The following is a 288,358-nucleotide window of genomic DNA, read 5'->3' as shown; positions in this document are numbered from 1 at the left end:
ACTCTATGGGGTCGGAGCTGTTCTCTCTCATGTCATGCCGGATGGTGAAGAAAAACCCATCGCCTATGCATCCAGAACGCTCAGCAAAGCAGAACAAAACTACGCTCAGATCGAGAGGGAGGCATTAGCGATAGTCTTTGGAGTACGGAAGTTCCACCAGTATCTTTACGGCAATACATTCACTCTGCTCACTGACCATCGCCCACTCACAACCATCCTCAGTCCAGTGAAAAGCACACCATCCATGGCTACAGCTCGCATGCAACGCTGGGCGCTCCTGCTCTCCGCTCACAATTACAACATTGAGTACAAGAAAGGGGCCCTGCATGCCAACGCTGATGGACTGTCGAGGTTACCGCTCCCTCATGCCCCCAGTGAGAAACAAGGTGCAGTGGAGGTGTTCTATACGTCACAATTGGACACTTTGCCAGTCAGCAACGCTGAGATCAAGCGTCATACCATGTCTGACTCCACCCTGTCCCGTGTCATGGAAATGGTCACCACTGGCCGTTTTCCCACTACAAAGGACGCAGGAGACGAACTATTACACTACCTCCAGCGCCGCCATGAGCTCACTGTGCAGCACGGATGCCTCATGTGGGGTTTGAGAGTGATTGTGCCACCCAGACTGCGCCCCCGTGTGCTGACAGAGCTACACTCAGCACACCCAGGTGTAGTGAGGATGAAGAGCTTAGCTCGCAGCTACGTCTGGTGGCCTGGCATCGACTCCCAGATCGAACACCAAGCAAAGTCATGCCACTCATGTCAACGAGTACAGAAAGACCCTGGTCTAGCACCCTTACACCCGTGGATGTGGCCATCCAGTCCCTGGGAACGGATACATGTGGACTTTGCTGGTCCATTTGAAGGGCACATGTACCTGGTCGTAGTGGACGCACACTCCAAATGGCCCGAGGTACACATCATGGATAGCACCACATCCAGCAAAACCATCTCAGTGCTTAGGGGACTTTTTAGTCGCTATGGCATTCCACACAGCCTTGTAAGCGACAACGGCCCTCAGTTCTGCTCGGAAGAATTCAGCACGTTTCTGAAAGCCAATGGAGTCAAACACATTCGCTCAGCACCGTACCACCCTGCCTCCAATGGCTTAGCAGAGCGCTTTGTGCAAACCTTCAAGCGCGCTCTGAGGTCTTCCAGAGGAACTACACCACTGCAACAGCGTCTAGATACGTTCCTCCTGACCTACCGCAACACCCCTCATGCAACAACCAGAGAAAGCCCTGCAATGCTGTTCATCAGACGCAAGCTGCGTTCTCGACTGGATTTCCTGAAACCCAGCGTGGCTGGAACAGTGCACCAGTCGCAGGAGGCTCAACAGCAACGACGCCAGCTACACTCCAAACAGAGACAGTTTGCAGTTGGTGAGCCAGTGCTCGTGCGTGATTATAGGAGGGGGGAGGATAAGTGGATGCCAGCTGTGGTGATCGAGGAGACAGGACCGGTGTCCTATAAGGTAAATGTGGGAACACAAGGGGTCTGGAAGCGTCATGTGGACCAGATGCTAACTCGGCCCGAGTCAGACCCACCAGTGACTGCGAGTTATCCACTGTCGCTACCTCAGACAACCACACCTGGTACCACACTTGACCCAAGTACATCTCAACAGAAGGAGGATACTGATTCAGTTCCACACACAACACATACACCACCCAAGACACCACAGTCCACAGTAATGACACACACAGGTCGTTCTGAGATAACAGGGACTGTACGGCGATATCCTGTGAGGATCACACGTCCGCCAGTACGTTATAGAGATCAGTGAACTTAAAAAAATAAATAAAAAAATAAAGGGAATGTTGAAGGATGTTTAAGAATGTTTGCCTTGGCAGAATGTTGTTTAATGGTTGAGTTTTGGAACTCTGTAGTGATTATCAGCCGTAATTTCCTATTTCTGCCATATTTCTTGTTAATGTTATTGACAACGAATCTTAGTGGGGAGGAGATATGTTATGTATGAACCTAGAGATGTCCTACCAATACTTACCACCAGAGGGCAGACCGCCACTAGGGCATAGGGATTCTGAATGTAACCATAACAACCAATTCAATTAATAAAAAAACTAGTGAGTGATCCAGCAAGTTGTCCTCCGTTTCTCTGTGTGTCGAGTAATAATGTTTACTTAGTTACACTATAAGGGAGCAACATAACAGACCCTACCAAGCCCTGTGAAATTTTTCGCTTCTCTAGGAGCTCTAGTGTTAATGTGCGCTCGCGCAGTGTCCTGTGCTCGTCGTTGTCTATAGTTGACACGTCTGTGTGTGTTACATGTTTTACGTGCGCTATATTGCGCAATCAGTGTCCAAATTAAAAGTGACGTTTGTTGCAAGCGAGGATTCGTGTCTCATCCTTCCCTGCTCCGCCGCGCGTCACACTATCAACCACACTCAAATACTTTACTTAACACATAACATTCTGTAAAGCATTTTTCTGTTCAAAGTTTAATGTTGGGGCCTTTAAGGTTGGTGCACATTGATGACCACTAGTTTGCACAAAGCAATAGAATCCCAGCAAAACGTGTACTCGTGTATTTCCTCAACGTCTCTTATCTCCACCTGTAATATCACAGCAAGAACAAAGAATAGGCTGATATTCTTGTAGCTCAACCAAATGAATTACGCTGCATCGATGTCCCGCAGTGCACATCCGGTAAATTCATTGGGAATTGTCCCGCAACGTGTAGTCCTTCAGTGTAGCCACTAACTCACGGTAGCATGACCACGAGGAGATTGCACACTGCGAAAATAGCATGTGACTAGTCAACTCGATTCAAATGTATTTATATAGCACTTTTTACAACACATGTTGTTACAAAGCAGCTTTACAATCGTATGGGTCCAGTACACTCGTATCTTACTCCTCTAAATAACAACTGAGGGTGAAATTCACATAAATCACTGTCCTTTGTGGAGAGCGCATGTCTGGCCTGTTTAGTGGTCTCTTTCCCACTCTCTGTAACACAACCCAACGGACACATCCCTTGATCATTTCCCCGCCCACTACAACTTCAGATGTATGACCTGTGAATGACCTGACCTGTCCATCACACCTTGCTGTCACCTGAATAGTCCATTTCCCCTTGAAAACAATAGCAACAAAAAAAGAAATTCTAAGGGTCCTACATTTAAGACGTTGCATTAATAATAATAATAATAATAATAATAATAATAATAATCTTTATTTGTATAGCACCTTTCATACATACATGCAACTCAAAGTGCTTTACAGTATAAATAAAAAGAAACATTAAAAGGAGATAAGACAAAAAGAAAATGTTAAAAGAAAAAATATAAAAAAAGATAAAAAGTAAAAAAAAGTGAAGTAAAAAAAGATAATAAAAAGTAATAAGTAAAGTAAATAAGATAAAACTATTAAGATAATTAGATTTAGAAAATAATAGACAACATAATGTAATAAAGTAAATAAGATTGAGAGTTTCTTAACTAAAAGCGGATCTAAACAGGAATTTTTTGAGACTGCTCTTAAAACTATGCAGGGATGAAATGCCTCTGAGCTCTTCAGGAAGAGAATTCCAGAGCTTTGGGCCATAGTGGCTAAAAGCACCCTCGCCAATCTTTAATCGGCTTTTAGGAATCACCAGTAGATTACTGTTTGAAGACCTGAGAGACCTGACTGGAACATATCTAACCATCATTTCAATGAGGTAAAGAGGGGCAAGACCACAAAGACATTTAAATACCATGACTAGAACCTTAAAATCTATTCTAAAGCTGACAGGTAACCAGTGCAGTGAGTGGAGTGCAGGTGTAATATGATCTCTCTTTCTCCTGCGGGTCAGAACCCTTGCAGCCGCATTCTGAACTCGCTGTAGGTGCGAAATAGAGCTCTTTGGAAGAGCAGATAGAACAGCGTTACAATAATCTAGCCTTGATGTGATAAATGCATGGACAAGTTTTTCACTGTCAGCAGGAGAGAGCATATCTCGGACCTTAGCGAAGTTTCGAAGGTGAAAATAAGCTGTCTTGCATGTAGTCATGATGTGTGATTTGAAGCTGAGCTCATTATCAAAGGTGACGCCCAGGTTCTTAACACATTGTCTGGCATTCAGATTCATTTGATTTAAATAAGTCTGAACATCATTCTTTTGTGAATCACTGCCAAGAACAAGAACCTCTGTCTTCTGTTTATTTAACTGCAGAAAATTGTCAGACATCCATGTCTGTATATCATCTATGCAGTCAAACAGTGAGCAAATTGATTTCAGGGCTTTAGGTTCTAGCGAAATATAAAGTTGAGTGTCATCTGCATATTGATGATAACTAATACCATGTTTGGTATTAGTTATCATGATGTGTGGTAACGGAAGCATATATAGGTTGAATAGTAACGGCCCAAGAATTGATCCTTGGGGGACGCCACAAGTTATTTTTTGACGTGTGGAGGAAGAGATACCTAATGCTACATAGTAATCACGCCCAGTTAGGTACGATCTAAACCAGTCTAAGACTAAGGCACTAAGGCCTACCCAGCTCTGTAGTCGATCAAGAAGTATTTCATGATCAACGGTGTCAAAAGCGGCGCTTAAATCTAGCAGAAAAAGGACTGAGAGTTTGCCTGCATCCTTATTCAATCTCAAGTCATTTACTACCTTAACTAGCGCAGTTTCAGTGCTGTGGAGAGCTCTGAAACCAGATTGAAAAGTGTCATTTATTTGATTTACTTTGACATATTCAACTGGATTGACGCTACTTTTTCAATTATTTTGCTAAGAAAGGAAAGGTTAGATATAGGTCGATAATTATTAAGAATTGTGGGATCAAGATTTCTGGTCTTTAATAGTGGTTTAACCATTGCAGTTTTAAGAATTTTAGGGAATTCACCCAATTGCAGAGACTGATTAACAATCGTTAGAACTTCATTTGCTAATGAGCTCAGAACCTGCTTGAAAAAGCATGTTGGTAAAGGGTCCAGTTTACAAGTAGAGGATTTTAGTGATGAAATCACATCAAGTAGTGTTACCATGTCAACTTCTTGGAAATAAGACATATTAAAATTAGGCTGAGTAACTGATGTAAGGGTTGATGGTCTATTAGTGCTTGTTGCTATGTTCTGCCTTATACTAGTAATCTTGTCCCTAAAAAATATAGCAAACTCCTCACATTTTTCAACTGAAACAGTCTCAGGGAAGCCACAGGAGGTGGGGTTTACGAGCTGATCTATGCTTCTGAACAAGACAGCTGAGTTATTATTGGATGAATTGATTAAGGTAGAGAAATAGTTTTTCCTTGCTGATTTCACTTCACTGTTGTAATTCTGCAGTGTTGTTTTATAAATATCAAAATGTACTTGCAATTTTGACTTTCGCCAGCGTCTCTCAGCCTGCCTACAATCTTGCCTAAATTTTACAATAGATGGAGTGTTTCTCCAGGGCATCTTAATTTTACCAGAGATTATTTTAATTACCTTTGGTGCCACAGCATCAATACAGTTCCTAACTCTGTGTGCGAATGTTTCAACTAGCTCATTCCCATTTTCTGAGAGAGGAGGGAGGGACTGTATCATGTCTGTGAAGGCCACGGCACTGCCAGCACTGAGATAACGCTTGGTTATTGTGCGCTTTTCACTGAGTGTTCTAGTAGATAATGACATGTTGAAAAATACACCAAAATGGTCACAGATTGCAACATCAGTAATTTCAGTATTATTAACCTCTATACATTTAGAAATGATCAAATCTAAAATGTGGCCATGCTTATGAGTTGGGCCTGATACATGCTGTATGAGATCGAAAGAGTTAAGCATCCTCATGAATTCTGAAGTGATTGGATTTGTGGATATATCCATGTGAATATTAAAATCCCCAGCAATTAAAACATAATCAAAATCAATTAAAATCCTTGAAAGCATTTCTTCAAAATCTTCAAGAAAATCTGCATGTAGTCTGGGAGGATGATAGGTAACAATCAAAAGAACTGAATAAGTGCTGTTGAGTTGTACTGCCAGATATTCAAACGTAGGATGTTCCCCTAATGAGATCTGCTTACAGCGGAATGCTTTATGGTAATAACATGCAACACCACCACCTCTCTTATTTACCCTGGAGACATTAAAATAGTTAAAGTCGGGAGGCGAAGCTTCATTTAGCACTATTGCTCCATTGCTATCAAGCCAAGTCTCTGTTAGAAAAAGAAAGTCCAGACAGTAATCTTCAATTAATTTAGCTATTCTAAAAGACTTGTTTGTGAGTGAGCGGACGTTTAGTAAGGAGACTTTGAAGACTTGATGTGTTTGATCAGCATTGCTTACATCACTTGTGTTATCATTGCTTACATTTCACTGGGATCAAATTTTGTTTGTTACAATGTTTTGTACCCTTATGTTTTCTTCTGATTACATTTTTATTTCGATTCTGAGAGCCATGCCACCGGCTATTTAAAATAACTGGAATGTAGCACTGACTAGGAGCATGGGTTCCAGTGTGTCAGACCTGAGAAATCACTGAGTGTGCAGGAGAAGTAGGTGAGTTCCTACAAGACTGCAGACTGTAGTGTTGCAGAACCTCTTCAATCTCCTGGAGTTTACCTCTGAGACTGTGGACAGATTCTCTGACAGGAGATGGTGGGCTCCTTTGACTGACATTACTGACGTTGCTGCTGGCGGTTGGGTGCAGGTTCCACATGTGAGTGATTCCATACATTAGATTATCCACAAGCATTTGAGTCCCAGCCCTGTTAGGGTGAAGCTGATCAGGTTTAAAAAGCTCAGGACGCCTCCAAAAGATGTTGAAATTGTCAATGAAGTTTACCTTCCGATGAGCACAGGCTGTAGTGAGCCAGCTATTTAGAGCCAGCAGTCTGGTAAAGTGACCACTGCCTCGACGTGCAGTTGGTATCGGTCCAGAAATGAACACTTCACACCGGGAAAACTCCAGAATGTCGAGCAGATGGTTAAAATCCTGTTTCAGTATCTCAGACTGTTGTTTGTAAACATCGCTAGAGCCGACATGTACAATCAGTCTTTCCGTAGCTGGATGATCATGCAATATGTGTGGAATCATGGGTATCACTTCACAGACAGTAACACGAGGAAAGCAAAAGGCCTTAATACTGTTGCTCCATACATCTCTGATGACTGAGTCCCCAATTAGCAGCGTTTTGGGCTGTGGCGGTGTTCCTCGTCTCCTTTCACCGTTAATGCCTCGGCGGCTAACATGGTTAGCATCCCGATGGCCAACATGGTTACCACCCCGATGGCCAACATGGTTACCACCCCGATGGCCAGCATGGTTACCACCCCGATGGCTAACATGGTTAGCACCCCGATGGCTAACATGGTTACCACCTGCAAGACTTGCAGGGGCAGTCATGGCCTGGCAGTTAGGGAACTGGTCTTGTGACCGGAGGGTCGTGGGTTCGATTCCCAGACAGGCCATGACTGAGGTGCCCTTGAGCAAGGCACCTAACCCCAACTGCTCCCCGGGCGCCGGGCTAGGGCTGCCCACCACTCTGGGCACGTGTGATCCACAGCCCCCTAGTAATCACTAGTGTGTGTGTGTGTGTGTGTGTGTGTGTTCTGACTTCCACAGGGGTGGGAAACCCACCCCAGATGGGTTAAAAGTGGAGGACAAATTTCGATTGGGGTGTAAAAATCACAATTGACAAAATATGGCACATTTCATTTCACCCCGAAGGCCAACATGGTTACCACCCCGATGGCCAACATGGTTAGCATCCCGATGGCTAACCCTCTTAGCATGCTTGTTAGCATGCTGCTGGCTAACACAGTTGGCAGCCTGGTGGTTGGTCTGTGAATGGCCAGAGTTATTTGCATGCTTAGCAGCCAGACTGGAGTTGGATCTCTGATGCTGATTGGGGTGTGTTTGATGTCCTTGATGTCCTGGAGAGGGAGGCAGTATGTTGTGATGAGACTGCTCAGTTTCTGCTACTTCTGTTGAGGCAAGAGCTTCATATCTGTTATCGAGAAGAATGTTCTGTTCTGAAGATGGCTGCTTGCCGCCGCTGCTGTGCTGGTTTCTGCTACGTTCCTTCCCCCGAACAAGAGTCCAGCCCTTATCATTGTTGTTGTTAACGGGATTAGGAGTTGAGTCCAAGATGAGCTTAGGCTTTGCCCCCAGTGCATCCCAGCGACAATGCAGAGAAACGTCTCTTTCTTTGCCAGTCACAGGGACGGTTTTGTCAGCGGTTTGTGTGGCAAGAATCGAGTCCAGATATTCCTCATCCTCCCTTATAGAATGTAAGGTATGGATTCTTTCCTGAAGTTCCACAACCCTCTGAGACAGTTTGATACACTCAGAGCAAATAGATGATGTGGAAGCATGAGCCATAATCGCAAAAGCACCAGGCACACAAGGCTCAAATATCCAAGTTAAAAATCCAAAGTGCAAAATTAACACCCAAGAAGTTCTGGCAGGTATTTCACAGCTGAAAACAATATCAGCTGCTGATAAAAACCACTCACAAGGTTGAGGCGCAAAAAACAGTTCACTCGCAGTGTCGGACTGTCGGAATGTAAAAAATGCTAAATTATCCTTTATAGATGAATGTAAAAAAGCTTACCAAGTGAAGTAATGAGTAATGGATCCTTTTAACTTGTAAAAATAACTTTAACTTGTAGATATAACTCAAATAAATGAAAGGACAGGCAGAGCTGACAGAAAAGCGTCTGTACAGGAGGAAAGCAGGAAGTACTGAATGTCACTACCTCCCAACCAATAATTACCAATAATTACTGTTCTATTAAAGATTTTTATAGTCAGATGTTTTCTGTGTATAGAAGGTCAGTACATGAGTTTCCTGGTTGTTGTTCATGTACATTATTTTGCCAAAAGTATTCGCTCACCCATCCAAATTATTGGAATCAGGTGTTCCAATCACTTCCATGGCCACAGGTGTATAAAATTAAGCCCTATACGCATGTTTTTACAAACATTTGTGAAAGAATGGGTCGCTCTCAGGAGCAATCCAGTCGTGAAATTTCCTCACTCCTAAATATTCCACAGTCAACTGTCAGCTGTATAATAAATGGAAGTGTTTGGGAACGACAGCTACTCAGCCATGAAGTGGTAGGACACGTAAACTGATGGAGCAGGTCAGCGGATGCTGAAGTGCGAAGAGGTCACCAACTTTCTGCAGAGTCAATCACTACAGACATCTAAACTTCATGTGGCCTTCAAATTAGCTCAAGAACAGTGTGCAGAGAGCTTCATGGAATGGGTTTCCATGGTCGAGCAGCTACAGTGGTGTAAACCAAACCACAACTGGACTCTAGCAGGCACATTCTCTGGAGTGATGAATCGTACTTCTCCATCTGTCAATCTGATGGACGAGTCTGGGTTTGGTGGTTGCCAGGTGAACGGTACTTGTCTGACTGCATTGTGCCAAGTGTAAAGTTTGGTGGTGGGGGTATTATGGTGTGGGGTTGTTTTTCAGGAGCTGGGCTTGACTCATTAGTTCCAGTGAAAGGAACTCTGAATGCTTCAGCATACCAAGACATTTTGGACAATGATGCACCCAACTTTGTGGGAACAGTTAGGAGTTGGCCCCTTCCTCTTTCAACATGACTGTACACCAGTGCACAAAGCAAGGTCCATAAAGACATGGATGGCAGAGTCTGGTGTGGATGAACTTGACTGGTCTGCACAGAGTCCTGACCTCAACCCGATAGAACACCTTTGGTATGAATTAGATCAGAGACTGAGAGCCAGGCCTTCTCATCGAACATCAGTATGTGACCTCACAAATGTGCTTCTGGAAGAATGGTCAAAAATCCCCATAAACACACTCCTAAACCTTGAGAACAGCCTTCCCAGAAGAGCTGAAGCTGTTCTAGCTGTAAAGGGTGGACCAACATCATATTGAACCCTATGGATTAGGAATGGGATGTCACTTAAGCTCATATGTGAGTCAAGGAAGGTGAGTGAATACTTTTGGCAGTATAGTGTATTATTAATGCAGCACTGTTCTTCACATTAGCAGTTTATGCCAAAAAGCATTAGCACATTTTATTAAAACGTTTCACAGTACTGCATTTACACATAGAAGGTGTATTATCAAACACCATCAGTTTAAGCTTGTGTGTGTGTGCATGTGCGTGTCTGTGCGTGTGTGTGTGTGTTCATGTGCGTGTCTATACATGTGTGTCTATGTGTGTTCCAGTGACCACGAAGTCTAAAACTGTCTTCTCACTAATGTTGGTTCTGTACTCATGACAAACTGATCTGAGTCCAGTATGATGACCTTACAGAATAACACTACTCCTGCACTGTCAGGCTGTGATTGGTTTAATTCTGGATGTCCTGGCCAATAAGATTCAGTGTCAGCTCTGAGAAACTGATGAATGTCCCACGTGTGTTAGACTGCAGCACAAGAGTTAAACACATTTATCAGGAGGAGAGTGTGAGTGTCCTCATAATGTAATATCTACAGTACACACACCACACCATTTAGAGGGAGGAGTACACTTTGCTGTTTCTACTGTAATAATTTGCACGTTTTTCACTGCTTTGTACAGCTTTACCCTGTGTGATGTATGTCAGTAAGAATGAATTTTGTGTTCCTGTGTGATACAAAGAGCAGTTTACAAACATGGCAGACTAAATAATCCGGTCACAAAACCACATACAGTTACATAAATGATTTATTATTATACTGACAATACGTGTGGGAAGTTCATGACAGCACTATGAGAGTCTGAACAAGATTGTAGTCGTCTGTGGTTTGAGTTGAGCACCTCTGATAAAAAAATAACCCAACCAGCAACAGTCTCACCACCTCCTCCCTCAAACCACCACCCAGTTCTGTTTCAGTGAGAGATCATTATCTGCACTTCTGTTTCTATAATGCAAGAATAACCAACAGGAAATCAGGCCCCAGTCATGTTAAAGTAACACTCATATTCCTTAGTTATGGTGTAGTTCAACATGGTTTAATGTTGGTTTAAATAGATTTGTTTTATCTTGGTTTTTTATCTGAAGATAATCTTAAAGTACAATTAAATAAAGAGAAGACAGAGGTTCTTGTTCTTCGTAGTGATTCACAAAGGAATGATGTCCAGACTTATTTAAATCAAATGAATTTGAATGCCAGACAATATGTTAAGAACCTGGGCGTCACCTTTGATAATAAGTTCAGCTTCAAATCACACATCATGACTACATGCAAGACAGCTTATTTTCGCCTCTGAAACATCGCTAAGGTCCGAGATATGCTCTCTCCTGCTGACAGTGAAAAACTTGTCCATGCATTTATCACATCAAGGCTAGATTATTGTAACGCTGTTCTATCTGCTCTTCCAAAGAGCTCCATTTCTCACCTACAGCGAGTTCAGAAAGCTGCTGCAAGGGTCCTGACCCGCAGGAGAAAGAGAGATCATATTACACCTACACTCTACTCACTGCACTGGTTACCTGTCAGCTTTAGAATAGATTTTAAGGTTCTAGTCATGGTTTTTAGATGTCTTCATGGTCTTGCTCCTCTTTACCTCAGTGAAATGATGATTAGATATGTTCCAGTCAGGTCTCTCAGGTCTTCAAACAGTAATTTACTGGTGATTCCTAAAAGCCGATTAAAGATTGGTGAGGGGGCTTTTAGCCACTATGGCCCAAAGCTCTGGAACTCTCTTCCTGAAGAGCTCAGAGGCATTTCATCCCTGTACAGCTAGGAAGAGTCTCAAAACCTTCTTGTTTAGATCTGCTTTTAGTTTTAGTTAAGCAACCCTAAATCTGTTTCATCTTATTTACTTTATTACATTATTTTATTGTTTTGTTTCCTTTTTATCTTTAATTTCTTAATATTTTCCTTTGTATTTTTATCCTTGCTTCCTTTTAATGTTTCTTTTTAAAATTTATTCTGTAAAGCACTTGCATGTATGTATGAAAGGTGCTATACAAATAATGTTTATTATTATTATATGAAGCTGGACCATGACCCCGACTCTGATTATGCTATTAATAAACCTCCCTCTGCTCAGCACAAGCGTCTGCCTTATCGCTCCATGATGCCTCTGATATTACAAAGGTCTGATTTTGTAGGAGTTTGTCAGACAGGTTTGTCCATGTCAGGACACTGTGGTTATGTGAATAATATTGTAGAGAATCACATATTATTTATTTATCATTGAACTGAATTTGCTGTTTTTTGTTTTTTAACAGTGTGCACACATTTGTTTTTTGTTTTCTGTTTTATTTTTATATATAACAAGTACAACATCAACTGGGTGAATTTGGTTCAATTAAAACTGATCCAGGTACAGTGATAGAAGCATGTAGTGACATACCTGGTCATGTGGTCTCTCTCCCTTCTTGATGGTGTCTGATTGAGGTGTAAAAGGAAACAGATGTCAGATGTTGGACCATCTGGTAATAAATCACATGTTGTTGTGCTGAATTAACTCACCATTGCAGCTCTCCCTTGTCCAACTGAAGGAACATACAGTGAGATTCCAGATTACAGATATAGGCATCATTGCTGGGCTACAGCTTTTTCTATGATCTTGGATATAAATTATATGTTCAAAATGGGTCTATAATTATATAGTACAGTTGGATCAAGACTTCGTTTCTTGATCAGAGGTTTAATGACCGCTAATTTACAGGATTTGGGCATGTGACCTTTTAGAAGAGGTTCAGTCACAACTGGTAATACCTCTTTTAGTAATTTTGAGAGAACCGAGTCTAGTATGCAAGTAGTACAATTTAATGATGAAATTATTTTCTCCAATTCTGATTGTGGGAGTGGATGAAAAGCTTCAAGCGTTTCTCTTAATGTAAAATTTTGTTCAATATCGACCACACCAGATGACAGACCAGTTGGATTACCCATGAAAGGTTTTATATTTTGTCTAATATTCTCTATTTTATTATCAAAGAAATCAATAAAGACATTACTAGTGAGGTTTCCTGGAATCTGAGGTTCAGCGCCTGCTTGATTTTTGTAAGTTTATAAATAGTACTAAAAAGAAATCTAGGATTGGTTTTTATTATTCTCAATCAGTGAGACTAAGTATGCTGAGCGTGCTTTAGTGAGAGCCCGTTTGTAGTCAATAATGCTATCCTTCCAGGCACAGTGGAATACTTCCAATTTAGTAGTTCGCCATTTCCGCTCTAATTTACGTGCTATTTGTTTTAAGTTTCAAGTTTGATCGGTATACCATGGGGCGAACTTTTTAGATCTAGCCTTTTTTATATTTGAGTGGAGCTACTATATCTAGAGCTGATCTGCAGGTGTTCTCTAAGCGGTCGGTCTCCTCTGGATCCAATGGTGATAAAGCAGTTAAATTAACGATGGTGATATAGCTATTAAAAGCTGCTCATCTGCTGTTGAATGCAGTGATAGAGGAGTAAGGATCAAAACTTCAGAAAGCACCCTTTTCTTCTTCTCTTCTCTCTGTACTGCCTCTGATACTGCTTCCACTCTTCCTTCATCTGTACCTGTGTTTCCCTGGGCAGATCTGTGACTGGATGTTTGTGATCTTTCTGTTATGCTACAGCCCCGGACCCCTCCCTTTGGGGCGTGTCTACGTAGTCCGTGTCCGTGTATGTACATTGGGGGGTGTGGCTGGAGTGTGTGTGTGTGTCTGTTCACCAGTGTCGTTAGTCTAATGTGTTTCACGTGGTGCTTGTTAGAGATGTATATAAAGCGTGTGTGTAGCGTCCTGTGCTCGTCTTTCAGTATTACTTCTGTCAGTAGTCAACGTCTAGATTTCATGTTACAAGCTTGAGTGTTAAATGTGCGCCGTCTGCGCAATAAACAAAAATAAAGTAACGTCAGTGTTTGCACCCTGAGTACCGCCTCGTCTTCCAGCCTGCACCCAGCGTTACACTTTCCCTGTCTCTTTCTCTTTGATAGCTAAAGTACAGAAGATTACTTTTAGACTACATTTCAAGCTGCATATTATTGTACATTATAATTTATTATTATTATTATTATTATTAATAATAATAATAATAATAATAAAAACTACAAAAGAATGCTTCTGCATGACGATTGGATGATCTGTCTGAGGCTGAATACCTTTTTGATTGACAGCGAAATGAGCGAATCAGTGATCTTTTGGTGTAAACCTCTGCGGGAGCATTTAATTATAATTTTTTTTTTTTTCATTCTGTTCTGAGTTAAACCGGAGATTTTCCTAATTCTCTTAGCGGCATTTTCTTCATTAAAAACGACTAGCGACAAATCAAACTTCTATTTCTGGTGGTTTTTGTTGTAGCTGCTTGTGTTTGGAGACTGACTTCTATCACTCTTTCTGACTTCTATCCCAGTTTCTGTCCAGCGCGTGCTGCTGAAAAGGAATGGAGGGTAGCATTTACATATAAATAAACCGACACATTTTATGATGTAGGCCGAAATTGAGCTTCCCCTCCTTGAAAGACCAGCATCCGCCACTGAACCCTAACCAGTGTTGAGTAAGTTACTTTAAAAATGTAATTCGTTACAGTTACATGTTACCTTGTTTAAAATGTAATTGTAGTGTAACTTTTCCGATTACTTTTTTAAATTAAAGTAATATAACTTTAATAATATTATTATAATAATATTACTTTTGGATTACTTTAAGGTTTAAATGAGTATTGACCCATGATCAACATTTAATTTTTGAGAACTGACAGTGTGAAACTTAAAAGAGTACTAAGCTGAGAGGGAATTGCTGACAGGCAATCACAGGAGGTCCACAAGAAGAGATGCCTGCACCAGGCATGTAAGATCAGACTACTGTCATCGGGCCATACTCTTTTCTGCTCCTCCCCCAGGCTCTACCATTTTCACAGTTTGCAGACTAACACAAGCAGGTTCAGAAACCACTTCTTCCCCACAGCGGTCACCTTATTGAACTCTTCCCAAAGACCATTCTTTCCTTCTCCTCTATCCATACCATACCATCCACACAACATCTGTACAGTGTTCTTCAATTCACATCTGTATAGCCCTATCTACAGTGGTGTAGGATAATCTGTATATTATCTGTATGATTCCCTCTGTATTTATCACATTTATTTATACCATATATTTTTCTTTGCCCTGTGCATTGTACTACCATAACTACATTACTGTAACGCGGCTTGCGCCACGGAGCGAGGAGACGGACACAAATGCTGAGATGAGCGAGATTTAATACAGGGAATACCAAAACCAGAGTCGATAACACAAGCAGGGGTCATAACAGGCAAGCAATCCGAACAGGAACGAGAAACAGGCATGGCAAACAGAAACCAGGAGGACTCACGAACTAGGGATCAAACAGGCAGACAAAACGACGCACAAACCGACGGAATAACAAGGCACAGAGTAGACAACCAAACAGCATGAACAAAACCACGGATGACTAGACTGGGGAATGAGGGGACTTAAATACATAGAACTGAAACAAGGAACAGGTGATAACAATGACACGGGGGCATGGCAATAAACAAGGGAATCACGATATAAACGAGTGGGGCGGGATCAACAGGCACGGGACACAGACACAAGGGAACCCGGAGTGACAGCCAAGGGAGGGGGCTAGGCCATACGTGACAATTACACACAAATGCATTTCCCTAAGTAATTTATTTACTCTGCACATATCTATTAACCATCTTTACTTACACTAGCTGTAAATAACTACATTTCATCTCTAAATACTGCATTCTATACAATCTGCACATTGACAAGATCACTATCTTGATTAGATACCAAACTGCATTTCATTACTTCATACAAATTTAATTTAAATGTGTTGCTTGTCGAATGGTAGGTCTAAGATAGGTCCAATAATACCAATTGGGTAGGCTAGGTTGTGTCATACACATCGACAAACGTTTTACCAACACCAAACCGTCATAAATATTCATTTGATACCGTCTGTCATTGTCTATAATAGTCATGTATGATTCCAACGAATACCTGTTTAGGACTTTAAACATTTAATTTGGTTAACCTGTAAATGAAGCTAGCATGCTAAAGGACAAACACATTCAAGTGAATGGTAGTAGCTAGCCCAGCAGGTAACTATGGAAACCACAGTGTTTGACGGTCAGCATACCTTGCTGTTAGCTCGCTTACAACCTCAATACTGGTTGCCTTCTGATCGGAAATAAACCTCCAAATTCCAACATTTACACAAAGTCTTGGCATAATCACAAATAGTTGCTGATGGTGGCACATGGTTCACATTTATTTACAACACGTAGCGAAAACAAATGCTCCTTAAATTCCCAGTGCTTGAAGGCATCTGTCATTATTGCTGCTTGAGCTGAAACTGAACCGCGTTTGCTGCTCCAGCACAGAAACAAGCGGGAAACAGCGATATAGGGAGCAAAGCAATAAAAAATATAAAATATTTCGCAAAGGTTTTGTTTATATTTGTATATGTAAAAATTGTAATTCTTAATATTTCCAGATGTAACTGTAACTGAATTACATATTTTCTCATTGTAACTGTAACGAATTACACTTTTTTTGTAATTAAATTACGTAACATTGTTACATGTACTTCGTTACTCCCCAACGCTGCCAATACTGGAGCAGGTTCTCTGGAGCTGCTTGTCTGTGCAGAGGCCACCCTTTGTCTGTGTATGCTCTGAGTTGTTTCATGGTTGTATCTGTGTTCTGTATGTTTTTGATTTTCTCCAGTTTTGTTTTTGTTGCAGGTAAGTGTTCCACGATGTAGTCAATGTACACCTGACACTCTCTTTCCAGGCTGTCACTTTCTGTGTTGCTCTCTGGTCCCAGTGGTGCTCGTGACAGCGCGTCTGCAGCTACCAACTGTTTCCCTGGTACATGAATGATCTTGTACTTGAATCTCATCATTCTCAGTCTGAATCTGAGTATGTGTGGAGGTAAGTCAAGTCAAGTCAAGTCAAGCTTTATTTATATAGCACATTTAAAACAACCGAGGTTGACCAAAGTGCTGTACAAATGAGAAGCGATATCAAAGCTAAGGTAAATTCAGCAGTATTACAACTTTCAAGTAGTTAAAATCAATGAACGAAAAAAGAATACAATAACAATAACAGTAGCATAAAATACATGAAATACAATAGCCCAAATAGGCAGAGTTAAAATGAAATAGAATCTATTAAAATGTACTTAATTATGATTGTATGCCAATGAAAATAAATGTGTTTTTAAAGAAGATTTAAAAGTCTCAAGGGAATCAGCAGATCGAATGTGCTCAGGTAAATTATTCCAGAGCCTAGGAGCACCTTTGGTTTTAAGTTTTGTTCTAGGAGGGACCAAAAGAAGCTGACTTGATGATCTCAAGAGTCTAGCAGGAGCATGAATATGAAGAAGCTCTATCAAATATTGAGGGGCTAGTCCATTAAGGGCTTTAAAAGTAAGCATTAAAATTTTAAAATTTATTCTAAAAGCAACTGGAAGCCAATGAAGAGAGGCTAGAACCGGGGATATATGATCCCGTTTACGTTTACCAGTAAGGAGACGGGCTGCTGCATTTTGCACAAGCTGTAAACGGCGCACCAATGACTGGTCAAGGCCAGAATAGAGAGAGTTGCAATAGTCCAATCTTGTAGTAATAAAAGCATGAATTACAGTTTCAAACTCTCTATATGGCAGATATACTTTAACTTTAGATAAAACCCTTAAATGATAAAAACTATTTTTCACAACTGAGCTAACCTGGCGATCAAATTTCAGCCTATCATCCAGTGGTCGGCTACCTAACAGTGATATGAGTGGTTTGTGATCTGTACGCACCATGAAGTCTAATCCCAGGAGATAGGCGCTCAGGCGTTTGCACGCCCAGGTCACTGTGAGAGCGACTTTCTCGATTTGAGCGTACCGAGTCTCTGTGGGTGTCAGACTTCTGGATATGTACACCACTGGTCTGAATTCTCCATCTGGCTGTCGCTGCATCAGTACTCCTCCCAGGCCATATGATGATGCGTCAGCTGACATCAGTGTTTCTCTTTTTGAGCTGTATTGGGCCAAGACAGCTGGAGAGCTAAGCTCTTTCTTCACATCCTCGAAAGCTGTCTTTTGCTGCGCGTCCCAGGTCCACATACTGTCATTACGCAGCAGGTCCCTCAGGGGCTTTGTGAGATTGAGAAGGTGAGGAGAAAAGTTGCAGACGTAGTTCACCATCCCCATGAAGCATCTCACCCCTTTGATGTTCTCTGGTTCGGGCATGTTAACAATGGCTTTGATCCTCGATCCCATTGTTGCTTACTTTATGCCCTAGGAATTTCACTTCCCTCACGCTGAATTCCCTCACACTGAATTCGCATTTTTCATTTAAGGTCAGACCTGCATCTTCTAGCTTCCTGAGAACTTTGCACAGTCTGTTGTCATGCTCAGCTTGATCTTTGCCAAAAACCAATATATCATCGGCATTGCAGAGTGTTCCTGGTGTGCCGGCAACAATCTGGGACATTCTGAGCTGAAAATGTTCCGGTGCAGAAGATATCCCGAAAGGGAGTCTCCTGAAACAATACCTCCCGAATGGCGTAATGAAGGTTGTAAAGGGCCCTGACTCCTCATGTAGGGGAATGATCCAGTTTTGCCAGAGTCTCATCCACAGCGGGGAGTAGGTGTCTCTCTCGACACACACTCTCTCTCGACACACACACTCATTGAGCCTCGTCAGGTCAACGCAGATCCGGATGTTTCCACTGGGCTTGGGTACAACCACCATTCCTGCACACCACTCTGTCGGTTCTTGGATCTGTCTGATCACGCCCATGTCTTCCATTCTCTGGAGCTCCGATTTCACTTTGTCCATTGGGGCAAGGCTACAAGTCTAGGAGCTGACAAGGCATATGGCACCGCTCCCTCAGCTAACTCTATCTTATAGCTACCCTGCAGCTTCCCTAAGCCAGAGAATACTTTTGGGAACATCTGTTTGAATTTCTCATCTGGTGCTTGCACTGCAGCTATCTGCTGCAACAGATGTAAGCTTTGTATGGCTGGAAGCCCTAGTAGTGGCATCACTAAATCCTTAACAACAAAAACTTCCTGTTCTGTTTTCTTTTTGCACTTTTTCAGGGAGGCTCTGAATGTGCCCAGCACGGTCAGTGGCAGGTTGTTGGGACAACAGATCCTCCTCTGTGCCTTCTGCAATTTACCGTCTATTGTTTTGCAGTACATGGAGTCTGGTATGGCACTGACAGCTGCCCCTGTGTCCAACTTAAAGTTGATCAGCTCTCCATTCTATGGCCTCAACTCGCCCTGTCCTACAGACTGCAGCATAATGGCCCCTCTTTTTGCATTTTCTGCACTCTACTTCTCTTGCTGGATGTTGTTTCCATGCATGTTGAGAACTGTATCTGCATCTTTTTTGCACATTCTTGTTCTCTGCGTTGCGTTACTTTGTGTTTGTTTCGCCATTGTTTCACCATGTGGACTATAGCGTCCACATTGCCTTCCCCCATTTCAGTTTTTTCACGTCGGATCAATGGCTGTTGTTTTTTTACTTCTTCGTTTTGTTTGACTTATGTTACTGTATTTTCCAGTGTGAGCTTTGAATCTAATTGTAGTCTTTCTGACTCTGATTCCGTCTCTGATTCCAACTACAATCCAATCTCTTATCATCTCTTCACGCAGGGCACCATATTGGCAATGCTCGGCTAGTCTGTACACATCGGTAATGAAGTTTTCTATGCTTTCGCCTAGGCCTGTCACGATAACAAAACTTTCAGAATTATATATTGTCCTAGAAATTATTGCGATAAACGATAATATTGTCATTTTAAAGTGCCATTATAGAATTTTTTCTTGCTTCTGGGCTCCCCAAAGGAGCTTTAAGACAATGTGCCACAATATTAATATAGTAGCATAATAATACAATTACACCAGTTTGCAGTAATGTAATGTATTGTAAAGCTCATGTATGGGGTCATATTTGAGCTTGACCACATATCTGTAGTGGCAGAGTAAAATGAGATGTCTTTAATGTCCTTCAGAAGGCCATCTTTCACTTCATTATATAAGGTTGGAATGGTAGTTTGAGAGATATAGGTTTTCTTTGGCAGTGCATACTGCTTGTCAAATCTTTGCAGCATGTTTATAAATGTTTTCTTTTCGACCGTATTTAATGGCAGCATCTCTTTGGCTATAAAGCGAGTTAAGCCTGGTTTATACTTGGAGCGAAAATGACATAATCGCGGTGGCTCTGCACGTGCGCGAGGCCTTGCACGGTGTCAATTCATGTTTGCAAGGTTCATACACCATAACAAGGTAGAATTCAAGCACTTGTATGTCACTTTCAAAGTCCATTTCAATATTTACCAGCACGTTAAACTTAATTAAATTAAATATTTATACGTATACTCGAAATAATTTTTATCACATTATTTAATAGTTGTTTATTTTCAAAACTCCCAATCTTAACGTCTTCACATTCTCTTATGTGTTGTCCTGGAATTACAAGAGGCTCATATTTGTTACCGTAATACAAGAGAACTGTTCAGTCAGACAGATATTTGTTGTGAAACGAAGTAGTTACAATTTCAAGCATTTTCAAGTACTTTAGCCTAAATTCCAGCACTTTTCAAACCTGAAACACAAAGCAACATTCGTCAAAACATAAAATTCGTCAGGTAAATGTTCATTCCCCTGTTTTTGATGGGTATTTCTTTATACTACCACATATTGTGTGGCAAGTATAAACGCTTCCACCGTTCGCAGAGGTTCACGAGGTGGGCAGAGTCGCGAGATACGATCATAATAATGAACAACCATTAAATAATATGATAAAAAGCAAATTATTTTGAATAATTTCGAGTCCTATTAGCCAGACCCTCCAGAAAGTCGTGATGTTGCGATTTGCAACTTCAACGCAACCTCAAGCAAACCCCGCGAATTCAGGGCGGTGTTGCAACTTCAGCCAATCACCGCAACTTTCCCGCAAATTTGACCAATCACTGATGTCGTCTTGATGTGACGTCGACAAACTCCCGCCTTACTTCCGTGTATACGTTCAAGAGGAGCAGACTGAAAGCAGCATGAGCGACGAAAATAACGGCAAAAAGATCGGTAAAAGCAGTATCCCGGTACACTACATGAAAGCGGGGATAAACTGTTTTTATTTTGTTTTCAGTGTTTTATTGTTTCATAACGATGGGTTCATACATGTATTTCCAACAAGTTTAACATTTCTAGTACCAGCCCATCCACTTAAGTGATTTTCATAGTCTTTTAAGAGACGGAAAGTCCATTTCTGCCACCGAGCTGTTGCACTTCGAGGGATCATTTCAAGAAAGTGAGAGGGATCATTGTGCATTCTCTGTCCCAACACCTGTGTTTCAGGGGGCGGGGCATACAAAATCTTGACCACGAATTGATTATCTATGGCCCCCTGGATGATATTTAATTACTATTAGAACCGGCCCGCAGGCCACAGCCGCCCGATGGTGTTTTGCACGCACAAACACTACATTCCCCACAATGCAACGGTAGCCTGCGAAGTCACTGCAGCGTGCACAAGCGGCGAGGGTCTGCGCGGCAAAAATGACGTAATTGCTGTGGCTCCGCCCCTGCGCGAGGGCGTCGCATGCTGTCGATTCGCAAGGTCGAGCACCTCTCGAATTTTGTAACTGCGCGCACCAGTTAAACTTAATTAAGTTAAATATTTATACATATAGTCAAAATGATTCGAAATAATTCGCTTTTTTATTCACATTATTTAATGGTGGATTATTTTCAAAACGCCCAATCTTAACGTCTTCACGTTCTCTCATGTTTCGTCCTGGAATTACAAGAGGCTCGTATTTGTTAACGTAATACAAGAGAACTGTTCAGTCAGATAGCTATTTGTTGTGAAACGAAGTCGTTACAATTTTAAAGCATTTTCAAGTATTTTAGCCTAAATTCCAGCACTTTTCAAACCTTTATTACTTTATTCATTTAATGTACAGGATGTACTTCTTTGAAGGAAGTTTGTTTTTATCTGTTTGCTTGTTGAAAATTGTTTTCACTTGAAATTACTGACAGATCCATAAGAAAATATTGCTTTATTCATTTAAGCATTAAATAATATACACTGTGTTAGGTCTTGGTTCAATAGGCTATGTGCAATCATTTCAATATGTTTTAATAAACATTGAACCAGTCCGGCCCTCGGCTTGTAGCAAATTTGGTTTTTTGGCCCTCGGTGTATTTGACTTTGACATCCCTGACACAGAGTAAGAGAAATAAAATCATTGCTTGAAGTGTTAAAACCAGGGGTTTTATAAGAAGTGTAGGGGTTTCACCTACTAATCCTTTAAAAGTAGATATAATTTGTTTTACCTTAATTATTAATCAGTCTCATTAATTTAGAATCAGTCTCATATTCTAATTATACCAGAACCATACCATTTAGTTATTAACTAAGGGTAATTAATGGTTTGGTATCTGAAGGATTTAACTATGAATTCTTTGGAGGTTTTGGCAACAACCACTTTTGAATGACATCAACACAGACAATTTGGTGAAAATAAATGATACATTTATTTAAAACCAACTATTCTGAAACAAACAATCAACAAGGTATGAGTGGATCCATCAACAAGGATCAGTATATTTACAGTGAAGACTGGGTACTTAGTGTGTGTCTGTGTGTGTGTGTGTGTGTGTAAAAAGGGGAGGAGTGTAATGTGTGCACGCGCTTATGCGCGTTAGTGATGGGCAAATGAAGCCTCTTGAAGCAATGAAGCTTTCCAACCCTTTGCTTTGCAAAAAGGTTCATTACTCGAGGCTTCATTCATCACTCACTAGTGACATCTGCTGGTGAAACTGTAACAGCCTCGTCATTCAGTTGGATCATACTTTCAACAATTTGTAAATGCAATACTGTCACAAAGTTTCCATCAAACTCATGTTTAGTAACAGGAGAATCAATTAAATCATACTTAATTGTCATGTTTTAATTATTAAAATGATTTGTAGCCAATCTAATCCTTGACCATTAGTGGTTGTGTTGGGTTTTCTTGTATGTCATGAACGTAGTTGACAATGAAGATATGTTGTACTTTACTATATTGGGAATTGAGTGGTTGTTGAGGCAGACTGAATATTTTGAGTTAGAAACTGATTAAAAAAAAACCAAAATGTGTTTTAAATAATTGCTTCTTGGGGGTTCTAGATCTGGTTTGGTAGTCATGGCCTGGTGGTTAGGGAAGGGAAGTGGTTATGGAACTGGTCTTGTAACCGGAGGGTCGTGGGTTCGATTCCCAGACCTGAGGCCATGACTGAGGCGCCCCTTAACCCTCAATTGTTCACTTATATAAAAATGAGATAAAATGTAAGTCGCTCTGGATAAGGGCGTCTGCCAAATGTAAAATGTTTTTAACATTACAAATAAGGTTTGCCTCTTCCAATGGTTTTTAGTCTGTTTTTGATGTGTGAATCTGATGTACATCCTGATCAAACAAAAAGAATTTAGAACGTTCCAGATTTTAAATTTAACCACCTTCTACAACACGAAGCAACAGGGTTCATAGCGCTTTTATTTTGAAAAACGATACGCAAAATGAAGCAATGACGTGGCCGATGTAATGCGAGGCCTCGTTTGTTGCTGATCACGTGATTTTGCTCAATCTAACACAAGCTCCGAAGCGGGGCTTCATCGGACACGCCCCTTTTTACTCGGTACACGCTTCGAAGCGTAGCTTCAGATGTCCCATCACTAATGCGCGTGTGAGGAGGCGGAGTTGTAATCTCAGTTCTCCTATAGAGAACAAAGCAACTAAAATGGCGCCGACTTTAAACAGTAAAGCAGCGCGACTGTGTTAATGAGCTCAGCTGGTTTATTCCAACGTGGTCAGAACAAAGAGTAATGACGCTGGCTTAATAACTAAAAATTAATGTGATGTGTCTGAGAATGGGGAAGACTACAAGTTGTCCATTAATCAGATAAATAAAAGATTGTGGCATGCACAGCAAAGAGAACTTTGTATGTACAAATCTTGATGAAGATTATGAAAATAAAGTTAAACACATTCGGAATGTATTAACAGAAAACTTAGTTAACTCCACAGTTCAAGTAACTTAGCCCTTTTATAAACTATGCCCAGCGGTTAGAGTCTCACGTGTTGAGGATTTTGGGTAGTGTCGTCGTCCCTGAATTCTCCTGGAATTAGGAGAGAATTTCCACCGCCAGCTCCTCGTTGATTAAAAGCGACGTCGTCCAGGTGTGCTGGGGAATCGTCCAGGAATGAGAGTCTCGTTCACGGTTTTACAACAGGGAATTGATCGCCTTTGTTTCAGTCCGTGTGGCCGCGTTAACAAGCTTGATTGAAGTAGTTCGGTGAATCTGTTGTCGCGGTAACGTTGATCAGTTGCTGGTTAGATTGCACCGTAACTCGGACTCGTTAATGAAGTAATACGACTTTCAGCTGTTTGCTGTTAGTCGTTGCAAAGTTCGCGTGCTCTCAAACAAAACCGGAGAGAGAGAGATGACGGAGCCTCTCTTTAATAGGTCTAACCTATGTGTCGGTCAAACCAGAGAGAGAGGGAGATATTACGGAGCCTCTCTTTAATAGGTCTAACCTATGTGTCGGTCAAACCAGAGAGAGAGGGAGATATTACGGAGCCTCTCTTTAATAGGTCTAACCTATGTGTCGGTCAAACCAGAGAGAGAGAGATGAATGGCTGTTCAGGGTATTTAAACACCTGCGGTCCGTCCGAAACCGAGTACTACAGTACTATATAGTACGCGAGAAGCAGTACGCGAGCAACCTAGTACGTCCGAAACCACAGTATGCATTAAACCAGTACGCGAAACGTACCCGGATGACGTACTGCATCGGCAGCCATTTTTAAGTATGTGATTGCAGCACACTGTCCTATCCCATGATGCAACTGGAGCAACTGTCCTATCCCATGATTCAACTGGAGCAGCGGAGGAGTTCGAAGTTAGAAAAATAAAATGGCGGAAAGCGGCGAGCCAGCAATTTACAAGTGTAAGTAGATACAAACACAAAATAAAACATTTAAAAAATATGACGATGTGCAAACCAAGTGCAACCCAAGTGACGTTACAAGTAGTGTCACTGAGAATGAAAAATACAATTTGTTAGATTACATATATATAGTTTTTAAAAATTTTATTAACACAGCTAGCGAGTCCAAGCTGAGGTAATCTTGTTAGCTCGCTAGTTAACCCGTCAGCTAATACCGATTAACTCATATATCCGATAACGCGAAAAATGTGCGGTATTAATGTCGGTTTTGTTAGATTTATATGCATATGCGAATATCCGAATGGAGCTGTGGATTTCTGTATTTTTTTAGTGTTTATGACCATCAGCGAGTCCAAGCTGATGTAATATTGTTACAGGCATGAAAATCTGTCACCTTTCGGCGACATTCGCTGTTTTGAAGTTGAAAAGGGTGACCTACGTGAATCGTGTAGATCCGATGAGTTTTTTTGGGGTGGGGAGATATTTTTATATAAAATCATATTGACTTAAGTAAACAGCACTTCCGAAATCGGCCATTTCTGCCCGGATACATCATCATAGAGGCCAAATACGAACGTTCTTCATTCGTGTTGTGGCGCAGGACCTAGTGCTGTCTACACCGGGGACACGGCAGAAGAGCGAACATTTACCTCTACATTTACCAGATCGTACATTTACCTCTACATTTACCAGATCATACATTTTCATGCCTGTTGTTAGCTCGCTAGTTGACCCGTCAAGCTAATACTAATTGTACCGATTAACTCGCAACAAATCTGAAGCGCATCCGTCAATTTTAGACCATTTTGCTCGCAATGATTTTAAGACATGACTAGCTTAATCTGGTTTACAAGTGGTTTGCAGGTCGAATTCCTTTATGTTCATTTTCTTTTATTTTAAACCTTGGTTGTTTGTCATACTGATATAACGACGTTCGTGCATTCACCTCACCTTTTTAGTAATACTATTGAAAGGCTAACCTATTCTTACCATATTCTATACTGTAAAAATATATCTAGCTTTGTGATTATTGATTTTTGTAACTTTGCTACACTGATACAGTAACCATCAATTTTAAAGCTAAAGTTTATTATTGCAGGGACCGATGAAGACACCAGGGACCTTATCCGGTGGAGGGTGGCCAATGCGGCCCTCTTCACCGGTAAAAGGAATGCAGCTGTACGAGGTTTTGAGTAAGTAACTTAGGTTAAATTAATACATGTGCATTACAGTTCATGTACACTATTAACTACAAAAGGCTTTATGTAATAGAGATGTAGTATTAACAGTTTTAAAAGACAGTGTATGCATTTTACTGTAGTTAACAGTTATGTCTATTATCTTGCAGAGCCTTCGTCTTGGAGAAAAAATTGCCAAAGGCAATCTCTCCACTTTATGTAAAAAAAAGTGGGAGAACCTTAAGCAAAAATATAAGGTAAGTCTCTTCCTGATAGTTTATCAGATTAAAATAATTCAGTGAAGGTTTAGTTATAATACAAGGTGTTGTCCCCCGTTCCCTCTTCCGTGTTTTTATGAATTTTGTAGGAACTGAAGTGCCCCCCCACTGGGGTGAGTACAGAGGGTGGTGTAGCAACAGCAGCATCCTGGAAATGGTATGCTGCCATGGATGAGGCAATAGGTGGGAGGCCATCAATTAGTCCACCCACCCTTATTGCCTCATCTGGCCAGGGTGCTGCTGTTGAGCCACTGCCCTCTGTAAAGGAACCCCTTGCCAAGAAGAGGCGGGGGAATTTAATGGAATATTTGAGGGAGTTGGAAGAGAGGGAAAATGAGAGGGAGAGAGAGGCTGAGGAAAGAGACGAGAGAAGACAGAGAGAGGCTGAGGAGAGGGAGGAAAGAAGATGGAGAGAGGCTGAGGAGAGGGAGGAAAGAAGATGGAGAGAGGCTGAAAAGAGAGAGGAAAGAAGAGAGAGGGAAACAATAGCACGAGAAGAGAAGAGAGATGCAGAAGCTAGAATAAGAGAGGAAAGGAGGGATAGGGAGGCAAGAGAGAGAGAGGAAAGATTTTTAAATGTATTGGAGATTTTAGCTAAAAAATAAATAGTTGTATATCAGCTTTCAAGTCTTTTGGTGTTATTATATATTGTGAGAATGATGACAGTAATACATTTGCAACTAGAAATAGTTAGGTTGTAGATTTAATTTAAATATGTTTAGATTTTGTGTCTTATACAAGTCTTATACTATAGGTATACTATAGGTAGGGCATAGTTTTCAAGCTTATGCATAAAGTACGTGTGTGATCTTTTTGTCCCAAACAACTTCATTAATTAAACAAGTTTTAGTCTTCTGATCAGTAGCCACACTGAGTAGAAATTCTCATAGATCTTTTGAATGTATTGATGGAGCAAGCTTTCTGTTTAAACTTTAATGCTAAATGATATTCATAACCTAAAGGTAATACATCATTTACACCCAACAAGTACAATTTGGAATGATTTTAATTTGGCATCAAATCAACATAAATCAGCGTTTGAAAGTTGGAAAACGTGTCTGACTCCCGGACCATCAGGGCTCACTCCACACAAAGCCCTGTCCTTTCTCCCCTGCTCTTCTCCTTCTACACAAACAGCTGTGCCTCCGTGAAGCAGCCAAACTCTTGAGGTTTGCTGATACCACCATCACTAGTCTAATCTCTGGTGGGGATGAGTCAGCCTACAGCAGGGAGATAGAGAAACTAATACAGGTGCATCTCAGTAAATTATATCAAAAAGTTAATCAATTTCAGTAATTAAATACAAAAAAACGCATATATTATATAGATTCATCACAAACAAGGTGATCTATTTCAAGTGTTTATTTTTGTTAATGTTGATGATTACAGCCAATGAATATCTAAAAAATTCATTGAAAACAGAAATGCTGGCCTACTGAATGCAGGCGCCAAATGGAAATTACAAACTGTATTGGTCGTCGTGCCGCATGTACAATTAGAATATGGAAACTCTTTTGGCGAAAGTGTGGGTGGCTCTTAAAAGAGCCGTTGGGTTTTAAAGCGATGTTTTAAACACTCAAAGAGAAAGGCCTAAATATAAATCATGCTCGTGCAGAGCTAAAACACAATGTTGTGGTGCTGAGACAGCTGCAGCCAGAATCTCTTGTGCATCTTCCCCTGATGTTTGTTCTGTGCCGACAGGCTCTGGTGGGTCAGTGTCATCAGCCTCTGGAACATCTGGGTCTATGATGTCGCCGTGAGCAATGCAGAGGTTGTGGAGCACAGCGCAGCATGCCACAACCTCGGGTGCGAAGACAGGGCTCACCTCAAGGGCTTTAAAGAAAATGGATCGCCAGCGGGTCTTCAGCATTCCAAATGTTCTTTCAATTATGTTCCTGGCCCGAGAGAGTCTGCTGTTGAAACGAGCCTGTACAGGGTTCTGCACAGGCTCTCGATAAGGGGTCAGGAGCTGGATTGGTGCGCTGATGCACGGATAACCCCCATCACCAAGGATGCACCTTCCTCTAGGTGGGTATAGGCCCTCTTTGTATATAGGGCTGTTCTTCAGCACCCGTGCGTCATGTACAGACCCAGGGTAACCCACAAAAATGTCAATAAACCTTCCCTGATGGTCACAGATTGCTTGCAGCTGCACAGAATAAAAAAGCTTCCTGTTCAGGTAGCACTGTGCATTGGCAGATGGGGGTTTTATTCTGATGTGGCACCCGTCGATGGCACCAACTGCCACTTTGAAGGACGCCGATCCAGCCAACTGGGCAAATCCTGCTCCTACCACATCCAGTTCATCACCAGCAGGTAACATGATGACCCTCTTCAAAATGCCACTGACTGCCTTGCTCATTCTGTGCACGATGTCACACACAGTAGATCTTGGGATGGCGAACGCTCGGGAGACCACACGATAGGATGCTGCGTGTGCCAGCCAGTAAAGGAACACCAACAGCTCGATGTCCCTGCTCCACCCATGATCAGTCTCCTGCCTCAGTGCATTACTGAGTGACGTGATGGTCTCACGGGAGAGTCTGAAATCTGCCCTGAGGTCTCCACCACCGAAATACAGCTGCAAGACGGGCACAGCTGTATTGAGGTGACAATACGTCAGGCTCCCATCCTGTAAATCAATGCACATAGTTTAATTAATTATTAATATAATAATACTTTATTTATTTGATCCAATTAGAATTTGGTTTTTTATTTACTGTAAAATAAATTGAATAAATATTTTTGTGAAAGTGGTTTGACTATACATTATTTCATAATCATGAGCACAAAGAATGTTTTTTGCTCCGCGGTATTCAAACCAGATATTTACCACTACGCTCGAAGCTCCACTAACTCTAGCTCCACTAACAGGGCTAATCGCGGCGGCGGTGACCGGGGGGGCTTAGGTGGCGAACGTAACACTTGTAACGGAGTGTTTTTTTCAATAGCGCTGAAATAAATGCTCCGGTTTAAAATTAATTCTCCCGTCAAAATTAAAAAATATTTTTAACAATTTATTCTGGGTCCGGATGGGATGGCATTTGGGTCCGTTGGTTGCGGACCATGGAAATAGAAATTTGCAGAGTTAGGGAGGGCGTAAAATGGACACAGATTCAGTGTTATATCGCCGGTGGATGGCGCCAGAGCTAGCGAACTAGTAACGTATTGAATCATATATGGGGATCTGAGGTAAATAAACTGGATATTTTTTTCGGCGTGAGATATCGGAAATACGGGACAAATAAAAATACGGGATGACGCCGGGACAGAGCGGTAAAATACGGGACTGTCCCGGCCAAAACGGGACACTTGACAGGTATGATCCGGACCGCGGTCCGCCTGTTAGTGACCTCTGGTCTAGAAATATAACTTGAAGCTGTATTTTTAATCATCTTATTATTAAGATGTCATTGATTTGTGCTGTCCAATCAGTAATATAGCACAAATATGTATGTAGTAAGTGCCGGCTACGATTGCTAAAGACGATAGCGGTACTTACATTTCTCCTGAGGTAAATGATCAAATTCCTGAGGAATCTTCTCCGAGCTACTACTCGACGCCGTCTTGCAGAGAATACCATCGCAAGAACTGTCTTGACGAGGTAAATGTAAAATGAAATGTAAATGAAGTCAATGTAAATGAAGCAAATCTAATGTAAATCGCGAACAGACCATAAACTAGAAAACTGTCAAATGGGGCTTTTAATTTAGTAGCGTAACGTCATAGGTCATGTGACAGGTAAGATGGCGGACGTAGTATGTCCGAAGTTGGATGCATACTGACCAATCTCGTACTTAAATAACGTACTGCTTTGACGGTTGGGAAGAACGTACTGCACCGAAATCTAGAACGTACTGCTTAAGTACGCGATTTCGGACGCAACGCTGAACTGTAGACACACCCTTACTTCCGTCAAAGCAAGCTTGTTCCATGTGTTGCCAGTGGTACTGCCACCTGCTGGTTTAGCATGGTACCTACAGAAGCATATTACCCATAAATAAATAAATCAGGGTTGCCAACCCTCACGCATTGAGCGTGAGACACACGCATTTGACCGTCTTCACACGCTCACACACCACACATCCGATTTCTCACGCAGAAAAAAAAACTAGTTTAATTTATCTCTGATCCACACCTATGAGTTAGTATAGTTCGCTCTGGCGCCAACCACTGTCGATCGATCTCGATATAATACTTAATTTGTGTCCATTTTACAGGCCGCCCAGTAACAACTTACGTTCGCTAACCCCGCCCCCCCGTCAACAATTAACGTTCGCCACCCCCTTCAGGTTCAAATCTCACTCCAAGCGATCTTGAAAAGTTGGCAACCCTGAATAAATAGGTAAATAGATAATTAAAATGGACTACTAAATAGAGGAAACCATACAACATTTACTCCCTATTGCAATGTACTCGCAAAAACACACCACAACTTCCATCGCAATTTTTTTGAAAAACACCCGCAACATCAAACATTTTAGCCCACAGCAATCACAAAAAAGGCCCGCGAAATCCTAGTGGGACTGATTAGCCTCGAATACGTCCGCGAACTAACATCTCCGCCTGTGTGTGTGGAGGCACTGTTATTGACGCATGCACTGCGTGACTTTCTGAAATCTAATGTAGTTGCAGTTTATTCTCATGAAAACAAATTTGTGTGGAAACCTAATGGCCAATTATCGACATCAGCAAAAATTATAGCGGTTTAAAAAATCGTACGATAAGTCGATAATGTAATTATCGCGACAGGCCTACTTTCGCCAGGTTGTTGATATCTGCTGTTAAATCTGGCTCTCTTGTAAATAACATTGTGTTTGCCAATAAAATGCCCACCTAAAGCTTTGCACGCACACTTCGTATTCCCTCCTTTTGGCTTCCTCCAACTGTACTGAGTTCATCACGTCATCACTTTTCTCCCCCATTAAGTTGAGCAGTGAGTTGATCTGGTATTCCTCACTCTTCTCTGATAACCCACGATGCTATTCGGAACTGCTCGAAGCATCTTATCCATCGAGTCCAACTGATTGGCTCATCGAAGTTAAAACTGTCCGGAGGTGGTATCAAAAATCTGATCCATTTTTCTCGTTCCTCCCTTCTCTCACAGCGAGTAAACCAGTTAGCTACTTGCTTGCTTCTCCGTGAGCTAATTTGCTTTGATACCGGTGTAGTCACTGATGAGATTTTTTTTTTTTTACTTTTTTTTCTCTCTCACCTGTGTCTCTCTGTCGACTCCATCTTCTGTCAGATACTTGTCACCAACTTCTGACACCATGTATAATGTTGGGTAAGTATATCTTTATAAGAACCAGACAGCAACACCAGCGTGGATCTCCGTGCATGAACTGTATTTATTCTTACGTTTTTCCCTGGCTAGGTACATCATGTATATCCTAACTCTAGTATGACACCTGGTGGCATGACATTCCATTACAGTAAGAAGCCCCTCAGGTGTCTCCTAGATGTGAAGGATCTCCAGGAACATCAGTTTTCAGATGTTCTAAGAGAACATGATTAATACTGCATGATCAGATATGGAAAAAACACAACCACACGCATGCACGCACATCACTCTTATTTAAATGATTTGAAAATATTGGCTTTATACAAATTTTATTGCATTACATCCTGTATTTAAATGTAAAAAAGTTGGTGAAGCGAAAAGACAAAAAAATTATATTTAAATTTTGTAAATAAAAACATATTTTGTTATGAATCCCTAAAAAGTTCTGCTTCAACCAGAAGTCACATGCTTATTGAAATGAACTTCACCTGTGTGCAGTCACAAGTGGCACATGAACTGTCAGTAGAGACACAGCTTTTCTGAAAGGCCCCAGAAGCTGCAACACCATTAAGGAAGAGGCACCATTAAACAACCAACACCACAAAGAAGTCAGGGTTGGGTTGTAAATAAATATCCCAATCTCTGATGATCCCCCGGAGCACCATCAACTCCATTAAGGGAATCCTGCTAGTTGGGGTCACATATGTCTTTGGACGGTGGGAGGAAACCGGAGAACCCGGAGACAACAGGGAAAACATACAAACTCCACACAGAGCAGACCAGACCATGAATCAAACCCAGACCACCTTGCTGTGAGGCGACAGTGCTCAACACCACACCACCTTCATCAAATCCATTATCATCAAATGGTAAGAACATGGTACCACTACAGACCTGCCAGGACAGGACTGCCCACCAAACTCTCAGACTGGGCAAGGAGGCCATTAATAAGAGAGGCAGCACAGAGACTAAATGTGACCCTGAAGGAGCTGCAAAGTTCCCCAGCGTAGACTGGAGTGTCTGTCCATACTGTGAATACTCACTGTAAGCCTCTACTGTCAGATCACTCTGGAGTTTAGGATCCAAGCAGCTCATAACATATAGAAGAGTGTAAGAAAACACATTACACATCTTACAAAACCAGCTTGGTCTTCAATCCTGATTTATTATAGTCCAGGTTCAGCTCTCGCAGGTGTGATGAGGGGTTTTTCTTCAAAGCTGAACACAGAGCAACACAGCCTTCCTCTCTAATACTGCACCAAGACAGACTGTAGAGAGGAGAAAAACATTTCAGTGTACTTAGAGATCAACACACACACACACACACACACACACACACACACACACACACACACACAGTACTTGGAGCTTGACACATACACACACTCAGTATACTTGAGGTATGACTGAGGTGCCCTTGAGCAAGGCACCTAACCCCAACTGCTCCCCGGGCGCCGGGCTAGGGCTGCCCACCGCTCTGGGCACGTGTGATCCACAGCCCCCTTGTAATCACTAGTGTGTGTGTGTGTGTGTGTGTGTGTATTCTAACTGCACAGATGGATAAATGCAGAGGACAAATTTCAATTGGGGTGACAATCACAATTGACAAATACGGCACATTTACATTTTTTTACACACATGCAAGCATACACACACAGATGTACACATACTCTTGTGTGTGTTTATAATCAGTAAGTCAGTAACTCACTCTAGTTTCTCCAGTGTACAGTGTGGATCCTCCAGTAGAGCAGAGAGCTGCTCCACTCCTGAGTCTCCTGGTTTATTGTGGTTCAGATTCAGCTCTTTCAGGTGTGATGAGAGGTTTTTCTGCAGAGCTGAACACAGAGCAGCACAGCCTTTCTCTGTAATTCTGCAATCAGACAGACTGTAGAGAGAAGGAGAAAAACACCTCAGTGTACTTAGAGATCAACACACACACACACACAACACACACACACACACACACACACACAATCTCTCACACGTGTGTCCATAAACAGTAGTCCAATAACTCACTTTAGTTTCTCCAGTGTACAGTGTGGATTCTCCAGTAGATCAGAGAGCAGCTTCACTCCTGAGTCTCCTGGTTTATTGGAATTCAAGTTCAGCTCTCTCAGGTGTGATGAGGGGTTTTTCTTCAGAGCTGAACACAGAGCAGCACAGCCTTTCTCTGTAATACCGCAGTCAGACAGACTGTAGAGAGAAGAAACCTCAGAGAGGAGAGAGGAGAAAACACCTCAGTGTAGTTAGAGATCAACACACATACAGTATACTTAGGGCTCAACACATCCACACATAGTCAGTACAATTAGGGCTTTACACACACACACACACACACACACACACACAGATGAACACACTCTCTCGTGTGTCTATCAACAGTAGTCCAGTAACTCACTCTAGTATCTCCAGTGTACAGTGTGGATACTTCAGTAGAGCAGAGAGCTGCTTCACTCCTGAGTCTCCTGGTTCATTGTAGTTCAGATTCAGCTCTCTCAGGTGTGATGAGGGGTTTTTCTTCAGAGCTGAACACAGAGCAGCACAGCCTTCCTCTCTTATACTGCAGTCAGACAGACTGTAGAGAGAAAGAGAAAAACACCTTAGTGTACTTAGAGGTCAATACACACACACACACACACACACACACACACACACACACACACACACACACACACACACACACACACACACACACACAGTATACTTAGGGCTCAACACACGTGACATTGGAAAACAAAGGTGCACACACACACACCAGAGTTCCAGAAAAAAAAACCACTCAAGGAGCCAGTGGCACACACACACATACAAGGAGCCAGTGGCACACAAACACACACACAACACACACACATGCAAGCAAGCATACACACACACACACACACACACACACACTCATGTGTGTGTCTATCAACAGTAGTCCAGTAACTCACTCTAGTTTCTCCAGTTTACAGTGTGGATCCTCCATTAGAGCAGAGAGCTGCTTCACTCCTGAGTCTCCTGGTTTATTGGAGTTCAGGTTCAGATCTCTCAGGTGTGATGAGGGGTTTTTCTTCAAAGCTGAACACAGAGCAGCACAGTCTTCCTCTCGAATACTGCAGTCAGACAGACTGTAGAGAGAAGAAGAAAAACACCTCAGTGTACATAGAACTCAACACACACACACACACACACACACACATGCAAGCACACACACACAGATGCACATAATATCTCAAATGTGTGTCTATAAACAGTAGTCCAGTAACTCACTCTAGTTTCTCCAGTTTACAGTTTGAATCCTCCAGTAGATCAGAGAGCTGCTTCACTCCTGAGTCTACTGATTTATTGTAGTGCAGGTTCAGCTCTCTCAGGTGTGATGAGGGGTTTGACCTCAGAGCTGAACACAGAGCAGCACAGCCTACCTCTGTAATCATGCAGTAAGACAGACTGTAGAGAGGAGAAAAACACCTCAGTGTACTTGAACACAGACACACACACACACACACACACACACACACTACTTAAAGCTCAACACATCCACACACAGTCAGCATAATTAGGGCTTTATACACACACTCACACAGGAACACACACACACTCACGAACACACACTCACACACGAACACACACACACACATGCACATAATCTCTCGTGTGTGAGTCCACCAGAGGTGGGACCAAGTCAGTGTTTTGCAAGTCTCAAGTAAGTCCAAGTCTTTATCCTCAAGTCCCGAGTCAAGTCTCAAGCAAAGACAGTCAACTCAAGTCAAGTCTCGAGTCAAGACAAGCAACCGTCAAGTCAAGTCCCAAGTCTGAAACTTGGAATTTCAAGTCCTTTCGAGTCTTTTTTTTTTTTTACAGGCACCAACGCTTTACGAATGCTACGCTGATGCGTTTCTTTACTCGTTTTGTTGGTGTCCGCCAGCCAAAAGATGACAGATCATTTACATTTTATCTTCTCTTAATTACATAAATGTACTTAAACAAGAATGTTTCGTTACATCATTTTACACGAAAATAGCAAACTTCATCGTAAGCAAGATGCTGTCATTACGAATGGTTATTCTAAACATTTGGATAAAATGTTTAAATTAGGGGTGGGACGCGATTAAAAAAATTAATCGAATTAATCGGAAGCTTTGTAATTAATTAATCGAAATTAATCGCATTTTAATCGCATTTCAGTATTTAACATGAGAAATATTAATTTAAGTTTGAATGATGAATGAATCAATGAACATAATCATAAACTTCAACATCTTGTTTATTTTTCCACCAGTCTACTACGAAGACCAATATATGTGTAGTGTGCAGAAAACAGTTCAGAACATTGGAAATTCTGACCAAAAATGTTGTTTAATTTAGGGAGTTTTGCTCAGGATAATGGAAGAATTGAAGTAAATCAGAAGATGTTTTTTAATACCATTTTAGATGGTAGACTTTCTTTAATTTCCCAGGCCTCTGCCATAGGCATCTTCATAGTGCCTAGAAGTGGTCTTCTGCATGCTCAAAGCAAATGACTGGATCTTCATCATCTATAGATTCATCATCTATAATATGAGCTGTCACACCAAGATCATTCTTGTTGCTAACAGAGGTCCAGTGATCCCCAGTCAGAGCCACATTTGTGGCACTCTTCACAATAACCTGTTTTAATTCTTTCCTCATCATACAGCTGCTGGATTTTCTTCGACATTGTCTTTCTGGGGTGAGTTTCCCAAAACGTTCTTAGTGCCAAGTACTTCGTCACCTCGTTCTTACGTACGAGGTTAAAAAGTACCTGGCGCTAAGAACGTTTTGGGAAACTCACCCCTGGACGGTAGTTCGTAACTTGCATCAGTTGACGCAATTCGCAGCGCTTCTTGTAAGCATTTATCTTCGACCACAGAGAGCGGACAACACAAATAATGTGACGCATCATGTATAAACGCGTGTGGAGTCGCGCGCTACGGCCACTCGCGAAAGTTTAATCCAGTCTTAATGGTCCAATGAAGGTCATTTAAAAACCAGGACGTTTCCTCACAGGATGTGAATTACGGAGGTTTGGTCACCCTATCGTACTAGGAATACATTTAGCAGCTAAGTTATCATTACTGACCTGCACGTTAAGCTGGGCGTACACTGTGCGATTTTTGGCCCATTTTCAGCCGATTTTTCACTCGTTTCGGCTCAATCGCGTGTCGTGCATCGTATAGTTTACACAGGTAAACGAGGAACGATTCACACCTCACGACCAACTCCCGATCAGAAATCGCAGCGTCGCAAGAACATCAAACATGTTTGAAATTCAAATCGCTCCTCGTGAGAGTATCGCACTGTTGAAGCAGCTCCACGAGCCGACTCTCCCTGCGATTTAGTCATACAGTTTGAGCTGGAGCTGAGTACACGATTTAAAATATCGCACAGTGTACGCCCAGCTTTAGTCGCAACATGTTTTGCGTTGAGGTGGTAACGAAGGGTGGAAGTGCTCCTGTGATAAGCGAACTCCTTCCTACATAAAGTGTAAATAACACTATTTTTGTTTGTACTTCCATCTGAAAGTTTCTTTTATTTAAATTTCCCATCCACCAGCGTAGCCTCTTCAGTCATCTCCATCATGATCTTATTGTGTGTCCATAATCTGTATGCCCGGAACTCGCGCACTGAGAAACATTCCACGGTGCAAAAGTGTCTCGTCCGTTAAATGCGTTAATTTTTTTAGTGCGTTAATTTTCCTGTAATTAATTAATCGAAATTAACGCGTTAAAGTACCACCACTAGTTTAAATATAGACTAATAAAAGGTTAGGGTTATTTTTTCATTGTTTTCTGTTATTGTGGGGTCACGGTGTACTATTGTTACCTGGAGATTCAGTGGGGTCACATATTCTGATGGCTGCCGTCAGAATTGGTGACCCCAGTTAAAAAGGCTCACCTGTACATCCCATTCATGATTTCTTTGTTGGCTGCAATGGTGAGGGGATGGTAAATCTTGTTTAAGTACATTTATGTAATTAAGAGACGATAAAATGTAAATATAAACATCTGTCATATTTTGGCTCGTGTACACCAACAAAACGAGTAAAGAAAGTGCATCAGCGTAGTTTACGTAGCATTCGTAAAGTGTTTGTGCCTCTGAACAGAAACTGTGACATAGCGCCCCCTGTGGTCACAAAACTCGACGGTCACAGAATCTGGTGTAACACCGGTCTGCATCAGAAGGACGGAAATGAAATTAATGGGGCGCACTTTATAAATATTAATATGCGTTTTAAAATTTAGATTTGGGGTAAAAAAAGCAAGTATTTGCAAGTAAACAGGTTCAAGTCCAATTCAAGTCCCAAGTTATTGGTGTAAAAGTCCAAGTCAAGTCTAAGTCTCTGAATATTTTTTCAAGTCAAGTCAAAAGTCTTAATATTAATGACTCGAGTCTGACTCGAGTCCAAGTCATGTGACTCGAGTCCCCACCTCTGCCAGTAACTCACTGTAGTTTCTCCAGTGTCTGAAATTGGGAACTTCCATACAAATAAGTAAAAAGGAGAAAAACATACAAAAATACACAAATACATCAGAATCAGAAAAAGTTTTATTGCCATTGTCAATGAACAGGGTTCATAGACTAGGAATTTGCTTCAGCATGTAGGTGCAACATGAAAACAAGTAATAATAGGGAAATATAAATAGAATGAATAAAATGAATAAAAATGAATAAAATACAGAGGGCAATGTACAACAACAGTACTATATACAGCAGTGCATGTGGAATAGTGCATTCCAAGTATAGTGACCAAGGCAGGTTGTGCGGGAAAAATAACATGATTATATGCTGTTCTTGAGTCCAATGGCAGAGTGAAAGAAACTGTTCTTGTGGCGGGAGGTTCTGGTCCGTATGGACCGAAGCCTCCAACCCGAGGGGAGTGGATCAAATAGTCCGTGTGCGGGGTGATAAGGATCTGCTATGATCCGATCCGCTCTCCCCACCGTCCTGGAGACGTACAGGTCTTGGAGAGATGGGAGGCTGCAGCCTATCACCTTCTCCGCGGAGCGCACAATGCGCTGCAGCCTTTGTCTGTCCCTGGCAGCGGCCCCGGTTTACCACACCGTGATGGAGGAGCTGAGGATGGACTCAATGATGGCCGTGTAGAACTGTACCATCAGCTGGGCCGGCAGGTTGGCTTTCCACAGCTGCCACAGAAAGTACATTCTCTGCTGGGCCTTCTTGATGAGGGAGCTGATGTTCAGCTCCCACTTGAGGTCCTGGGTGATGGTGGTACCAAGGAACCGGTAATAGTCCACAGTGGTGATGGGGGTCTCGGTAAGGATGAGTGGGGACAGGGGGCTTGTGGCTTTCCTGAAGTCCACAATCATCTCCACTGTCTTCTGGGCGTTGAGCACCAAGTTGCTGTTGCTGCACCAGGTCACCAGCTGGTCCACCTCCATCCTGTAGGCAGACTCATCACCGTCGGAGATGAGTCCAATGAGGGTGGTGTCGTCCGCAAACTTAATCAGTTTGACAGAGTCATGGATGGAGGTGCCGCAGTTGGTGTACAGGGAGAAGAGCAGAGGGGAAAGTACACAGCCCTGGGGAGACCCTGTGCTTAAAGTCCGCGTGTTCAAGACAGTCTTCCCCAGCCGTACTCGCTGACTGCGGTCCGTGAGGAAGTCTGTGATCCACCTGCAGGTGGAGTTGGGCACATTAAGCAGAGAGAGCTTGTCCTGAAGCAGAGTGGGAAGGATAGTGTTGAATGCAGAGCTGAAATCCACAAACAGGATCCTAACGTAGGTTCCTGGGGAGTCCAGCTGCTGCAGGATGAAGTGGAGGGCCAGGTTTATGGCATCATCTACGGACATGTTGGCCCTGTAGGCAAACTGCAGGGGGTCCAGAAGAGAGTTGGTGATGGACTTGAGGTGGCATAATACCAGACGTTCAAAGGTCTTCATGACTACGTCAGGGCTACAGGCCTGTAGTCATTAAGTCCTGTGGCGCATGGTTTCTTGGGGACAGGGACGATGATGGAGGACTTGAAACAGGCTGGGACATGGCATGACTCCAGAGAAGAGTTGAAGATTCCCGTGAAGACTGGGGCCAGCTCATCAGCGCAGTGTCTCAAGGAGTCAGGGCCCGAAGCCTTGTGTGGATTAAGCCTCCTAAACAGCCTGTTCACATCCCCCTCCTGGACTGAGAGGGCAGCAGGGGCAGGTGGGCAATCCAGAGTGATTGAGTGTATTGTGTTGTGGGGGAAGGAGGATGGAGGGTGTGAATCCATGACTTCAAAACGTGAATAGAAGTCGTTAAGATCATTAGCCAGCTTGAAATTTTCTGAACATTGAGGTGCTCTGTGCCTATAGTTGGTGATCTCTTTCAGCCCCCTCCATACGGTGGCAGAGTCGTTAGCACAGAACCGCTGCCTCAGACGAGCATTGTACTTGGCTTTAGCTTTTAACACCTCCCTGCTAAATTCATACTTTGCACCTCTGTAGCTGGTTCTGTCTCCCTCTCTGAAAGCAACCTCTTTCTGCTGGCGAAGCTGTCTAAGTTTTGGTGTGAACCAGGGTTTATCATTATTAAAGGTGATTCTGGGGCGTGATGGAATGATGGAGTCTTCACAGAAATGTATATATGATGTCACTGTATCTGTGTATTCATCTAGGCTGTCTGTAGAAGCCTTGAACATGTCCCAGTCTGTGGTGTCTAAACACGTGCGTAGCTCCTCCACAGCTTCACTGGTCCACTTTTTATCAATCAATCAATCAAAATTTATTTATATAGTGCTTTTACAACAGTTGTTGTCTCAAAGCAGCTTTACAAGTGCCGAGTCCTAGCCCCTGTGAGCAAGCCAACGTCCTCACGGTTTAGAGAGCTTTAGTCTCTGCCTGTATGCAGGAATCAGGTGAACCATGACATGATCTGAGAGTCCTAGAGCCGCACAGGGCACAGCACGGTAAGCACCACTCACTGTAGTGTAACAGTGATCCAATGTGTTCCCCTCTCTGGTCGGACATGTAACAAACTGTATTTCGGCAGTTCATGACTAAGTTTCCCTTTGTTAAAATCTCTGAGGACTATAACAAGAGAGTCCAGTCACATGCACACAAACATGTGTACGCACATATGCTCATAAATCATACATACCCACACACAAACTCAAACACACACACACAATCACAAACGCAAACACACACATGCACACAAACACAGGATATATAAGGTACAGGGCCAGAGTCGTCAAAATTATTTATGGCCATAAGCAAACCCCTCCCCAGACCCCTCCTCCTCTCCACCCCTAGTCATGTTCCAACAGGACTATTGCCAAAATTGATTTACAGTTAACAAAAGTACAGTCATGGCCAAAAGTTTTGAGAATGACACAAATATTATATTTTCACATGATCTGCTGCCCTCTCGTTTTTATGTGTGTGTTTGTCAGATGTTTTTATCACATACAGAAATATAACACAGGTCAACAAAAAAAATAAAAAAAATTTACTGGTGTCCAAAATATTTTAATGAATTTGGGGTATTTTTGGGGTGCTGATTCTGAATATGCTATCAGTTTTGCCAGATTGGCTCAAGTTTTTGAGATTTCTGGTATCTTATTTATAGCACTTGTTGGTAAATGCGACGCATCATCTCATTAATTTCTTGGGATTAGTACTTGAACTGAGCAGTTCTCAATATAGTTTTTTGTTAATTAGTGTTCTAAAAGTTTGTTCATAGCTTGATTTTTGCACTAACTTTATGTTGTTGTTTGTTTTCCAGCGAAAAGCATGAACTCATCAAGAAGAAGTTGTCTTAACGATCCAGACACATTCTGTTACATTTGTGGTGAATATACACTGCAAAAACATAGAAGAAACATAACAGACTTCATTAAAAAAGTGTATTTGGCCTATTTTAAATAAAATAAAATAAAATAAAGTTAATCCGCGTGTAGCAAATTACGTCTTTTTTTTTACACATTTCACGAAAAATCTCAAAAACTTGAGCCAATCTGGCAAAACTGATGACATATTCAGAATCAGCACCCCAAAGTTACCCTAAATTCGTTGAAATATCTTTGGCCCCAAAAATGCTGTTGACCTGTGTAATTGCAATCATATTATGAGTAACAAAAGCTTTTATTGACAGTTAGAATGAGTTAATGCAGCAAGTCAATATTTGCAGTGTTGACCCTTCTTCTTCAGGACCTCTGCAATTCTCCGTGGCATGCTCTCAAATCAACTTCTGGACCAAATCCTGACTGATAGCAGTCCATTCTTGCACAATCAATGCTTGCATTTTGTCAGAATGTGTAGATTTTTGTTTGTCCACCCGTCTCTTGATGATTGACCACAAGTTCTCAATGGGATTAAGATCTGGGGAGTTTCCAGGCCATGGACCCAAAATCTCTGTTTTGTTCCATGAGCCATTTAGTTATCACCTTTGCTTTATGGCAAGGTGCTCTATCATGCTGGAAAAGGCATTGTTGATCACCAAACTGCTCTTGGATAGTTGGGAGAAGTTGCTCTCGGAGGACATTCTGGTACCATTCTTTATTCATGGCTGTGTTTTTAGGCAAGACTGTGAGAGAGCCGATTCCCTTGTCTGAGAAGCAACCCCACACATTAATGGTTTCAGGATGCTTTACAGTTGGCATGAGACAAGACTGGTGGTAGCGCTCACCTCGTCTTCTCCGAACAAGCTGTTTTCCAGATGTCCCAAACAATCGGAAAGGAGATTCATCAGAGAAAATGACTTTACCCCAGTCCTCAGTAGTCCACTCCCTGTACCTTTTGCAGAATATCAGTCTGTCCCTGATGTTTTTTCTGGAGAGAAGTGGCTTCTTTGCTGACCTCCTTGAGACCAGGCCTTGCTCCAAGAGTCTCCGCCTCACAGTGCGTGCAGATGCACTCACACCTGCCTGCTGCCATTCCTGAGCAAGCTCTGCACTGCTGGTAGCCCGATCCCGCAGCTGAAACACTTTTAAGAGACGGTCCTGGCGCTTGCTGGTCTTTCTTGGGCGCCCTGGAGCTTTTTTGGCAACAATGGAACCTCTCTCCTTGAAGTTCTTGATGATGCGATAGATTGTTGACTGAGGTGCAATCTTTCTAGCTGCGATACTCTTCCCTGTTAGGCCATTTTTGTGCAGTGCAATAATGACTGCACGTGTTTCTTTAGAGATAACCATGGTTAACAGAAGAGAAACAATGATGCCAAGCACCAGCCTCCTTTTAAAGTGTCCAGTGGTGTCATTCTTACTTAATCATGACAGATTGATCTCCAGCCCTGTCCTCAACACCCACACCTGTGTTCATGGAGCAATCACTGAAACAATGTTAGCTGGTCCTTTTAAGGCAGGGCTGCAATGAAGTTTTGGGGGATAAAGTTCATTTTCTAGGCAAATATTGTCTTTGCAATTAATTGCCGTTAAGCTGATTACTCTTTAACATTTTGGAGTATATGCAAATTGCCATTATAAAAACTGAAGCAGTAGACTTTATAAAAATTAATATTTGTATCATTCTCAAAACTTTTGGCCATGACTGTACATACTGCCGTCATCCTGAACCTACATCGGCTACTTCCAACCTTCCTTTGATCTTCATCTCGCTCCTGCTCTCTTGGAACGTGATACTTACTCGCAGGTAGGACCTCTGACAAAATGATTTAAAAATGACTTGTCCTATTCCTACATTGGATTAATTCCTAACCCTGCCTCTTTTCCAGAAAAATCTTTCTCAACTAACCAATCCTATGCAGGCGTTCATTCTCCTATCGTTGCCCAGGGTCTTGTGTGCGAGCATTTAAGACAGGGATTCACATCCATTCACATTCACAATCGACAGGGAAAAGTGTTCTTTGTGGAATTAGCTTTAAAAAAACATTTTTTTCATTCTCATATGAAATGATCCCAATCTTGATGTCTTTTCTCTTTTCCAGAGGCCTCTGTGTCTCTCTCACACAGGCGAACATACATAAATGCTGGACAATAACTCAATTTCAATATATATCGCGCTAGAAAATTTTTCAATAATGGTGATATAATTTCTAAACATATTTTCAATATTTTGATAAGCGCTATTTACAACATTACAATTTTCAGCTCAGCTATGCTAGTTTTGGTTTGGCTTGTGATGTATACTAGCTGCAAAATGAGTACCACTGACCGCAATACTGTGATTAAACGAGCTTCAACAAACAGAAATACGGCAGACGAAATAGTTGACAAAAGGGGAAAGACTAATTCTCTGGTGTGGAAGTAGTTTGGCTAACGAAGGTCTGATAAACTTCAGGTTTCAGTGTGCTGCAAAATGTGCCGTAGGGTGGTGCAGACTAGCAGCGGGAACACATCAAATCTGTTCCATCATTTGAAGCAGCTTCACTCCACAGAATATTCTGAAAGTCTGAAAATGAGACATCATAAAAGTTTAAGCCAACCTGTCCCTGGTTGTTAAGCCAACATCACCAGCAGGTGTATCAAGCAAAGAGAAATCCATGCAGCAAACACGGATAGCTGCGTTTATGCCATATGACAAACTGTCCAAGCGTCATGAAGACATCACTAAAGCTGTAACATACTTCTTGGCTAAGGACACAATGCCATTTAGTATGGTGGAAAATGTTGGCTTCAGGAAAATTGTCAATTATGGACCCCAGATACGAACTCCCTGGCCGCCGGTATTTTTCACGCACATCTATACCTGCACTTTACGGTGAAGTCAGGGAAAGGGTGGAGGATAGGCTCAAGGCTTGGGCAGCACGGTGGCTTGGTGGTTAGCACGTTTGCATCTCAGCACTGGGGTCTTGGGTTTAAGTCCCTATCTGAGTGGAGTTTCCATGTTCTCCCTGTGTCTGTGTGGGTTTCCTCCGGGATCTCCGGTTTTCTCCCACAGTCCAATGACATGGAGGTTAGGTAAACTGGCAGACCATGACAAATTCTCCCTGAGTGTGTGTCTGTGTCTCTGTTCAATTAAAAAAAAAGTAGTGTGTGTGTGTGTGTGTGTGTGTGTGCTTGTATGCCCAGTGGTGGATGGTGCTCTGCCACTAGAGTCTGTCCTCTCTCCCCTTCCTGCACCCCATTCAGTCCCCCAGGGGGCTGTGGATCCTGGTAGAGAGTACGCTGTGCGCAATTGGCTGCCGCTTCTCACCGGTGTGTGTGTGATTGGTTGTCTGTGACTTGAACCTGTGTTAAATTGTAAAGCGCCTTGGGAATTTGAGAGGACGCTATATAAATCGAACATTCATTCATTCATTCATTCAAGTCAGCATCGTATTTCGCGACCACAGCTGACCTGTAATCAAGCCGAACCTCTGAACCATACATAAGCCTGACAATCCACTGTATTGATAAGGACTGGAAGCTTATCAGCTTGTGCCTTCAGATGGTCTACTTTCCTGAGGATCACACGGGCGAAGCAATTGCCGTCAGACTTGATGCACTCACCTCCTGGGGACTCTGCGAGGACCGCCAGGTCTGCATTACCACAGGCACTGGAACCAATGTCATCAAAGCCGCCGAGTTGAATGGATGGACAAGACTACAATGTTTCGGGCACCGACTGAACTCAGCTATTGGTAAGCTATACACAATTAATATACATTTGAGGCCTATGTTATTTTGTCTCTGGTATGAATATATTTTGTTACGATAATAACAAAAAAAAAAACGTATCGTAGCAGTGCTTGTATGTTTTCGACAGCTATATTCTTTATATTTGTTTGTGATATATTTATATTCACACAGTTTTATTGTGTGCAATTTATAAGATAAGTGTCACGGTGAGGAGGCCGGGCCGCCGCCAGAGGGCACACGTCACAGCTCGCACTACTTCACAACACGCGCCCCCGAGCACCAAACCACTCCCTCACAATACACGCCCCAGAACTCCAAACCACTCCCTCACAACACACGCCCCCGAGCGCCAAACCACTCCCTCACAACACACGCCCCCGAACGCCAAACCACTCCCTCACAATACACACCCCCTAGCACCAAACCACTCCTTCACAACATGCGCCCCCGAGCGCCAAACCACTCCCTCACAATACACGCCCCCGAGCGCCAAACCACTCCCTCACAACACACGCCCCCGAGCGCCAAACCACTCCCTCACAGCACACGCCCCCGAGCGCCAAACCACTCCCTCACAGCACACGCCCCCGAGCGCCAAACCACTCCCTCACAATACACGCCCCCGAGCGCCAAACCACTCCCTCACAACACACGCCCCCGAGCGCCAAACCACTCCCTCACAGCACACGCCCCCGAGCGCCAAACCACTCCCTCACAATACACGCCCCCGAGCGCCAAACCACTCCCTCACAGCACACGCCCCCGAGCGCCAAACCACTCCCTCACAATACACGCCCCCGAGCGCCAAACCACTCCCTCACAATACACGCCCCCGAGCGCCAAACCACTCCCTCACAACACACGCCCCCGAGCGCCAAACCACTCCCTCACAGCACACGCCCCCGAGCGCCAAACCACTCCCTCACAATACACGCCCCCGAGCGCCAAACCACTCCCTCACAATACACGCCCCCTAGCACCAAACCACTCCCTCACAACACACGCCCCCTAGCACCAAACCACTCCCTCACAACACGCGCCCCCGAGCGCCAAACCACTCCCTCACAACACACGCCCCCTAGCACCAAACCACTCCCTCACAATACACGCCCCCTAGCACCAAACCACTCCCTCACAACACACGCCCCCTAGCACCAAACCCCGAGCCCCAGAGCTCCAAACCACTCCCTCACAACACACGCCCCCGAGCGCCAAACCACTCCCTCACAGCACACGCCCCCGAGCGCCAAACCACTCCCTCACAATACACGCCCCCGAGCGCCAAACCACTCCCTCACAATACACGCCCCCGAGCGCCAAACCACTCCCTCACAACACACGCCCCCGAGCGCCAAACCACTCCCTCACAGCACACGCCCCCGAGCGCCAAACCACTCCCTCACAATACACGCCCCCGAGCGCCAAACCACTCCCTCACAATACACGCCCCCTAGCACCAAACCACTCCCTCACAACACACGCCCCCTAGCACCAAACCACTCCCTCACAACACGCGCCCCCGAGCGCCAAACCACTCCCTCACAACACACGCCCCCTAGCACCAAACCACTCCCTCACAACACGCTCCCCCTAGCACCAAACCACTCCCTCACAACACGCGCCCCCGAGCACCAAACCACTCTCTCCCAACACACGCCCCCGAGCACCAAACCACTCTCTCCCAACACACGCCCCCGAGCACCAAACCACTCCCTCCCAATACACGCCCCCGAGCACCAGACCACTCCCTCACAATACACGCCCCCGAGCGCCAGACCACTCCCTCCCTCACAACACACGCCCCCGAGCGCCAGACCACTCCCTCCCTCACAACACACGCCCCCGAGCACCAGACCACTCCCTCCCTCACAACACACGCCCCCGAGCACCAGACCACTCCCTCCCTCACAACACGTGCCCCCGAGCACCAAACCACTCCCTCACAACACGCGCCCCCGAGCACCAAACCACTCCCTCACAACACACGCCCCCGAGCACCAAACCACTCCCTCACAACACGTGCCCCCGAGCACCAAACCACTCCCTCCCAACACACGCCCCCGAGCACCAAACCACTCCCTCCCAACACACGCCCCCGAGCACCAAACCACTCCCTCCCAACACACGCCCCCGAGCACCAGAGAGAGCTGTTGTGGTACAGGAAGAAGAGTCCAGTGAAGAAGCCATGGGAGAAGCTTCAGCAATGCCACCAGCCAAGAAAGCAAAGAGGACTCTGGCTAGCTTTTTTCAAAGAGTCCCACCGCTACCAGTACAACAGGCCTGAGTGCACAGCAGGCAGTTGAGAGGGAGCTAGAAAACTACCTTCTGTCCCCAGATGTTGACAAGGACTCAGATCCTCTGGATTGATTGAAAGTCTATCAAAAGAATTTCCCCAGAGTAAGCAAACTGGCAAAACAGTACTTGTGCATTCATGCCACAAGCTCCCCCTCTGAGAGGGTTTTAGCACAGGTTGCAACACAGTCACATGTAAAAGGGCAGCTTTGAAGCCAGATAATGTAGACCAGCTTTCTTGCCAGAAACCTCTAGGAGCCTCATAGGTTATCAACCCTCAGATATGGGCAACACGGTGGCTTGGTGGTTAGCACGTTTGCCTCTCAGCACTGGTGTCTTGGGTTCAAGTCCCTATCTGAGTGGAGTTTCCATGTTCTCCCCGTGTTTGCGTGTGTTTCCACCGGGATCTCCGGTTTCCTCCCACAGTCCAAAAACATGGAGGTTAATAAATTGGCAGTCAACAAAAAAAATTCTCCCTGAGTGTGTGTCTGTGTCTCTCTGTTCAATAAAAAGTAGTGTCTGTGTGTGTGTGTGCTTGTATGCCCAGTGGTGGATGGTGCTCTGCCACTAGGGTCTGTCCTCTCTCCCCTTCCTGCATTCAGTCCCCCAGGGGGCTGTGGCTTCCGGTAGAGAGTACGCTGTGCGCAATTGGCTGCCGCTTCTCGCCGGTGTGTGATTGATTGTCTGTGACTTGTACCTGTGTTAAATTGTAAAGCGCCTTGGGAATTCGGAAAGGCGCTATATAAATCGAACATTCATTCATTCATTCATGTCCCTCCCCGAACAACCTGTGTTTTTATTGTTGCTAACTCTTTTTTCTGTATTCTGCAACTCTTTTGAACACTTTTCAGTCATGGTCCTGTGGTAGGGAACTGGTCTTGTGACCGGAGTGTCATGGGTGCGATTCCCAGGCCTGAGGCCATGACTGAGGTGCCCTTGAGCAAGGCACCTAACCCCAACTGCTCCCCGGGCACCGGGCTAGGGCTGCCCACCGCTCTGGGCATGTGTGTACCACAGGCCCCTAGTAATCACTAGTGTATGTGTGTTCTAACTGCACAGATGGGTAAATGCGGAAGACAAATTTTGATTGCGGTGAAAAATCACAATTGACAAATAAGGCACATTTCAGTAATTTCAGTTTCATATTCCCTATCTTGGCTGAAGCACTTTGGTTTTAACCTATGTACACAAGAATATGATATTCAGCCTGTGTTGTAGTTTGATGATATTAATGTTAACAAAGCTGACGAGTTTGTTTACTTGATGTCGTGCTTCATGTTCGTATATGAAGGATGAATACAAATAAAAGGTTGACAATGATTTATTTGTACTATTTTTATTTCGAAAGTAAATATAGTTTTAAAGGAGGACATTGACATTTTATTGTTCATATCGATATCGGAATTATATCGTATTGACCGAAATTTATAAATATATTGTGATATAAATTCTGCCCATATCTTCTAGCCCTACACACACAAACATGTATACACAAGCACATGCACAAACAGATGCACGAACACATGTACACACACACACACACACACACACAACTATGCACAAAAACACAAGCAGGCAAACAAACACAAATGCACACTCTCTCACACATGCGTCACACTACTTCATAGTGAAAAAATTATGACCTCACCTCAGTTTCTCCAGTTTACAGTCTTTACTCTCCAGTCCAGAACAGAGTATCTTCACTCCTGAATTCCGCAGTATATTCCCACTCAGGTCCAGCTCTCTCAAACTGGAGTTTGATGTGAGAACGGAGGCCAGAACATCACAGCTTTTCTCTGTGAGATTACAGTAACTCAACCTGGAGGATTAATGATGATAAATCAGAACACTGCACATCTCATACACACATACAACACCATCATACAACACACATACAACACACAACCAACACACATACAACACAATTACTCTATTTGGTGCCAGTTTTTTTTCACATAACACAAATCAACTAACATATATTGTACATAAGGTGTGTGTGTGTGTGTGTGTGTGTGTGTGTGTGTGTGTGTGTGTGTGTGTGTGTGTGTGTGTGTGTGTGTATAACGTGTGTAAAAAGAAGTGCATATAAATAAAACCCTATTGAAAAATACTCCACTGCCTTTACCATCAAAACTGTGTATGTTTGATATTAATGAGACTGAATTAATCAGAAGATTCCTCAATATTTCAAGGGGAAGAACAGGAAGAGAGTTCAGAGTTCTTCCTGCTCTACACCTTCTCCGCCTGTAATTCACCAAATCAATAACGCAGGATCCTGTGTCTCTGAGCTGTGATGTTCAGGATCTGACTTTGCACTTCTTCACTTTATACAATCTGGTTTATAAGATCTGCTTACAGACTCCATGTACTTATCCATTTAAACAAGGTGTGTGTGTGTGTGTGTGTGTGTCTGGTTCAGAGACCATATATATAAGTGGACTGGACGACGCGAGTGAAAAGTGAAGCCTCCGTGAGTCAGCTGCCCTCTAGTGGCTGGCTGCAGTACAACTTTTAACCCCATCCATTCCCATGTAAGTGAACGGGCAGGACGAGAAACTTTGAATTTTTATTACACGTAAAATAAGTTTTTTGAGCAATTATATTTTGTCAATTCTGTAAGACCCCATTGCGTTAGTATCTCTCCCAGTGTTTTTCTCTACGATAAACAGATTTTATAGAAGTTATTAAGTGTTATTTAAAGGGGTGTGGCGATAAGTTGATTGACAGTTAATAGCTGCGTTGGTTAACATCTAATACCAGACGCACAAACGTGAACGCGCTCAACATCAAAACTCTCGACAGCAAAACTCTCGACAGCCGTATTAAAACCTTTTACCTTTGTTTATTTTGTAAAACGTCAAGTGTCTATACTGGTGTGTGTATCCTAACGAATGTCGGGGCAGAGATACGGTCTCTGGCGGAGATACTGTCCTGCCTACCGGTTCTAATGCGCATGCTCTGGCTCCAATATTCATCTACTGCGCAAGCGCATGGTGGTGTCCGTGCGGCCATCTTGGTGGCTTCAAAAATTCACAATGGGAGTCAACGGCGACGTACCGTCCATCATATATACAGTCACTGGTTTGGTTTCACTCCCTGTTCTTAACAATTTAAACTGTGTTAAAGTCTGTGTTGTTCCTTGCCCATTAGTCCCGCCCTGCTTGTCTGTTGCCCTAGTTTCTCATTGTCTGCCACGCCCATGTCGTCAGTGTTTACAGCTGTGTCTGTTTAAGTTCCGTGTATTTATAGTCCATGTGTCTCCCATGTCTGTATGGGTTATTTTGTTCATTCAGTTCTCGTGCTCGTTCATGCCCGTGTGGATTTTGTAGTTTTGTGAGTATTGTGCGTTTATGTTCTGGTCTTCCTGCCTTGTTGTTCGCGTGCCCCTATGTCGTCATGCCTGTTTATATTTCATGTTCGGACTGCCTGCCCAATATGACCCCCGGCTGCTATCTCGACTCTGTCTATGGAATTCCACTTAATAAATCTCGCTCTCCACAGCGTTTGTGTCCGCCTCCCTGTTCTGCATCAAGCAGATCGTTACAAGTCTATAAGCTTTTCTAACTCATATTTGTGTTCTTGTTTACATGTCCTACTCTATTATTAAATTTTGGTTTATTATTATGTATTGTTAGGTGTTGTACTGATCAAATCTAAACTTTTACTCTGTTAGCACATAATGTACATAATAATGCCATAATGTACTTGACACTACTGGATTTCATTAGTCTTTTACATTATTTATTTAATGTTATAGTCTATTTAGTTTACTTAATTTATTAGTTCATGTCTATTGCGTAGGTTATTTAATATTCATTGTTTACTGCTACACCTGGGTAATAATTCAATTTCAGTCCTCCGTATTGTGACGGTGGCGGCTGGACGAAGGACGAGACACGGAATCCTTTCCGCAACAGGCGTCACGTTTATTTAAACACAGATATTGCGCAATAGTAACAAACACGCACACACAACGTGCAGACTTTAGACAACGACGAGCCCAAGACACTGCGCGAACGCACATTAAATAGACAGACCACATCAACCCCACGTGATGACGAGACGATCCACAGGTGAGACGGATAATTACAAGACACACCTGCACCCACGGAGATACACTGACGTAGACGAATAGACGCAGACAACGTTAACACACGCCCCAAAGGAAGGGTTTGGGGACTGTAACGTGACACCTATGTCCTGTACATATTTCAGTATTGAAAATACGAAAAAACGTTCACTTTGATTCCAAGTGTTTTATTTTACAATATTTCTGGTGTTTTGGAGCAGCGTTTACTTCTTATTTCCCCAAATGAAGAACAAGATTCCCCATGGAAACACTTGCTGGTGGGATGTGCAGGTGTCTCTGCAGTTATATACAGGTGCAGATATGCAACATATCACCCCAGTGTGTAAACCAGAGGATCACTCTCTATGCACATGTAAATGTAAATGTCAGGTATGTAGTGCCCACTGTTAGCTAGACATGGTACTGCATTCAGCAGCTCTATAACCACCCCGGCAGCTAATAAGAGCTTATAACCAGTCTGAATCAGATAGATAACAGGTCAGCTATGGAGTCAAGACTAGACCACTGCGGAGTCTGCACAAGATAACTCTGAAATTTCAAAATGCTTTTGGAAACTTAACGCTTTAGTCTATTAAAACAAGAATATGCATGCTCAAACCTGCTGACGGCCTACAACACCAAATTAATGGTGAACAGCAAACCTGATACCTGGGCACTGAAGAAACAGTGCGTAACGAATAACTCGGAGGAGGCGGACACATGCGCAATAGAGAGCAGGTCGTATTTCAACTACTTCTACATTATCTGCTGACACAGATGGCAGCAAGATGGCGAGGAATGACGAACAGACCAACAGTGTAGAACCAAAACACAAACGCTGATGTACTAACGGAACTCTACATTTACATTTACGGCATTTAGCAGACGCTCTTATCCAGAGCGACTTACAAAGTGCTTTGCTTCTGATCACATTCATCCTAGGAAATAGTACAGATAGGCCAGAATTCAAGACACCATTGAGTCAGACTACTACTAAACTACAGGGGTCAGTATCATTACCTAGTGATTTGCAAGTTAGACATTTGCCAAGAAGCACAAATAACCATAAACAGACATACAATTTAAGAACAACAGCAAGTGGTATCAGCTGAATTAGTGCTCTGGTAAGAACTCAACAAACAGGTGGGTCTTCAGTCTACGCTTGAAGATAGCAATAGACTCTGCAGTCCTAGCAGCTAATGGAAGATCGTTCCACCATCTTGGAGCCAGGATGGAGAATAGTCTGGAGCTTTGTCTTCCACTCTAGAAACTCTAGAATCCATACAGGACACAGACTCCACAAAACACAATAAGACTAAACAGACTAGAACTCAAACACGACTTAAACCATATTCTCAATAATTATCGACCTATATCTAATCTTCCATTTCTTAGCAAAATCATTGAAAAGGTTGAATGATTATCTTAAACTTAACTTAATAAATGACTTTTCAGTCTGGTATCAGAGCTCTCCACAGCACTGAAACAGCACTAGTTAAGGTAGTAAATGACCTGAGATTGAATAAAGATGCAGGCAAACACTGTCCTTTTTCTGCTGGATTTAAGTGCCGCTTTTGACAATGTTGATAATCACTGTTGATTCAGTTAAAACATAAACTAGTCGATGGGAAAAGGTAAGAAAGAAAATCATCTTCACATTGTGTTCACAGAAAACCTCAATATGAGGATTCACTTCACATTCAAGGGGAAAATGGAAAAGAAGAGAAAAGGGGTGAAGTTCTATCTACTGCTCTGGGGTTTGGATCTCTTAACACTAGACACAGCATGCATCATTAACATTCTTATATCTATAAGCGTCATGCCTCATTAACATTCTTATACCTACAGCTTCAACTCTTCTGGGAAGGCTGTCCACAAGGTTCAGGAGTGTGATTATGGGGATTTTTGACCATTCTTCCAGAAGCGCGTTTGTGAGGTCACATACTGATGTTGGACAAGAAGGCCTGGCACTCAGTCTCCGCTCTAATTCATCCCACAGGTGTTCTATCGGGTTTAGGTCAGGACTGTGCAGACCAGTCAAGTTCATCCACACTAGATTCTGCCATCCATGTCTTTATGGACCTTGCTTTGTGCACTGGTCCACAGTCATGTTGGAAGAGGAAGGGGCCAGCTCCAAATTGTTCCCACAATGTTGGGAGCATGGAATTGTCAAAAATGTCTTATGCTGAAGCATTCAGTTTCTTTCACTGGAACTAAGGGGCCAAGCCCAGCTCCTGAAAAACAACCTCACACAATAATCCCCCTCCACCAAACTTTACACTTAGCACAATGCAGTCAGACAAGTACCGTTCTCCTGACAACCACCAAACCCAGACTCGTCCATCAGATTGGCAGATGGAGGAGCACGATTCATCACTCCAGAGAACGCACCTCCACTGGCGGTGTGTTTTACACCACTACATCTGACGCTTTGCATCGTACTTTGTGATGTATGGCTTGGATGCAGCTGCTCGGCCATGGAAACCCATTCCACGAAGCTCTCTGCACACTGTTCTTGAGCTAATCTGAAGGCCACATGAAGTTTGGATGTCTGTAGTGATTAACTCTGCAGAAAGTTGGTGACCTCTTCACACTATGTGCTTCAGCATCCGCTGACCCTGATCCATCAGTTTACATGGCCTACCACTTCATGGAAAACACTTCCATTTTCTTAAAATACAGCTGACAGTTGACTGTGGAATATTTAGTAGTGAGGAAATTTCACAACTGGATTTGTTGCACAGGTGTAGGAGGTTGTAGAACCGTTACTGGCCAGTCACATATCAATGCCACACTTAGTGGTGGTGTCATAGGAAATAGCCTAATTTCTTTGTGCAATTATCAGTTGAAACTGTCTGAGGCACTGTGCTCAGTATGCATTCATGTGATTTTTCTAACCCTCAACACCGTTTAGGTTTTGCCTGGTAAAACATTACAGTCCTCAACACCTTGGTGGAAAATATTTCAGACTGTGTCTGTGTACATGGGGGCATCTCACGTCTGATTGTATTCATTGTACCAACAATGGCAGTTTTGTTTACCAAAAGGTTGCTTGCTGGTGCCAATGAAGTGAATAAATTGTCAGTCTTTACATTTCTTCCTTTACCCAGGAAAAGGTTCCATCAAACCCATCAAACACAACATGATGTTTAAGGACAACCAGCCGTTCTGCTGCATCTTTCCCTAGATAGGGATTTGCGTTGTGGATGTATTTTGTCTCAACATCAGCGGCCAACCAGAATTGAATCCGCAATTTTTTTGGGTTTATTGCCCATGTACAGGTGCACTTCCACAGGTAATACTGTTTTTCACAAATTTATCGTTATGAGGAAGAGGACGGACAACAGGGAGAGCGCTCGGTAAGTGTGTTCAGAGCATTCGTGTTAAGTGTGTATGGAGCTCTCACCACGCGCAATTAATAAAGGTGTTATAACTGCTGGCTGTATTCTACTGAACAATCATTTCTCCATAATGTAGAAATAACATTATTCTTGTGCACTCTTGCATGGACACATGCGCGCGCGCACACACACACACAGTTAAAGCTCTAATGTTATTAATGAAAATACTCACTGTGCTTTTCTGCAGGCGTAGACCACATTCTTCATCTTCAGAAAACTCTCCTCTGATGGGTCATATTTCTTCAGGTCAAACTCATCCAGATTCTCTTCTGAAATTAACAGTACGTGTTCTACATGTTCCAAATGAGCATCAGTGAAGTTCACCCCATGGAGACGACGTTCACCTTCTCTCTTCAGACACATGTCAGCTACACACACAAGAGAGTGTGATGGTTAAGTTCACACACACGAGAGAGAGTGATGGTTAAGTTCACACACACTGATGGGACTGAACTACAGATTCTCTCATCTACTACATGACACTACAGACCAAATGTTATGGCGCAACCACAATTTTCTGAATCAGAAATACTTTATTGATCCCAGGGGGAAATTGCACTTATTACAGTAGCAACCTATAATAGGTATAAGCACTCCCAAGAAGTAATTTACAGCAAGAAAGAAAATTGCAATATGCACATCTAAAAATATAAGGACTTATAATACAATATATAATAAATAAAGTAAAATATAATATATAAAATTATATTATAAAATATGACTGTACATGTGGGCGGTGTCATGTTGTAATAGAGGAGTTGTAAAGTTTGATATCCACTGGTAGGAAGGACCTCCTGTGGCGTTCTGTAGTGCATTTAGGCAGAATGAGTCTTGCACTGAATGTGCTCCTGTGTCTCATCACTGTGAGATGAAGAGGGTGGAAGCCGTTGTTCATGATGGTGCGCAGCTTGGACAGTGTCCTCCTCTCAGACACTGCCGTCAGCGTGTCCAGCTCCACACCCACAACATCACTGGCTCTTCAGATCAGTTTATTGAGTCTGTTGGCATCTGCCACCCTCAGCCTGCTGCCCCAGCATGCCACCATGTATAGGATGGTACTGGCCACTACAGACTCATAAAAGATCCTCAGCATGGTCCTGCAGATATTGAAGGACCTCAGCCACCTCAGGAAATAGAGACGACTTTGGCCCTTCTTGTAGAGGGCGTCGGTGTTCTTAGCCCAGTCCAGTTTGTTGTCGATGTGTACGCCCAGATATTTATAGTCCTCCACAGTGTCCACACTGACCCCTCTGATGGAAACAGGGGTCACCTGTGTTTTGTCTCTCCTCAGGTCCACCACCAGCTCCTTTGTCTTTGTCATGTTGAGCTGTAGATGGTTCAGCTCACACCACGTAACAAAGTCTTTCACCATCGCCCTGTACTCCTCTTCATCACCCCTGCTGATACATTCAACTAGTGCAGAATCATCAGAAAACTTCTGGAGGTGGCAGGTCTCTGTGCAGTACTTGAAATCAGTGGTGTAGAGGGTGAAGAGGAAGGGAGACAGAACAGTTCCTTGCGGGGCTGCCGTGTTGCTGACCACTCTGTCTGACACACAGTGCTGCAGACGTACATACTGTGGTCTGCCAGTCAGGTAGTCAACAATCCAGGACACGAGGGGGGCGTCTACCTGCATCACGTTCAGCTTGTCACCCAGAAGAGCAGGCTGAATGGTGGTAAATGCACTGGAAAAGTAAAAAAACATGACCCTCACAGTGCTGCCTGGCATATCTAGGTGGGCCTAGACTCGGTTCAGCAGGTAGATGATGGCATCCTCAACTCTCAGACAAGGCTGAACTGAAGGGAGTCTAGAAGAGACTGGATCATGGGCCGGAGCTGCTCCAGGACAAGTCTCTCCATGGTCTTCATGATGTGGGATGTCAATGCCACTGGCCTGTAGTCCTTGATGTCACTGGGCCTCGAAGTCTTTGGCACAGGAACAATGCAGGACGTCTTCCACATCACAGGGACCTTCTGGAGACCCAAGCTCATGTTGAAGACATACTGCAGGATTCCACAAAGTTGGCTGGCACAGGCTTTAAGCACCCTGGGGGGGGGGACACCATCAGGGCCTGCAGCCTTGTTCGTGTGGAGTCTCTGTAGCCGTCTTCTCACCTGGTCAACTGTGAGATACACAGTAGAGGTCACTGGTGGAGGAGGGGTGTAGGTGTGAAGTGGACTATCACCGGTGGGGGGGGGCTTTCCAGAGGGGGAGGCAGGGGGGATGGAGTGGGCTGTTGAGGCGTGGCAGCCGATGAGTCAGGGAGGGGGAGGTCAGGGAGGGGGAGGTCAGGGAGGGGGAGGTCAGGGCTTGTAGTGTTGAATCTGTTAAAAAACAAGTTTAACTCATTTGCCCTGTCCACACTGTCCTCCACTCCCCTGTTGCTGCTTGTCCTGAAGCCAGTGATGGTCCTCATACCTCTGCTCAACAGCCACGCCCGACCAAGTGACCTGCCCGATGTAGAAGTAGAGGGGCAGGACAAACCAGTGATGGTTATGAGAACATGGACATTAACAAAAGGGGACAAAAGTTTGGGACCGAGCTGGAAGTGTTTCGCCGAGAATTCAAGCCTACGTCACTCGAGCTGCAAAGGTTCTTGAACCTAAAACAGTGACCGGACATGACAAAGATTCGGCTGTTAAACAACACGGACTGGGTGAAAGAGGGAAACGACCGTTATTGGCAAATGATGAAGGAGTTGGCAACAGAAATTCATAATGTCTTTCCTATCAGGATGGATATGTCTAAAATCTCCAGTTGCAAACAGACCAACAAGGAAACAACTCTACAGTACCTGAATCATCTCACACAAGTGCATGATGCTCACTGTGAAATGGACAAACCCGACAACATCAAAAACGGGTTATCACACCATATTAGCGGAATAGTCTACCTAACAAACTGAGACCAGAGATATTAAAAATGTTGAAGAAAACATGCATAAGATGGGAAACAGGATTTACTTCGTACTTTATTATTTTTCATAAGTAATATGTAGACATATAAAAATGCTTTTCTTATTTATCTCTCTCTCTCTCTCCCTCTCTGTTTTCACCCTTGTGTAATCCATGTACGCGAGTTTGTTTTTAAAGGTGTTGTTTTCTCTCTCCACTGCTCCACCTCTATGGGTTGTAGGCACAGTGTTGTTTCAACTCAGACACTAGATATTCACTCACCAAGGTTAAAGCTTCATTCACAGAAGTGGTTCTGTTATCACTGCTATGATCTGTTATTCTCTCAGCTATTCCCCATCTGGGGGTGATTTCAGGAGGGCCTTTGCCACAGCTGATACATCCTGTTTTGATGAAGGCTTCAATACATTTGGAGAACATATCTACTATTACTAGACAGTTCTTCCCCTCAGCTGGGCTCAGTACAATTAAACCCATTTGTAGGTGTTTAAAGGGAAGGTCAGGCACCAGGTGCTCTCTGTGGCACCAGGTGGGATCTGTGGCACCTGGTTGGTTTTGTGGCACCTGGTTGGTTTTGTGGCACCAGGTGGGTTCTGTGGCACCTGGTGGGTTCTGTGGTATCTTCTCCCTCCCTGTGTTATTTGTGGCACATATCATACATCACTCACAAAATATGGGAGTAATTTGTGGAGCCTTTTGTGAACCAGTGTTGTGCTATGCTATCATACATCCAAAAAAATTGCTTAAAATTGATGTAGATTTATGGCATTAAAATAATAACGTCTCATCTGCTAACTGCGGTTTAATGTCAGAACCAGCTGGTTCATTTGTTGTAATATTTGTTTCTGTGATGCTGGTCAGTAACTCCAGTGATATCGTCATGGAGACGTAAGCCATATGCATGTTTGAGCTGTAAATCAGACACATTTAATAATTTAATGATCAGCTCTAAGGTTCTGGTGAACTGGATCTTAATCTGAGACCCTTCTAGTACAGACAGATATGAGGACTGAGGTGTAGGATTATAGTGAGAGACAGATACTGGTTTACCTCTCCTTCTGTAATATACCACAACACACACGAGTGCTGACAGCAGGATCAGTGTAATTGGAACAGTGATGGCAGCTGTGTAGTCAGGTTTGGGTAAATGATCTGAACACAATGATAAAGATTCAGATTAAAGATCCATATGTGCACACACAGACTGTTTCAAGAAAGAAGTATAAATATAACACAGTATAAGCAATAATAAAAACATTCTCTAATATAAATATACTGACTACGTTGGTCATTACTTTGATACTTCTGAATGTTTTCAGTAATTACCAGTGATGTCGATCTGTTTCTCCATCATAATCTGCCCCTGTTTCAATCTGCAGATGTAGACGTTGTTGTTACTCTTGTGTGCAGTGAGCTGGAGTCTCACATTAAAACCTTTAAGATCTCCACATGACTCAGCAGACAGTTCAGCTCCTTCACTGTTCAACCACTGGAGATCAGGAACAGGCCACCAGCCTCGAGATTCACACTGTAGAAGAACCCCACCTGAGACACCAGTACCCAGGACGGTGATCTCTGGGGTTCCTCCAACAACAGCTGTGGGTTAAAATACCAAAGAGTCTGACACAGCATCATCCTGTTTCTGTTTACATACACACTTATTCAAACAGGACCTTTAATTGTAAAGTATGATGAAGGATACCTTCAATTTTAAGTAGAACATTGATTTGATCTTGCTTATGTTCAGAATCAACCCGACATCTGTACTGTCCTCCATCAGACACTTGAACTTTCTTCAGTAGCAGTGAGGTGTTGCCCTGCTGTAGTTTCTCTATAAACAGAGATGTTCTGTTCATGTATGACGGATCCTGATCAGTCTGGTCTTGTTTATTCTTATAGTGATGCACCAGTGTGTCTCCTAGATCCTGCCTGGTCCACTTCACTTCCATGTCCACAGCACTCATACGTGGTGTGAGTGAACAGGGCAGAGTGACGTCAGAACCAGCAGCAGCAACAACAACATCTTCACCCTCCAGATCAAAGTACTGAGCTCCTGTAAGGAGAAACACCACCATGATGGATGTTCACATTCACTCCACACATTACACACATCACCATGTCTGATGTATAGAGGTGATTTCACACCGTGTGTTTAAAGGACATGTGGGTGAATATTCTCATGATCCAGGTGTCAAAGGTAAACACTGATGTCACAGGTAATCAGAACCAGATATGTAGCTGTTATTACTCAGACTGTAGTGTTATGTGCAGGTAAACAGTGTATATATGTGTGTATGTATACATGAAGCATTTGTTCAGAGTATACCAGACTCTGTGTGGTCTGTGGTCAGCTGGGTTGTGATTGTATCATAGTGTATTACAGTGTGTTATTTAGTGTGTTGTCATGGTAATGGGAAGTAGGGAACTTGATGCCATTTAATTTAACCTCATTTTGTCTCTGTGTGTTATAGGGAGTCAGGAAAATGTTTTTGTTGTTTCTTTGTTTATTCACTGTATATAGTTAAGTTAGCTGCTTTTGTTTTATAAACCTGTTTTGATTATTATTTGTCCTGGTCAGTTCCTGAAATCCTCGAGCATTAGGATACCCATAATACTCTCATAACTATATTAAACACAGTCAACAGTTATAATACCATAATACTCTCATAACTATATTAAACACAGTCAATACGTATGATACCCATAATACTCTCATAACTATATTAAACACAGTCAACACTTATGATACCATAATACTCTGATAACTATATTAAACACAGTCAACACTTATGATACCATAATACTCTCATAACTGTATTACACACAGTCAACAGTTATAATACCATAATACTCTCATAACTATATTAAACACAGTCAATATGATACCCATAATACTCTCATAACTATATTAAACACAGTCAACACTTATGATACCATAATACTCTCATAACTGTATTAAACACAGTCAATACGTATGATACCCATAATACTCTCATAACAATATTAAACACAGTCAATACTTATGATACCATAATACTCTGATAACTATATTAAACACAGTCAACACTTATGATACCATAATACTCTGATAACTATATTAAACACAGTCAACACTTATGATACCATAATACTCTGATAACTATATTACACACAGTCAACAGTTATGATACCATAATACTCTCATAACTGTATTACACACAGTCAACACTTATGATACCCATAATACTCTCATAACTATATTAAACACAGTCAACACTTATGATACCCATAATACTCTCATAACTATATTAAACACAGTCAACACTTATGATACCATAATACTCTCATAACTGTATTAAACACAGTCAACACTTATGATACCCATAATACTCTCATAACTGTATTAAACACAGTCAACACTTATGATACCCATAATACTCTCATAACTATATTAAACACAGTCAACACTTATGATACCCATAATACTCTCATAACTGTATTAAACACAGTCAACACTTATGATACCCATAATACTCTCATAACTATATTAAACACAGTCAACACTTATGATACCCATAATACTCTCATAACTGTATTAAACACAGTCAACACTTATGATACCCATAATACTCTCATAACTGTATTAAACACAGTTAACACTTATGATACCATAATACTCTCATAACTGTATTAAACACAGTCAACACTTATGATACCATAATACTCTCATAACTGTATTAAACACAGTCAACACTTATGATACCATAATACTCTCATAACTGTATTAAACACAGTCAACACTTATGATACCATAATACTCTCATAACTGTATTAAACACAGTCAACACTTATGATACCCATAATACTCTCATAACTATATTAAACACAGTCAACACTTATGATACCCATAATACTCTCATAACTATATTAAACACAGTCAACACTTATGATACCCATAATACTCTCATAACTATATTGAACACAGTCAACACTTATTATACCATAATACTCTCATAACTATATTAAACACAGTGAGTCTCTTATCCTGGTTTTCCTTTTACCCTTCTGCTCTTGTTATGTTTTAAATCCTAGACAAACACATAACACTGTTGTACCTGTTCAGAGATCAGACACACTGACTTTTAAAAAATATATATATTTAAATAACAGGAATTATTTTGGTGCTGACTCCTCACTCTACAAATAAACAGCTACAGATGCATCGATCGATCAGCCGGTAACTGGAACTGGCTGGTTTCCCACATGGTCGGTCATAACCAGTAACCAGCTGGTCAGTCTCATTAACTGATTCTGTGCTGGTCACATCTACACTTGTTCACCACACGGGGGCGACTGTGGCACAAACAGCACACATGAACAGCACAGTGACAAAATTAGGCTTATATATAATTTTTTTCAAACAAATATGTCGTGCCAAATTCTAACTCCATGGCAGAATCCGACTCCCCTCATTTGCACACGCATGAAGACGCTACAGATGATATTCGGGAGTTACAGTGATTATAACTTAGTTCATTGAGCACTTTAGTTTTGTCCTAACTAGATATTTACACATAATACTGCTGTAATACTGCGATGTCATGGTCAGAGGTGAACTTCGGTATAGCCAGTGTGTATTTTATTTAAAATAATTAACACCCTTGAGCCAGTGTGGCTTTGGACATAGATAATGCCGTGTCGTTTGCTGTGATGGATAATTAAAGTCTAGCTCTTCTCTACCTGTCTGTCCCTCAGTTTTTATTGCACTTTAGACACCGAGGCCCTTTGAGGGAACGGTGTAGACAAACACTGACCAGTGGCCTGGGGCGTTGGCCACGTTTGTCCCAGCAATTCCCGTATGTCCCCTCAATTTTAACTACACCATAGTATCACACACTACCATATATGCATATACAGTCATGGCCTGGTGGTTAGGGAACTGGCCTTGTGACCGGAGGGTCGTGGGTTCTATTCCCAGACCTGAGGCCATGACTGAGGTGCCCCTGAGCAAGGCCCTTAACCCTCAACTGCTCACTTGTATAACAATGAGATGTAAGTCGCTCTGGATAAGGGCGTCTGCCAAATGCCATAAATGTAAATGTAATATACACCTACACACAACACAGCACTGGGGGTGTAGGGGGGGGAATGCCTTCCTTCAACCGTTTCCTGCTCCCTGCCGGGGAAGAACTTGGACGCTGGTGCGCAGGACTGGGCTTGTGACATCCTGGGGCTGCAGCCGATCCTGGGTAGGCCATCCATTAGCCCCCGCCTCGGAGTGTATGTGGATGAGTGTGTTTCTTTGTCTCTTTTTGTATAGGTGGGTGGGGGGGTGAGTGAGTGTGTATATATTAGGGTGAATGTGTACATATATTTGTGGGTGTATATATTGTGACACCGCTACATAAGGGAACCTGTGGGCTATATAGTCTTTATTGACACTCATTCCTGGTAGTGTTGGTTTAGTTTACCCAGCAGAGTAAAGTCCCTAATTGTCTCTGACTGTTCATTGAGACGCATTGAGAGGGAGTGTGGTTTCTTTTTTGATTGTGTCTGGTTTTCCCTATATTTGTCCATATATATTTTGAAACACTTTCTTGTTAATTCCCAGAGAGGGAGACTTATTTTGAAAGAGAAATGCTGAGGAAAAAGTAACCTGAACAATCTCTGTGGTAGTCTGGTGTTTGCATGGTTTGTACTCCCCCAATTAGACCTTGAACCTTATTAGCAACGCCCGAGTTGGTCAGATTGTTACAATATGCCCGTAGGAGTGTTTATGGGTGTGGGTGAATGTGTGTGGGAGTGTATATGTTTGTGTGGATGTACCTGTGCGTGTAGGTGTATGTGTGTTAAGGTCTATATTAGTGGGTGTGTGTGTGTGGGTGTATATATAATGAGGGTGTATTTAAGGCGGTGTGTAGATGTATGTAGGAATGTATATGGGTGTGAACGAAGATGTGTGGGTGTATATGAGGGTGCAGGTGTGTGAGTGAATATGTGTGTGGGTGAATATAAGGGGGTGAATGTATATATGAGTTTGAGTGTATGTGTGAGGACAGCTGGTTCTGGATCTGGGTCTGGTCGTGCCCGGTCCACTCCCGCTGCTCCCCTGTGGTTACTGCTCCACTCCAGAGGGGGGCGGCTTGGGGTTTTGGGGCCCGGCCTGGTGCTCCGGCGTGGCGGTTGGCCCGCTCCCCTGGGCTGTTGTAGTTTGGGGCGGTTCGGGGCTTCTCGGCGGGAGAGGGGCCCTGCTGGGTGATGGGTGGCTCTCGGGGGCGTGGGGCCGCTCTGTTCCCCTGGGCCTGTGCTCCGTGGTTAGGAGGGTGCTGTCTGGGCTCTCCCTCTCCCAGCCACTGGGGTATGTTTCAGGTTCACTTTCTGCTCTTCTTTTAGGAAGTTGGCAGTTGGTGAACCATTCCAGTGGTTATTTGAGCTGTGTTTTTTTCCTGACCTTCTGTCTTTTCCCTTTTTACTCTCTCCCCTTTTCTCTCCCCCTCTTTTCTCTCCTCTCCTGTATGGTCCACCTAACCCCATTTATTGTTATCACTATTGTACTGTATTATACAGAATTGTTATCATTTGATCCGTACATAAAAACAAAGAAGTCCTCCAAAGATGGGGTCTAAAAAAAGTCTAGCTCTTATTTATGCACAGAAACTAACGTAGCTCGTGCTGCGGAGCGAAGAGGCGGACACAAACGCTGAGGAAAGCGAGATTTAATAAAGGGGATACCAAAGTCATGGTCAAACGGGCAGGCATGGGTCATATTAGGAGGGCAACCGGAACAAGACAAATACACATGACTAAGATGATCACAAAATGAACGAGGCAGGGAAACAACAACAGGAAGTAAAACAACAGAGAAAGTAAATACCGGACAGCAGCGACGACAGAGCACAGAACACCAATCCACACATGGACGTAATTTTGATTTCATAGGTGGGGGGACACAAATGGGCATGCCAGATCGTTGACCGAGGGGGGGTGTGTGTGTGTTGGGGGAGAACGTACCAGAGCTGAGTGTTACCGGAGCGGTTGTTTTCTGCATGGTCCTAGCGCTAGATTTGTTGCTATTTAAATATTTGTTTTTTGACCGTTAAAAAGTGGGGGGGACATGGCTCCATCGCTATTTAAATATTTGGTTTTAACTGTAAAAACGGGGGGGGGGGGGGGGGGGGGGGGGAGACAAAAACCAGCTTTTGAAAAAGTGGTTTTTGTGTCCCCCCCCCCCCCCCCCCCCAATTACGTCCGTGAATCCACAAAATAACCGACAACCAACTACAGAAACACAGGGACTATAAATACATGGAACTGAACAAGTCACAGGTGAAGACAATGATGATGCGGGCGTTGCAGGCAGAGGGAAACCATGGTGACAGACAAGCAGGTGACTGACAGCTAGAGAGGGGGGCGTAGCCCTACGTGACAGACTTAAATCGACAGTATAATCTATAGCGTCTTTATGCGGATAAACAAGGGGAGTCAGAATTCTACACAACACCGGCTGAAAGCCAAATATGTCGCACGTGAAATGCTACAGGCACCGTTCGGAAACTGATCAGTTCAGTTAAATTTATTCAGTTCAGTAGATAAACGCGGCTGATTGAAGATAATATTCAATTGAAGATAATATTTCAGATTTGTTCTAAAAGTCTCAGAACAAGGAATTAGTGGCTTCAGCAAATGCCTCTTATCTCTGTCTTGGAAGGACGTCTTGTGTTTAACAATGAAGTGACACACCCAAAACGATGCTTCTGTGGCTGCCTTCGCTTTTGTGGTCAGATGTGAGAAGAATGACTGTTCGGACAACTGGTATTTTAGTTCTTTCGCTTTTCTCCTTCTCAGCTCGCTTTTGGAGGAAAGTCAATGTCATAGTTTTTATGAACAGTCCGAAAATGCCGCTACACGTTTCCCTTCTTTGGAATAGCAACGGCACACTGACAGATGAGGCAAACGCACTTAAAATATGACATCATGAAAAACATCCTCCCATTCTGTATGGAAGTGGTAGGTTTTAGGCTTTACTCAGACCAGCTACGGCACTCATTTTTATACCCTTTGTTATATTTAGTTTAAATAAATTGGAGGCTAGCTACACAGCAAGATAACAAGTTCACGCGGTTTAACGCGCATGCGTAGATGGTCAGAAGTTCAGAGGTCAGATTGGCTACCCTGTATGTCAATCAAAAGACAACTGTCAGTGCAGATGGATGATAGCCTGTCATTCATCTCCTACTTTTTAATGTCATGTGATCTACCCACACTTCCTTCACGATTGACGTATTGGGCACCCCTGCTCTAATATGTGCTGTGCACTGGACTCTTGGTATTGAAGAGTTAGGGTTTTACAGAATGTTTTGTGATGGAGGTTACAGTACCTGAGAGAGACCAGTGGAGGAACAGAATCACCACCCAGACACACTCCATCTCTGTAAGAGAACCACACAGTGACATGTCTGATAAAATACACTGACACACTTAAACGGAGTTGAAAACTAAAAGCACGCTATGCTCTGAATTTTACGCTATGCTCTGAGCGACTCCGGTAGCTTAATTTGTTTGTCTGCGTTTGCTAGCAAATGTTTGCTAATATTTTTGTTGTGAGTGGAAATATGAAGGCTTATCGAATGTTCACATCATGTGCTCTGTGTACGACCCTTCTCTCGGTTTTGATCAGAAGTTTCATTCCTGTAAACGGGTGTTGCTTGGTGCCAACTTGGCCTTCTTCCACTCACCCAGGAAGGATGATCTACCCTCGGGAAGATCTGCTGGCACTGATCCGAGTAAACCCGAGATCAGGGCAGCTGGATCTCCTATCGGCTAATATTATACCACTGGAATAACTTAAGAGGGTGTCGGTGGAAGCGTATATGGAGGAAGAGAGGATCAAGAGGAGGCATTCAGAATCAGAGAAACAGTACAAAAAATATATACATATATGTATAGAAACCAAGTGGAAAAACATTAACAATTACCAATATTATGCTATTACCCGGGTAGCGGTACCTATTAGGGGTGGGAATTGTTTACTATCTCACGATTCGATTCGATTCCGGGGGCCACAATTCAATTCAAAATCGATTTTCAATTCAAAACGATTTTCGATTCAAAAAACGATTTGATTTATAAAAATTTCTGCTTAAGTCTATAAAATCTGCATGATCTACTACAGTCTGCTTTGCAAGACAGAATGACAAATACAGAAAATAAAGTGTCTTTCACATTTAATTAACAAAAATAATGTGCTTTGGTAAAATAAAATGCTTTTTGTTGTTACCAAAATTCTTGAGCTTCATTTTACAAGCTGTCAGGGCTGGCTCGGATGCTGTTCCCCCAGCCGTGGCTAGGGACACCAGAGTCAGTCCCAGACTATACTGGCGTAACCGTACGTTCTCAGCCAGTCTCCGCTTTCTCTGTGATTGCTTATCGTTTAATGGTGTGTCGTGGAAATTTTCTAATAAATGGATGAGGACTCAGACGTGGTTAAATGATTAATTTATTACAAAAATATAAATATATATAAATAGGACAAAGACAGATACAAGACAGACACAGACAGACACAGACATGAGAGTCTCATTCAAGCATGACAACTCTGAAGGCAGGGGGGCGCTCCCCCTGCTTATATACAATCTTAAACACAATTCAGCAGTTCTAACAGCAGGTTATCTTTAGCACAGCATGTTCCAAAACATAAGCGTCCAGCAGGCTACTTTGTCTCACATGTGTGTATCTCCTAATATGGACTTCCCTAGAGTTAGCGGAAGCAACTGATGTATCAGTTCAACACAGAGGAAGCTAAATGACCCAAGACTAGTAGCCTAGTGACTACCAGTTAACAGAGTGCTCTTACCCTCAGCACTCTCCCTGACCTGGGTCACGTAGCACACATGCATAATATGAACTAAACATGGTTACACTGAATCACACTACTTCATTATTGTAGTCCTTCTGCTTAGTCAGAATGGACATGTCCTAAATCATAAAGTTCATAATGATCTCTTATAATAATTAAACATAATCTAATTAATAGTTATTAATCAATAATCAATAATTTCTCTCACACTTCCCCCCTTTGATTCTGTGTAATCATTAAAAAGGAGAGAATAAATCATTAATTTCATCATAGAATATCAACTTAAAACAGGCTCTAGTGTCAGTTAAGCTGCTCAGGGCCATCGGGCACAACCCAGCCAGTCGCCAGGTCGTCCCAGACGTCTTCCTTAAACAGACGTCCCAAGGAGTCTGCTATCTCAGGCTCCTTTAAGTCGTCGTGCAAGGCCATCTGAAAATGCTGACGCATAAGGCCAGTAAGCCACGACGAACAGCAAGACAAAATACAAGGCAGCAAACACAACAACAGCTAAATGATTATTACAATTGGTAAAATCATAGTCAGCATCCAATGTCCCCATGGGCCTAGCCATGAAGTGATCCACCCAAACCAGGTTCTTGAACCTCGGCCTTCATGTGATCAATTAAATCAGTAATATTATCATAGTAATCTGGAATGCTGAAACAACATGAAACATTGATTTTCTTACACACATCTCCTTCTTTTCTGAGGAGGAGGTCTAAAGCTAGTCTATTCTGGACCTATACTTGTCTAATTTCTTTCACTTCTTGTTTAATAGGTCCAGGGCAGTCTCAGTACGAGAAGCCCAAGTCAGAACTTGCCATTCAAGTCCATTGATCTTATTCATTGTTGCTGCAGTTCCTCCTCCGAGGAACAGTGACACCCGTTGTATGATCTCTCAGGTAGAGCAGAGTAGGTTTTCTCTCTGCATGCCCACATCGTCACCCAATCTGTTACTGGGTTCACGATGCCATGACAGGAGGTGAAACTCCATTTTGCAGAGGAGTTATTTAGTCTAATGGTGCATGTTGATTCATCTCTGGCTGTTGCTACCAGATCAACCTGGCACTTGGTGTGCTCTATCCAAAGATGGCCTTCAAGGCCTCCTCTGAGCATAGACACCACTCTCCCTCAACAGGGGCGGTGTCAAATGTCATGTTGCGAATGCCGGCTCGTGACACCTGGTCATTCGAGTCGCAGTCGTTTATTTTCCTATACACGATCTCAAAGGCTGATAAGCCTGTGCGAGCTTGGGGCAGAGTGCTGCTCTGCCACAAAACCAGAGGCAGACATTTCAATCCTGTTTCCTGAGTTAGTTTAGAAAGCCCCCCCCTTAATTGTGCCATTGGCTCTCTGCACTGCTCCTGGGTAACCCCCATCGTGGGATTATTTGCCTTAGTAGCATCTTTGCCACCGTATCTGAATTCTGCTTTGTGGTGGGGAAGGCCTCCATCCATTTGCTAGACATACATACACACAAGCCTGTATTTCAGCAGGTGTTAGTTCAACAAGATCAATTTGCCAGTGTTGAAAGGGTTCGGTCGGCGGCAGGTGTCCGGCGGGTGCATGTTTAGGTCTGTTATCCCCCTGTGGTGGGATACCAGACATCGTGTATAAAAATTTTGGGTGAGTGTGGTTATTCTTAGTGCATGCTAGTGCATGCCACTATCCCCCCTTTGCTCATTGTGACTCCTACTATGAGCAATTTCAATCAGTCCTCTCATGTAGGCTGTAGGGACACACGTCTTACCTGTCTCCGTGTGTGTGTCCAGACTCCCCTCATTGTTTTGCACCCCCCCTTTTGCCCATCTCTGTTTGTCTTTCATTGTGGCTTGTGTTTGTATTGCTCTGGTTGTTAAGGGTGTGTCTTCTCTGTTACTGTGATCCGTTAGCATCATTTGTGTGTTTGGAGCCTGCAAAACTGTGTTTTGGGCTGTGGAGTCTGTGAAGGCATTGCCTTTTGCTACTGTGTCGCCTGTTCTGGTGTGTGCGGCACATTTGATGATTGTAGTTGTGAGATCAGTTGGTGCTTTATCTTTGACCTTGAGCTGGTAAGGAATGGTGAGCTCAGCTGCTTGAGCAGAATAATGTGGCAGGAGTGATATCGTTTCCAAAACCTCTGTGTGGATAAATGTGCTTTTTTTTTCCTCTGGTCCTGTAAAATTCAAAAAACAGCATGTTTGACCCGAAGTGCGAGTTGAGCGTACCCCACTATATCTCTGAATGCTACCAGTGCCCGCACCCCGGCTGCCCCGGGGTCTAGTTTTCCTGAAAAGTAGGCTACTGGCCTCTGTCTGTCACTGTGGGCTTGAGTCAAAACACTGGTCCTTTAACGTCAACACTCCCCACACACATACGAACACTGAACACACACATCAATTCTGAACTTTTATTTCAGAATTCAAAACTGTTCTTAAGACTCATTTGTTCAAACGGGCTTATTCTCTTTAACAAATGTTATTTTTATCTGTTTGTTGTGTCAGAGTTTCAATACATACTACGTCATGACCCAGGAAGTGCACTTTTTTCAGCAATATTGCAATTTTGCTTAGGAACCTTGTGGCCTTCCCTTGCTAGGTGATGTAGCAATGCCACTGTGGCTCTCTTTGCATACTTCTCATGTGTTTACACAGAGTATCAGAACATCTACGTAGTGCAACAGTACAATGCCCTCTGGAAGTTTCAGAGAGGCCAGACTGTCTCGCAGCGCTGCATTGTAAATGGTGGGTGATGTGTATGTTTTTTTTTTTTTTTTTTACTTCAAAGGAAAATGCAAACCAGTACTGGCTATCTGGATGCACTGAAAATGCATTTGCTAGGGCCACTACACTGAACCACTGGCTATCTGGGGGAATCTGGGAAAGAATATTGTGAGGATTTGGCACTTTTGGGGCTCTAACGTGTACTGCTGCATTGACAGCCAGCAAATCCTGCACAAATCGCCATTCTTCCCGCCCTGTTTTCTTAACTGGAAAAATTGGAGTGTGTACGGGTGAGTCAGGGCACAGTACGATCACTCCAGCTTGCCTAAGTGATTGGAAAAACTGGCCTTATTTCCTTTGAGCGCCTCAGGCTTCAAAGGGTATTGATGTTGTTTTGGCCTATAGTCAGATTTTGGGGTGATGTGTATGGGCTCACACCCCCTGCATGAGCCCCAACATCGCTCTTACCTTGTGCCCATAATGCTGCAGGAACAGTTCTGAGTTCCTCTTCCTCTCATTTTTTTTTCTCTGAGAGGGTAAGGGAGGCGGCTAAAAAAAAATACCAAGGGGGTTAATCAGTTCCACTCCCCGCCTGCAGGGGAGCCAGCAAGGCGCCGGCTGCATTCACGCCCTCCTGCTAGGGCTAAACATGGTGTTCCTGCCAGGAACTCTCTCCCATTTGGTAATGTCAGACATCTCTGTCATCCATTCACCGATGTCCTGCCATTGTGGCTCCTCGCACACGTTTGCTAGTGACACGTGTGGTTTAGATCAAGGAAATGAGAACAGGTCTTCCTGTTCTAATGTGGTTTGCACCATTGCCGCAGCCCACACGCAATCCCACACAATAGCAGTGACAACCAAGCAATCATGTTTTCCAACATCAAATTTATCCTCAAAACCTCTATCGGGGCCCTCACTCACATGCAGCGTGCAGTGCAGTGACCCCTACGGTCTCAACATCAAATCACCTGGCAACAAACTACACACTTCACACATGAAGTGTTCCCAACACTCTCCTCCTGCACTCTGCAGCTCATAAGCATACAGTGGAACTCCTGCTGATAACTGAACCCCAACACAGCTGACTCCCACTGCACAAACAACCCCTCAGGCCTGCTACTCAGGCCCAATTTATACATTAAGTCACAACCCATAACATACATTTAGCAGTTAAAATTAAAAATTCATGTTCAAATGTATTATTTCATTTACATCTGAGAGGCTTTTTTTTTTTTCTTTGAATGGGTGGCACCACTATAAACCAAAAACTTTTATTTTAGTGCAGTTTACAGTCAATGTTATTTTAGGCAGGCCCTGCGGCCCTTCACTAATCTTCTGCAAGCATTGATAAATTAAATTATAATTTAAACCAGTTACTTTCCTTTTGTCATCTTCCAGTGGTCCTGTACCGTCCAGCCTCTCCGCTGCCCATCAATCTCTGAAAGTTCTGTTTCTCTGCTCAGCATTTTCTTTATTTTCAGGACCACCTCTTGCAAAGTGTCCTAGTTTTCCACAGTTGTAACATTCACCACCTCTCCTCTGGGGTAACTCTCTCGTCCCCATCCACCTCGTCTTCTTCCTCAGCCTCTGACGCGGCCCCTCCCGCGTTCTCTGTGAGTTCTCTGCACCATGGTCTCAGCTTGCTTCTGGATTTTCTTGTTCACTCTCCATGCCAGCTGTGCCTCGTGATGCTTGGCATGATCTTCTATGGTTTTCAGGGTAGCGTTGTTGTACCCAATGCACTGGGCTCTGATGAGGTCACTTATGTCTTTTCTCATGCTTAACAGGAAGCTGTTTCTCAGGTGGGCTTCCCATGGGCTGGCCTCCGCTCGTGTGCTGGTGCTACAAGTCCGCTGTGGTCGGTGTGAACTCTGGTCAGTCTCACGAGGAAGTCGCTGACAGGTTCTCCATCTTCTTGTTTACATGCAGCTATTTTGGACGTGTTGATAGTGGCTGGGTGTGCAGCTTCCAGCCTTGTGACCAGGCGTCCTACAATCTCTCTGTAGGGCCTGTTTGGATCCTCCTGTCCAGCTGCTGTTCCCACTCAGTGTTGTGGAGATGGACGTCTCCTGGTGTCCGGTCTCGGTCTATCTTGTTTGACTGGATGACAAGACTGAACAAAAGCTGTTAGTTCTTCGCCGAAGCGCTTACCTCCCATCTCTGTCGGTTTACCCAGGCCCACCGCCGCCTTCATGATGTCATCTCCTGTCCAGTGACGGTGGACCATGATGTCTCCTTCAGGGCCTGCAACCTTGACCATCGGAAAGGTCGTTGCGCACCCTGGGGTGGTCAGTTCAAGCATCACCTGACCCTTTCTTTCTGTGGCGAGCTTCTCACGGCTTCTTGTGTGTGTTGCCATGGGTGGATCTGGCGGCGGGGGTGGTGGTGGCGGCTGTGCGCGCAGCGGGGGTGGTGGTGGTGGTGATGGTGGTGTTGGGGAAGTCTCTTCCCATCGTTCAGTTGATGCATTCCATCGCCTGGCGGGCACACTCCATCGCCTGGCGGACGTCATCATAAGGGACTAGCGGCCCTGGGTGCAGCAGCAGCTGTTGGGCTGGTGGGAGTGAAGGAGGCAGAGGTTGTGGTTGTGATACCTGATGGGAACTGATGGCACTGGAGCTCGCAGTGCAAGTGTGGCAGACAGAGTTTGCTGTCGTGGTGGCGCCAGAGCTGGTGGTGCTGGAACTGGCGGTGGAGGTGGGGGAGGCAGGGGTAGCGGCTGTGGGTGCATCTTGCAGTTGGTGCAGTTGCTGAGCCGGGATGGCTGGCGCAGATCTCGGTGGGGCAGCGTCGAGGTCTGGTCGGCTACAACAACACACTGAGAGACTTTTGTTAGTACACTTTTAATCCCTACCTGTCGTGCTTGCCTTTTCTCGGCTTCTTCAAGCCAACATTTTGCTTTTTCTTCCATATCTGCTTTATGTTTAACAAAATACTTTCGTGTTTTTCTATCTGCGCCCTTGGGCTCTGTTTTCACTCTCTCAACTAGTCGGCGCAGATAGTCTACACTCAATGTTCCCTTTGAAACAAACCCATAATGCTTAGCCCAAAAATTCACATGTCGAGTTACATCTTCTAAATAATCTCTGGTCATTTGGTAAATCACACTTATATTTATTATTATTATGATTATATTAGGAGCCTCTGATGCTTTACTCTTACTATGTATTTTACCAATTTTACCCAAATTATGTTTACTCATAATTCTAGACAATCCCAGAGATGACCCTTCACACTTTTTTTTTTTTTTTTTTTGTGAGGGGTCCAAAAAAAAATAAATAAAAATTCCAAATCAATTAAACACGCCAGAAAAAGTCCTCAAAATTTAGATCCGCTACTGCATACCAACGTAACAAACAGTTCCACCCGCCCCTATCGGATATCTCTGCCGCTCCGGAGCTAGCCAACACTGTATTACGTCTAATCAGTGCGCTTCTGCCCAGCTGGATCTCTGGCCAGACTGACGGGCGCTAGGCTAAGTCCTATCCCGCGTGGGCGATATCGCAGTATCCCCACCGTATAGACTTTATATTTTCAGGCGATACCTCTCTGTATCCCTGTAGGTGATATGCCATATCCCTATTGTATAAACAGAGATCATCCGGCGGGCGGACACTGGCGGATATCTAACACTTAAAAACAAAAAAAATCCTAGAATTTTATAAACTAAAAATGAAACAGAATTTCCACTTACTGCAATTTTCGTTAAATCGGGCGGAGAACACCACCGGAGACTGGCGGTGACATCACTCCCTGGATAGGTACTTTCCCTTTTCTCGTGGGGTTCCCACTTTGCCCAGCCCAGCCAGGGATCTCATCCCCCGGGGAGCGTCCTCGAAGATCAGTCACCGCCTTTCCGGGGTGCCTCTCGCCGATCCTGTTCGTGACGCCAAATTGTCGTGGAAATTTTCTAATAAATGGATGAGGACTCAGACGTGGTTAAATGATTAATTTATTACAAAAATATAAATATATATAAATAGGACAAAGACAGATACAAGACAGACACAGACAGACACAGACATAAGAGTCTCATTCAAGCATGACAACTCTGAAGGCAGGGGAGCGCTCCCCCTGCTTATATACAATCTTAAACACAATTCAGCAGTTCTAACAGCAGGTTATCTTAAGCACAGCATGTTCCAAAACATAGGCGTCCAGCAGGCTACTTTGTCTCACATGTGTGTATCTCCTAATATGGACTTCCCTAGAGTTAGCGGAAGCAACTGATGTATCAGTTCAACACAGAGGAAGCTAAATGACCCAAGACTAGTAGCCTAGTGACTACCAGTTAACAGAGTGCTCTTACCCTCAGCACTCTCCCTGACCTGGGTCACGTAGCACACATGCATAATATGAACTAAACATGGTTACACTGAATCACACTACTTCATTATTGTAGTCCTTCTGCTTAGTCAGAATGGACATGTCCTAAATCATAAAGTTCATAATGATCTCTTATAATAATTAAACATAATCTAATTAATAGTTATTAATCAATAATCAATAATTTCTCTCACAGGTGTCTCGCCACCTCTCTGTTATGCTTTCTCTTTACTTATTCGAGTATCTATCTCCTGCGTCGCTTCCTGACTCATCTCAAGTTTTCCCAATCCTGCATTTCTTCCTATCCGTTTTGCCTTTATTTTTGGGAAGGGTTTTATTTTGCTGCGGCGTTTTTTGCCAATTACTTCTTCTTGCGTCCTTGGTTTCGTTTTCGCGTTGCATTTATCTGCGCTGTTTTTTAGTTACTGTTGTTGTTTTGTTTCTTTCTCCCGTCTCACTACGGTTAACTGTTAATTTTCCCGCGTTGTATTTTGCGCGTTGTTTTTTGTTTCTATTTGCTCCATGCCCTCACGGTTTTGGTTTCTATTCTCTTGCGCGTCGAGTCTCCCGTGTTGTTTTGTTTGTTAGTTCTGGGTCGCTGTGCGCGTATCCCTCTCACTAATACATGTGACGAGTGTCAAATGTATTGCTTTTTGCGAGCCAGCACTCGTGTCCTCCCTTCTCTATATTATTTCACGCTGTGTGTACGTTCCCGTGCTCATCGCGTTACACACGCCTTGCACAAGAGCTACATTGTGTCAAGTTCGGTCTTCCCTGGCATTCGTAAATACCAAAATGAACCCATATTTTTGCCTTAAATGAAGACGGAACAGGTTGAACATCTATTTCCTCCATCTGTTTTGAAACCTTTCCGCACACGAGTGTGTCCCAGAACCTGCTGCGTAAAGTCTCGCGTAATTTTGTAATTACGTAACGCAACTTAGAATCGATTTTGGGACATTTAAAATCGATTCTGAATCGTAGTTAATGAGAATCGATTTTTGATATATGAATCGATTTTTTGGCACACCTCTAGTTCCTATATCAATATGTATGTGTAAGCATTTTTCTCCTTAGAATAACAAGTTATCACAATAAATTTAATTGTGTAGCAGATGTCCTTGTGTTTCACAGGCTGTAAATGAACGTGCCAGAGGTCCCCTTGCGGGAAAAAAGTGAGAATTTCCTCCTACCACAATGGAGATGAGGTCTCAAAACACACAAAGTTCAAAAAATTAAAAGAAGGCTTCACAGATTTGTGACGTCCTCAGTGTAACGCTGTGTGCGGGTGGAAGGACGAGGCAGGAAATCCAGCTCGCAGACTTCGTCACTTTATTGAGAACACTCAACACGCAGAAATCGCACATATAACACAACACACACTGACGTGTGACACTCAAAGACGAGCACGGGACACTGTGCGAACGCACATTAAATAGACAAACCATATAAACCCCGAGTGATCACGAGATGAACCACAGGTGAGACGAATCAACACATTCAGACATATCCACACCCACAAAGATACACAGACGTCCAGACGCAGACGACGTAAACACACGCCCAAAGGGCAGGGGTCAGGGGCTGCACCGTGACACTCAGGACTTGTGAACAGCTTTCTCAGGTTCAAACTCAGGGAGGCTCACCATTCAACACAGAAAAGGGTCCAATTTACAATCCAGCAATAAAACCAATACGAAAATCTGAGTGTTTTCAGTTCTCAATGCTCATCGATTTCCAATGAATCGCCCATCAGGTCCCACAGCTCAGCGGTTAGATGAACAACAGCTTGGCTTTATAAACCAGCAGCTTTTATTTCTTAAATGTCATTCATCTCAGCTTGATTCCTCTGCAGAAACGACCCACTCCTGACGACCGCTTGAACCAAAAGAAGGTTCTAGATCCAGATCAGCATTATTCCTCGCACACACCAACACAACTAATAACCAGATTGGTTGAAATGTATGACGTGCTAAACAAAAATATTAATTCTAAAAATAACTGTAAAATTTATTAATCAATAGATTATTTACCTCAAATTATTGTGTAAATAATTACCTCAAAAAATTATATTATTTTTGAGCTTCTAAATTAAATCAAGCTTTTATAACCTGGTGTCACGTCCAGCTTATCCCTCCTCTCTGGTCTCGCCTAGTTTTCCCCCGTTTCCTTGGTTTCCCTTCTCTCTGTCACACTCCTGTCCTCAGTACTCGCACCTGTGTCTCGTTTCGCTCCCCTGTTTCAGTGTATATCATCCTCTCTGTTTCGGTCATTGTACGCGAGTCCTCCCTTGCTTATGCTGTTAGTTGTATCAAAGTTTGCTTGCTCTCAATAAAGAAAACCGGAGAGAGAGAGAAATGGCGGAGCCTCTTTTTAATAGGTCTAACCTCGGTGTTGGTCAAACCAGAAAGATTGTGGGTTGATCAGGGTTTTTCAACACCTGGATACCACGTACTATAAACACACCCTTTCTTCCGTCAAGTTTGTTCAATGTGTTGCCAGTGCTACTGCCACCTGCTGGTTTAGCATGGTACCTACACACACCCACACATACACACACTCACTCCCACACACACACACACCACATGCACTTAATACAACCAGAGGGGTCACAGACATGAGGTGGTTGTGTAAATTATGCAGCTTTGGCTCAAACAACTCCTGAATCACTTGAGACTCAAGCATGGAAATGGTGACTGCAGTCAGTTAATACTTGAGTCTTTATTCAGATGCGTCCATGTTCATTAGAGAGACGATATTTCAAACATCTACACATGTGTGGAGGTCTGTGGTAGCATCAGTGGACTGGTGCAGGTGGCCTGAATGCCACTGTGGAAGATCAGACTGGATCTGGATAATTCTGGTAGTACAAGAACCCTGGAGCGTGTTGATACCGGGGGGTGTTGATATCGTCTTTGTAGAACTGAAGGATACTTTGAGCTTTTGTGGTCTTTGTTCGTCATCTACAGACTTGTGCAGAACAACAAGTTTATCTTGCAGGTGTCTGGTGGTGTCAGTTGAACTAAAAATATCCAATAGGATATAATGATATCATATTTCAACTTGTATAATTATAATGAGATGTTACAGATCTTGGATCCTGATGAACTAGCCTTAGTTGTCAGACTGGTACCTGTACGGTGTCATGAGCACCTCGGGGGCTACGAGTTAGAGCAGTGTTCATGACACTGTATGATGTCATGAGCCCCTCAGGATCTACGAGTTAGAGCAGTGTTCCCCACCCAGAACTCAGGAACTATGATTTAGTTCAGTGTTTCACACCCAATCCTCAGGGTTAACTTGACAATTCCACAGCTTTGCACTGTCCAAATTCCCAACGACTGGCTTAGAGCAAAAATGTGGAACCATCTGGTGGGCCTCATGGGCTGGGATGGGAAACACTGAGTTAGAGGAACATGTAGGTGTTTGAGCAGAGACAACTGGCTGATTTATAACCCTTTATAACCCATTATTACAGGATAACACACATACACTACTGTGTAAGTCTTAGGCCACCTTCAGATGTTTTATCAGTGGTATAATGACCATGGATACCATTTAAAACACGTAAGGCGGAAAAATAAAAAAAAGAAACCACAGTTCAGCTGTGTGTCGTTTCGGTCGTGTCGTGTCATCGTGGTGCGTCTTGGCAAGTAGGCCTATAAACATTTTTTGTTGTTGATTCCTTTTTTTTTTTTTTTTCCCCCAAGGTTGCATGCAAGCTTCAAACACAATGAAAGCATTACAGATCACATCCACACCCACAGTCTGAAACATAATCGCATATTTACATCTAGAACAGCACATATAATCTAGAACAGAGCATGGTCTCTATTGGGCTCTAGCCAAGACCTTCCAGGTAAGTCCAGACAGGAGTCCATATCTGAGAAAACCTTTCTGACCTCTGGTGAAGGTCATAGGTCAATTTCTCTAGGGGAAGAAGAGTCATCAGCCGTGAGATCCACAGAGTCATAGATGGGCCTCGAGGACCACAACAGCAGAATACAGTTTTTTGCTATAAAAGTCAGCAAAATAAAAATCTGTCTCCGTCGGAAATCAAAAACATCACCTAGCTGGGCATGTAGTAAATACAGAGAGGGGTGCATAACAAACTTCATGCCAAAAATGTTCTCTAAAGCTGAATGCACTTCCCTCCAGAACGGTTCTATTCTGCTGCAGGACCAAAAAGAATGGATAAGTGTACCTCTCTGTGTGTCTGACATTTAAAAGAATGGGTAAGTGTACCTCTCTGTGTGTCTGACATTTAAAAGAATGGATAAGTGTACCTCTCTGTGTGTCTGACATTTAAAACAATGGATAAGTGTACCTCTCTGTGTGTCTGACATTTAAAACAATGAATAAGTGTACCTCACTGTGTCTGACATTTAAAACAAGTCAGATCTCTCTGGATATATTTTGTTTAAACATGTTGGTGTCAAATAGATTCTATGCAAGAATTTAAAGTTAAGCTCATGCACACTAATTGAGGTACATTTGGGGTACAAGTTCAAACATATAGAGTCCCATATGTCCTGGTTAAATTCCTCTTCCAAACCCCTTTGCCAAACATTTTTCAAACTAACCAAAGATGATGAGGACTCATTAGATAGGACAGTTTATATCCTCGAGACCAGCCTCTTAGACTCATATTGTTTAGTGAAGATTTTTTCTATCTCTGTCAGCTCCACCCGCAGCTGCTGTTTGTCTTGAGAGGACTTAAGAAAGTGTCTGATTTGAAGATACTTGAAAAAATCTGATTTTGGCAAACTATATTTCTCCACAATATCTGTGAAGGACAACAAAACTCCATCTGAAAATAAACAAGAGATCTGCGTAATTCCCTGGTTAAACCAATTATGGAGACCTATATTGCGCAATTGGTAGGGAAAGTCCGGGTTATGAGCTAATGGGGAAAACAGAGAAAGATGTTTAGGAATTTTAAAATAGTTTTTAACATCTTTCCATGTCAACAGGGTATTGGATATGACAAAGGAGGCAGAAACACCCCCCTTTTCCTTCACTTTCATTAAATTGGCAAGTTTAAGTCTAGGTTTCTTATTATTCCAAATAAATCTTGAAAAACAACTATTCAAATCTTTAAAGAATACACTAGAGAGGTAGCAGGGAAGAGATTGGAAAAAAGATAGAGGGAGAGAGCACCAGACATCCAGATCAGTCTTAATTTTCTGTACTAGGCGTAAGTAGTTTTCAGAAAAAAGATTGCTAAGAGTTGGTGTTAAGAAAATACTCAAATAGTTAAAACCCTTGTGGGTTAATTGAAATGGGAAGTCATCCCCCAGAAAAGCAGACAAAGACGCAGGGGAGTTGGTCTCAACATTAAATGGTAATGCCATGGATTTTAAAAAGTTAATTTTTTATCCAGAGAATGTGCTATATTGAGCAATGTTATCCAATATTACAGGGAGTGATTGAGCAGGATTGGTGATAAATAGAACGTCATCGGCATATAAGGAAATTCTGTGGTCCTCATTTCCAACTTTGATCCCCAAGATATTGGTGTCCCTTCTGATCAGCTCAGCCAGTGGTTCGATCACCAAAGCAAACATTAAGGGTGAGAGCGGGCAACCTTGTCTCGTGCCTCTTCTGATGTGGATAGCTTGTGACATTTGTCCGTTAGTTAAAACTGTGGCTTCAGGGTCAGAATATAAAAGTTTGACCAAATTAATAAATTTGTCCCAAATTACATTTTTCAAGTGTGGCAAAAAGAAAAGCCCACTCCACCCGGTCAAAAGCCTTTTCTGCATCAAGTGACACAATAAGAGCAGGGTGTTTAGATGTATTAACGAAGTCCACAATGTTTAGTAACCGGCGTATGTTGTCAGAGGCATACCGCATTGTCACAAAGCCAGTCTGATCGGGTTTGACTATCTTAGGCAGCACCTTATCCAGCTTACGAGCAAGAACCTTAGCCAATATCTTACAGTCAGTGTTTAATAAGCTTATTGGTCTGTAAGATGCACAGTCCCGAGGGTCTTTACCTTTTTTCAAAATTAAACACACTGTTGCCATATTCCACGTTTCAGGCACTGAACCATGTTCAAAAAGGTCATGGAAGACGGGTAATAGGATTGGGTGTAGCTCAGGCCAGAAAGTTTTTAAAAATTCAGGTGGAAAGCCGTCGGGACCAGAAGATTTGTTGGAAGGCATTGCTTGCAGTGCTTGGAAGACCTCTTCCAGAGAGAACCTGGCATTTAGGTTAGCCCTGTCCTCATTAGAAATAGCAGGGTGAGCTAACTTATCCAGGAAGGATGAAATATCCACCTCTTATGCTGTATTTTCTGACTTATAAAGAGATTGATAATAGTTTTTAAAGGAGCTGTTTATAATTGAGGGGTCATATGTAATTGTGCCATCGGGGTTATTTAGGGATTTAATAGCTCTCTCATTTTGTTCCTTCTTTAATTGATGTGCAAGTAATCGACTTGATTTGTTGCCCCACTCAAAATATCTGTTACTGAGAAGCAGTTTTTTTTATATGGTTCGTATAATTCAAATTTAGTTTAGCTCTTGCTTGACATAACACCACCCAGTTAGACTGGGTGGGGCAGGATTTATGTAGTTTTTCTAGGCAAGCAATTTCTGTCTCCAGATCCAATCGTTCTTGAGTCTGAGCTCTTTTTACTGAAGAGGAGTATGAAATAATGTCACCCCTAATTGTAGCCTTGGCTGCGTCCCATAAAGTAGCTGGAGATACTGGAGAATATTTATTATCCTCCCAAAAATAGCGAATACGCCGATGCATGAAGTCGCAAAATGTTGTGCTTGTGAGTAAAGAAGAATTAAATCTCCAAGTCTTGCTGTTAGATTTTGGAATGTTCAATTTCATTTCCATATAGACTGGAGCATGATCAGTCCATGATGATTCGTGAGTATGAACTGTGGGGGTTGGAATAAAAAGTATAGTCCCTGACTTGGGGGTTCAGTTCCCTCCAAATGTCAATTAATCCAGATTCCGTGCACATGTGGTTAAGCACCGTTGAAGATTTAGAATTGGTAAAATAAGTAGATGATCTGTCTAAATTTTGATCCAAAACACAATGGCGACCGCCATCTTGACCCGGGCACCAGGCTGGGAGCGCCAGCGAGGACGCGGAAGGCAGCCGGCGTCGTCACCCCTACCTCAGCCGGACTTCTCCTCTGCGAATCCGTTCGAGGTGCTCAGCTCCAGGTCCTCCGCCTCGCCCTCACCCCTGCGTCCGACACCACCCTCACCAGCGCCGGCACCGAAGAAGAATAAGGGCGGTATCCTTGTTATCGGCGACTCGATAACACGACACGTGAAGATTCACCTGCCAGGCGCTAAAAGAACCCCCACTGTGTCATGTTTTCCAGGCGCTCGTGTCCTGGACGTGGCCAGGCGGCTTCCCTCGGCGCTGAAGCAGCGAGACGACTTCGGCACCGTCGTCCTTCACGTGGGGGCTGTCGACACCTTCGCCCGGCGCAGCGAGATCCTGAAGGAGCACTACCGATCGCTTCTGGACACCGCGCGGAAGAAGACGTCGGCCAGGCTTGTTGTCTCCGGTCCGCTTCCAACGTTCCGGCGAGGGTGCGAGTCATACAGTCGTCTTTTCTGTCTCCACAGCTGGCTCCGGGACACCTGTAGCAGCGCCGGCGTGGACTACGTCGACAACTGGGAGAGTTTCCGAGAGCGTCCATCACTCTACCGCCGAGATGGACTTCACCCCAGTCGCCTAGGCTCGGCAGTCCTCTCCAGGAACATCGAGGACGTGCTACGTCGGGCCTGACCAGCCACAACAAACCACGCAAATCAGCTAAGTAGAACTTACTTCCCTAACTACCAAACCATTGAGACTGTGTCTGTTAGCCGTGGCAGGTATAAGAATAACAGGGCGATATGTTTTAAAAATCTAATTAAAATTAAATTAAATAATCAACATGAAGTGAGCAGCAATATTAAGCTAAGGCTAGGACTTTTAAACATTAGATCACTTGCATCACAAGCTGTGATAGTAAACGAAATAATCTCAGATAACAGACTAAATGCACTCTGTTTAACAGAAACATGGGCTAGAGTAGGCGAATATGTAAGTTTTAATGAAGCAGCTCCTCCTGGATACAGTTATGTTCATCAGCCCCGTATCACAGGGCGTGGAGGTGGAGTAGCCACAATATATGACACAGACATAGGTTTTACTGTAAAACCAACCACCTCTATTAACTCATTCGAGGCTTTGATAGGTGAAATAGGCAATAATCGTATAGGCAATAAAACAAAGCTTAAATTAGTGACCATCTATCGACCGCCGGGTCCCTACTCAGAATTTCTTCAGGAATTTGCTGAGTTTCTTTCGGAACTAGTCTTAACCATCGAGAGATTTGTAATTGTGGGTGATTTCAACATTCATTATGAAAATGAATCAGACCCACTGAAAATTGCGTTCGACTCCATACTAGATTCAGTAGGTATAGCCCAAAATGTGACAGGGCCTACCCACCGCTGTAAACACACCTTAGACTTAATACTTACTTACGGATTAAACATAGAACATCTGGCAGTCATCCCCCAAAATAACGCCATTTCAGATCATTTCTTACTAATATATGAAATGACTTTATACAATGTACATCAGATGCGCCATACAAAAACCACGCGCACTATTACATCCGACACTGCAGCAACATTTATAAACTTACTGCCAGAGCTACCGAACACTATGCCACTGCAGCCCAATGAATTGGAACAGGCAACACAACAGTTTTATTCCACACTCAGCAATACCTTAGACAGTGTAGCTCCAATTAAAACAAAATTAATTAGGGAGAAAAAGCTATCACCATGGTATGACGAACACACTCGTCTTCTAAAACAGGCAGCTCGAGCAGCGGAGCGCAAATGGAGATCCACCTCACTAGAAGTGTTTAGAATCACATGGAAAGACGCCATAGTCAAATATAAACATGCCCTAATAAATCTCGCATACTATTCGACACTAATAGAAAACAACAAGAATAACCCTAGATTTCTCTTCGCGACGGTATCTAAACTAACAAGAAATATCAACGACACTAGTTCTAACACAGCACTTACACACACTAGCGATGAATTTTTAAACTTTTTCAATAATAAAATAGATAATATCCGACTACAGAGTCATAATACATTGCAGCCTAACCTCCAATCCAACCCCAGTAGTTCAGCTATTAGTAACTATGCATCCAAAAATATTACTGAGCTAAATATCTTCAATCCTATATCGCAAAAAGAGCTCACAACATTGATTAATTCGTCTAAGCCTACATCATGTATATTTGACCCAGTTCCAACCCGTCTATTTAAAGACCTACTCCCAGCCACTGCAGGGCCCTTACTTAATATGATTAACTCCTCCCTTAACCTAGGTTACATGCCCAAACAATTAAAATGCGCCGTAATTAGACCCTTGATTAAAAAACAGAATCTCGATCCGCAGATTTTAGCCAACTATAGACCCATTTCTAATCTCCCATTTATCTCTAAAATTTTAGAAAAAGCAGTTTCCAATCAGTTAAACCACTATCTCCAATCAAATAGTATCCATGAAAAGTTCCAATCAGGATTTAGACCAAACCACAGCACTGAAACAGCTTTACTCAGGGTAGTGAATGATCTACTAATATCGGCCGATAATGGGCTCGTCTCGTTCCTTATACTGTTGGATCTTAGTGCAGCTTTTGATACTGTAGACCACAACATTTTGCTGGATAGACTAGAAAACACAGTAGGTATTAAAGGAGTCGCACTCTCCTGGTTTAGATCATATTTAACTGACCGCTTCCAATGTGTAAGTGTTAATAATAAAACCTCTAAATCTGTGCAGGTTAAATATGGTGTCCCACAAGGGACAGTCCTAGGACCACTTCTATTCACACTGTACATGTTACCCTTAGGCGAAATTATGCATAAGCATGACATCAGTTTCCATTCCTACGCAGACGACACTCAGCTATATTTATCGGCAAAACCCGATGATTTAGGCGCAAACAGTAAGATTGAGAAATGTGTAGAAGAGATAAAACATTGGATGGCATGTAACTTTCTAGCACTAAATGCCGATAAAACAGAATTGATAATAGTTGGGTCTAGGGCTGCGAGAGACAAGATACATAATGCAGCATTGAATCTACATTCTTTTACTATAACCCCCAGCGCAGAGGTAAAGAACTTGGGCGTCACAATAGACCCAGATCTCTCGTTCGATACACATATTAATAATATAACTAGGGTAGCGTTCTTTCACTTGCGCAACATTGCCAAAATTAGAAACATATTAAATATTAGTGATGCAGAAAAACTAATCCATGCATTCATATCCTCTCGTTTAGATTATTGCAACAGTCTCCTAGCTGGATGTTCTGGTAAATCGATAAACAAACTCCAGCTGGTTCAGAACGCAGCAGCACGAGTTTTAACAAAAACTAAAAAGTTTGATCACATTAGTCCCGTACTATCGTCATTACACTGGCTGCCAATTAGATTCCGTATTGACTATAAAATACTTTTATTAACATATAAAACGCTGCATGGCTTAGCTCCAGACTATCTTAGTGAACTTATTGAACAATATAACCCAGCGCGTTCACTTCGCTCGCAGGACGCAGGGTTATTAACTGTTCCTAGGATCAAAAAGATCACAGCAGGTGGAAGAGCCTTTTCTTTTAAAGCTCCACAATTGTGGAATAATCTTCCTGCCTCTATTCGGGACTCAGACACAGTCTCAATGTTTAAAACTCGATTAAAGACTCATCTGTTTAGTTTGGCCTTTGATTAATCTGTTACATATTTACTACATCTCGTATCTTTTCTCCGAGGTTCACCTGGAGAGTAACATTGCAGTCGGAGCCTACAATACCAGCATCGCTGCTCCGACACGGAATGAAAGCCTGGCGTTCATCAACAGACATTTACAGTGACAATATCATAACCCAGAACTTTCATTTTTACCTTTACTTAGTCTGATTGTGTGATTTGTGTGTGACTTGTGTATTTGTCTGTATTTTGTGTAATCTGTGTGTTAACGGGCCGCCCAATGGAGGATGGGTTCCCTTATGAGTCTTGGTTCTCCCGAGGTTTCTTCCTATTCCCCACTATCTTAGGGAGTTTTTCCTCGCCACTGTCGCCCTTGGCTTGCTCATTAGGGTTCTGGACCCGTAGTATTGTTAACCTTTTAAATCCTGTAAGGCGCTTTGTGACAACATGTGTTGTGAAAAGCGCTATACAAATAAACTTTGATTGATTGATTGATTGAATTAAAATCCCCGGCCAAAACACATAAGTGTTTACGGTTACTATTGAACAACAAAATTGCATCAGATATAAACTTAGGACAGTCTTAATTTGGTGCATAGATATTGAGCACAGTAATATGCTGACCATACAATAGGCCTGAGATCATGACGTATCTACCTTCAGGATCGCTTATTTGTTTTTCAAGAATAAATGGCAGATGTTTGTTGATCAATATAGACACCCCACGTTTTTTCGGATTAGAAGTACAAGACGCAAAGTACACTTGTCCCACCCAATCCCTTTTAAGTTTTAAATGCTCAAGGTCCGACAGGTGCGTTTCCTGAATCATGACAACTGATGCTCTCTCCCTTTTAAGAAAAGTCAGATTTCTTCCTTTTAATAACATGCCCTAGACCTTTTACATTCCAAGTTATGTATGTAAGAGAATCATTCATATGCAATCACAGAACTGAATAAGAACATTGCGAATACATGGGTGTAGAATGTGGTACAAATTGAGTAGGAAAGTTTAGGAGCAACCAATTTAAATTTAACATAAATAAAACAACGCACACAAACCAACCCACCCGCCCCCAGCCCCACCCCCAAACGGCAGGGCAAATAGAATGAGAATAGGTCACTAGGACTGCGGAGGAACAACCGCAAAGATAACCCCCTAAGAAACACACACACCCACAAAAAAATAAAATAAAAATTCCACATTCGCTGTGAAAGAGAAGAAGCCAAACGGGCATCGTTACTTTATATTAAAACATTTGTTCGAATCTCAAAAAAGAGAAAGGAAATGTCCGCCGACTTGAGCCAAGGAAAGAATAAATAAAATACTCTTCTTCCCTCACTTCCTTTTAATAAATAAAAAGTCGGGGAGGACAGTTTATGTCACCTTAAGTGAGAGATCCAAGAAAAGTCTACCTCTAGTAAGGACTGTAAAAAGAAAATTAAAAGAACACCACGTTAGTCGGGTTCCCAATACAGTTACTTATCTGTCTTGATAGTTTTCAGGAAATTCTTTGCCTCCTCAACCGTCGAAAGCAGACGAATTTTGTCGTCATGAAGACACCGAAGTTTTGCAGGATAAGCAAATCCCCTACACATCTGCCGTGTAGAAAGCTCTTGCCTCAGCTCGTCGAACTCGCGCCGCTTTCTGAGAACTTCAGCAGAGAGATCTTGATAGAATCGGAGCTGAGTACCCTCGTGTGTCACCTGTCGTTTCTGCAGCGCGGCTCTCAATACTGTCTCTTTGTCTGGATATCGAAGGAAGCGAACCAAAACAGAGCGAGGACGGCCACGCAGAGATGGCGTTGGTGCGAGTGACCTATGTGCCCGCTCTATCTTGGGAGCACCTCTGGTGAAAGGTCAAGCCATCGCGGCAGCATTGTGCGTAGGAAAACAGTTAGGGACGAGGAACCTTCAGCGCCCTCAGGAACAATTTTTACGTTTTTTCTTCGTCCACGGTTCTCCAGGTCATCAACCTTGGACTGGAGTTGGTGAATTTTTTTCTCCAACGCGGTTAGTCGGCTATCATGAGAAGCTGTAAGATCCTCTACTGCTGACACACGGCCCTCTGCTTCAGACAGCCTACTCTCGTTGGAGTTAACCTTTTCCGTTAAGTCAGTAAGAGCTGCACCTAGTGTGGAAAGGTTAGAAGTTAGTACATCGAGGCGGCTGTCAATGGTATCCAGTCATGCGTCCATCCGAGAGCCAAGCGCGCGTATTTCGGACAGCACATCCTCTTGAGATGCTAATTCCAATGGCGCCTGAGAAGTTTCTGGCTTAGCAGCTTTCTGCTTTGCTGCTCTGGACGGCCGGGCAGACAAAAAGAGCGGAAAGTCTCGTGTCTCCTGGCTTTCAGACATTTCGGGTCCCGTATGACATCAATTAAAAGGTGTTCGAATCAGTTTTGTAGAGGATAGCGGCGAATATAAAAGAGTAACGGAGCGGAGCAAAAGTTCAAGCAGCCATCTCCCAGTTGGTCACGTGACTCCCTTTGATTGCTTTTTAAACCCCGTTACTTGAAACTTTACTTGTAATTTTTTTGCTGTTGTGTTTTTATATTTTCAGGCACAGTGCCTGTCTGACAGTTCGATATGCGCACTGCGCACTGACGGTGACTTTTTTGTTAATGTTCTCCAACGTTTCATTAAAAATTAAATAAGTAAATAAATAAAAGCTGAATGAAGCCAACCTACCATGTTTATTCATTTATCTGAGTGTTTTAGGTTTTTACTTTTGTCACGGTGACAGCTCCGGACCCCTCCTTGTGGGCGTGTCGTTACGTTGTCTGCGTCTAGTTATGTCCATGTTTGTAGTTCCGTGGGTGTGGGTTATTTGTGAGCGTGTTCGTTAGTCTTACCTGTGCCTTGTCTCGTGATCACGGGGGAATGTGTTAATCACCTATTTAATGTGCGTTCGCGCAATGTCTTGTGCTCGTCTTTGTCTCGTTCGTTCCTGTGTGAGTGGTCTGTTAGTGTGCTCACGCTTACGTGCTGAACTTCACGTCTTTTTGTAATTAAAAGTATGTTTCAGCACTACGTTATTTGTCGTGCCTGCTTCCTCCGCACGTCACAACTTTGAAGTGGAAAAAAGTCCTGAATGAAACAGGATCCCGTTTAAGGTGCTGTAGATAAAAAAAAAAAAACCCCCGATTTGACTTAGTCGACTAAAGGGAAAATCTGACAAATCAGATATGACTATGAAAATCCTTAGTTGAAGACACCTCTAGTATATACAGTATGTCTTGTCCAGGTACCAGCTGACTGCTGGTATTATCCTATTATCCTTATTATTCTTCATTTGGATTAGTTCACGGGTTGCTAAATTAAGAAATGCATTATCACAGGATGATGCGGAACAATTGGTGCACGCCTTTGTTAGCTCTAGATTAGACTACTGCAATGCACTACTGTCAGGATGTTCAAATAGGAATCTAAATAAACTTCAAATAGTTCAAAATGCTGCAGCCAGGGTTCTGACCAGAACTAGAAAATTTCAGCATATCAGTCCAGTCCTATCAGCCCTGCATTGGCTCCCAGTTAAATTCCGTATTGACTTTAAAATTCTTTTATTAACTTATAAAGCATTGCACGGGCCTGCTCCTGAGTACCTTCAGGAACTTATTTCCTATTACGAACCCCCACGCCCACTAAGATCACAGGGTGCTGGTCTTTTATTAGTTCCAAAAATTAATAAGGTAACAGCAGGGGGAAGAGCCTTTTCTTGTAAGGCCCCCCAGCTTTGGAATAATCTTCCTAAATGCGTCCGGGACTCCGACACAGTCACAATCTTTAAGTCTAGGTTGAAAACCCACTTATTTAGTTTAGCGTTTGATAATTAATATCCCCCCTTAGATAAAAGTACAGATCCAGGGGTTCATAGACGAAGGGTTTTATGGTAGACTGGGGCGCTGGTGCTGTCGTCCTGTCACTGCTCGTGGTCACTCAAGTTTGTTGACAGTGCAGTGGACGGATGCCATTGTCTCAGAATGCCCCCAAGCCTATGTTACCTTCTGGTTCTGCCTTTTTAGCTAGGCTGTAATAATTTAACTAAATGCCGGAGTTGCTGCCACACTCCGGAAATGTTTATAATTTTACCTGTCCTGTATATGTCCTCATACAGAGCTAATTTTCCCTGTTTCATTTCTCCACATGGCTGCCCGCCTGCTTGAGGAATAATGAGATGAGGAGACCAGCGATCCATCCTGGGCCAGCCACCCGGATGCATACATCATGATGGACATTATTACATATTTTTCCTTTTCTTTCTCTTCTTTCTGTCTAAATTGTTGTTGTTGTTGTCATGGTGACCGGTGTCGGCCAGAGGAGGATGGGTTCCCCCCCTGAGTCTTGGTTCCTCTCAAGGTTTCTTCCTCATGCAAAAAAACTAGGGAGTTTTTCCTTGCCACTGTCGCCCTTGGCTTGCTCACTGGGGGCTAGGACTCGGCACTTGTAAAGCTGCTTTGTGACAACAACTGTTGTAAAAAGCGCAATATAAATAAAATTTGATTGATTGATTGATGGTTATGAGTATGTGCACTTTATACATTAAATCCTCCATTTTGGCTGAAACTGGCGTGATCACTTCCTTCTTCATTGCACTCCCTCACCCGTCACAGGTGTAACATGCTAGATTACCCTTTTTACCTGTACCTTTATTACTCGCATTATGAGTGAGACGCTGATACAGAGTGTGAAAATATGGTCCTAATGTGGGATTCTTTTCTTATGGACTGGTTTAATCTTGTGGGGTAGCACATTGCCACTTTATTGAATTAAGATACCATTGTAAATGCATAAATGCATCAACACACACACACGGCCATCCCACACCCTCCTCACTCATACTCCCCTTACTGCTAAAATAATGTAGATAAATTTCACAAGTAAACATTACTAATGCACTGCTGTAAGATTACTAGTAGGTGCATATTACACGTCACAATACTATGCTACAAAATCTACTAAGATACAGCGATTAAAATGTAGCCTACTTGAAATAGGGTGTTGCAAATTAACCTTTAATTACATACTCTCATAACACATCCATCCACTTTAACTTCATTTCTGTGCAGTTTGGGGGTTCTTTCTCAGACATCATTATATTCCATCCAGCAGTCACTAACACTATACCTGATCATAGTACCACACTATTACAGTTACTAACACTATACGTGATCATAGTACCACACCATCACAGTTACCAACACTATACCTGATCATAGTACCACACTATCAGTTACTAACACTATACGTGATCATAGTACCACACCATCACAGTTACCAACACTATACCTGATCATAGTACCACACTATCACACTTACTAAAATGAGCCCTCTTTTTTTATTGTATTGTACTGTTTCTGTTTTAGTGTACATTTGCTTTAGTGTACATTTTAGTGTTTAGTGTGCATTTCTGTTTCTACAGTTTCTAGGATACTTGTGCATTCTAGTATTCTTCCCAAACTTCTGCTCCCCACACACACACACACACACACACACACACACACACACACACACACACACACACACACACACACACACACACAAAGTCAAAGTTATGGCCATCCCACACCCTCCTCACTCATACTCCCCTTACTGATAAAATAATGTAGATAAATTTCACAAGTAAACATTACTAATGCACTGCTGCAAGATTACTAGTAGGTACATATTAACACGTCACAATACTATGCTACAAAATCTACTAAGATACAGCGATTAATATGTAGCCTACTTGAAATAGGGTGTTGCAAATTAACCTTTAATTAAAAGTTTCTAATTAAACCTACCAAGAATTGCGAGTAATATTTACTTGTATATAACGTGTCAAATAACACCACCGATGCAGAATACAGTACATTTTCGTAAACAAAAATAATGTCTCTATTCCCAATCGAACCTTTGCCAAACCGGGGAGACGGATGAACTTAATAACACTGCAGCTTAGAGTGTATTCGGTTGTATTGTGTTGTCCTCTCCTGCGTGTGAATATTTATTACCGTTTTGCTCTGTTTACATTGCACATTTATAAATGCACGAGATATTGATGTTGCAGCACGCGCATCATCTGCGCTTCATCTGCGCTCGTGCAACGCGTGACCGTACCTAGTTTCCGTTAAATTTACAAACGCGTAATGCCCGTTATTCTACACGACTGTAAATGTATTTAATGCTCTCGTTTCCCCAGTAGATTGATCTAGTCCAGACATTGATCTGTTGGAGTGAAACTTTACCGCTGCTGTTTTCACCCTTCAGTAAAAATGAGCGGACCAAAGAAAAGAGAAGTGGACACTGAGTGCCTAGTGTTTAAAAGTGTGTGGAGTGGACAACAAAATATTTTTTCACTGAGGTCCGATACGGCTGTATGTCTGATATGCCGAGGAACGGTTGCAGTTTTCAAAGAATAATATCAGCCGTCACTTTAGTACGAATATGTAAACTACACTAGACATCAGTCAACAGAAGGACGAGCGGATACTGCTAACAGGTCGGCAGTTTCTCCACTGTGTTATGAACACAAATGCATGTGAAAGTTTGGAGGAGCGTCTTTTAATTAGGCGCAATGTGCGCATTTACACACAGCAGGGGTTCAGTAGCTTAATTAACACGCTGCACATCGCTCTCAATTTACAGAGCTCTTTCTAGTATCTGCTGCAGGCAGGATATTTAATGCAGTCTATCTCTCAGGACAATCCGTCCATGATTTTACGGGGTTTAAAACAATTAGAAATTATTGAGCTTGAGTATTTCATTAGGTAATATGTTTTGAATGTTGAAAGTGTTCCATTTATCTTTTTCCAGTAAATGTTGATTTCATTAACTTTGCACCTTCAATTGAAATGTCTAAAAAGAATAAATTAAAGTGCGTGTCCAAATGCCCCTCTGTCAAATTTTAGAACCCATTGTGGCCCGCAAGTCAAAGTTTGCCCACCCTGATCTATAAACTAAAGTATCCCACCTCCGTTACACGTGAACGTGAACCGTAATTAAATTAATGCCCGTTATGGGACTTTATGGAACTCACCCAACTCGGCGTCGCCAGGAACAAAGAAACCTTCAAGGAGTTCAGTCAAAATAAACCTAACCACGCAAATTACATTAAAACACTAAACTGTTTACAACTGTTTATCTGATGAAAAAAAGCCGATAGTGTAAAGGAAATGGAAGGAAAACCGACCGCTGCAGTTCTGTCTTGAACAAAGCGAACGTCGTTCTTATTTTCACTTTGCTGGATTTAACGCTGGGACGGACTGGAGCACGCGCGCACGCACGCGGTTGATCCCAGCATCTTATAAGAACGTGTGAGCACGTGCGAGGCATGCGCAGGTCCCAGACTTACTGCGCGGTGTTTACCCCGTAGTGAGGCATCACCCCCCCCCCCCCCCCCCCCCCCCCCCCACACACACACACACACACACACACCCTCTGCGTATGTGACAAATGCGTCTGACATTGTGTGGACATACTGTGTGAACGCCCTCCGGATGTGCTGTAAACTGGATGTTTGCTTGCTGATGTAAAGTGCATGTGAAAAGCTCACCTGTAACGCGGTGTGTGGGCGGAGGGAGGCACGAATATCCAGCTCGCACACTTAAACGTTGTTTTATTCAGTGAACAAAGTAGCGCAGACAGCGCACATATAACAAACACATTGTGACATTCAGACAAAGACGAGCACGGACACTGCGCGAACGCACATTAAATAGACAAACCACATAAACCCCGAGTGATGAGGAGAGACCAGCCACAGGCAGGGGCGGACTACTGGGGAGAAAAAGTGGCCCGGGAGTTCCTGACAGACTGGCCCACTATATATATATATATATATGTGTGTGTGTGTGTGTGTGTGTGTGTGTGTGTGTGTGTGTGTGTGTGTGTGTGTGTGTGTGTGTATATATATATACTGTATATGAATCTAGTGTGTGTATATATACTGTATATGAATCTATACATGGCACGTAGTGTATATGATGGCGTTTATTGTCATATGGACAATATTAATTCCAGCAATATTATGATTACATAAATAGTCCATCATAAGACCACCAAACAAGTTGTTTTACGCAAAGTGCATCCTAAAGAACAACCTATATTTCTTCCTCTTACCTATTTGTGGTGGTTAGTTTTAATCTAAGAATTTCAATAGCTTAAAAAAACAGTGCACAGTGCTCTGGAACCTTTAAGACCGCCACTTGCGTCCGTGTTAACCGTGTTAAGGTAATTTGTACATGGTGCCTTAGACGTTGCAGAGGCGACAGCAGTACATTTAAAATAACATGTTATCTACAATTTAAACTGCTGTATGTTTTCGTAGTCCGGCCCGGATTTTCTGGGACAAGTTGGATTTTTTTCTGATCTCCGCTGCATACCGTCAGCCCGCATCAGCTGGCCCAGTCCGCGTCCGCGGTCCAACTCGTTCATGTGTTTACAGGCTCAGTCCGCGGCCGCGCTGAGCAGGTTAGTCTGACTGGATCGGGGGAGGTAATAGGCACCGTTAAACAGCAGCGTGACTACGGGCCGGGGCCGCAGTGCGCGGCAGTGGCTCCTCCACGGGCTGAGTTAAACCACCGGCGGCCTACCGGCCCACTAACCCATCGGCCCACCGGGGAAATCCCCGGTAGCAATGTATGCCAGTCCGCCCCTGGCCACAGGTGAGACTGATAATCACACTCGGACACAACCACACCTACGAAGATACACAGACGCAGACGACTAGACATAGACGACATAAACACACGCCCAAGGGGTGGGGTCGGAAGCTGTACCGTGACATCACCACATTACATCTCATTTGTGGGTCAGGGTTCTAATCCCTTTTTTTAATTTATTTTTTTAATTAATTTAATTATTTTTATTTTTTTTATCATTTATTTGACAGGGACAGTGTACATTAATTAACATGACTGTAAAAAGTACCAGAATTAGCCTAAAGGCTATATTTCATCCGTAGTCCCTGGACAGATCTAAAAATTGTCTACCTAAAAACCAACAATAAAAGGTTACAATGAACAACACAGATATAAAAGAGCAATACAATAGATATAACACAGTGTTTAAGTTAGTTATGATACAAACAAAGCAAAGCAAAACAACAAACAAAAAATTATACTACAATATACTACATTTTAAAATAACACAATTGGCAGCAGGGTTGGGTTGAGTTGAGGGGAGACACAGTCCATGGTCTCATTAATGCTGGCATGTCTGATGCGTTGTGAGCCAGTTTTTTAGATACTTTTTGAACAGAGTGTATGTGGTCAGTTCTCTAATGTTTTGAGGGACACTGTTCCACTCCTGAGAAGCTTTAACTGAAAAGGCACTCTGACTGAAAGCACTTTTCCTGAGAGGAAACACTTTACAGTGTTAAAAGTGACGACTATCTGTCTTGGCAGGTGATATACGTGCAGGTTCACATGTCTGTAAGGTGATATAAGGGCGGGTTCACCTGTCTGTAAGGTGATATACGTGCAGGTTCACATGTCTGTCAGGTGATATAAGGGCGGGTTCACCTGTCTGTAAGGTGATATAAGGGTGGGTTCACCTGTCTGTCAGGTGATATAACAACAGGTTGTTGTGCAAATTTTCTGAAAATGGATGAGGACTCAGATGTGGTTAAAATGATTAATCTATTAAAATATATTAAATATATAAAAACATTAAAAAATGCCTGTGGAGTGGAGACAAAGCATAATGGTGCCAATTTTCAAGAATAAGGGCGACGTTCAGAGCTGTAGTAATTACAGGGGAATAAAGTTGATCAGTCACAGCCTGAAAATCTGGGAAAGAGTAGTGGAAGCTAGGCTTATAGGAGAGGTAGAGATCTGTGAGCAGCAGTATGGTTTCATGCCAGCTAAGTGCACCACAGATGCTATGTTTGCTTTGAGAGTGTTAATGGAGAAGTATAGGGAAGGACAGAAGGAGTTACATTGTGTGTTTGTTGACTTAGAGAAAGCTTATGATAGAGTACCAAGACAGGAGCTGTGGTATTGTATGAGGAAGTCAGGAGTAGCAGAAAAGTATGTGAGGGTGGTGCAGGATATGTATGTGAACAGTGTGACAGCAGTGAGATGTGCGGTAGGAATGACAGACGGATTTAAAGTGGGGGTAGGACTACATCAGGGATCAGCCCTGAGTCCTTTCCTGTTAGCAATTGTCATGGACAGACTGACGGACGAGGTTAGGCAGGAGTCCCCTTGGACTATGATGTATGCTGATGACATTGTGATCTGTAGTGAGAGTAGGGAGCAGGTGGAGGTGAGCTTGGAAAGATAGAGATATGCTTTGGAGAGCAGGACAATGAAAGTGAGCAGGAGTAAAACAGAGTACATGTGTGTGAATGAGAGGGGAGACAGAGGACAGGTCCAGTTACAAGGAGTTGATTTGGTGAACGTTGATGAGTTTACCTACTTAGGGTCGAGGGTACAGAGTAATGGAGGAAGTGAAAGAGAGGTAAAGGAGAGAGTGCAGGCAGGGTGGTGTGGATGGCATAAAGTGTCTGGGGTGATCTGTGATAGAAGGGTGTCGGCTAGAATGAAAGGAAAGATCTATAGGACAGTAGTGAGACCTGCTATGTTGTATGGACTGGAGACAGTGGCACTGACAAAGAGACAGGTGAGGGAGATGGAGGTGTCTGAGATGAAGATGTTGAGATTCTCATTTGGAGTGATGAGGAAGGATAGGATCAGAAATGAGTTTATTAAAGGATCAGCACATGTAGCATGTTTTGGAGATAAAGTTAGAGAAGCGAGATTGAGATGGTTTGGACATGTACAGAGGAGGGAGGAGAGGTATATTGGTAGGAGGGTCTTGAGGATGGAACTTCCAGGCAAGAGGAGGAGAGGTAGAACTAAGAGGAGGTTTATGGATGCAGTGGTAGAGGATATGAGAGTGGCTGGTGTTTCAGTGGAGGACACTCAGGACAGGGCCAGATGGAGGAGTTTGATCTGCTGTGGCGACCCCTAAACGGGAATAGCCGAAAGAAGAAGAAGAAATATATAAAAACATTAAAAAGAACAAAAGACAGGCACAAGACAGAGACAGACATGAGAGTCTCATCTAAGCATGACAACTCTGAAGGCAGGGGGGCAGTCCCCCTGCTTATATACAATCTTAAACACAATTCAGCAGTTCTAACAGCAGGTTATCTTTAGCACAGCATGTTCCAAAACATAGGTGTCCAGCAGGCTACTTTGTCTCACATATGTGTATCTCCTATTCAGTGTTGGGAACGTTACTTTAAAAAAGTAATTAGTTATAGTTACTCACTACTTGTTCAAAAAAGTAACTGAGTTAGTAACTGAATTACTCTATAATAAAAGTAACTCCTTACCAGGGAAAGTAACTATTTGCATTACAGTAAAAAAAAAAAGTTATATGCCAATGAATAAGGATTTTTTGAAAAAGCAGTTTTCACAGTCAGTTGAAATGAGTAGATCAGAAAGGTGTTTAACTTTTGATATTTATTGCACATCCACAGACCAGTGCAGGATAAAATCCTTTAAAATCCCAAATCTTTGTAAAAAATAAAAGCAAAAGTAAACAGTTACACTATATAAAGTGCATTTACATCTATCAAATTAAATTACATTCTCTCAGCCTGAGACAACTGGTTTGTTCACAACAGAAGTAAACTTAACAATAAAACCTCTATTCTTAAATAAATCAAATACCCAGTTTGGTAGACATTCAGGAACTTCAAGTATTTTCTTAAATAATGTTTATATCGCCACCTTGAAAATGCTAATTTTTCTTCGGCTTGCTCCTGACTCGACATTTCTGCCTCTTCTCCGTTTGTGTCGTGTGTCACTGTCGTGCTTCGGCATGCGTGTAACAACACTGGCTCTGATTGGCTACCATAACGCTGCCTTAGCCAATCACTTACTGACTTGTTAAGTTAAACAGGTGTTACACCGAGAACTGTGACCTATCGAGATCTGTTACTCCTCACTAGCCTGGGCAGCGGTCCGCTCGCATTACTGTTAGTATATCAATATATAGTAACGCACCGCTTTTAATGACCAGTAATGTCAACGGCGTTGTAACGACAGGAAAAGTAATTAATTATATTATCCCGTTACTGACAAAATGACGCCGTTACCTAACAGCGTTATTCACAACACTGCTCCTAATATATAAGGGTTCACCTGTCTGTCAGGAAATATAACAGTGGGTTCACCTGTCTGTCAGGTGATATAATAGCGGGTTCACCTGTCTGTCAGGTGATATAAGGTCGGGTTCACCTGTCTGTCAGGTGATATAAGGGCAGGTTCACCTGTCTGTCAGGTGATATAAAGGCTGGTTCACCTGTGTCAGGTGATATAACGGCGGGTTCACCTGTCTGTCAGGTGATATAACGGCGGGTTCACCTGTCTGTCAGGTGATATAAGGACGGGTTCACCTGTCTGCCAGGTGATATACAGTACAATAATGCTCAGTGCACTTTATTCATGCCCCTCCGGACACTACACGTGTAGCTACTTGTAGTTTAGTTCAGCTCTAGTTTCCTCTAATTTATATATATATAATAATGTAATGGTATAATAGTCTTAGCTGTTATACAGTAGTTATTTTAGTCTTATTTTTATTTAGTCTTTTTTTAATTCTGACTTTGTGAATCCTCTACTCACACAACTATTAGACATAAATGGAAACAATTTAAGAAAATAGACTAAAAATAAATGTATGACTTTTTTACCATTAAAGATTCTTTAAAACAGAATATCAATTAGAGGAAACTAGAACTGAGCTAAACTACATGTTTTATGTTATGTATGTTATGTTGTATTTGGTGTTTGTGCAGATTTGTTGTTGTTTGGTCTCTTGTGTGTGGTATTTGTTTTAAGGGACGTTAGTTTGTCATATAGTGTTATGTTGTGTGTGATATTTGTTTTAAGGGCGTTAGTTTGTCATATAGTGTTTAGTTGTATTTGGTGTTTGTGCTGATCTCTGTTGTTTGGTCTCTGTTATTTGTCAGGTGATCAGATCTAATCAACCTCAGGCTCCACTTAACAAAGCAGAGGGGGATTCTGGGATGACACCTTTCTTCGATGCTGGTGTCTCGTTGACCACCGTCCCTGGAAACATGTGTGCTCTCCATAGTAAAGCCCAGTGTTGTCAACTGAAGACAACCAGAACAGGACAAAAAGCTCCCAGAAACACTACAGTTCACCAAGAAGCCTTCAAACCATGAACATAAATCAGCTCAGATTTTTCAGAAACAGAGTCACTTTCTAATACCCTCAATAAATACATTTTATTACTGTACTTTATCTCAGTTTAATACAGCAAGAGATTTGTGTGTTATACTCATGTGTTCTTTTTACTGATTATGACTGTGAAGTATAAAAATCAGTGTGCACTGGAAATAAACAGCAATGAACACAGACTAAACCCACCACTCACACTAATCACTAATTACTAATCACACAGTGTGTACTGTAAATAAACATCAATGAACACAGAACACAGACTAAACCAGTGGTTCCCAAACTTTTTCTGCTGTGCCCCCCTTTAGTAGATGAGAATATTTTTGTGCCCTCCCCCCCTTACACACCCCCCCCCCCCCCCCCCATATTGACACATGTGCACATGTTTTACTTACAAGCTCCGCGCCCCCCCTGCAATAGCTACGCGCCCCACCTAGGAGGCGCGCCCCCCACTTTGGGAACCACTGGACTAAACAAAGACTAACTGGTTTACTAACTAAACCATTTGTCTGTGGTGTCTGTACAGAAATGTAGTCACAAGTCATGTTGTGTCTGATGTTGAGGTTCAAAGTGATGACATTTTGAGATGTTTAAACAGCTGCTTTTATTTAAGTAACAGTTTGTAAATGACATATTTTAACAAGGATTAAACTCCTCACGCACCCTATGTCTGAGCTTTTACACTGTTGGTTTTATCAGTTCGTTCCCGTGGCCGCTTCTTTCCTCCAGAAGTAGGCCGCGCGAGATACTGAAATATCGATACCTTCGATACCTGATATTTATGCTGTACAAATAAAGTCAAAATATTGATACTTTTGATACTTCGGTCATTTGAGGTAATGAATTTCATTAAAAGGAACACAGTGGAAAGTAACTAAACTATTGAGATGTATTAATGATACATGGTTGGTGGGAACTACTTTTTCTTCCGCCTGGGTAAGTGCATAATGCATAAGCGCAGCGGCACCTGTTCAGTCAGTCACTCAGTCTATAGGCACAATGGCAAATCGTAAACAGTCATTCATGGACCTTTTTCACTTCCACAAACGGACAAGACGCAGTTTGTGATGTTTGTGGGAAAACTGTAAGGAGTTGTGCCAACACAACAAACCTTGTGAAACACCTCAAACTAAATAGAACATGAAGCATTTATGGTGAGAACAGAAGAGGAGAGCACAATGTCAGGTGGTGTTAGGGCAAGACAGACGTCTCTGGCAGAGTCCTTTAGTGCTGCAGGGTGGCACTATCCAGGTACAGACGGATACTATGTCGAGCTTTAAGCAGCACTAGTTAATTTAGACAAAAGTCAAGAACAAATTTCATTAATCAATTACATGAATTTTGCAAAGAAGCAGCATCTAACTAGCCACTGGTCCCCCCCAACACACATTTAAGGAAGAAAAGCATGTGTGGAATTACATAAAACAATTCACGCACACGCTAGGACAAAATGAACATGAAAAGACAAGTCAAACAGGAGACGCACTCATGCACTCTCGTCCGTCATCGCACACATAATTTTAACGTATTGACCAGACAGAGAGGGATCCAACTGCGGAAGTATACCGCTTTTATTCAAATGAGTCACGTTGACATAAAACGGCACGAGTATCACTAGCGCTAGGTGTAGTAACAACAATAGCGTTTTCTTGGGATGGTCAGGACGGTCCAGGGTCATAACGAGAGGGCAGAATCCGGGAGGTACAGGAGGGCTAGACAGGAGGCGAGGTCTGAGGAGAAAGCAAGGGTCAGAGCACAGGAGATCGAACAGGCAATGGAAACACTTGGTATGCTGCATGGAAACGGCAATACTTCGCGACGAGGAAGTGGTGGGAAGGTGTATATATGTGACTGAAAAGGGGGGCGTGGTGATTAGTAGCAGTAGCTAGGAGGGACATATCAGACGGGCATTCCTTACAATAATGCTCACACAAACACACACAACTTTGATAACGGATGAGCACACATGCGAGGCAGTGCAGTCCTGCTTAAGTCCCGCTTCCCGTGCTACACACACAAACAAACAATTACGCACGGCAGGACGAGCATTGAATGGCCCTGCTTCTCCTCTGCATACAATACAATGAACAAACATCACGCAGACAAACACTTAACACGATACATGACCACGAACGAAGAAGAAAGTAAAGGAGACTGGCAGCTTCCGAAGGGTCATTCTGTGATGGGCAGGGAGTGCGAAATAAAATGGAAGCGATCGCACCAAGTCTCAGGGAAAAGGGAGATTTTAAACAACAGGAATTGGTAATATGTTTAGAATGTGTATCTTCAATAAATTAGTGTTAGAAATAATTGCCTCTTCATTATTATTCATTATTATTTTTGCAAAAATAAATACATGCATCATATTATTCATATATAAAATTTTACATTTCATATTTCATGTGTCTATTTTTTGGGGGTGGGGGTGGGTGGGTTTTGTTTGATTGTTTTTTTGCAAAATCAATAAAATCAACTAAAATCCAACATTCAATATTACCCCGATCATTATTTTCTTAATTTCAGTATTGGACAAGAACAAGTTGATAGGAAAATACTGTAGGCTACTAGTATTTAGACCTATGGATACTGGTAGTGATAACTGTGTAATTGCTGCACAATTAGGCAGCTTTTTCCTTTAGGCCAGGGATGTCAAAGTCAAATACACCAAGGGCCAAAAAACCAAATTTGCTACAAGCCGAGGGCCGGACTGGTTCAATGTTTATTAAAACATATTGAAATGATTGCTCATAGCCTATTGAACCAAGACCTAACACAGTGTATATTATTTAATGCTTAAATGAATAAAGCAATATTTTCTCATGGATCTGTCAGTAATTTCAAGTGAAAACATTTTTCAACAAGCAAACAGATAAAAACAAACTTCCTTCAAAGAAAACGAATTTGAATAAAGTAATAAAGGTTTGAAAAGTGCTGGAATTTAGGCTAAAGTACTTGAAAATGCATGAAATTGTAACTACTTCGTTTCACAACAAATAGCTATCTGACTGAACAGTTCTCTTGTATTACGTTAACAAATACGAGCCTCTTGTAATTCCAGGACGAAACATGAGAGAACGTGAATACGTTAAGATCGGGCGTTTTGAAAATAAACAATCATTAAATAATGTGAATAAAAAGCGAATTATTTCGAATCATTTCGAATATATGTATAAATATTTAACTTAATTAATTTTAACGTGCTGGGAAATATTGAAATGGACCTTGAAAGTGACGTACAAGTGCTTGAATTCCACCTTGTAAAGGTGTATGAACCCTGCAAACATGACTTTGTTCATTGTGCTGAAGCACGGTGAGCGCAAAGTTACAAAATTCGAGAGGTGCACGACCCTCGCGCACTGGCGGAGCCACAGCAATTACGTCATTTTAGCCACGCTGACCCTCGCCGCTAGTGCGCGCTGCAGTGACTTCGCGGGCTACCGTTGCATTGTGGGGATTGTAGTGTTTGTGCGTGCAAAACACCAGCGGGCGGCTGTGGCCTGCGGGCCGGTTCTAATAGTAATTAAATATCATCCAGGGGGCCATAGATAATCAATTTGCGGGCCGGATCTGGCCCGCGGGCCTTGACTTTGACATATGTGCTTTAGGCAAAATGGGCCAAAAAAGACCTAACCGACTCTGAAAAATAAAAAATTACCAAAGGTCTCTCAGAGGGATGCAGCACTCTTGATATTAGGTTATGGTCACAGAACCAAACTTTTTTTTTGGGGGGGGCAAATGAAAGTTGTAAGTTGTTGAGCGGGGGTGGGGGGGGTTGGGGCACCACCATAACATCACAGAGTGTGTCCATAACATCACAGAGGCAAAACAAGAGAGCAATGAGGAGGATTTTGCTTTTTTTTTTGAGAAATGTGCTCATAAGGGGAGGAGTACGAATTGATAAACAGTGAGAAGGCCGTGTTCAAGCTGGACGCAAGAACAACTGTTAAAGCAATTCTAAGCAGCTCCTATTCTGTAAAAAGTCAGGGGGTCCATGCAGTGCAGGGCCAGCAGCCGGAAGATTTCAAGGAACTGTACTGCACAGTGTTTCAGGCCTGGGGAAATTAAAGCAGCCCTATAAAATAGGAGTTGGAGCCAGGGGCAGTTCCATACACACTGTCAACACCACGTCGACTACCACTGCCATTATGAGACAAAGTGAGAGCTGAACTGAATCGCATGGAGGCCATGGGGTAATCTCAAAAGTGACAAGACTCGTTGTGGCACCAAAGGCACAGTCAGGACAGATAAGGCAATGTGTCGACCTCACACACCTGAACAAGTGGGTGCGGCGTGAGCAGGGCTGGACTAGGACAAAAAATCAGCCCTGGCATTTTTGGTTTAGACCAGCCCCACATAATTAGCGGAGCACAACCTGGACTTGTAATTTATGTATGTGGGGTAAGAGATGGAAAAAATTATTAAGAAATTACTGGTTAAAGATATTGGATTTAATCAGACATGTGTCAAGTTGCAAGAAACTTGTTCACAAGTTGCAAGAAACAAGTAAGTCTCAAGTCTTCACAATCAAGTCTCGAGTCAAGTCCCAAGTCAATACAATCAAGTCTCGAGTCAAGTCCCAAGTCAATACAAGCGAGTCTCAAGTCAAGTCCCAAGTCTTAAACTTCAAGTCCTAGTCAAGTCACCAGATGTAATTTCAATATTTAACACAATTGATGCAGTTGATTAGTAGTATATTAAGTTAGTCAGACTAACTAACGTTAGGCGTTTGATTGTTTCGGTTCGCTTGAGTGAGATGTCGTCTCAATATGTATTTTCTGAATTTCTCTGATTTAACAGCTCAATTCTAATTCTTCAGGTTAAAGGGGCTCCCTCCTTTAAACAGCTATAACATGTATTTGTATCTGGCTACAAACAAAGTTGCTTTATGAATTCATGCAATGCAAACATGTCTTAAAAGCATTTGACACCGTTTTACTCTTATTCAGTGTGGTCACATCTTTTTTTACACTTACTGTAGTCATGCTTAAATTGCAAAGCTTTTATTTATCATTTATAAGTTTTAAAATCTGTAATTTTACTTGTTTGAGTGCTTTTTAAAACATGTTGAACCACAGCATTGAGGCTACAAATTCAAACTACTATGCAGCCTTTATCAGAATAAGGGCGCATGGCTGCCAGATTTTGGGAAGTATGCAAATACCAACTAATACTGATACTAATCAATCGTCATTGCTCATCATTCTCATGTAATAAAGTCCCTGTGTTAACATTACTACCTGCCTACATACTACACTTTCCCTCTCAGTCTGTCCCTGTTTCTCTTTCACAAGCCTGCATCTCTGGCTGCTGCTCTCCCTGTCTGCTGCTGCTGTCTTCACCTACAGAGGACGTGGAGGCTACAGCAGATACAACAGATTTTTACACATTTTGTAGCATCTACATTGAGACTCTTCAATTTCTTCGCGCGTAACTTCTCCGCTCCCCCTTTCTGCCGCTTCTGTTGCTCCACACTGCCTCTCCTTTAACAACGAGCTCAACACTGAACGTAGCGGGAGTTACAGCGGACCACGCAGAGAAAGGGTGGGGCCACTTTAGTCCTATATCCTGATTGGTTCAGTCCACTGTCTATATTGAAGATGGGATAATGGGCCGCCCCCTCTAAATTGTGGGCGGGTCTCTTAAAAAAAAGGGAAGAAAAAAAATCCATCGGCCTTTGAGGACTGTCGGCCCACCGGGCAAATGCATTTAATCAGCTCCCGTTTCAGATTTCCTCAGCCCCAGAGCCCTTCCAGCGCTGAATGTCTATGGAGGGGTGTGAAGGTGTCGTATGTCATGCAGATGACATTGTCGTGTCGGGAGGGGTCATGCAGCAACACAATATAAGATTGCACAAGGTCCTACAGAGACTAAGGGATAAGGCTCACACTGAACGAAAAATGAGAGTTCGCTAAAGACAGCAATATGTTTGTGAGCCACAGAGTCACATCAGATGGCGTGACACCAGACCAGAACGAAGGTTAAAGCGATTATGGAGATGCCAGAACCACAAAGTGTTGAAGACATGAGTGATGGGAATGGCCAACTACTTAGGCACGTTTCTGCCTCACTTGGCAACCTATACGCACCCAATCAAAGAGCTGCTCAGTAAGAAAAAAGAGTAGTGCTGGGAAATGCCACAAAAGGAGGCGTTCCAAAGACTGAAAAAGGAGCCGAGTTCACCACGATTTGACATTGTTCATGTGCCAGGAAAGTCCTTGATAACCGTAGGTTCACTGTCGAGAGCTCCTGTGAAACAACTTCACAGGAGGAAAAAGGCTGATGAAGCAGATGTCAAGGTGTTTGTTGATGCAGTTATAATAATAATAATAATAATAATAATAATAATAATAATCTTTATTTGTATAACACCTTTCATACATACATGCAACTAACTCAAAGTGCATTTGTCAAACTCAAAGTGCACGCCTTCCTGCTACAGAAGCAAGACTGAAGGAAATCCAGGACAAGCAGAAAGCAGATCCAATATGTGCGAAGCTCATCGAGTACTGTACAGAAAAACACGGTCTTACTCCAGATCTGGGACTATACTGGCCAGAAAGAGAAAACCTGTCCATGTCTGGTCAAAGAATTGTTACTCCTCAAAGCATGAGACAAGAAGTTCTCTGCAACCTCCATAGCGGCCACCAGGGGGTAGTCAAGTGCAGAGCAAGAGCACGACAGTCAGTCTGGTGGCCAGGTTTGTCTGTTCAGATCAGCCAGTGTGGTAAAAATATAAAGTGTGTATTAAGGGGAGTAGGCAGAAGCACTTCAAGGGTCAATAACATTAATAGAGTGGCTTGAACATTTGGGAAACTAGTATGCACTTAAAATCTTGGTGCATTTAGAGAGCCTTACTTATTCAGTCCTGTCCAACCTAAGAGATACTGTATACCACACCATGTTTTTAGACCAAAACATGCATACCATTACCAAAACGTTGTTGTACAGTGTAAAGGTTTTAATATTTTCTTTAGACATTGATCGTAGCCATCAGAGTTCATAAACAACATTATAACTTTGTTTAGTGTGAGATGACCTGCAGCAGAACACAGGATGATCCGTTTTACAAGACAATGTTTTTGAAGCAAGACATGCTGATCTCATATAGCAGGAGTGGCCAACCTGCGGCTCTTTGCCTGGTTTCTTCCGGCTCCCCAGCCGGTCCACGCTCTCACCTGCACTAATGGTCTATATCGTGGCCCGGTTACCTCATCAGCTCTGAGGGCGACACACTGCTACATCTTCGTGCTGCACGGTTTGTTTACACGCTCACACGAGTTACTAATTCGCCAACTACTGGCGATCGATTGATTGCGATATAATACTTATATGTAATAAAATATAAGTATATAATAATTATATGTCCATTACATAACCCCCCGTCAACAATCTACGCTCGCCACCCCCCCCCCCCCAATCAACAATTTACATGTCCATGTATGATGTGGCTCTTTGCTGCAACACAGTAAAAAAAAGTGGCTCTTGGTCTCTGACGGGTTGGCCACCCCTGTCATATAGGGTCAGCAAGTCGGACCCTGAAAAACATCTTGCAACATGTGTACAAAATTAACTTACAAACAAACTCTGTAGAATGTACAAAATAATTCCATGTTTGGTATTAAGTGAAGATTGTACACAGCATCTAGAGACCCGCATCCTGGGTGGATCGACATAGATATAAGTAACGGCTCAGACTGTCAATTTTCAGGTTCAGTATGCTTGTACTGGTTCGGTGACGTTTCCAATGATATCTTAAATAAAGTGTAAGCTTATGACCACGGTCTTCTAAGTCTCCTCCTTTGTGTCAAACGAACGCGCCGACACCAGCTGGTGGAAAATTGCAACATCTGTTCACAGCATCGGGCAAAAGAGATTGACGATTCCAGTGATGATTTTATTGATTCCAGTACCGGTCCAAGGCAGGTCTTGGCAAAAAGTGGGTACAGGCCTGTTATTTGGAAGAAAAAGAAATATCTCCTGATAGTGGATTATTTCTCAAGCTACATTGAAGTGGCCCACCTCAGGGTTGCCTCAGCCAAGACTGTTATTGCAGCTCTGAAGGACGCGTTTAGCAGGCACGGCATACCGGAGACGGTAATGTCAGACAATGTCAGGAAAGGTGGAGAAGATAAGAAAAGCATTGATGACATATCGAGCGACCCCACTGGAGTGCGGTTACTCCCCTGCACAACTACTCATGGGGAGACAGCTGTGCACCACCATACCACAGCTGCCAAGAAACCTTCACCCACGCTGGTCAAACTTCTGAAGACTCCAATAGAGATACGAGCAAAGGAGAAACAGCGACACCTGCGACACAGAGCTCGACATTTACCACCTCTCCAGGCAGGCCAGAAAGTGTGGCTGGCCAAAGACAGTAAAGCAGGGACGGTCAACAGGCAGCAGCACCACAATCTTACATCATTGATACAGATGAAGGTCAGGTTAGAACAGACCTGGGCAAACTGGCGAGAGGCCAATCATAAATTTAACAAATATCTATGTCGTGCGTGCAATACAACTGTGACGCTTTTATTTTGAAAGCGCTACGTTTTTGTTTATTCCGTGTGGACGTACGTGCTTGTGTGTGAGCTGTGCAAGAAACACTGTAGGTGATCAGCGACAAGTTAAGGCAAAATTTATACTTTCGCGAGTGAACGTAGCGCGCGACTCCGCACCCCTCGCACGAACCTCCGCGAATGGCGGAATATAATTGTGAATTGTGTTCCAGGTTTGAAAAGTGCTGGAATGTTGGCTAAAGTACTTGAAAATGCTTGAAATTGTAAGTGTATTTCGATTCACAACAAATAGCTGACTGAACAGGGGGTATTCCAGAAAGCGGATTCAGTGACGAAACCAGGTAAGTAAACTCAGAGTTAACGAAAGCTCAGGGTTTTCCGTTCCAGATCCCGAGCTTAGAGAGAACCTGAGTCAGCTGGGAAATATTGAAATGGACCTTGAAAGTGCCTTAGAAGTGCTTTAAAGCAAGGTTTAAACCTGGTTTATACTTGACGTGGTGCGCGAAAATGACGTAATCGCGGTGGCTCTGCCTGTGCGTGAGGGCCTCGCGCGCTGTTGATTCGCGAGGTCGTACACCTCTCGAATTTTGTAACTGCGCGCGCGCGCACTTCAGCGCGATGGACAAAGTCATGTTTGCAGGGTTCATACACCTTTACAAGGTGGAATTAAAGCATTTGTACGTCACTTTCAAGGTCCATTTCAATATTTCCCAGCACGTTAAACTTAATTAAGCTAAATATTTATACATATACTTGAAATTATTCAAAATAATTCGCTTTTTTATCACATTATTTAATGGTTGTTTAAAGTCTTCACGTTCTTCACGTTTAAAGTCTCTCATGTTTCGTCCTGGAATTACAAGAGGCTCGTATTTGTTAATGTAATACAAGAAAACTGTTCATTCAGATGGCTATTTGTTGTGAAACGAAGTAGTTACAATTTCAAACATTCAAGTATTTAGCCTAAATTCCAGCACTTTTCAAATCTGAAACAAAAAGCAACATTAAAATTGGTTAGGTAAATGTTCCTTCCATTGTTTTTGAGGGGTGTTTCTTTATACTAACACACATCATTTAGGAGAACACTACACAGAATGTGACGCCTCCACCGTTTGCGGAAGTTCGTGCGAGGTGGGCGGGGCCACCGTAATGACGTCATTTTCGTTTGTGTGGCCCTCTGACACAATTCAGGTTTCTCATGTGGCCCCTTGTAAAAATTAATTGCCCACCCCTGGGTTAGAAGGATCCACTCACATGTTCACATTGTACAGCTGCCACAACAGACACCACCAGTTACACTGGCCACACCCATTGAGCCATGTAATTAATTAATAACATAACTAGGTGTAACGTGTCACCTCCGAACACGGCGGTGACGCGTTGGTTATAATGTGTTTAGGACTCAAGTGCAACCCCTTAGGAGTGACTGCCAAAAAACAGTAAACAGAAACCTCCGCGAATGCGGGAAAACCAATAAACGAAAATACAAAATCCAGCGGTCTAAAAGCAATAAACTTAAACCTCCGCGACTGCGGGAAAGCCCAAACTAAAAACCAAAAGGCAAACGGCTGAAAAGCCACGAACTGAAACCTCCGCGGATGCGGGAAAACAAACAAAAAACCCCGAAGGGAAAACAGTACAACGAAAACAGAGGAATATAAACGAGCAGAAAAAAACGGCGAGAGCAAAAAACACACGGAGAAACGGCTCAATGTGTCTTAAAATAAGACAAGAGCCAAGGGAGGAGAAGTGAAGCGTAGGTACAAGACCTAACACTTCTACCTGGATACCTGTCGATCTGTAAACCAGAACACTGGCAGACAAATCAACATAGAATGAGGGAAACAGAGAAACAGCGGGTAAGAAATATAGAGAGAGAAAGACTTAGAAACTCAGGGAAAAAAACGAGAGAAGGCGAGTGAAACGCAGAGACGAAAAGCAAGCGAAAGAAAACGGCTTGGGCTGTGAGCGAGAAGTCTACAAACAACTTCAGCAATGTGTTGCTGAAGTTACCTGTATTAAATAGGCTGCAGACAGCTGCAGTCTATCTGGCTTGATTGTCCCCAGGTCTAGCTCGCGTGCTCCTCCTAGTGGCGGCAGTAGGCACACGCCTGGGTCTAACCCTGACACTAGGGTAATAATACCCTAGTAATAAAAATTACATTAATAATATAACTAGGGTAGCGTTCTTTCACTTACACAACATAGCTAAAATTAGAAACATATTAAATACTAGTGATGCGGAAAAGCTAATCCATGCATTCATATCCTCTTGTTTAGATTATTGCAACAGTCTTCTAGCTGGATGTTCTGGTAAATCGATAAACAAACTCCTGGTTCAGAATGCAGCAGCGCGATTTTGAAAGAAAACTAAAATTAGTCCCAATAATCACATTAGTCCTGTACTATCGTCATTACACTGGCTGCCAGTTAGATTCCGTATTGACTATAAAATACTTTTATTAACATATAAAACACTGCATGGCTTAGCTCCAGAGTATCTTAGTGAACTTATTGATCATTACAACCCAGCACGTTCACTTCGCTCGCAGGACGCAGGGTTATTAACTGTTCCTAGGATCAAAAAGATTACAGCAGGTGGAAGAGCCTTTTCTTTTAAAGCTCCACAACTGTGGAATAATCTTCCTGCCTTTATTCGGGACTCAGACACAGTCTCAATGTTTAAAACTCAACTAAAGACTGTTTACATTGGCTTTTGATTAGTCTGTTACATGTTTACCACATCACATATCTTTCTTCTTCGAGGTTCACCTGGGGAGTAACACTGCAGTTGGAGCCTACAATACCAGTATCATCGCTCCGACACGGAATGAAAACCTGGCGTTCATCACAAGACATTTACATTGACAATATCAACACTAGGGGTGTATTCAACTAAGGATTTTCATAGTCGAATCTGATTCGTCAGCTTTTCCCTTTAGTCGACTAATAGTCGAATCGGGTTTATTTTTATTTTTTTTATTTAGAGCACCTTAAACGGGATCCCGTTCTCATTCAGGACTTTTTTCCTCTTCAAAGTAAAAACCTAAAACACTCAGATAAATGAATAAACACGGTAGGTTGGCTTTATTCAGCTTTTATTTATTTACTTATTTATTTTTTATGAAACGTTAGAGAACATTAACCGTCAGTGTGCATTGCGCATATCGAACTATCAGACACGCACTGTGCAAAATGTAAAAAATATTTTAAATAAAATATGCCTGCCTGAAAATATAAAAAAAATTGCTACACAACTGCAAAAAATTATAAGGAAAGGTTCAAGTAACGGGGTTTAAAAGCAAACAACATCAAAAAATGTTTATAGGCCTACTTGCCGAGACGCACCGCGACGAGACGACACGACCGAAACAAAAAGTTTTTTTTCACCTTGCGTTTTAAATGGTATGCCATGTTGGTTGTTGTCGTGCGAAATAAAAGACGTTGATGACATAACTTGCACTTTACTTTCTTTGATTCATCTTTATCTTTTTCAAAATACTTTTGAAAGTTTTTTAGTAGCAGTTATAATCTCGGCAGATGCTGCGTATTGTGTTGCGTGTTCAGCTCCGCTAGTTGGGATTGTGCAACTGCAGGGTGTGATTTATTAATGTGTAGTAAGGAAGATGCCTATTGTTAATGCGCAAACATCATTTTAAAATATTTATTAACAGAAATTAGGATGATTTTATTTCACAAAAGGCTATATATTACAAAAACAAGACATTTCATGTAACAACTAATGCTTAGCAGCATCCTTGGGCACCGCCATGCAGTTAGAATGGTACATTCGACTATGACGTTCATAGTCGACTAGGGGGTATAGTCGACTATAGTCGAATCAGCGACTATCGCAGGTCACCCCTAATCAACACCCAGAATTTTCATTCTAGTTACCTTATACTTAGTCTAATTTAGGCCTGTCACGATAACAACATTTTCAGAACGATATATTGTGCCAGAAATTATTGCGATAAACGATAATACTGTCATTTTAAAGTGCCATTATATAATTTTTTCTTGCTTCTGGGCTCCCCAAAGGAGCTTTAAAAGACAATGTGCCAAAATAATAATATAGTAGCATAATAATACAATTACACCAGTTTGCAGTAATTAACTGTATTGTAAAGCTCATGTATGGGGTCATATTTGAGCTTGACCACATATCTGTAGTGGCAGAGTAAAATGTAAGTAAGTAAGTAAGTAAGTAATCTTTATTTATAGAGCACTTTTAAAACAACTTTCGTTGACCAAAGTGCTGTACATAAAAGTAACGAGAGAAAAAAAAAGACAATATATTAGCTATATTTCTGAGCTGGTAAAAGCTGGACCTTACCACAGAATTAATTTGCTTATCAAATCTGAGGTCTGAATCAAAGATAACACCAAGATTTCTCACACTCTTCTTCACTGATGTAGACAAACGACCAAGGCTGCCTGAGACACTATCAGCATCATGACCACCACCAAAAATAATGACCTCAGACTTGCCTTCATTCAGATGAAGAAAATTAACTGACATCCATTTCTTAATGTCTTCCAGACAGTTGCAAAGAGAAGCCAAGGAGCGATTATCATTTGGTCTAATTGGAATATAAAGCTGTATATCATCAGCATAAAGGTGAAAGCTAACATTGTGCTTCCTGATGATATGACCTAATGGTAACAAACCTAGAGAAAAGAGGAGGGGCCCTAATATAGATCCTTGTGGAACACCACATGAGACATTCGCAGAGGAAGATGAGCTATTACTAAAATTCACTGAAAAGGTTCTATTCTTGAGATAGGACCTGAACCGATTCAGGGCCTCTCCTTGCAACCCTGCCCACTTCTCTAGATGACCAATTAGTATGCCATGATCAACAATATCAAAAGCTGAGCTAAGATCCAATAAAATGAGGATGGCACAATTACCTTTATCAACGGTGACTAGTAGGTCATTGGTGACCTTTAAAAGAGCAGATTCAGTGCTGTGCTTTGCCTTAAAACCAGATTGAAAAATCTCAAAAATACCACATTTACTTAAAAATGGTAAAAGCTGAGAATATACAATTTTTTCAAGCAGCTTAGCTAAGAATGGTAATTTAGAAATAGGCCTGTAGTTACTAACCACTGCAGCATCAAGATTAGGCTTTTTTAGCAGTGGTGTAACTACAGCATGTTTGAAGCTTACTGGAACCGTGCCAGTAATTAGAGAGACATTAATGATATCCAGGACAAGTGGTCCCACAATACCAAATGTCTCCCCAAGCAATTTTGGGGGCATCACATCAAGTGAGGAGGTTGTTGGCTTAGTTTTTTGCACCAAATCTGATAGTTCCGATAAAGTAACAGTCTCAAACTCTTTAAACACACTAATGCATGGGGATGGTAGAGGAGATTCAAAACCCATGTCAGTTATGCTAGATCTAATTTTTTCAATTTTCTCAACAAAAAAGTTTAAGAACTCTTCGCACAGGCTATGGGACGGGACATATCCAGCCTCGGGTAATGGTTTCAGTACAGAATTAATTGTACTAAACAATACTTTGGGCCTATTGAGATTTTTGGCAATTAAACTAGAGAAATACGTTTCTCTTGCAGACTTAACAGCCATTTGGTAGTTATCCAGGCAGGCCTTCAAAATGTCCCAACTAACTTGAAGTCTGTCCTTTTTCCACTTACGCTCTGCTCTTTTACAAGCCTGTCTGATTTCCTGAGTGACTGAACTTAACCATGGCTGATTTTTTGGTTTAAAGCGTTTAAATTTCTTGGGGGCAATGACGTCCAGAACAGAAGCACAGTTATAATTAAAAGAATCTACCAACTCATCAACATTCCCATGTGTCTGACCACAACTGGGCCATTTTACCGTATCAGTGAAGGTAGTGATAAAATCCTGGGCCGTCGAAGGAGTGACAATCCTTGACCAGTGCCCTAATAACAGGATAGGGAAAATGTGCAAAAAAGGTTGAGCTAAAAACCACTGGCATATGATCTGAGACAACAGCCTCTTCTATATCTAATTTATCTATGTCAAAACCAGATGAGAAAACCAGATCTAATGTATGTCCTTTCACATGGGTGGGTTTATGAATATGTTGAATAAAACTGAATGATTCCAGCAGCTGTTTAAACACGTTTACCTGATTACTTATCAGGGCAACAAACATGAATATTAAAATCACCAACAAGCAAAATCCTGTCAGACAATTGTAAAATCATTGCAAGAAATTCTCCAAACTCAGTGATAAAGTCTATGTGTGGTTTAGGGGGACGGTACACAACTGCACAGAGTAAAGGAAGAACAGAATGCGATTTGAAAACCAAAACTTCAAAACTTTTAAAAGTCCCAACATTCAGCATTTGGCACCTGAACCGCTGCTTAAAAACCACCGCTACTCCACCGCCTCTGCCCGTATTGCGCGGTAAACTAAGAAAACCGCAGTCTATTGGGCAGAGCTCCACTAAGGGGGCTGAGTCGCCAGCTGTAATCCAAGTCTCAGTTAAAAACAGCAAGTCCAAGCTGCGAGAGGTAAAAAAGTCATTTAATACAAATGTCTTACTGTAGACGGAGCGTGCATTCACCAGCCCCATGTGGACAGACACGGCGTGAGACTGCGGCAGCGGCACGCGCTCCAGAGTTCTGTGATTTTCGGGATCCACTCCTCTGTTTCTCACTCGGAGTCTCCGCCATGGTGGAAGGGGAGCATTGGGCTGCGGGGGAATCACGGGCACCAGCCATGTGTAGCGTGGTTCGAGATGTAGAGACACCGCCCGGGGGTGTAGACCTGCACACCGGGCAAGCTCCTCCTTGCTGCCCGAGCAGTTTCTTCGTCTCACGAGGACGCCTCCACGTTTTCCCCTTCTCCTGCGCCGCTTCCCACTGTAAACCGGGCAGGTGTAGCGACACACCTCCCTAGGCCAAAGCGGAGGAGTGCGGGAGTGAAATCCACTCTGTCCCCCTTGAGCCACGTCCCAGAGATCCACCATAGAATTACGAATGTTGATTAGCGTTTCCCGATCATACACAGGTAAAATTGGAGCGCTATAAGCACTGCCGCACCACAGTAATACACATAAAACCAACAAACACAGAACAGATACGAAGAGACGGCACGCCGAAAAACACACTGGCGCCATCTTGGTGGTCTTGTAAGATGAGTAAGATGTCTTTAATCTCCTTCAGAATGCCATCTTTCACTTCATTATATAAGGTTGGAATGGCAGTTTGGGAGATATAGGTTTTCTTTGGCAGTACTGCTTGTCAAATCTTTGCAGCATGTTTATAAGTGTTTTTTGACCGTATTTAATGGCAGCATCTCTTTGGCTATATAGCGAGTTAAGCCTGGTTTGTACTTGACTCAGAGGAGGTTCGCGCGAGGTGGGCGGAATCGCGCGCTACGGTCACTATAATAAACAACCATTAAATAATGTGATAAAAAGCGAATTATTTTGAATAATTTCGAGTCCAGTTAGCCTCGAAAACGTTCGCTAACATCTCCACGTGTGTGTGGAGGCACTGTTATTGACGCATACGCTCTCCGTGTTCTGCACTCATTTCCTAACCGGTAGGTGTCGCTCTCTGATCACAGATTCATCTTCCCTTAAGGGGGGAGGGGGTGCGAGAGAGCAGCACTGCGTGCCTTTCTGAAATCTAACGTAGTTGCGGTTTATTCTCATATAAACAAATTTGCACAGAAACCCAATGGCCAATTATCGACATCAGCGAAAATGATCGCGGTTAAAAAAATTATCGTACGATAAGTCGATAATGTAATTATCGCGACAGGCCTAGTCTGATTGTGTGATTTGTGTGTGACTTGTGTGTTTGTCTGTATAAATTGATTTTGTATAATTTGTGTGTTAACGGGCCGCCCAATGGAGGATGGGTTCCCTTTTGAGTCTTGGTCCTCCCAAGGTTTCTTCCTATTCCCCACCATCATAGGGAGTTTTTCCTTGCCACTGTCGCCTTTGGCTTGCTCATTAGGGATTTGGACCCATACGATTGTTAACCTTGTAAATCCTGTAAAGCGCTTTGTGACAACATGTGTTGTGAAAAGCGCTATACAAATATATTTTGATTGATTGATTGATGTAACATTGTCACTACACACACTGGCGATTGTGAACATACTTGTAGGACTGATGATCTATATGCAGAGGTGTCAATTCCAGGTTCTCACCAGGATTTTACTCAGGCTTCCTGGATTGTGTTGATTCCACTAATTTTACATGGCTTGCACTAATTAGAAAATCTAGCAAGTTGGAGTAAAATCCTGGGAAGGAGTTTTACTTTCTGAACCTGGACTGTTCACCTCTGTCATTATTGCCTGTAACGGGAGGGGTGAGAAGTGATCAGTGCCTCATAAACGGGCTCTGGTTTAACTCATTAGCACTAATGGAAGTGCAGAGATGGGTTAGGAACTTTTACAAGAAGGAAAACTAAATGGCACAACCTTCTCATAATTTAAATTCCATTCTCCTTATTATAATAAGTACTTTAAGTAATATTTAAATGTATGTTAAGTGTTTTTTCAACAAAATTCACATCCTCTGGTAAGAAGCAGCAGACTGACCTCTGCATGTCCGTCTAGCTCTACCAGTGTTAGTGAGAGCTGGAGAGCCTTTTTTCCGATGTCAAAAAAGGAAGAGCCAATATAGGTGTGCTGCAGAGGCATTCACGGAGGCTTTCAGTGGCGTTGTCCCAATAACTCGACACCCTTCGCAGTCCATTTATGCAGTGGGGAGGCTATATATGCAAAGCCACAAACTGGTGATAGTAAAGTACCAGTCCGAGCAAACTCCTATGTTCGCTGGTGTCATGGGGCTGGTCCAGTCTCATACAGCTCACGCTTTCACTAGGTCTGTCTCCATTGTAGCACCACTGACAACATGACCCAGGACGTTTACCCAGCTTGTAAACAGCTGGCATTTCCCTGGGTGCAGTCTGTCATGGAAATTTCTGAAATATAGAATAGAATAGAATAGAATAGAATGCCTTTATTGTCATTATACACATGTACAATGAGATTGTACTTTCCCTTTCCAGTGCAAACATACAGAATATAAAAAGTATAAGAAATATATATATATATATATATATATATATATATATATATATATATATATATATATATATATATATATATATATATATTTACACTATAGAATAATAAAAATTAAATACAATAAAGGTGCAGAGGTTTTCCAGTTCTATGTACAGTTATAGGATAAACAGTTTAAACACTAAGATTTGCATGTTAAATAGTTAAATAGTAATATTGCACATATTCCACATATTATTGCACTTATTATATGGTGAGAGTCTATGGGATTGGAGGTTCAGTTATGGGATCAGTGCATGTGTGAGTTCAGTGTGGTGATTGCTTTGGGGAAGAAACTGTTCTTGAATTGGTTTGTCCTTGTTCTGATGCACCTGTAGCGCTTCCCTGGGGGCAACAAGTCAAACAGTTCAAAGCCAGGGTGGGTGCTGTCCTCCATTATGTTTTTAGCTTTTTTGAGGATGGGAGCGAGCTGGTGTGCACATGCTCTAAGCCAGGGGTGCCCATTACGTCGATCGCGAAGGGAAGCGGGTAGATCACATGACATTAAAAAGTAGTGGATGAATGACAGGATATCATCCATCTGCTCTGACGGTTGTATATATACACAATTTACGTTCGCCACCCCCCCGTCAACAAATTACACTCGGGGCGAGGTAGATCTTTCTGACTTGGTCATCTTATAAGTGGCTCGCAACCTGAAAATTTGTGGGCACCCCTGCTCTAAGCACCCTGCCAGGTACTTCGTCTGCTCCAGTAGCTTTGCTAGGGTTCACTGTCAGGAGCATCCTGCAGTGAACCTGCAGTATTCTGCATTTATATACGTTGTCTTCGAAATCTGGTTTTGACCACTGTTTGAACTCGTGTTTGCTTCTGCCTTTGCCCTTGTTGGATTGTCTGCCGGTTGTAAATTTTGTAAATATTCTACGTGTTGTTGGTGTTCTGGTAAGTAGGGAGTGGCTGCCGTTTTGTTTTGGGTTTGTTTGTATGGTTTTTTTGTTAGGGAGTTGGTGTAGTACTGTGTTTGTTTTCTGTTAGAGTAATTAGTGTTTGGTTTATTTTATAGTTCAGTTCTGTTTGTTATGTTGGCCTGGGCCACTCCTGAAGCTGAGACCAGTTACGTGTATGTATATATCTTGTAAATACAATTTCTGTATAATACACCTTTAACCACCCACTCCTGTTGTCCCATCATCACTAACATTCACACTGCTGTTCACATACACCACTGTTACGGTCCTCACGCCTAGACAGGCCGTAACAGAATTGGGGGCTCGTCCTCCTTTCTTTTGGCTCTTTGTTTGCTGCTTCTTTTGGTTTTGGCTGGTGGGTTTTTTTCTTTGTGGGTGGGGGTGTGTGTGTGTGTGTATGTAAAATGCCGGACTTTGATCTTACCCAGTTCACTGTTTATCCGACTCTTGAACAGTTTGATATTTGTCGCAAGGTTGATTTATTGTTGGTGGCTGATTTCTTTAGTGTGGATGTGCCTCGTTTGGCTCCCAAGAGAGAGATTAAGAGGATTTTGGAGGCACAGTTGGTTAAGGACGGGATCTTGCCAGACCGAGACAAATCACCTGGTGTTGCACCGAGTTTGGCCCAGGGGCTGGAAGCAGCGGAGGCTGTAACCGACTTCATGGCTAGGCCCAGCATGGAACCTGGTGTTTACCGTTCTCATGAGGTGGATCCTGTGCTAGCAGTGAAGCTGAAGGAGCTAAAGCTGGAAATCAAGATACAGGAACACGAAGCAGAACTACTGAGAGTCAGGGCGTTGCAAGTGGAGGCTGACAAAGAGATTTCCCTGAAGAGGTTGAGTATGGGCTTGGAGAAACCTATACCTCATCTTCGGAAGGTATCCTCACCAGCACCATCTCCCCATGCTCACGTGAGTTCACCAGTCCCTATGCCTCGTTCCTCACATACATCTACCAGTCCAGCAAGCCCAACCGTGAGTCCTGCTTTTGATGTCAGTAGACATATTGGCCTAGTTCCTGTGTTCAGGGAAAATGAGGTAGATGCTTATTTCCCCATTTTTGAGCGCATAGCCACCACACTTAGTTGGCCACAGAGTCTTTGGTTGCTGCTGCTACAGTGTAAACTTGTAGGAAAAGCGCAGGAAGTGTGTTCCTCTCTGTCTCTTGAACAGAGCTTAGATTATGACATTGTAAAATCCACTATATTGAAAGCGTACGAGTTAGTACCTGAGGCCTATCGACAGAACTTCAGGCGTCTGGCAAAAACACAGAGCCAGACCTTTGTTGAGTTTGCTAGAGAGAAATCTCTCCTATTTGACAAGTGGTGTTCAGCCAGCAGTGTGTCAACTCTCGATCAGCTCAAAGAGCTTGTGTTGCTAGAGGAGTTCAAGAATTGCCTTCCTGAGAAGATGGTGGTCTACCTTAATGAGCAGAAGGTGGTTAGTTTGTCTGCTGCTGCTACGTTGGCAGACAAATTTGTGTTGATGCACAAAACTGTATTTCATTTGACTCCCCGAAGTGTAAACCCTAGTCGACCTGTTATGTCCAGACCTGTTGCTTCTTCAGAGTCTCGGGAAAACACTTCTTCAGCCACAGACAAATGGGAATGTTTTTATTGTCATATGCAAGGCCATCTTATTGCTGCATGTCCTACTTTGAAGCGTAAGAATGATCGTCAAAACCCTACTGTGAAGAAAGTCAATGCTTTTAGTTCCAGCACTACAGAGGAGACACTAGGATGTCGAGCCACTGTTTCAGCCACAGTAGACCCTGTGTTTAAACCATTTGTGTTTTCTGGGACTACCTCACTAACTGAGGATTGTTCACATAAGCAGTCCATATCTATCCTACGGGACACTGGGGCTGCTCAGTCATTTATTTTGGAGAGTGTGTTGCCATTCTCTGTAGAGTCTTATTGTGGTAGTGATGTGCTTGTCCAAGGAATAGAACTTGGAGTACTTAGGGTTCCTCTTCATCGGGTATATTTGTGTACTGAGGCACTTACTGGCTATGTTAAAGTTGCGGTCAGTTCTAAACTGCCTGTCACAGGTGTGTCGTTTGTTCTGGGCAATGATCTTGCTGGTGGTACACTGTTCTCTCTACCAGAAGTGGTAGATTAACCTGTGGATGTTTCAATCGATAAAGACTTTGATGCAGTGTTTCCTACATGTGTTTTGACTCGTGCACAGGCACGTAAATTCGGTGACATAGATTTGGCAGAGACATTTATGAATTCAGATCCTGTTGTGCCCCCCTAGCCCTGTTCCTGAAGTGACAATGGATATTGGCAAACGTGAGTTGGGATCACAAGTAGAGGAGTTCGGTGTTCCTCCTCCTGTTACCAGAACAGCATTAATCAGAGCACAAAGGGCTGATCCAAGCCTGGTGCCTTACTTTAATGCAGTTACAGATAACCCTCTCTCACTAGACACTCGTGTGACATATTTTTATACAGATGGAGTCCTGATGAGAAAATGGTCTCCAGCAAATACCAGTGGTGTGTGGGATGACGTGCACCAAATAGTAGTTCCCCAACCATTTAGAACGCATGTTTTGTCCTTAGCCCATGACCACCCCTTGTCGGGTCATTTAGGCATTCGAAAAACAGTTCAGCGCCTATTGCAGCATTTCTTTTGGCCAGCAATGAAATCTGATGTTAGTCATTGTCGGTCTTGCCATACCTGTCAACTTGTTGGGAAGCCAAATCAGGCCATTCCTTCTGCTCTTCTCTGTCCCATACCTGTGGTAGGAGATCCATTTGAACGGTTATTGATAGACTGTGTTGGACCTCTACCGAAGTCTCGTTCAGGAAATACTTACCTTCTGACCATAATGTGTACTGCTACAAGGTTTCCTGAGGCCATTCCAATACGCTCGTTGAAGTCAAGAACTGTGATAAAAGCCCTTGTAAAATTTTGTATTACCTTCGGTTTGCAAAAATGTGTACAATCGGACCAAGTGTCCAATTTCATGTCCAAACTCTTTGCTCAAGTCATGTCAGATCTGCATATACAGCACCAAGTGTCGAGTGCTTATCATCCTGAGTCCCAGGGAGCTCTTGAACGCTTCCATCAAACGTTTAAGAATATGTTGCGATCATATTGCTTGGAAGTAGGAAATGATTGGAATGAAGGTGTCCCGTTACTGTTGTTTGCCATCCGTGATACAGTGCAAGAGTCCACTGGTTTCAGTCCCAATGCCTTGGTATTCGGACGCTTAGTCCGTGGCCCACTCAAATTGCTTTATGAGCAGTGGTTAGCTTCCCCTACAACTCGCTCCTTTGAAACTGTAGACCTCTATGTCAGTAAGTTACGTGAACACCTTAAGGTAGCTCGTGAAACAGCCAAGCAGAATTTGTGTGTAGCTCAGCAAGCTATGAAGAAGAAATTTGACAGAAACACTGTTGCTCGTTCATTTAATGTTGGTGACAAGCAGTGATGGCTAAGTTACCTTGAGAAAGTAATCCGATTACTGATTACTGATTACTCCTTTTAAAAGTAACTTAGTTACGTTACATATTACTTGATTTTAAAAGTAACTACGTTAGATTACAAGTTACTTTAGTAGTTACATTCAGCAGCAAAATAAATTTTTCCAATACTCACTTTATTGGAAGTGCATTCTTAACAGTAACAATGTATTGAAGCAGGTTCGGTAACTGAGGCAGAAACTGCTTACTCCAAAAATCCCGAGGAGGGAAACTTTATTGATAACGCATGCGCAGGCGCCGCCTCCCCCAGTGTCACTTAAGGTGCAGAGGGACTGGTTCTGTTGCTGAGTGCTACAGCTCTGTGGAAAAAGCTGTTTGCGTGTCTGGTTGTGCTGGTTTTGATGGCCCTGAATCTTCTGCCAGAGGAGAGTGGTTGGAAGATGTGATGTCCAGCATGAGAGGGGTCAGAAGTTATTTTCCTTGTCCGTCTATTTACCCTGCTGTGGTAGATGTCCTGAAGTGATGGCAGGCTGCAACCAATGATCTTCTCCGCTGTCCTGACTATGCGCTGCAGTCTGGTTCGTTCCTGCGAGGTGGACGAGCCAAACCAGATGGTTATGGATGAAGTCAGTACAGCTTCGATGATCGCTGTGTAGAACTGTACCATCAGATTCTGCGGGAGGTTGAATTTCTTCAGCTGTCTCAGAAAATACATTCTTTGCAGAGCTTTCTTGGCAATGGTCACTGTGTTCCTCTCCCACTTCAGGTCTCTGGATATGGTGGTACCCAAAAACTTAAGTGACTCCACCATGGAGATCTCAGAGCCATTGACAATCAGTGGGGAAGGGGGGAGGGGTCTGAAGTCTATCACCATCTCCACCGTCTTTCCTGTGTTCAGCAGCAGGTGGTTACTGTTGCACCAGGAGATCAGCTGATCAACCTCATGTCTGTAGGCAGACTCATCACTGTTGTTTATGAGGCCAATCACATTGGTATCATCTGCAAACTTTTACAGACTGGTCTTTGGAGACGCAGTCGTTTGTGTACAAACTGAATATGAGAGGTGAGAGGACGCAACCTTGCGGTACTCCTATACTTGTGGTTCGGATATCTGATGTGTATTTACCAAGTCGCACCCGCTGTGTCCTGTTTGTCAGAAAATCCATGATCCAGCGGCATATAGGATCAGGCACTGACAGCTGTGACAGTTTAGCCTGTAGCAGCTCTGGCACTACTGTGTTGAATGCCGAACTGAAGTCAACAAACAGAGCTCTTGCATAGCTTCCAGGGCTGTCCAGGTGCTGTAGTATATAGTGCAAGGCTAGGTTGACCGTGTCATTGACCGACCTGTTTGCTCTGTATGCAAACTGTAGGGGGTCCAGCAGTGGGTTTGTGATGTTTTTCAGGTGGGCTAGAACCAGGTGTTCAAATACCTTCATGACTGCAGAAGTGAGTGCAACTGGCCTGTAGTCATTAAGTCCAGTTATGTTCGCTTTTTTGGGGATCGGAACAATGGTGGAAGTTTTGAAGCAGGTAGGAACAGAGCAGAGCTGCAGTGATCTGTTGAATATGTGTGTGAAGATGGGTGCTAACTGATCACAGCAGTGTTTTAGTGTGGAAGGAGACACAAGGTCTGGGCCGGGGGCTTTTCTCACCTTCTCTTTGCAGAAAAGCCTCTTGATGTCCTGCTCCTTGATGATAAGGTGAGCAGGGGGCCGAGGTGAGACAGTCAGTGTGGGGGAGCAGGATTGATTGCTGATAGTAGCAGCTCTAACAGTTCCTTTTGTGTGTTCAAATCTGCAGTAGAACTCATTCAGGTCGTTGGAGAGTTGACGGTCATTCAAGAGAGGGGATGTTCTCACCTTGTAATTGGTCATTTCTTGCAGGCTTTTCCAAACTGAGGATGAGTCGTTGGCAGCAAACTGGTTTTTCAGCCTAGCTGAATTATCCTTTTTTGCTGCTTTAACACCTTTCTCCAGCCTGTATTTGGCCTCTCGAAAGAGAGTTCTTTCCCCACTTCTAAATGCAGCCTCCTTCTCCTTACGAAGTTGTTTGAGTTCAGCTGAGAACCATGGTTTGTTGTTGCTGAATTTTAACCGTGTTGAGGTTGAGATGCCGCTGTCTTCACAGAAACTGATGTGACATTACAGTGTCTGTGTATTCGTCTAAGCTCCCTGTTGCCTCTTCAAAGACAGACCAGTCAGTAGACTCAAAGCAGCCCTGTAGCTTCACTATATCATCACTGGTCCACTTCTTCACTGTAGTTATGACAGGTTTGTTAGTTTTAAATGTTTGCCTATATGTATGTATTAGGTGGAGAAGTGCGTGGTCGGAATGACCGAGAGCTGCGCGTGTCACAGTAGGCATTTTTAATAGTAGTATAACAGTGATCCAGAATATTCCCACCTCTCGTGGCACAGGACACATTCAAAAGAGGGGAAGTAGTATAAGAACGGAAAAATATTTTATTATTTTCAAATCATTTTGTTTTTACTTTTGTAAACTCAAGAGCACAGTGAATGTTTATGGTGGTTTAAAATGCTCTTTTCATGTGGGTGCATCCACAGCCGTTAAGAGGTGGTATTTGATTGCTCTCCCCGGTTAGCGCTGGGGATGATGGGTTGAGAGTGAGAGCGGGAACGGAGACTGTGGAACATGTTAGCTCTGTGATCCAAGCAGGAGATAAAAGCATTAAGAAAGAGCTCGTTTGTGTGCTTGTCTTTCATTCATCCACGACCGTGCTACCCACGGAACAACGGACCTAATATTACAGTATACCGATGATGACTTTATTTTATCAGGCTTTTATAGAATCAGTTTTAGTATTCTCCTTGGTTGTATGGTTTGGTAACTTGACATTAAAAAAGAGGAATGGCCTGAATCAGATTGTAAAATGGGCAAGTGAGTTGATTGGTAAGCCATTACCCAACTTGGAGACTTTGTATGGCACACAGGTAAAGCGGGTAACGAGTGCAATTTTAAGGGATAGTACTCATGCCCTGTACAGTGAATTCAGGTCTCTTCCATCTGGACAAAGGTTTAGAGTACCAAAATGTAGAACAAGACGATATAAGGAGAGCTTTATTCCGACAGCCATAACTCAGGCAAATTGTTACGCCTCGCCGCCGATCTCGGCAGTGACGCGTTGGTTTAAACGTGGTGAGGACTCAAGCGCGACCCGTTAAAACAAACGGCAAAAAACAGCCAAATGAAACCTCCGCAAATGCGGGAAAAAATGAAAACAAAAAACCCAGAGGGAAACAACAGAAAGACAACACGGAGAAGCTTGACGTGTGTAAAGTCCAGGTAAGTAAAACAAACAAAAAACACGCGGAAAGAGATACAATGCGTCCACAAAAGAAAAACGGGAAAAACGAAAAGTACACGGAGACAAACTCGACATGTCAAAGGGGAAGGGAAAAAAATAAGAAACAAAAGATGAAGCTATGGTAACAAGACCTGGTACCTGTCAATCTGTTAACCAGAACACTGGAGAACAAACCAACGTAGAACAAAGAGGGAAAAGACGGAAGGAAACAAAAAAACCTGAGAACACTCAGGGTAGAAACAGGAGAACTAGAGAAAGGAGAGGTAGTCCGGAGACGAGAGAAAACTGGATTGGGCTGTGTGTGCATAGAACAACAAACAACTTCAGCAATGAGTTGCTGAAGTCGCTAGTCTTAAATAGGCTGCTGAACAGGTGCAACCTATCGGGCTTGATTGCCCCTGGTTCTAGCTCGCGGGCTCCGCCTAGTGGCAGCAGGAGGCACGTGCCTGGGTCGAACCCTGACACAAATAGGACGAATAGGACATAGAGACCAAAGGAATTGTATATGTATATGTGGTTCACGGTTTGTTTGTGTTTGTTTTAAATTGTTTTGTAATTGTTTTTAATTGTTTCTGCTGCTTCACATACTGTAAATCAAATTTACCTTTGGGTACAAATAAACTTGTCACGGTGAGTCGGCCCGGACGCCACCAGAGGGCGCCCCAAGCGACCCGCACACACACCACCACGCCCCCCATCTCACAACACACACCCTCACATCGCAGGACACTCCCACGCTCCCAATCACCTGTGTTCTGACACCTGTTTCGCGTTAGGCTTTCCCTTTATATTCCCACAGGTCGATCCTTCCAGCGCTGCTCATTCACCTGCCTCAGCGCCTCGCTACGTGGGAGAGTTCTGCCACTTCTACCAAAGAGCTTTACTTCGGTGTTCACCTTTCTGTTGTTACTGTTTTTGCCTTTGAGCCTGAGTCTTTTTGTTGTCGTTTTGCTATGGATAATAAACCCGAGCATCCTATACCTCTGCCTCCTGCTGCCTCTGTCCCAGCGTCACAAAACTAACCTAACCTAACCTTATATAGCGCTTTTTACAACACATGTTGTCACAAAGCAGCTCTACAATTGTATGGGTTCACAAAAATATAATAAGAAAGCCAGAGGCGACATTGGCAAGGAAAAATTCACTATGATGATGGGGATTAGGAAGAAACCTCGGGAGGACCAAGACTCAAAAGGGAACCCATCCTTCATTGAGTGGCCTGCTAGCAGAAGTTCGTATTTATAGTTCAAATATAGTTATAGTTATAGTTCTAATTCCAGGCCAAGTAGTCACAGTCCCTTTAGTGCAGATGGTGAGCCTCACGTAGTAGTTGGCATCAGTGTGTTCTCTTGCGGCAGTGGCACATCTAACCCCTGCATCAGCACATCCACAAACCATCTCTTAGGTGCTTGTATGGAATTGTCTTAGGTAGAAGCATGCAAGAAAGATATGAAATACAGGTTGAGTATGTGAACATCAATTTAAACAACAATTGATTTAAACAAACATACATAGCTCACATGCCAGTGATTACAATGTGTCTCCATCAGGCTAATCTATAGCAGCAGTTTTGCTGTATAGGATTAGATGTTAATATCCCTTGTTACATACATGAGGCACCAATGAGACTCTGTGGGATTGTCAATTGAATGATGGCATCCTTTGGGTTGTCAAGTGGGCGCCCTCCTTCATAAGTGTTTCGCTGATAAGCCCACGACGCCTCCAGAGGGTTCAGAAGTGAATCCCAGGTTCACCCCCTTGATGCCATCAACTCATTTGAAAGCCCAGATGGGATCCTTTGTCTTCATCCACAATCAGTCACCCAGTCCTGTTTACAACCTAGTCATCCATCCCTGTTCCATATGTAGGGCCCTCACACATTTATGATGATGTCTTTTCAGCCTTTTAGCTGTACTCAGGTTTGCACTTATGTTTCACGCTGGCAGACGTAGCAGGTGTGACAACCTCTGCTTTTGATACTCTGAGTATATCAGCTTCATTACATTGACAGCAAGACTGTGGTCTGCAGCTACAACCTCTCCATAACCTCTCCATCAGGTAAAATAAAAAGATGGTGGCATGCACAGCAAAGAGAACGTTGTATATACAAATCTTGATGAAGACTATCTAAACAAAGTTGAACACAAAAACACTGAGAAGGTTTTAGTTAAACTTAGATAAGTCTACAGGTCAAGTAACTATGCCCTTCTATAAACTATGCCCAGCGGTTAGACTCTCACGTGTTGAGGATTTTTGGGTAGTGTCGTCGTCCTCCCGGAATTCTCCTGGAATTAGGAGGGAATTTCCATCACAGGCTCCTCGTTGATAAAAGCGACGTTGTCCAGGTGTGCTGGGAATCAGCCTTCTGGATATGAAGTCCAGGAATGTGAGTCTCGTTCACGGTTTAACAGGGAATTGATCGCCTTCGTTTCAGTCCGTGTGAGCCACGATAGTGATCTTGATAGAAGTAGTTCGGTGAATCTGTTGCCGTGGTAACGTTGATAAGTTGGTTGGTAGATTACACCATAACTCTGGCTCGGTAATGAAGTAATATGACTTTCAGCTGTTTGCTGTTAGTCGTATCAAAGTTCGTATGCTCTCAAAGAAAACCGGAGAGAGAGAAATGGGGGAGCCTCTCTTTAATAGAGCATTCTAAGGTAAAGTATGGTGTCCCACAAGGATCTGTACTGGGCCCCATATTATTCTCATTATATATGCTACCACTGGGCACCATCATTCGTAGGAATGGTATTAGCTTCCATTGCTACACAGATGATACTCAGTTGTATATATCTTCTAATCCAGATGATATCACTACAACAAGATTGAGAACTGCGTCCAGGACATTAAAAACTGGATGGCATCTAATTTTCTTCAACTAAATTCTGACAAGACTGAGGTACTGATTCTTGGACCTAAAGCTGCTAGAAGCAATTGGGCTGATATTCCCCTTACCCTAAATGGTTTTTCAGTAAAATCTACTGCAAAAAGTTTAGGTGTCACTATTGATTCTGATCTTTCATTTGAAGCACATGTATGCAATGTCACTAAGGCTGCCTTTTTCCATTTACGTAATATCGCCAAGCTGAGACACTTACTTTCATTAGCTGATGCAGAGAAGCTGGTCCATGCTTTTGTCTCGTCGAGATTAGACTACTGTAATAGTCTTCTAATTGGATGCTCTAAACAGTCCATAAAGAAGCTACAACTTGTACAAAATGCTGCAGCTAGAGTCCTAACTAAGGCTAGGAAATTTGATCATATTAGTCCCACTCTGGCCGCATTACATTGGCTTCCGATTAAATCTCGCATTGAATTTAAAGTTCTTCTGTTAACCTATAAGGCGTTAAATGGTCTTGCCCCAAATATGAGTGAACTCATTGCTTACTACAACCCATCTCGCCCTTTGCGCTCCCAAAATGCTGGATTTCTCCTAGTTCCAAAAATTTGTAAGACTACAGCCGGAGGCAGAGCTTTCTCTTTTAAAGCCCCTCAATTATGGAATAGCCTTCCAGCTCCAATCCGAGATTCTGACACAGTTCCAATCTTTAAATCTAGACTTACACTATTACACCTACACTACACTACTTACACTAACACTCACCTGTCATCCAGCTGTGTCATGGCATCACTCTAGTTGTGACAATGACTTGGCTGGAAAGCAATGTCTCAGTGAGCCCTCATGCCTGTGGTCACCTCTGAACCCATCCCTTTAGTTATGCTGCTATAGATTAGCCTGCCAGAGCCACATGCTCATCACTGGCACGTGAGCTATGTACATTTAAATCAATGGTGGTTTAAATTCATATCCACTCAGTCTGTATTGTCTATCTTTTTGCATGCCTCTACCCAAGACGATTGGATACAGGCACCTGCAGGCACCTGGGAGATGGTCTGGCTTGCCGGTGGATGTGCTGATGCCGGGTTTGGATGTGCCGTTGCCACGAGGGGTCATGCTAATGCCGGCCGGGGAACAGGAGCCTTGACTGTTGCTGTGGAACTTTGGAACCAGCCTGCGACCACGGACTTGTGCTAATGGGCCGCCCAATGGAAGATGGGTTCCCTTTTGAGTCTTGGTCCTCCCGAGGTTTCTTCCTAATCCCCACCCTATAGGGTGTTTTTCCTCGCCACTGTCGCCTTTGGCTTGCTCATTAGGGATCTGGACCCATACGATTGTAAAGCTGCTTTGTGACAACATGTGTTGTGAAAAATGCTATATAAATAAATTTGACTTTGACTTTAGCATTAATCATTGATGTGAATTTGTGGTAGATTTCTGTTTGTAACTCATGGTAACCGGCTCAACTGTTGGTACGTATGAAAAATGTATGATGTTTGAAGACAGATTATTAAATCATAGTGTTTTTTACTGTAGATTATGATATTGTTGTATGTGTATTATTGTTATATTGGTTGGAGAAGGGAATCATCACAGGCTCAGTGATCCTGTTTGCCCTGGCTATGAATATGCTTGTGAAAGCTGAGGAGCCAGAGTGCAGAGGTCCAAAGTCCAAGTCTGGGGTCTGCCAACCACCAATTCGTGCCTTCATGGACGACCTGACTGTGACCACAGAGTCTGTGCCTGGAGGCAGATGGCTCTTAGCAGGACTGGAGAGTTTGATGACATGGGCCAGGATGTCATTCAAACCATCCAAATCAAGATCCTTGGTCTTGTAGTGGTGCTTCGGCACCACTACGGGTGCTGCAGCCACGTCGCGTCATTGGTTGCGTCATCGCGCTGCTCGGGTATCCCACGTAGGGCTGGGCTTTAAATTCAGGGCGCCGACACTGCCAGATGCACGTTCTGGCTGCCCTACGCCGTTCTGTCCGGTCATCGGCATTAGTTTGCTGTTTGTTCATCTGTGGGCAATTTCTGCTGAGGCTGTGTTGGGCTCGTTTAAACTACACTTTTCTGGAGGTACGTAAATTGCTTTCTCCGGGCATTGAAGGCTAGGTTAGTTATCACTTGCTAATGCTAGCGTTATGTGTGTTCAGGTGATTCACTCAGTGGCCAGCTTTCTGCCGTGGCGTTGAGAAGTTCTCGTGTTCTGCGCTACGCGCTGGTAACCCATTACAGCGGGTTATCTAATTCGTGGGCTCCTCGTGGTTTGGTAGGTGATCACTTGGTCACGTATTCGCTAAATGCTACCGTTTATAGCGTCGAGGCTAACGTTTCGTCCTCCCCTGTAGGCTCCATATTTGTGCCTGTTACCTCCGAGACTAGCACTCGGGTTGGGCGTCTAGTCACACTGGATTGGGGTAAGTAGCGTTTTAATATCGCCGCACCAGGCGCAGTAATTATGGAGGGGTTGGCTAATCTGGTCGCTTGGTTTGTTATAGGTTACCGGGTGGTTCCAGCTTCTCTCTCTCTCTCTCTACCGGACCTACCATCAGCCGCGCGGTGCTGGGCTTCGCTCCGGCTGTTGTTCTGCTGCTAGTTTTATGTGTTATTATAGTGCACTCGCACATGGTGTTGACCCCGCCAACGGCGGCATTACGGTGAGCGGGGCCGAGTGTCGTTCCCTGCGCACGACAATGTGTGTGTGTGTGTGCGTGTGTGTAGGTGCGGGTGCGTGTGTGTGGGCGTGCGTGTGTGTGTAAGTGGGTATCCAGTTCTTGTGTTTATTGCTTTGGTTTGGTTAATTTCTTGCTGTGTGGATTTGCTTTGTTTCTTTGGTTTCATTTTCGTTGGGCCTTGGGTTCCTCCTGGGGGGTGGTTGGGCCGTTTGTGGTGCCCTTGTTGGGGGGTGATATCTGCGGTGCCCGCTGGGGTGTACTATCTGTATCAAGTGTGTAAACTCTTGGGTGTGATCACTGGGTTTTGGGGGATTATCGTGCTGCTGCTTGGTGTGCTCAGTCATTCTCTGGGGAGGGTAGACATAAGACCCATAATATTTCTTTTGTTCTTTATTTGAGTTATTTGCCATTTTGGAGTTGTGTGATTTGGAGCTGAGTATACCCAATGTGTGAGTGAGTCGGTGTGTGTGTTTGGGAGTGTGGGTTTTAAATAGATTTATAAATTGACATTGTTATTAATAAACATTTCTATTCTGACCCTGTCTCTGTGTATTGCAAGAACCTGAAGTGTGTGGGAACCCGGGTAATTTGGGACTAATTTTGGGAGGTTGGAGGATCAAAATCCACTGTCTCTCGGTAGCTTATACCCTCGGGGGTGGCGTAGTCGGAATTACTGTCTGGTACGGCCATATCACTACAGTCTTAAAGAGAGACACGGTGGTAGAGATGTTCTGCTTCTCTATCGCAGGAACACCAATCCCGACAATCTCGGAGAAACCGATCAAAAGCTTGTGAAAGTTTTTTGACAGCAGTCTCAGGGACAAGGCTTCTATCAAGAATACCTGTGAAGAGCTAGATGGATCTAAAGTTCTTTGCTGTGCATGCCACCATCTTTTATTTATCTGATTAATTGACAACTTGTAGTTTTCCCCGTTCTCAGACATCACATTAATTTTTAGTTATTAAGCCAGCTCCATTACTCTCTGTTCTGACCACGTTGGAATAAACCAGCTGAGCTCATTAACATACAGTCACGCTGATCTACTGTTTAAAGTCGGCGCCATTTTAGTTGCTTTGTTCTCTATAGGAGAACTGAAACTACAACTCCCGCCTCCTCACACGCGCACAAGCGCGTGCACACATTACTCTCCTCCCCTTTTTACACACACACACACACACACACACACACACACACACACACTAGATACCCAGTCTTCACCGTAAATGTACTGATCCTTGTTGATGCTGTTTGTTTTAGAATAGTTGGTTTTAAATAAATGTATCATTTATTTTCACCAAATTGTCTGTGTTGACGTCATTCAAAAGTGGTTGATGCCAAAACCTCCAAAGAATTCATAGTTAAATCCTTCAGATACCAAACAATTACCTTTAGTTGATAACTAAACTTGTGGTTCTGGTATAATTAGAATATGAGACTGATTCTAAATGAATGAGACTGATTAATAATTAAGGTAAAACAAATTATATCTACTTTAAAGGATTAGTAGGTGAAACCCCTACACCCGTTAATATTCTACCCGTTACCCACCCGTGCCCGGGTTCATTACGTAGCAAATAAAAGCCTAATAAAAATGACCACTTATTTAACTTACCCGCCCGCATACCCACCCGTATTTAACTTACCCGCCCGCATACCAACCCGTAAAATTGCGGTATGTGTAAAACCCACCCGTTTCGGCATCTATTTGCCCATACCCGCGGATACCCGACCCGGTGCAGGACTCTAGGCTGAAGGGGATCTGGGACATGGTCTCTCAGCAGTGCTTCTGTCTCTGCTTCATCCACCCACACCACAGTGAACACCACCCGTCCTTCATATTCACATCCACCCACACCACAGTGAACACCACCCGTCCTTCACATTCACATCCACCCACACCACAGTGAACACCACCCGTCCTTCACATTCACATCCACCCACACCACAGTGAACACCACCCGTCCTTCATATTCACATCCACCCACACCACAGTGAACACCACCCGTCCTTCACATTCACATCCACCCACACCACATTGAAAACACCACCAGTCCTTCACATTCACACTGCTGATGTGAATTTTGAAAATTAGTTTTGGCCCATTTTAAGGACTGCAGTCCAGTGGTAGGGGAGTTGACTACATCAGCTGCTGTTCAGTAAACTCTCCTTGGATGGTTAGAGAAAGAGAAACAGGTTAGTTGTCATTCAGCTCAACCCAGGAGACTGCAACTCCCAGAATTCTCTGTGTCAGCTGACCCGTTCCTCCTTCCCTCAGTATTAGCCCTCACCTGTTTCTCATCACGAAGCCATTATATATACTTTCTCTAGTCATGGCCAAAAGTTTTGAGAATGACACAAATATTATATTTTCACATGATCTGCTGCCCTCTGGTTGTTATGTGTATTTGTCAGATGTTTTTTATCACATACAGAAATATAATTGCAATCGTATTATGAGAAACAAAAGCTTTTATGGACAGTTAGAATGAGGTAATGCAGCAAGTCAATATTTGCAGTGTTGACCGTTCTTCTTCAGGACCTCTGCAATTCTCCGTTCTCAATCAACTTCTCAATCAACTTCTTTTGTTGACTGAGGTGCAATCTTTCTAGCTGCGATACTCTTCCCTGTTAGGCCATTTTTGTGCAGTGCCATGATGACTGCACGTGTTTCTTTAGAGATAACCATGGTTAACAGAAGAGAAACAATGATGCCAAGCACCAGCCTCCTTTTAAAGTGTCCAGTGGTGTCATTTTTACTTAATCATGACATTGATCTCCAGCCCTGTCCTCAACACCACCCACACCTGTGTTAATGGAGCAATCACTGAAACGATGTTAGCTGGTCCTTTTAAGGCAGGGCTGCAATGAAGTTGAAATGTGTTTTGGGGGATAAAGTTCATTTTCTAGGCAAATATTGACTTTGCAATTAATTGCTGTTAAGCTGATCACTCTTTATAACATTCTGGAATATATGCAAATTGCCATTATAAAAACTGAAGCAGTAGACTTTGTAAAAAATAATATTCAAGGATTCAAAGCTTTATTGTCATATGCACAGTAAGGAGCAAGCTTCCCTGTACAATGAAATTTCTACTTTGCTGTCCACCCTGGATGTAACAATGTAGTAAATGTATCATTGTCAAAACTTTTGGCCATGACTGTATACTCTTTGCGAAGTGTTGCCGACATTTCACACAGAGCATTTATTCTGATCTGTTCTACATGGGTTGTCCTGTTGGTCTTGTTCTCTCCTCTTTTGGATTTCCCCTTTAGTGCCTCTGCCTGCTTTATGCTTATTTCAACAGGTCTTCAATCCTGATTTATTGTAGTCCAGGTTCAGCTCTCTCGGGTGTGATGAGGTGTTTTTCTTCAGAGCTGAACACAGAGCAACACATCCTTCCTCTGTAATACTGCACCAAGACAGACTGTAGAGAGGAGAAAAACACTTCAGTGTACTTCAGTGTACACACACACACACACACACACACACACACACACACATACACACACACACACACACACACATACATACACAGTATACTTAGGGCTCAACACATGTGACATTGGAACACATATGTGCGCACACACATTTCCACATGAACATGTCTGGGGTATGAATATGTCTTGAGCAGTCATAGTCTGACCGGAGGGTCGTGGGTTCGATTCCCAAACCTGAGGCCATGACTGAGGTGCCCTTGAGCAATCACTAGTGTGTGTGTGTGTTAAAACTGCACAGATGTGTAAATGCAGAGGACAAATTTCAATTAGGGTGATAATCATGATGGACAAATACGGTTAATTAAAATTTTTTTACACACATGCAAGCATACACACACACACACACACACACACACACACACACACACACACACACACACACACACACACACACACACACACACACACACACAGATGTACACTCCCTCTCATGTGTGTCTATAAACAGTAGTCCAGTAACTCACTCTAGTTTCTCCAGTTTACAGTGTGGATCCTCCAGTAGAGCAGAGAGCTGCTTCACTCCTGAGTCTCCTGGTTTATTGTGGTTCAGATTCAGCTCTCTCAGGTGTGAGGGGTTTTTCTTCAGAGCTGAACACAGAGCATCAAAGCCTTCCTCTCTAATACTGCATTTAGACAGTCTGTAGAGAGAAGAAAAACACCTCAGTGTACTTAGAGCATGGGTTAAAGCAAGAAATTTTAATTTGACTGAAAATTTTTCCTGGCAAAAGACAATGCCAGCAATTACTGACAATGTGGTGTAGTTGGGACAAGGCCTCTTTTGCCCAATTCTACACAATAAACACATTTATAAAGTATATTTATCTAAACAGTCTGTGTAAGGAGAGAAGAGAGAATTTATGAAGCAACAAAATGCAACACCTGAGCAATAAATGTACATAAATGTTTATATAATGGAGTTATCTGGGGCTGCTCTTCCAGAAAATTATTTAAAGATCAAGTCAAATTTAGTGAATCCTGGTGAGTTTTAAAAGGTATGAAGCTCTCTTGTTTTTATCAAATTCACTATCGCAAAAACATAAGCAGTAAGATTACCTGATTTAAGTAGGTATGTTACAAAAAATTTTAATATCCAAAAATGGCTGGATAGAGCTTTTCAATACAAACAGAACAGCACCATCCATGTTAATTGGCTTAGAAATAAAAAGTTGACATTTTAAATGGAAGAAATGCGCCTATTTTCTCCGACTGTATTAAAGCTAAATGAAGAGAAGTCTGTGATCGGTGGAGAGATTCTTCAGTATAAATAACCATAACTTCTATATTTCACTACAAATTCAAACAAAAATTAAAATGTAGTCACTTTATAGTATGGATATGACATTTTAATATTCAAAATGAATGAACAAATGAATATTTAATGATTAGTTAATTGCAGTGAAGCGTGGCGCGTGCAGTTACAAAATTCGAGAGGTGCACGACCTCGCGAATCGCCAGAGCGCGAGGCTCTCGTGCACGGGTGGAGCCACCGCGATTACATCATTTTCGGCGCGCGGACCCTCGATTATATACACATACATGATTCTCTCACTGGTACTCATCAGCGCTGGATGGATGACGGCGGTGTAGTCATGTTTGCGGAGTTCATACACCATTACAAGGTGGAATTCAAGCACTTGTACGTCACTTTAAAGGTCCATTTCAATATTTCCCAGCACGTTAAACTTAAGTTAAATATTTATACATATACTCGAAATGATTCGAAATGATTCGCTTTATCACATTATTTAATGTGCTTCTGGATCCTTGTTGAGCCAGTATCAGATTGTAGCTGCTGCTGTGTTCTGTTCAAGCAACTAGTGTGTGCATAGGGTGTGTGAAATCTATCTTGTCTTCTTATTAGTATTGAATAGTTGAGACGATGGGTCATGGGCATAGTAGTAGGTATTATTAGATCATAGTCGTTGGTAGCCAAGCCTGTTGCATGACTCCGGATGTTAGGTGCAGGATTTTATCATCTTCCTGTATTATGTTACTTGTTTATTTTCAAAAAGCCCAATCTGAACATCTTCACGTTCTCTCATGTTTCGTCCTGGAATTACAAGAGGCTTGTATTTGTTAACGTAATACAGGAGAACTGTTCAGTCAGACAGATATTTGTTGTGAAACGAAGTAGTTACAATTGCAAGCGTTTTCAAGTACTATAGCCTAAATTCCAGCACTTTTCAAACCTGGAACACAATGCAACATTAAAATTCGTCAGTTAAATGTTCCTTCCCCTGTTTTTGAGGGGTGTTTATACTACCACATATTGTTTCGGATACACGGTCACTCGAGAAAATATAAGGAGGGAGGTAACTTTTCTACGTAATGTCCGAAAATCTGAAGGCGGGATGACCCGAAAGTCAATCAAATTACACCACCGTCATCCATCCAGCACTGATGAGCGCCAGTGAGAATCATATTTCGGCCACAAAACAGATATCACGCGCGTGTGTGGTTTATTGATTTGACAGATTTTTCCCCTCCAAAAAATCAAATGATGGAAATCCATCGTAGTGACGGAGAACTTTAACCCATGACTTAGAGATCAACACATACACACACACCCACACCAACACAGATGCACACAATTTCTCACGTGTGTCTGTGTCTATAAGCTGTAGTCCAGTAACTCACTCTAGTTTCTCCAGTTTATAGTTTTGATCCTCCAGTAGATCAGAGAGCTGCTTCACTCCTGAGTCTCCTGGTTTATTGTTATTCAGATTCAGCTCTCTCAGGTGTGATGAGGGGTTTTTCTTCAGAGCTGAACACAGAGCAGCACAGCCTTCCTCTGTAATACTGCAGCTAGACAGACTGTAGAGAGAAGGAGAAAAACACCTCAGTGTACTTAGAGATCAACACACACACACACACACACACACACACACACACACACACACACACACACACACACACACACACACACACACACACACACACACAGGGCCCAACACATGTGACATTGGAACACAAAGATGCACACACAGTACTTAGAGCTCAACACATCCACATACAGTATGATTAGGGCTTTACGCACGCATGCATTACTATCGGACACTGATAATACCAGACTAGATACTACTAATACTGGACACTACTACTATCGGACACTGATAATACCAGACCATACACTACTAATACTGGACACTACTACTATCAGACACTGATAACACCAGACTAGACATTACCAATACTGGACACTACTACTATCGGACACTGATAATACCAGACTAGACGCTACTAATACTGGACACTACTACTATCGGACACTGATAACACCAGACTAGACATTACTAATACTGGACACTACTACTATCGGACACTGATAACACCAGACTAGACATTACTAATACTGGACACTACTACTATCGGACACTGATAATACCAGACTAGACACTACTAATACTGGACACTACTACTATCAGACACTGATAATACCAGACTAGACACTACTAATACTGGACACTACTACTATCAGACACTGATAATACCAGACTAGACGCTACTAATACTGGACACTACTACTATCAGACACTGATAATACCAGACTAGACGCTACTAATACTGGACACTACTACTATTGGACACTGATAATACCAGACTAGACACTACTAATACTGGACACTACTACTATCGGACACTGATAATACCAGACCATACACTACTAATACTGGACACTACTACTATCAGACACTGATAACACCAGACTAGACATTACTAATACTGGACACTACTACTATCGGACACTGATAATACCAGACTAGACGCTACTAATACTGGACACTACTACTATCGGACACTGATAACACCAGACTAGACATTACTAATACTGGACACTACTACTATCGGACACTGATAACACCAGACTAGACATTACTAATACTGGACACTACTACTATCGGACACTGATAATACCAGACTAGACACTACTAATACTGGACACTACTACTACCAGACACTGATAACACAAGACTAGACATTACTAATACTGGACACTACTACTATCGGACACTGATAATACCAGACTAGCCATTACTAATACTGGACACTACTACTATCGAACACTGATGATACCAGACCATACACTACTAATACTGGACACTACTACTATCGGACACTGATAATACCAGACCATACACTACTAATACTGGACACTACTACTATCAGACACTGATAATACCAGACTAGACACTACTAATACTGGACACTACTACTATCGGACACTGATAATACCAGACCATACACTACTAATACTGGACACTACTACTATCGGACACTGATAATACCAGACCATACACTACTAATACTGGACATTACTACTATCGGACACTGATAATACCAGACTAGACACTACTAATACTGGACACTACTACTATCGGACACTGATAATACCAGACTAGACACTACTAATACTGGACACTACTACTATCGGACACTGATAATACCAGACTAGACGCTACTAATACTGGACACTGCTACTGCTAATGTACTGTCACATCTGTCACCGGCCCTCTTCTGTCTGTCATGTTTTTGTTTTCGTCCAGGTCATTTGTAACCAACCCCGCCCCTTGTAACAGATCTCATGTGTTCCTTGTTTAGTTTCTACTTAATGTCTTGTATTTAAGCCATCCATTTCCTATGTTTGTTGGCTGGTTGTTGTTTGATGTGTTGCTGTTCAGGTCAGTGTTTCTTGTTCAAAGTTCAGTGAATATTGTGTTTAAAATGTCTAACTCTGTAATTCACATGAATCACATCTCTCTCTCTTTGAATTAACCATCTTATCAACCCTGGAATGTCTTACTGATTCTGACTCTGGATCTGCCCATAATAAATCTCATTCTTCTCAGTGTTTTTATTGTAGGGGAACACTTTGACTCCTTAGACCTGGTGATAAGGCATTCTGACAGCAGCACAAACTCTTTGTGTGTATCTATAAATATACAGTAGTACAGTAACTCACTCTAGTTTCTCCAGTGTACAGTGTGGATCCTCCAGTAGAGCAGAGAGCTGCTTCACTCCTGAGTCTCCTGGTTTATTGTTATTCAGGTTCAGCTCTCTCAGGTGTGCTGGGTTTTTCTTCAGAGCTGAACACAGAGCAGCACAGCCTTGCTCTGTAATACTGCAGCCAGACAGACTGTAGAGAGAAGGAGAAAAACACCTCAGTGTACTTAGAGGTCAACACACACACACACACACGCGCGCGCACACACACACACACACACACACACATACGCACACAGTATACGTAGGGCTCAACACATGTGACATTGGAAAACAAAAGTGCACACACACACTCACACAGGAACAACACACACACACACCAGAGTTCCAGACAAAAAAATTATTGAAGGAGCCAGTGGCTCCTAAAACAAAAAAAAAAAATCAGGGGCCAATAACTTTTTCTAGGTTCCAAAGTAATATATAGTGGAGGTTCTAGACCATCTGAACTGGTAGACCAGACTGGAACCAGTATGTCTGTTAGAGGGTCCGAATAATTTAGTTTAATTCATTAAGTGTAGCAACAAAATCACCAAGTTGCCAAAACTGCTACTGCTTTATTGTCATTCACAAAACGATATTTCACACTGTGCCTCATTTAGGGGGGCCAGGGGGGTACAAGGATTTTGTGATAGGGGCACAGTCATGGAGCCCTGCGCGCACACACACACACACACACACACACACACACACACACACACACACACACACACACACATATGTACACACTCTCTCATGTGTGTCTATAATCAGTAGTCCAGTAACTCACTCTAGTTTCTCCAGTTTACAGTGTGGATCCTCCAGTAGATCAGAGAGCTGCTTCACTCCTGAGTCTCCTGGTTTATTGTGGTTCAGATTCAGCTCTCTCAGGTGTGAGGGGTTTTTCTTCAGAGCTGAACACAGAGCAACACAGCCTTCCTGTGTAATACTGCAGTCAGTCAAACTAGAGAGAAGGAGAAAAACACCTTAGTGTACTTAGAGAACACACTCTCTCATGTGTGTCTATAATCAGTAGTCCAGTAACTCACTCTAGTATCTCCAGTTTACAGTGTGGATACTCCAGTAGAGCAGACAGTTTTTCCAGTCTTGAGTCTACTGATTTATTGTTGTGCAGGTTCAGCACTCTCATGTGTGATGAGGGGTTATTCTTCAGAGCTGAACACAGATCATCACAGCCTTCCTTTGTAATCATGCAGTAAGACAGACTAGAGAGAAGGAGAAAAATACGTCAGTGTACTTGAACACACACACACACACACACACTCACACACACACACACAGATGCACATAATCTCTCATGTGTGTGTCTATCAACAGTACTCCAGTAACTCACTGTAGTTTCTCCAGTTTACAGTGTGGATCCTCCAGTAGATCAGAGAGCTGCTTCACTCCTGAGTCTCTTGGATTATTGGAGTCCAGATTCAGCTCTCTCAGGTGTGAGGGGTTTTTCTTCAGAGCTGAACACAGAGCAGCACAGCCTTCCTCTCTAATACTGCAGTTAGACAGACTGTAGAGAGAAGGAGAAAAACACTCACAAACACAAGCGTACACAAATACATGGACACAAACATGTGCACTCACATATGCTCATAAATCATACATACCCACACACAAACTCAAACACACACACACACACACACACAATTACAAACGCACACACATACACAAACACACACAAATACACACCCACAATCATGTGCAAGTAAACACATGCATGAACACAAACACATGCACACCCACTCAAACACATACACACACACAAACATGTGCACAAACTCAAACACACAAACACACACAAACACACAGACATGCACAAACACGCACGCACACACAAACATACGCGTACAAACACACAGACACGCACGCATGCACAAACACATGCATGCACAAACACGCACGCACACACAAACATACGCGTACAAACACAAAGACACGCACGCATGCACAAACACATGCATGCACAAACACGCACGCACACACAAACATTCGCGTACAAACACACAGACACGCACGCATGCACATTCGCACAACCTACATCGGCTACTTCCAATCCCCCTTTGATCTTCATCTCGCTCCTGCTCTCACGGAATATGATACTTACTTGCAGTTAGGACCTCTTGCAGTTCATCTCTGGCGTACGCATGTTTCTAATGTGTTTTCGTCAATTAGCAACACTTAGAGGTGATGTATTGAAATTACAACTATTACGATATCCTTCACGCACACATTGTCGTAAGCCCTTACTGGGTAAAATAAAGTAAATTAATCAGAAAATTAAACAGTAAATTAATCAGACAATTTCACTGCCTTACTGAAATAATCATTCAATGTGTTTCCACTTAGCCTAGATTATATAAACATGCATTAAATGTTGTGCTGGAGTTCTTGGAAGATGGCAGCGTTGGCATTACTGGAAGATATTGATAATGGCTGAATTCGCCGAGAGCAGCGTTTTCCGTGACCATTATGATTCTTTAGCCCATGATGATGACTGGCTTAAAAGCCGTTTCAGATTTCCAAGAACTGTCCTCTTGTGTTGAGTTGGGTCCAGTTTTGGAGAGAGAAACGCGAGGAGTCGCGCATTGCCAGCAACGCTCGGCTTCCTGGCAACTGGCTCATTTCAAAGAGAACTGGCAGACCGGTAGGGGATATCCCAGTCATCTTTGAGCCGGGCCATGCCAGCTGTTTTGGATGGGATCATCTGCATGTCAGCTAGTTATATAAAGTTCCCATATGAAGCGGTTGACCAGGCAAACATTAAAGCGCAATTTGCAGCGATAGTATGTAATCGGAGCGATTGACTGCACACACATTTCTATAAAGGCACCATCTGAGGAGGAATTTGCTTATGTGAATAGAAAGCACTTTAATTCCATAAACGTGCAAATAATCTGTGATGCAAAAATGTGCCTTACTAATGTAGTTGGCCTGGATCAACCCAATGATTCGTACGTCCTTACAAACTGCATGGTTGGGATAAGATTACAAGCTAGCAGAGTGCGTGATGGGGGGCTTCTTGGTACACTGTAAAAAAAACAAATTTTAAAAAAGATTTTTACTGTAAATAAATACAGTATTTTTCTGTCTTTTTCATAATAAGAGAATATACCTGTAAAATACAGGAAAATTACTTTTTTTAAGAAAACTCCTTTAAATATACGGTCAAAGTCTGTAAATTTAAATTAAAAGAATTTCTTGTTTTATAACAGGATTGTATATTTTTGTAAGGGTCTTGAGTGTTAATTTAGTAGTTATCAGTGTAAAAATGCAGTTTTCAGTGTAAAAACACTGAACAATGCCTATTGTAACTTCACAGTAATTTTCCATTTTCAAACAGTAAATTCATGGCATATTAAAATTCCATGTTATCAAAGAAATTATATTTAACCAAAAACAGCAGCCTAACATCTACATTTGACCAAAGCTGGAATTATAGTGAATTAAGATTTGAAGTAAAATATTGTTAAATTTCCCATTTCCAATTCTCTAAATATACATTAATAACTCTGCTACCAAACCAGCTGTAAATTGAATCACATACACAAAGTACTGAACAACAGCCATTTTTTAAAATGACATTTAAAGCAACAAGTTTAGAACGCAATACTGCTCCACTCTGCTCAAGCAAGTGAATAATATAAAATATTTGGTGCCTCAATCCTCAATCCCGGGCAATCAAGGGCTTTTTCTGAGGAGGCGCAATGATATAAGGCATTAGGAGATTTTTTTCAGAAAGGCCCATAAGATAACCTGTTAAAACTTTGCAATATATAGCAATAAGTTTGCGGAGGGGGGTCAGAGAAATGTGTGTGTGTGTGTGTGTGTGTGTGTGTGTGTGTGCGTGCGTGTGAGAGAGAGAGAGAGACAGACAGACAGAGAGAGAGAGAGAGAGAGAGAGAGAGAGAGAGAGAGAGAAGAGATCGATCCATCCATCCATTCATCCATCAGGAAACAGATCAGAAAACAGTTCTGTGTGGTGATTGGACAGAATCGTGGGTGTGTGGTCTGTTCAGCCAATGAATGCCGAGAATCACTAGTTTGAATTTGAGTGCCAGTTGCCTGGAGACGTTACGTTCAGTTATCACAGAATCGCAGGTAAAGGCGAGACCGACTGAAGCACCGAAGCACAGAAGCACCAGTTCACGCCAAGTGTCTGTGTTCAATATCAATAAAGGTACGTCTTAGTTTTATTTTTTCACAAATCGCTGCTTTGCCAGGAGTGTTTAGTTATTTTATTATGAGTAGCATTCTGACGACAAGTTGATGTCTGGCGCATTGTGTTATAGTAGTTTTGGTTTCAAACGTGTTTTAACCATTTTATTTTAATCTGTTCATGGTGTTTTTTTATCACATTATTTAATGGTGGTTTATTTTCAAAACACCCAATCTTAACGTCTTCACGTTCTCTCACGTTTCGTCCTGGAATTACAAGAGGCTTAACATAATGCAAGAGAACTGTTCAGTCAGACAGATATTTGTTGTGAAACGAAGTAGTTACAATTTAAAACATTTTCAAGTACTTTAGCCTAAATTCCAACACTTTTCAAACGTGGAACACAAAGCAACATTAAAATTCATCAGGTAAATGTTCCTTCCCCTGTTTTTGAGTGGTGTTTCTTTATACTACCACATGACGCAGCAAGTATGAACGCTTCCGCCGTTCAAAAGTATAAAGATAGATTAGTCCAGGAAAAAATGAGCACAGCCAGGCCAAGTGTTTAATCAACTTTAAATAAATACTTTTAATATTTTTTTAGGTTGTACAGACAAACAGCATTTTACAGAGTATACCTAACTTTTAGAAAAATCTGCAAGTTTTTGTGCTTTTATGTTGCTTCTGTGATGCTGAGCTCTAGCTATAATAAGTTTGTGCTATTACCAGAAAGGAGCTTTTGTTTGTATTTTATTTCATCTATTTTTTAACCTTATTTTTCTATTATTTACTTATGTATTTATTCATTTGTTTTATTATTATTTATTATTACTAAATGTTGAGAGAACACAGCCTTGCACCGCACAAAATGTTTGCACTATTATTACTTGTACACGTGTCTAATTTTAGATTTCATCTATTGTTGAATAAACCTGCAAAATATTTGGAATTATTCTGGATTCATTACACAGTAAAAAACTAAACAAATTAACGTGCTGCTGTTCAGAGAGACATTACATTTCTGTATTTAAATCTTAATTTATCGTGTTTTCACATCGAATCGGGATATCCAACAATGTTATCGCACATTGCAATTCTAGTCCATATCGTGCACCCCTAATGGCATAGTAATAAAATGTGTGTATTGTGTTTTTAAGGAGACTGCCAATCTAATAATAAATTCAGTGCACAGTAGCATTAGCTTACAAGTCTTTAATGACCTTGGAATTTTTTATTACCACAGGATGCAACAGACAATCTTTAGAAAAACTCCATTCATTCTTTTCATAGAGAAATTCTATACACCACTGAAATCATGTCGTCAATCTGCAGTCTCAGCCATGCTCTTATACCCTATATGGAACCCCGGATCTAAAAGAAATTTCTCTACGAGACAAATTAAAATTTTTCTCTTGAATACCACTGTATCGTCTGAATTATTATTAAAGTGTTGAAATGTAAATTCATTAGACCGGCAGTCTCCTTAAAAATAACGCAAGCCAGCATCCTTTGCTAGTGTGGTAGTGTTTTTTCCATGTACGGAATGAGGGAACATTAAAATAAGTCAGATCTTTCCCTTTTGTTCATAGCTTGCTTTGACAATCTCTAAAAGCAGACAGCACTCAGTGGAGTTCTTTCTGACCCTACCGGTACTTGTCCATCCTCAAAGCAAAGTTGGCATCTGTGGTGCTCTTTCTTGGCATGACACCCTGCTGCTCACAAATAGTTCCCTCTAGTCCAAGTCTAGCTTCTACAACTCTCTCCCAGATCTTTATTGTGTGGCTCATCAACTTAATTCCATTGTAGGTGTTACAACTCTGTACATCACCCTTGTTCTTAAAAATGGGTACCAGCACACCTCTCCTCAATTCCTCTGGCATTTTCTCACTCTCAACTGTACCATTGAATAGTTGAGTCAAAGACCTCACTGCTCTCTCTCGTAGAGATTTCCGTACCTCCACTGGTATGTCATCAGGTCCATCTGCCTTCCCTTCTTCATCCCCTCCAAAACTTTCCAAACTCTACTCTTTGTTCCATTTTGTTTTCTTCATTCATTAGCTCCTCAAAGTACTCCTTCCATCTTCTCATCACACTCTCCTCACTTGTTAAAACATTACCATTCCTATCCTTAACAAGTCTAACCCAGCGCCTTTAACAGCTCCTCTATTAACTCTTTACCACATTCCTTCCTTCTTCAGTTTTCACCATTTGGTCTTCTTCTCTGGTTTGACGTTTTCCTCTTCTTCACAACAACAGTCATTCTACACACCACCATACGATGCTGTTTGGCCATGCTCTCTCCTGTCACAATCTTACAGTCCCCAATCTCTGTCGTGTTTCGTCAAATACACAGAATGTAGTCTACTTGTGTACTCCTCCCTCCACTCTCATAGGTCACCCTATGTTCCTTTTTGGAATTAAGTGTAGACTACAGCCATTTCCAACCTCTTGGCAGAATCCACCACCATCTGTCCTTCCTGGTTCCTTTCCTTGACACCAAACCTACCTATTGCTTCCTCATCTCCTCTGTTTCCTTCACCATGTCCATTTAGGTCTGTTCCAATCACCACTCTCTCTTCACTGGAAATACTTTCTATCACTTCATCTAGATCCTTCCAAAACGTCTCTTTTTCCTCTTCCTCACATCCAACCTGTGGAGCATAACCACTGGCAACATTCAACATCAGACCTTCTACTTCTATCTTCAGACACATCACCCTATCTACACTTGTTTCACCTCTACTACGTTCTTTGCTAACTCCTCTTTCAAGACGAGTATGTGCACACAAATCAAGGCACCAGTATGAGTAATACTATTTCACTACTTAACTTGATAAACAGCTATGTTTTCTGGTTATGTATACAAAAATTTGTATGACTTTTAAATGGTCCCATGATGAGCTTATGTGCAGTCACTTTGAAAGTTGTTCCACTTTAAGCAATCACAAACTCCAATAAAAGCCTGGTCAGAAATGGATGGGTTTACTTTAGAAACTGAATAATGGGGCAAAAACTTTACAGCTGCAAGCCCTGTAAAAATGTATGAGTCAAAACCATACACAGCTGCCAAAATCAGGCCCAATTCTGACCAACATGCCTCATATCTTTCTGGATGTCAAACAAAACTGTCTGATATTTGGGGTTATTGTGATTTCAGAATTGTTTTGCATTTTACATTACAATGTTATGCATTCTAAATTGATTAAAAAGTGCACATGATGTCCCATAATTACTATATAGCCTACAGCACATATGTCAAAGTCAAGGCCCGCGAGCCAGATCCGGCCCGCGAATTGATTATCTATGGCCCCCTGGATGATATTGAATTACTATTAGAACCGGTCCGCAGGCCACAGCCGCCCGATGGTGTTTTGTACGCACAAACACTACATTCCCCACAATGCAACGGTAGCCCGCGAAGTCATGCAGCGCGAAGCGTCGCGAGGGTCCGCGCGGCGAAAATGACGTAATCGCAGTGGCTCCGCCAGCGCAATGAACAAAGTCATGTCTGCAGGGTTCATACACCTTTATAAGGTGGAATTCAAGCACTTGTACGTCACTTTAAAGGTCCATTTCAATATTTTCCAGCACGTTAAACTTAAATATGTTAAATATTTATACATATACTCGAAATAATTCGCTTTTTATTCACATTATTTAATGGTTGTTTATTTTCCCCAATCTTAACGTCTTCACGTTCTCTCATGTTTCGTCCTGGAATTACAAGAGGCTCGTATTTGTTAACGTAATACAAGAGAACTGTTCAGTCAGACAGATATTTGTTGTGAAATGAAGTAGTTACAATTTAAACCATTTTCAAGTACTTTAGCCTAAATTGCAGCACTTTTCAAACCTGCAACACAAAGCAACATTAAAATTCGGAGTCGTGCACTATGGTCACTCGCGAAAGTATAAACCTAAATCAGCAGTCAGAGCAGACATCAACGTTCAGCTATCCCCCTTCTCAAAAATGACTAAACGTAAGGTGGACACTGAGAACGGGTTTCAAGCCAGGTGGGAGGCAGAGTACATGTTCACGGAGGTAAAAGGTAAACCTGTGTGTCTTCTGTGTGTCTTCATGTGATTTTTCTTCATGTGATCTGTTTGCCTGTTGAAAAATGTTTTCACTTGAAATTACTGACAGATCCATAAGAAAATATTGCTTTATTCATTTAAACATTAAATAATATACACTGTGTTAGGTCTTGGTTCAATAGGCTATGTGCAATCATTTCAATATGTTTTAATAAACATTGAACCAGTCCGGCCCTCGGCTTGTAGCAAATTTGTTTTTTTGGCCCTCGGTGTATTTGACTTTGACATCCCTGGCCTACAGGATGCGGCAGTGGGCACTGGTTTAATGATGCCTAACAAGATCATTGAGCGAAACTGCCATAATGTTCAAAACCTGGAGTTATGGAATTTTCTTCCTTCTGGATGTGTCCTAATACGACATCTTTTTGGATAAAGTTAATGATGACCTGTTATGTAGTGACAGCTAACAGTGAGTGAACTAGGACTGAACACAACAAGTGCACAGTGATAATGAAGTGATGTTGTTCTATGAGATATTTGATGTGATTGTTTCATACAGCACCCTTACCATCTTACTGTTACTGTTGAAAATGCCTTAAACAACTGTGTGTAAGCTCTTTTATGATCTGTAACGATTACTGCAGTATTAGATTCTGTGATTAGCCCTTGTGCTTTGTATTAGCCAATTAAAAGTTCTAGTTGTAGAAGCATATTCAGTGTAGCTAAATTTTTCAAGTTGTTGATTTTCTACTGGGTGTGTAAATGAAACAAAGAAACATTTTTCCCAAGCAATCGTAATCTGAATATTTTAATTGGCACATGCTGCTACAGTCCATATGACACAATAAACTGAGAATGATATAGGATAACTAGTACTGTTAGTTCACATTATTGTTTATAGTTTAGAACCCCATTTAATATAAATCTTTTCAACTTCGAGAACATTTTAAAAATCCATAGTAACCATCTTTTTGTGTTTTTTATATTTTTTTAGTCAGTTCAGTTGTTATGATTGTTGAAGTTTAACTGTCAAAATAAAGAGATTGAAAGTATGTATTATGGCTGAGCTTTTATTATTGCTTTTTTTTTTTTTTTTTTTACAAATGTTGTTTGTTAATTTATGTAAGTACACCATTCTGAAATAAAAGGTAACTGTAAAATGTTCATGTAAGCTGGAATTTAAAGACCAAAATAACCACAAAAATATTTATGTTTACAGAAATGTATTGTAATATTGGTAGTTTTAACAGAAACTTAAGATGTTAATACATCCCAAACACCGTAAATCAATAGGAAAGAGTAGCATATTTATTGGACCACTGGATGTTAAATTAAACACAACTTTTGAAACTACAAAACTTTTGGTTTATCTTAACATGATATTGTTTTTTATTATAGTATATAGTTGTTGTCTGTGAATATTATCACATGAAATGAAAGCATAGATCTTTGAACACACTAACCATAGACTTTTATGTAGGGTTAAAAATATATAATTTTACATTATTTTTGTCTATTTAAAAAGCAAAATCCAATTATTTTAATGTTGAAATCTCATTGATAAACAGTACATTGTAAGAGTTTTTGGGTTGATCAACAAACATTTAACAGTTATCCACTGTAAGTTTATAGGATATGAACATATATTCACAGATTACCTCTGTTGACACATTTTAATAAGATTTAAATGACAGTAAATTGAGTTAATTTGAATATATATATTTTTGTTATTTTACTTTTTACCGTACTTTGACAAGTTCATTTGTAGATTGTTTAAATAATGCCATGAAGTAACCTAATTATGCTGTTATTTTAACATTCTAGCTGTTTTCTTACAACGAAAATCTGTAATTTTACTTGAATTTGGCTGTGAAATTACAAAGAATAAATACATATCTGTAATTTTACAGTAATTCATTGTTGAATTATGTGTGGTATTTTACTGTAATTTTACAGTAACTGTTTGGCAACTTTTGCTGCTGGACATGTTACCGTTTTTTTACGTCTTTTTTTTTTTACAGTGTAAGCAACAAAATGTAAGCATTTAAATAAAAGCATTTGACATTTCCAGCTTAGAATAATTCATTTTAAACATGGGTAATTGTTAAATTACTTAGGAAACAGCAGCTACGTGCTCAAGACGTGACTGATGACCCTTTGTAATCCACAGACTGACCGGGATCAGAGATACAATTCTCTTCATTCTCCACCCGGTCAGTCGTGGAAAGGGCGATTGCGCAAATTTTAACCAATTCTTTTATTGAGTCGCTGAAGCTAGTGAGCGCATCACTGATATTTTTTAGGTGCATTATATTATTCTGCCAGTGTGCATTATTCTGACCCCACAACATTTAAAGCTTCACACACGCTGTCCCACTCAGACCTTTTGCGCTTTGCCGTAATGCCACAACATGCCAAACAAACATTTTTTCCGCACCTCTACCTCATTCAGGAGCATCTCTACTTTCACATTCTGTGAAGTTCCTCTTTTTTCCCCATTTAGACATGGTTTGTGATAGATCAGAGAGCAAACTTCTCCGGTACAGGGCAAATTTAAATGAATTTGCATATTTATAGGGGTGCGTGTCACTGTGTGCGCTCAATTCCACGTTTATTGGGATGTACAAAAGAAATGTGCGTGGATTCCAGCGTACAGACGTTTTGATACATCCGGATTTTTTAATGCGTACACCATTTTCTGGATTTGTACGTATGCCAATTTTTAGTAAGAAATCCACGCAAGTCTTTGTACATGAGGCCCCAGTTCCCTACCGCCAGGCCATGACAAATCAAGTCTAAAATAACAAGAAATGTGCATAAGCAGGATAAATGCAATTTTACTGTAAGGATAATACAAATGAGTGAAAAAACTGTACATTGCAACATTCTTTCTCTCTCTATCTACAGAGAAAGCTAACCAAGACAAGCGAGTGGACAGAGCAATTGGAGTCTGTAAAAAGGTAGTGGCTGCCTTCTCCTTCTCTTGGAAGAAAAAGTGGGACCTTGCAGCTGCCCAGGAGGAGTTTAACTCCAAACCACAAGCTCATGAGTGAGACACCAACACTATGGGGCTCCCGTCAAAAAATTGTGAAATGGGTTCTGGAGCAGAAAAGAGCCATCACAGAGGTCCTCTCAAAGGACAAGAAGACCAGGATGCTGGTTTCCACCTGGCAAGATGTGAACATTTTAGAGTCTATAGATGCAGCTCTGAGCCCACTGCTTGAATTCACTGATGCCTTGTCTGGTGAGTCCTATGTCAGTGTGTCATTCATCTCTTTAACACCTCCATCTTGAAGGAAGCAGAGGATGACATGGAGCTCACCCGGACCATAGAGACAACAGTGATGGGATATCTCAACGAAAAGTATGATGATACAGCAATGGATGATCTACTTAACATGGCTTGCTTCAGAATACTCAGGAGAAGATTGCACACATCAAAGACAGAGCCGTGTTGGAGATGCTGACAGCAGAGAGAGTTGTTGTAGTACAGCTCTATGGGAGTACTGTCAGCAGTGCCACCAGCCAAGAAAGCAAAGAGGACTCTGGCTAACTTTTTTCAAAGAGTCCCACCGCTACCAGTACAACAGGCCAGAGTGCACAGCAGGCAGTTGAGAGGGAGCTCGAAAACTACCTTCTGTCTCCAGATGTTGACAAGGACTCAGATCCTCTGGATTGATTGAAAGTCTATCAAAAGAATTTCCCCAGAGTAAGCAAACTGACAAAACAGTACTTGTGCATTCAGGCCACAAGCTCCCCCTCTGAGAGGGTTTTAGCACAGGTGGCAACATAGTCACATGTAAAAGGGCAGCTTTAAAGCCAGATAATGTAGACCAGCTTGTATTTTTTGCCAGAAACCTCTAGAAGCCTCATAGGTTGTTATCAACCCTCAGATATGTCCCTCCCCAAGCAACCTGTTTTTGTTGTTGCTAACTTTTTTTCTGTATTCTGCAACACTTTTGAACACTTTTCATATTCCCTATCTTGGCTGAAGCACTTTTGTTTTATCCTGTGTACACAAGAATATGATATTCAGCCTGTGTTGCAAGGTTATAATAGTTTTGGATTTTTCATTATAGTTTAGTTTTTATTTCATTGTGACTTTTTTTCCTAATTCAGTTAGTTTTAATTCATTTTTAGAGCATGTTTGTTAGTTTTTATTAGTTTTAATAATTTTTTTAAAGCTTAGTTTTAGTTTTCATTAGTTCTAGTATTAGTTTTTTTATACTTTGGGTTATTTGTCAGGTGCAGGATTCAAAAAGTTAAAAGAAAACATTGTGTAATAAACTCATCAAAAGATACCATTTTAAAAAACACATTCAATTACTGTTGAACAACCAACAGTCCACAAGATAGAAGCCTTAAGTGCAATACTGCTGCTGAAAATTGCCAGACTATAGCCCTATCCGGACGGGATTAGTTTCTCAGGGGGTCCTGGGGTAATTTTCTCTTTTACGGGGGGTCCTCTGTGATTTTAATCCCGTCCGGAACGAGCATGTCCGTGTTTTTCTCAGACGTCCTCAGAGAAAATTACAGGCGGAATTACCTACTGTTTTTCGCTGTACTCCGTGGTCGTCTGGTAATTTTAGTCCCGTCCGGATCCACATGTCTGAGTTTATACATGCAGACATCACCTCGCGTTTAATAAAACAGCTATATGTCCACTGCCACGCACCGTAGTTACACGTTGGGCGCGCGTTTTCACGGAGATCCACGTAAAGACAGCGGCGAGCGAAAATGGATTTACTGGATTTTTTAATGGATTTATTTTATTTTATTTAACGGATTTATTTAGCTATTTACATTCATTAGCGATTTTTTATAATGTGTTTTCTGTATTGGTTTAACAAAATAGCTTAACTTAAACGGAGATCTTAAATGCTGAACTGAACAGTAGTAAAGTTAAAAGTTAAAAAGGAATCATCAGAGTTGGCAGTGTGACATTATTAAACATGCTATCACGTGACAAGGCGATGTCATGTGACCGAGAAAGCCAAAAACTCACGGGTCCTCCTGTTTTTTCAATTGCTGTCCGGATGCAAGAGTTTTATCACTGAGTACAAGGGTGAAATATTTTTCACAGACGTCCCCCTGAGAAACTAATCCCGTCCGGATAGGGCTTAAGACAGACACAAACATAGGAGCGTAACCCTATTTTGGTTTGTGTGAAAAGCCAAACGTTTTGAAAGGCAATCGAGTCACACAGTTGTGTGGACGTCCAGTCTCAACACATTAACTAGTGCATCCACCCGCTTGTGGTTTTTCTGCATATTAACTAACCAGCAACTATTTGATCACTGGTGAAAACGGTCCATTATGGTTCACCTTCCTGGTGCTACCTAGCCGGGATGTTGCTTCTCTTTCGGCGGAGCTACACTGAGGCTAGTTTGTCAAGGTACTGGCAGTTAGCCCTCTTGTGTGAGCTTTGAGATTCGTGGGGTTTTTTCTCTTTGAGAACTACTCCATATATTTTATCACCTGTTTCCACTACAAGACATGTAGTCTTTCTCGTAGTCATATTTTAAAAATCCCATACAGGACTCGTCGTTTTCTCCCAACTTTTGTTGTCGTAATTTTGCTAGCAAAAAAATTTTTTAACAAAAAACCCCTAAAAGCCCTTTCAGGCTAAATTACCTAGCTAGCTACATTTAACACTAGAGCTCCTAGAGAAGCGAAAAATTTCACAGGGCTTGGTAGGGTCCATGTAGCCCACTCCCCTGCTGTGAAGGGATTAACGCCCATTGTCTTGGTAATGCGGTGGAAGCGGCTCACCCCCAGCTCATACGCCTGCCAAAGCACAAGCTGGCTCACCCCCAAGCTCATATGACCAAAACACCAAACGTGATACTTCACGAAAAAGTTGAAGTTACAAGCAGACTGTATGTTACCGATACTACAACAAACGGCAGAAAATTTGTAGACTCGTGTTTCAAAAGTTACAATTCAATCGCACGTAGAGACGACAGTTTCTCTAATGAGTCCCGTCAAACAATAAAAATAAATAAAAATGTTTGAATCTTGCTCTTTGTATATTTCATATACTATACTATATAATATTTGTTGTAATCAAACACTTTCTGTTTCCGCGTTTGAATTCGCGTTTGAAAAGCTAAGAAATTATATGGCGCAATTAGCTTGATGCTAATGTTATATAGGAAATCCCATATCATTGCTAGCGAAAATTAGCATGGTCGCGTTGCATCACTGCATCACTGATAAATGTTGTGATCTAAACAGCAGGCTGGAAAAGGAGAGGAAAAGACAGGAAAACAAATTCATGTGCTCTCTATCTATCTATCTATCTATCTATCTATATATATTTGTGTTAGAAGCATTTGATAGAAGCATTTGTGTTTTTCTAATTCAATCCCATTCGATGTAATAAGATATACTGTCTAACTACAGTGTTATTCCCTTCGTCTCTTACCAGGTTATGTTTAGTCTATCTTGGTGAATCGTTTTGAGACATAGGACTGCATCATTTAGTTCACCCATGATAAAATCACTTACTTATCACTAGGTAGTCGTTTCTTATATCATGGGTAAAGAGCTAAATGCTCTTTAGATGTAGCTAGCTAGCTAGGTATTTAGCGAGCAAGAGCTCTAAACAAGAGACGTGACGGACCATGAGGTGTCGTGTACGCTTCTGCCAGCTAATATAAAACTTCTACTGAGAAAAAAAAACGATTTCATATCAGTCCACAAGACTTATAAATAAACTGACAAACACGAATACGAAGGGTATCCTATCTATAATTTCAGTACGTTTTAGTTAGTTTTCTAAACATGTAATATAGTTACAGTTAGTTATCATTTTTTTCTTTTAATTACTGTTATTTATTTCAGTTAACGAAAATATCTTTTCAATATCAGTTTTCGTTTTTTCGTTCGTTTCAGTTAACGATTATAACCTTGCTGTGTTGTAGTTTGATGATATTAATGTTGACAAAGCCGATGTAATAACTCCAGATGAGGATCAATGGAACTCAGAATCTCAGAAGTCTTTGCTCCAAACCCCAGAAGTTCTTGCTCCAGGAAAGAAGTGGGACTTAGAGTTTAAAAGACCAGAGTAGGCCATTTTTATTGTGTACACCAAGCATGTAAGAAGGCAGGAGGTTTGTTCTCATTCCGGACGCGTTATGTAAGTTTGTATTATGTTTCTTGATCAGTGTTGCGAATAACGCCGTTAAAAATAACGGCATTAGGTAACGGCGTCATTTTGTCAGTAACGGGATAATATAATTAATTACTTTTCCTGTCGTTACAACGCCGTTGACGTTACTGGTCATTAAAAGCAGTGCGTTACTATATATTGATATACTAACAGTAATCCAAGCGGACCGCTGTCCAGGCTAGTGAGGAGTAACAGATCTCGATAGGTCACAGTTCACCTGTTTAACATAACAAGTCAGTAAGCGATTGGCTAAGGCAGCATTATGGTAGCCAATCAGAGCCAGTGTTTTTACACACACGCCGACGCACACCAGTGACACGGAGAGACACGCGACACAAACGGAGAAGAGGCTGAAATGGCGAGTCAGGAGCAAGCCGAAAAAAAATTGCATTTTCAAGGTGGCGATATAAACATTATTTAAGAAAATACTTGAAGTTCCTGAATGTCTACCAGACTGGGTATTTGATTTATTTAATAAAGGATAGAGGTTTTATTGTTAAGTTTACTTCTGTTGTGAACAAACCAGTTGTCTCAGGTTGAGAGAATTGAATTTAATTTGATAGATGTAAATGCACTTTATATAGTGTAACTGTTTACTTTTGCTTTTTTTTTTTTTTATAAAGATTTGGGATTTTAAAGGATTTTATCCTGCACTGGTCTGTGGATGTGCAATAAATATCAAAAGTTAAACACCTTTCTGATCTACTCATTTCAACTGACTGTGAAAACTGCTTTTTAAAAAAAAATCCTTATTCATCGGCATAACTTTTTTTCACTGTAACGCAAATAGTTACTTTCCCTGGTAACGAGTTACTTTTATTATAGAGTAATTCAGTTACTAACTCAGTTACTTTTTTGAACAAGTAGTGAGTAACTATAACTACTTTTTTAAAGTAACGTTCCCAACACTGTTCTTGATTGTTTTCTAAGTATTTAGTGTTTAATTAGATTGGCTGTGGTTGTATTAATTTATTGATTTGTATTTGATTGCTATAGAAAACCATTCTTTGACATTACCTTCATCCACCATCAAATATCCACTATCCATTTACCATCAGACAAATGCCTTGTATTTATGGTGCATAGCACCATAAATGGCACCAATGGAATGCTCACCTTGTGCATCATCTGAACTAACTGTTGTGAGCTGGACTACTGATGCCACCCTGAATTACTTGTGTGGACATGTGGCTTCTAATAAAGAAGATGGCGATGGCAACCTGTTCATTTTCCTTTATGTTCTGATGGACATACCATCACGAAAGCATGACACTTTACATTCAATGTAACATCTACAATGAAATTTTATAGCAGACGAGTTTGTTTATTTGAGGTCGTGCTTCATGTTCATATATGAATGCAGAATACAAATAAAAGGTTGAGCGATAATAAAACAGACGAGATAGTTGATAAAGGGGAAAGACTCATTCTGTGGTGTGGACGTGGTTCGCCTATCGAAGATATTAATATTGACAAAGCCAACAAGTTTTTTATTTGATAATGATGTCATGCTTCATGTTCATATATGAATGCTGAATACAAATAAAAGGTTGACAATTTATTTGTACTGTTTTTATTTCTAAAGTAAATAGTTTTATAGGAGGAGTTTTCATATACTTGACATTCATCTTTCAGACATTTGTAGGTACAGACATCTGTTGTGGGCATTCTTGGCAGTTTTTTTTGTTCATATCGATATCGGAATAATATCGTACTGACCGAAATTAATAAATATATTGTAATATCAATTTTGCCCATATCGCCCATCCTACACATACAAACATGTATACACAAACACACACAACTACGCACACAAACACATGCAGGCAAGCAAACACAAATGCACTCTCACACTCATGCATCACCCTATATAGTGTAAAAATGATGACCACACCTCAGTTTCTCCAGTTTACAGTCTGAACTCTCCAGTCCAGAACAGAGTTTCTTCACTCCTGAATTCCACAGTATATTCTGACTCAGGTCCAGCTCTCTTAGACGGGAGTTTGATCTGAGAACTGAGGCCAGAACGTCACAGCTTTTCTCTGTGAGATCACAGTAACTCAACCTGGAAGATTAATGATGATAAATCAGAACACTGCACATCTCATACACACATGCACATACAACACCAACATACAACACATGTACAACCCTGACAAAAACACATATAACATCCCATACACATACAACACCATCATACAGGACATACAACACACATACAACACCATCATACAACACATACACAACCCTGACCTACACACATAAAACACATTTACTTCATTTGGTGCCAGTTTTTTTTCCACATAACACAAATTAACTAACATATATTGTACATAAGGGGTGTGTGTGTGTGTGTGTGTGTGTAAAAAGAAATGCATATAAATAAAACACTATAAATACTCCACTGCCTTTACCATCAAAACTGTGTATGTTTGATATTAATGAGACTGAATTAATCAGAAGATTCCTCAATATTTCAAGGGGAAGAACCGGAAGAGAGTTCAGAGTTCTTTCTGCTCTACACCTTCTCCGCCTGTAATTCACCAAATCAATAACGCAGGATCCTGTGTCTCTGAGCTGTGATGTCCAGGATCTGACTTTGCACTTCTTCACTTTATACAATCTGGTTTATAAGATCTGCTTACAGACTCCATGTACTTATCCATTTAAACAGGCTGTGTGTGTGTGTGTGTGTGTGTGTGTGTGTGTGTGTGTGTGTGTGTGTGTGTGTGTGTGTGTGTGTGTGTGTGTGTGTGTGAACTTTCTGGTTTCACTCCCTGTTCTTAACAATTTAATCAGCCTATAATATTTTCAAACTCATATTATTGTTAAATGTTTACAAGTCATACTCTATTATTAAATTCTGGTTTATTATTATGTATTGTTAGGTTTTGCACTGATCAAATCTAAACGTTTACTGTTAGCACATACCTGCCTTAATGTACTTGACACTACTGGATTTACATTTACCGTATTTTCCGGACTATAAGCCGCTACTTTTTTCCCCATGATTTGAACCATGCGGCTTATACTGAGGTACGGCTTTTCTGTAGATTTTTCTTCACCCGTCAGGGGGCAGAGCAGAAAGTGAATCAGGTGGTAGGTTAAAGAAAGATGTAAATCAAAGAAGAAAGTGCTCAATTTCATTTAGCACATGCAAGCAGCAGGCACGATGGAGAAATTTTTTCAAACCAACATGTGTTGTGCCAAATTCAGAGTCCCCTCATTTGCACACGCATAAAGACACTACAGATGATATTCGGGAGTTACAGTGACTTGAAATTTGAAATTTTTATTATTTATAAACAAGAACAAAAAACAAGACAGAACTGGGCTGGTGCACCACACCCCCCCTCCCTCTTCTCTCCCAGGGCATAACACAATATACTTCAATAGCTCAAACACGACCCAATCAAAATATTAAAAATAGGGGTGGGCATAGATACATTTTTTTCATCTGGATTAATCTCACTGAAATTTTGAAATTAATCTAGATTAATCTTGATTAATCTATATTAAAATGGCTCATATGCGTGCTACCCAAGTAATGACTAAAAGTCAGTTTTTGAGATAGAGTTTCTTAATACAGAGGGTGCATTAGACCAGGGGCTCATCTCCTGTTTCCAAAATGCATCAATGACTGCTTGAGAAAGCTGTTCTACTTTGATACTTGAAGAAAAAAAACATGCTCAATAAAATGTAGGCTACTCGTGTTCAACGGTTTATTCAGTTAAACATGAATTTGTAAGCCTACATACTGTACATTAAAAAGGGGTTGATAACATGTTTATTCAGCTAAACATGATATTTGAAATGTAAGCCAACATTTAGTACATTTAAACTCACGGACATAATTTGGGGGGGACTTTTTCAAAAGCCGGGTTTGGTCCTCTGCAGTTTTAACGGTTAAAAAGAAATATTTAAATAGCGATGAATCTAGCGCTAGGACGATGCAGAAAACGACCGCTCCGAGCTCTGCTCCGGTAACACTTTACGTTCCTAAAAATGAATTTTCCATGAAGCAAACCTGGCGACTTCGTGGCTGCATCCATGTAAACACACGTACGATTTGTAATTCACAGGTTTGAAAACTCGTTCTCGCGCCTACTGTGCAATTTGGTTAGGAATACAGCTGAGCTAAACTATCAAGTTGAAAGTCATCATAGTTTGCTTACCCATTTTGACCCAGTTCCCAACCCAACTTTAAGAATAGATTAACAGCGATAATTTTTATATCGCCCGATAAGAGTATCAAATTAACGAACGCCGTTAACGGCCCACCACTAATTAAAAACAAAAACAAAAAATAAATACACAAATAAAAAAATAAGTAAATCCAAAGTGCAAAATGGAATTGCCTTTAATTGTCCAGTGGTCTCAGTCTCCCTAAAGAATTCCAGAAACTCTTCCAATCTGAGTCTCTGGTTCCATTCAGTTTTCCAAGCCTTGTCTCATAAGAGGCCGTATCCGCCATTAGCCTAATCCACTCATTCAATACAGGGCTCTTTGTGGTTTTCCAGTGCCTCAAAATTATCCTAGATGCCGTTACAAGTCCCACCGAAATCACTGAGAAGGTTCTCCTTGGAACGTCCGACATTTGGGATCTGTCTCCCAACAAGCACAGTTCTGGAGTCTGGGGGACCTCTGTGCCAGACCATCTGTCCAGAACCTCCAAGACCTTAGTCCAGAAGGGTGAAATCAAGGGACACTCCCAAAAACAGTGTAAATATGTTCCAGTCTTTTTTACATTTCCAACACAGGTTATTTGGCATCAGTTTCATTGTGTACAGTCTTGTGGGAGTATAATAATATCTGTGTAGTATTTTATACTGTATAAATTTACTTCTAGCCTCCTTCACATATTTACCATTATCGGCCAAAACTTCCAACCATTTTTCTTTATTGTATTCAATTCCCAGATCCCTCTGCCACGTAAGTTTGATATTTGATGACTCCCCACTCAGATTATTATTTAACAATTTATAGAACTAGGAAGCTGCATGATGATCACTTGGCAACTTGGTGTATTCTGCAATTATGTTTTCTTCTGTATTTTTGAATTTTGAAGTCACACAGTGTCTCATCTGTAAATATTTCCAGAAGTTTGCTTTATCTTCCAACCCAAAAGTAGTTTTTATTTCCTCATAAGACATGAAGTGACCATATATAAATCGTCTATAGTACTAATACCACCGGAGTGCCATTGTATTCAAAACACTGGTGCTTTACCAATACATATAGCAGAATTATGTATTATGTATTTCTCTACCTGATGAGAGATCCCAAACAGCTTATGTACCTTTGACCAAACTTCACATGAATGAATAAGAACTGGGTTTGTTGTGTTAAGTTTTTCGAGATAATTTGGCTTTAAACAGTGAGCAAATATCTGGTTCAATGTTTCGCCACTCCAGTCTCAATGTTTAAAACTCGATTAAAGACTCATCTGTTTAGTTTGGCCTTTGATTAATCTGTTACATATTTACTACATCTCGTATCTTTTCTCCGAGGTTCACCTGGAGAGTAACATTGCAGTCGGAGCCTACAATACCAGCATCGCTGCTCCGACACGGAATGAAAGCCTGGCGTTCATCAACAGACATTTACAGTGACAATATCATAACCCAGAACTTTCATTTTTACCTTTACTTAGTCTGATTGTGTGATTTGTGTGTGACTTGTGTATTTGTCTGTATTTTGTGTAATCTGTGTGTTAACGGGTCGCCCAATGGAGGATGGGTTCCCTTTTGAATCTTGGTTCTCCCGAGGTTTCTTTCTATTCCCCACCATCATAGGGAGTTTTTCCTCGCCACTGTCGCCTTTGGCTTGCTCATTAGGGTTCTGGACCCATAGTATTGTTAACCTTTTAAATCCTGTAAAGCGCTTTGTGACAACATGTGTTGTGAAAAGCGCTATACAAATAAACTTTGATTGATTGATTGATTGATTGATTGACTGTCCATTTTCCCCGTTCTCCCAATACCTGGCTAATTTAGCCATTTTAAATGATAAATAATAAAATTTTGAATTTGGAAGTCCCATACCACCCCTTTCTCTAGGAGCATATAATTGATCTAATTTTATCCTTGGTTTCTTATCCCCCCATAAAAATTGTTTAATCAGGTTTTCATACCTTGGGATTGTAATTGGCAACATCATAATCATGTAATTAAACTGGGGGGTAGTGATCATTTTAATGACATTAATTTTACTCCATAGTGTTAGTCTAATCTTTTCCCACTTTTCAAAATTTGTTTTAACTGTTGACAACAATGGGTCGAAATTTAATGTTAATACTTATAAAAACCCTGGTGCTGGCCTACAAAGCAAAGAATGGTCCAGCTCCTCCTTACTTGATGGCCATGGTAAAACCCAGATGCATACCTAGAGCCCTCCGCGCCTCAAGTATGTCTCGTCTTGACCCTCCATCATCCAGGACATATGGGAGACAAGCATCCAGACTTTTCTCTGTCCTGGCTCCACGGTGGTGGAATGAACTTCCCTTGTGTGTCCGAACATCGGAGTCACTTGCTGTCTTCAGACGCCGACTGAAGACCCACGTCTTTCAAGTGCACTTTGCATAATTATGCTTCGTCTATTGTGCTTTATCGTCTCTTTCCTCAGGTGGTTGTTACAGGCATTGCTTACTGTCTTTTTCTCAGGTATTGTGCATAATTGGGTTATAGGAATTGTTTACTGTCTTTTTCCTCAGGTGATGTGTATATTCAGGTATAATTGTTAGGTATCATTTGACTTTCGTCTAGTGGTTTTTCCAGCTTAGAGTACCTTGTGTTCAGGACTATCTATTCTACCTTGGAGATTCCAAGTAACTACGTAGCACTTTTGTAAGTCGCTCTGGATAAGAGCGTCTGCTAAATTCCATAAATGTAAATGTACTTCCTCCACTACTCTGCAAAGTTTAATCCCTAGATATTTCATGCCCTTAGGTGTCCATTTAAAATTAAAATGTTGTACCATATGTGACTAACATGAGGCAGACAGTGGCATGGCTTCAGATTTGGTCCAGTTTATTGTGTAACCCGAAATTTTTGAATGGGTCTGTATGATGTTCATCAGATGTGGCAGATTTTCATATGGATGAGTAATAAATGCTAAAATGTCATCTGCATAAAGGAGTAGTTTGTGTTCTTGTTTTCCTAAAAGTATTCCTTTAATCCCCCTCATCTGCCCTGATACTGACTGCCAGAGTCTCTATAAAATATTGAATAGCAGGGGGCTGAGGGAACATCCCTGACGGGGCCCACGTGTTAAATCAAAGAAAGACGATATGATGCCATTCGTTATGACTGCTGCTTTTGGTTCCTTGTACAATATTTTAACCCATTTAGTAAAAAGTGGTTTGAACCCAAAATTTAAAAGAGCCGAGAAAAGAAAACCCCACTCAACTTTATCAAAGGCTTTTTCTGCGTCCAAGGAGATCGCAGCCACCGGCTCATCTCTTGATTGACTCACCCACATTAAGTGTAAGAGTTTTCTAATATTATCTGAAGAACGATTTTTCATAAAACCTGTTTGGTTCTGATGTATGATACTGGGGAGGACTCTTTGTAAACGCATAGCTAGTACTTTAGTGAGTATCTTAGAATTCACATTTAATAAGCTAACTGGCCTGTAATTTGAAGGTTCTGTGTTATCCCTGTCCTTCTTTGGAATTAATGATATCAATGCTTCATTAAAGGTAGGAGGGAGCTGTCCTCTCACAAAAGTCTCCTGATATACTTTTAGCAAGACTGGTGTAAGAATATCTAAATACTCATAGAGTTTCATAGTATTGTTTAAACACATTATTTATGTCTTTTGCTGACGTCATCAGAGTATTACCCTGTTTCACCACCGGGATAACATTCAGGAGATCTCCTTTTTTTTTACTTGTCTCGCCAAAAGTTTGCCAGTCTCCCCCCCCCCCTGTAAAATGTAGTTTTAAGTCTGAATAAAGAGTACTCTACTTTTTAATTATAGATTTCATTTAATTGAAATTTAAGATCACATGTTTCTCGGTAAAGTATGTCTTCATACTGTATAGATAAGTTATTTTCTTTTAGTTTAATTTTTTTCCAATTCTTGAATTTTACTTAGTGTCCTTTTTCTTTTTGGATGCATATGCTATCAGTTTACCCCTTATAAAGGCTTTAGAAGCCTCCCAAACTGTTTGAATGAGTTCTGTACTACCAATGTTTATTTGAAAAAACTCCTTTAGATCCCTCCCCAACTGTTCTTTAAAGGATTTATCCTGTAAAAGTGACACACTCATTCTCCATCTCAAATTTCTTGTGTAGTCCGGTCCTAGTTTTTTTTTTAAAGTTCAGTAGCTGCATGGTCAGTCAGCACAATAGTTTTTATATCACAATTTATCACATTATTTATCAGGGGTTTTAAAACTAAGAACAAATTCTGGAGTAAGATTTATGGCAATGAGAGTAGAATGTATATTCCCTCAGAGGGGTTGGCTAGTCTCCAAACATCAATCAGTCCCGCATCTTCTTTCAACATGTGAATTGCATCTCGTCCCTTAGATTTAATTGGACCTCTAGATGTGCTCCTATCAAGAATAGGATCCATTACCTCATTAAAGTCCCCTGTTAGTATTACTTATCCTGTCATATCTCCTAACACTTTATTTATATTATGAAAAAAATGAAGGTCCTCCTTGTTTGGCGCATATATGTTGCAAAGAATAATCTTTACTCCCTCTATTATTGCCTGGACACAAATCATTCGCCCTTCTGTATCTGACTTGTTTCAATAATGAAAACTGAACCTTTTTCCTTACCAAAATAATTACTCCATTATGAGCACTTGACTTAGAGCTGTGAAAAACATGACCAACCCAACCCACTTTAAATCTCAACTCCTCTCCCTCATTTAAGTGGGTTTCCTGAAGGAATGATATATCTGCTTGGTTCGTCTTTAAATAATGTAGTATTTTGTGTCTTTTGGTTGGATTTCCACACCAATTAATATTCCACGAAATAAATTGTATAGATTTCCCAGTCATTTCAAGTTTTCAAACAATACAGTTTAAACCTACAAGCATACATCATGAACAGATATGTGTATTGCCCTGTCCTTAAACCCAACAAAACCCCCTTCTGTGAATGCATCCAGCCAAAACAACAAACGTAGAAAAACAAGAATTCCCACCATGTATAAAAACAAAAGGATGTTATCTGAACCTACCCTGTTTCTGCTGCCCTGTTTCGTGTCCGCGGTACTGCTCCTCTCCTCTTCTTGACAACAGGCAGGTGGACCCCCCCTCGTCCACTTTTGACACAACGTCCCTTGAGGGCTTCTGTTGCCTCTTTATTCAGTTATGTCGACATTACTCTTCTCCTCCTCGTCAAAGAATCTCTCCGCCGCTTTCGCCGAGCCGAAACTCAGGTTTCTCCTCTTCCACTTCACCCTCAGCGTCGCTGGGAACACCAGAGTGTATTTAGCATTTTGCTGATGTAACCTTCTCTTAATTCCCGCAAACTCCTTCCGCTTCTCCGCAAGTTCTTTCGTCATGTCTGGGAACACCAACAACCGGCATCCTCGCCATTCGAAGCCCCGCTTTTTCTTTGCCGTGTCAATAATCTTGTCCCTCGCTGATTGCCTCAAAAAACTAACAAGCACTGGTCTTGGCGGTTTTCCCGGGTCCGGTAACGAAGGGAACACTCGGTGGGCCCGCTCAATCTCATACTCATCGCTCTCCGACATCCCAAAGCCTTCCACAAACATTCCCCGAACCAAATCAAGCAATGTTCCTTCTGCACCAACAGTCTCCTTCAGGCCAATCACTCTCACATTATTTCTCCTGCTATGACTCTCCAGGGCTTAAACGCGGCTCCATAAGTTGTCCATCTTCTTGCCTCTCTTGACATCTTTAGCTTCTCATTTTCGTCCTCCAGACGCGACACACGAGTCTCGGCTTCCGTGATTCTTTCTCCCATATTAGCCACAGTGTCTTTAAGGTCAGACACATTTTGCTTTATTGCAGCCACATCCGTCACCACTCCTTTCAACATTTCGCTTATTTTACTGATTTCGGTCAGTACACTCATTGGCTCATGTCGAGGCGGCGTATTTTCCCTCTCCTCTCGGCTTCCGCGGCTTATTTCTTCGTAGCAGCTATAATGAAACCAGTCTCTCTGAGGGGCTTCTTCAAAATTAATTCACAGTCCTGCCGCCTTTATTCTCAGAAGGAGTATAGCATTGAACAAAAGCGCTCTACGAACCTTACTTTATTGAAGATAGACACCGTGTTTAGGAGCTCCGTCAACCTGCTGCCATCTTGTTCTGCTGCACCCCCGGAAGTTGACAGAAATTTTTGATTTAGTTTTAGTCTTAGTCTTTTGACTAAAATGTCATTTAGCTTTAGTCATTGTAGTTGTTTTTAAACAACTACAATAAATAAACTAGATTTTTTTTCGGCGTGAGAAATCGGATGTGTGGCGCTCAATGCATGAGAGTTGGCAACCCTGGCTCAGCGTCTTGTTTTTCTCAAAGCCAAAGGAGAAATGTGTCCATACATCGCTGCTCATCTTTCTCCCTGCTGACATTGTCGAGTTAACTTCGAGTTGAATTTCACAAGTGACCACAGTTCACAGGCTGGTTTGGTCTTTCCGGGTTCTGTGTGATGTGAAGACGTTAGTTCTGACTGGACGGTTACCCGGTTTGTCCCGCCTCTCAGTGTACGCTAAAGTAGTTATGGTTGGATCTCTTATTAACTTATCCCTACCGTTCACAAAACTAAATCAGGTCTGATTGAATGTCGTCGCTGGCCAATATTTTCGTCTCCTTTTTATTCGTTGACGAAAATGTCCATTAATTTCGTCATCATTTGTATTCCTTCGTATAGTTTTTATTTAGTTATCATATCGTTTTCGTCATAACTATGACAAAATTTATTCGTCAACGAAATTAACACTGGTCTGTTGTTGAACCACAGGGAGACTTTTTCCCATCGAACAGCTTGTCGCATCGGTGCAACCTCAAATTTTTTTTAGTCGCACCATTGAGAAATTAGGCTGCGCGTGCGACCAAATTGATCGCACTCTAGAGCCCTGTCTATAGTCCAGAAAAAACGGTATATACTTTACATTTCATTAGTCTTTTACATTATTTAGTTAATGTTATATTTAGTTTTCTTAGTTTATTAGTTAATGTCTATTGTGTAGGTTATTTAATATTCAACGTTTACTGCTGCACCTGGGACTTCAATTTCAGTCCACTGTATGTCCTGTACATATTTCAGTATTGACAATACAAAAAAAACTTTCACTCTGACTTCAAGTGTTTTATTTTACAATAGGAAACACTTGCTGGTGGGATGTGAAGGTGTTTCTACAGTTATGTACAGGTGCAGTTATGCAACATATCACTCCAGTGTGTAAAGCAGAGCATCACTCTATGCACATGTAAATGTAAATGACACGTATGTAGCGCCCACTGTTAGCCAGAAAGGGTACTGCATTCAGCAGCTCTATAACAACCACGGCAGCTAATAAGAGTGCGTAGCCAGCAGTGTTGCGAATAACGCCGTTAAAAATAACGGCGTAATTTTGTCAGTAACAGGATAATATAATTAATTACTTTTCCTGTCGTTACAACGCCGTGGACGTTACTGGTCATTAAAAGCGGTGCGTTACTATATATTGATATACTAACAGTAATACGAGCGGACCGCTGCCCAGGCTAGTGAGGAGTAACAGATCTCGATAGGTCACAGTTCTCAGTGTAACACCTGTTTAACTTAACAAGTCAGTAAGCAATTGGCTAAGGCAGTGTTATGGTAGCCAATCAGAGCCCGTGTTTTTACACGCGTGCCGAAGCACACCAGTGATGAGACCGTAATACGGTCTCTGCCAGTGACACACAACACAAACGAAGAGGCAGAAATGGCGAGTCAGGAGCAAGCCCAAGAAAAATTAGCATTTTCAAGGTGGCGATATAAACATTATTTAGTTCCTGAATGTCTACCAGACTGGGTATTTATTTAATTAAGAATAGAGGTTTATTGTTAAGTTTACTTCTGTTGTGAACAAACCAGTTGTCTCAGGTTAAGAGAATTAAATTTAATTTGATAGATGTAAATGCACTTTATATAGTGTAAAAGGATATTTATCCTGGACTGGTCTGTGGATGTGCAATAAATATCAAAAGTTAAACACCTTTCTGATCTACTCATTTCAACTGACGGTGAAAACTGCTTTTTCAAAAAATCCTTATTCACTGGCATATACACTGCTCAAAAAAATAAAGGGAACACTTAAACAACACAATATAACTCCAAGTCAACCACACTTCTGTGAAACCAACCTGTTCAGTTAGGAAGCAACACTGACTGTGAATCAACTTCACCTGCTGTTGTGCAAATGGAATAGACAACAGGTAGAAATGAGAGGCAATTAGCAAGACCCCCCCCTATAAAGGAGTGGTTCTGCAATGATGTGGGATTGAGACAGTCTGAGATCACCAAGGATAATGTTAAAGACCTGCGTGAAGCTGGCCCCCCCTCATACCCAAAATGCTGAAATAACACTGCAGTTCGTTTGTGCTGGGTTTGTGCCCGTTTGTGCTGCAAATATTTTCGTTTGTGCTATTAAGGCTTTTGAGTAATTTAAAAATGCATTTTCTGACTGGTGACGTCACGTAGCCCCCCCCTCCACGTCCAAATTTCTCCAAAGTAGTCTCATTCGTTTGTGCTACGTTTGTGCTGTTAAAATGAACGCTTCAATCACTTGCTTTGTAAAGTTACAGTCGTTTAAGTTTTCATACGCGTGACGTCACCAGCCCCCCCTCCATGTCTAAATCACTCCAAACTGGTCTCGTTCGTTTGTGTTACGTTTGTGCTCGTTTGTGCTGTGAAAATTAACGTTTGTGCTTTTATGGTTTTTAAATTAGGCTATAACTGGATCTTTTTCATACGCGTGACGTCACCAGCCCCCCCTCCACGTCCAAATCACTCCAAACTGGTCTCGTTCGTTTGTGCTACGTTTGTGCTCGTTTGTGCTGTTGAAATTAACGTTTGTGCTTAACGTCACGAGCGCACCTCTCACGTGTTTAACTATAGCTATACAACAGAATGGGCTGGATGATGTTGGACTACAGAAGGGACAGGAGGTGAGGGGTAACACAGAAGGCAGAGTTTCTGGATGACATCAAAGCTTCTGTTGAGAGATTTAAGAGGTAATATTTATGACATTTATAAGTAATATTGATCTTCCAATAATGAAATTGAATGACAGGAATCTTTGTGTGAATCATTGTTTCTGTGGGGATGCAAAAACACAAACACACAACCCTCATGCAGGAATCTGCACTTCTGCAAAGTGCTAATCATTTTCTGAATACATGAATCAGAGGTAGGAAATAATGCATCTTATTTGATGGGCACTCAAAAACATTAATAAGTGAAAACACAAGTCATACAACATTTTTTTTCTTAAATCCATTTTTACTGTAGAAAGTCTTGTTATTTGATGGAACATGTACTTTTCTTTAGGTCAGAGGGTTGCAAGTTTGGATTCCACATTGTATCTAAATAACTCAGTGGCTTTGAATAAAAAAAAAAAACATCAGCTAAGTGTAGTGTAATGTAATTTAACTAAAATCTGCTGCTTGTTTTCCCAACCTACTCTTTCGTGTAAAAAACACGTGATGTAATTGTGTGCTTGTCAGGCACAGTGGAAACCCCCTTGGAGAGGTCGTCAAAGCATTGCCACCCTGAGAACGGCCTCCGGCAGTAGGCGACGTAATGCCCGAGGGCTGCCCAGTAAGGCACCAGACGGAATGCTACAACACCCCTTAGAATGAAGGGCTCATTGCAGGTGAGGTTGATGGGGAAGTCTTGCAGCACATAATCCTTCTCTGCAGCAACTTCAATGGACAGTGCTGCCCCAGCAGTGTGGCTGTGGGTGACCACACCATTGCAGGCCTCGTCAGTAATTGATTGTGCTGCTTTTGCAGGTCGCTGGCAAATTGAATACTGCAACTGCACTCCATCCTCAAGAGCTGCTTGAAGACCCTTGATGCCCTCTGTTTCTATGTGCCGTATGTTTAAGGGTGCAAGGAGACATGCTCTGAAGCTGGCCATTGCTCTTGAGCATTCTGGGTTCCCACACTGAGCCTTGGTAATGAAACTTGGGGAATGATCCATTGCTTTTGTTATGATCTGGGCAATGTTGCATGCTGCGTTGATCTTCAGTGTTCCAGATCTTAATGTGTTGTGCTCAAAGATGTTGTGCAAAATTCTTGCCCTCTGCCGGTAGGCTTCAGAATGTACTCCATCTGTCACAATGGTTGTGACCAGCTGAAATTTCTGGGTGTTTCTCTTGTCAGTGGTGGTTAGGTGCTTGTTGAAGTTTTCACTGTCGCAGAAAGTGCAGCATGAACATTAGCAGAAAGAGTCAAATGCGCACGTGTTGTCCAGGCTTACTGTTGCTTTTCCAATCTTAATGGACTTGCACATATTTCCATAAGTCCCATTTGAATTTTGGTTTGCTTTGGAGCTGTGTGTAGCCACTCTGGCTGTGGAATAAGATAGGAGGTTGGCCTCTTTTTTGGGGGTACTGCCAGGCCCCTCCAGTTTTCCAGTGTTGGCTCATTGGGTGTGTCCACTGCCAGGCCTTTGTCGCAACCAACATCATCCCTGTCTGGCTTGTTGTGTTTGGCTGAGGAAAGCCGCATCTCCCCTTCAATGTAATTTAGGTGTCTGCCCACAAAACGATGAACGTGTGTAGGCAGGTTTTCGTTCCTGAAGAGGCCACGTTTTACATTTTTGAATTCGGCCTCCACATACACCGGTCCACAGAGGCAGGTAGGAGCCAATTCTGACAAGTTGTGGTATGTCATATTGTCATGGTCTCCATGGTGTGATGCACGACTTAAACTTTGTTCACAGATCATTTCTGGCTTTGGCATCTAGTGAAGTTAAGAATTTAGTTCCATTAATTTTTTATTCCAGAATTCATTTCAGTTCAATTGCTATTGTTCTCTTTCCTGTTAGAAATTAAACCTTATTGTTCTGATTTTTTGTGTGTGGTCCATCTCTCAGATGTCTGTTTTTTACTATGTTAACACGATCAATCTTCTCATGTGCAGCCTTATCTACTTAGTCTTTACATACGGCTGAGTATTGGTTCGCTACTGCCACCAACTGGACAAACTAAATTGTTGCACCACTGTTAGTTCCAAAACTGATACATTCAAAGGTTTTTCCATAATAGTTGGCTAGGAAGGCTAGTTCACTTATAGCTTGCTAGTTTTATTACATGCTAAATTTGTAGGCTATTTCTGATCAATTACTTAATCATAGCTGTAGATATTTAAATACAACCATAATTTCATGCTCTGTGTATTTGATAAAATCATAGCTGTGCCTGCATTTAGCTGTGCCCGCATTTAAGGGAATGGCAATACAGTACAACTTACTGCAATATGTATGGTTTAATCACATTACAACATACAAAATTGTATGAATTACTTCAATATTGAGTGTCCATGTCAAATAAGATGCATTATTTCCTACCTCTGACTCATGTACTCATGTATTCGTCAAGGAAATGATTAGCCATTGCTCAACTGTTTTAGTGAAGTTAATAAATAATGAAGGCGTTTAGATTCAGTTCAATGTTTTTGTGTCAGTAATACAGTATTTGTCTTAAGGCAGCTATCAAGCAAGACATTATACAAAGAGTGTTTGCATGTGCAAAAGAACAGTTCTTTATTGAATGTGAGTAAAGAGCAGTATCCTTAAATGTTTTGCATTGTGTATCCATGCATTGAATGTACTGTACATATAAATCAACATTTTAGACTTTTTGTCAATCAACAATACACCACATACATTGCATGAGATGGTGTTTCTTGGTGGTTCAGACAAAAAAAAACCAAGGTCAGTAAGCGACAAAAGAAAATAAATGAGCATTATAGCAATATAATAAAGGTACTAGTAAAATGGTTAAATGCAAATGTTTCAATGTGAATGCACTGAGCTAAACAGATAGATGGCCAGGAGAAGGAGTGGTACCTGAATGTGGATGCCCTGCTTCACATGTTGCAGAAACTTTCAAGAGGTCAACATAAAACATTTAATTAAAGCTAATTAAAGCATGGTCATTGGAGCTGCTCTGTCAATTCAGCAATGAAGCAAGAGGACAGTTCCTGATCTTCTCCACTGCCCACAACACCTCTGAAGATTTCTGGGCAGAGGCCTTCTAGACAAAGATGTGGTTGATCTGCATAAGGGAACATTAAAATCCTCATACATCTCTCAACAGAAGCTTTGATGTCATCCAGAAATTCTGCCTTCTCTGTTACCCCTCACCTCCTGTCCGTTCTGTAGTCCAACATCATCCAGCCCATTCTGTTGTATAGCTATAGTTAAACACGTGAGAGGTGCGCTCGTGTCATTAAGCACAAACGTTAATTTCAACAGCACAAACGAGCACAAACGTAGCACAAACGAATGAGACCAGTTTGGAGTGATTTGGACATGGAGGGGGGGCTGGTGACGTCACGCGTATGAAAAAGAATCGGTTATATTTAAAAAACCATAAAAGCACAAACGTTAATTTCAACAGCACAAACGAGCACAAACGTAGCACAAACGAACGAGACCAGTTTGGAGTGATTTGGACGTGGAGGGGGGGCTGGTGACGTCACGCGTATGAAAAAGATCCAGTTATAGCCTAATTTAAAAACCATAAAAGCACAAATGTTAATTTTCAGAGCACAAACGTAGCACAAACGAACGAGACCAGTTTGGAGTGATTTGGACGTGGAGGGGGGGCTGGTGATGTCACGCGTGTGAAAACTTAAACGACTGTAACTTTACAAAGCAAGTGATTGAAGCGTTCATTTTAACAGCACAAACGAGCACAAACATAGCACAAACGAATGAGACTACTTTGGAGAAATTTGGACGTGGAGGGGGGGCTGCGTGACGTCACCGGTCAGAAAATGCATTTTTAAATTACTCAAAAGCCTTAATAGCACAAACGAAAATATTTGCAGCACAAACGGGCACAAACCCAGCACAAACGAACTGCAGTGTTATTTCAGCATTTTGGGTATGAGGGGGGGCCAGCTTCACGCAGGTATGTTAAAGAGGTGTGTGAGTTAGCGGGGACGATGTCAGATGCCGTAATATGCTCTGGTCCCATTCCAGTTCGGCGTGGCGCTGAAACCTACAGCAGGTTATGGGCGCTACACTGCTGGATGTCTAAATGGTGCTCAGATAACAAAGTGGGTTATATAGATAACTGGACACGTTTTGAGGGCAGGCCTGGCCTTTTGAAGCGAGACGGCATTCACCCCTCTTGGGAGGGTGCTGCTCTCATTTCCAGTAGCATATCTGCTAGGCTTAATAGTGGTAGTGTAGGAGTAGTTAATGGGGATTAACAAACCAGAGCCGAGGCCAGGCAGCAGACACACAGGCTAAACCGACTGTCTGTGAGCTGCAAAGAGACGTCACCTAGGTCACACCAGATTGAAACTGTGTCTGTTCTTCGAGTACCAAAAAATTATTCTCGCAAAGTTAGTAGACAAAATTTAATCAATGTTAAATTCAACTATGCTCCCTCAGAGAGTGGTTTAAATCTGAAACTAGGACTACTAAATATTAGATCCCTGTCATCTAAAGCATTGCTTGTTAATGAAATGATTACCGATCATAATCTATGCATGCTTTGCTTGACGGAAACCTGGACCCGACCAGACGACTATATGGCCCTAAATGAAGCTTCTCCCTCTGGCTATAGATATGTCCATAACCCCCGTACAAATGGTCGAGGAGGTGGGGTCGCCACAATATATGACTCTGATATAGGCATTTCTCAAAAATTTGGCTTCAAGTTTAATTCTTTTGAACATCTCATCCTCACTGTATCTAATGTTTCAAATTTAACAACCAACAAAGCGTCGCAGTCGTTTATGTTAATTTCTATTTACCGCCCCCCTGATTCATACTCTGAGTTCTTGCAGGAGTTTTCAGACTTCCTGTCTCATGTAGTGCTATCAGCCGATAAGGTGATTATAGTTGGTGATTTTAATATCCATTTTGAAAATCTGTGTGACTCTTTTAGCATACATTTTCAAGCAATTCTTGATTCAGTGGGATCACTCAGAATGTGGTGGGTCCTACGCATAACTGTAGTCATACTTTAGACTTGGTCTTATCATTTGGTATTGACATATCCAGTTTAGCAATTCTTCCTCAGAATGAGGCTGTTTCTAACCACAGCCTCATAACGTACGAGTTGTGTTTAACTGACTGTATTCATCAAACACCCCGCTACCAAAGTAAACGAACTATAACACCCAGCACCATAGCCGCGCTCACTGATATTTTACCGGGTCTGACAAACACTGATCCAACTGTAGCTCCGGAAGGACTAGAGCGTTTTACCGAGCACGTTGAGACTTCCCTTCGTACAGCTTTAGACAATGTTGCGCCATTACAATATAAGAGAGTCACTGAGAGAAGAATAGCACCATGGTACAATGACAGGGTTCATACACTTTTTTGACAATTAATTTCCATGACTTTTCCATGACTTTTCCATGACTTTCAGGCAAATTTCAATGACTATACATTCTCTAAACATATGTGTAGACATGAAAAATAAGAAAAAATCCAGGCCAAAATTCCACAGTATATCATAAATTAATGAAAAGCCACGTGGTTTAATTGAAAAAATAAACATTTACCGTATTTTCAATATCAATATACGTCGCACCTACAAAGTTTTTTAAATGGAAAATGTTGTAGCTATAAGCCGTATCCGGGCTAAAAGTGAGTCCCCGCTTACCGACGGGTCTGGTTAACGACGGACTGGAGTTACGACCGACTTTACGTAATTTTGCGCGGTGCGCGAAGGTGCAGTGGCAGCACAGTGGAGTGTAGTGGAGTGTAGTGGAGTGGTGTATAGTGTATGATAAGCTGAAGCAGCGCAGCCTCCACCGTAGCCCATCTCGACAACGCGATCGCTCTTTCTCGCGTTGTACGCACGCAGTTTTTTTCTATACTGTATTTATGATTAAAGCGTATCTAAATCTAGGGTCACGCTTAACGACGAAAACTGCTTTACGACAGACTTTTCAGTCTCTAACCCCATCGTTAACCGATTGGTTAACCGCACATTTTGCACGTGTCCTTGTCTTTCTCAAACCACAGCTTGTATTTGTCCAACTGAAGCAGCCATTGTTGAATCGGCATTTACCAGCATTACGCTGATTTACATGTCAAAGTACAATCTACAGCTCCGTTTGGAGTCCGTCGCTAACGCAGCGAACTAACGTGTGAAGTTACGTTAGCGGTCCGCACAATGAAAAAAAAGGCTATATATATATTTCTTCCGGTTATCAGAACGACAAACATTTATTGTGTCAAGCAAATTTCCATGACTTTTCCAAAACATTTGAGTATTTTTATTTTTTCCAAAACTTATCCAGGCCTGGAAATTGCTATTTTCAAATTCCATAACTTTTCCAGGTTTTTCATGACCGTACGAACCCTGCAATGAGCACACGCGTAGTCTCAAACTGGAGCGTAAATGGCGAAATTCAGTTAGAAGTGTATAGACTATCATGGAAAAGCAGCCTTATTGAATATAAGCATGCCCTCCATACAGCAAAGTCCTTATACTTATCGGCCTTAATAGAAAAACATAAAAACAATTCAGGACTCCTTTTTAAAACTGTTTCCAGCCTTATGAGGAGTCACGAACAAATCAATTCTCTAATTCCACTAGAGTGTAGCAGTAACAATTTTATGAAGTTCTTTAATGATAAGATTGATAAAATTAGGGAAAAAATTAGTAGTGCTATCTCAGAGCCTGTCAACATGCCAATGCACCTTGACAGCTGTCTGGTCAGATCTGATGCCCTGTTAGAGTCCTTCTCCCCAATTGGTCGCGAGGAGCTTATTTCACTGGTGAAATCTGCTAAACCCTCCACATGCATACTAGATGCTGTACCAACCCATCTACTTAAAAGAATTACTGCATAGCAATGTAGAACCATTGCTTACTATAATAAACTATTCTCTGAGCCTGGGCTATGTGCCCAGTTCATTTAAACTTGCGGTCATCAAGCCGCTAATTAAAAAACCTGGTCTTAACCCCAAGGAACTGTCCAACTATAGGCCAATTTCTAATCTGTCATTCATATCCAAAATTTTAGAGCAAGTAGTTTCTTCTCAACTCTCTTCCTTCTTACAGACAGAACATGTCTTAGAGTTATTTCAGTCTGGATTTAGAGCTCATCACAGCACTGAAACGGCACTGAATAAAGTATTGAATGATCTCTTAATATCCTCTGATAAAGGACACGTTTCTTTTCTCATACTGCTAGACCTCAGTGCTGCTTTTGACACCATTGACCATAATATTCTACTTACTAGGCTAGAGACACTCATTGGCATAAGAGGTCAAGCACTCTCCTGGTTCAGGTCCTACCTGACAGATCGTTACCAATTTGTACTAGTAAATAATGAATGCTCAGAGCATTCTAAAGTAAAGTATGGTGTCCCACAAGGATCTGTACTGGGTCCCATACTATTCTCATTATATATGCTACCACTGGGCACTATCATTCGTAGGCATGGTATTAGCTTCCATTGCTACGCAGATGATACTCAGTTGTATATAGGGATGCACCGATCCGATATTAGGATCGGATATCGGTCCCGATATTAACAAAATTAGCTGGATCGGGTTTCGGATAATCAGGACAATCCATGGGACCGATATAATTTGCTTTAATTTGTTTGCGACACGTGCTACGCCATACGTCAGCAGCACGTTTAATTTGTTTGCGATGTGTGCTACGCCATACGTCAGCAGCACGTGTGCAGCGTGCCAGGAGACTTAGAAATAGGCACAACAACATGGAGCGAGGCAAAGAGTCAGCTGTGTGGAGGTATTTTACGCTTGCTACGCCAACAAGTTTGACGGCGACGTACAATATCTGTAAAACAAATGTTGCAAGGGGTGGTGGTAGCACTGCAAAATACAATACAACAAATTTAATTAAGCACCTTAAAAGCTACCATGGTAAAGAGCACGCCGAGTTCACAATGTTACAGTCAAATAAAAAAAAGACGCAGGAGACAATACGAAACAGTTAACTTTGGCGGATGCCCTGCAAAGACGTGAAAAATTTCCACCCGACAGCGTGAAAGCGACAAAAATAACAGAGAAAGTTCTGGAATTTATTGTTTGGGATGCGCAACCCATGTCGGTGGTTGAAGATGAAGGCTTTCGTCGCCTGCTTGAACACCTGGAACCAAGGTATAATTTACCGTCACGAAAATATTTTTCCGAGACCGCTTTGCCAGAACTGTACGAGAAAGCATGTGGACACATATCAGAACAGTTAAAAGATGTTAATGTAACACGACAGATATCGCTTCACGACAGATATCTGGAGCTCAAACATGTGCCCTATGTCACTTTTAAGCTTAACTGTCCACTGGTTAGACGCGAGTTTTACGCCTCACAGTGCGATGCTCCAAGCAAAAAACTTTCACGAATCACACACCAGCGACTCAATTTCGACTGCCATGAGGGAAATGCTCGATCAGTGGCATATTCCCTTGAACAAAGTGCACGTTATTTTGAGGGACAATGCTAGCAACATGAAAAAGGCGATGGACAGCATGGGAGTGCGTAGCTTGGGCTGCTTTGCTCATACGTTGCAGCTCGTAATTAACGAGGGACTATTGTCACAACGGAGTGTGAGTGATGCCATTGCTAGCGGCAGGCAGATTGTGGGACATTTTAAACATTCTCCACTCACATATTCACGGCTACATGATATCCAGCTCCAGATGCAAATGCAACCTAAACGCCTGCAACAAGACATCAAGACAAGATGGAATAGCACGTACTTTATGATCGAGTCTCTTCTGGAACAGAAGCGAGTGCTTTGTGCTTACGTTGCATGACCTGCCCACGACACTGACTGCTAACCAGTGGGCCTTGCTAGAAAAAACTAACACTGTTCTAGCACCATTTGAAGAGCTAACTAGGAAAGTAAGCTCATCCACCTCCTCTACCGCTGATGTTATTCCAACTGTCACCGTCCTCAAACGCATCCTGGCTAAGGAAGGTGAGGCAGATACCGGCATAAAAACAATGAAAAAGACCCTGTTGCAAGCTGTTGTCAAACGCTTCGGCACTGCAGAAGATGAACCTGTCTACGCTCTTGCTACATTGCTGGACCCGAGATATAAAGACAGGTAAGATTCTAAACTTATTGCATTACAGTATCTTTCTCTCTTTCTACAGCACCACAAACAGTACCTTGAAAATTTCAATGCAATAAGATGCCATGATGTGCATTAAAAAATGTTAATTAGAAAATATAAAAGATAAATTACATATCCTTTTTATACATACTTTTTCATGTCTATATTACTTTGATCAGCCTTAAGTTTTATTGTTACATACAAGAATTTAGTGTCTCAATGAGGTGTGAATTTGAACCAGTGTTTTATATATTTAACATATGTTTGATTTTTGTGTCAGATATTTTACAAATGCAGAGTCTGCAAAGCGTGCAAAAGATGCACTAACAAAGGAACTTGAGGAAGAAGTCTTGAGGAGCAGCACAGCTGGAGCATGTGAGACTTCAGAGCCACCAGAAAAGTCCCCTCGGGTGGAAGCAGCAGCAGCAGCAGACACAAGCAGCTTTATGAAAGAATTTGACCAAATTCTAGAGGAGTGTGAGGGACCTGATGCAGCAAGCAGCTCAAGCCCTGCTGTTGATCTGTGTAGATTTTTTTACTGAGATTTTTTTTACAATCACTGCCTCAGACAGTCCATACCAGTACTGGAGAGTCAACAAAGACTGGTTTCCTTGTCTTGCTGCCACTGCCACAAAATACCTCTGTGCCCCCTGCACTAGTGTAGAAAGTGAGCGACTGTTCAGCACAGTTTCCAACATTGTGGATGAGAAAAGAAACAGACTTACAGCAGAGAAAGCAGAAATGCTTGTTTTCATGAGAAAGAACATGCCATTGCTGCATAAGTGAGCATTCAGGGCAACCACAGGCTGTAAGTTGTGCAAGACAGCACTAAATGTTTACAGTGTTTGATTACTGCGTATTCTCAAGTTTACCTGACAGATTACTACTTACACTAAATATTAAAAAATAAGATTGATTACTGTTTGAGTGTTTGACAAAGTGAAGCTACTTATTTTCAGTTTTGGATGGTACATTTTATTTATTTTAATATATTTGTAGAAGTCTTTTTTTTTTATTTGAATGCTGTCAAGGTCCTGCACAATTGTTTATTATTTTAGTGACAAATAAATAGCAATTTGGTACATTTATATCTGTGTTAATTTGTGACATTTTATTTAGCAGAGTTAGTAATATTTCTAGTAAATCCTGCTGCCTTAAGTCTCTCCCACATTCTGAGGTATGCAGTTTATTAATTTAACAATGGTATCAGATCGGCATCGGGTATCGACCGATATGCAAAATGTATGTATCGGGATCGGGATCGGAACTGAAAAAGTCATATCGGTGCATCCCTAGTTGTATATATCCTCTAATCCAGATGATATCACTACAACTCGCAAGATTGAGAACTGCGTCCAGGACATTAAAAACTGGATGGCATCTAATTTTGGAAATCCACCTCACTAGAAGTGTTTAGAATCACATGGAAAGACGCCATAGTCAAATATAAACATGCCCTAATAAAAGCTAGAGCCGCATACTATTCGACACTAATAGAAAACAACAAGCATAACCCTAGATTTCTCTTCGCGACGGTATCTAAACTAACAAGAAATATCAACGACACTAGTTCTAACACAGCACTTACACACACTAGCGATGAATTTTTAAACTTTTTCAATAATAAAATAGATAATATCCGACTACAGAGTCATAATACATTGCAGCCTAACCTCCAATCCAACCCCAGTAGTTCAGCTATTAGTAACTATGCATCCAAAAATATTACTGAGCTAAATATCTTCAATCCTATATCGCAAAAAGAGCTCACAACATTGATTAATTCGTCTAAGCCTACATCATGTATATTTGACCCAGTTCCAACCCGTCTATTTAAAGACCTACTCCCAGCCACTGCAGGGCCCTTACTTAATATGATTAACTCCTCCCTTAACCTAGGTTACATGCCCAAACAATTAAAATGCGCCGTAATTAGACCCTTGATTAAAAAACAGAATCTCGATCCGCAGATTTTAGCCAACTATAGACCCATTTCTAATCTCCCATTTATCTCTAAAATTTTAGAAAAAGCAGTTTCCAATCAGTTAAACCACTATCTCCAATCAAATAGTATCCATGAAAAGTTCCAATCAGGATTTAGACCAAACCACAGCACTGAAACAGCTTTACTCAGGGTAGTGAATGATCTACTAATATCGGCCGATAATGGGCTCGTCTCGTTCCTTATACTGTTGGATCTTAGTGCAGCTTTTGATACTGTAGACCACAACATTTTGCTGGATAGACTAGAAAACACAGTAGGTATTAAAGGAGTCGCACTCTCCTGGTTTAGATCATATTTAACTGACCGCTTCCAATGTGTAAGTGTTAATAATAAAACCTCTAAATCTGTGCAGGTTAAATATGGTGTCCCACAAGGGACAGTCCTAGGACCACTTCTATTCACACTGTACATGTTACCCTTAGGCGAAATTATGCATAAGCATGACATCAGTTTCCATTCCTACGCAGACGACACTCAGCTATATTTATCGGCAAAACCCGATGATTTAGGCGCAAACAGTAAGATTGAGAAATGTGTAGAAGAGATAAAACATTGGATGGCATGTAACTTTCTAGCACTAAATGCCGATAAAACAGAATTGATAATAGTTGGGTCTAGGGCTGCGAGAGACAAGATACATAATGCAGCATTGAATCTACATTCTTTTACTATAACCCCCAGCGCAGAGGTAAAGAACTTGGGCGTCACAATAGACCCAGATCTCTCGTTCGATACACATATTAATAATATAACTAGGGTAGCGTTCTTTCACTTGCGCAACATTGCCAAAATTAGAAACATATTAAATATTAGTGATGCAGAAAAACTAATCCATGCATTCATATCCTCTCGTTTAGATTATTGCAACAGTCTCCTAGCTGGATGTTCTGGTAAATCGATAAACAAACTCCAGCTGGTTCAGAACGCAGCAGCACGAGTTTTAACAAAAACTAAAAAGTTTGATCACATTAGTCCCGTACTATCGTCATTACACTGGCTGCCAATTAGATTCCGTATTGACTATAAAATACTTTTATTAACATATAAAACGCTGCATGGCTTAGCTCCAGACTATCTTAGTGAACTTATTGAACAATATAACCCAGCGCGTTCACTTCGCTCGCAGGACGCAGGGTTATTAACTGTTCCTAGGATCAAAAAGATCACAGCAGGTGGAAGAGCCTTTTCTTTTAAAGCTCCACAATTGTGGAATAATCTTCCTGCCTCTATTCGGGACTCAGACACAGTCTCAATGTTTAAAACTCGATTAAAGACTCATCTGTTTAGTTTGGCCTTTGATTAATCTGTTACATATTTACTACATCTCGTATCTTTTCTCCGAGGTTCACCTGGAGAGTAACATTGCAGTCGGAGCCTACAATACCAGCATCGCTGCTCCGACACGGAATGAAAGCCTGGCGTTCATCAACAGACATTTACAGTGACAATATCATAACCCAGAACTTTCATTTTTACCTTTACTTAGTCTGATTGTGTGATTTGTGTGTGACTTGTGTATTTGTCTGTATTTTGTGTAATCTGTGTGTTAACGGGCCGCCCAATGGAGGATGGGTTCCCTTTTGAGTCTTGGTTCTCCCGAGGTTTCTTCCTATTCCCCACTATCTTAGGGAGTTTTTCCTCGCCACTGTCGCCCTTGGCTTGCTCATTAGGGTTCTGGACCCGTAGTATTGTTAACCTTTTAAATCCTGTAAGGCGCTTTGTGACAACATGTGTTGTGAAAAGCGCTATATAAATAAATTTGACTTTGACTTTGACTTTAATTTTCTTCAACTGAATTCTGACAAGACTGAGGTGCTGATTCTTGAGCCTAAAGCTGCTAGAAGCAATTGGGCTGATATTCCCCTTACCCTAGATGGTTTTTCAGTAACACCTAAATCTACTGCAAAAAGTTTAGGTGTCACTATTGATTCTGATCTTTCATTTGACGGACATGTATGCAATGTCACTAAGGCTGCCTTTTTCCATTTACGTAATATTGCCAAGCTGAGACACTTACTTTCATTAGCTGACGCAGAGAAACTGGTCCATGCTTTTGTCTCGTCGAGATTGGACTACTGTAATAGTCTTCTAATTGGATGCTCTAAACAGTCCATAAAGAAGCTACAACTTGTACAAAATGCCGCAGCTAGAGTCCTAACCAAGGCTGGGAAATTCGATCATATTAGTCCCACTCTCGCCGCATTACACTGGCTTCCGATTAAATATCGCATTGAATTTAAAGTTCTTCTGTTAACCTATAAGGTGTTAAATGGTCTCGCCCCACAATATCTGAGTGAACTCATTTCTTACTACAACCCATCTCGCCCTTTGCGCTCCCAAAATGCTGGATATCTCCTAGTTCCAAAAATTTGTAAGACTACAGCCGGAGGCAGTTTTCTCCTTTAAAGCCCCCCAATTATGGAATAGCCTTCCAGCTCCAATCCGAGATTCTGACACAGTTCCAATCTTTACTTTACTTTACTAGACTTAAGACTCACCTATTTAATCAAGCCTTCAGCTAATATTCCCCTTGTAAGGTGTAGGGGCTTGGGGGCCCCCAGACGTTGAGATTTCTGGTGATCTGAGATATTGATGCTGTCATCCAGCTGTGTCATGGCATCACTCTATTTGTGACAATGACTTGGCTGGAAAGCAATGTCTCAGTGAGCCCTCATGCCTGTGGTCACCTCTGAACCCCTCCCTTTAGTTATGCTGCTATAGATTAGCCTGCCGGAGCCACATGCTCATCACTGGCACGTGAGCTATGTACATTTTAAATTAATGGTGGTTTAAATCCATGTCCACTCAGTCTGTATTTCTATCTTGCATGCCTCCACCCAAGACGATTGGATACAGGCACCTGCGGGATGGTCTGGCTTGCCGGTGGATGTGTTGATGCTGGGGTTGGATGAGCCGTTGCCACGAGGGATCGTGCTGATGCTGGCCCGCCTGAGGCCCACCGCCTGCACCGAGGGGACTGTGGCTGCTTGGCCGGGGAACAGGAGCCTGGACTGTTGCTGTGGAACTGTGGAACCACCCTACAACCACGGACTTGTGTTAATGGGCCGCCCAATGGAGGATGGGTTCCCTTTTGAGTCTTGGTCCTCCCGAGGTTTCTCCCTAATCCCCACCCTATAGGGAGTTTTTCCTCGCCACTGTTGCCTTTGGCTTGCTCATTAGGGATCTGGACCCATACGATTGTAAAGCTGCTTTGTGACGTGTGTTGTGAAAAGCGCTATATAAATAAATTTGACTTTGACTTTGCAGGTGGGGACCACAGACCACTTCTCAGTACCTATGCTTTCTGGCTGATGTTTTGGTCACTTTTGAATGTTGGTGGTCCTTTCACACTCGTGGTAGCATGAGACGGACTCTACAACCCACACAAGTGGCTCAGGTAGTGCAGCTCATCCAGGATGGCACATCAATGCAAGCTGTGGCAAGAAGGTTTGCTGTGTCTGTCAGCGTAGTGTCCAGAGGCTGGAGGCGTTACCAGGAGACAGGCCAGTACACCAGGAGATGTGGAGGAGGCCATAGGAGGGCAACAACCCAGCAGCAGGACCGCTACCTCCGCCTTTGTGCAAGAAGAAACAGGAGGAGCACTGCCAGAGCCCTGCAAAATGACCTCCAGCAGGCCACAAATGTGCATGTGTCTGCACAAACGGTTAGAAACAGACTCCATGAGGATGGTATGAGGGCCCGACGTCCACAGATGGGGGTTGTGCTCACAGCCCAACACCATGCAGGACGCTTGGCATTTGCCAGAGAACACCAAGATTGGCAAATTCGCCACTGGCGCCTTGTGGTCTTCACAGATGAAAGCAGGTTCACACTGAGCACGTGACAGACGTGAGAGTCTGGAGACGCCGTGGAGAGCGATCTGCTGCCTGAAACATCCTTCAGCATGACCGGTTTGACAGTGGGTCAGTAATGGTGTGGGGTGGCATTTCTTTGGAGGGCCGCACAGCCCTCCATGTGCTCACCAGAGGTAGCCTGACTGCCATTAGGTACCGAGATGAGATCCTCAGACCCCTTGTGAGACCATATGCTGGTGCGGTTGGCCCTGGGTTCCTCCTAATGCAGGACAATGCTAGACCTCATGTGGCTGGAGTGTGTCAGCAGTTCCTGCAAGATGAAGGCATTGAAGCTATGGACTGGCCCGCCCGTTCCCCAGACCTGAATCCGATTGAGCACATCTGGGACATCATGTCTCGCTCCATCCACCAACGTCCACAGACTGTCCAGGAGTTGGCGGATGCTTTAGTCCAGGTCTGGGAGGAGATCCCTTAGGAGACCATCCGCCACCTCATCAGGAGCATGCCCAGGCGTTGTAGGGAGGTCATACAGGCACATGGAGGCCACACACAATACTGAGCCTCATTTTGACTTGTTTTAAGGACATTACATCAAAGTTGGATCAGCCTGTAGTGTGTTTTTCCACTTTAATTTTATGTGTGGCTCCAAATCCAGGCCTCCATTGGTTAATAAATTTGATTTCCATTGATGATTTTTGTGTGATTTTGTTGTCAGCACATTCAACTTTGTACAGAACAAAGTATTCAATGAGAATATTTCATTCATTCAGATCTAGGATGTGTTATTTGAGTGTTCCCTTTATTTTTTTTGAGCAGTGTAATTTTTTTACTGTAATACAAATAGTTACTTTTCCTGGTAACGAGTTACTTTTATTATAGAGTAATTCAGTTACTAACTCAGTTACTTTTTTGAACAAGTAGTGAGTAACTATAACTAATTACTTTTAAAAAGTAACGTTCCCAACACTGGTAGCCAGTCAGGTAGATGACAGTCTCTCAGGTAGATAACAGTCTCTCATAGATAACAGGTCAGCTATGGAGTCAGGACTAGACCACTCTGGAATCTGCACAAGATAACTGAAATTTCAAAATGCTCGAAACGTAACGAGCTTTAGTCAATTAAAACAAGAACATGCATGCTCAAACCTGCTGATGGCCTACAACACCAAATTAATGATGAACAACAAACCTGATACCCGGGCACTGAAGAAACAGTGCGTAACTGTAACAACTCGGAGGAGGCGAACACATGCGCAATAGAGAGCAGGTCGTATTTTCAGACTCAACTATTTTTACATTATCTGCCTCCGTTGGCTCAACCGCGCTGACACAGATGGCAGCAAGATGGCGAGGAATGACGAACAGACCAGTGTAGAACCAAAACACACACTAACTAACGAAACTCTAGAATCCATACAGGACACATGAAACAAACAATAAGACTAAACAGACTAGAACTCAAACAAGACTTAAACCATATTCTCAATAATTATCTACCTATATTTAACCTTCCTTTTCTTAGCAAAATAATTGAAAAAGTTGAATGATTATCTTAAACTAAACCAAATAAATGACTTTTCAGTCTGGTATCAGAGCTCTCCACAACACTGAAACAGCACTAGTTAAAGTAGAAAATGACCTGAGATTGAATAAAGATGCAGGCAAACTCTCTGTCCTTGTTCAAGGATTTAAGTGCCACTTTTGACACTGTTGATCATCCTTTTGAATCATCCATCTTGTTGACAGCATTTTGTACATTATTGATTACGTTAAAACATAACTAGTCTACGGGAAAAGGTAAGAAAGAAAATTGTCTTCACATTGTGTTCACAGAAAACCTCAATGAGGATTCACTTCACATTCAAGGGGAACATGGAAAAGAAGAGAAAAGGGGTGAAGTTCCATCTACTGCTCTGGGGTTTGGATCTCTTAACACTAGACACAGCATGCTTCATTAACATTCTTATATCTATAAGCGTCATGCCTTATTAACATTCTTATACCTACAGCTTCAACTCTTCTGGGGAGGCTGTCCACAAGGTTTAAGAGTGTGTTTATGGGGATTTTTGACCATTCTTCCAGAAGCACATTAATGATGTCACATACTGATGTTGGATGAGACGGTCTGGCTCTCAGTCTCCACTCTAACTCATCCCTAAGGTGTTCTATCAGGTTTAGGTCAGGACTCTGTGCAGGCCAGTCAAGTTCATCCACACCGGACTCTGCCATCCATGTCTTTATGGACCATGTTGGAAGAGGAAGGGGTCAGCTCCAAACAATTCCCACAAAGTTGGGAGCATGGAAGTGTCCAAAATGTCTTATGCTGAAGCATTCAGATCCTTTCACTGGAACTAAGGGGCCAAGCCCAGCTCCTTAAAAAACAACACCACACCATAATCCCCCCTCCACCAAACTTTATACTTGGCACAGTGCAGTCAGACAAGTACCATTATCTTGGCAACTGCCAAACCCAGACTCATCCATCAGATTGGCAGATGGAGAAGCACGATTCATCACACCAGAGAACGCACCTCCACTGCTCTAGTGGCGGTGTGTTTTACACCACTACATCTGACGCTTTGCATCGTACTTTGTGATGTATGGCTTGGATGTGCACTGTTCTTGAACTAATCTGAAGGCCACATGAAGTTTAGATGTCTGTAGTGACTGAATCTGCAGAAAGTTGGCGACCTCTTCGCACTATGCACTTCAGCATCCGCTGACCCTGTTCCATCAGTTTACGTGTCCTACCACTTTGTGGCTGAATTGATGTCGTTCCCAAACACTTCCATTTTCTTATAATACAGCTGACAGTTGACTGTGGAATATTTAGGAGTGAGGAAATTTCACGACTGGATTTGTTGCACAGGTGGCATCCTATCACAGTTCCACACTGGAATTCACTGAGCTCCTGAGAGCAACCCATTCTTTCACAAATGTTTGTAAAAACAGTCTGCATGCCTAGGTGCTTAATTTCATACATCTGTGGCCATGGAAGTGATATTCTGGTATTCTGGTAATTTGGATGGGTGAGTGAATACTTTTGGCAATATAGTGTATGTCAGTAGACATGTATGTGCACACAGCTCCTTTACCAATTGGAGAATAAACCTTTGTTTGCTCAGGTTAACCTGCAATGTGAACAATGTGTGCGCTACAGGTCAATGATGGGTGTAGGAGGTTGTAGAACACTGTTACAGGCCAGTGACACATCAATGCCATACTTAGTGGTAGTGTTATAGGAAACAGCCTCATTTCTTTGTGCAATTATCGGTTGAAACTGTCTGATGCATTGTGCTCAGTATGCATATATGTGATTTTTCTAACCTGCAACACCTGAGTTTAATCGCTGTGATGAGATGTTGGCTGGTTCAGTTCAGTTCAACTCTCCGATATCACAGCGTGAACGAACCAGAGACAAGAATTCCCCTGGCGCTGTGGGAACACGGAAGTCTCGTCGCACTCAGAAGAAAGCGCGGTCACTTTCAGTTTCGACTGGCTTTCGCGACGAGACTCCTGTTGAGCGCAACGTGTCTGCCCGGCTTGTTGATCACTACAGGGAGGAGCAACCTGTAGTGCAAGTCACGGGCAGACGGAACGAGTGCACAGACGAGCGTTGGCTTAACCCTCGGTTGGCTCTCGATGACTACTGCGAGCTCCCAACGCCTCAGAGGAGGCGGAGCCGTCGCAGAGAGAGCCACCGAGAGGCTTGTGTGTCTGTGTATTCTTCCAGGCTCTCCCAAGACCCCGTGGAAAATTACCTACTGCCTCTGATCCCGCCAGCTACTCCACACAACACCCCCAAGAATTTTTTGGGGGGGCGTAGTGGCCACGTCGGCTTGGCGGCTCCACCCCCCGAGCGCATCTCCTCACCTCAGTGGCCTGCTCCCGCGACCCGGAGGAAGTCAACGACGCCCCCTGTTCCCGCGACCCAGAAGGGGTCAACCACACCCCCTGTTCCCGTGACCCGGAAGGGGTCAACCACGCCTCCTGTTCCCGCGACCCGGATGGGGTCGCCGCCGGTTCCTGTCCCCGCTGCCCGTCTGCCGGCCACGCCTGTTCCCCAGGAGACTGTGCTGCCCACGTATGGGCATGGACTGAATGTACTCCCTACACCGCCCTGTGTTCCTGTCTCTATTCCCATGTTCCCCTTGCTCCCATGTCCTGTCCCTGGTTTTGTGTTGGTTCCTGTCCCTGTGGTTGTGTCTGTTCAGGTTTGTGTTCCTGTTACTGTGTCGGTGTCTAGTGGTGTCGTCTCTGTTCCGGTCCCCGTGTCTGTTCCCCAGATTATTACCCATCTTGTTCCTGTCCCCGTGTCTGTTGTTCTTGGTATGTTCGCCTCTGTGTTTGCCTCTGCCCTGTCCCCTGGCCCCACTCCCGTGTCTGTTCCCAGTCCTGTCCTTTCCAGTCCTGCTCCTGTGCCTGGCCCTGTCCGTTCTCCCTTTGTCCCTTGTCATGTCGCATCCACGCCGAGCTCCTGGCCTGCCTCCGCATATCCTGTCCCTGCCATGCCCCAGGTTCCATGTCCTGTCTTGCCCGGTCCTGTCCCTCTGGTCTGTCCTGTGTCCGCTGTCCCTGTACCTCGCCGTGTGCCGTGGTTCCCTGTCTTGTCCTAGTCTGGTTCCCTGTCCTGTCAAGTTTCGTGGATCGGCCAATCTGAGTGCATGGGGCAAATTTTTGCATGTTATAGCGCCCCCTAGCAGGTGAGGTATGCCAACCTTTGCGAGCTGCCCCAGACCCTCAGGAGGAAGCTGTCTGTGAAGTGTCATCTCATTGCATGCAAGTTTTCTTCAGTTAGAGCTCCATAAGCGCAAAATTTACAATTGAGTTTACGCCCCCTCATCATTTGATTGGCTTATACTGACTAGGTAGTGAGGAAATTAGCATTTTAGGCTATATTTTAAAGCTCAGACTCTTCTGAACGTTTTGATACCACATATGTGCACGTATGTGAAAAATCCAGGGACTAGTTCGCGCTCAAAGATGTGTGTGATTTTGCACATTATGCAAATTAACTCAAAATCTAAGTGGGCGGAGCTTGATGGTTGTACAGTTGTGATCAAATTTATTCAACCCCCACTGAAATAAAGTGTTTTGGCCAGTTTGACATTGATATTGATCATTTCAGTCATCTTATTTACAATTATATCAAAGAGGCACTTATAAATTAGACAAACATAACATAATATTTATGATGGAATAACCACAAATGTCTTTACTGTGCTCACATCATTATCAGTTTTATTCAACCCCCTAGTGACATTATTTTTTAGTACTTAGTACAACATCCTTTTCCAGTTATGACAGCTTTCAAGCGTGAAGCATAGCTTGACACAAGTGTTTTGCATTGACCTATGGGTATCTTAGCCCATTCTTCATGGGCAAAAGCCTCCAGTTCAGTCACATTCTTAGGCTTGCGCACTGCAACTGCCTTCTTTAGGTCCCACCAGAGGTTCTCAATTGGATTTAAGTCTGGTGATTGCGATGGCCACTCTAGAATGTTCCAGCCTTTCATGTTCAACCATGCTCTAGTGGACTTGGATGTGTGCTTCGGATCATTGTCCTGTTGGAAGGTCCAACGTCTCCCAAGCCGCAGGTTTGTGACTGACTCCATCACATTTTCCTCCAAGATCTCCTGGTACTGAAGGGAATTCATGGTACCCTGCACACGTTGAAGCTTTCCTGTACCATTAGAAGCAAAACAGCCCCAAAGCATAATTGACCCCCCGCCATGCTTCACAGTAGGCAAGGTGTTCTTTTGTTCATAAGCCTGGTACTTCCTTCTCCAAACATAGCGCTGGTCCATTGTCCCAAACAGTTCTAATTTAGTTTCATCTGACCACAGTACACTGTTCCAAAACCTTTGTGGCTTGTCCACATGACTTTTGGCATACTGCAGTCGACTTTTCTTGTTCTTTGGAGTCAGCAAGGGGGTGCGTCTGGGCGTTCTGGCATGGAGGTCTTCGTTATGCAGTGCGCGCCTTATTGTCTGAGCTGAAACTTCAGTGCCCACATCTGACAGGTCTTTTTTCAGTTCCTTAGCAGTCACGCGGGGATTTTTCTCCACATTACGCTTCAGGTAGCGCACAGCAGTCGCGGTCAGGATCTTCTTTCTGCCACGACCAGGTAACGTTTCCACTGTGCCCTTTAACTTGAACTTGCGAATGATACTTCCGATAGTGTCTCTTGGAATATTTAACAACTTTGCAATCTTTTTATATCCATTGCCATTCTTGTGAAGAGCAATAACCTCTTCTCTTGTCTTCTGGGACCATTCTCTTGCCTTCACCATGCTTGGAAACACACCAGTAGATGTCTAGAAGGAGCTGAGTATCACAGTCCTTTTAAATCTGCCTAATTGGTGCTTATCATGCTTGATTGCTGCTCGTTGACATCCACAGATGTTTTCAATACCTGATGGAAAACACTGGAATGAACCTCTGTTCTTAGGAGTGGTAGTCGTAAAGGGGTTGAATAATTGTGTCAATGAAGAAATCACAAAAAGGCCATTTAATACTTTATGACAAAAAAAATTGATGCTATCTTAGTTGCATTTAGTTCTTTAACAAGTCCTTGTAAGATTTCATTATGAACACAATTACAAATGTGCACTGAATTCCATAAAACCCTTCGCAGCATTGGGGGTTGAATAAATTTGATCACAACTGTATATTAAAAGTCCTATTGAATTTAGTCAAGGAATGTATAGGAACTGGAATTTTGGTTCTAGGACCTACGGTGTAGGAGATATGGACCAAAAGTCAACATGGTCTGCTATAGCGCCACCATCAGGCCAATTTGTGTCCCTGTATGGGAATCTGGTCCTTGGAGTTAACTGAACCTTTTTGCCAAGTTTGGGGTTTCCAGGCATTACGATCTAGGCTGCACAATACGTTTTAGGTCAAAAAATGGGACAAAGAATAATAAGAAGAAAGAAAGAAGAAGAAAGAAAAATCCTAACAATTACAATAGGGTTCCCACACTATGTGTGTGAACCCTAACATATGAAATAACTTTATACGATGTACATCAGATGCGCCATATAAAAACCACACGCACCATCACATCCGACACCGCAGAAACATTTATGTCAACATGTGTTGTGAAAAGCGCTATACAAATAAATTTGATTTGATTTGATTTCTTCCTTTACCCAGGAAAAGGTTCCATCAAACCCATCAAACACAACATGATGTTTAAGGACAACCAGCCGTTCTGCTGCATCTTTCCCTAGATAGGGATTTGCGTTGTGGATGTATTTTGTCTCAACATCAGCGGCCAATCAGAATTGAATCCCACTTTTTTTGGGTTTATTGCCCATGTACAGTTGCTCTTCCACAGGTAATACTGTTTTTCACAAATTTATTGAATATCTCAGAGATCATGGCCCTTGTGTTCTTGTCATCAAAGCGGAGATAGTGCATGATATCTCTGAATGTCTGTCTAGACATTGTCTCTTTGAAAATGGGATTTCCCAAGTCAGCAGACAAGTATTCATCCAGTTTCATGCTTTTACCGGCTGTTATACCTCTCAAATAAACGAGACCCACAAATGCTGTCAGTTCGTCAGCTGTTATGAGGAAGAGGACGGACAACAGGGAGAGCGCTCGGTAAGTGTGTTCAGAGCATTCGTGTTAAGTGTGTATGGAGCTCTCACCACGCGCAATTCATAAAGGTGTTATAACTGCTGGCTGTATTCTACTGAACAACCAATCATTTCTCCATAATGGAGAAATAACATTTATTCTTGTGCACTCTTGCATGGACACACACACACACACACACACACACACACACACACACACACACACACACACACACACACACACACACACACACAGTTAAAGCTCTAATCAGCTCAGTAATGAAAATACTCACTGTGCTTTTCTGCATGCGTAGACCACTTTCTGCAGCTTCAGAAAACACTCCTCTGATGGGTCATATTTCCTCAGATCAAACACCTCCAGAACCTCTTCTGAAGTTAACAGTGTGTGTTCCACATATTTCCACTGAGCATCAGTGAAGTTCACCCCATGGAGACGAGGTTCACCTTCTCCCTTCAGACACATGTCAGCTACACACACAAGAGAGAGTGACGGTTAAGTTCACACACACAAGAGAGAGTGACGGTTAAGTTCACACACACAAGAGAGAGTGATGGTTAAGTTCACACACACTGATGGGTCTGAACTACAGATTCTCATCATGGCACTACAGACACTACATGGCACTACAGACCACACGTTATGGAGCAACCATCATTTTACTGAAATATAATCATGAAATGTAATGCGTGCACACACACACACACACACACACACACACACACACACACACACACACACACACACACACACACACAGTTACATGTACATAACACTGGAGTTCTTATATCAGGATCTACACTGAAACATGTGGTATGTTACAGGTAACATCAGATTCTCTGGCAAAATGAATAGGCCCTACTAAAGAAAGACAGAACTTAAGCTCACCTGTCTGCTTTTCTTTTAACCATTTTCTCAGTTTATCTGGAAACAGAGAAATGTAACATCAGTCGTGTTTTATTGTATAGGTGTCTAAATAAAGGGTGTTCAACCACACAAGCCATTTCTGAACAGCCCCATGGAACAGACTGATTTTACTAACAAAGCTAGAAAGATAACAGAACCACTTACATTCTCATTAGTACAGAGATTTATTGTAATAGTGTGTAAATAAGTTGAAAATCTTATTAACATACTGTAACATTCTAGCATCAGATAATATCATGGGAGGACACAATTGTGGAGAAGATGAGACCTTATTAGTCAGATCAGGAAGCTCAGGAGGGGAGAACAGAGACAAACTACCTACACGTAAACTGTGTGTAAGGGTGGACCAAATACACAGAGTGACAAATACAGTCTGTGTGAATGTGTGTTTTAAGTAGTGGTGGGCCGTTAACGGCGTTAACGGCGGTCATTAATTTGATACTCTTATCGGGCGATATAAAAATTATTGCCGTTAATCTATTCTTAAAGTTGGGTTGGGAACTGGGTCAAAATGGGTAAGCAAACTATGATGACTTTCAACTTGATAATTTAGCTTGGCTGTATTCCTAACCAAATTGTACAGTAGGGGCGAGAACGAGTTTTTAAACCTGTGAATTACAAATTGTACGTGTTTTTATATGGATGCAGCCACGAAGTCACCAGGTTTGCTTCATGGAAAATTCATTTTTACTAACGTAAAATGTTACCGGAACGGAGCTCGGAGCGGTCGTTTTCTGCATGGTCCTAGCGCTAGATTCGTCGCTACAGAGGACCAAAACTGACTTTTGAAAATTACGTCCGTGAGGTTAAATGTACTAAATGTTGGCTTACATTTCAAATATCATGTTTAGCTGAATAAACATGTTATTTAATGTACAGTATGTAGGCTTACAAATTCATGTTTAACTGAATAAACCGTTGAACACGAGTAGCCTACTGTAACGATACAGAGTCGGAGAGACGCGTGCAGATCAAAGGGTCTTTAATCGGAAGACAGAAATGTAGAGAAGGGCTGAAGACAGAGAACTCCGGGAGCAGGCAGGAGTAAATGGCAGGTGTAATCAGGTAACCAAATCCGTGGGAGCAGGCTAGGGACGAAAAACCAGGACTGAAGCAGAGGTCGGAACCAGAATTGTAGCTGTGGAAACGCTTGGTAAGCACACATAATAATGAGGCAATACTTCGCAACAAAGAGAAAGGGAAATGGGCTTAAATAACAGACATGCAGGTGAAATCAATAATCCGGTGATGATGATCTTATTATGGCTTTTCTGGCTGGGGAGAGTGAGGAATTCTGGGTGTTAGAGTCCGGTTGGTTGTGTGATGTGACGCCTACATTTTATTGAGCATGTTTTTTTTTCTTCAAGTATCAAAGTAGAACAGCTTCCTCAGCCGGGTTTCCATCCAAACCTTTCGAAAAAATAATGCGCAAATTCCAAATGCGAATTAAGCTTTAAATGATGCATTTTGGAAACAGGAGATGAGCCCCTGGTCTAATGCACCCTCTGTATTAAGAAACCCTATCTCAAAAACTGACTTTTAGTCATTACTTGGGTAGCACGCATATGAGCCATTTTAATATAGATTAATCTAGATTCATCTAGATTAATTTCAAGATTTCAGTGAGATTAATCTAGATTAAAAAAATTAATCTATGCCCACCCCTAGTTTTAAGTGAGGTATAAAATGAGTAAGCGTCAAAGCAAAAACGAAGATCAATACACTGACAGTAACAGCTATTCTAAAGTGTTTTAGCACAAACCAAACTGGATCATTAAAATCAAGGCTGGAAAAGGAACACACTAAAGGTTTAAAGGTTAAGTGGGAAGCGTTTGAAATCTGGAAAAAATAAGCAGAATTTCAAGCATACAAGTCACAGTAAAAACTAAAGGATGAAGTTCAGATAGAACTTCAACCTCTCCAGTCTGTTGAGTGTCTTACAGATCCTGACCCACAGTGATCCAGATCTCCACCACCAGATCTCCCCGAGACTTCACCGGTGGTCCAACCAGCGACATCGTACATCACAGAGACCACCATCATCTCCTGGGCCTTTGACACATCTGACCAGCCCAGAGGCATCTCACACCAGATCACAGACTGCACAGACCACAGCACAGGCTACAAGCCAAGAGATGCTGCTCTAATCCCAGAGACGGTGCTCTAATCAGCCTCCGCCACCACCTCTGGCAGAACTGCCTCTGCTCAACAGCCACGCCCATCCAACAGCCACGCCCGACCAAGTGACCTGTCCGATCTAGAAGTGGAGGGGCAGGACAAACCAGTGATGGTGATGAGAACATGGACATTAACAAAAGGAGGACAAAAGGGGACAAAAGTTTGGGACCAAGCTGGAAGTGTTTCGCAGAGGATTCAAGCTAACGTCACTCGAGCTGCAAAGGTTCTTGAACCTAAAACAGTGACCGGACGTAACAAAAATTTGGCTGTTAATCAACACGGGCTGGGTGAAAGAGGGTACCGTCTCTTATTGGCAAATGATGCAGGAGTTGGCAACAGAAATTCATAATGTCTTTCCTATCAGGATGGGTATGTCTAAAATCTCCAGTTGCAAACAGACCAACAAGGAAACAACTCTACAGTACCTGTATCATCTCACACAAGTGCATGACGCTCACTGTGGAATGGACAAGCCCGGCAACATCAAAAACGGGTTATCACACCATATTAGTGGAATACTCTAACAAACTGAGACCAGAGATATTAAAAATGTTGAAAAAAACATGCATAAGATGGGAAACAGGATTTACTTCATACTTTATTATTTTCCATAAGTAATATGTAGACATATAACACGTTGATTACCATTTATGCTTTTCTTATTTGTCTCTCTCCCTGTATCTCCCATGTTCTCACCCTTGTGTTAATCCATGTACGTGAGTTTGTTTTTAAAGGTGCCATTTTCTCTCTCCACTGCTCCACCTCTCTGGATGGTAGGCACAGTGTTGTTTCAACTCAGACACTAGATATTCACTCACCAAGGTTAAAGCTTCATTCACAGAAGGGGTTCTTTTATCACTACCTATTCTCTCAGTTATTCCCCATCTGGGGGTGATTTCAGGAGGGCCTTTGCCACAGCTGATGCATCCTGGTTTGATGAAGGCTTGAATCTATTTGGAGAACATGTCTACTATTACTAGACAGTTCTTCCCCTCAGCTGGGCTCAGTTCAATTAAATCCATTTGTAGGTGTTTAAAGGGAAGGTCAGACACCAGGTGGGTTCTGTGGCATCTTCTCTTATTCGTGGCACATATCATACATCGCTCACATAATATGGGAGTAATTTGTGAAGCCTTTTGTGAACCAGCGTTGTGCTATGCTATCATACATCCAAAAAAAATCCCCAAAATTGTTTACAATGTATGTAGATCTATGGCATTGTGGCATGGTCGTAAGTGTACCTTCAGTGCAATACCATCACGCCCACTGTAGGTGAGGCTTGGCGCCAAAGGGGGGCAATAAAAGTCATGGCCTGGTGGTTAGGGAACTGGTCTTGTGACCGAAGGGTCGTGGGTTCGATTCCCAGACCTGAGGCCATGACTGAGGTGCCCCTGATCAAGGCCCTTAACCCTCAATTGCTCACTTGTATAAAAATGAGATAAAATGTAAGTCGCTCTGGATAAGGGCGTCTGCCAAATGCCATAAATGTAAATGTAAATGTAAAAGGGAGCACACCGTGGTGTATTCACTTCCTGTCCGGGGACACGAAGGCCCTGCACGTTGTCTGGTGTGTGAACGCCATGCCTGGAAGAACTGAGACTGTATAGGTGGCCATCCAATTGAGAAGCAGAGAGTTATATACAGCGGATTCAACCGATTGCGAAGCGTTGACGTCAACAGTGACCTAACAGGTGTGGATTTGAGCTTTGCCTGCGTATCTACTGGCTACGGAGCCAGTAAGCCTCTAAGGGCAGAGTGAACAATTTTATCTTGAACAGAGTGGAGCTGCAGTTGGGGTGCTTGCAGGCCACTGTTTTTCCCTACCCAATATTTTAAATTATTTGCTGCATTTTAAGAGATTGAGGTTCATGATAAGGTGCTAGTGTATGCAGCGCTATGAGTATATCTGCTGCCAAACCAGCTATTCTATAGTCTTTTTGGGAGTAAGCCTGGGCTAACTTGCGTAGCGCTACGAGTATATCTGCTGCCAAACCAGCTATCTTATAGTCTGTTGGGGGTTAAGCCTGTGCTACTTTGCGTAGCGCTACGAGTATATCTGCTGCCACACCGGCTACTGTATAGTCTTTTGGGGGTTAAGCTTGTAGCATAACAATAACAGTTGTGATAGTCCTGCACAGATCTTTTATGTCCAGTATCTGGTTATTTTTATATCTGGTTATTTTTATTTGTTTGTTTGCGGTCAAGGCGTGGGCCACTCCAGCGTCCAGGTTGTGCCTTTGTGGGGGTGTTGTGTCCAGGTTGTGCCCTTTGTGGGAGTGTTGTGTCCAGGTTGTGCCCTTTGTGGGGGTGTTGTGTCCAGGTTGTGCCCTCTGTGGGGTGTTTGCTGTGGCAGTGTGGTTTTCTTGGTGAGCACAGTTGGTGCAGCCGCTTAATGTGGTTACAAGTATTTGGTGTACTAGAATTAGCGCTTGTGGTCATTTGGGAATAAACACTGTGGGTGGTACATAGCCTTGGCCACGGGTTTTTTTAGTCTGTGCAGTACTACTTAGTCTTTGTAATAGCTTAACTAGCTTATCCCCCAATAGAGTGTCTATTTTTATAACAAAGTTTGTATATTTTTATATTTGAAATAAGATATTGTGATCCAATTAGATACCTGTTGTTATTGGCTGGTTCTTTTCACTCATTTATTTGAGTGGCCTAGCACGGGGTCCCCTTCCCCATCGTATAGGGGTGGCGTAGTCAAGGGTTATATGCATTGTGGGTGTGCATAAGTGGGTGTACTTATAGCCCGTTAAAGTAAACAGCACACCATTACAGCATTAAAATAATAACGCCTCATCTGCTAACTGTGGTTTAATGTCAGAACCAGCAGGTTCATTTGTTGTAATATTTGTTTCTGTGATGCTGATCTGGAGTCAGTAATTCCAGTGATTATGTTGTCATGGAGACATAAGCCATATGCACGTTTGAGGTGTAAATCAGACACATTTAATCATTTAATGATCAGCTCTAAGGTTCTGGTGAACTGGATCTTAATCTGAGACCCTCCTGGTACAGACAGATATGAGGACTGAGGTGTAGGATTATAGTGAGAGACAGATACTGGTTTACCTCTCCTTATGAAATATACCACAACACACACGAGTGCTGACAGCAGGATCAGTGTAACTGAAACAGCGATGGCAGCTGTGTTGTCAGGTTTGGGTAAATGATCTGAACACAATGATAAAGATTCAGATTAAAGATCCATGTGAGTAGACAAAGACTGTTTCAAGAAAGATGGATAAAAAATAATACATTATAAGAAATTATAAAAACATTCTCTCATATAAATATACTGACTACTTTGGTCATTACTTTGATACTTCTGAACGTTTTCAGTAGTGTCATTACCAGTGATGTCAATCTGTTCCTCCTTCTTGACCTCCCCCAGTTTCACTCTGCAGATGTAGGTGTTGGTGTTACTCTTGTGTGCAGTGAGGCTGCGTCTCACATAAAACCCTCCAACATCTTCACATGACTCTTTAACTCCAGCAGGCAGTTTAGCTCCTTCACTGTTCAACCACTGGAGATCAGGAACAGGCCACCAGCCTCGAGATTCACACTGTAGAAGAACCCCACCTGAGACACCAGTACCCAGGACGCTGATCTCTGGGGTTCCTCCAGTAGCTGTGGGTTAAAATACCAAAATCTGAAATAGCATCGTCCTGATTCTGTTTACATACACACTTATTAAATCTGGACCTTTAATGTTTATAATATAATGATTTTTACCTTCAATTCTAAGCTGAACATTGACACTATCTTTCCATTGGTCAGAATCAACCCGACATCTGTACAGTCCTCCATCAGACACTTGAACTTTCTTCAGGAGCAGTGAGGTGTTGCCCTGCTGTAGTTTCTCTATAAACAGTGATGTTCTGTTTATGTATGAAGGGTCCAGCTTGTCTGTCTGGTCTTGTTTATTCTTATAGTGATGCACCAGTTTGTCTCCTGGATCCTGTCTGGTCCACTTCACTTCCATGTCCACAGCACTCATACGTGGTTTGAGTGAACACGGCAGAGTGACGTCAGAACCAGGAGCAGCAACAGAACCTCCACCCTCCAGATCAAACCTCTGAGCTCCTGTAAATAGAAACACCACCATGATGGATGTTCACATTCACTCCACACATTACACACATCACCATGTCTGATGTATAGAGGTGATTTCACACCGTGTGTTTAAAGGACATGTGGGTGAATATTCTCATGATCCAGGTGTCAAAAAGGTAAACACTGATGTCACAGGTAAACAGAACCAGATATGTAGCTGTTATTACTCAGACTGTAGTGTTATGGGCAGGTTAACAGTGTGTATATATATATGTGTATGTATAATGTCTTCCTAAGGAAACATGAAGCATTTGGTCATGAGTTATGACTCTGTGTGGTCTGTGGTCAGCTGGGTTGTGATTGTATCATAGTGTATTACAGTGTGTTATTTAGTGTGTTGTCACGGTAATGGGAAGTAGGGAACTCGATGACATTTAATTTAACCTCATTTTGTCTCTGTGTTTGTTTTAGGGAGTCAGGCAAATGTTTTTGTTGTTTCTTTGTTTGTTTATTCACTGCATATAGTTAAGTTAGCTGCTTTTGTTTTATAAACCTGTTTTGATTATTATTTGTCCTGGTCGGTTTCTAAAATCTTCGAGCAGTATGATACTCATAATACTCTCATAACTATATTAAACACAGTCAACACTTATGATACCCATAATACTCTCATAACTATATTAAACACAGTCAACACTTATGATACCATAATACTCTCATAACTATATTAAACACAGTCAACACTTATGATACCATAATACTCTCATAACTATATTAAACACAGTCAATACTTATGATACCATAATACTCTCATAACTATATTAAACACAGTCAACACTTATGATACCATAATACTCTCATAACTATATTAAACACAGTCAACAATTATGATACCCATAATACTCTCATAACTATATTAAACACAGTCAGCACTTATGATACCATAATACTCTCATAACTATATTAAACACAGTCAACACTTATGATACCATAATACTCTCATAACTGTATTAAACACAGTCAACACTTATGATACCCATAATACTCTCATAACTATATTAAACACAGTCAACACTTATGATACCATAATACTCTCATAACAATATTAAACACAGTCAACACTTATGATACCATAATACTCTCATAACTATATGAAACACAGTCAACACTTATGATACCATAATACTCTCATAACTATATTAAACACAGTCAACACTTATGATACCCATAATACTCTCATAACTATATTAAACACAGTCAACACTTATGATACCCATAATACTCTCATAACTATATTAAACACAGTCAACACTTATGATACCCATAATACGCTCATAACTATATTAAACACATTCAACACTTATGATACCCATAATACGCTCATAACTATATTAAACACAGTCAACACTTATGATACCCATAATACTCTCATAACTATATTAAAACAGTCAACACTTATGATACCATAATACTCTCATAACTATATGAAACACAGTCCGTCTCTTATCCTGCTCCTGTTATGTGTTAAACATAAAACTCTACAAATATAGCCGCAAGCGGCGATTGGCGGGTTCACACACAAATAGGCATATTTTGGCCTCAATAGGCAAAAGGAAGCCCAAAAGGTCCTTTAGACCTAAAAGTGAAAAGAAGCTGTTTGGGTTTGGCCAGTGTGTGCTCTACAGATAGTGTGTGATGACATCTGCGTGTGTCAGAAAGGGAGACACAGAAATAGCACATCTGGCTAGGGCTGCATCTATGTGAACAATATAGGAAGGCCTATATTGTGTCTATACATGATTGGGCCTGTATATTACAGACAGAGAGAGATTGAGGGTGCCAGAGACTATGCTTTGTTAATTCACTCCTTGCACACCTTGCACGCCTAACATGACTGCCCGTGTATTCAAAGTATGAATGTAGTCTGCAAAGCCTGGCATTACATGACTGACATGACTGGCATGACTGACATAACTGATATGACTGAAATGACATCACTGGCATGATGAACAAAAGTAATATGACTGATATGACTGACATAACTGGAATGAGTGACATGACTGGCATGACTGTAATGACATGACTGATATGACTGACATGACTTATGTCTGACATGACTGGACTGACATGACTGATATGACTGGACTGAAATGACTGACATGACTGGACTGATATGACTGTTATGACTGGACAGATATGCATACAAACTATACATACATTTAGGTAGAAGTGTGTGTGTGTGTGTGTGGTAGTGTATGTACTGAAACTATGACAACATATACTAATACATACATACATAAGTATACATAGAAACTATACATACATATAGGTATAAAGGTGTGTGTGTCTGTGTGTTTGTGTGAGAGAGAGAGACAAAAAAGAAGCCAAATATCAGTTTGTATGAGCATGTGTTAGTCACTGAGATATGGGTGGGTATGGCTAGGGAAGTGTCATTGTGAATGCTATAGGAAGGCCTGCTTGTGCCTGTATGTGTGTGTGCCTGGTTAATAGACACAGAGAGATCTAGGTAGCCAGAGCAATGTTTACTTAGGGCACAGAGATGGGAGGGGGAATGTGGGTGAGAGTGTGAGAGAGACTGAGAGTGTGAGTTTCAGCTTGCGTGCGTGTGAGAAGGAGAAGGTGACAGAGGGACTTTACATGCATTCTTATGCATTGTATATAATACTGCACTGTAGAGCCATACGATAACCGATTTAGATGAAACTTGACAAATTTGTTCAGGATGGGATTCTGAATGGGCTTGTGCATTTTGGTCAGAATTGGGTAAAATATGAAAGAGCTTTAAGAATATGAATATTATATGTATCGATGCTGTCCATTAAAAAAATATTTAGCAGGTATAAGTGTCCTCAAATTCAAAATCTTTGGATTGTTTTTTGATTTCACACTCTGTAGAGTATTATAAGACTTTGCTTGACATGATAGTATGAAAATCCTAGGAGGAGTATGAAAAATGATGATTTCAAACTATTATTAACTGTAAATAAACTGTGCATTTTTTAATAGGACATGTAATGGGAAAGTTGTTCGCACTACTGCAAGGAATCAAAAGAGTCCAATTGCATGTTCCCAAGTGGAATTATGTAGGGGATACACTTGCTTTTTTTGCAATAGCGCCCCCCAGTGGCCAATCGACACCCGGCTGGATTATGTCATAGGGGGCGTGCACTTGTCCACACCCAAGAGGTTTCGTGCAGATCGACCAATGGTAAGCCTGTCAAACGCGTGCCGATCACTGATTGGCCGATTACGTCAGCCATTTTGGAAGTATGGCATGTCTGCTTTAGGACCTGGTTTCCAGAGGCCCATAGATGATGTCTGTCAAGTTTCATGTGGATCGGCCAATCTGAGTGCATGGGGCAAATTTTTGCATGTTATAGCGCCCCCTAGCAGGTGAGGTATGGCAACCACTGCGAGCTGCCCCAGACCCTCACACGGAAGCTGTCTGTGAAGTGCCATCTCATTACATGCAAGTTTTCTTAAGTTAGAGTTCCATATGTGCAAAATTTACTATTGAATTTACGCCCCCTCATTTGATTGGCTTATACTGACTAGGTAGTGAAGAAATTAGCATTTTTGTTGGATACATTTTAAAGTTCAGACTCTTCTGAACGTTTTGATACCACATATGTGCACGTATGTGAAAAATCCAGGGACTAGTTCGCGCTCAAAGATGTGTGTGATTTTGCACATTATGCAAATTAACTCGAAATCTAAGTGGGCGGAGCTTAATGGTTGTATATTAATTGTCCTATTGAATTTAGTCAAGGAATGCATAGGAACTGGAATTTTGGTTCTAGGACCTACGGTGTAGGAGATATGGACAAAAAGTCAATATGGTCTGCTATAGCGCCACCATCAGGCCAATTTGGGGTCCCTGTATGGGAATCTGGTCCTTGGAGGTAACTGAACCTTTTTGCCAAGATTGGGTTTTCTAGGCATTACGGTCTAGGCTGCACGATGCATTTTATGTCAAAAAATGGGCAAAAGAATAAGAAAAATAAGAAAAAATATAGCCGCAAGCGGCAATTACGGGGTCCAAGCTGAGGTTTGGCAAGATTTTGCACCCACTGGCAGAACATTATGTAAAGCTTTATGAAATGTACATGAAAGTATATGAAGCACGTTCGTGAATGAAGTACCTGCTCAAAAAACAGAATCTAAATGGCAGCTTTTTAAACTTATGGTGGAATACTGCCCAACGTGGGATTCGAACCCCCGTTGTCCACGTGCATTGTGGCTGGGAGCACATTGCTCTACCCATTGAGCTAATGGGTCTGACTGGATTACAGGCTCAACTCTAACTCTTTTGAGGAAAAGAATGACCTTTGGTCTGCATGCATGTTCAGCATAGAAAATGAAAATATTCACAGTACAACCATTTGTGGATGGATTTGGCACAAACTTGGCAGATATCACCTCAGTGGTCTTCTGAATGTGTCTGTCCATTTTCATAACAATCAGACATTATATAGGGGAGTTTTTGAAATATGCAGTTCATATGTCATGACGGTACCATTGTGATGCATATGAAAAATATTAAATTGCAAGAATCTTAGAATTTGTTCCACCAGTTTTGTATTTCACATGCTGCTGGATATTATAATATGTGATTTGAGGTGATGGAGTGAAAATCCTAGGACTAGTATGAAAAGTGTAAATTATATGTATTGGATTATACACAAAAATCTGTACTTTTTTGCAAAGCACTTGCAATTACAAAGTTGTTAGTGATTTTGCATAGAATCATATGAGATCATGATTGTCCTTCTACATTAAAGCATGTAGGAGTAATTCAGGAATTTCTAGTATAGCGCCACCTAGTGGTGCAATTCCCGTCATACTTTGATATGTATTAGAGGGTGTGTAGATGAACATAATATGTGAGTTTCATGTTGATTGGCATATGATAAGCTTGTGAAAGGTGTACTGAAAGCTGATTGGTCGATAGCGGCGGCCATATTGGACATATGATGGTGCAGGTCAAGGACCTGTGTCATAGGTGCATATAGATGATGCGTACCAAGTTTGGAGTTATTTGGCCAATCGGTGTGGGCAGGAGAGTTTTTTGGCCGTTATAGCGCCACCTAGGTGTGCATGTCTGCCAAAATGTATGTGCAGGTCTAGACACCCAATAGGTACATGTGTGTGAAATTTGGAGTGAATACGTGAAAGCATGCCTGAGATACAGCAGATTATGTGGATTTTTGGCGAAGAATTTTTTTACCTTTGACTTGTGAGGCATGTGGCCACGCCCATGTGTGGAAATGTGCACTTTTGCTCTGCTAGAATCAAAGTTCAGACTCTTCTGAACATTTTGATACCACATTTGTGCATGTATGTGAAAAATCCAGGGACTAGTTCGCGCTCAAAAATGTGTGTGTATTTGCATATTATGCAAATTAGCTCGACATGTAAGGGGCGGAGCTTATGGGTTCAAATGTATTTTTTGTAGAATGGAAGATGACTGATCAGATGCAATTGGAATTTTTTGTTTATGACATACGGTGTAGGCGTGACAATTTTTTGCGCTCTATAGCGCCACCTATGGGCGGATCGGACTGGCGTGTTGCGCCTGAGTAGCGGAGAGGAGTACTACAAGTTGGCCAAAGGAGAAGTCTGTAGGTGTTACGGATTAGGCTGCACGATGCATTTTAGCGGACTGAAAGCTGATTGGTCGATAGCGGCGGCCATATTGGACATATGATGGTGCAGGTCAAGGACCTGTGCCGTAGGTGCATATAGATGATGCGCACCAAGTTTGGAGTTATTTGGCCAATCGGTGTGGGCAGGAGAGTTTTTTGGCCGTTATAGCGCCACCTAGGTGTGCATGTCTCCCAAAATGTATGTGCAGGTCTAGACACCCAATAGGTGCATGTATGTGAAATTTGGTGTGAATACGTGAAAGCATGCCTGAGATATAGCAGAATATGTGTATTTTTGGCGAAGGATTTTTTTACCTTTGACTTGTGAGGCATGTGGCCACGCCCCTGAGCAGAAATGTGCACTTTTGCTCTGCTAGAATCAAAGTTCAGACTCTTGTGAGCGCCTGGATACCACATATGTGCATGTATGTGAAAAATCCAGGGACTAGTTCGCGCTCAAAAATGTGTGCGTATTTGCATGTTATGCAAATTAGCTCGACATGTAAGGGGCGGAGCATATGGCTTCAATGAAACTTTTTTTAGATCAGCACATGCCTGATCAGATGAAGTTTACATTTTGTCTCTAGGACTTTCGGTTTAGGAGAAACACCTGTTTAAACTTTTTCATGCGTTTGTGTGCGCTATAGCGCCACCTATGGTCGGATCGGGCTGGCGTGTTGCGCCTGAGTAGCGGAGAGGAGTACTACAAGTTGGCCAAAGGAGAAGTCTGTAGGTCTTACGGTTTAGGCTGCACAACGCGTTTTAGCGGAGAAAAAGAATAATAATAATAATAATAATAATAATAATAATAATAATAAATATAGCCGCAAGCGGCAATTACGGGGTCCAAGCTGAGGTTTGGCAAGATTTGGGCACCCACTGGCACATTATGTAAAGCTATATGAAATATATATGAAAGTATATGAAGCACGTTCGTGAATGAAGTGCCTGCTAAAAAAACAGAATCTAAATTGCAGCTTTTTAAACTTATGTTGGTGTGCTGCCCGACGCGGGATTCGAACCGCCATTGTCCACATGCATTGTGGCTGGGAGCACCTTGCTCTACCCATTGAGCTAATGGGCCTGACCCGATTACAGGCTCAACTCTAGCTCTTTTGAGGAAAAGAATGACCTTTGCATCAGCATGCATGTTCAGCATGGAAAATGAAAATATTCACAGTACAACCATTTGTGGTGGTTTGTACCAAGTTTGGAGTTATTTGGGCATGCCTGAAAGCATGCCTGAGATACAGCAGATTATGTGGATTTTTGGCGAAGAATTTTTTTACCTTTGACTTGTGAGGCATGTGGCCACGCCCATGTGTGGAAATGTGCACTTTTGCTCTGCTAGAATCAAAGTTCAGACTCTTCTGAACATTTTGATACCACATATGTGCATGTATGTGAAAAATCCAGGGACTAGTTCGCGCTCAAAAATGTGTGTGTATTTGCATATTATGCAAATTAGCTCGAAATGTAAGGGGCGGAGCTAATGGCTTCAAATTTATTTTTTGTAGAATGGAAGATGACTGATCAGATGCAATTGGAATTTTTTGTTTATGACATGCGGTGTAGGCATGACAATTTTTTGCGCTCTATAGCGCCACCTATGGGCGGATCGAGCTGGCGTGTTGCGCCTGAGTAGCAGAGAGGAGTACTACAAGTTGGCCAAAGGAGAAGTCTGTAGGTGTTACGGATTAGGCTGCATGATGCATTTTAGCGGACTGAAAGCTGATTGGTCGATAGCGGCGGCCATATTGGACATATGATGGTGCAGATCAAGGACCTGTGCCGTAGGTGCATATAGATGATGCGCACCAAGTTTGGAGTTATTTGGCCAATCGGTGTGGGCAGGAGAGTTTTTTGGCCGTTATAGCGCCACCTAGGTGTGCATGTCTGCCAAAATGTATGTGCAGGTGTAGACACCCAATAGGTGCATGTATGTGAAATTTGGTGTGAATACGTGAAAGCATGCCTGAGATATAGCAGAATATGTGTATTTTTGGCGAAGGATTTTTTGACCTTTGACTTGTGAGGCATGTGGCCACGCCCATGAGCAGAAATGTGCACTTTTGCTCTGCTAGAATCAAAGTTCAGACTCTTGTGAGCGCCTGGATACCACATATGTGCATGTATGTGAAAAATCCAGGGACTAGTTCGCGCTCAAAAATGTGTGCGTATTTGCATGTTATGCAAATTAGCTCGACATGTAAGGGGCGGAGCATATGGCTTCAATGGAACTTTTTTTAGATGAGCTCATGCCTGATCAGATGCAGTTTGAATTTTATCTCTAGGACATACGGTGTAGGAGAAACACCTGTGTAAACTTTTTCATGCGATTTTGTGCGCTATAGCGCCACCTATGGTCGGATCGGGCTGGCGTGTTGCGCCTGAGTAGCGGGGGGGAGTACTACAAGTTGGCCAAAGGAGAAGTCTGTAGGTCTTACGGTTTAGGCTGCACAACGCGTTTTAGCGGAGAAAAAGAATAATAATAATAATAATAATCGGAACAAATACAATAGGGTTCCAGCACCACTGGTGCTTGGACCCCTAATAATAATCGGAACAAATACAATAGGGTTCCAGCACCACTGGTGCTTGGACCCCTAAATATAGCCGCAAGCGGCGATTGGCGGGTTCACACACAAATAGGCATATTTTGGCCTCAATAGGCAAAAGGAAGCCCAAAAGGTCCTTTAGACCTAAAAGTGAAAAGAAGCTGTTTGGGTTTGGCCAGTGTGTGCTCTACAGATAGTGTGTGATGACATCTGCGTGTGTCAGAAAGGGAGACACAGAAATAGCACATCTGGCTAGGGCTGCATCTATGTGAACAATATAGGAAGGCCTGCATGTGTCCATACATGATTGGGCCTGTATATCACCAACAGAGGGAGATTGAGGGAGCCAGAGACTATGCTTTGTTAATTCACTCCTTGCACACCTTGCACGCCTAACATGACTGCCCGTGTATTCAAAGTATGAATGTAGTCTGCAAAGCCTGCCATAACATGACTGACATGACTGGCATGACTGACATAACTGATATGACTGAAATGACATCACTGGCATGATGAACAAAAGTAACATGACTGATATGACTGACATAACTGGAATGAGTGACATGACTGGCATGACTGTAATGACATGACTGATATGACTGACATGACTTATGTCTGACATGACTGGACTGACATGACTGATATGACTGGACTGACATGACTGACATGACTGGACTGACATGACTGTTATGACTGGACTGACATGACTGTTATGACTGGACAGATATGCATACAAACTATACATACATTTAGGTAGAAGTGTGTGTGTGTGTGTGTGTGTGTGGTAGTGTATGTACTCAAACTATGACAACATATACTAATACATACATACATAAGTATACATAGAAACTATACATACTTAGGGCACAGAGATGGGAGGGGGAATGTGGGTGAGAGTGTGAGAGAGACTGAGTGTGTGAGTTTCAGCTTGCGTGCGTGAAGGAGAAGGTGACAGAGGGACTTTACATGCATTTTTATGCATTGTATATAATACTGCACTGTAGAGCCATACGATAACCGATTTAGATGAAACTTGACAAATTTGTTCAGGATGGGATTCTGAATGGGCTTTTGCATTTTGGTCAGAATTGGATAAAATATGAAAGAGCTTTAAGAATATGAATATTATATGTATCGATGCTGTCCATTAAAAAAATATTTAGCAGGTATAAGTGTCCTCAAATCCAAAATCTTTGGATTGTTTTTTGATTTCACACTCTGTAGAGTATTATAAGACTTTGCTTGACATGATAGTATGAAAATCCTAAGAGCAGTATGAAAAGTGATGATTTCAAACTGTTATTAACTGTAAATAAACTGCATTTTTTAATAGGACTTGTAATGGGAAAGTTGTTCGCACTACTGCAAGGAATCAAAAGAGTCCAATTGCATGTTCCCAAGTGGAATTATGTAGGGGATACACTTGCTTTTTTTGCAATAGCGCCCCCCAGTGGCCAATCGACACCCGGCTGGATTATGTCATAGGGGGCGTGCACTTGTCCACACCCAAGAGGTTTTGTGCAGATCGACCAATGGTAAGCCTGTCAAACGCGTGCCGATCACTGATTGGCCGATTACGTCAGCCATTTTGGAAGTATGGCATGTCTGCTTTAGGACCTGGTTTCCAGAGGCCCATAGATGATGTCTGTCAAGTTTCATGTGGATCGGCCAATCTGAGTGCATGGGGCAAATTTTTGCATGTTATAGCGCCCCCTAGCAGGTGAGGTATGGCAACCTCTGCGAGCTGCCCCAGACCCTCACACGGAAGCTGTCTGTGAAGTGCCATCTCATTACATGCAAGTTTTCTTAAGTTAGAGCTCCATATGTGCAAAATTTACTATTGAATTTACGCCCCCTCATTTGATTGGCTTATACTGACTAGGTAGTGAAGAAATTAGCATTTTTGTTGGATACATTTTAAAGTTCAGACTCTTCTGAACGTTTTGATACCACATATGTGCATGTCTGTGAAAAATCCAGGGACTAGTTTGCGCTCAAAGATGTGTGTGATTTTGCACATTATGCAAATTAACTCGAAATCTAAGTGGGCGGAGCTTAATGGTTGTATATTAATTGTCCTATTGAATTTAGTCAAGGAATGCATAGGAACTGGAATTTTGGTTCTAGGACCTACGGTGTAGGAGATATGGACAAAAAGTCAATATGCTCTGCTATAGCGCCACCATCAGGCCAATTTGGGTCCCTGTATGGGAATCTGGTCCTTGGAGTTAACTGAACCTTTTTGCCAAGATTGGGTTTTCTAGGCATTACGGTCTAGGCTGCACGATGCATTTTATGTCAAAAAATGGGCAAAAGAATAAGAAGAAAAATAAGAAAAAAAATAGGCATATTTTGGCCTCAATAGGCAAAAGGAAGCCCAAAAGGTCCTTTAGACCTAAAAGTGAAAAGAAGCTGTTTGGGTTTGGCCAGTGTGTGCTCTACAGATAGTGTGTGATGACATCTGCGTGTGTCAGAAAGGGAGACACAGAAATAGCACATCTGGCTAGGGCTGCATCTATGTGAACAATATAGGAAGGCCTGCATGTGTCCATACATGATTGGGCCTGTATATCACCAACAGAGAGAGATTGAGGGAGCCAGAGACTATGCTTTGTTAATTCACTCCTTGCACACCTTGCACGCCTAACATGACTGCCCGTGTATTCAAAGTATGAATGTAGTCTGCAAAGCCTGCCATAACATGACTGACATGACTGGCATGACTGACATAACTGATATGACTGAAATGACATGACTGGCATGATGAACAAAAGTAACATGACTGATATGACTGACATGACTTATGTCTGACATGACTGGACTGACATGACTGATATGACTGGACTGAAATGACTGACATGACTGGACTGACATGACTGTTATGACTGGACAGATATGCATACAAACTATACATACACTTAGGTAGAAGTGTGTGTGTGTGTGTGTGTGTGTGGTAGTGTATGTACTCAAACTATGACAACATATACTAATACATACATACATAAGTATACATAGAAACTATACATACATATAGGTATAAAGGTGTGTGTGTCTGTGTGTTTGTGTGAGAGAGAGAGACAAAAAAGAAGCCAAATATCAGTTTGTATAAGCATGTGTTAGTCACTGAGATATGGGTGGGTATGGCTAGGGAAGTGTCATTGTGAATGCTATAGGAAGGCCTGCTTGCGCCTGTATGTGTGTGTGCCTGGTTAATAGACACAGAGAGATCTAGGTAGCCAGAGCAATGTTTACTTAGGGCACAGAGATGGGAGGGGGAATGTGGGTGAGAGTGTGAGAGAGACTGAGAGTGTGAGTTTCAGCTTGCGTGCGTGTGAGAAGGAGAAGGTGACAGAGGGACTTTACATGCATTCTTATGCATTGTATATAATACTGCACTGTAGAGCCATACGATAACCGATTTAGATGAAACTTGACAAATTTGTTCAGGATGGGATTCTGAATGGGCTTGTGCATTTTGGTCAGAATTGGGTAAAATATGAAAGAGCTTTAAGAATATGAATATTATATGTATCGATGCTGTCCATTAAAAAAATATTTAGCAGGTATAAGTGTCCTCAAATCCAAAATCTTTGGATTGTTTTTTGATTTCACACTCTGTAGAGTATTATAAGACTTTGCTTGACATGATAGTATGAAAATCCTAGGAGGAGTATGAAAAGTGATGATTTCAAACTATTATTAACTGTAAATAAACTGTGCATTTTTTAATAGGACATGTAATGGGAAAGTTGTTCGCACTACTGCAAGGAATCAAAAGAGTCCAATTGCATGTTCCCAAGTGGAATTATGTAGGGGATACACTTGCTTTATTTGCAATAGCGCCCCCCAGTGGCCAATCGACACCCGGCTGGATTATGTCCACCCGGCTGGATTATGTCCACACCCAAGAGGTTTCGTGCAGATCGACCAATGGTAAGCCTGTCAAACGCGTGCCGATCACTGATTGGCCGATTACGTCAGCCATTTTGGAAGTATGGCATGTCTGCTTTAGGACCTGGTTTCCAGAGGCCCATAGATGATGTCTGTCAAGTTTCATGTGGATCTGCCTATCTGAGTGCATGGGGCAAATTTTTGCATGTTATAGCGCCCCCTAGCAGGTGAGGTATGGCAACCTCTGCGAGCTGCCCCAGACCCTCACACGGAAGCTGTCTGTGAAGTGCCATCTCATTACATGCAAGTTTTCTTAAGTTAGAGCTCCATATGTGCAAAATTTACTATTGAATTTACGCCCCCTCAATTGATTGGCTTATACTGACTAGGTAGTGAAGAAATTAGCATTTTGGTTGGATACATTTTAAAGTTCAGACTCTTCTGAACGTTTTGATACCACATATGTGCATGTCTGTGAAAAATCCAGGGACTAGTTCGCGCTCAAAGATGTGTGTGATTTTGCACATTATGCAAATTAACTCGAAATCTAAGTGGGCGGAGCTTAATGGTTGTATATTAATTGTCCTATTGAATTTAGTCAAGGAATGTATAGGAACTGGAATTTTGGTTCTAGGACCTACGGTGTAGGAGATATGGACAAAACGTCAATATGGTCCGCTATAGCGCCACCATCAGGCCAATTTGGGTCCCTGTATGGGAATCTGGTCCTTGGAGTTAACTGAACCTTTTTGCCAAGTTTGGGGTTTCTAGGCATTACGGTCTAGGCTGCACAATATGTTTTAGGTCAAAAAATGGGACAAAGAATAATAAGAAAGAAAAATCCTAACAATTACAATAGGGTTCCCACACTATGTGTGTGTGAACCCTAATTACAATAGGGTTCCCACACTGTGTGTGTGAACCCTAAATATAGCCGCAAGCGGCGATTGGCGGGTTCACACACAAATAGGCATATTTTGGCCTCAATAGGCAAAAGGAAGCCCAAAAGGTCCTTTAGACCTAAAAGTGAAAAGAAGCTGTTTGGGTTTGGCCAGTGTGTGCTCTACAGATAGTGTGTGATGACATCTGCGTGTGTCAGAAAGGGAGACACAGAAATAGCACATCTGGCTAGGGCTGCATCTATGTGAACAATATAGGAAGGCCTATATTGTGTCTATACATGATTGGGCCTGTATATTACAGACAGAGAGAGATTGAGGGTGCCAGAGACTATGCTTTGTTAATTCACTCCTTGCACACCTTGCACGCCTAACATGACTGCCCGTGTATTCAAAGTATGAATGTAGTCTGCAAAGCCTGGCATTACATGACTGACATGACTGGCATGACTGACATAACTGATATGACTGAAATGACATCACTGGCATGATGAACAAAAGTAATATGACTGATATGACTGACATAACTGGAATGAGTGACATGACTGGCATGACTGTAATGACATGACTGATATGACTGACATGACTTATGTCTGACATGACTGGACTGACATGACTGATATGACTGGACTGAAATGACTGACATGACTGGACTGACATGACTGTTATGACTGGACAGATATGCATACAAACTATACATACATTTAGGTAGAAGTGTGTGTGTGTGTGTGTGTGTGTGTGTGTGTGTGTGTGTGTGTGTGTGTGTGTGTGTGTGGTAGTGTATGTACTGAAACTATGACAACATATACTAATACATACATACATAAGTATACATAGAAACTATACATACATATAGGTATAAAGGTGTGTGTGTCTGTGTGTTTGTGTGAGAGAGAGAGACAAAAAAGAAGCCAAATATCAGTTTGTATGAGCATGTGTTAGTCACTGAGATATGGGTGGGTATGGCTAGGGAAGTGTCATTGTGAATGCTATAGGAAGGCCTGCTTGTGCCTGTATGTGTGTGTGCCTGGTTAATAGACACAGAGAGATCTAGGTAGCCAGAGCAATGTTTACTTAGGGCACAGAGATGGGAGGGGGAATGTGGGTGAGAGTGTGAGAGAGACTGAGAGTGTGAGTTTCAGCTTGCGTGCGTGTGAGAAGGAGAAGGTGACAGAGGGACTTTACATGCATTCTTATGCATTGTATATAATACTGCACTGTAGAGCCATACGATAACCGATTTAGATGAAACTTGACAAATTTGTTCAGGATGGGATTCTGAATGGGCTTGTGCATTTTGGTCAGAATTGGGTAAAATATGAAAGAGCTTTAAGAATATGAATATTATATGTATCGATGCTGTCCATTGAAAAAATATTTAGCAGGTATAAGTGTCCTCAAATTCAAAATCTTTGGATTGTTTTTTGATTTCACACTCTGTAGAGTATTATAAGACTTTGCTTGACATGATAGTATGAAAATCCTAGGAGGAGTATGAAAAATGATGATTTCAAACTATTATTAACTGTAAATAAACTGTGCATTTTTTAATAGGACATGTAATGGGAAAGTTGTTCGCACTACTGCAAGGAATCAAAAGAGTCCAATTGCATGTTCCCAAGTGGAATTATGTAGGGGATACACTTGCTTTTTTTGCAATAGCGCCCCCCAGTGGCCAATCGACACCCGGCTGGATTATGTCATAGGGGGCGTGCACTTGTCCACACCCAAGAGGTTTCGTGCAGATCGACCAATGGTAAGCCTGTCAAACGCGTGCCGATCACTGATTGGCCGATTACGTCAGCCATTTTGGAAGTATGGCATGTCTGCTTTAGGACCTGGTTTCCAGAGGCCCATAGATGATGTCTGTCAAGTTTCATGTGGATCGGCCAATCTGAGTGCATGGGGCAAATTTTTGCATGTTATAGCGCCCCCTAGCAGGTGAGGTATGGCAACCACTGCGAGCTGCCCCAGACCCTCACACGGAAGCTGTCTGTGAAGTGCCATCTCATTACATGCAAGTTTCCTTAAGTTAGAGTTCCATATGTGCAAAATTTACTATTGAATTTACGCCCCCTCATTTGATTGGCTTATACTGACTAGGTAGTGAAGAAATTAGCATTTTTGTTGGATACATTTTAAAGTTCAGACTCTTCTGAACGTTTTGATACCACATATGTGCACGTATGTGAAAAATCCAGGGACTAGTTCGCGCTCAAAGATGTGTGTGATTTTGCACATTATGCAAATTAACTCGAAATCTAAGTGGGCGGAGCTTAATGGTTGTATATTAATTGTCCTATTGAATTTAGTCAAGGAATGCATAGGAACTGGAATTTTGGTTCTAGGACCTACGGTGTAGGAGATATGGACAAAAAGTCAATATGCTCTGCTATAGCGCCACCATCAGGCCAATTTGGGTCCCTGTATGGGAATCTGGTCCTTGGAGTTAACTGAACCTTTTTGCCAAGATTGGGTTTTCTAGGCATTACGGTCTAGGCTGCACGATGCATTTTATGTCAAAAAATGGGCAAAAGAATAAGAAGAAAAATAAGAAATATAGCCGCAAGCGGCGATTGGCGGGTTCACACACAAATAGGCATATTTTGGCCTCAATAGGCAAAAGGAAGCCCAAAAGGTCCTTTAGACCTAAAAGTGAAAAGAAGCTGTTTGGGTTTGGCCAGTGTGTGCTCTACAGATAGTGTGTGATGACATCTGCGTGTGTCAGAAAGGGAGACACAGAAATAGCACATCTGGCTAGGGCTGCATCTATGTGAACAATATAGGAAGGCCTGCATGTGTCTATACATGATTGGGCCTGTATATTACAGACAGAGAGAGATTGAGGGTGCCAGAGACTATGCTTTGTTAATTCACTCCTTGCACGCCTAACATGACTGCCCGTGTATTCAAAGTATGAATGTAGTCTGCAAAGCCTGGCATTACATGACTGACATGACTGGCATGACTGGCATGACTGACATAACTGATATGACTGGCATGACTGAAATGACATCACTGGCATGATGAACAAAAGTAATATGACTGATATGACTGACATAACTGGAATGAGTGACATGACTGGCATGACTGTAATGACATGACTGATATGACTGACATGACTTATGTCTGACATGACTGGACTGACATGACTGATATGACTGGACTGAAATGACTGACATGACTGGACTGACATGACTGTTATGACTGGACAGATATGCATACAAACTATACATACATTTAGGTAGAAGTGTGTGTGTGTGTGTGTGGTAGTGTATGTACTCAAACTATGACAACATATACTAATACATACATACATAAGTATACATAGAAACTATACATACATATAGGTATAAAGGTGTGTGTGTCTGTGTGTTTGTGTGAGAGAGAGACAAAAAAGAAGCCAAATATCAGTTTGTATGAGCATGTGTTAGTCACTGAGATATGGGTGGGTATGGCTAGGGAAGTGTCATTGTGAATGCTATAGGAAGGCCTGCTTGCGCCTGTATGTGTGTGTGCCTGGTTAATAGACACAGAGAGATCTAGGTAGCCAGAGCAATGTTTACTTAGGGCACAGAGATGGGAGGGGGAATGTGGGTGAGAGTGTGAGAGAGACTGAGAGTGTGAGTTTCAGCTTGCGTGCGTGTGAGAAGGAGAAGGTGACAGAGGGACTTTACATGCATTTTTATGCATTGTATATAATACTGCACTGTAGAGCCATACGATAACCGATTTAGATGAAACTTGACAAATTTGTTCAGGATGGGATTCTGAATGGGCTTGTGCATTTTGGTCAGAATTGGGTAAAATATGAAAGAGCTTTAAGAATATGAATATTATATGTATCGATGCTGTCCATTAAAAAAATATTTAGCAGGTATAAGTGTCCTCAAATCCAAAATCTTTGGATTGTTTTTTGATTTCACACTCTGTAGAGTATTATAAGACTTTGCTTGACATGATAGTATGAAAATCCTAGGAGGAGTATGAAAAGTGATGATTTCAAACTATTATTAACTGTAAATAAATTGTGCATTTTTTAATAGGACATGTAATGGGAAAGTTGTTCGCACTACTGCAAGGAATCAAAAGAGTCCAATTGCATGTTCCCAAGTGGAATTATGTAGGGGATACACTTGCTTTTTTTGCAATAGCGCCCCCCAGTGGCCAATCGACACCCGGCTGGATTATGTCATAGGGGGCGTGCACTTGTCCACACCCAAGAGGTTTCGTGCAGATCGACCAATGGTAAGCCTGTCAAACGCGTGCCGATCACTGATTGGCCGATTACGTCAGCCATTTTGGAAGTATGGCATGTCTGCTTTAGGACCTGGTTCCCAGAGGCCCATAGATGATGTCTGCCAAGTTTCATGTGGATCGGCCAATCTGAGTGCATGGGGCAAATTTTTGCATGTTATAGCGCCCCCTAGCAGGTGAGGTATGGCAACCTCTGCGAGCTGCCCCAGACCCTCAGAGGGAAGCTGTCTGTGAAGTGTCATCTCATTGCATGCAAGTTTTCTGCAGTTAGAGCTTCATATGCGCAAAATTTACTATTGAGTTTACACCCACTCATTTGATTGGCTTATACTGACTAGGTAGTGATGAAATTAGCATTTTTGCTGGATAGATTTTAAAGTTCAGACTCTTCTGAACGTTTTGATACCACATATGTGCATGTATGTGAAAAATCCAGGGACAAGTTTGGGCTCAAAGATGTGTGCGATTTTGCACATTATGCAAATTAACTCGAAATCTAAGTGGGCGGAGCTAAAGGGTCCTTGAGGCTTTTTTGTTTGGTTTGAGCCAAGGAATCCATCAGAAGTGGAATTTCGTTTCTATGACCTACGGTGTAGGAGATATGGACCAAAACACAAAATGCTGCGCTATAGCGCCACCATCAGGCCAATGTGGGTCATTGTCTGGGTTTCCCTCATTGCACCTCTGGTGCACCTGTCTGCCAAGTTTGGTGTTTCTGGGCCTTACGGTCTAGGCTGCAGTATGCGTTTTACAGCCTGAAAAATAATAATAATAAGAAGAAATATAGCCGCAAGCGGCGATTGGCGGGTTCACACACAAATAGGCATATTTTGGCCTCAATAGGCAAAAGGAAGCCCAAAAGGTCCTTTAGACCTAAAAGTGAAAAGAAGCTGTTTGGGTTTGGCCAGTGTGTGCTCTACAGATAGTGTGTGATGACATCTGCATGTGTCAGAAAGGGAGACACAGAAATAGCACATCTGGCTAGGGCTGCATCTATGTGAACAATATAGGAAGGCCTGCATGTGTCTATACATGAATTGGGCCTGTATATTACAGACAGAGAGAGATTGAGGGTGCCAGAGACTATGCTTTGTTAATTCACTCCTTGCACACCTTGCACGCCTAACATGACTGCCCGTGTATTCAAAGTATGAATGTAGTCTGCAAAACCTGGCATTACATGACTGACATGACTGGCATGACTGACATAACTGATATGACTGGCATGCCTGAAATGACATCACTGGCATGATGAACAAAAGTAATATGACTGATATGACTGACATAACTGGAATGAGTGACATGACTGGCATGACTGTAATGACATGACTGATATGACTGACATGACTTATGTCTGACATGACTGGACTGACATGACTGATATGACTGGACTGAAATGACTGACATGACTGGACTGACATGACTGACATGACTGGACTGACATGACTGACATGACTGTACAGATATGCATACAAACTATACATACATTTAGGTAGAAGTGTGTGTGTGTGTGGTAGTGTATGTACTCAAACTATGACAACATATACTAATACATACATACATAAGTATACATAGAAACTATACATACATATAGGTATAAAGGTGTGTGTGTGTCTGTGTGTTTGTGTGAGAGAGAGACAAAAAAGAAGCCAAATATCAGTTTGTATAAGCATGTGTTAGTCACTGAGATATGGGTGGGTATGGCTAGGGAAGTGTCATTGTGAATGCTATAGGAAGGCCTGCTTGCGCCTGTATGTGTGTGTGCCTGGTTAATAGACACAGAGAGATCTAGGTAGCCAGAGCAATGTTTACTTAGGGCACAGAGATGGGAGGGGGAATGTGGGTGAGAGTGTGAGAGAGACTGAGAGTGTGAGTTTCAGCTTGCGTGCGTGTGAGAAGGAGAAGGTGACAGAGGGACTTTACATGCATTTTTATGCATTGTATATAATACTGCACTGTAGAGCCATACGATAACCGATTTAGATGAAACTTGACAAATTTGTTCAGGATGGGATTCTGAATGGGCTTATGCATTTTGGTCAGAATTGGGTAAAATATGAAAGAGCTTTAAGAATATGAATATTATATGTATCGATGCTGTCCATTAAAAAAATATTTAGCAGGTATAAGTGTCCTCAAATCCAAAATCTTTGGATTGTTTTTTGATTTCACACTCTGTAGAGTATTATAAGACTTTGCTTGACATGATAGTATGAAAATCCTAGGAGCAGTATGAAAAGTGATGATTTCAAACTATTATTAACTGTAAATAAACTGTGCATTTTTTAATAGGACATGTAATGGGAAAGTTGTTCGCATTACTGCAAGGAATCAAAAGAGTCCAATTGCATGTTTCCAAGTGGAATTATGTAGGGGATACACTTGCTTTTTTTGCAATAGCGCCCCCCAGTGGCCAATCGACACCCGGCTGGATTATGTCATAGGGGGCGTGCACTTGTCCACACCCAAGAGGTTTCATGCAGATCGACCAATGGTAAGCCTGTCAAACGCGTGCCGATCACTGATTGGCCGATTACATCAGCCATTTTGGAAGTATGGCATGTCTGCTTTAGGACCTGGTTTCCAGAGGCCCATAGATGATGTCTGTCAAGTTTCATGTGGATCGGCCAATCTGAGTGCATGGGGCAAATTTTTGCATGTTATAGCGCCCCCTAGCAGGTGAGGTATGGCAACCTCTGCGAGCTGCCCCAGACCCTCACAGGGAAGCTGTCTGTGAAGTGCCATCTCATTACATGCAAGTTTTCTTAAGTTAGAGCTCAAAATGCGCAAAATTTACTATTGAATTTACGCCCCCTCATTTGATTGGCTTATACTGACTAGGTAGTGAAGAAATTAGCATTTTTGTTGGATAGATTTTAAAGTTCAGACTCTTCTGAACGTTTTGATACCCCATATGTGCATGTATGTGAAAAATCCAGGGACTAGTTCGCGCTCAAAGATGTGTGCGATTTTGCACATTATGCAAATTAACTCGAAATCTAAGTGGGCGGAGCTAAAGGGTCCTAGAGGCTTTTTTGTTTGGTTTGAGCCAAGGAATCCATCAGAAGTGGAATTTCGTTTCTATGACCTACGGTGTAGGAGATATGGACCAAAACGCAAAATGCTGCGCTATAGCGCCACCATCAGGCCAATGTGGGTCATTGTCTGGGTTTCCCTCATTGCACCTCTGGTGCACCTGTCTGCCAAGTTTGGTGTTTCTGGGCCTTACGGTCTAGGCTGCAGTATGCGTTTTACAGCCTGAAAAATAATAATAATAAGAAAAACTCGAGCAATTACAATAGGGTTCCCACACTATGTGTGTGAACCCTAAATATAGCCGCAAGCGGCGATTGGCGGGTTCACACACAAATAGGCATATTTTGGCCTCAATAGGCAAAAGGAAGCCCAAAAGGTCCTTTAGACCTAAAAGTGAAAAGAAGCTGTTTGGGTTTGGCCAGTGTGTGCTCTACAGATAGTGTGTGATGACATCTGCGTGTGTCAGAAAGGGAGACACAGAAATAGCACATCTGGCTAGGGCTGCATCTATGTGAACAATATAGGAAGGCCTGCATGTGTCCATACATGATTGGGCCTGTATATCACCAACAGAGAGAGATTGAGGGAGCCAGAGACTATGCTTTGTTAATTCACTCCTTGCACACCTTGCACGCCTAACATGACTGCCCGTGTATTCAAAGTATGAATGTAGTCTGCAAAGCCTGCCATAACATGACTGACATGACTGGCATGACTGACATAACTGATATGACTGAAATGACATGACTGGCATGATGAACAAAAGTAACATGACTGATATGACTGACATGACTTATGTCTGACATGACTGGACTGACATGACTGATATGACTGGACTGAAATGACTGACATGACTGGACTGACATGACTGTTATGACTGGACAGATATGCATACAAACTATACATACATTTAGGTAGAAGTGTGTGTGTGTGTGTGTGTGTGGTAGTGTATGTACTCAAACTATGACAACATATACTAATACATACATACATAAGTATACATAGAAACTATACATACATATAGGTATAAAGGTGTGTGTGTCTGTGTGTTTGTGTGAGAGAGAGAGACAAAAAAGAAGCCAAATATCAGTTAGGAAGGCCTGCTTGCGCCTGTATGTGTGTGTGCCTGGTTAATAGACACAGAGAGATCTAGGTAGCCAGAGCAATGTTTACTTAGGGCACAGAGATGGGAGGGGGAATGTGGGTGAGAGTGTGAGAGAGACTGAGAGTGTGAGTTTCAGCTTGCGTGCGTGTGAGAAGGAGAAGGTGACAGAGGGACTTTACATGCATTCTTATGCATTGTATATAATACTGCACTGTAGAGCCATACGATAACCGATTTAGATGAAACTTGACAAATTTGTTCAGGATGGGATTCTGAATGGGCTTGTGCATTTTGGTCAGAATTGGGTAAAATATGAAAGAGCTTTAAGAATATGAATATTATATGTATCGATGCTGTCCATTAAAAAAATATTTAGCAGGTATAAGTGTCCTCAAATCCAAAATCTTTGGATTGTTTTTTGATTTCACACTCTGTAGAGTATTATAAGACTTTGCTTGACATGATAGTATGAAAATCCTAGGAGGAGTATGAAAAGTGATGATTTCAAACTATTATTAACTGTAAATAAACTGTGCATTTTTTAATAGGACATGTAATGGGAAAGTTGTTCGCACTACTGCAAGGAATCAAAAGAGTCCAATTGCATGTTCCCAAGTGGAATTATGTAGGGGATACACTTGCTTTTTTTGCAATAGCGCCCCCCAGTGGCCAATCGACACCCGGCTGGATTATGTCATAGGGGGCGTGCACTTGTCCACACCCAAGAGGTTTTGTGCAGATCGACCAATGGTAAGCCTGTCAAACGCGTGCCGATCACTGATTGGCCGATTACGTCAGCCATTTTGGAAGTATGGCATGTCTGCTTTAGGACCTGGTTCCCAGAGGCCCATAGATGATGTCTGCCAAGTTTCATGTGGATCGGCCAATCTGAGTGCATGGGGCAAATTTTTGCATGTTATAGCGCCCCCTAGCAGGTGAGGTATGGCAACCTCTGCGAGCTGCCCCAGACCCTCACAGGGAAGCTGTCTGTGAAGTGCCATCTCATTACATGCAAGTTTTCTTAAGTTAGAGCTCCATATGTGCAAAATTTACTATTGAATTTACGCCCCCTCATTTGATTGGCTTATACTGACTAGGTAGTGAAGAAATTAGCATTTTTGTTGGATACATTTTAAAGTTCAGACTCTTCTGAACGTTTTGATACCACATATGTGCATGTCTGTGAAAAATCCAGGGACTAGTTCACGCTCAAAGATGTGTGTGATTTTGCACATTATGCAAATTAACTCGAAATCTAAGTGGGCGGAGCTTAATGGTTGTATATTAATTGTCCTATTGAATTTAGTCAAGGAATGCATAGGAACTGGAATTTTGGTTCTAGGACCTACGGTGTAGGAGATATGGACAAAAAGTCAATATGCTCTGCTATAGCGCCACCATCAGGCCAATTTGGGTCCCTGTATGGGAATCTGGTCCTTGGAGTTAACTGAACCTTTTTGCCAAGATTGGGTTTTCTAGGCATTACGGTCTAGGCTGCACGATGCATTTTATGTCAAAAAATGGGCAAAAGAATAAGAAGAAAAATAAGAAAAATACCAGCAATTACAATAGGGTTCCCACACTGTGTGTGTGAACCCTAAATATAGCCGCAAGCGGCGATTGGCGGGTTCACACACCAATAGGCATTTTGGCCTCAATAGGCAAAAGGAAGCCCAAAAGGTCCTTTAGACCTAAAAGTGAAAAGAAGCTGTTTGGGTTTGGCCAGTGTGTGCTCTACAGATAGAGTGTGATGACATCTGCGTGTGTCAGAAAGGGAGACACAAAAATAGCACATCTGGCTAGGGCTGCATCTATGTGAACAGTAAAGGAAGGCCTGCACTTGTCTATACATGATTGGGCCTGTATATTACTGACAGAGAGAGATTGAGGGAGCCAGAGACTATGTTTTGTTATTTCACTCCTTGTACACCTAGCACGCCTAACATGACTGCCCGTGTATTCAAAGTATGAATGTAGTCTGCAAAGCCTGGCATTACATGACTGACATGACTGGCATGACTGACATAACTGGCATGACTGTAATGATTTGATGATTTGACTGACATGACTGATATGACTGGACTGAAATGATTGGCATGACATGATTTACATGACTGGCATGACTGACATGACTGATGTAACTGACATGACTGGCATTTCTGATATGACTGACATCACTGGCATGACTGACATATACTATACATATACTATAGATATGCATACAAACTTTACATACATTTAGGTAGAAGTGTGTGTGTGTGTGTGTGGTAGTGTATGTACTCAAACTAAGACAATACATACATATAAGTATAAAGGTGTGTGTGTCTGTGTGTTTGTGTGAGAGAGAGACAAAAAAGAAGCCAAATATCAGTTTGTATGAGCATGTGTTAGTCACTGAGATATGGGTGGGTATGGCTAGGGAAGTGTCATTGTGAATGCTATAGGAAGGCCTGCTTGCGCCTGTATGTGTGTGTGCCTGGTTAATAGACACAGAGAGATCTAGGTAGCCAGAGCAATGTTTACTTAGGGCACAGAGATGGGAGGGGGAATGTGGGTGAGAGTGTGAGAGAGACTGAGTGTGTGAGTTTCAGCTTGCGTGCGTGTGAGAAGGAGAAGGTGACAGAGGGACTTTACATGCATTCTTATGCATTGTATATAATACTGCACTGTAGAGCCATACGATAACCGATTTAGATGAAACTTGACAAATTTGTTCAGGATGGGATTCTGAATGGGCTTGTGCATTTTGGTCAGAATTGGATAAAATATGAAAGAGCTTTAAGAATATGAATATTGTATGTATCGATGCTGTCCATTAAAAAAATATTTAGCAGGTATCAGTGTCCTCAAATCCAAAATCTTTGGATTGTTTTTTGATTTCACACTCTGTAGAGTATTATAAGACTTTGCTTGACATGATAGTATGAAAATCCTAGGAGCAGTATGAAAAGTGATGATTTCAAACTATTATTAACTGTAAATAAACTGTGCATTTTTTAATAGGACATGTAATGGGAAAGTTGTTCGCATTACTGCAAGGAATCAAAAGAGTCCAATTGCATGTTCCCAAGTGGAATTATGTAGGGGATATACTTGCTTTTTTTGCAATAGCGCCCCCCAGTGGCCAATCGACACCCGGCTGGATTATGTCATAGGGGGTGTGCACTTGTCCACACCCAAGATGTTTCGTGCAAATCGACCAATGGTAAGCCTGTCAAACGCGTGCCGATCACTGATTGGCCGATTACGTCAGCCATTTTGGAAGTATGGCATGTCTGCTTTAGGACCTGGTTCCCAGAGGCCCATAGATGATGTCTGCCAAGTTTCATGTGGATCAGCAAATCTGAGTGCATGGGGCAAATTTTTGCATGTTATATCGCCCCCTAGCAGGTGAGGTATGGCAACCTCTGCGAGCTGCCCCTGACCCTCACAGGGAAGCTGTCTGTGAAGTGCCATCTCATTACATGCAAGTTTTCTTAAGTTAGAGCTCCATATGCGCAAAATTTACTATTGAATTTACGCCCCCTCATTTGATTGGCTTATACTGACTAGGTAGTGAAGAAATTAGCATTTTTGTTGGATACATTTTAAAGTTCAGACTCTTCTGAACGTTTTGATACCACATATGTGCATGTATGTGAAAAATCCAGGGACTAGTTCGCGCTCAAAGATGTGTGTGATTTTGCACATTATGCAAATTAACTCGAAATCTAAGTGGGCGGAGCTAAAGGGTCCTAGAGGCTTTTTTGTTTGGTTTGAGCCAAGGAATCCATCAGAAGTGGAATTTCGTTTCTATGACCTACGGTGTAGGAGATATGGACCAAAACGCAAAATGCTGCGCTATAGCGCCACCATCAGGTCAATGTGGGTCATTGTCTGGGTTTCCCTCATTGCACCTCTGGTGCACCTGTCTGACAAGTTTGGTGTTTCTGGGCCTTACAGTCTAGGCTGCAGTATGCGTTTTACAGCCTGAAAAATAATAATAATAAGAAGAAATATAGCCGCAAGCGGCGATTGGCGGGTTCACACACAAATAGGCATATTTTGGCCTCAATAGGCAAAAGGAAGCCCAAAAGGTCCTTTAGACCTAAAAGTGAAAAGAAGCTGTTTGGGTTTGGCCAGTGTGTGCTCTACAGATAGTGTGTGATGACATCTGCGTGTGTCAGAAAGGGAGACACAGAAATAGCACATCTGGCTAGGGCTGCATCTATGTGAAGAATATAGGAAGGCCTGAATGTGTCTATACATGATTGGGCCTGTATATTACAGACAGAGAGAGATTGAGGGTGCCAGAGACTATGCTTTGTTAATTCACTCCTTGCACACCTTGCACACCTAACATGACTGCCTGTGTATTCAAAGTATGAATGTAGTCTGCAAAGCCTGCCATAACATGACTGACATGACTGGCATGACTGACATAACTGATATGACTGGCATGACTGAAATGACATCACTGGCATGATGAACAAAAGTAATATGACTGATATGACTGACATAACTGGAATGAGTGACATGACTGGCATCACTGTAATGACATGACTGATATGACTGACATGACTTATGTCTGACATGACTGGACTGACATGACTGATATGACTGGACTGAAATGACTGACATGACTGGACTGACATGACTGTTATGACTGGACAGATATGCATACAAACTATACATACATTTAGGTAGAAGTGTGTGTGTGTGTGTGTGGTAGTGTATGTACTCAAACTATGACAACATATACTAATACATACATACATAAGTATACATAGAAACTATACATACATATAGGTATAAAGGTGTGTGTGTCTGTGTGTTTGTGTGAGAGAGAGACAAAAAAGAAGCCAAATATCAGTTTGTATGAGCATGTGTTAGTCACTGAGATATGGGTGAGTATGGCTAGGGAAGTGTCATTGTGAATGCTATAGGAAGGCCTGCTTGCGCCTGTATGTGTGTGTGCCTGGTTAATAGACACAGAGAGATCTAGGTAGCCAGAGCAATGTTTACTTAGGGCACAGAGATGGGAGGGGGAATGTGGGTGAGAGTGTGAGAGAGACTGAGAGTGTGAGTTTCAGCTTGCGTGCGTGTGAGAAGGAGAAGGTGACAGAGGGACTTTACATGCATTTTTATGCATTGTATATAATACTGCACTGTAGAGCCATACGATAACCGATTTAGATGAAACTTGACAAATTTGTTCAGGATGGGATTCTGAATGGGCTTGTGCATTTTGGTCAGAATTGGATAAAATATGAAAGAGCTTTAAGAATATGAATATTATATGTATCGATGCAGTCCATTAAAAAAATATTTAGCAGGTATAAGTGTCCTCAAATCCAAAATCTTTGGATTGTTTTTTGATTTCACACTCTGTAGAGTATTATAAGACTTTGCTTGACATGATAGTATGAAAATCCTAGGAGCAGTATGAAAAGTGATGATTTCAAACTATTATTAACTGTAAATAAACTGTGCATTTTTTAATAGGACATGTAATGGGAAAGTTGTTCGCACTACTGCAAGGAATCAAAAGAGTCCAATTGCATGTTCCCAAGTGGAATTATGTAGGGGATACACTTGCTTTTTTTGCAATAGCGCCCCCCAGTGGCCAATCGACACCTGGCTGGATTATGTCATAGGGGGCGTGCACTTGTCCACACCCAAGAGGTTTCGTGCAGATCGACCAATGGTAAGCCTGTCAAACGCATGCCGATCACTGATTGGCCGATTACGTCAGCCATTTTGGAAGTATGGCATGTCTGCTTTAGGACCTGGTTTCCAGAGGCCCATAGATGATGTCTGCCAAGTTTCATGTGAATCGGCCAATCTGAGTGCATGGGGCAAATTTTTGCATGTTATAGCGCCCCCTAGCAGGTGAGGTATGGCAACCTCTGCGAGCTGCCCCAGACCCTCACACGGAAGCTGTCTGTGAAGTGCCATCTCATTACATTCAAGTTTTCTTAAGTTAGAGCTCCATATGTGCAAAATTTACTATTGAATTTACGCCCCCTCATTTGATTGGCTTATACTGACTAGGCAGTGAAGAAATTAGCATTTTTGTTGGATACATTTTAAAGTTCAGACTCTTCTGAACGTTTTGATACCACATATGTGCATGTATGTGAAAAATCCAGGGACTAGTTCGCGCTCAAAGATGTGTGTGATTTTGCACATTATGCAAATTAACTCAAAATCTAAGTGGGCGGAGCTTAATGGTTGTATATTAATTGTCCTATTGAATTTAGTCAAGGAATGCATAGGAACTGGAATTTTGGTTCTAGGACCTACGGTGTAGGAGATATGGACAAAAAGTCAATATGCTCTGCTATAGCGCCACCATCAGGCCAATTTGGGTCCCTGTATGGGAATCTGGTCCTTGGAGTTAACTGAACCTTTTTGCCAAGATTGGGTTTTCTAGGCATTACGGTCTAGGCTGCACGATGCATTTTATGTCAAAAAATGGGCAAAAGAATAAGAAGAAAAATAAGAAAAATACCAGCAATTACAATAGGGTTCCCACACTGTGTGTGTGAACCCTAAAAACTCGAGCAATTACAATAGGGTTCCCACACTATGTGTGTGAACCCTAAAAACTCGAGCAATTACAATAGGGTTCCCACACTATGTGTGTGAACCCTAAATATAGCCGCAAGCGGCGATTGGCGGGTTCACACACAAATAGGCATATTTTGGCCTCAATAGGCAAAAGGAAGCCCAAAAGGTCCTTTAGACCTAAAAGTGAAAAGAAGCTGTTTGGGTTTGGCCAGTGTGTGCTCTACAGATAGTGTGTGATGACATCTGCGTGTGTCAGAAAGGGAGACACAGAAATAGCACATCTGGCTAGGGCTGCATCTATGTGAACAATATAGGAAGGCCTGCATGTGTCTATACATGATTGGGCCTGTATATTACAGACAGAGAGAGATTGAGGGTGCCAGAGACTATGCTTTGTTAATTCACTCCTTGCACACCTTGCACGCCTATGACTGCCCGTGTATTCAAAGTATGAATGTAGTCTGCAAAGCCTGGCATTACATGACTGACATGACTGGCATGACTGACATAACTGATATGACTGGCATGACTGAAATGACATCACTGGCATGATGAACAAAAGTAATATGACTGATATGACTGACATAACTGGAATGAGTGACATGACTGGCATGACTGTAATGACATGACTGACATGACTTATGTCTGACATGACTGGACTGACATGACTGATATGACTGGACTGAAATGACTGACATGACTGTTATGACTGTACAGATATGCATACAAACTATACATACATTTAGGTAGAAGTGTGTGTGTGTGTGTGTGTGGTAGTGTATGTACTCAAACTATGACAACATATACTAATACATACATACATAAGTATACATAGAAACTATACATACATATAGGTATAAAGGTGTGTGTGTCTGTGTGTTTGTGTGAGAGAGAGACAAAAAAGAAGCCAAATATCAGTTTGTATAAGCATGTGTTAGTCACTGAGATATGGGTGGGTATGGCTAGGGAAGTGTCATTGTGAATGCTATAGGAAGGCCTGCTTGCGCCTGTATGTGTGTGTGCCTGGTTAATAGACACAGAGAGATCTAGGTAGCCAGAGCAATGTTTACTTAGGGCACAGAGATGGGAGGGGGAATGTGGGTGAGAGTGTGAGAGAGACTGAGAGTGTGAGTTTCAGCTTGCGTGCGTGTGAGAAGGAGAAGGTGACAGAGGGACTTTACATGCATTTTTATGCATTGTATATAATACTGCACTGTAGAGCCATACGATAACCGATTTAGATGAAACTTGACAAATTTGTTCAGGATGGGATTCTGAATGGGCTTATGCATTTTGGTCAGAATTGGGTAAAATATGAAAGAGCTTTAAGAATATGAATATTATATGTATCGATGCTGTCCATTAAAAAAATATTTAGCAGGTATAAGTGTCCTCAAATCCAAAATCTTTGGATTGTTTTTTGATTTCACACTCTGTAGAGTATTATAAGACTTTGCTTGACATGATAGTATGAAAATCCTAGGAGCAGTATGAAAAGTGATGATTTCAAACTATTATTAACTGTAAATAAACTGTGCATTTTTTAATAGGACATGTAATGGGAAAGTTGTTCGCATTACTGCAAGGAATCAAAAGAGTCCAATTGCATGTTTCCAAGTGGAATTATGTAGTGGATACACTTGCTTTTTTTGCAATAGCGCCCCCCAGTGGCCAATCGACACCCGGGTGGATTATGTCATAGGGGGCGTGCACTTGTCCACACCCAAGAGGTTTCGTGCAGATCGACCAATGGTAAGCCTGTCAAACGCGTGCCGATCACTGATTGGCCGATTACGTCAGCCATTTTGGAAGTATGGCATGTCTGCTTTAGGACCTGGTTTCCAGAGGCCCATAGATGATGTCTGTCAAGTTTCATGTGGATCGGCCAATCTGAGTGCATGGGGCAAATTTTTGCATGTTATAGCGCCCCCTAGCAGGTGAGGTATGGCAACCTCTGCGAGCTGCCCCAGACCCTCACAGGGAAGCTGTCTGTGAAGTGCCATCTCATTACATGCAAGTTTTCTTAAGTTAGAGCTCCATATGCGCAAAATTTACTATTGAATTTACGCCCCCTCATTTGATTGGCTTATACTGACTAGGTAGTGAAGAAATTAGCATTTTTGTTGGATACATTTTAAAGTTCAGACTCTTCTGAACGTTTTGATACCACATATGTGCATGTATGTGAAAAATCCAGGGACTAGTTCGCGCTCAAAAATGTGTGTGATTTTGCACATTATGCAAATTAACTCGAAATCTAAGTGGGCGGAGCTTAATGGTTGTATATTAATTGTCCTATTGAATTTAGTCAAGGAATGTATAGGAACTGGAATTTTGGTTCTAGGACCTACGGTGTAGGAGATATGGACAAAAAGTCAATGTGGTCTGCTATAGCGCCACCATCAGGCCAATTTGGGTCCCTGTATGGGAATCTGGTCCTTGGAGTTAACTGAACCTTTTTGCCAAGTTTGGGGTTTCTAGGCATTACGGTCTAGGCTGCACAATACGTTTTAGGTCAAAAAATGGGACAAAGAATAATAATAAGAAAGAAATATAGCCGCAAGCGGCAATTGCGGGTTCACACACGAAAAGGCAAAAAAGTCCAAAAAATAGGCAAAATGATTCAGATCAGAAGTAAATCACATGCTGACATAACTGATATAACTGGCATGATGGAATGACTTCACTGGCATTATGAACAAACATAACATGACTGATATGACTGACAACTGGCATGACTGGAATGAGTGACATGACTAGCATGACTGTAATGACATGACTGATATGAGTGACATGACTGGCATGACATGACTGATATGACTGACATGACATATGTCTGACATGACTGGACTGACATGACTGACATCTGCTTGTGTCAGAAAAGGAGACACAGAAATAGCTCATCTGGCTAGGGTTGCATCTATGTGAACAATATAGGAAGGCCTGCTTGTGTCTATACATGATTGGGCCTGTATATTACCAACGGAGAGAGATTGAGGGAGCCAGAGACTATGCTTTGTTAATTCACTCCTTGCACACCTTGCACGCCTAACATGACTGTCCGTGTATTCAAAGTATGAATGTGAACTGACATGACTGATATGACTGGACTGAAATGATTGGCATGACACCACTTACATGACTGGCATGACTGACATGACTGATATAACTGACATGACTGGCATGGCATGCCTGATATGACTGATACGACTGACATTGCTGGCACGACTGACATATACTATACATATACTATAAATATGCATACAAACTATACATACATTTAGGTAGAAGTGTGTGTGTGTGTGTGTGTGTGTGTGTGTGTGTTTGTGGTAGTGTATGTTCTGACATTAATCAGATTAAGCAAATAAAGTCACCCATTGTCAATTGTCTTGAATCTCAAGAAGATATGCAGGGGCCCTTGGGCCATATAGGATATGAGCATTGTTTAGAGTAAATAATTAACCTTGGATTTGAATACATGTAGCATGCTCTGAAGTATCAGTGTCCATTTAACTGGCTTATGAGTCACCAAGGCCCAAAAGGTCACAAAACATTGTAATGGCAAAACAATTCAGATAATAGATCTAAATCACTTGCTGAGATTATCTTAGTGTGTCTTTGGATGACAAAAATAAGCTAAACATCTGTTAGTGTGTTGGAAATGGCTAGAGAACTGTGTATATGAAGCATAATTGTAGTCCTGTGTGTGAATGTGTATGGAGAAAAAAGTTAAATATCTGTGTGTGTGTGTGTGTGTGTGTGTGTGTGTGTGTGTGTGTGTGTGTGTGTGTTTTAGTCAAAGAGTAATGGGTATACATGGCTAGGGCAGTGTGTATGTTAAACCTATAAGTAGGTGTGTGTGTGTGTGTGTGAGAGAGAGAGAGTGTGTTATCAAAAACAGAAGCTAAACGTCAGTTTGTGTGTTTTTATCTGGGTTACTCATAGAGAAATGGGTAGGTATGGCAAGGGCAGTGTGAAAGCTACAGAGGCCTGTGTTTTTGTAAGTGCATGTGAAAGAGAGAGAGGAGGGGGGAGGTAGAGCCCATGGGTTGTAAAGTGTTGGAAGCATGGGGGAGTGTGAGGGGAGTGGAGGAGGGGGGGGCAGCCTGTGAGAAAGGCACGTGCGTCTGTCTCTACTTCTCCCTCCACTGCTGAGTATGGAAAATGAAAATATTCACTGTAGAGCTGTTTGTGGACGGATTTGGCTCAAAATTGGCACATCGCACCACAATGGTCATGTGAATGTGGATTTCAATTTCCATAACAATCAGACATACTATGGCGTAGTTATTGAACTGGGAATTTGATGTGTTATGATGGTAGCATTGTGATGCATATGAAAAATATTAATTTGTCAAAAACTTAGGATTTTCTCGCTAATCTTAGCATTTCAAAGTCTGCTGAGTATTACAAGGTGTGATTTAAGGTGATGGAGTTAAAATGCTAGGACTAGTATGAAAATGACAAGTTATATATATTTGATGATAGTGAAAAAGTGGTACATTTTTGCAAAGCACATGTATTTACAAAGTTGCTAGGAATTCTGCATACAATCATATGAGTCCAAGCATTTCTTGATAAGTGAAAATATGTAGGAGAAATTCAGGATTTTCTAGTATAGCGCCACCTAGTGGTGCAATTCCCTTCTAACATGAGTATGTCTTAGAGGGTGTGTACATGAACATACCATGTCAGTTTCATGTGTATGTACCTATGGTAAGTCTGTCAAATGGCCAATAAATTCAAATTAAAATTAATTGGCTTATGGCAGCCATGTTTTTTGAGTGATGAGGTCATCATTGTGTGTCTTGATACCACTTGACCCCATGATGATGCCTGTAAAGTTTTGGCTTGATGTGACTAATGGTTTCTGAGAAACAGTTTTTCCCATGTTATAGCGCCCCCTATTGGACAATCGTGGCCAGCTTTGACCTGTGACCTCCGAGTCATGTGCCCTAACAACTGATAAATTTGCATGAAGATTGGTCAAAGCATTGTTGAGATATAGCTGCTGAAGTAAAATTGGCCACGCCTCTGAGCTATTGATTGACATGTGACAGCCAGGCTGTATGGAAATGTCACAATGTTGGCGATAAGTTTTGATAAGGAGATTCTTCTGAGTAGTTTGATACCAAGATTGTGGTGATCAGATGAAAAACCAAGGAGTAGTAGGCAAAAGTAGGTTTTGCATATTATGCAAATTAGCAAAAAATCTAAGTAGGCGGAGCTTCATAGTTGTATATGAAATGTCCTATTGAATTGAGCCAAGGAATGCATAGGAAGTGGAATTTTGTTTCTATGACTTATGGTATGGGAGATATGGGCCAAAAAGTCACATAGTGTGCTATAGCGCCACCATCAGGCCGATGTGGGTCCCTATAAGTGTGTGTGGTCCTTTTGACCTAGAGAACAAGTTTGGCAAGTTTGGTGTGTCTAGGCCTTACGGTTTAGGCTGCAGTATCATTTATAGACAGCAAAATGGGAAGAAGAATAATAATAAGAAAAACGCTAACAATTACAATAGGGTTCCCACACTATGTGTGTGTGAACCCTAAATATAGCCGCAAGCGGCAATTGCGGGTTCACACATGAAAAGGCAAAAAAGCCCAAAAAATTGGCAAAATGATTCAGATCAGAAGTAAATCACATGCTGTGATTAGCATTGTGTGTATGTGTGTTTGTATGTTTTTTGATGTAAGCAGTACATCTTGGCTTGATCCAAGGAATACAATAGAAGTAGAATTTTGTTTCTAGGCCCTACAGTGTGAAAGATATTGGAAAATAAAAGTGAAAAGAAGCTGTTTGGGTTTGGCCAGTGTGTACTCTACAGATAGTTTGTGATGACATCTGCGTGTGTCAGAAAGGGAGACACAGAAATAGCACATCTGGCTAGGGCTGCATCTATGTGAACAATATAGGAAGGCCTGCAGGTGTCTATACATGATTGGGCCTGTATATTACCGACAGAGATTCAGGGAGCCAGAGACTATGCTTTGTTAATTCACTCCTTGCACGCCTAACATGACTGTCCGTGTATTCAAAGTATGAACGTAGTCTGCAAAGCCTGCCATAACATGACTGACATGACTGGCATGACTGACATAACTGATATGACTGGAATGACTTCACTGGCATGATGAACAAAAATAACATAACTGATATGACTGACAACTGGCATGACTGGAATGAGTGACATGACTAGCATGACTGTAATGACATGACTGATATGAGTCACATGACTGGCATGACATGACTGATATGACTGACACGACTTATGTCTGACATGACTGGACTGACATGACTGACATCTGCTTGTGTCAGAAAATGAGACACAGAAATAGCACATCTGGCTAGGGCTGCATCTATGTGAACAGTATAGGAAGGCCTGCATGTGTCTATACATAATTGGGCCTGTATATTACCGACAGAGAGAGATTGAGGGAGCCAGAGACTATGCTTTGTTAATTCACTCCTTGCACACCTTGCATGCCTAACATGACTGTCCGTGTATTCAAAGTATGAATGTGGACTAACATGACTGATTTGACTGACATAACTGGCATGACTGTAATGATTTGATTATTTGACTTATATGACTGACATGACTGATATGACTGATATGACTGGACTGAAATGACTGGCATGGCATGCCTGATATGACTGATACGACTGACATTGCTGGCATGACTGACATATACTATACATATACTATAAATATGCATACAAACTATACATACATTTAGGTAGAAGTGTGTGTGTGTGTGTGTGTGTGTGTGTGTGTGTGTGTGTGTGTGTGTGTGTGAGAGTGTGTTTTCAAAAACAGAAGCTAAACGTCAGTTTGTGTGTTTGTATCTGGGTTACTCATAGAGAAATGGGTAGGTATGGCAAGGGCAGTGTGAAAGCTACAGAGGCCTGTGTTTTTGTAAGTGCATGTAAAAGAGAGGGGGGGGAGGTAGAGCCCATGGGTTGTAAAGTGTTGGAAGCAAGGGGGAGTGTGAGGGGAGTGGAGGAGGGGGGGGTAGAGTGTGTGAGAAAGGCACGTGCGTGTGTGGCTTAGCAGCTGTCTCTGCCTCCCTCCACTGCTTTGTATGGAAAATGAAAATATTCACTGTAGAGCTGTTTGTGGACGGATTTGGCTCAAAATTGGCACATCGCACCACAATGGTCATGTGAATGTGGATTTCAATTTCCATAACAATCAGACATACTATGGCGTAGTTATTGAACTGGGAATTTGATGTGTTATGATGGTAGCATTGTGATGCATATGAAAAATATTAATTTGTCAAAAACTTAGGATTTTTTCGCTAATCTTAGCATTTCAGAGTCTGCTGAGTATTACAAGGTGTGATTTAAGGTGATGGAGTTAAAATGCTAGGACTAGTATGAAAATGGCAAGTTATATATATTTGATAATAGTGAAAAAGTGGTACATTTTTGCAAAGCACATGTAATTACAAAGTTGCTAGGAATTCTGCATACAATCATATGAGTGCAAGCATTACTTGATAAGTGAAAATATGTAGGAGAAATTCTGGATTTTCTAGTATAGCGCCACCTAGTGGTGCAATTCCCTTCCAACATGGGTATGTCTTAGAGGGTGTGTACATGAACATACCATGTCAGTTTCATGTGTATGTACCTATGGTAAGTAGGTCAAATGGCCAATTAATTAAAATTAAAATTAATTGGCTTATGGCGGCCATGTTTTTTGAGTGATGAGGTCATCATTGTGTGTCTTGATACCACTTGACCCCATGATGATGCCTGTAAAGTTTTGGCTTGATGTGACTAATGGTTTCTGAGAAACAGTTTTTCCCATGTTATAGCGCCCCCTATTGGACAATCGTGGCCTGCTTTGACCTGTGACCTCCGAGTCATGTGTCCTAACAACTGATAAATTTTCATGAAGATTGGTCAAAGCATTGTTGAGATATAGCTGCTGAAGTAAATTTGGCCACGCCTCAGAGCTATTGATTGACATGTGACAGCCAGGCTGTATGGAAATGTCACAATGTTGGCGATAGGTTTTGATAATGAGATTCTTCTGAGTAGTTTGATACCAAGATTGTGGTGATCAGATGAAAAACCAAGGAGTAGTAGGCAAAAGTAGGTTTTGCATATTATGCAAATTAGCAAAAAATCTAAGTAGGCGGAGCTTCATAGTTGTATATGAAATGTCCTATTGAATTGAGCCAAGGAATGCATAGGAAGTGGAATTTTGTTTCTATGACTTATGGTATGGGAGATATGGGCCAAAATGTCACATAGTGTGCTATAGCGCCACCATCAGGCCGATGTGGGTCCCTATAAGTGAGTGTGGTCCTTTTGACCTAGAGAACAAGTTTGGCAAGTTTGGTGTGTCTAGGCCTTACGGTTTAGGCTGCAGTATCATTTATAGACAGCAAAATGGGCAAAAGAATAATAATAATAAGAAAAACGCTAACAATTACAATAGGGTTCCCACACTATGTGTGTGTGAACCCTAAATATAGCCGCAAGCGGCGATTGGCGGGTTCACACACAAATAGGCATATTTTGGCCTCAATAGGCAAAAGGAAGCCCAAAAGGTCCTTTAGACCTAAAAGTGAAAAGAAGCTGTTTGGGTTTGGCCAGTGTGTGCTCTACAGATAGAGTGTGATGACATCTGCGTGTGTCAGAAAGGGAGACACAGAAATAGCACATCTGGCTAGGGCTGCATCTATGTGAACAATATAGGAAGGCCTGCATTTGTCTATACATGATTGGGCCTGTATATTACAGACAGAGAGAGATTGAGGGTGCCAGAGACTATGCTTTGTTAATTCACTCCTTGCACACCTTGCACGCCTAACATGACTGCCCGTGTATTCAAAGTATGAATGTAGTCTGCAAAGCCTGGCATTACATGACTGACATGACTGGCATGACTGGCATGACTGACATAACTGATATGACTGGCATGACTGAAATGACATCACTGGCATGATGAACAAAAGTAATATGACTGATATGACTGACATAACTGGAATGAGTGACATGACTGGCATGACTGTAATGACATGACTGATATGACTGACATGACTTATGTCTGACATGACTGGACTGACTGGACTGAAATGACTGACATGACTGGACTGACATGACTGTTATGACTGGACAGATATGCATACAAACTATACATACATTTAGGTAGAAGTGTGTGTGTGTGTGTGTGTGTGTGTGGTAGTGTATGTACTCAAACTATGACAACATATACTAATACATACATACATAAGTATACATAGAAACTATACATACATATAGGTATAAAGGTGTGTGTGTCTGTGTGTTTGTGTGAGAGAGAGACAAAAAAGAAGCCAAATATCAGTTTGTATGAGCATGTGTTAGTCACTGAGATATGGGTGGGTATGGCTAGGGAAGTGTCATTGTGAATGCTATAGGAAGGCCTGCTTGCGCCTGTATGTGTGTGTGCCTGGTTAATAGACACAGAGAGATCTAGGTAGCCAGAGCAATGTTTACTTAGGGCACAGAGATGGGAGGGGGAATGTGGGTGAGAGTGTGAGAGAGACTGAGAGTGTGAGTTTCAGCTTGCGTGCGTGTGAGAAGGAGAAGGTGACAGAGGGACTTTACATGCATTTTTATGCATTGTATATAATACTGCACTGTAGAGCCATACGATAACCGATTTAGATGAAACTTGACAAATTTGTTGAGGATGGGATTCTGAATGGGCTTGTGCATTTTGGTCAGAATTGGATAAAATATGAAAGAGCTTTAAGAATATGAATATTATATGTATCGATGCTGTCCATTAAAAAAATATTTAGCAGGTATAAGTGTCCTCAAATCCAAAATCTTTGGATTGTTTTTTGATTTCACACTCTGTAGAGTATTATAAGACTTTGCTTGACATGATAGTATGAAAATCCTAGGAGGAGTATGAAAAGTGATGATTTCAAACTATTATTAACTGTAAATAAACTGTGCATTTTTTAATAGGACATGTAATGGGAAAGTTGTTCACACTACTGCAAGGAATCAAAAGAGTCCAATTGCATGTTCCCAAGTGGAATTATGTAGGGGATACACTTGCTTTTTTTGCAATAGCGCCCCCCAGTGGCCAATCGACACCCGGCTGGATTATGTCATAGGGGGCGTGCACTTGTCCACACCCAAGAGGTTTCGTGCAGATCGACCAATGGTAAGCCTGTCAAACGCGTGCCGATCACTGATTGGCCGATTACGTCAGCCATTTTGGAAGTATGGAGTGTCTGCTTTAGGACCTGGTTCCCAGAGGCCCATAGATGATGTCTGCCAAGTTTCATGTGGATCGGCCAATCTGAGTGCATGGGGCAAATTTTTGCATGTTATAGCGCCCCCTAGCAGGTGAGGTATGGCAACCTCTGCGAGCTGCCCCAGACCCTCACAGGGAAGCTGTCTGTGAAGTGCCATCTCATTACATGCAAGTTTTCTTAAGTTAGAGCTCCATATGCGCAAAATTTACTATTGAATTTACGCCTCCTCATTTGATTGGCTTATACTGACTAGGTAGTGAAGAAATTAGCATTTTTGTTGGATAGATTTTAAAGTTCAGACTCTTCTGAACGTTTTGATACCACATATGTGCATGTATGTAAAAAATCCAGGGACTAGTTTGCGCTCAAATATGTGTGTGATTTTGCACATTATGCAAATTAACTCGAAATCTAAGTGGGCGGAGCTTAATGGTTGTATATTAATTGTCCTATTGAATTTAGTCAAGGAATGTATAGGAACTGGAATTTTGGTTCTAGGACTTACGGTGTAGGAGATATGGACAAAAAGTCAATATGGTCTGCTATAGCGCCACCATCAGGCCAATTTGGGTCCCTGTATGGGAATCTGGTCCTTGGAGTTAACTGAACCTTTTTGCCAAGTTTGGGGTTTCTAGGCATTACGGTCTAGGCTGCACAATACGTTTTAAGTCAAAAAATGGGACAAAGAATAATAATAAAGAAAGAAAAACCCTAACAATTACAATAGGGTTCCCACACTATGTGTGTGTGAACCCTAAAAACCCTAACAATTACATAGGGTTCCCACACTATGTGTGTGTGAACCCTAAAAATACCAGCAATTACAATAGGGTTCCCACACTGTGTGTGTGAACCCTAATTACAATAGGGTTCCCACACTATGTGTGTGTGAACCCTAAATAAACAGTTTCAGATGCACCGATCGATCACCTGGTAACTGGAACCAGCTGGTCAGTCTCATTAAACACATTTACACTTGTTCACCACACGGGGGCGACAGTGGCACAAACACAGCCACACATGAACGGCACAGTGACTACATTAGGCTTATATATCTACATAAAAATTATTTGATTTCTCATTTGTATTACCTGGTGTAGTTGTTTTCATTTGGAAAAGTAAAAATATGGCTTCTCATTTGGAGATTTGTGAAATGGTTTGTCATATAATATTTTATTCTCATATAGAGCTTTTCTAAATCCCAACGATGGTCATTAGTGGAGAACATATTACCTAGTTCAGTTTTATGTTAAGATGTAAGACGTTTCCATTAACAAAAAAAAAAACAAACAATGTTTCTGTTTGATGTCACTTATAATTCTTAAAAAGAAAATCTGAATCAGCTAGACATGTAAACAAATCAGAAACTGAAATTGTTTGATAGAATGTCTTATGATGGAGGTTACAGTACCTGAGAGAGACCAGTGGAGGAACAGAATTATCACCCAGACACACTCCATCTCTGTAAGAGAACCACACAGTGACATGTCTGTTTAAATACATTTTATTTATTTATTTTTTTAACCTCAGAAGAAGGGCAAATTCCACGCCCCACCTGTCCCATATCACCCAAACAAATTTGTTGACGGGGGGTGGCGAGCGTGATTTTGTTTGGGGGGCTACTGGTACTAATTCTTTAAAGGTCCGAATCTAGCCCTGGTTCACACTGTTCCGCAGACATTTTAAAAATCCTTATGCAAACCAAACAGGCATTAAAACGACAGGCTTAAAAAGGTTCATTTCTTCCAATTGCTTGCGCCCCACCTGCAATACCCATGCGCCCCACACTTTGAGAAACGCTGATTTAAACAGAGTTGAAAACTAAAAGCACAGGAGTTTTGTCCTGAACACTAAATCACCAGCAGGTGTCACTGTTTGCCCTCTCCTTGTACAGCCCTACAGCACAATTAAGATGGTGGACATAATTGTGTAGAGGGGTGTGTTTTATTACTGATATACAGACCAGAGAACCTACAAGGGTCAGACTCCCCACACGCACACTGGAACAGAGTGAGAGCAACGAGTCATAGTGACTGATCTGAACTGTGCGTGTGTGTGTGTGTGTTATCACTGGTGTGGTGTGGTGGTAAATGCGGAGGACAAATTTCAATTGTGGTGAAAATCACAATTGACAAATATGGCACATTTATTTCACACACTACATACACACATTCACACACGATACTATAAGTCTACCAAACTGGAACAGACAAGCCACATTTAAATGTGACTAAAGAAACTGAGAACATGGAAACTAACTAGTCTGACATGACACGAAACAAACCCCACAACAAGAAGGAAGGGAGGAATAATGCCTGCGGTGTCATGGAGTGATAAGGAGGAAACAAATGCTGAGAAGAGTGAGATATATTAATAAATAATTATTTATTAAAGGGGAATCAGGGTGGTACAAACAGGCCAAAATCTCAGAGGGAGTCCGTACATGAAACATAACTAACCTTAAGAGACATACTTAGACAAACAAGCACAAACTGTAATGATTTCCAGAAACACGTCAACACAAGGGGCTGTACAGAAAACAACGACCAGCCACAATAGACCAAACACAGTTTCAGAATCAGAAAGATTTTATTGTCATACATTGTACAAGTACAAGGAATTCGTTTCCCCTGGGGTCCAGTGTTAAAGCACCGGAAGCCCAGAGCAGCCGCTGTATCTAGTGCACCACCAGCTCCGCAGGGGGGGAAAACACAGAGATAAACACTAGGAGACAAAAACATATGACCACAGATTATTCTCACGAACAGGACAACAGTCTGTGTGCATGCAAAAAATCCCCATAGCACATACAGCATTGATAACACAGACAGTAAGCAGTGAGAGGTGTGATTCATTGATAACACAGACAGTAAGCAGTGAGAGGTGTGATTCATTGATAACACAGACAGTAAGCAGTGAGAGGCGTGATTCATTGATAACACAGACAGTAAGCAGTGAGAGGCGTGATCCATTCAGAGAGGGAGGGGGAGCCAGAGGCCTGGCACAGAGTTTGTGTGTCAAAGTTCGTGGTGGAAGGCGAGAACCATCTCTGACAGTCTCTGTGTGGGGGTAGGAGCAGGTAACCAAGACGACGACCTTCTGGGAGAAATTTGTTTGGGCACCAATGTAGATAAGCAGATGAAAAAATTTGCAAGGAGCTCGTCCTTGAGCGTTTGAGCACAGGAACTCTCCTTAAGTCGGCGGTCTCCCAACTGATCCAACTTCATGCGACACTTCCGACAGCTCTTCCCACCGCATCAATCAAGTTGGACACTTGGCATGGGTGTTCGATAACTGACCCCACTCCTTTAATTTCCCGAAACACCAGGGCAACACCTAATCCAATCAGCAGAAACCCAGCGATCAAAGTTCCAAATAAGAACACGTCCTCAACATCTTCCAGGGAGAGAGGCGCAAGACACAAACTACGCCACGTCCCCCATGAGTCAAACACATATCCAGATGAGAACGTTCCGTCTGGACATGTGGGTTCTGGACATGATTTTAAAGACAAGAGACTAAACAAGGAACACCTGAATACACTGATGAGTGGGCCGGGTTACAAATGGCATGAGCAAGACAAGGGAAACGCATACTATCAAAAACAGACACATGGCACATGAAACAAGACATACGTGATTGACAACTGGGGGAGGGGCTAATCATGATAGGGGGCACAAATGTCAGGATAACACAGTTGATTAGGTGAGATCTAAGAAACCTAAAAGTTACCACATTTCTATGTGAACTGAAAACACAGAGAACAGGATTATTTGAGAAAATCTGCAGTACATCATCTGTCCTCCCTCTGCTCCTCCAACCTCCCTTCATGCTGGATTAACTAGAGCTGAACATAATCACACATGATCTGGATTAACTACATCTGAACATAATCACACATGATCTGGATTAACTACATCTGAGCACAATCACCAGGACACAAGACAACTCAAAGACATTATGCAAATAGTTAGTTTAAATATATAAAATATTAAATAAATATTTTGTGTTGGTTTATTAGGACATAAATTTTGTGCTTTTGTTCATGTATTACGCCTTACGCCGCAAGTTACATGCGGCCATGATGAACCAGATCGTCTGACCACCTGTACCGGCTCAAAAAAAAAAAAAACCACTCATATATATATATATTTCTGACAAAAATTAAAATTCATCCGAACAAAGATAAAATACTGAATTTATCTTGTATCTACCTCTGAAGCTCTTCCGATGTCTGAAATACAGGCGGTCCCCGGGTTACGATGTCGATCGTAAATCGATTTTTGGTGTAAATCGGAACATACGTACATACTGTAGGTAAATAACGTACTATACGCAGTTATCCTATCCTAAAGCTAGCCTTTTGGCAAATACCTTTATCCATAGCTGCGTTTAACTAAGGCTAAAGGCCTATCCTGACGCCGTGCACACCAAACACCAAGTTCCGTTTACGACGCAGAACCACTTAGGTCCAAACAAGGCTTTATACAGTAAATGGGAGATGTGTCGAACCACGAAAAATCGTAACCCGGGAACCTCGTAACCCGGGGACCGCCTGTAAGATGTTTATGTCGATTGAATCGGAGCATTTAACGTCTTCGGCACGACCAAACAAGTTGACAACATAAACTGACCAAAACAAACTGGACTAAAGGCAGGAGGGAGGTAACTTTTTTACGTAGTGTCTGAAAATCAGAATGCGGGATGACCCGCAAGTCAATCAAGTGACACCGCCGTCATCCATCCAGTGCTGATGATCCAGTGAGAGGATCATATTTCCTCAAAACAGATAGCGCGCGTGTGTGTGGTTTATTATTAGGATTTGATGCATTTTCCCCCCCAAAAAATTCAAATGACGGAAATCTGTCGTGGTGACGGAGAACTTTAACTCATGCACTAGGCCAGGGGTGGGCAACCCGTCAGAGACCAAGAGCCACTTTTTTTTTACTGTGTGACGACAAAGAGCCACATCATACATGGACACGCTTGAACATCACCAGGGTTGCCAACTTTTCAAGATCACTTGGAGTTTGAATTGATCTTGTAAATTGTTGACGGGGGGGTGGTGAGTGTAAATTATTAGCGGGGGCCATGTAAAATGGACACAAATTAATTATTATTTTGCGATCGATTGATTGCCAGTGGTTGGCGAATTTGTAACTCATTGAATCATAGATGTAGATCAGAGATAAATAAAAAATTGGATGTGTGGCGTGAGAAGACAGTCCAATGCGTGTGTCTCACGCTCATTGCGTGAGAGTTGGCAACCCTGCATCACTCATCCCTTCCTCTCTCTCTCTCACACACACACGCAGATATACCTCTGCTCAGATTTATTACAAATGTCACACACTTGTCCTGACTGGGAAGCCGTGTTTTCATCTCATACACATGCGCGTTTGACGAAAATACCGGGGTGAACTCAAGCTAAGCGAACAGCACATTAAAAAACAAACACAAACTTCGATATAAACATAAGGCGTGATGTGCTTCAGGACATTGGCACAATTGGAGGAGGTGGGTGCACACTACGAGCTCTGTTATGTACACAACTGTTGTTTTCTCGGTAAAAAGTGGATAAAGTCCGTTATCAACACTCGTTACAACGCCACTGACCTGCGCTCATCTTTAGGAAGAAGAGAACAGACAGTGTCAGTAGTTTTTAAACCTCCCTCAGTCGTGTGCGGTGCCTTAGCTGCACCTCGTATGTGGTTTATTCCAAACGTGTGACAGAAGAACCGCGTCTCACCAACGAGACTCAAAGCAGAGTCACAATATCACAGATACTTCATACCGCTAGTCTCCCGTTTTTCACTACGCCGGATTTAAAAGTATTAGCGGCTCGTTAGGCTTGTAAACAAACTGCGCAGCACGAAGGTGTAGCGATGTGTCGCCCTCAGAGCTGATGAGGTAACCGGGCCACGGCACACACCGTTAGTGCAGGCGAGAGCGGACCGGCTGGGGAGCCGCATGAAACCAGGCAAAGAGCCGCAGGTTGGCCACTCCTGCACTAGACGAGCCATTTTTTTCACGCAGACACATCGGTATGCCGGAATTCCGGCGTGGCGCCTGAACACTATCAGGCCTGCAATCACACATGATCTGGATTAACTACATCTGAGCACAGTCACACATGATCTGGATTAACTACACCTGAGCACAGTCACACATGATCTGGATTAACTACATCTGAGGACAGTCACACATGATCTGGATTAACTACATTTGAGCACAATCACACATGATCTGGATTAACTACATCTGAGCACAGTCACACATGCTCTGGATTAACTACATCTGAGCACAATCACACATGCTCTGGATTAACTACATCTGAGCACATTTACACATGATCTGGATTAACTACATCTGAGCACAATCACACATGATCTGGATTAACTACATCTGAGGACAGTCACACATGATCTGGATTAACTACATTTGAGCACAATCACACATGATCTGGATTAACTACATCTGAGCACAGTCACACATGCTCTGGATTAACTACATCTGAGCACAATCACACATGCTCTGGATTAACTACATCTGAGCACTATCACACATGCTCTGGATTAACTACATCTGAGCACAATCACACATGCTCTGGATTAACTACATCTGAGCACAATCACACATGCTCTGAATTAACTACATCTGAGCACAATCACACATGATCTGGATTAACTACATCTGAGCACAATCACACATGCTCTGGATGAACTACATCTGAGCACAATCACACATGCTCTGGATGAACTACATCTGAGCACAATCACACATGCTCTGGATTAACTACATCTGAGCACAGTCACACATGATCTGGATTAACTACATCTGAGCACAATCACACATTATCTGGATTAACTACATCTGAGCACGATCACACATGATCTGGATTAACTACATCTGAGGACAATCACACATACTCTGCTCACACAGGATGGACAGAGTCCTTTTGGTCTCATTACACACTTGCTCTACAGGGTTACATCATTCACCACAGGGTTGAGATCTGGAGTCTTTGCAGGCCGCTGACGTAATGAAAACGTACTGACATGTTTCTGTAATCAGTGGGTGTGATGGACCTGATCATCACACCATCATCTCTGCTGTGTCCTCCTGACATTCAACACGGAGCCTCCACACACATGTTGCTGCACATTATGATCTTTCCAGCAGCATGATTGGGGGGGTTAGGTAACAGGTGTGATATAATGAGTGTGATGTAACAGTTGTGAACTTCCCCACTCCTCCACAGTCCAGCTGTGATGCTCCTGTTCACCCTACACGTGTTCTTCTTGACACACATCTCAGCACAGTGTTCAGCATCCAGCACAGTGTTCAGCACCCAGCACAGTGTTCAGCACCCAGCACAGTGTTCAGCTGTTCTGCTCCATTCCAGTCAGAGACGCTCATTCTGAGAGGACAGTGTGAATCTTTACATTCAGATGGGAATTACAGTACAGCTGTTTACAGTAAGGGTTTAATCTCTAACTGGCAGTTGGCAGCAGGAAGGAGCAGTCAATGTCAGCTGCCAGACTGGCACTGGCAGCCGCCAGTTTGGTAATGACAGCTGCCAGTCGTCAGTGTCAGCTGCCAGTTGGTTATGGCAGACACCAGTCAAACAGCAGCAGCTACCAGATCAGCAGCGACGGCAGCCAGTTATTGCCAATCAACCAGGGCAGACACTATTGGGCAGGGGCAGCTGCAATTCATTTTACACGTGAAGCTGAGGCATTATTAGGATTTAAGGCAAATGTCTGTTGCGTTTTCTCTGAAGTATATAAACTAAATGAGTAATCTATGTCTGAGTTAGACCCTTCATCTAAATCCGTTGCATTTAACTTAACAACCAGGCTTCCAATTGGCATGTAACATTCTTTGTCGAACTGAGGTGAATTGTCATTTGTGTCCAGCACGCGCACGATAATGCTTGCCGTTCCAGAGCGAGAAGGACTTCCACCATCGCCGGCAATTAGCAAAAAAGGATTCAATTTTTAGGATTAAATCAGTAAATTTTGAGCCATCTCTCCCTGTTTGTAGTTCAATATCAAAAAGTTTACTATTGATAAATGGTACGTTCTTATTGAATTCGTTCTGATATCGTGGTCAACGGCGTTACTTAAAGAAAAACTTTCGCCTGCAGAAGTAGACTCCTAAATGTCCAAATTAATAGTATATTTGCGGAAATACGAAGCATTATCATTAATATCCTGTATTTCAATTTCAATATTAAATATGCGTACAGGATTTTCTAATATTACCTCCATTTTAAGATAGCAAGTCACCTTCGATGTACACGAATTTCATGTGCATCTGGACTTGTGAAACAATTCTCACATTTGTGAAAACACATTATAACTCCCTATATTCCTATATTTTGCATTGGCGACGCAGAATACATGGGGCTCATTAGGAGCTAGTAGGAAGCAGTTGAAGCAGGCTTTGACCCAACTATGACCTATGACCTCTCAAAGACTGTGGGTTGATGCTGAGGCCTCAGGCCCATTTAATGCTTTACATGGTTCCTTACAGTACACAATAAGGTGATGGAGGGATTCTGCATCTCAGATGCAAAAACCTAACTGTATCAGTCCCCTGATAGTCCACTATTCCAAAAAAGCAGGTAAAAGAAAGAAGTCTGCACTGTAAAAAATTGCTGTTAATTTACAGCAGAATTCCAACAGTATTAACCTGTTATTTTTGAAAACAGCACTCTACTGGTAATACAAACAGAAAATTGGTAATTTACTGTGCTTTTAACAGGACTATACTGGTTTTCTAAAATACAGCACTTTACCGCTAATCATTCAACCAAACCATCTAAATTACAGTATGATGTTGTATTTTTTGCATTGTGGGAAATTGCATTGTTTAAACCAAGCTACATATGGGAACATGGATCTGTGTCTCTCTGCATCCATCCCCATCTAGCAAGTTATTTGGTGAGTAGCAGTTTTATTATATTCAAAAATTGGTGCAAAGTATATTAGCAAAGTTTTCAGTTTGTTTTTATCAGCCTACTAAATATGTGTGTGTTGAAGAATGATTAACATAATGTAACAGTAACATAATGGGAAATCAACTGCAGTTGTAAAAGTTGTAAGTTGCAGGAAAGTTGTAAAAAAACAGTCCTTTACTGTATTTCTCATTAACAGTACAAAACTGTAAATTTTAATTACAGTTAAAAAATGTTAATTTTACAGTAACATAATGGCAACCCAGCTGCCAGGTCTTTACTGTTATTTTACAGGAACATTTGTTACAGTGTGGTTATTAATGTGGTAAATATTGAGCAGGGAAACAACAAAGTTTTTATTACTAAGGAATTAATATTTGTGAAACTGGTAAAAAGCTTATTTAATTTACCAGTGTAAAAACAGGAAATCTGAGCTTTGATTTGTTTTCACAAATGTGAGAAGTGTTTCACAAGTCCAGATGCATATGAAGTGCATTGTGTTGGAAAAAAGAAAATTAAAGGCTAATAACTTGATGTGTCAATTTAGTGTTTTTCAGGAAGACTGTGGGAAAGCAGGAGTAAGGAGGCCTCAGTGGCCTTGAGGAGAACAGAAGGGGCCTATTCAGTGCAGGATGTGTAGCAAGCAGTTTTTAGATAACCAGGCACACAGGCTGGGAGAAGAGGAGCAGGTGAATTTCCATGGAGAGCAGCCAAGATTGGGGAGTTATCGAAACTTAACAAATCGAAACTTATGGACAGAGAGTATGAAAGAAAGGACATCGCCCAGCACGAGAGGCTTTTTCGCTTGGACACTGCTGAGATCCACTTGGGTTAGGTAGATTCCTAGGCAAACTAGCACCAGTGCACTGAAGAGTTTGTACCACGTATACTTCTATTATATTGCATTCATTAATATTCTATATAAATCATTTTAAAAGAACTTTTGTTGTCAAGACTTTGCTTGGACCACTCAGTCAAAAACCAGTCGGTTCATCGGGGCGGTGTTGGGGCCCGTCTGGGTCGGAGAAGAAAATTCCCAACAATTGCTCCTTATGTGTTCCTCACTATAGGCCTGAAATGGGGGGGTCTAGGTCATGTTATTTAATAGTGAGACACATGTATTCTAATTCGCCAATGCAGGAAATCTGAGCTTTGATTTGTGTTCACAAATGTGAGAATTGTTACACAAGTCTAGATGCACATGACATGCATTGGTCCTTGTATATACTTGATACCTTTGTGTTTGTAGGTTCACATGTTCAGTTGCACATGTTAAAATGTTGAATTAACCCATGACTTTTATTTTGAAAAGTTGTCTTAGCACTGAAGAGCTTACCGACTAACATGAACTCTTCGTTATTTCCTAGATGTAATATTTTCACATCTTCTAAATGTGTCTTTATTGAAAGCCATTGTGTGGGGATAAATTCACAATATGTAGGAATTACATAATAGGTATTTATCACATACACTACATGTTGTTTTTTAATAACGAGCCCATTCTTTCGTGAATGTCTGGCGAATATAGCACAATTATTGCTAGCATACCTAACCTAGCTAAGTTAGCAAACTGATAGCGATAGCTAGCTAGCTAGCGCTCCATAATTTGACAGTGAGGATTAAAATAAATGGTGGGCCGTTAACGCTGATTACGGCCCACCACTAATTAAAATAAATGCATAATTATATCAAAACAACACTTGTCTTTACACTAAGACCAACATGTGTTTTTATACGCTGGGGTCTTTCAGTTTTAAAAGGTGTAGCATTTATTGGCGCCAGAATGGAACAGCACCGCAGTTTATTGTGGAACAGGGAAAAACAATTGGTGAACGTCAATTTCTGAATTTTTTTTTACCAACATTAAAAGGATAGTAATGTGATTTTGATAGCCTAAACTACTGTATCAAGGTGTATGTATTATTAAGCAAGGTTATGTGTGCGTTTCACAATTAATATGTGTGTGTGTGTGTTTATTTTAGGTGCAGGTGTTTCTCCCCAGATATGTAAAGCAGTATTTCTGGACCTTTAGGGATCTTTTAGGTTGAAGCCGCCTGATGTTGTGGGGTGAGCGGGTCTTGAAGAGTCCCCATGAGAGGTGAGGGCTCCCCTTAAGTTCAGGGACTAGTTGTGTTGACTAGTATGTACCAGTTCACTTCTGGTTATTGTATCCTTTATTTAGATTATGTCACGGGTTTTGCATTGGTTCACTTTATTCATTAAATCCTACATTTTCAATGAGACTGGTGTGATCGTGTCTTTCTTTTACTTGCGCACCATTACTGGTCACATCTGAACATAATTTCTACAATGGTTTTAATATTCAAAGTTCATATAGTGTTAGAGATGAAAGTTTGTACATTGTACCTTCTTTCACAATGTTGTAGTTCAACTTTGAAGGACCTCAACTGAATGGGAATATATTCTAATTTTAACATTTTAATAGTGTTAATAACTAAATATTTAGGGAGTGAAATTAACTACTGAAATAGTAAAAAAAATAATAATAACTCAAAGAAAGTGTTACTTTAACTGAGAGTTAACAAAGTAACTCTAACCAAGTGTTAAATGTTTTAACTATTTTGAAAGTGTTAATTTAACTCTGCAGAGTGTGGAGCTATATAAACCCTCAGAAAGTGTTAAAATTAACTCTGTGGGAGTCAATTCAACACTGGTCTTTTTGCTGTGTGTTTTGTCGATATGTAACATATGTAACATTTACGCTTATCCCTCGCCAGAAATGTAACTAAAAGCACAGGGTACGCTACGCCAGATACCAATGTAGACACCACGGACACACGGCTATAGTGATTGACGGCTGACTGCTCATTCCAATTAGACATTTTTCCGACACTCACAATAGGCAGCTGCCATTGGCAGCTCCATCCTACTGCCAGTAGAGATTGACTGCCGTCACTGGCAGCTCCTTCCTGCTGCCAGCTGCCGATAAGAGATTAAACCCCCTCTCGCTGTTTATTTGCAGTTCTTAGAATTTCCCTACAAACTCCTCACAGAACCCTCCCCTCAAATCCAAAAGCTGTTGTGAATCTACAGACCACTGAAGGGATTTTGTTTTTCACACCATTCGTGGAACAGATACAGGGGTTGGTCAATGAAACTGAAACACCTGGTTTTAGACCACAATAATTTATCAGTATGGTGTAGGGCAGGGGTGCACAACATACGGCCCGCGGGCCATTTGCATTCTGGCTTCGTGCCTGAATTTGAACGACGAACCAACAGTGTTGTTTTTGGGCTACCTTTGAGTGGGGCTACCGTGGAAGTTACAAGTCAACACTAAGAATCGATCGTGATATAATACTTAATTTGTCTCCATTTTTCACTCGCCCCCCCGGTCAACAATTAAACTCGCTGCTACCCCCCAACAATTTTAACTCGCCACCCCCCCCCATCAACAAAAAAAAAAAATACAATCGCTACCCCATGGTGGCCCATCGAGCAGCTTTAACTTTATTTGTGGCCCGGCTCCTCCTTAGGGCTGAACGATTTTAGAAAATAATCTAATTGCAATTTTTTATCGCGATTGCGATTTAAAATGGGTTTTTAGGAAACTCTGTTTCGGCATTTTTTTATACAGCTCAGATACAGGATTGGCAAATTTCAAGATCGCTTGGAGTGAGACTTGAACCTGGAATGGGTGGTGAACGTAATTTGTTGACTGGGGAGGGGGGGGATGGGTGATTATTATTATTATATCACGATCGATCGATCGCCTGTGGTTGGCGCCAGAGCGAACTAGTAACTTTTCAGTCTAAGACGCTCAATGCGTGAGAGTTGGCAACCCTGCAGGTATAGCAACTTGGCTAAAATATGTGCGTGAGGGCATTTGGTAGCGCATATCCAGTGTGTTTAACAAAGCCATGAAGCCGGGCTCGTTCACTAATATTAACGGGCATCATGTCTTTCACTATGAACTCCGTTACTGGCCGAGTTATTTCAGCGTGCTGCTTCCAATTACATCCATAAGGAGTTACACTTTCAAACGGTTCGGTCAGTGAACCCTGTCTGCTGGACCGCGGTCAAGCTATCCGCGCTTTTGCGATTCATCCGTGCTTTAAATCTTATTGCGCCTATATGTGTGATTTCACGGTATTTCGCTGCTCACCGCATACTAAGGCTGTATAAGCACAGAGAAACACTTTGGCGTATTTGAAGACGCAGCACTGATCGTTGGCATTTTAGCCTTACAAATATCATACGAGGCTTTGTGGTGTTTTTTTTAATGCTGAAGAAGGTTTGTAGTGTTATCTCGCGTCATAGCAACAGTAGCAAGACACGTTTTGCAAGGTACCTGACGTTGAGCAGCATCTTTTTTAAAGCCAAAGTAATTTCACACAACTGATGTGCTGCCCCTCTTTGGTATTAGACTTTCAGTTGTGTCAGCTTCTGTCGAGCCTGAAGCCATTGTGCAACAAGTTAAAGTGAGCTGTAGGGGTGTATTCAACTAAGGACTTTCATAGTCGAATCTGATTCGTCAGCTTTTCCGTTTAGTCGACTAATAGTCGAATCGGATTTATTTTTATTTTTTTAATTAGAGCACCTTAAATCCCATTCTCATTCAGGACTTTTTTCCTCTTCAAAGTTAAAACCTAAAACACTCAGATAAATGAATAAACACAGTATGTTGGCTTTATTCAGCTTTTATTTATTTACTTTATGAAACGTTAGAGAACATTAACCGTCAGTGCGCATTGCGCATATCGAACTGTCAGACAAGCACTGTCAAAATGTCAAAAAATATTTTAAATAAAATATGCCTGCCTGAAAATATAAAAAAATTGCCACACAACAGCAAAAAATACAAGGAAAGGTTCAAGTAACGGGGTTTAAAAGCAAACAATAACAAAAATTGTTTATAGGCCTATACTTGCCGAGATGCACCGCGACGAGACAAGACGACAGGACTGAAACGACAAACGTTTTTTTTCGCCTTACGCGTTTTAAATGGTATGCCATGTTGGTTGTTGTCGTGCGAAATGAAAGACGTTGATGACATAACTTGCACTTTACTTTGTTTGATTCATCTTTATGTTTTTCAAAATACTTTTGAAGTTTTTTAGTAGCCATTATAATCTCGGCAGATGCTGTGCGTATTCTGTACCGTGTTCAGCTCCGCTCGTTTGGATTGTGCAACTGCAGGGTGTGATTTATTAATGTGTAGTAAGGAATATGCCTATTGTTAATGCGCAAACATCATTTAAAAATATTTATTAACAGACATTAGGATGATTTTATTTGACAACAGTCTATATATAACGAAAACAAAGACATTTCATGTAACAACTAATGCTTAGCTGCATCCTTGGGCACCCCCATGCAGTTAGAAAGGTACATTCGACTATGACGTTCATAGTCGACTAGGGGGTATAGTCGACTATAGTCGAATCAGCGACTATTGCAGGTCACCCCTAGTGCGCTGTGTTAACTTCACTTCTCCACCTCCCTGCCTCCTGCTCGGGTTTGCTCCGTTCGTCCTCGGATCGCTCCCAAGTCACGTGACCAGTTTAAATCGCAGCCTGTGCGATTAGAGAATCGCGTTTTAAAATATCGCGAGATTATCGCAAATGCAATTAATCGTTCAGCCCTACTCCTCCTTCAAGTTGTGCATCCCTGGTGTAGGGCCTCGTTTTGCAGCCAATACAGCGTCAATTTATCTTGGGAATGACATATACAAGTCCTGCACATTGCTCAGAGGGATTTTAAGCCATTCTTCTTGCAGGATAGTGGCCAGGTCACTCAGGGTATCTGCACATTTTTAAATCTCAAATTCAATGACACTTAAGACCTTTTTAATACCTCTCACAAGAAAAAATAATATCAGGGTTGCCAACTTTTCAAGATCGCTTGGAGTGAGATTTGAACCTGGAGGGGGTGGCGAGTGTAAATTGTTGAGGGGGGTGGTGACCGGAAGTTGTTGACGATCTCACGAAGCGACAGCACGCTGGAGCTACCGCGATTACGTCATTGTCGGCATGCGGAACCTCGCACCGGTCGCAACGCGTCATGTATAAACCAGAGACCGTATATATAGACCGTCACTGGTATAAACGCAGCTTGGCGCGGCTCAGGTATTACAGCACATGCAGCGCCGTGCGCAGTGCCCTAGTGCCTGTACATTTACATTATAATGGCCCAATGAAGGTAATTTAAAAACCAGGACATTTCTTCACTTTAAAAAAAACCCGGGACAGGATGTGAAATACGTCCCGGGAAATACGGACGTTTGGTCGCACTCATTGACTGTATATATAAGTGGACTGGACGACGCGAGTGAAAAGTGAAGCTCCGTTAGTCAGCTGCCCTCTAGTGGCTGGCTGCAGTACAACTTTTAACCTCGCCCATTCCCATGTAAGTGAACGGGCCAGACGAGAAACTTTGAATTTTTATTACACGTAAAATAAGTTTTTTGAGCAATTATATGTTGTCAATTCTATAACACCCCATTGCGTTAGTATCTCTCCCAGTGTTTTTCTCTATGATAAACAGATTTTATTAAGTGTTATTTAAAGGGGTGTGGTGATAAGGTGATTGACAGTTAATAGCTGCGTTGGTTGACATCTAATACCAGACGCTCAAATGTGAACGCGCTCAACATCAAAGCTCTCGACAGCAGTATTAAAACCTTTTACGTTTGTTTATTTTGTAAAACGTCAAAAGTTTATATACTGGTGGGTATGGTGTTAAATTAGGGACAAATGTTTTGTTCATTTGAAAATGAGATCTGAAACTGAAAGTTATAGTGTTGAGCCTGAACATCGAAAAATACCACAATCGATTCAAAATAAAAATAAGTGAAGCAAATGTTTTTTCAGTTTAAATACAATTTTGATTCAATTCTGTATTTATTTTGAATCAATTATTTTTTTTCAAGTTTCAGGTTGCTGTATATTTTGATATTTGAGGTTTAATGTATTTCAGATTTCAGACTTTTTTTTTCAGATTCAGATCTTATTTTTTTGAGTTTCGGATCTTTTTTTTCACTTTCACATTTTTTTTTCAAGTTTCGAAGCTGTTTTTTTCAGTTTCAGATCTTCTTTTCAGTTCAGACTTTTGTCCCCGATCTAACGTGAGGGGCGTGGTATTAACAGATAGGGGCGTGGCCAAACGAGTGACAGCACAGCAAATCATTCCTGAGAGCCTTCCACAATGTTGCCTGATCAAAAAATGACAGGCTTTTACACTTTATATTGAAATAAATGCAGCAATGAAAGAGTCCTGTTAAGCGAGACTGGAAAGGATTTATGTTAATAACTTAGATACACTGTGATGATTGCAGACTAATGTTTCCAGCTTTGCACCCAGCACTTCGCGCTCGTCACTGTTTTGAACGCAGCGCGGTGACTCCATACGCCTGCCTCTGCTGACAGACATCTAAAGACTCTTGGGTGACTCTGCGTATCGGCCACTCGTTTAAAATCATCCCGACGAGCTCCGAATCACCATTTGTTGAAATGAAGATTGTTCATAACTTTTGTTTGAAAATTATGTTGAGTGAAATACTAGCCGACATCCAGCTAGACAGCTCTATATTACTAGTTCAGAATACTGTTTAGCGATAACGTCGAATTAAGATTATAGGAGGGTACGTGAATCTACAGTGGTAGACTGTTAACGACAGCACTAAATTTAAAGGGTTTATTATTATAGATGTATGGTTATCAGTGAATGTTCCTACACGCCATCAGCGTCATTTAAACCTCTGCGAGCGAGTGGCATCACACTTAGTATTTGTGCAATTTGTAGTATATTTCGCTTTGTATTGGTTTCTATTGTTAGTCTAGATTACGTCTGTTACGACCCCACGATGTCATGGGTCTAGATTTGGGGTGTGTGGGGTAGTAGCATGTGCGTAGTGGACAAGATGAAATTAAAGAAGAACGCGAAAACCAGACGAATACGTAAGAAAACTCTTTACTGCAGAGTGGTAATGGGTATAAGCCTTTTCTACGCAGCAAAACACTGAACAGACACGTACGTACAAAAATACACGATTAATAACCAAGGAAATAAAAACCAACCAAGGAAAGGAGCAGTAGACGGTACCAAAGAAAATAAACAAACAAAATATACTACACTGAGTTAACAAAGCAAGACTCACACCTTACTAACATAAAGAAAATATATCTACGACGATAATCTCAAACAAATATACATACACGCTGCCCGCCTCTATACTGGTGTTTCTTATATAATATCTCTGCATGGGTGTCTATATAAGTGTGCACATGCTACTACGTTCTTACTCCATGGTGGCGATTTTCACAACACTATTCATGACAATTCATGACAAAAGCCATCGCACAAACCCTCACCTCTCGCATGAGAATCATGAGCTACAGTTTCTCAAAAGTCACACACACAACCATAAAGGCAGTAAATGCTCGCGTCGCCTCCCGGCAACTTCCAGCAACTCCGTCATGCAGATTATGAAGCCGAAGATCCGCCCCCTCATCCAAATCACGATCTTCGATTGGCCGACAGAATCCACCCGTAACCAGGCAATCTATCTGTTAAACCAAAACTAACCGAAAGAGAAAACAACCTCCCCAAAATCCACAGTTCACGTAACACCGCAGCATCAGCCATCAACCACCGAGCGGCTACTGCCACTCATTGTCTACCACTAATCTAAATTCGACATTATCGTTAAAGAGTATGTGTTCTGTATGAGAGTATGTGGTGTGTGCATGGGCAGTGGCGTGCACAGACATTTTGGGGGGCAAGTGCTGGGGGGAAGGGGGGGGGCACTTTTTAGCGCACGTGGAACAATTCATTATTTAAAAATTACAAGCGCATGTTGAATGAAATTTGACTTTTATTAGTAACATTCTCTAAACGTGAGTTTTCAATGGAAAAAGTCACACCGCCAACTGATAAAATCCATATCCAATATTAACTATATACAGTCATTGTTAAATCCTTCAGTTAACTTCTGTTTATCCTCCACTGTCTGCGGGCCTTGTTGCATATATTTTGCAATTATTAAATCAATATAGGCCTACAATTAAGACAGTAAAAAGACCAAAAAGTAGGAGAAGGAGTTATAGGCTACTGACTGTTGTCATTACACGAATGCAGATGGGCATTTTTCACAGGTAATGGGGAACTTCCCGTTTCTTCTTTCACAAACGTTTAGATTATTGCAACAGTCTCCTAGCTGGATGCTCTGGTAAATCGATAAACAAACTCCAGCTGGTTCAGAACGCAGCAGCACGAGTTTTAACAAAAACTAAAAAATTTGATCACATTAGTCCCGTACTATCGTCATTACACTGGCTGCCAATTAGATTCCGTATTGACTCTAAAATACTTTTATTAACATATAAAACGCTGCATGGCTTAGCTCCAGACTATCTTAGTGAACTTATTGAACAATATAACCCAGTGCGTTCACTTCGCTCGCAGGACGCAGGGTTATTAACTGTTCCTAGGATCAAAAGGATCACAGCAGGTGGAAAAGCCTTTTCTTTTAAAGCTCCACAATTGTGGAATAATCTTCCTGCCTCTATTCGGGACTCAGACACAGTCTCAATGTTTAAAACTCGATTAAAGACTCATCTGTTTAGTTTGGCCTTTGATTAATCTGTAACATAGTCACTATATCTCGTATCTTTTCTCCGAGGTTCACCTTGAGAGTATATTGCAGTCGGAGCCTACAATACCAGCATCGCTGCTCCGACATGGAATGAAAGCCTGGCGTTCATCAACAGACATTTACAGTGACAATATCAAAACCCAGAACTTTCATTTTTACCTTTACTTAGTCTGATTGTGTGATTTGTGTGTGACTTGTGTATTTGTCTGTATTTTGTGTAATTTGTGTGTTATCCCAATGGAGGATGGGTTCCCTTTTGAGTCTTGGTTCTCCCGAGGTTTCTTCCTATTCCCCACCATCATAGGGAGTTTTTCCTCGCCACTGTCGCCTTTGGCTTGCTCATTAGGGTTCTGGACCCATAGTATTGTTAACCTTTTAAATCCTGTAAAGCGCTTTGTGACAACATGTGTTGTGAAAAGCGCTATACAAATAAACTTTGATTTGATTTGAGCTCCAAACTACGAGTTCAGGATGCTGTTTAACGATTATGTCGGGAGCCGCTCGGCTGACAATCTAGACTAACAATAGAAACCAATACAAAGCGAAATATACTAAAAATTGCACAGATACTAAATGCGATGCCACTCGCTCGCAGAGGTTTAAATGACGCTGATGGCGTGTAGGAACATTCACTGATAACCATACATCTATAATAATAAACCCTTTAAATTTAGTGCTGTCGTTAACAGTCTACCACTGTAGATTCACGTACCCTCCTATAATCTTAATTCGACGTTATCGCTAAACAGTATTCTGAACTAGTAATATAGAGCTGTCTAGCTGGATGTCGGCTAGTATTTCACTCAACATAATTTTCAAACAAAAGTTATGAACAATCTTCATTTCAACAAATGGTGATTCGGAGCTCGTCGGGATGATTTTAAACGAGTGGCCGATACGCAGAGTCACCCAAGAGTCTTTAGATGTCTGTCAGCAGAGGCAGGCGTATGGAGTCACCGCGCAGCGTTCAAAACAGTGACGAGCGCGAAGTGCTGGGTGCAAAGCTGGAAACATTAGTCTGCAATCATCACAGTGTATCTAAGTTATTAACATAAATCCTTTCCAGTCTCGCTTAACAGGACTCTTTCATTGCTGCATTTATTTCAATATAAAGTGTAAAAGCCTGTCATTTTTTGATCAGGCAACATTGTGGAAGGCTCTCAGGAATGATTTGCTGTGCTGTCACTCGTTTGGCCACGCCCCTATCTGTTAATACCACGCCCCTCACGTTAGATCGGGGACAAAAGTCTGAACTGAAAAGAAGATCTGAAACTGAAAAAAACAGCTTCGAAACTTGAAAAAAAATGTGAAAGTGAAAAAAAAGATCCGAAACTCAAAAAATAAGATCTGAATCTGAAAAAAAAGTCTGAAATCTGAAATACATTAAACCTCAAATATCAAAATATACAGCAACCTGAAACTTGAAAAAAAATAATTGATTCAAAATAAATACAGAATTGAATCAAAATTGTATTTAAACTGAAAAAACATTTGCTTCACTTATTTTTATTTTGAATCGATTGTGGTATTTTTCGATGTTCAGGCTCAACACTATAACTTTCAGTTTCAGATCTCATTTTCAAATGAACAAAACATTTGTCCCTAATTTAACACCATAGTGGGCGTATCCTAACGAATGTCGGGGCAGAGATACGGTCTCTGGCGGAGATACTGTCCTGCCTACCGGTTCTAATGCGCATGCTCTGGCTCCAATTTTCAAGATGGCAGCGTCCGTGCGGCCATCTTGGTGGCTTCAAAAACTCACAATGGGAGTCAACGGTGACGTACCGTCCATTGTATATACAGTCAATGGTCGCACTACACAGTAGACAAATCATTTTTGGCACTTACAGTTAAACTGCAGTTGTTCAATTCAATTCAACCTTTATTTTGACTCGAAGGTACATTGAGGGTGACCCTCATTTTCAATGTAGCCGAGCATGTGATACAGGGATTGACATAAGTATACAAATAGTACATCAAATTTAATCAATTAATTAAGATATATATATATATATATATATATATATATATATATATATATATATATACAGTGGGTTGCAAAAGTATTCATACCCCTTGAACTTTTCCATATTTTGTCACATTACAACCACAAACATAAATATATTTAACTGGAATTGAATGTGAAAGACCAACACAATACAATTGCACGTCGCACTTATTAGTTTTTTATTTGTAAAAAATGTTTTGATTCATGTATAATTTTCCTTCCACTTCACAATTGTATACCATTGGTATACAATTGGTATACAATTGTGAAGTGGAAGGAAAATTATACATGAATCAAAACATTTTTTACAAATAAAAAACTAATAAGTGCGACGTGCAAAAGTATTCAGCCCCATTTTCCCTGAGTGCAACCAATTGCATTCAGAAGTTGCCTGATGACTGCTAATGACTCAAAAGGGTCCACCTGTGTGTAATCTAATCTCAGTACAAATACAGCTGCTCCGTGATGGCCTCAGATGTTGTTTAAGAGAATATTGGGGAGCAAACAGCATCATGAAGTCCAAAGAACACACCAGACAGGTTAGGAATATGGTTTTGGTGAAGTTTAAAGCAGGCTTAGGTTATAAAAAGATTTCCCAAGCTTTAAACATCTCACGGAGCACTGTTCAATCCATCATCCGGAAATGGAAAGAGTATGGCACCACAGTAAACCTGCCAAGACAAGGCCGTCCACCTAAACTTACAGGCCGAACAAGGAGATCACTGATCAGAGAGGCAGCCAAGAGGCCCATGGTGACTCTGGATGAAATGCAGAGAGCCACAGCTCAGGTGGGGGAAACTGTCCACAGGACAACAATTAGTCGTGCGCTACACAAATGTGGTCTTTATGGAAGAGTGGCAAGGAGAAAGCCATTGTTAAAAGAAAACCATAAGAAGTCCCGTTTGCAGTTTGCCAGAAGCCATGTTGAGGACACAGCAAACATGTGGAATAAGGTGCTTTGGTCAGACGAGACCAAAATTGAACTTTTTGGCCACAATGCAAAATGCTATGTGTGGCGGAGAAATAACACTGCACATCACTCTGCAAACACCATCCCCACTGTCAAATATGGTGGTGGCAGCATCATGCTCTGGGGGTGCTTCTCTTCAGCAGGGACCGGGAAGTTGGTCAAAGTTGATGGGAAGATGGATGGAGCCAAATACAGGGCAATCTTGGAAGAAAACCTGTTGGAGTCAGCAAAAGATTTGAGACTGGGGCGGAGGTTCACCTTCCAGCAGGACAACGACCCTAAACATAAAGCCAGAGCTACAATGGAGTGGTTTAAAAAAAAGAATATTCATGTGTTAGAATGGCCCAGTCAAAGTCCAGACCTAAACCCAATTTAGAATTTGTGGCAAGATCTCAAAACTGCTGTTCACAAATGCTCTCCATCTAATCTGACTGAGCTTGAGCTGTTTTGCAAGGAGGAATGGGCAAGAATTTCAGTCACTAGATGTGCAAAGCTGGTGGAGACATACCCTAAAAGACTTGCAGCTGTAATTGCAGCAAAAGGTGGCTCCACAAAGTATTGACTCAGGGGGGCTGAATAATTTTGCACATCGCACTTTTCTGTTTTTTATTTGTAAAAAAAATGTTGATTCATGTATAATTTTCCTTCCACTTCACAATTGTATACCACTTTGTGTTGGTCTTTCACATTAAATTCCAGTGAAATATATTTATGTTTGTGGTTGTAATGTGACAAAATATGGAAAAGTTCAAGGGGTATGAATACTTTTGCAACGCACTGTATATATATATATATATATATATATATATATATATATATATTAGGGTGGGAATCGTTTACTATCTCACGATTCGATTCGATTCCGATTTCGGGGGCCACAATTCAATTCAAAATCGATTTTCGATTCAAAATCGATTTTCGATTCAAAAAACTATTTGATTTAGAAAAATTTCTGCTTAAGTCTATAAAATCTGCATGATCTACTACAGTCTGCTTTGCAAGACAGAATGACAAATACAGAAAATAAAGTGTCTCACATTTAATTAACAAATATAATGTGCTTTGGTAAAATAAAATGCTTTTTGTATTTACCAAAATTCTTGAGCTTCATTTTACAAGCTGTCAGGGATGGCTCGGATGCTGTTCCCCCAGCCGTGGCTAGGGGCACCAGAGTCAATCCCAGACTAAACCGGCGTAACCGTACGTTCTCAGCCAGTCTCTGCTTTCTCTGTGGTTGCTTCTCGTTTGAAGGTGTCTCACCACCTCTCTGTTATGCTTTCTCTTTACTTATTCGAGTATCTCCTGCGTCGCTTCCTGACTCATCTTAAGTTTTCCCAATCCTACATTTCTTCCTATCCGTTTTGCCTTTATTTTTGGGAAGGGTTTTATTTTGCTGCGGCGTCCTTGGTTTCGTTTTCGCGTTGCATTTATCCGCGCTGTTTTTTAGTTACTGTTGTTATTTTGTTTCTTCCTCCCGTCTCACTGCGGTTAACTGTGTAGGTACCATGCTAAACCAGCAGGTGGCAGTACCACTGGCAACACATGGAACAAGCTTGCTTTGACGGAAGTAAGGGTGTGTCTACAGTTCAGGTGTTTAAATACCCTGAACAGCCATTCATCTCTCTCTCTCTGGTTTGACTGACACCGAGGTTAGACCTATTAAAGAGAGGCTCCGCCACTTCTCTCTCTTTGGTTTGACCGACACATAGGTTAGACCTATTAAAGAGAGGCTCCGTAATATCTCTCTCTCTCTGGTTTGACCGACACATAGGTTAGACCTATTAAAGAGAGGCTCCGTAATATCTCTCTCTCTGGTTTGACCGACACATAGGTTAGACCTATTAAAGAGAGGCTCCGTAATATCTCTCTCTCTCTGGTTTGACCGACACATAGGTTAGACCCATTAAAGAGAGGCTCCGCCACTCCTCTCTCTCCGGTTTTCTCTGAGAGCACGCGAACTTTCATACGACTAACAGCAAACAGCTGAAAGTCGTATTACTTAATTAACGAGCCAGAGTTACGGTGTAATCTAACCAGCAACTGATCAACGGTACCGCGACAACAGATTCACCTAACTACTTCAATCAAGCTTGCTAACGCAGCCACACGGACTGAAACAAAGGCGATCAATTCCCTGTTGTTAAACCGTGAACGAGACTCTCATTCCTGGACGATTCCCCAGCACACCTGGACAACGTCGTTTAATCAACGAGGAGCCTGCGGTGGAAATTCCCTCCTAATTCCAGGAGAATTCAGGGAGGACGACAAAACCCCAAATCCTCAACACGTGAGACTCTTCCCGCTGGGCATAGTTCATCAAAGGGCATAGTTATTTGAACTACAGAGTTAACTAAGTTTTTTTTGTTAATACATTCTGAATGTTTGTGTTTAACTTTATTTTCATAAACTTCGTTAAGATTTGTACACACAAGTTCTCCACCTGGCATGCAATCTCCATGTTTTATCTTCTGAATATTTGACAACTTGTAGTCTCCATTCTCAGACACACTACATTAATTTTTAGTTAGTAAGCCAGCGCCATTACTCTTTGTTCTGACCACGTTGGAATAAACCAGCTGAGCTCATTAACATAGTCGCGCTGCTCTACTGTTTAAAGTCGGCGCCATTTTAGTTGCTTTGTTCTCCATAGGAGAACTGAGATTACAACTCCGCCTCCTCACACGCGCACAAGCGCGCACACTTACTCCTCCCCTTTTTTTACACACACACACACACACACACACACACACACACACACACACACACACACTAGATACTGAGTCTTCACTGTAAATATACTGACCCATGTTGATGCTCTTTGTGTTTTAGAATAGTTGGTTTTAAATAAATGTATCATTTATTTTCACCAAATTGTCTGTGTTGATGTCATTCAAAAGTGGTTGTTGCCAAAACCTCCAAAGAATTCATTGTTAAATCCTTCAGATACCGAACCATTAATTACCCTTAGTTGATAACTAAACTTGTGGTTCTGGTATAATTAGAATATGAGACTGATTTCTAAATTAATGAGACTGATTAATAATTAAGGTAAAACAAAGTATAACTACTTTAAAGGATTAGTAGGTGAAACCCCTACAACTGTTATTTTTCCCGGGTTGTATTTTGCGCGTTGTTTTTTGTTTCTATTTGCTCCATGCCCTCACGGTTTTGGTTTCTATTCTCTTGCGCGTTGAGTCTCCCGTGTTGTTTTGTTTGTTTGTTCTGGGTCGCTGTGCGCGTTTCCCTCTCACTAATACATGTGACGAGTGTCAAACGTCTTGCTTTTGCGAGCCGGCACTCGTGTCCACCCTTCTCTATATTATTTCACTCGTGTCCACCCTTCTCTATATTATTTCACGCTGTGTGTACGTTCCCGTGCTCACCGCGTTACACACACCTTGCACAAGAGCTACATTGTGTCAAGTTCGGTCTTCCCTGGCATTCGTAAATACCAAAATGAACCCATATTTTTGCCTTAAATGAAGACGGAACAGGTTGAATATCTCTTTCCTCAGAATATCTCTTTGTCCCAGAACCTGCTACGTAAAGTCTCACGTAATTTTGTAATTACGTAACGCGACTTAGAATCGATTTTGGGACATTTAAAATCGATTCTGAATCGTAGTAAATGAGAATCGATTTTTGATATATGAATCGATTTTTTGGCACACCTCTATATATATATATATATATATATATATATATATATATATATATATATATATATATATATATATATGTTTAACTTGGAAGTACATTGAGGTATCCCTCACTTACTCATTTAGAACATTCACAGGCTTTCTGATGGTGATCAGTAACTAAAAGTTTAAAATGGTTTAGTGTTCCCAGCGCGCTGAGCTTCAGCGTTTCCTGTAGTGAATTCCAGCTCGCTGGTGCACTGTAGCTAAAAGCAGATTTTCCCAGTTCACTAATAACTCTCGGTACTTTACAGGTTGATTAGAGATCTGGGTGAGTGAACACTGTGCGCGTCTGGCTGCCGCTGCTCTCCGGTATAATACTGTATTGTTCGATTGTGATGTTTTTGTCCTCTGTTGATAAACCACGGTTACCCTAAGACAAGTGCCACTATGCGGGTGAGACAGTTGTACATCTGGTCTGCTTTTACTGTCCTATCGCTTCTCTATCAGCCGGTGGCACTTCTCCAATACACCGCAGCTGAACTCCTGCGGCTTCGCCTTCACAACTCCGTACCTCCACCTGCAGAGCTGTTCTTTCACCCGGACGTCATTTTTCTGCCTCGCCCGAGGTACATTCATCGTGGATCTCGCTGGAATTTTTATTCCGGCCGGCGTCCAAACCATAGCGCGCTAGCTAGCTTAGCCAGATCGGCTAACGCTCCCGACAAGCGCGACCTCACCACCGCTAAGTTTGGTCTTCTCAACATCCGCTCACTTACGAGCAAGGGTCATCTCGTGCAGGATTTCCTCAAAGACCGTGAACTGGACTTTCTTTGTTTAACGGAAACCTGGCAACAACCCAATGACTTTTCTCAACTAAACGACTGTACCCCTCCGGGGTTTGTTTATGTTTCTCAGCCACGAAGCGTAGGTCGCGGAGGTGGTCTCGCGATATTACACCGCGAGAACTGGAAAGTCCTCTCAGTTCCCGTCCCTGCTTTCAGTTCAATGGAATGCTTGGCGTGTGAACTGACCGGACCCTCACCTACAATCATCGCCACAATCTACCGTCCCCCTAAACCGCACAAGGATTTCCTTACGGAGCTGGCCTCACTACTAACTCATTTATCCACCCGGTCACCAAATGTGATATTGTTGGGGGATTTTAACATACACATGGACTGCAGTCATCTTCCTCTAACTAAAGACTTCTCCTCTTGCCTCGAAAATTTCAGTTTCAGTCAATACATAAATTTTCCTACCCACACAAAAGGACATACACTGGACTTAATATGTTGTTCTGGTCTCATCCCTTCTAACTGCGCAGCTGCTGATCTCCATATAACTGACCATTTCCTACTTACTTGTAACTTTTCACTCTGTCTGTCCAAATCCAAACCATCACGTTACATTGCCTTCAGGAATATCAAAAACATTAATTCAGATGTTCTCACCACCAGCCTCGACAACATTCAACACCCAGTCTTTTCATCCCCACCCGATGAATTGACTACTCACTACAATTACACTTTAACCAGCATCCTGGACTGTCTGGCCCCAGTGAACACCCGGACAGTTTCTTTCACTCACTCTGCCCCATGGTTCACCCCTGAACTCCGATCACTGAAAGCTAAAGCCCGTCAGCTCGAAAGACTCTATAAAAGATCCGGTCTCACTATACATAAGGAAATGCACAAAACCCACATTATATATTACAAGGACAAAATCTCCCAAGCAAAATCTACATACTACTCAGGTTTAATTGATACTAACAAAGGGAACACTAAAACATTGTTTCACCTAGTCAACACATGTCTCCAACCTACAGCCCCCCTACCCCCACACTTTTATTCAACAGCCTCCTGTAATTCACTAATGACATTTTTCCATGAAAAAAATTGTAAAATCCACCACCACATCATTAATCCTCTATCTCCTCCACCTCCACCCCCTACACCACTCTCACAGTCACTCTCTCTTTCCTGTTTTCAACTCCCTGACTCAGCCTATATTTCTGATGCTATTATTCTAAACCATCCTCATCCCAGCTGGATCCCCTCCCCACAGTCTTAGTCAAGTCCTGTATCTCCTCTCTGCTCCCCCTCATTACTGCTATTATACATTCACTCACTTAAATCTGGTATTGTCCCTTCACTTTTCAAAACAGCAATAATTACTCCAATTTTGAAAAAACCCGGCTTAGATCCCAATAACTTTAATAACCTCCGCCCCATTTCTAACCTCCCCTTCCTCTCCAAAATTTTGGAAAAAATTGTTGCAACACAACTCAACTCTTATCTTTCCCTAAATCACCTATATGAAAAATTCCAGTCTGGTTTTCGCCCCCTCCACAGCACGGAGACTGCCCTTATCAAAATCACAAATGACCTCCTTATGACTGCTGACTCTAATTCTTTCTCCATTTTGATTCTCCTTGATCTGACTGCAGCTTTTGACACCATTTCCCACACCATCCTTTTAAATAGATTATCTTCCGTAGGCATTAACCATATCACACTCAACTGGTTTCACTCTTATCTCTCTGGCCGCACACAGTTCATACAACTTAAATCCTTCAGGTCTCAGTCCTCTCCGGTTTCTTCTGGTGTACCCCAGGGGTCTGTCCTGGGGCCCCTCCTTTTCATCATCTATCTGCTACCCCTTGGAAATATATTTCGCACATTTAACATTGATTTCCACTGCTATGCGGATGACACCCAGCTCTACATAGTAAGAGCCTAGCTCTCCATTCCCTCCCTCATCCCTCTCCAATTGTCTGTCTGAAATAAAAACCTGGTTCTCCTCTAATTTCCTTAAACTAAACTCTGATAAAACAGAAATATTGCTCTGCGGTACAAAATGCACACTATCCAAAGTTCACAGTTCCTCTATCCTGATTGACAGCTCCATAGTCTCCCCTTCACCACAGGTTAAGAGTCTGGGTGTCATCTTAGACAGCACTCTTTCATTTCACTCCCACATTAGCAATATAACCCGGGCTGCGTACTTTCATCTCCGCAACATCAATCGTCTACGTCCCTCCCTCACCCCACACACTGCCTCTATTCTTGTTCACAGCCTCGTTACCTCCCGTATTGATTACTGCAACTCTCTCCTTTATGGCCTTCCTCAAAAGTCCCTCAATAAACTTCAACTGGTTCAGAATGCAGCCGCATGTATTATCTTTAGAACGCCCTCATCTCACCACATCTCACCTATCCTCAAACAACTCCACTGGCTACCGGTTAGATTCAGAATACATTTTAAAATCCTCTTATATACATTCAAGGCACTCCACAATCTGGCTCCACCATATCTCTCAAACCTCCTCACTATCACATCTTCCTCCCGCTCCCTCAGATCCTCCTCCTCCACTCATCTATCTGTGCCACCTGCTCGTTTGAGTACTATGGGGTACAGAGCTTTCAGCCGCTCTGCTCCCAAACTCTGGAACGCTCTCCCGCCAGACATCCGCAATATAGATTCACTCCCTCTTTTCAAAACACGACTTAAAACTCACCTGTTCAACATCGCTTACTCCCAATGACCTCTTTGTCTGTTTTTTGTTTAGGTATGTGTTGTTTTGGTACTGTATGTGCTAGGGATGTCCCGATCCAGCTTTTTGAACTTCCGATCCGATACCGATATTTATTTGCACTTCCGATCCGATACCGATATCGGCCGATACCAATACCGGCCTATCCGAGCATGTATTAAAGTTTAAAGTTATTTAGCCAACTTACTTTGTTGTCAAACTCATGTTGAAAAGCGTTTTACTCTTGATAACAAGTAGCCAGCTGAATTAGGTGTGTTTGAATAATACACAATGGTTGGTAAGGAGAAACTGACCTGTTTATTTAGCAATTAATAAACTCAAAAACTATTAAATAACAAACAGAAATAGCATCAGTAAACCAAAGATTAAAAAGCCACAAGTGCAAATAATATTGTAAATTATATTAAAAAAGCAAAACACACAACCTGAGTGGAAAATAGTCTATTAACAAATAGTCTATTAACATTAACATCCATCAGTGCTCTTGAACAAGTGTAAACCAAAGCTTTAAAAAATCCGTGCACATATCGTAAACTAATTAAAAGCAAAATGCCTTCTACTCCACACTTTGCTGCTCCATCCCCATCTATACACTCCCTTCAATTCAAACGTTTCTGCCAGTGTTAGTTGTGTAGGACCTTTCTTTTTGTCTTCGGTTTTCTTTAGAAACTCGTCATGTTGTTTATGGTGGTATTTCGCTAAATGCTTGATTAGATTGGTTGTATTAAAAGTTCTTACAGCTTTACCACCACGCTTGACTTTACTGTGGCATATGTTGCACTCTACCTCTTCGTCTTTGTCATCCTTTAAGGTAAAATAATCCCACACACTGACATTTTTACCGATAACTTCAAATTTACACGGCGGTCCTAACGGTTAGGAGCTAAATTGGGGAGACGCTATGCTCGTGTGCTGAAGGTGTACTGGAAAATGCAGACCGGATTTTACTCTCACTGGCAAAACCACAGCAAAAACTGGAATGGATTATCTAAATGGGTGCGCTGGAAAACCTGGATTGGACTAAAAAAAAAAAAACTGGATCGGGAGTCTGGATCGACATTTTCTCGTGCCCGCCGATCCGATACCGATACGCATTTTTTGCTAATATCGGCGGCCGATCCGATCCAAATATCGGATCGGGACAACCCTAGTATGTGCTGCATGTTTTCTAATTTCTTGGAAAGTGTCCCTGGGTGTCCTGAAAGGCGCTTGAAATAAAATGTATTATTGTTATTATAGGTGATCCAGTCACTGGAGCAAGTCTGATAATTATTGTTATTTATGAAAATCAGAGAAGATATATAAGCTGGCAAGTGGCAAGACAGTGATTTAAAAATAAAAATTAGCCAATGTGATTCTCTTCGTGCAGCTAGAGAGGACCAACCAACTCTATCATATAGTCTGCAGTGGTGAGTATTATACGGGTCACCAGTAATAAACCTCAGAGCAGAATGATAGGGTTTTAAGAGCGCTGGCGGACACTTTTCTATAAATTACATCACCATAATCCAGGACTGACAGTATGGTTGCCTCCACTATTCTTTACCTAGCGTGCATGGGCAGACATGATTTTTTTCTGTAAAGGAATCCAAGCTTTTGTCTGCATTTAATGGAGAGTTTGTTAATATGGGATTTAAAAGAAAGTTTTTCATCCAGCCAGATGCTGAGATATTTATATTCACTGACATGATCAATACTGGATCCTGTCAGGGTAGAAATAGTTTTAAAATTTAAAACCTTATTTGAAAATTTGAAAAACAGCATAAACTTAGTTTTATTAGCATTTAAAATCAACTTGAGTTTAAAAAGAGCAATCTGTAAGGTGTTAAAAGAATGTTGAAGTTTTTCTAGTGCAGCATTTGCAGAATCTGCTGAGCAGTATAAAATTGAGTCATCTGCATAAAGGTGTAATTTGCAGTCTAAGGTAGAGGCGGCAAGGTCATTGATAAAAATATAAAATAATACTGGGCCCAAAATTGAGCCCTGTGGGACACCTTTTGTTATAGACTGTAGGTCTGATTTTTGGTTACCGAGAGACACACATTGCTTCCTGCCAGAAAGGTAATCCTGGGCCCACAGGGATGCATCATTACTAAAACCAATCTTGTGTAAGGAAGCTATTAGTAAATCATGATCTACAGTATCAAAGGCTTTAGTGAGATCAATAAAAATAGCAGCACAGTACTTTTTTCTGTCTAAGGCCAAGTAAAGATCATTTAAAACCAGCGTGGTTGCAGAGATGGTGCTGTGTTTTTCTCTGAAGCCGGATTGATAGCTGGACAGGACAGAGTTTTCATATAGATAAGACTTGAGCTGGTTATTCACTAGGGATTCTAAAATTTTAGATAAACAACACAGTTTTGAGATTGGTCTGTAATTATTAAGATCTGTCACCTCACCACCTTTATGCAGAGGAACAACATGTGCTGTTTTCCAGATACTGGGAATTCTGCAAGATAAAAGAGAGAGATTTAAAATATATGTAATATGCTCTAAAATGACTGGGGTTGCCAGACGCAATAGGTAGGGGTTAGTGGTGCACGATATGACGATATAAAATCGTGAATGGCGATAACTAGCGGAGAATCGCAGGCGATCTACCAAATTAGAGAAATCGTATAGATCGCCTTTGCCAATCAGCGCAATGACTTTTTTATACTGGTTCCCACCGATGCGTCAGACGTAGGGCGTATGACTGACCAGTCACAGCGAACTGTGCGTCTTCCACGCCTCCATGTTGTGTTTGTAAAAACTAAAAACTGCGTGGACAACGACGGCTGAAAGCCAAACCGAGGAGCTGGTAACAAAGAGGAAATCCACCTCTGTAATCTGAAATTGATTCGGTTTTTCTTCCACTGACCAAGACCAAACTAGAGTGATATGTAAAGTGAGCAAAGAACACGTGAAAACGTCCGATCCCAGTACAACAAATTTATTCAATCACTAGACGTAGACAACCCAAGTAATATGCCGAAAGTGAAACAATGCAGGCAGCCGCCTCACAAGTGACCATAGTGCGCGACTCGGCCACACCTCGCGCGAACGATATGTGGTAGTATAAAGAAACATCCCTCAAAAACAGGGGAAGGAACATTTACTTGACGAAGTTTAATGTTGCTTTGTGTTTCGCATTTGAAAAGTGCTGGAATTTAGGCTAAAGTACTTGAAAATGGTTGAAATTGTAACTACTTCGTTTCACAACAAATATCTATTTGACTGAACAGTTCTCTTGTATTACGTTATAATTCCAGGACGAAACATGAGAGAACGTGAAGACGTTAAGATTGGGCGTTTTGAAAATAAACCACCATTAAATAATGTGATTAAAAAAAAATTTTTTTTATTTTATATCGAATCATTTCGACTATATGTATAAATATTTACCTTTAAGTTTAATGTGCTGGGAAATATTTAGTACAATAGTGCACTTTAACAGTGTAAGGAACTGCGTGACGCAGAGCAGGGAGGCGGACACAAACGCTGAGGAGAGCGAGATTTATTGAATGGACAGATAAATACCGGACAGGGGTCATAACAGGTAGGCAGTCCGAACATGAAATATAAACGGGCATGGTGGCACAAAGAACAAAACAAGGCAGGGGAAACAAAGACTAGGCTGAATATACTTACGACGAAGACGAAACAGAAACAGTTAAATCCACTAGAGCACGAACGAGGCAAGAGAATAAACAGGTAAGTAGCACAAAATAACCGATACCGACATGGGAGACACGGGGACTAAAAATACATTGAACCAGACTAGAAACAGGCAGGGTTGCCAGGTCCTACAAAAATATCCCGCACAAAGTCAGTGTAAAACCCGCCCTTCAGCAGCCTAAACTAGCCCAAAGTAGTTGGGGGGGGTGGGGGGGTGGCGAGTGTTTAAAATGGAGACAAATTAAGTATTATATCGCGATCGATTCTTTGTGTTGACTTGTAACCCCCGTGGTGGCCCAACTCAAAAGTTGCCCAAAAAACCGCACCCCGCGACCCCAGAATTTTTACCCGCGGCTGGATTTTCAAACAAGCCCAATTTGGCGTGAAAAACGCAAACCTGGCAACTATGGAAACAGGTGAAGACAATAACGACATGGGCGTGGCAGACGTGGGGAAACCATAGAAACACACAACAAGGCGGGCTCAAGGAGCAGGGAACAACAGACACGAGGAACAGGGAAACGGAGTGACAGCTAGGAGAGGGGGGCGTAGCCCTACATGACAGTGTCACGTGTGTTGTTTACATTTTTTGTTTACAATGTTTGCACATGGAAAATTGCAATATCATTCATTTAAATCTGCTTAAAAAGAAAGCTTTGTAGCCCCAATTTTTTTTTGGATGGAAGATTGTGATAAAAAATCAAAATCGTGATTTTATGAAAAAAATCGTGATACTATTTTTTTCCCCATATCGCCCACCCCTAGTAGGGATCCAGACCGTCCTCACCTATTGTTTTTCGGGGATTAATAGAAGAAAGGGCTTTAGCTATTACATAAGGGGAGCAGGTCTGGAGAGTGAAGATATGGTGATTCTGGGAAGCAATAGTAGTGACAGTAGGCTGATCCACAGGCACGTTTATGTCAATGTTTCTTAAAATCTGACCAGCTACAGCAAAGTGTACATTAAAAGCTTGACACAGTTCTTGTTGGTCAGAGATCATGTTATTGTTAACTAGAATTTTAGTTGGATTTTGTTTGGAGTTATGCTTGAGTGAGTTAACCGCTTTCCAGAAATCCCGTGGGTTTGTGGAGATAGATATTTGGCTGACAAAATACTCTGATTTAGCTTTTCTGGTTTCAAAAGTGCATTTGTTTCTCGGTTTCCTAAAAGTAAGCCATTTTTCACTTTCTCCTGTGCATCTGGCAATAGACCAGGCTTTGTTTCTTGACTGTAGCAGTGAGGAAATTTCACCTGTAAACCAGGGACTAGATCTATCTCTTATTTGCAGTTTTTTGTAGGGTGCATGTTTATTTGCCACTGAGAGGAAGGAATTTCTAAAATGTTCCAGAGCTTCATCCACATCTGAACTTTTGAAAGTTGAGTGGATATTGCTCACTGCTAAGTCAGAAAGAAAAGCCTGTTCATTAAAATGTTTAAAATATCTTCTAACCACCATCCGAGAGCCTGTTTGTATCTTTGAACTGTTTCTAATGCATCCGATCGGGCAATGATCACTGAAACCAAGCTCCAAAACTCCAGAGGCAGTGATTTTTTTCTTTCTATTCAAAAAAGCTAAGTCGATCAGAGTAGATTTGAGAGGGTCCTTTAGGTTTGGACGAGTTGACTCAGTGATCAGCTGTGAGAGGATAAGATTGCCACAAACTTCTTTTAAATGATCGGATGCATTAGAGAACCAGTTCAGATTAAAATCCCCTAGGACCAGCATTTCAGAGGTTGTATAGTGTGATAAAAGCTCTGCTAAATCATCTGTTGCAGAGGATGGCGCAGAAGGAGGCCTGTAAATCCCTATTAAAATAAAAGAGTCATTTTTTCCTGGGGATACCTTTAATGCTAAAAACTCAAAACACTTTTCTTTAGACATAGTCTTTAAAACTTCCACTTCAATGCTATTTTTCATAAAAACGGCTACTCCACCTCCCCTTGATTTTCTATCTATTCTGTATAAAGTGAAGTTTTGTATTGCTACTTCTGTGTCACTTACAGTTTGCCTGAGCCAGGTTTCTGTTAGGATTAAAATATCAGGATCAGCCTGAGCAATAAGAATTTTCAATTGATCCATTTTATTTTTCTGAAGAAGGCTTCTTATATTTAAGTGGAGAATTCCAAGACCTTTTCTATTTTTAAAACTGTTAAGATCATTAAAAGGGGCTATTGAGGATTTAGTAAGGGGACACAATGGGAGTGGAGAAAGCTCTACGTAAATTAAGTTGTTTGTATTGATAAAATTGTTAAAATGATCTTTCTCTTTGTGTTTTTGTAAAGTGCTGGTCCTAGGTTTACACACAGTAATTATTGGAAAAACTAAATTAGTACTCTCCTTCTTAGGCAGTTAGCAGTGAATGACTCGATATGCATATTACTATTACGAGTGCTATCATATCGCTTGTGTTTTTCAGATTTCATATGAGAATCCAACGCTTTACAGCCCATTGTACCAAGTTTGAATGTTTTTCGGCAAGTTCACATCGCGCCTCATACGAATCACTGGAAGGTTTCAGCCAGCCACAATATGTTTTCATCCTCCAGCCACTTCACTGAATAGACATTTACCCATGTCTGCATCCTTGTATTGTTGTTCCCGCCGCAGCCCTCAAATAAGAAAAGCAGCTTGTGCAGCTAAAGCATCGTCTGCTGTTTCCACCTGTTAGGTGACGTACTACTGCCATTAGGCGGAGTATACGGCCGTGGCGGAATGATAATTATTGTGGGATATACATCGGTAAAATAAAACAGAAAAACTGAGCAACACACTTATTTAATGCCTCCCCTCCTAACATTCCAGACATTTTAAGACCTTGAATATGTAAAACTAAATTTAAGACATTTTAAGACTTTTTAACGACCCGCGGGTTCCCTGCCAGTTGACTAAGAAACGTGATATAATATATATATGATATAATATATATATATGATATAATAATATCATCCACACTGAAATAGAGGAGAGCTGAAGAAAACCTGAGGAGTACTGACGCTATGTGTGCTGGAGCCCAGCACACAGAGATCAGTCACTGTGTGTGTGTGTGTGTGAGAGAGAGAGAGAGAGAGAGAGAGAGAGAGAGAGAGAGAGAGAGAGAGAGAGAGAGAGAGAGAGGAGCACAGCTCTGGCCTCTGTAGGAAGGGACTGGCCAATCACAGATCGTGAAGACTCAATGAGAATTGTCCTTTAGCACGAGCACAGATATTGACATGTTTTACTCGTATGACGTACTTGTCAAAAATGCTTCATCCATCTGAAATGAGTATCTGGACCAGCCCTAAGTTTTTGTATTAGGCTATAGTGTACATTTTTGTTTTAGTGTGCATTCGTTTTAGTGTACATTTTAGTGTTTAGTGTGCATTTTTGTTTCTACAGTTTCTAGGATACTTGTGCATTACAACCTAGTATTCTAGTTTTCTTCCAAAACGTCTGCCACACACACACACACACACACACACACACACACACACACACACACACACACACACACAAGTTAAAGTTAACAAAGCAAATTCAGACATCCCAAGTCTCCCGGAAGCTGAGGGAGTCTCCCGCATTTCGGTAGTGTCTCCCTGATACCCGCGAGTAACATATAATCTCCCGGAATTCAGAACGAGTGACCCACACAAACGCGCACACGATTTTTTCTCTAATCGCGAGTGGGAAGGAGAAACACAGAGATAACCCCCCCCCCCCCCCCCCCATCTTTCACTTGTAGTTACCAAACCGGGTAGAGAGATGAACTTTATAACTTCCTGCAGCTTAGATTCTATTCATTTTACATTTACATTTATGGAATTTGGCAGACGCCCTTATCCAGAGCGACTTACATTTTTATCTCATTGTTATACAAGTGAGCAATTGAGGGTTAAGGGCCTTGATCAGTGGCACCTGAGTCATGGCCTCAGGTCTGGGAATGAAACCCACGACCGGGCGGTCACAAGACCAGTTCCCTAACCACCAGACCATGACTGCAGTATTCGGTTGTAATGTGTTGTCTTCTCCTGCGTGTGGATATTTATTACCGTTTTGCTCTGTTCACATCGCACAGTTATAAATGCACGATGAACTGAGATGTTGCAGCACGCGCATCATCTTCGCCACTCAGCCGCTCGTGCAGCGCGTGACCGCACCCAGTTTCCGTTACATTTACAAACGCGTAACGCCCGTTACTCTACACGACAGTAAATGTATTTAATCATATTGATTAATAATGACCATTACAAGATACCAAACAACATCCCTGTTTAAACAACAACCCCGTTAAAGTCGCTTTTCTGAGTTCAGAACCATAATTAATATTCTGTGATTAAGGAACATTTGGTCTAAACGCGGTTAATGTCCCTCAAACTCCAGCCGCGGTATCAATATGGATCTATAAACTAACGTATCACACCTCCGTTACACATTAACGTGAACTGTAATTAATGACAGTTATGTGACTCCGATTTATATTTTGTTGTTAAAAATGAAATAAAAATGTCGAAGAAAATGAAACATGGAGGTGAACTCACCCAACTCTGCGTCGCCAGGAACAGAGAAACTTTCAAGGAGTTCAGTCAAAATAAACCTGTAACCTCGCAAATTACCTTGAAAACGCTGAACTGTTTAAAATTGTATTTATCTTATGAAAACTCCGACTGTTATAGTGAAGGAAAACCAACCGCTATGTTTCTGTTTTGAACAGAGTGAACGTCGTACTTTCACTTTAGGAGTCAGAGAGTTTCTAGGAGTCTAGATCACTCACTCTGGAACCATTTCCGGGTCAGTCCGAGAGTTTCTAGGAGTCTAGATCACTCACTCTTGAACCACTTTCGGGTCAGTCAGACGCGCCACAAATATCACATACTTTAGCAATACAGTATGAACATACTGTACACAGTATTATCCATAATACCGATTTAGTCGTAAAGCACATGTAAAGGACCATTCGAGACAAGATGTGGGGTTTTTCCTTTTAAAGGAAGTAAGTGAGTGAGAGTTCGGGGGTGTTGGACGCTGAGTGTGTTTACAGCAGTGATGGTAAAAGTGGAGCTTTTGGGAGATTGAATCAAATGAACCAATTGATTCGGGAAATGATTCGATCTTGTGAAACGTTTGAATCATCACACGCCACGGTGACATCTAGTGGGCGACCAGGGGGCTATTCCACGAAGCAAGCTTATGAAAGCGGCGCTTATTAGAGTGAGCCTCGCTTGAGTTAGCCAAACAGTTCACTTCCGTCTAGTTCCGTTCCACTAACGAAATCCAGACAACCTGTTCCCGCTAATTCAAGCCCGGCTTTTGAAATCGGCGATCATGCGCGTGCACACAGTATTTACACAGCCTCACTAATCGATATTCGAAAAGGCAAGAAAATGTCGAAAGAGCTGAAGGAACGAGCAGCTTTTTTGCTTCTTCTGCTTAACATGAGCTACTTATACGTCTGTATGAGGAATATAAATACATTATTACGAAGAAAGGCAACACGTCCTGTATTTATAAAGTCAGATAAGCTGCTACTGGTGGTGGGGCTCCTGTAGCAGCCCTCACTCCTGCAGAAGACCTTGCTTTGGAGCAAAACAGCGGACGCCCCATCATTGTGGGAATTGAAGGAGGAACATCATCTGATCCCGTCTGTCCTCATGATACACAGCCTTATGTTAAAGGTAGGTTCAGTTGTTTCTCAGATTTTACATTTTTGTTCTTACAGGCTACATCGTAGTATTATTGTATACTTGATGACTAAAATTTTACAGTCGTGGGGGGTGTGCTGACTCTTTTGGACCCTCCTGTATTTGACAATAATGATAGCTGAACCCTGAGGACCGTTAACATTTATGTGTCTTAATTTGTTGTTTGCAGGGGGAGATTGCTGGACCATCCAGGATGGTACAGTGTCTGCCTGTTCAGAAAGGCCAGCTGTAAGGCGTGTGTGTCTATGTATCTGTCTGTTAATGTGCTGTGTGATCTCATGATTTGTGTTGTGTTGTCCAGAGCTCACACCTCTCAAGAGAACACGTGAGTAGTAGTTATGCAGTTCAACATGAATAAATACTTCTCAATCTTGACTATACTTCTGTCTTGAAGGAACCTAAGATTAGTGAGATCTACAAAAGGTACTTAAAAAGATGTATTTGCAAAAATGTCTCACTTTAATATGCTTGTCGCCTTTGGCTTGCTCACTGGGGGCTAGGACTCGGCACTTGTAAAGCTGCTTTGTGACAACAACTGTTGTAAAAAGCGCTATATAAATAAAATTTGATTTGATTTTGATTTGTTTTAGCCAGCCAAGTAAATCAAAGTTTCTTCTGTCCACAGGCTCAGCAAGACAATCAATAAATTTCTCTTTCCAAAAAAAAGGTGTCTTGTTTTGTGTTAATGAACAAATGCAAACAAAATATTCCCTTAACTAAAGTAAGTGTTTGCATACATGTCCCTCATAGCTCTACCATCCATGTGGTCTGCAATTAAAATGTCTTCTTCCCATTGCTCCAACTCCACTCTTGGCATTACTCCTTTTTGCAGTATTGCCACATTGTGCAAAACTGCACAGGCTGCTTTAATGTCACAGGCTCTCTCAGGGGTCACTCTGAGATGGCGCAAGCAGTTAAATCTGCTCTTTAACTGTCCAAATGCCATCTCAATGCATGCCCTTGTCTTTGAATGTGCATGAACCTCCTCTCTGCATCTGTTGTAGGGTCTGCATATGGGGTAAGGAGAAAAGGTTGGCAGGGGTAACCCCTATCCCCAAGCAGTTAGCCAGGAAAAGCATCTACGATTATAAGGAGAAGAGTTAAACACTGAGGCCAAATCTGCACTATTTTGTGTGGTTGGAGTATTCTTACCTTGGGCAAACCTCTGTGCCAGTGAGGAGGCACGAAATATTGTGCACCAAGCCGGGCCATTTTGCCTCAATGTTGGAGAATAGAAATTGGCTGATGCAAACCATCTAGAACAATGGCAAAAGTGACAAAGGGTGAAAGTTGTTCAAACCGATGGAGCGACATGCTATACAATTTCTGTTGGGTAGGCAAAACTTGCATGTACCTGTACATTGATGCTGTGAAATGATTTTCAGTTCACATAGTCTGCTTCCATGGGTCCAGATGGAGCCTTTATCCTGATGTGAGTGCAGTCTATAGCACCAATGACATTTGGAAATCCTGGAGAATTCAATTTATTTTGAATTGAATGAATTTTAGCATGAAATAGTTGATTAAGATGAATACAAAGCACTTCGGTAAGTGCACTGGATAAGAGCGTCTGTTAAAGTCATATACATTTAACTCCAAGTTACTGATCAAACCAACACTAATTCTCATGAATACATACCAGCTGTTCTGAAAAAGGTTGGGAAGGATGCCTCTCTGACCAGGGAATTTGATGAATATATTAAAGAAATGCTTAAGCGCAAGGTAAACCTTTCGAATTTCGCGGCAGACAGTTGCCTTACTAAGATATTCTGCATCCCCAATGCTGTACAGAAATGCATGACTGGCAAAGAAGTGCAAAGCGATACAGACTGTTTGGGGTTTGGTAAGAGCTTTACTACGTCTAGTGTTCTTCTCAATATATGGCCCCAGTAATTTACAAAGATATATAATACTGTGTCTTCAGAACCTGTAGTGCTCAAATAAGTAGTCATCTGGAAAGCCAAGTGGATCTGTCCTGTCCTGGAATGACCTTGGAGCTGGTAGCATGAATGTTCTGCACACTACACACCACGGACGTAATTTTGGGGGAGGACGGGGGGGACATGTCCCCCCCACTTTTTCAAAAGCCGGTTTTGGTCCCCCCCAGTTTTTATGGTTAAAACCAAATATTTAAATAGCGACGAATCCATGTCCCCCCACTTTTGAAATCAAAATTACGTCCATGCTACACACGCTCCCTCATCTACTGGATTTTCTACAAATGGGCATGCCATGGTCAATCAGCCTTCAGCCTTCACTGTTAGCTGCTCTTTTTATAGCCTTATTTGTATCACCTGTATGAAAATCTTGGTAAGGTAGTTGTCTGTGTCCATTTCCTTTTTGCACCATTAAGTTAACCACACATTTACATTATTTATACTGAACATATGTAAATTGCAGAGTGATATGATCGTAAGTTGTTAAGCGTTTGGGGGGGGAACCGATCGCCAGGAGTTGGCGAACTACTAAAAACCTAGCATTTGACGTAACAGTCAGCCTGTTGAGAGCCTGTTGCGTTTTGTAATCGGTAATAATACTCAATGCTCAATTTCATTTAGCACATGCAAGCAGCAGGCACGACGGAGAAATGTTTTCAAACGAACGTGTTGTGCCGAATTTCGACTCCCCTCGTTTGCACACGCATAAAGACGCTACAGATGATATTCGGGAGTTACAGTGATTATAACTTAGTTCATTGAGCACTCTAGTTTTGTCCCAACTAGACATTTAGACATAATACTGCTGTAATACTGCGATGTCGTGGTCAGAGGTGAACTTCGGTATAGCCGGTGTGTATTTTATTTATGTGGCATGGCTAATAATGGGTGTGAGAATAAGACGTGATGTACAGCTGGGATAAATTATGGGTGGGGCGGGCTCATTAAGGTTATAAAAACTCTGGAGTCATTGGCAGCTTTTGACTTTTCTACTCTCAACCAACAAGGGGGGAGCTGGCTGGTTTGGCGTGCGGCAGTGTCGTGGAAGCTGCGTTTGGTAGGTTAAGATTGTTTGTTTAGAAATCGATGTATAGTCGATAAGCATGCTGACAGTGGGATCATTATTTGTTTAGGTGTTTTATAATTGAAGTTGAAACGAGTTGCGTCAAGTGTAAGCACGGTTCACGCCTTGCTTGCTCGGTGGCCCATTCAGGGAGCTACAAGGCATATGGTTGGTTGCGGCCACTGCGCAACTAACTTCGCCGTTAAGGCTGAGGTATACATGTAACGGTGAGTTGTGTTTTTAATATTTTTATTTTAACGCAACAACTGACCAGCTCCTAGATCCAATAAGTGCATGTTATTGCAGCTTTGGGGGGGGGTGCTTTTCGTTTTTAGTACATTCGCGAATGTTTTTATTACTAACGAGACTGCTCTGCCGGTACTGTTGGATTTAAATGCAGCCAGTTGAATGCATTTAACGTTATCTGCTTGTGGTCTGCTTCTTCCAAACAGGAGGCGTAATTGCCTGTAGGCCACTGTTTTCCTTCTGAAGTGCGTTTTTGTGTTTTCTTTTCATATCAGTGCCTTTTATATTAGATTCCCGATAGTGACGTCTGCTGAGCCACTTAAGTAGAGTTGATTTTAGATTCTGTTGCATATTGGACCATAAGACTGAGCCCCCTTCTGGTGGCGGTACCAGAAGTGCACTACTCAGGGGGTGTTAGTTCAGCACATTTAATTGTCCCATTACGAGGCCTCCCAATTGTGAGATTATTTTGAGTTCTCCGGGGTTGGAGTTTTGTATGCGGCTTTGGTTCTTTTTCTTGGGGTTATCAATTTGGTTATTTCCTTTGTAGAGTAATGTTTTTTTTTGCGTTTGGTACATTTGTGGTTGTTTTACGAAGTTTGTTGTGCTGTTTTGCTTCTGTCCTGTGGGTATGACCACAAAGGGTTATTACTTGTGTGGGATTTGTATTTACCATCTCCATGTGCTGACTAGGGTTCACTGTTAACCGGTGTTATCCCTCTGAGTACCGCATTCGCTGAGATGGGTGGTGAAGATGTTTTTATCTATTGCTTGGATTAAATAAAATATACATATTTTCGCTAAACTGCCTTATAACTCATTTATTTGAGAAGCCTTGCAGGGATCCCCTACCCTCTATAAAAGTGGGGTGGCGTAGTTATTGCCACATTTTGGCGTAGTCGGCAGGATCGGTGATTAGATGAAGGCTGTTTAACCGATTGGTGGTCAAAGTTATAGTGGCTCAGTATTCGGATTAGTAATAAGAAGAGTTGGGGAAAGGCACAGAAAGAAGGAAGACAGTGGTCACAGGTGGACTGAAGAGTAGACGGCAACAGAAGAACTTCGGCATCCAGGAGAAGACTGGGGACCCAGGGAATTGTGACCGAGCCACTTCCAGTTGCAGATTTATTTATTTATTATTATTTTTTAGGGGGGTGGGGAAGTGTGTGTGTGTGTGATTATTGATTTTGTTTATTGTTGTGGGGAGTAATTTTTTTTTTCTCCTTTTTTTTTTCTTCTCTCTTCTTCCCCTTTTTATAATGGCAGATGAAAATTTGGCAGACCAGCTTAAGGCTCTTACCGAGTTGGTTCAGCAGCTTAGGACGGAGAATACTAGACTTCGGGAGGAGGTAGCTCAGGCGCCTGTAGCTGCCGGAGTAGACGATGCAGTAGAAGGTACTTCAATAAACTCCTCCACCCCCAGGCTGGTTCAAGGGAATTCTTCTATGGTGGGTGGGGCGGTAGATCGTTATGTTTATCTGCCTAGGGACCGAAAATGTCCCAGGTTTTCAGGAAACCTAGCTGTAGATTCCCTGAAGGTGGAAGAGTGGGTGGAGGAAGTGCGGAGGTATTTGGCATTACGTCCTGGGTCTAGGGGGGAGCAGGCACTAGTTGTATTTGATTTGTTGGATGGCGAAGCGAAAGCGGAAGTTAAGTTTCGTCCGGCTTCGGAGACGGAAGAGGCAGAAGGTATTTTTAGTATTTTAACTAGTGTGTATGGGTGTTCACAGTCGTATATTAGCCTCCAGACTCAGTTCTTTCAGCGGTAGGGATCCTTCTTGTTTCGCCAGCCCTGACATTACCTTGCGCAATCAGTTTATTGAGCACATACGTGATGGCTTACTGCGAAGAGAGCTTAGGCGGCAAGTTCGTGTGCATCCTGAGGTGTCCTTTTTGGAGATTCGTAGTGAGGCTATTCGTTGGGTTGAGGAGGGTGAGTCCCTTGGCCATCGCTCCCGTGTACATTCTTGCAATACCCATTCAATAGCCGAGCGGGAGGGAGATGTGAATGCCGTTTTAGTTAATCGCTCTGATGAGTTGGCTGTTTTAAAGGAGGGCCTGCGGAAGCAACAAGCCCAGCTGGACGCTATCATGCGACGTCTTGATTCATCTCCAGTAACTACTGGCCCTCCAAGTCACTCTCTCAACCGTGATTCTCGCTATCGGTTTCAGGCTGATGGCAAACCGATATGTCTACGTTGCGGTAAGCCTGGGCATATTGCTCGTTGGTGTAAGGTAGACGGAAGGGCGGCTTTGGAAGCTGGAGGGGTGGTAGGTAGCGCTACTGTTCAGCAACAGGAAAACTAGTGCCCCCCGATGCTATCGCCCAGGCGTCGGAAGGGGAGGAAAGGGGCTTTGGATTCTCAAGTGCAACTAGATTGATTGGCACATGTCCTACAGTGGAGATTGAGATTGGGGGGGTGACAGTGGCATGCTTATTGGATACTGGGTCTATGGTAAGCACAGTTACAGAGGAGTTCTTTTGTCAGCATCTACAGGGTCGTTTGCAGTCATCCTTGCAGTCTTGTCCATGGTTGCAGTTGAAGGCTGCTAATGGATTAGAGATTCCATATTTGGGGTATCTGGAAGCCAATGTCTGTGTTTTGGGCAAGGTTTTGCCCTGCATGGGCATATTGGTTACTAAAAGTTCTTGTAATTCTACTGCTCATCTTGCTAAGGAGTCTATTCCCGGTTTACTGGGAATGAATATAATTAGCCGTTGCTACAACGAACTGTTTCTGCACCATGGGCCAGCCTTGTTCCGTTCCCCAGATGTTCAATGGGATGGTAAGGTGTGGCAACGTGCCTTTTCTCAATGTCAGCATTGGGAACGTACCTGTCGAAGGGGTAGAGTGGGCCTGGTGAGGACACAGCGTGGCCCTGCCGTTCGAATACCAGCTGGTACTATGAAGTTGGTGCCCACCTATCAGGATAGGTGGCTTCAGTCTAAAGTGGTGTTGGGGGAACTTCATGTACCCCAAGGCTGGTCTAGTGGTAGTACCGTGCAAGTCCATAGAGATGAGCAGCAGCAGGTAGTGACGATTCAGTCTGTCCAAGGGGATAGTGGGTGTGGTATTGATTTTTCCCAATTTACCTGGCAGTCTCTCTCAGTTCAAGAACAGGACCAAGTTAGGAATACCTTGGAGAAGTATCGTGACGCTTTTAGCCAGCATGATGGTGACTTGGGATGTACTACATTGGTTCAGCATACCATCCCTCTTGTGGACTCTACTCCAGTGAGGCAGCGGTATCGGCGTCTTGCACCGTCCCAGTATGAGTTAGTGAAAGCTCATATACAGGAGTTGGTAGATCGTAATGTAGCAAGCCCTAGTACAAGCCCCTACGCATCGCCTATCGTGGTTGTTCAAAAGAAGGATGGGTCTATTCGACTGTGTGTTGACTATCGTCAGCTCAATGCTAAAACGCGCAAAGACGCCTTTCCTTTGCCTAGAATTGAAGAATCCTTAGATGCGTTGGGTGGTGCCAAATGGTTTAGCACATTGGATTTGGCCAGTGGGTACAACCAGGTGGCAGTAGCTGAACCAGATAGAGAGAAAACTGCTTTTTGCACGCCGTTCGGCTTGTTCGAGTTCAATCGTATGCCGTTTGGATTATGTAATGCGCCGAGCACATTCCAGCGGCTAATGGAACGGATCTTTGGTGACCAGAGTTTCCATTCACTGTTGTTATATTTGGATGATGTTGTTATTTTCTCTCAAACTGTCCCGCAGCATCTCCAACGATTGGATATGGTGCTGGGCAGGTTGCAACAGCATAATCTAAAGTTAAAGCTACAGAAATGTAAGTTTTTTCAGACAGAGATGGGTTATTTGGGTCATGTTATTTCCGCTGCGGGAAAAGGCCTTCAACGGTTAAAGAGTTGCGGTCCTTTCTAGGTTTCGCCTCATATTACAGGCGGTTCGTGGAGGGGTTTGCCCAATTGGCGGCTCCCCTTCACCAACTGGTGAGTGCGTTACAGGGCTCGCGGAAGCAACCTAGGCCTAGAATCCAGGGCCCTCTCGGGCAGCATTGGGATGAAACCTGTGAAAAGAGCTTCTTAGGCCTTAAAGAGCGATTAGTGAGGGCACCAGTGCTGGGATATGCTGATTTTACTCGCCCTTTCCACGTGGAAATTGATGCGAGTCATGCAGGGCTGGGAGCTGTGCTGTCTCAGGATGTGGATGGGCAGCGCCGACCTATTGCATATGCCAGTCGTGGGTTGCGACCTACTGAACGAAACATGTCGAACTACAGTACTATGAAATTGGAGCTGCTAGCTTTAAAGTGGGCGGTAACGGAAAAATTTCGGGAGTATCTGTTGGGCAATAAATTTGTCGTCTATACTGATAACAACCCATTGAGCCACTTACAGTCTGCAAAATTGGGGGCGGTAGAACAACGGTGGGCCTCTCAGCTAGCCTTGTTTGATTATGAGATCCGGTATCGTCCAGGCACGGCTAATCGTAATGCCGACGCCCTTTCAAGATTGCCTGCACCTCCTGAACCTTCTTCTTTGGGGGTGGTGGGCGGGCTTTCTATTCCCCCAGAGGTGGTCTTTCAGGTAGGTGGCCCTGAGAAACCCCACTTGTTGGCAGAGTCTCAGGCCATAGATGCAGTTCCTAGTCGCAGTAAGGCTGATCTTAAGGCGTTACAAGCAGCTGATCCATGTGTTTCTGCGTTCTTGCAGTATTGGAGGCGAGGGCAGAAGCCTACAGGGGTAGAATTAAAGAGGGAGATAGAGGGGTTAAGAGAATTGGCTAGGCAATGGCCCAGGATTACAGAGAGGGAGGGTGTTTTGTATAGACAAGTCCAGTTTCCATCAGCAACCCGCCCAGTGCTGCAGTTGTTGCTGCCAAAAGCACTGCAGGGTGAGGTTCTCGCCAGTCTGCATGACCATCATGGTCACCAGGGCATAGAACGCACTACTGAGCTTGTGCGGCAACGATGTTACTGGCCAAGGATGTGGCAAGATGTGAGGGATTGGTGCCTCCAGTGTGGCCGATGTTCAGTGGCTAAGGCCACCTGCCCTAAAGTAAGAACATTTATGGGCAGTTTGTTGGCCACGCGACCTCTAGAAATTGTGGCCATCGACTTTACCCTTTTGGAACGAGCTAGTAGCGGACAAGAGAACGTGTTGGTAATCACTGATGTCTTTTCAAAGTTTACCCAAGCATATCCTGTGCCTGACCAGAAAGCAAGTACAGTGGTAAAGGTGTTAACTGAAAAGTTGTTCTATGTGTATGGGGTACCTCAAAGGATTCATTCAGATCAGGGTCGTAGCTTTGAGGGGGAGTTGCTGCGACGCCTTTGTGAGCTCTATGGCGTAGAAAAGAGCCGGACCACACCATACCATCCTGAGGGCAACGGGCAATGCGAAAGATTTAATAGGACATTGCATGATTTACTTAGAACATTGCCCCAAGAAAAGAAAAGGAAGTGGCCACAACTGTTACCACAGCTAGTGTTTGCCTATAATACCACTGTACATCAGTCAACCCAGTATTCACCATATGAGTTGATGTTTGGGCAGAAACCGCAGCTGCCTATTGACAGGTTGTTGGGGAATGTTAATGAGGAGGGGGAGGAAAACGTTGACCTCTCTGATTGGGTGACCCAACATAGGGAGCATTTGGCTGAGGTGTATGCTAAGGCAAAAGGGCATTTGGAGGAGGCAGCAGCGTACCGTAGGCGTCATCATAATGTACCGGCACTTATACTCTCTCCAGGTACACGGATACGTTGTAGGAACCACTTTCAGGGTAGGCATAAAGTACAGGATCTTTGGAGTTCTACCATCTTTGAGATAGTTGAATGTTTGGATCAGGTGGGAACCTTGTACAAGATTAGGCCGATGGGGATTGAGGGGGGCTGTAAAACGGTACACCGGTCAGAATTAAAGGTGGTGGCCATGGAAGCAAGCCCACCGGTGTCAGTGGAGAGGGGCATTGTAGAACCTGTTCTACCTGGGCACCCAGAGGCAAGTTTAGATGACTCAGAAGAAGAGAGCACGTTGGGAGATGTATTGTTGTGTGTAAGGTCCCCTGCAGCTGGTGTTTCCAGGGTGTTGGAGCCTTGTTCAGGCCAGGTAGTTAATCCTGCTCAGGGAGAGCAGGGGCATACAGCCAGCGCGTTATCTATCCCCTTAGCTCCTCAGGAGCCTCTGATGCTTGAGGGTCAAGGACAGGAGCCTTTACCTATTCCTATAGTGCGGCGGTCCGTCCGTAGTACAGCAGGACAGCACCCAAATCCTTTTCATCTCCCTCGTGCAGCTATGTCAAATTCTGTTTATAGCTCAGGTACACCCAGCTCTGTTCTTAATGTTTTCCGGCCTTGGCAGTAGGGCTTTTGGTGAGTTAACTGGTTCACCGGGACGGTGAACTTTGGAAGAGGGGGTGAATGTGGCATGGCTAATAATGGGTGTGAGAATAAGACGTGATGTACAGCTGGGATAAATTATGGGTGGGGCGGGCTCATTAAGGTTATAAAAACTCTGGAGTCATTGGCAGCTTTTGACTTCTCTACTCTCAACCAACAAGGGGGGAGCTGGCTGGTTTGGCGTGCGGCAGTGTCGTGGAAGCTGCGTTTGGTAGGTTAAGATTGTTTGTTTAGAAATCGATGTATAGTCGATAAGCATGCTGACAGTGGGATCATTATTTGTTTAGGTGTTTTATAATTGAAGTTGAAACGAGTTGCGTCAAGTGTAAGCACGGTTCACGCCTTGCTTGCTCGGTGGCCCATTCATGGAGCTACAAGGCATATGGTTGGTTGCGGCCACTGCGCAACTAACTTCACCGTTAAGGCTGAGGTATACATGTAACGGTGAGTTGTGTTTTTAATATTTTTATTTTAACGCAACAACTGACCAGCTCCTAGATTCAATAAGTGCATGTTATTGCAGCTTTGGGGGGGGGGGGGGGTGCTTTTCGTTTTTAGTTGCCTGTAGGCCACTGTTTTCCTTCTGAAGTGCGTTTTTGTGTTTTCTTTTCATATCAGTGCCTTTTATATTAGATTCCCGATAGTGACGTCTGCTGAGCCACTTAAGTAGAGTTGATTTTAGATTCTGTTGCATATTGGACCATAAGACTGAGCCCCCTTCCGGTGGCGGTACCAGAAGTGCACTACTCAGGGGGTGTTAGTTCAGCACATTTAATTGTCCCATTACGAGGCCTCCCAATTGTGAGATTATTTTGAGTTCTCCGGGGTTGGAGTTTTGTATGCGGCTTTGGTTCTTTTTCTTGGGGTTATCAATTTGGTTATTTCCTTTGTAGAGTAATATTGTTTTTTTTTTGCGTTTGGTACATTTGTGGTTGTTTTACGAAGTTTGTTGTGCTGTTTTGCTTCTGTCCTGTGGGTATGACCACAAAGGGTTATTACTTGTGTGGGATTTGTATTTACCATCTCCATGTGCTGACTAGGGTTGACTGTTAACCGGTGTTATCCCTCTGAGTACCGCATTCGCTGAGATGGGTGGTGAAGATGTTTTTATCTATTGCTTGGATTAAATAAAATATACATATTTTCGCTAAACTGCCTTATAACTCATTTATTTGAGAAGCCTTGCAGGGATCCCCTACCCTCTATAAAAGTGGGGTGGCGTAGTTATTGCCACATTTAAAATAATTAACACCCTTGAGCCAGTGTGGCTTTGGATATAGATAATGCAGTTTGCTGTGATGGATAATTAAAACCTAGCTCTTATTTATGTATAGAAACATAAATCGACAATATCATCTGTAGCGTCGTTATGCGGATAAACGAGGGTTGTCGGAATGCCCCACAACACCGGCTGAAAGCAAAAAGTGTCGCACGTGAAATGCTACAGGCACCGTTCAGAAAATGATCAGGGGTGAGTTTCCCAAAACGTTCTTGGGTGGTATTATGAATGAATTATATAATAATTGATACACTTTTAGTCAGTGGATTGATATAGCTGACATTATTAATTTTACATTGTAAGGTAGGGAAATGCTTGTGTAATCCTTTATTTATTAAACATTATAAGTAATCACAATCACAACTGATTACAAGTAATCAGTAAACATTCTGATCTCAGACCAGCTGAAACTGTGTGACGGAACGAAACCCGACTTTCCCGTTTTGATACGGACTTCGAAACAGTGTTTCGGAACACCGTGATTCAAATTAATCGATTCAGTTCGATTCCGCGTTTCGAGTTTGACATCATTAGTTTACAGCGTGAGTGAACGCGTGAACGCTGTTTTGTGGGTTCAGGGGTCATTTCTGCTGTTGGCTGAGCGACGGTGTAATCGGACCGAGAACTGATCGTGCCGCAGGACGGATGGAGAGACGCGGCTAAATGAAAGACGTTTGCTGAAGCGCCCAGTGCGAGGACTTCCCAACTGAGCCGGGTCAGTCTATCCCTGCTCAGACTCCTATGATGACAGACTGCGTACATTTCCCCTGTTCCCTGTTTAATCTGAGTCAGAATTAAGTGTGTTTTCTTATGGTCAAATATCCTATGAATGTTTAGCTTCCTAACCAGTTCCCTTCTCTCAATATGTCTGGTACAAGCAATTTTTAGAAACCTATGATTTTATTATTTTCCTCTCTAGAGAGCTACGAGTCTCTCATAACTGAGATGGAGCTAGGTAAAATGTAAATGTAAATGTGCCATATTTTGTCAATTGTGATTTTTACACCGCAACCGAAATTTGTAATATTTTAGTGTGAAATATTTCATATGTAATCGGTGTGCTCCGTTTAAAGTGGTTGTGGTGCTGTGTAAGTGGGATGTCTGATCTTGAGTGGGGGGTCACCTTGAGGTGGTCATTAAATGACGTGTAGAGTTGATGTGCATATATATATTTGTGTGTGTGTGTGTGTGTGTCAAATTCCTAGCTCTGGTAAATCTTTTAACAGTCTCTGGTAGTGTGTGAGATAACAGGGATATGTAATGATTTTTTATGAAGTGTTGGGATTAAATAAATTGTATCTTTTATAGTAATTTCATGTTCTTAATTTCATAATTTAGATCCTTCTAAGCTTCCTGGCTTATCAAAGGTGGAGGCACTCCACCACACTCCACCACAGTCCTCAACACTCCTCAACACTCCACCACAGTCCTCAACACTCCTCAACACTCCACCACAGTCCTCAACACTCCTCAACACTCCACCACAGTCCTCAACACTCCTCAACACCCTACCGCACTCCTCAACACCCTACCGCACTCCTCAACACCCTACCGCACTCCTCAACACCCTACCGCACTCCTCAATACTCCACCACACTCCTCAATACTCCACCACACTCCACCACACTCCACCACACTACTCAATGCATTTAGTCATGTAGACATGGCCAAGATGATCTGCTGCAGTTCAAACCGAGCATCAAAATGGGGAAGAAAGGGGATTTAAGTGACTTTTGTGGACAATTACATTTTAATGTCATTACATTTTAGTAGCATTATTTTACTAGTATTGCATTACTAATCAATTGCTTTGCATTACAATTCCTTACAGATAGCAAAGAGTTACTGAGCATATTATGGTACACGCAGAGATGGGGGGTTATAGAAAACAGGAACTTAGAAAATAGCACCTGTGAGCAAGAGGAAGAAACTGTATCAGAGGTGTGAAAACGGTCAGTGCAGAATGACAGGCAGGCAGTTATTTAGAGAGACAGGCAGACAAGTTTTCAGACAAAGGGAGATTAAATGGTAAAGCAGAAAAGATGGGGGCCACACTCAGATCAACTATAAAGAAGAGGTGAAAACAGTCAGTTTTTCAGACCTACACACAAAGCTACATGAATACCACAGAGTAGAGTAGTTTAGGATTTTGATGTGTACTCTCCAGATCTCTGTATTTTAACTGGTTATGGTCAGAGGTGGGTAGGAACGCGTTACATTTACTCCGTTACATTTACTCAAGTAGCTTTTTGGACAAAAATGTACTTGTAGGAGTAGTTTTAATATGAAAGACTTCTACTTTTACTTGAGTAAATATGTGGTGAGAAAAACGCGACTTTTACTCCGTTACAATCGGATTTGCGCCGCGCGCTACCGTTACTTTCGTTTTGTAAATAATTCGTCTTTTCAGTGAGAAGACTCATAGACATATATACATATGCATATATACATGTATATATGTCTATGAGAAGACTGACCAACGTCTCGTCACCCGAGTATGAGTGACCAATCAAATGAAGCCGGTCAATCACGTGATCACATACGCAAACTTTCTCCACCGTAGCAAGAAAGTGACAGAAAAACCTACCGAGTATCCCTGACCTCATACAGCCAATGTTTACATTACAAACGTGTAAAAGGACAGTTATATAATGCGCTGCAGGGTTGCCAAGTTTTCAAGATCACATTTTGTGAGATTTAAACCGGGGTGGGGGGTGGGGGTTTGGGTGGTGAACGTAAATTGTTGACGGGGGGGGGGGGGGGGGTGTAAAATGGACACAAATTAAGTATTATATCGCGATCAATCGATCGCCAGTGGTTGGCGCCAGTGCGAACTAGTAACTCATTGAATCATAGATGTGGATCAGAGGTAAATAAACTAGATTTTTTTCGGCGTGAGAAATCGGATGTGTGGCGTGTAAGCGTGTGAAGACAGTCAAATGCGTGTGTCTCACGCTCAATGCGTGAGAGTTAATTGCAACCTTGGCGCTGCCAATTGTGTCTGCAAACGTGTGGACATTTCAGCCTACAAGAACTCAACATCAAATATGAGGAAACACGATGCGATACGTTTGCTGTATGTATAATTTTGTGTAGCCTAATGCTATATCTCTGAGGCATAACGTTTGTATGATGTAATTATTAAATGTAACGCAGTGCAATACTAAAAACCAGTTCTCACACTGATTTCACACACTAGCAATATAGGATCATTAAGTCTGCTACAAATTGATTCAGTTGGTGTCAAGTTGTAGCTACACGTATTGGCTGACAGTCTCATCAGTTAGTGCCTTTGTGGAACACATTAAAGTTACACAGGCCTAATAATTAGGAACAAACTAAAATACATATTATTTATAATAAATAATTTATATATATAATATTTATTTATAATAAATTACTTTCACATTAAAAGTCATTGTTTCCCGTAATTCAATTTCCCATGATGTAATTTACTGACACGAGACAGTACTCATGCATTTACTCACTACTTGAGTAGCTTTTAATCAAAGTACTTTTTTACTTTTACTCAAGTAATTTTTTGGGATGCATACTTTTACTTTTACTTGAGTAACATTTGGTTCAAGTAAGTGTACTTTTACTTGAGTAAAATTGTTGAATACTCTACCCACCTCTGGTTATGGTGCTGGTTATTATTTCATTTTGCATCAGCGAACATGCTGCGCTAGGTAGGAGGAGATCAACAGTGCAACACTTTGAACCTATCATGGTTGTTGGTGCCAGACGGGCTGGTCTGTGTATTTCAGAAACTGCTGATCTACTGGGATTTTCATGCACAACCATCTCTAGGGTTGTTACGACCACTGCTGGTCGTTGCGTTGCTGGTATCTGACGCTACAGGTTCAGATGTGTCTCTCCTCCAACCATGTCACTCTCCCTCTTCCTGGTTGATGTGGATTGGCTGTTCTCCACCCAAGACCCACAGTCCCGCCTTTAAAAGACCGATAAATCAGCAAGACGAGGAGATCTTTCTCCGTATTGGCGTTTGGTGTGGTTTAGTAGCGTTCGATTGTGTGGTTGGTTTTCTGGTTTCTTTGACTTTGAATTATTTCGTCCCTAAACTTGAGTCTGGAATTGCCCCTTTTGGTCTTGGTAGCTGGTGTATGTTTTATGTGTATATGTATATAAATAGTGTGTAAGTGTAAATATTTGTGTATATAATCCTGCTTGTTAATTCGGCCCAGACAGGAAGAAAGGACACAACTAGGCCTGTGTTGAAAAAATCGATTTTCCGATTCAGGATCGATTCGCATATGATGATCTGATTATCGATTCGTACGTCCAAAGATCGATTTTTTAGTGAACTTTTACCCCCGCCTCGTCACTGAATTCACGCAGGCGTGCTCAGTCTAACTAACTGTATAACGACTTGGCGTCGGACAGTGCCGGTAACGACAATAGTCAAATCGGAAATGTAAAAACAGAAGGACAGTTTATCCAGTGTCAGTGACTATTTACAGTTTGTCCGTGTCACTGACCGTTTACCCAGTGTTTTTACAGTTTTAAAAATGTTCTTGTAACGTTGGGCGCAAGGCGATGGACGAGACAGAATCCTTTGCACTTTCCAAATTGTTACGTTTATTACATTTACCGAAGCGCAGACAGCGCACATAAAACACGTTTACATAGAACATGTGTGACTCAAACAACGACGAGCACAGGACGCTGCGCGCGCGCAAATTAAATAGACAAACCACATCAACCCCACGTGATTACGAGACGAGCCACAGGTGAGGACTATCACAAGACGCACCCGCACCCACGGAGATACACCGACGTAGACGATTAGACGCAGACGACGTTAACACGCCCAAAACGGAGGGGTCGGGGACCGTAACGTGAGAGTTCTGTTCTTATATTCTCACTTTAAAGAAAAATACACGTTTACATTTTATACTTTCAGTTTATTAAGTGTGAGCACTTTAAAAATAAAAATGCATTTGGTAGCTGTGACACC

General features: G+C 42.1%; 5 protein-coding genes and 1 long non-coding RNA gene across 18 annotated transcripts in view; 3 read left to right on the top strand and 3 right to left on the bottom strand.

The window, feature by feature from the left end:
• Positions 1-24,599: 24,599 nt before the first annotated feature.
• Positions 24,600-29,232, top strand: LOC143486740 (uncharacterized). Of its 4 annotated transcripts, none has more exons than XM_076986139.1 (6): positions 24,600-24,884; positions 25,984-26,077; positions 26,233-26,319; positions 28,042-28,368; positions 28,540-28,656; positions 28,729-29,231. In XM_076986139.1, exons 1-6 carry the CDS (start codon positions 24,851-24,853, stop codon positions 28,859-28,861), a joined length of 792 nt encoding a protein of 263 aa, XP_076842254.1. In that variant the 5' UTR covers positions 24,600-24,850; the 3' UTR covers positions 28,862-29,231. The 4 variants fall into 4 exon arrangements, with proteins under 4 accessions (XP_076842254.1, XP_076842253.1, XP_076842256.1 ...); XM_076986138.1 differs by having other exon boundaries at positions 28,726-29,231; XM_076986141.1 differs by lacking the exon at positions 28,540-28,656 and having other exon boundaries at positions 28,729-29,232.
• Positions 29,233-30,682: 1,450 nt separating this feature from the next.
• On the bottom strand, positions 30,683-92,737 carry LOC143486725 (ribonuclease inhibitor-like). 3 transcript variants are annotated; one of them, XM_076986106.1, is made up of 13 exons: positions 66,524-66,806; positions 66,167-66,217; positions 59,512-59,862; positions 59,136-59,405; positions 58,860-58,961; positions 55,069-55,264; positions 49,075-49,245; positions 34,874-35,050; positions 34,555-34,731; positions 34,023-34,199; positions 33,641-33,817; positions 33,333-33,509; positions 30,683-32,892 (listed from the first exon to the last, which is right to left on the bottom strand). In XM_076986106.1, exons 2-13 carry the CDS (start codon positions 66,213-66,215, stop codon positions 32,757-32,759), a joined length of 2,160 nt encoding a protein of 719 aa, XP_076842221.1. In that variant the 5' UTR covers positions 66,216-66,217; positions 66,524-66,806; the 3' UTR covers positions 30,683-32,756. The 3 variants fall into 3 exon arrangements, 2 of the variants coding, with proteins under 2 accessions (XP_076842221.1, XP_076842220.1); XM_076986105.1 differs by lacking the exon at positions 66,524-66,806 and adding an exon at positions 92,464-92,735 and having other exon boundaries at positions 31,470-32,892; XR_013123642.1 differs by lacking the exons at positions 30,683-32,892; positions 66,524-66,806 and adding an exon at positions 92,464-92,737 and having other exon boundaries at positions 33,371-33,509; positions 33,641-33,834.
• Positions 78,892-85,973, top strand: LOC143486726 (uncharacterized). Of its 2 annotated transcripts, none has more exons than XM_076986109.1 (2): positions 78,892-78,910; positions 82,029-85,970. In XM_076986109.1, exons 1-2 carry the CDS (start codon positions 78,907-78,909, stop codon positions 82,439-82,441), a joined length of 417 nt encoding a protein of 138 aa, XP_076842224.1. In that variant the 5' UTR covers positions 78,892-78,906; the 3' UTR covers positions 82,442-85,970. The 2 variants fall into 2 exon arrangements, with proteins under 2 accessions (XP_076842224.1, XP_076842223.1); XM_076986108.1 differs by lacking the exon at positions 78,892-78,910 and adding an exon at positions 81,688-81,850 and having other exon boundaries at positions 82,029-85,973.
• Positions 92,738-132,472: 39,735 nt separating the features above from the next.
• LOC143486724 (ribonuclease inhibitor-like) lies at positions 132,473-271,551 on the bottom strand. 6 transcript variants are annotated; one of them, XM_076986100.1, is made up of 16 exons: positions 271,320-271,551; positions 265,541-265,595; positions 235,805-235,855; positions 195,832-196,182; positions 195,451-195,726; positions 195,169-195,270; positions 189,877-189,912; positions 189,263-189,458; positions 155,207-155,377; positions 139,284-139,457; positions 138,979-139,155; positions 138,720-138,893; positions 137,913-138,086; positions 135,590-135,766; positions 133,417-133,590; positions 132,473-132,909 (listed from the first exon to the last, which is right to left on the bottom strand). In XM_076986100.1, exons 3-16 carry the CDS (start codon positions 235,851-235,853, stop codon positions 132,753-132,755), a joined length of 2,388 nt encoding a protein of 795 aa, XP_076842215.1. In that variant the 5' UTR covers positions 235,854-235,855; positions 265,541-265,595; positions 271,320-271,551; the 3' UTR covers positions 132,473-132,752. The 6 variants fall into 6 exon arrangements, with proteins under 6 accessions (XP_076842215.1, XP_076842213.1, XP_076842216.1 ...); XM_076986098.1 differs by lacking the exon at positions 265,541-265,595; XM_076986101.1 differs by lacking the exon at positions 265,541-265,595 and having other exon boundaries at positions 132,473-132,879; positions 271,320-271,550.
• Positions 166,170-167,624, top strand: LOC143486727 (uncharacterized). Of its 2 annotated transcripts, none has more exons than XR_013123643.1 (3): positions 166,170-166,500; positions 166,993-167,141; positions 167,281-167,624. It is a non-coding gene; the product is annotated as an uncharacterized LOC143486727 (long non-coding RNA). The 2 variants fall into 2 exon arrangements; XR_013123644.1 differs by having other exon boundaries at positions 166,170-166,676.
• Positions 271,552-288,300: 16,749 nt separating the features above from the next.
• Positions 288,301-288,358, bottom strand: part of LOC143486709 (butyrophilin subfamily 3 member A2-like) — an 18,965-nt gene continuing 18,907 nt past the window's right edge. Inside the window, exon 7 of the mRNA XM_076986069.1 lies at positions 288,301-288,358. This exon is cut by the window's right edge and continues 294 nt beyond it. Within this exon, the coding sequence (XP_076842184.1) occupies positions 288,301-288,358 (58 nt within the window).

The sequence above is a fragment of the Brachyhypopomus gauderio genome, unplaced genomic scaffold, assembly GCF_052324685.1.
Source record: "Brachyhypopomus gauderio isolate BG-103 unplaced genomic scaffold, BGAUD_0.2 sc45, whole genome shotgun sequence".
In the NCBI taxonomy this organism is placed as follows: domain Eukaryota; kingdom Metazoa; phylum Chordata; class Actinopteri; order Gymnotiformes; family Hypopomidae; genus Brachyhypopomus; species Brachyhypopomus gauderio.
This window is presented reverse-complemented; position numbering and strand designations above follow the sequence as displayed.

Bases quoted from the DNA above. Each gene is read 5' to 3' on its own strand.
- LOC143486725 (XM_076986105.1), bottom strand. From the start codon at position 66,215: ATGGAGTGTGTCTGGGTGGTGATTCTGTTCCTCCACTGGTCTCTCTCA. The intron at 55,265-58,859 runs GTAAACCAGTAT...TTGTGTGTGTAG, and splicing joins GGTATATTACAGAAGGAGAG to CTGACATGTGTCTGAAGAGA. The intron at 32,893-33,332 runs GTGAGTTACTGA...TCCTCTCTACAG, and splicing joins TGTACACTGGAGAAACTAGA to TCTGTCTTGGTGCAGTATTA.
- LOC143486726 (XM_076986108.1), top strand. From the start codon at position 81,703: ATGATCTGTCTAAATTTTGATCCAAAACACAATGGCGACCGCCATCTT. The intron at 81,851-82,028 runs GTGCTCAGCTCC...CATGTTTTCCAG, and splicing joins CCTCTGCGAATCCGTTCGAG to GCGCTCGTGTCCTGGACGTG.
- LOC143486724 (XM_076986100.1), bottom strand. From the start codon at position 235,853: ATGGAGTGTGTCTGGGTGATAATTCTGTTCCTCCACTGGTCTCTCTCA. The intron at 139,156-139,283 runs GTGAGTTACTGG...CCTTCTCTCTAG, and splicing joins TGTAAACTGGAGAAACTACA to TCTGTCTTACTGCATGATTA. The intron at 132,910-133,416 runs GTGAGTTACTGG...TGTACACTGAAG, and splicing joins TGTAAACTGGAGAAACTAGA to TACACTGAAGTGTTTTTCTC.
- LOC143486740 (XM_076986138.1), top strand. From the start codon at position 24,851: ATGGCGGAAAGCGGCGAGCCAGCAATTTACAAGT. The intron at 26,078-26,232 runs GTAAGTAACTTA...ATTATCTTGCAG, and splicing joins GCAGCTGTACGAGGTTTTGA to AGCCTTCGTCTTGGAGAAAA. The intron at 26,320-28,041 runs GTAAGTCTCTTC...CTGTGCCGACAG, and splicing joins ACCTTAAGCAAAAATATAAG to GCTCTGGTGGGTCAGTGTCA.